The sequence below is a fragment of the Lingula anatina genome, chromosome 10 (genome assembly GCF_051362555.1).
Source record: "Lingula anatina isolate TDL-2025a chromosome 10, LinAna3.0, whole genome shotgun sequence".
Lineage (NCBI taxonomy): Eukaryota > Metazoa > Brachiopoda > Lingulata > Lingulida > Lingulidae > Lingula > Lingula anatina.
This window is the reverse complement of record NC_141776.1, coordinates 9,211,953-9,476,815: the sequence shown is the minus strand read 5'-3', so window position 1 is coordinate 9,476,815 and position 264,863 is coordinate 9,211,953. Positions and strand designations below refer to the sequence as shown.

General features: G+C 36.1%; 6 protein-coding genes and 2 long non-coding RNA genes across 16 annotated transcripts; 3 read left to right on the top strand and 5 right to left on the bottom strand.

The window, feature by feature from the left end:
- The first annotated feature begins 6,053 nt into the window (after positions 1 to 6,053).
- LOC106180062 (uncharacterized) lies at positions 6,054 to 12,940 on the top strand. 2 transcript variants are annotated; one of them, XR_001240091.2, is made up of 5 exons: positions 6,054 to 6,189; positions 10,222 to 10,287; positions 10,613 to 10,697; positions 10,863 to 10,965; positions 11,623 to 12,940. It is a non-coding gene; the product is annotated as an uncharacterized LOC106180062 (long non-coding RNA). The 2 variants fall into 2 exon arrangements; XR_015331361.1 differs by lacking the exon at positions 6,054 to 6,189 and having other exon boundaries at positions 7,424 to 10,287.
- A 17,229-nt stretch (positions 12,941 to 30,169) lies between these two features.
- Positions 30,170 to 113,290, bottom strand: LOC106151646 (structural maintenance of chromosomes protein 4). Of its 3 annotated transcripts, XM_086997407.1 has the most exons (26): positions 113,202 to 113,290; positions 108,317 to 108,451; positions 105,737 to 105,879; positions 96,619 to 96,813; positions 95,907 to 96,086; positions 87,370 to 87,534; positions 81,085 to 81,212; positions 80,718 to 80,858; positions 79,684 to 79,834; positions 79,125 to 79,346; positions 78,122 to 78,243; positions 77,705 to 77,813; positions 75,273 to 75,404; positions 72,107 to 72,309; positions 69,783 to 69,967; positions 62,456 to 62,565; positions 60,192 to 60,314; positions 59,588 to 59,714; positions 58,809 to 58,860; positions 58,394 to 58,531; positions 56,644 to 56,788; positions 51,069 to 51,242; positions 46,583 to 46,768; positions 42,933 to 43,165; positions 35,663 to 35,846; positions 30,170 to 33,592 (listed from the first exon to the last, which is right to left on the bottom strand). In XM_086997407.1, exons 2-26 carry the CDS (start codon positions 108,402 to 108,404, stop codon positions 33,425 to 33,427), a joined length of 3,804 nt encoding a protein of 1,267 aa, XP_086853533.1. In that variant the 5' UTR covers positions 108,405 to 108,451; positions 113,202 to 113,290; the 3' UTR covers positions 30,170 to 33,424. The 3 variants fall into 3 exon arrangements, with proteins under 3 accessions (XP_086853533.1, XP_086853535.1, XP_086853534.1); XM_086997409.1 differs by lacking the exon at positions 51,069 to 51,242; XM_086997408.1 differs by lacking the exon at positions 80,718 to 80,858.
- On the bottom strand, positions 52,979 to 56,637 carry LOC147759534 (uncharacterized). The gene is made up of 3 exons (XR_015331365.1): positions 54,356 to 56,637; positions 53,795 to 54,126; positions 52,979 to 53,633 (listed from the first exon to the last, which is right to left on the bottom strand). It is a non-coding gene; the product is annotated as an uncharacterized LOC147759534 (long non-coding RNA).
- LOC106180039 (UDP-glucuronic acid decarboxylase 1) lies at positions 113,291 to 157,094 on the top strand. 4 transcript variants are annotated; one of them, XM_086997410.1, is made up of 13 exons: positions 113,300 to 113,465; positions 119,072 to 119,108; positions 127,695 to 127,727; positions 131,963 to 132,046; positions 134,621 to 134,678; positions 139,159 to 139,339; positions 141,874 to 141,978; positions 145,626 to 145,685; positions 145,867 to 145,988; positions 146,131 to 146,250; positions 148,568 to 148,730; positions 154,097 to 154,200; positions 154,695 to 157,094. In XM_086997410.1, the coding sequence occupies exons 1-13, from the start codon at positions 113,384 to 113,386 to the stop codon at positions 154,830 to 154,832; spliced, it is 1,287 nt and encodes a 428-aa protein (XP_086853536.1). In that variant the 5' UTR covers positions 113,300 to 113,383; the 3' UTR covers positions 154,833 to 157,094. The 4 variants fall into 4 exon arrangements, with proteins under 4 accessions (XP_086853539.1, XP_086853536.1, XP_086853537.1 ...); XM_086997411.1 differs by lacking the exon at positions 127,695 to 127,727; XM_086997412.1 differs by lacking the exon at positions 141,874 to 141,978.
- Positions 157,095 to 164,290: 7,196 nt separating this feature from the next.
- LOC106180029 (uncharacterized) lies at positions 164,291 to 179,617 on the top strand. Of its 2 annotated transcripts, XM_013563892.2 has the most exons (11): positions 164,292 to 164,454; positions 164,865 to 165,038; positions 165,413 to 165,497; positions 166,058 to 166,241; positions 171,668 to 171,998; positions 172,659 to 172,697; positions 173,162 to 173,290; positions 173,864 to 173,986; positions 176,767 to 176,889; positions 177,985 to 178,146; positions 178,306 to 179,617. In XM_013563892.2, the coding sequence occupies exons 1-11, from the start codon at positions 164,373 to 164,375 to the stop codon at positions 178,545 to 178,547; spliced, it is 1,674 nt and encodes a 557-aa protein (XP_013419346.2). In that variant the 5' UTR covers positions 164,292 to 164,372; the 3' UTR covers positions 178,548 to 179,617. The 2 variants fall into 2 exon arrangements, with proteins under 2 accessions (XP_086852838.1, XP_013419346.2); XM_086996712.1 differs by lacking the exon at positions 164,865 to 165,038 and having other exon boundaries at positions 164,291 to 164,454.
- Positions 179,618 to 179,623: 6 nt separating this feature from the next.
- On the bottom strand, positions 179,624 to 224,075 carry LOC106180036 (methylcrotonoyl-CoA carboxylase subunit alpha, mitochondrial). The gene is made up of 17 exons (XM_013563900.2): positions 224,008 to 224,075; positions 222,113 to 222,171; positions 220,891 to 221,036; positions 217,855 to 217,950; positions 217,157 to 217,278; positions 216,715 to 216,862; positions 216,320 to 216,441; positions 215,261 to 215,372; positions 203,374 to 203,455; positions 194,137 to 194,264; positions 190,225 to 190,408; positions 189,795 to 189,904; positions 182,635 to 182,848; positions 181,745 to 181,831; positions 181,283 to 181,470; positions 180,917 to 181,096; positions 179,624 to 180,224 (listed from the first exon to the last, which is right to left on the bottom strand). The coding sequence occupies exons 1-17, from the start codon at positions 224,052 to 224,054 to the stop codon at positions 180,078 to 180,080; spliced, it is 2,172 nt and encodes a 723-aa protein (XP_013419354.2). The 5' UTR covers positions 224,055 to 224,075; the 3' UTR covers positions 179,624 to 180,077.
- On the bottom strand, positions 205,862 to 209,288 carry LOC106180038 (uncharacterized). Its single transcript, XM_086997386.1, has 3 exons — positions 208,264 to 209,288; positions 206,469 to 206,640; positions 205,862 to 205,990 (listed from the first exon to the last, which is right to left on the bottom strand). The coding sequence occupies exons 1-3, from the start codon at positions 208,380 to 208,382 to the stop codon at positions 205,862 to 205,864; spliced, it is 420 nt and encodes a 139-aa protein (XP_086853512.1). The 5' UTR covers positions 208,383 to 209,288.
- Positions 224,076 to 249,871: 25,796 nt separating the features above from the next.
- LOC106171394 (cullin-3-A) lies at positions 249,872 to 262,987 on the bottom strand. 2 transcript variants are annotated; one of them, XM_086997279.1, is made up of 19 exons: positions 262,470 to 262,986; positions 261,521 to 261,718; positions 261,116 to 261,229; positions 260,668 to 260,828; positions 260,129 to 260,243; positions 259,722 to 259,853; positions 259,108 to 259,204; positions 257,908 to 258,047; positions 257,459 to 257,635; positions 256,979 to 257,149; positions 256,710 to 256,817; positions 255,711 to 255,835; positions 255,121 to 255,343; positions 254,406 to 254,523; positions 253,247 to 253,315; positions 252,841 to 252,913; positions 252,112 to 252,181; positions 251,496 to 251,602; positions 249,872 to 250,837 (listed from the first exon to the last, which is right to left on the bottom strand). In XM_086997279.1, the coding sequence occupies exons 1-19, from the start codon at positions 262,524 to 262,526 to the stop codon at positions 250,813 to 250,815; spliced, it is 2,280 nt and encodes a 759-aa protein (XP_086853405.1). In that variant the 5' UTR covers positions 262,527 to 262,986; the 3' UTR covers positions 249,872 to 250,812. The 2 variants fall into 2 exon arrangements, with proteins under 2 accessions (XP_086853405.1, XP_086853406.1); XM_086997280.1 differs by lacking the exon at positions 261,521 to 261,718 and having other exon boundaries at positions 262,470 to 262,987.
- Between the last annotated feature and the right edge of the window lie 1,876 nt (positions 262,988 to 264,863).

Here is a 264,863-nt window from a genome sequence, read left to right as displayed (position 1 = left end):
TATTATCTGTTTTCAGTAGAGATGAAGGTGTTTCCTGGATTATCATCTCTCTGAGCACTGCTGAACTCATCTCAACCTTGCAGCCTCATCACAGGTCAGTACAACAATGATATTGCTACACTGGCAATTCTCTTTTATCCCATTGTGACCATTGCCGCTATATGTTATAACTTTAGAAATTATTATTTTGAAAAAGGGTCACTTAATTAGATCCCACTCAAGTTATATATATTTTAAGGTGACAATGGTTAATGTTAACTCTTCGGAGTTGGGGGGGGGGGGATAAATCTTTATATAGACAAAATTTCATGTATACATTCTGATCACTGTGCATTGTCTGTTGTGACATTGAATGTGTTTGTATGTATTCTGATCACTGTCAATGTCTTTGTTGTTTCTGTATGTGTTAATTATAATATAATAATATAACCTGATAACTGTGTTATTTCTGTGATGTAACTATACTGTATGTGTCTATAAAAAGTTTAAGTGATGATATATCATCTATTTTCAGTAGAGTTGAAGGTGTGTTTCCTGGATTATCATCACACTGAGGATAGCCGAAATGATCTCAACCTCGCAGCCTCAGCACATGTCAGTGCAACAACGATATTGCTGCACTGGTGATTTTCTTCAATCCCATTGTGACTACCGCCACTATATATATGTTAAATTGTAACTGGGATATTATCATTTGGAAATGGGTCATTGAAATCCAAATCAGTTTTAATGTGTTCAAGGTGACAAGGGTTAATGTGAACTGTTTGGAGTTGGGGGACAAGGGTTCACTTAGCAAACACCTTGATATAAACAAAATTTCATGTATACATCTTGATGCCTTAATTTGCATTGTCTGTTGAGACATTGAATGTGTATGTATGTATTCTGATCACTGTCCACATGTATGTCTTTATTGTCACTGTATGTGTTTATTATAATATACAGGCCCGTAGCCAGCAATTTCAAAAGGGGGGTTCTTATTCGGAAAAATGTGGACCTTTTCCAATGAAAACTTCATGTACCTAGATCAAATTTTATCCAGAAAGGACCTTTTTCCAGCAAAAGGGGCGGTTCTTTCTAACCCCCGAAACCCCCCCCCCCCCCCCCCCCCCCCCCCGGCTACGGGCCTGATTTAATTATATATTTTGATCTCTGTGTTACACATTTTTTTAAAAATGGCTCACTTTTTTTGACCAAGTGGGCCAAAATGGCCCAACCAGATTTTGACCCAGGAATTAAGACCCCTATTATTCTAAGGAAATTCCAATGGATTTACTTTTTAAAACATAAACTCAATAGAATGTTTCTAATATAAATTTTCAAAACAACAGCCGAGGGCAAAATAAATAAAATCAACCAGCAGATAAACACCGGCAGACTTTGTCAATTTTACCAACTTGTTTATTTTAAACAGTGCACTTTTCACTCATGAGCAGTCATTTGAATTCTATTTTGTGTACAATTTATTTAAATGAATTATAGAAATCAATTTGTTCATTTTCCTTTGGTTTGTTACATATTTTCTATTTCAAGATATGATACTTTACTGCTTGGGCATGCTCTTCCCATTGCTGCATTTTTATGTACAGACACAGATGTGTCTGTACATATAGCCATCATCTGCGTCTGTCGTCGCCGTCGTCGCCGTCGTTGCCGTCGTCGCCGTCGCCGTGCACTTTTACCGATAACACGATAAGTGGAAAACCATTTTGCCTTTTGATTTGAAACTTGCAGAACTGATGAATATTCATAATACGCAGGTCAAGTTCGAAAATCAGCATGATCGGGTCACTCTTAGGGAATTTATGCTGTTTTTTCACTTTTTTCAGCATATATGCAGCACCGATAACACGATAAGTGGAAAACCATTTTACCTTTTGACTTGAAACTTACAGAACTGATGAATATTCATAATACGCAGGTCAAGTTCGAAAATCAGCATGATCGGGTCACTTTTAGGGAATTTATGCAGTTTTTTCACTTTTTCAGCATATATGCAGCACCGATAACACGATAAGTGGAAAACCATTTTACCTTTTGACTTGAAACTTACAGAACTGATGAATATTCATAATACGCAGGTCAAGTTCGAAAATCAGCATGATTGGGCCATTTTTAGGGAATTTATGCTGTTTTTTCACTATTTTCAATATAAATACAACACTGATAACACAATATAAGAAAAACGGATTGGCCAATTGTAATCATACTCACAGGAGTGGTCAATCTTACTAAAACGCAGGTTGAGTTCGAAAATCAGCATAATCAGGCCATTATTTTAGAAGTTATACTGTTTTTCACATTTCCTCAGATTCAATTATTAGGCATGTTAACAGTCTCATTATTTAACTAATAAGATGCCTAAAAGTGTTTGTTTGATATTTCCTGCATCTTTACAACATTGTTAGTTGATTATGTAAAAAACATGGTAAACTTGTTATCATGTATTGTGTAATAAAGTGTCAAAAATGGAAATAAACTCATATCATTGCAGTTTGTCAGATTCAATCATCCACTATGTTCAGAATCTCAGAATGGAGGAAATTGGACATTTAACACTGTTCTATTGATACTTTTCCCATCTCATCAATTTTCTTAGTTGGTCATATAAAATGGCAGTAAAATGTTTATTTTGTTTTATGTTAAAAAAGTGTTAAAAATGGAAATAAACCCATTTCAGAACAGTGCTGTCTTGTTTACATTTTGGCATTTTCAAGGCGTGACTTTGAAGTTCCATGGGCCTGAAGACCTTTGCTAGTCACATTTTCTGAATATCTGTGAAACAAATATTTTATAATTAAAAATTGATGGTCATTAAGCTGTTAAACATTATGTAATATTGCATCAAAATTTGAAGAAACCCCTATTTTGGGCACTGCTTCCATGATGACCATTTAAGGAAAATCATGTCACTTACTGTTCTCAAACTTACAGGAAAGAAACATGGGACTAAAATACAGCTTCAGTAGGCAATGCAGTCTGTTTGGTATTTTTATTTATTTATTTATTTATTTTGGCAGTTAAACAGTTTTTTGTGAAAATTTAATTTTTCACATATTGGCATTTTCAAGGTGTGACTTTAAAGTTCCATGATCTTGAAGACTTTTGCTTGTCACATTTTCTGAATGTCCATGTTACTTATATTTTATTAATAACATTTGATTGTCATTATGCTGTTAAACATTATGTAATGTTGCATCAAAATTTGAAGAAACCCCTATTTTGGGCACTGCTCCTATGATGACCATTTAAGGGAAATCATGTCACTTACTGTTCTCAAACTTACAGGAAAGAAACATGGGTCTAACATACAGCTTCAATAGGCAACGCAGTCTGTTTGGTAAATTTTTCTGGCAATTTAACAGTTTTTTGTGAAAATTTAATTTTTCACTTATTTGCATCTTTATTTTCTGTTCTTTGTCTGTACATTTGACAGCTTTGCTGCCTTGTTGATGATTTATTATCTGTTTTCAGTAGAGATGAAGGTGTTTCCTGGATTATCATCTCTCTGAGCACTGCTGAACTCATCTCAACCTTGCAGCCTCATCACAGGTCAGTACAACAATGATATTGCTACACTGGCAATTCTCTTTTATCCCATTGTGACCATTGCCGCTATATGTTATACCTTTAGAAATTATTATTTTGAAAAAGGGTCACTTAATTAGATCCCACTCAAGTTATATATATTTTAAGGTGACAATGGTTAATGTTAACTCTTCGGAGTTGGGGGGGGGGATAAATCTTTATATAGACAAAATTTCATGTATACATTCTGATCACTGTGCATTGTCTGTTGTGACATTGAATGTGTTTGTATGTATTCTGATCACTGTCAATGTCTTTGTTGTTTCTGTATGTGTTAATTATAATATAATAATATAACCTGATAACTGTGTTATTTCTGTGATGTAACTATACTGTATGTGTCTATAAAAAGTTTAAGTGATGATATATCATCTATTTTCAGTAGAGTTGAAGGTGTGTTTCCTGGATTATCATCACACTGAGGATAGCCGAAATGATCTCAACCTCGCAGCCTCAGCACATGTCAGTGCAACAACGATATTGCTGCACTGGTGATTTTCTTCAATCCCATTGTGACCACCGCCACTATATATATGTTAAATTGTAACTGGGATATTATCATTTGGAAATGGGTCATTGAAATCCAAATCAGTTTTAATGTGTTCAAGGTGACAAGGGTTAATGTGAACTGTTTGGAGTTGGGGGGCGAGGGTTCACTTAGCAAACACCTTGATATAAACAAAATTTCATGTATACATCTTGATGCCTTAATTTGCATTGTCTGTTGAGACATTGAATGTGTATGTATGTATTCTGATCACTGTCCACATGTATGTCTTTATTGTCACTGTATGTGTTTATTATAATATACAGGCCCGTAGCCAGCAATTTCAAAAGGGGGGTTCTTATTCGGAAAAATGTGGACCTTTTCCAATGAAAACTTCATGTACCTAGATCAAATTTTATCCAGAAAGGACCTTTTTCCAGCAAAAGGGGCGGTTCTTTCTAACCCCCGAACCCCCCCCCCCCCCCTGGCTACGGGCCTGATTTAATTATATATTTTGATCTCTGTGTTACACATTTTTTTAAAAATGGCTCACTTTTTTTGACCAAGTGGGCCAAAATGGCCCAACCAGATTTTGACCCAGGAATTAAGACCCCTATTATTCTAAGGAAATTCCAATGGATTTACTTTTTAAAACATAAACTCAATAGAATGTTTCTAATATAAATTTTCAAAACAACAGCCGAGGGCAAAATAAATAAAATCAACCAGCAGATAAACACCGGCAGACTTTGTCAATTTTACCAACTTGTTTATTTTAAACAGTGCACTTTTCACTCATGAGCAGTCATTTGAATTCTATTTTGTGTACAATTTATTTAAATGAATTATAGAAATCAATTTGTGCATTTTCCTTTGGTTTGTTACATATTTTCTATTTCAAGATATGATACTTTACTGCTTGGGCATGCTCTTCCCATTGCTGCATTTTACAATGTAGTGCTTGCTTTATCCACTTGGCGGCAGCATGAATGTGTGTGTGTGTGTGAGACAGACAAAGAGAGAGAGAGAGAGTTAGTGTATGTGTGTGTGTGAGAGAGAGAGAGAGAGAGTGAGAGAAAGATAGAGAGAGAGAGGGGGGGAGAGCTAGTGAGAGCTTGTTTGTGGGAGGGTGTGGTAAGAGAGATATATGAGAATTTATTATTAAAAAAACTCAAACAACTTCAAAATCGATTTTAAATAACTAAACTAAATAATTCTATGCCAATTTTGTAAGTTGTATTATCTTTAGAATACAATTTTCTCAAAACAAAGAAGTGTTCAGCTTATCCAGTATTTTGAAAATATTACAGTATTATATAACACGTACGTACATGACCAGGAGAAAAATCTCTATATCTGTAATATTGTGCCATTATATCATTCGTACTCAGTTTTAGATATGCTCAAGGTGACAATAAAGGGTTAATGTGAACTATTGAGATTTGGGTGGGGGTGGGAGGCAGTTGTGCACTTAGCAAAAAATCTTGATATAGACAAAATTTTGTGTATACATTCTGATGCCTGTGCAATGTCTGTTGTGACATTGAATGAGTCTGTATGTATTCTGATCAGCTGGACTCATCTCAACCTCTCATCATCACCACAGGTCGGTGCAATAACGATATTGCTACACTGGCGATTCTCTTCAATCCCATTGTGACCATTGCCCCTATATGTTATACCTGAGAAATTATTATTTTGGAAAAGGTTCACTTAGATCCCACTCACTTATATATTTTCAAGGAGACAAGGGTTAATGTGAACTGTTCGGAGTTGGAGAGGCGAGGGTTTGCTTAGCATAAATCTTCATATGGACAAAATTTTATGTATACATTCTGATACCTATGCATTGTCTGTTGTGACATAAAATGTGCCTGAATGTATTCTCATCACTGTCTATATATTTCTTTATTGTTGCTGTATGTGTTTATTATAATATAATAATATATTTTGATCACTGGTGTTATTTCTGTGTTATAACTACTGTCTGTGTCTACATATATATCTTTTATTGATGATTTATTATCTGTTTTCAGTAGAGATGAAGGTGTTTCCTGGATTATCATCTCTCTGAGCACTGCTGAACTCATCTCAACCTTGCAGCCTCATCACAGGTCAGTACAACAATGATATTGCTACACTGGCAATTCTCTTTAATCCCATTGTGACCATTGCCGCTATATGTTATACCTTTAGAAATTATTATTTTGAAAAAGGGTCACTTAATTAGATCCCACTCAAGTTATATATATTTTAAGGTGACAATGGTTAATGTTAACTCTTCAGAGTTGGGGGGGGGGTAAATCTTTATATAGACAAAATTTCATGTATACATTCTGATCACTGTGCATTGTCTGTTGTGACATTGAATGTGTTTGTATGTATTCTGATCACTGTCAATGTCTTTGTTGTTTCTTCTATCTATTTTTTGTAAATTTTCATGTCTACCAGTTTCTATTGCAAGTCTTTGATTTGAAGCCCTGAATCTTGAAAATGCTACTCTCTATTTCCTAATATTTACGTCAAATTAATATTTTTCAGGTTCTAACAAACTCTTAAACAATGCATAGTTTTCACAAAGTTTTGGACCTTTTTGTATGCTTTCAACCCAATTTTGTCTAGCACAGTCCTTCAGCCTTAGTAAAAACTGGCTTACAAAGGTATTTATAACACCCACATCTTGTGCTATCCATGCATATATATAACCAAAACCATACATATGAATTATTTGTTTCACTTTAGTCACCCAGTTAGTCCTTCCATGTTCATCTAGTGTACGCAACATATTATAGCAAGCTCTGGGGTACTTCTCTGTTCTATCCTAATGAATTTCAGCCAATACTTTATACATCGTATAGTGTAAACTGGATACAATGGTAAGAGAGCTAAACCAATGGGACTTTACAGGGAAATCTCAACGAGTGTTTTGTGTAATCTCATTTATCCATATACATTTATTGCACCTTTATCCATATACATTTATTGCACCATATAGTACTCTAAAGAACTGCATTGCTTCCAAAACAGAAAACAATCACACTGGTTTTCCAACACAAGCTGCACTTCAGTCTTATGAAACTTTTCAGTAAGTTTGAGTATCATAAGTAACATGGTTTTCCCTTAATTGCTATCCTAGCAGCAGTGTCCAAAATAGGGTTTTCTTCAACTTTCATGCAATATAACATAATACTTAACAGCATAATGACCATCAATTTTTTTTATAAAAAAATAAAAGTATCATGGATATTCAGAAAATGTAATATGGAAAGTTCTCCAAGGCCATGGAAGTTCAGAGTCACACTTTCAAAATGCCAAAATGTAAACAAGAGATAACTGTTCTGAAATGATTTTCTTTCCATTTTCAACACCTTTTTTACATAAAACAAAATAATCAATTTACTGTCATTTTTAAATGATCAACTAGCAAAATTGTTGACATAGGAAAAATATCAGTAGAACAATTTTAAATGTCCAATTTGCTCCATTCGGAGATTCTGAACATAGTGAATGATTGAATCTGATGAACTGCAATGATGAGTTCCTTTCCATTTTTGATACTTTATTACACAATGCACGATTATAGGTTTACCGTCATTTTTATGTAATCAACTAACAATATTGTTAAGAAGCAGAAAATGTCAAAACAACGCTTTTACATATCTAATTAGTTCCATAATGAGACTGTTAACATGCCTAAGAATTAAATCTGAAGAAAAACCACTTATATAAAAAAAGGCTAATAACTTCATCAAAACTTAACTGATCAAGCTTATTTTCAAACTTAATCTGTATACTGGTCAGATTGATCACTCCTGTGAGTTGCAAGACGAAAGGCAGAAGGCTGAAGGTTTTCCTTTTATCTGTATTAAATATGTGTTGAAAAAAGTGAAAAAAACAGCATAACTTCCCTAAAAATGGCCCGATCATTCTGATTTTCGAACTTGACCTGTGTGATATGAATATTCATCAGTTCTTTAAGTTTCAAGCCAAAAGGTAAAACGGTATTTCACTTATCGTGTTATCGGTGTTGCATATATGCTGAAAAAAGTGAACAAACAGCGTAACTTCCCTAAAAATGACCCGATCATGCTGATTTTCAAACTTGACCTGCGTATTATGAATATTCATCATTTTTTAAAGTTTCAAGCCAAAAAGTAAAATGGTTTTCCACTTATCCTGTTATCGGTGCTGCATATATGCTGAAAAAAGTGAAAAAACAGCATAACTTCCCTACCAGTGACCTGATCATGCTGATTTTTTAACTTGACCTGCCTATTATGAATATTCTTCAATTCTGTAAGTTTCAAGCTGAAATAAAAAAAAGTTTTCCACTTATCATGTTATCAGTAAAAGTGCATGGCGACGAGGGCGACGACAGACACAGGTGATGGCTATATGTACAGACACATCTGTGTCTGTACATAAAAATAAAAGTATCATGGATATTCAGAAAATGTGATATGGAGAGGTCTTCAAGGTCATGGAAGTTCAGAGTCACACTTTCTAAATGCCAAAATGTAAACAAGAGATAGCTAGAAATGGGATTATTTCCATTTACAACACCTTTTTTACATTAAGCAAAATAATCAATTTACTTTCATTTTTAAATGATCAACTAGAAAAATTATTGACATAGGAAAAATATCAATAGAACAATTTAAAATGTCCAATTTCCTCCATTCAGAGATTCTGAACATGGTGAATAATTGAATCTGACAAACTGTTAAGATATGAGTTTATTTCCATTTTTGACACTTTATTACACAATACACAATAATAGGTTTACCGTTATTTTCATATAATCAACTAACAATATTGTTAAGATGCAGAAAATGTCAAAAGAACAACTTAACATATCTAAATTAGTTAAAAAATGAGAATGGTGAGAATTAAATTTAAAGAAAAAACACTTATATACAAAAAAAGGCATAACTTAACCAAAACTTAACTGATCAAACTTATTTTCAAAACTGAATCTGTATCTTAGTTATACTGATCACTCCTGTGAATTACAAGACAATTGGCCAATCAATTTTCCTTAAAATGTGTTATAGGTGTTGCATACATGCTGAAAAAAGTGAAAAAAAAACAGCATAACTTCCATAAAAATGGCCCGATCATGCCAATTTTCGAACTTGACCTGCGTATTATAGATATTCATCAGATTTGTAAGTTTCAATCCAAAAAGAAAAATGGGTTTCCACTTATTGTGTTATCGGTGTTGCATAAATGCTGAAAAAATGGAAAAAACAGCATAACTTTTATAAATCATGCTGATTTTCAAACTTGACCTGTGTATTATGAATATTCATCAGTTCTGTAAGTTTCAAGCCAAAAAGACGGTTTTCACTTATTGTGTTTACGGTGTTGCATATATGCTGAAAAAAGCAAAAAAAAAACCCTTAACTTCCCAAAAAATAGCCCAATCATGCTGATTTTTTAACTTGACCTGCGTATTATGAATATTCATCAGTTCTGTAAGTTTCAAGCCAAAAGGTAAAACTGTTTTACACTTTTCGTGTTTACTGTAAAAGTGCACGGCAACGGCGACAGCGACGGCAACAGCGACGGCAACAGCGATGGTGATGACAGACGTAGGTGATGGCTATATGTACAGACACATCTGTGTCTGTACATAAAAAGGAGCAGTCTAAAGCTCTTCTATGGCTGATCCAGTGATTTATTCAGTTTATCCCTTGGCGTGTCAAATTCATTTGAGTTGTATAAGAAACTAGTAGAAGTGGTTTATATATGTTACTGGGAATCCATGCTCCACCAATGCTCTGTTCATATGTACCTTCAAAGGCGATTGCACTGTCTTTTGTGGTCGGTATTATAATTTAAACCTCAAATAGTATGATGAAAACATTGGCTTTTGTTTTAAACACCTTTAACTGTACTGGCATTTTATAAAATTCATTAATATATATGTAATAGTTTTTTAAAAGGTAACCTTCCATATTTATGTTTAAAAAACATCATGATTCTCAATAGTTTCGTTTCTTTTTAAAATTTTCATAGATATATAGGTTTGGTGGCATTCATTTATAGTAATAGTTTCCTGTCCCAGTTGCAGTGAATAGATTAATTTGAGTTCAATTCCACTTGCTTCTATTTATGTTTTTTTTTCTGTGTTTTTTATATAGAAAGACCTTGGATAATATAACCTGGGAGTTTGCATTAGATGAGGACACTACTCTGCCTTGGTACATGTAAGTATTCAACCCTTATCAGATTTAAATTTTGGATTTCGGTTTTTTTTACTTATGTAGGCAGTCTCTCCCATAACTGTAACACTGCTATAAAATCGCCTTTAAATTAGGCAATTACAAATCTATGCCATTATTAATTGTCCTGTTTCACAAAAAAAGTCTTCATTTATTTGTGTATTTAAAAGACATAATTTGGAGAGTTTAAGACTCTGTATTAGAGCTGATGTTTGATTAATTCGCCACACCAACACCAATTGTTGCATTTTGTGCTACTTCGAAAATACGTTGTAATGACTGGGGCTTATTATTTCACTTGAACCTATAGTATTGTGGAAGGAGGGGAAATACACCTTTGTCAATTCTCATGGAGAGACTGGCCAAGAAGAGGACATAATCACAAGAAATTGGGGGTAGCTAAATTTAAAACATTTTAAAAAATGATAAATAAATATGTCATATTGTATTGCATTAATAATATGTTTATATTAATTATGTCTTTTATGTGAGCAAAGTGTAAACAATTCAATATTATGATTAGGTTGAGACGTATAATTTTTCTTGTAATGCATTTTCAGCAACTTTTCCAGAAGAAAAGAAATTGGGTGCCAGTTTGTCACCATTGACCACAAAAAAAAACTAGATGGCTACACTTGTGGGCTATGGTGTATATATGTACATGTGAGTTATGTTACCTAGGAAGCACACATTTCAATATAAGTCCTAAACTTGTACACCACTGAAGAGCCCCCAAGTGAAACATTCATAGGGCAATGAAAATAAATTATTTATTTATTACTTAGTGTGGGGGTTTTCCTTTTTTTCTTATTATATAAATGATTTTGTTATTATTTTTAAAATTTTATTCAGAAAGTGGAGCACCTGTTGGAATAAGGGTTGGACAAAGATCTGCCAGCCAGACATTTTAAAGCTTAGGCTAAACATAGCCACTCTCAGTTTAGGAAATACAGGAATTTAATTTTCTTAAAATAATGATTATGAGAATTATAATATTTTTTACAAGTAAGAGTTGGAAGTTACATTTAAAATACTAAAAATGTAATTCTAAGAAAGACATAATGGACATTATTTATTTTCCGGACATGCATTAATATTAAAATGTATGGATTGAGTTAGCAAATTCATTTAATTGCCTTAAAGTTGACTGTGCCCAGAGAAAGCCTTTGAGGATCTCACTGTTTTTGATACTTAAAATTCCAGACTCTTTGTAGCTTCCAAAATAGATGGGTTATGTACGTCTGTCTGGAAATGCCACTGAGTTTGCCCTTTGGTTTGATGTGGGCTATGATAACAATTTATCTTTTTCTTGATTTTCAGTTGTTGCAGACAAAAGGCACCTCAAAATAATACCTGTTGGGCATAAGATCAGGTTAATTATCTCATAATGCAACACTTATGACTTATAAATTATACAAGTGCAAACAGGAATCTTAACTGGTCCAGTGATTATAAGTGTGACATGTCTTATTTACAAGCATGATAATAGATCCAGTATAATTCCATAAGAGGCTGCAGCTGGTATATGTGTATCAAATCCTGGAAATTATGTTACTATTATATATACTTGTACTTCTATCAAATATTATATATACAGATTATTGGATGAAACTTTTGCATAACATTGGGCATTCCATAACAATTTTAAAAATATATTTGTATTATTACCATTTATATAAGTTGCAAATATAGGATGCTGTTAGTATTTTTTTGAAAATGGTGTTTGCTGATGGACTTGTTAACAATTCATGTGAACTAGCATCTAAATCAAGGGTATAATACTGTACTGTATTTATGTCTTCATTTTTATACAATTTTGGAGAAAAATAATTGTAAGATTTGAACAAAACGGTGCAAGTGAAGTAATAAAATAGCCCTCTAAGTTAATTTTATGAGAAAAATTAATATGCTGAAATACAGTTATAATGTCATTTAAAATAAAATTAATTTTGCCTGGTTCGCAACATTTTTTTAGTTCCAAATTGAGGGTCTCTTTATTACCTGCAGCACACACACCTTATGCACTTTATCTAAGAGGAATCATTATATGTACAACAGTAACTTAAAGTGATTATCATTATTATTGTTGTAAAACATAAATAAAAAGGTGAGTGTCTACTCTTATCTGATTTTAGATGACAAATGACAGTCATACATATATCATGAATGAAATATGTTTTAAGAAAAAATCATATGACATGATAAAATGTCAACCAAATATTTATATAATTTTGTCTATCCTTACATGAAAAAGCACTTTACCTAAAAGAATATTTAGTGTTTCCCGCATCTCTTAAGAGATTGTAACAGAGGTTAGCCATCTGTGATGGTCCACTGGCAACCACACATTCCAGAAAAATTGCAATAACCACCATTTTGGTGGGAAAATAGTATTTATTATATTTCTATGAGTTATTTACAATGTATTTATTAGTGCCACCAGTGTGTATGCTGGAGGTACTCATGGTTTTAGTCCCAGCCCGTCTCGTACGGCTTCACTGTACTTTTTGCACACCTACCATCTGTACTGTCATTGAACAGAAATATTGATAAATCTGTTTATCAACAACAAACAAGAAATTACAGTCATATTTTGTGATTTATTAATCAAATTAAAAAATCGAACAAAATCAGCAATATCCAAGCCATGTCCATATTTCTCTTCTTTAGGTCTCTCTGCCACATTTCTCTTCTTTACTCATTCTGTCCTGCTCCATCCATCTAAAAAAGAGTATACCATAAAGTCCTACAAATTCACCACACTGTGCACAAAGCTTAACATCCAAATCTTAAAGATCCATGTGGAGGACAAAAAACATCAATATACACATTACTGTTTGATAAGTCCTAAAATCAAGTTCAAGTGTTTATCGTTCATATAAAGGGCTGAAAAAACTCTCTAGTAACTTCTTTATCACAAAGTTACTTGACATTTTGGTACACTTTGTGAAAGTTTCTATGAGCCACCAACTATAGATATTCACAGCAAAGTCTGTCCCTTCCAGTCTTGTCATGCCAGGTTCTGTATGTTGTTTACTCTCTAGGATCACCTGAAATAAACAATTATTCAACAAATATCCATTTGTTCAAGTAACACAGTAAGAGACAGATAAAATTATATAAATAATATTTAATAAACCACAAACCAAAAATGAAAGGAAATGTTTTTTTTTTTTTTTTTTTTTTTTTTTTTTTTTTTTTTTTTTTTTGAGATTTAACTGCATTTGAAGAAACATTTTGGCAAGCAATTGATCATAGTTTTAAAAGAAAGAGACTAAACAGTGATTGCATTCTGTATTCTTGTTTCTTTGTTGGCTAAAAGGGAAGTATACATTATATACGTGGTGGGGTAGAATATACGTGGTGGGGTAGAAGAAATGATAAAAGCTATCCAAGAATGTGATAAAACAGACTTTGACAGTGTTGTGCTACATACAGGGACTAATGATCTGAAATACTTTGCAGATGGCACAATGACACCAGGGATAGCATATGATAAACTAGCATCTACAGCTAAGAAAAAGTTTACAAAGGCTTCAATCATCATGTCAAGTATTCTTCCACGGCAAGACAAGAGTTACTATGAAATAAATAATATCAACAGGTCCATTGAGAAAGTGTGTGAGAAACAAAAGCTGAAATTTCAAAACAATGACCCAGTTGTCTGTTATAACTCTGGAAAAGTGAACAAAAGGATGTTTCATGACAATGTACACCTAAATGATAGACATGGACTCCCTCGTCTACTACTTCATACCAAACACTCACTAGGTGTGCACAGATCTGGAATTCCACCTTTCCATGAAGACAATGACTGCAACACAGCAAATGGGCAGAACATCCCCGTCATTATTCAGACCCGCAGAGATGTCAAACCTGTTAGTCATACCCAAGACACTTACCGCCGTCAGACATATGGAGACTCTAGACACTTACTCTCCCCAAAGTCACATCATCAACATAGAAAGTGGGGGAAAACCAATGTTTCATGGGGATACGTACGCAGAAGAGAACCACAGCTATACATCCATGGCAGGCAGCCACAACATGACAGGGATGAGAGATATTGGCCATATAGCAGACAGCAAATTTTCTCAGGCACTCATTTTGACACTCGCTCCTGGGATTAAATGAGCATATGTAAACAAGGTTGAGAAACAAAGAACTGAAAAGTATTAAGGAAAAGTAATGTGTATACATAATAAGTACTCCAAATGTCCACGCCATTATTTACTCTTATGAAGTCCAACCAACTCAGTAAGTACAAAATGTTTTAACCAATTGTTACTGTAAAAAAGTTGTTCAAATCTGAAATTGTTAAAGTTGTTGTAGGTAATCTTTACATTCATGCATATGTGCACCATTACTATCAGTGTTAAAAAAAAAATATTTAGTTTAATTCCAAATTAAGTGATGTCAGCAAGGATCCACTGCCTTGTTCATTAAAATCAGTCTTTATATAATGAAAAAAGTACATTCGGATAGCATCAAAGTTGGCTCATGGAACATCCATGGAGTAGGCTGTAAGCTGGAAGATGCTGAACTAGTGAAGAAAATTTCTAGTTTTGATATATTAGCTTTAGTGGAGACCTGGTCTGATAATGATAGCAAGATAGAAATTCCAGGCTTTGTATCATACAGTAGTTGTAGGAAAAAATCAAAGAGAGCCAAGAGAAACTCAGGTGGGATTGTAGCATTTGTTAGAAAATCAGTGAGTGCTGGAGTTACCAAGTTAGAAAGCAAGTGTGAAGATATTCTGATGCTTAAATTGAGCAAATTCTACTTTGGGTTTAGGCGTGATGTCATCCTTGTCACAGTCTACATAAGTCCCCTCAACTCTGTGATCAATGCAAATGCAGACCCATATGATAAACTTAAAGCTGAACTTACAACAGTGTCAGCTAACTGTGATATAATTATTCAAGGGGATTTCAATGCCAGAACAAAAGTCAACTCAGACTTTATCACAGATGACAGCACAGACTTAACCTTAATTTCTGGGGCCCATTATCTCAGTGATGCATACAACCCACCCCCTCCTAGAAACTCAATGGACTCCCAAAAATCTAATGCATTTGGTGGAAAGCTGCTAGAGTTATGCAAAGATTGCAATTTAAGAATCTTAAATGGTCGAAAACTAGGTGATCTACTCGGCAAATATACTTGTTATCAACCAGCTGGTAACAGCATTGTTGATTATGTCATCTGTAGTGCCACTCTGTACAGCAACATCCCATACTTTCACGTCAATGATCTGTCAATATTTTCTGACCATGCCCTACTTGAATTTGAACTGTACTGCAAAACTACTTACAACAAACATACAAAATCAATTCAGCTGATGCCAAAGCCAACTAAATTCATTTGGGAAAATAATTCTCATATTAAATTTGTTGAGGCCCTGGGTCATATGGAAACAAAACAAAAAGTTGATTACTTTATGTCACAAGCTCTCTCCCCTGAAGAGGCATTACCCTTAGTAAATGAAATATTCACAACTGCAGCTGAAAAGGCTCTTAAATCAAGAAAATACACCTCAGTCCACCCTCGAAAAAACAAGAAAAGGGCAACATGGTACAGCAATGACTTAAAATCTCTGAGGTCCCACTTAAAAAACTTAGCAAAACTTAGGAGCAAGAAACCCTTTGACAATTCAGTCAATGCATCATACTACCAAACATTCAATCGTTATAAGAGAGGATGTAAGAAAGCAAAAAAAGAATATAAAAAAGGCCTACTTCAAAAGTTGCAATCCATGGAAAATGCAAATCCCAAATGTTTCTGGAAAGCAGTTAAAGATTTAAATATGGAGTCTACACAAACTGAATTTATTGAACCAAGTGAATTTTATGAGTATTTTAAAAGTCTTTGTGAGGAAACTGAATCAAGTAAACATAACTTTGATAAAGACTTCAAGCTTAAAATAGAAAACAAACTAAGGCAAAGAGAAATGAATTCTCCAGACAGAACTGCACTTGACCATGACATTAGTGCTGATGAGATCATGAGCAATATCAAAAAATTGAAAAATGGCAAATCAACAGGGGAAGACAAGGTAACCAACGAAATGATAAAATCAGGGAAGGATTATCTTATAGATGTAATTGTAAAACTGTTCAATATCATATACAAAAGTGCTAAGTACCCAGCAATATGGAACAAGGCATATATAGTCCCTATTCACAAATCTGGTGACGAATCAAATGTTAACAACTACAGGGGAATATCTATTACAAGCTGCCTCGGAAAGCTGTACAACTAGGTCTTGTTAAACAGAATTCAAGCACACACATCACAACAAGGGGTACCCCTACCTCATCAAACTGGGTTTAAACATGGTCATGGCACTTCAGATAATATCTTTATACTTAAGTCCATTATTACAAAATTTATGAAAGGAAAGAAAAAATTATACACATGTTTCATCGACTTTTCGAAAGCATTCGATAGTGTTTGGAGGAATGGACTACTGTTCAAGCTAAGTACTCTAGGAATAAGAGGACTTATGTATAAAAACATTAAAAGCATGTATGAAAACTCCCAAGCATGTGTTAAGACAAGTAGTGGTATATCCCCGGCCTTTAATACAACACTAGGCGTAAAACAAGGTGACACATTGAGCCCATTTCTTTTTAATATTTTTATTGATGACCTTCTTAGATCAATTGATGGCGAAAGTGCTGCAAGTCCAGATATAAATGGAATACCAATACAAGGTTTACTCTATGCTGATGACCTCATCCTTATGTCCAAGACCCCCAAAGGGCTAAGGCAAAGTTTGGAAATTGTAGAAAATTTCTGTAACAAGTGGAGAATGACTGTAAATGTCACCAAAACTAAAATAGTTATTTTCAACTCAAAATCAAAAGCTCACAGTGAAAAATTTTTTCTTTATGGAAAACCAATCCAAGAGGTCAACAAATACATGTATCTAGGTCTCCTTCTAAATCGATCAGGAAGCTTTACAGAAACCCAAAGTAATCTCCTACAACGTGCTACAAAGGCATTCTTCAGTCTGTCAAAGTCTCTTCCACTTCAGAGTAATGTTAACATATCCTTAAAAGAGAAATTATTTGATACCCTCATTTCCCCAATCCTTACATATTGCTCAGAGATATGGGGCTACTCTGTGTCAACGGATAACTGCCCTACAGAAAAGTTGCACTTAAAATTTTGCAAACAAATCCTTGGCCTCCATCAAAATGTATCAAACAATGGTGTATACACTGAACTTGGCCGCCTTCCCCTCTATACCAAAATACAGTTTGCATCTGTCCAACTATGGTGTAAAATTATTCAATTGTCTGATGCTACACTAATGAAACAAGCATACATACAAGAGATAAATAGTTACAAGTTGCTGACACCTTATGTCCCACCCGCAGTCCACACACTCAGGCCAGCTTGTATGTCATGGTCTGAGGGTATCCGAAAAATCCTTTTCACATTTGGCCTTGGAGATGTGTGGCTTAGCCAGTCACCTCCAAAAAACTTCACCACAATTTTCAAACAAAGACAAACTGACCACTTTACCCAAATGTGCAATAGCAAACTTCAAGCCAACAGTAAATTGTCTCTCTTCCGTATACTTAACCAAAAGTGTGAAAGGGCAACTTATGTTGATAAAATAACAAATTATGACACCTTGTCAACCCTTGCTAAACTACGTCTTAGTGACCATAAACTCCACATCGAAACTGGGCGGCACACCAGGCCAAAAACTGAAAGGTGCGACAGAATCTGTCGCCTGTGCACCCAAGGGGTAATTGAAGATGAATACCATTTTATATTCCAATGCCCAATGTACAAAACAGACAGAGTCACCTTTTTAAGTAAAACCTCAATCCTAAAAGCTGATCCCAGGTCACCAGACAGTCATTTATGCCATGTATTTAACAGTGCCAAAAAAGATACTCTAGTGTCCCTCTCCAACTTTATAATCAAATCATTCAAGAAAAGAAGTGAAGTAGTTGCTCTGCTTGGTAACTCTTAGCATATCCCTTAAAATGTCAGTGTATGGTCCCACTGTTGTGAGAAGTGACTCGGCAGTGGGACTGAACATGGCACAATATTTATATCTGTGTAACTTATTTACTTATCTGTCTTATGTAATTGTCATTAGTCGTAATTATCCATGTCATCAAACTGGCTTTAAACAGCTATGTAACCTTGGTTTAAGTTTAAACATATTCTTTTTGTGTAACATGTTTATAGTATGTTTATGGTAAATTTAAAATCACACCAAGGTTTATCGCATTGCTTAGATAGAATATTTTATGAGTAATTTTACTGATACGTATGTCCATTATATAAAGATGGTAATGCACTAACTGTATTGTATCGTCATTAGTATATCATATTGTACAAGGTCATGACAGTCTATGTACCAGTACAGAAATAAATTGAATTGAATTGAATTATAAATTATAACTTATTTAATGTTAGGTGCCAGGCTAACAAAAGACATTCACACTTGTTGAATCTGTGGTTGGTGGAGTAGGGCATTCTCTAACAGTTGACTGTTAAACCTTAGGCTTAAAGTGTGATTGAGCATGAAGCCAAGGTCAAGTAAAATATGACTATAAGCAAGATAAAAACTTGACTAGATAAGATTGACTTTCAATATAATAGAAGAAAAAAAAGTTAGTGAATATCATCATAAAAATAGTAAAAATACATTATATACTGTGTTTTTATCTTTTTGTGAAAATTAACTAGCAAACTCAAGATTATACTAGTAGGAGCCATGTTTAATTTACCACAACCCTTGATTTCATGACTGTTTTTGATACATCCTGATAATAATCTTTTTAAATGACAGGCATGGCATTGCAAAAGTTATGATTTAGTGAATGAGTTTAAAGGGTTGATTAGGCATTTTTCTATTAGATGTTGTTAAAGTTATATTGCCCTTGACTTACTGTGTACGCACCAATGTAGACATGTTTGACTCTCTCCACGATGAAATAACTCAAGTTGCCAACAGTTCTTTGTGCAGGAGGACTCTGTAAATCATATACCCATAGCTAATGGGTTTTATTCCTGTGATTTACCAGGTTTTAGAAACAATATGGACTCTCACAAGGTGAACAATTTTGGTAAGAAACTCCTGGACTTATGCAGTGTGAGAATTTTAAATGGAACAAAAATTGGATATCTGGTCGGTATAGGATAATTATTTATGTAGACTTATGTAATTTACCTTCTGTTTCAGATAGCGATCATTGTCAAGTTGGACCAATAAACGCTTAACGACAAATAGTGCAGTGTACTTATTTATGATCGCTATCCCATACCTGGCAACATGCCGGCGGTCCAGTGCCCAATAGAAGGCTGTGACTACACCACAGATGACCTTGATGCCACTATCGTAGCAGCCCTACTCACCACACGCAGCTCTGTTCATACCAACGCTCCTGTTACTGCAGCCAAAGTGGAGAAAGTCAAGCAGCCCACAATATCAGCCTGCGGTACCAGTGAAGAGTGGTCATACTTTCAGTCCAGATGGACAGAATATGCCGATGCAACAAAGATAGCTGGCAAAGACAGGGTTATCCAATTGCTGGAATGTTGTGATGACCCCTTGCGAAAAGACCTAACTAGGACAGCAGGTGGAAGCCTTGCAAACAAATCCGTTGATGAGGTGATGGCCGCAATCAAAGCATTAGCTGTACGCACAGAGAACACAATGGTGGCTAGAGTGACACTACAGAACATGCGCCAAGACAGAGATGAACCTGTCCGCAACTATGGAGCCTGTCTAAAAGGCCAGGCAGGAGTATGCAAATTTTCTGTCTCATGCCCCAGTTGCAACACTGCTGTAAGCTACATAGAGGAGATGACCCGTGATGTTCTAACCCGTGGACTAGCAGACTCTGAGATCCAAATAGACCTTTTAGGGGATAAGAACCAGGACATGACATTGGAGGAAGTCCTCCAATTTGTGGAAGCAAAAGAAGCAGGGAAGCGCTCCGCATCACGCTTACAAGAATCCCAAGCAGCTGAGGCCATCGGTAGCACTTACCGTCGCAAGAAAAAAGAGACCCCCACCCCTGCCGAAAAACCACCCCAGGACCCCTGTGGCTACTGCGGGAAAACTGGCCATGGCAAGGCTGCTCCTCTACGCATTCATAAGAGAGATTGCCCTGCCTTTGGGCACAAATGCCAGACCTGCACACGATACCACCACCTTGAAATAGTGTGCCGTAGCAAAGACAAACCCAAGCCGAGCCAGAAGACTACTTCCTGTCATGAGGCAGATGACTGTGAAGGCACCGTCTTTGAATCGCTCTGCTCTGTCACCATCACAACACAACATACAAAAGGCAGGGCCATTGCTTTAGATCATCATATCTATGATCAATTGAATGACACGTGGGTGCGAAGAGCTTCCAAACCACAACCGTTCGTCAACCTCAGAATCACGGTCTGTGCAGATGATTACAGAGAGCTAGGCTTCAGCCTTCTATCCTCAGCCACACCAATAGAACATCCATCAATGGCTGACACTGGTTGTCAGAGCTGCCTTGCTGGCATTAAGGTAATCCAACGTCTAGGCCTGAAGCGGCAGGACCTGATCCCAGTCACTATGAAGATGCACACTGCTGTCAACAATGGCATCAACATTCTTGGAGAAACTATACTTCACTATGCTGGGAAGGGCCCATCTGGCAAACTGGTGGAAACAAGACAGATGACTTATGTCACCGACAGCTCTGACAAGCTCTTTATCAGCAGGGAGGCATGTATTGCACTTGGCATCATACCAAAGACCTTCCCGACTGTGGGTGCATATCACATGTCGCAGTGTGCTTCCGTGTTCCCTGACATTACCCTTACAGCACGTGGCGCTGATGCCCAACACACATGCACTTGCCCCAAATGTCAACCACCTCCCCCGCCTCCAACGAAGCTGCCTTTCCCTGCGACAGAACAGAATCGTGGGCGACTGAAGGAATACCTTCTGGACTATTACAGGTCCAGTACGTTTAATACATGTGATCATCAGCCCTTGCCCCTTATGGACAGCCCGCCAATGAAATTGATGGTAGACCCTTCTGCTGCACCAGTAGCCTATCACACTCCAATACCAGTCCCACTTCACTGGCAGGAAGAAGTGAAAGCAGGACTTGACCAAGATGTCAGACTAGGGGTCATCGAACCAGTCCCAATTGGTGAGCCAGTCACCTGGTGCCACCGCATGGTTGTATGTGCGAAGAACAATGGCAGGCTACGCCGCACAGTTGATCTACAGGCTCTGAATGCACATGCTACACGAGAGACCCACCACACCCCTTCTCCTTTTCACCAAGCCAGGGCTGTGCCCCAAGGCAAGAAAAAGACAGTTCTGGATGCTTGGAATGGATATCACAGTGTACCCATTCGTGAGGAGGATCGCCATCTTACAACGTTTATCACACCCTGGGGCAGATACCGATACAAGGTTGCTCCCCAAGGGTACATTGCTTCAGGTGATGGGTACACCAGGAGATATGACGAAATTGTCTCGCACATCACCAACAAAACCAAATGTGTCGATGATGTCCTACTTTGGTCCAGCTCAATAGAGGGGAATTTCTTCAAAGCCGTGGAGTGGTTAGACATCTGTGGTAGACATGGCATCACCCTGAACCCAGAGAAATTTGTCTTCGCACAAGATGAGGTGGAATTTGCAGGATTTGACATTACCCTGGACAGTGTCAAGCCCAGTTCCAAGTACCTTCAGGCCATCTTGGACTTTCCCACCCCTCGAAACATTACTGATGTGCGATCATGGTTTGGTTTGGTCAACCAGGTATCATATGCCTTCAGCATGGCAGACAAAATGCTTCCCTTTAGATGTCTTCTTCAACCTGGAACCCCCTTCAGATGGGACGAGGATCTCAACAGTCTCTTCGAAGAATCCAAGGCTGTCATCTCCAAGGAAATTGAAGAGGGGGTCCGAATATTTGACAAGTCCAGGCCCACATGCCTTGCAACTGACTGGTCCAAAAATGGAATTGAGTTCTGGCTCCTACAGAAGCATTGCTCTTGCCAGCCTATCCGACCATTCTGCTGCCCATCTGGATGGAAGATTACTCTTGTAGGCAGCCGTTTCACCCACTCTGCTGAATCGCGATATGCCCCCATCGAGGGTGAAGCCCTAGCTGTTGCTGATGCTCTGAACAAGACAAGGTACTTTGTCCTTGGATGTCATGACCTCATCATTGCAGTTGACCACAAGCCATTACTGAAGGTCTTTAGCGGCAGGTCCCTTGATGATATCAACAACCCCGGCCTAAGCAATTTGAAGGAGAAGACCCTCAGATACCGTTTCCAGATGGTACATATACGTGGGGTCAAACACCTTGCTGAAGATTGCGTATCTCGTCATCCCACAGGAGATCCAGATAAGCTCCCACTCCCTGATGACGTTGCTACTGTCAGCCAACATCACCCTCTGTCTCAAATCCGATCCCCTGCCCCCAATCACATCCCCATGGAGGAAAACATGATCTCTGCACTTACATCTTCTCTGGCATCCATCACCTTGAAATCAGTGACCTGGGACAGAGTACGCACAGCAACCACAAGTGATGCAGATATGGCTATGCTAGTAGACTTAATAACCTCAGGTCTGCCAGAGAGCCGCCAAGAGTTCCCCCTCAAGCTTCGCGAGTATTATCAGTTCAAGGAGGACCTCAGCACAATCGACGGAGTTGTGTTGTATAGAGACCGTGTAGTCATCCCACCTGCATTAAGGCAAGACGTCCTCTCTACATTGCACAGTGCCCATCAGGGGATCTCCTCTATGATAACCTATCTTGTCATTGTTGATCGGTATTCCAACTGGCCGATTGTGGAGAGAGCATCCCAAGGAGCGGCTGGCCTGATAGCTTCTCTTCGACGGACCTTTGTCACCTTTGGCATAGCCGATGAGCTATCCTCAGATGGGGGACCGGAGTTCACATCAACTGCCACCAAGAAGTTTCTTTCTGATTGGGGGGTACATCATCGTATGTCATCAGTAGCCTTTCCCCATAGTAACTGCCGTGCTGAAGTTGGGGTTAAAACAGTAAAACGCCTCATCACAGACAATACCAGCCCTAATAGTGACCTGGACACGGACAGCTTTCAGCGTGCTATGCTTCAGTACAGGAACACCCCGGACAGAGACACCAAACTCTCACCGGCAATGTGCGTCTTTGGGCACCCCATCTGTGATTTCATCCCCATTCCACCAGGAAGATATAAACCACACACCACTTGGCAAGAGACCCTTAAGGCTAGGGAGGAAGCGCTCAGAAATCGCCATATGAAGATGGTAGAACGCCTTACGGAGCACACCAAGAGACTTGCACCCCTTGCAGTAGGGGATCGTGTCCGAATCCAGAATCAGACAGGCCCTCACCCCCTGAAATGGGACAAGACTGGGACCGTGGTTGAAGTACGGCAGTTCGATCAATATGTTGTGAGAGTAGATGGCTCGGGACGAGTCACATTACGGAACAGGAAATTCCTCCGGCGTTACCCTCCTGTCCTGCAACCCACACCTATCCAGACCATAGACCGTGATCTTCAGCTTCCGCATGTTACCCCACCACTTGCCAAACTTGCAGCTGCTCAGGAGACAAGGAAGGAAATCCCTGGCTCTCCTCCAACACTCCCTGCCAAGGTTGCCACTGATCAGGAGGAACGCAAGGAAGAAATCCCTGGCCTACCTGCAACACCTAAGGCCAAGGCTACCCCACACTCTCATGACACACAAACGCAGTGTGAAACCCCGCCATCATTGACTGCACCACCCATACCTCAACTGTTCAACACACCCTCACCCGCCACAGATACGCCATCCAAAGAGACCGTCACCCCAAAGCGCCGTCTTTTACCTTTGGGGAATGCATCTCCACCTAGGCCAGTCAGTGTGAGCACACGTGTTTGTACTCCTCCACGCCCCAGGATAGTGGATAGTCAACCTGGAATGTCCCAGCCTCTTACCATGGAACAACCTAGACGCTCCACTCGTGCCACTCGACCCCCAGCTTGGCAAAAAGACTATGAACTGTCATAAACATTTGAACTCCTGTGTAGTTGCACACCAATGTTTGCTGTTCCTGTTGTCGTTTGCATATTCAGTTTAACTGTTACTTTGTAGTTTACTTGTTTTCATACACTAGTGCCCTCTCACGGATCATTGAAACATTTCAGTCTTTCTACTGACTTTGGTTATCAGTGAACCTAAAGACTTGGGGGGAGATATAGGATAATTATTTATGTAGACTTATGTAATTTACCTTCTGTTTCAGATAGCGATCATTGTCAAGTTGGACCAATAAACGCTTAACGACAAATAGTGCAGTGTACTTATTTAGTCGGAAGGTATACTAGTTATCAGCCTAATGGGTGCGGCACAGTAGATTATGTGGTGTGTAGCTCTGAAATCGCTAGAAGTATTTTGTTCTTTGTTCTTTAAAGTAGAGGACCTGACCTCCTACTCAGATCATTGCCTACTTCAATACATCTTACCCTGTCATATTACCCAGAAAAATTCACATGCAAGCAATGTACATCCTGTGCCATCAAAATATAGGTGGTCAAAAGACTCAGGTGAAAAATTTTTAAGTGCTCTCTCCAGCGTAGAAAGCCAACAACTGATCTCATAATTTTATGAAACCAGTAACCCTGAAAAGTTAGTAACTAGATTTAACACCATAATGAAATCTGCAGCAGACAAATCACTATGACAAATCACTATGTTGCATTAGGCAATTGAAAAAGAAACGACCAGTTAGAAAAAAAAGTGTGGTACACAAAGCCAACAACTGATCTCAAATTTTTATGAAACCAGTAACCCTGAAAAGTTAGTAACTAGATTTAACACCATAATGAAATCTGCAGCAGACAAATCACTATGTTGCATTAGGCAATTGAAAAAGAAACGACCAGTAAGAAAACAAGGCAGGAAAGCTGTCAAATGTACAGACAAAAACCAGAAAATAAAAACGCAGGAAATAGGATACTGTCAATTCTGATGCACTAATGTATTATGCTTACTGTAACTGCATAGCCAACATCAAATTCGAATTCTGCATAACAGTGGATTAGGATGAAAGTAAAATGTGTATTATGAATGTATTATGAATATTCATCAGTTCTGTAAGTTTCAAGCCAAAAGGTAAAACGGTTTTCCACTTATTGTGTTATCGGTGTTGCATATATGCTGAAAAAAGTGAAAAAACAGCATTACTTCCATAAAATTGACCCGATAGCTCTGATTTTCGAACTTGACCTGCATATTATGAATATTCATCAGTTTTATAAGTTTCAAGCCAAAAAGTAAAAAGGTTTTTCACTTATCATGTTATCGGTGTTATAATAATGCTAAAAAAAGTGAAAAAAACAGCATAACTTCCCTAAAAATGGCCCAATCATGCTGATTTTCGAACTTGACCTGCGTATTATGAATATTCATCAGTTCTGTAAATTTGAATATAAAATGTAAAACGGTATTCCACTTATCGTGTTATCGCTGAGTGCACGGTGACGGCCTACGGCGACGGCGACGACAGACGCAGGTCACCTGCTATATGTACAGACACATCTGTGTCTGTACATAAAAAGTGTGGTACACAAGATCTCTGCTAGAAATGAAACAAGAACTAAAAACTTCAGCAAAATCTAGAAGTAAATACCCAAATGACCCAGTTGTGGTGGGGACTTTTTATAAATCCCTAAATAAATACAAAAGAGCTTACAAAAAAGCCTCTTATGAATACAAGGCGGGCCTCCATGAAAAACTTCAAAATATGGAAGGGAAAGATCCAAAGGCTTTTTGGCAAACTGTACAAGATCTAAACACTAGTAAAAATAACTCAAATTCTACAGAGCATGTTGATCCGCTAAATTTTTTTGAACATTTAAAAAAACTCAGCAGAAGTGCTGATTTAGGCAAATACGACGACAACTTAAAACAAATGCTTGAGTCTCAGTTGCCAGTTAAAGAGGCTGAAATGCGAATTTTGACAGTTAAGATCATGAAATAACACAGGCCGAAATATTTATATAATTAAGCAAATCAAGACTCTAGGGACAGGCAAATCTTAGTGTGAAGATAGAGTCACCAATGAAATGTTGAAAGCGAGTACGGCAATCATACTGTAGTACAAGTCCTGCATAAACTATTCAATGCAGTATTTTTGAGTAAACAATACCCAAAAATATGGAATACAAGTTTCATTGTTCCCATCCATAAATCTGGTGATCCCAGTAATGTAGACAATTACCGTATTAGTATCTCTATATCAAGTTGTGTAGGAAAACTATATAATTCTATTCTGCTTTCAAGACTGAAAAATTAAGATATGCTCACAACAGAGTGTCCCTCAACCCAACTAAACTGGTTTCATGGAAGGACATAGCACTTACAATAACTTATTTGTCCTGAAATCTATAGTCACAAAGTTAACAAGATCTAGGAAATCAAGTGGAAATGTAAGATTTCACTGTGCCTCTCTTGGATCCTGACATCCTGAATCTGACCAGAGTTGATGTCACACCAAGTCCATCCTCTGGAGTACCATCTGCCATACTGTTTTCTGATGTCTCCCCTAGACACACAATACTACACATCCCAACAGAAGAAGAATATAGGGAAATCGGTTTTATCTTTTCTAAGGCAGGAGCGGATTTAGGCCGTCTTCTGGGTCTTCCGGAAGATGGTCAGATTTTCAAGTTTACATTGAAAGGTGTCTAATTTTTCCGTCGGAAGACGGTCAAAAATGAAGAATGAATCAACAAAGATAATTTGGAAGACTGTCAGAAAATATCTCTGAATCCGCCCCTGTAAGGGGCATTTGTCAATATGTAAATAGTTTTTCAATAACTTTCTACAAAGGTGGGTTAGTTAAGTATAGTTTAAACTTTATTTTTGTATTGTATTATTGTATTACAGAATGTTTAAATATTTTTGATATGATTTTTGATCAGACATATCAGAATGAACTCCTCTCTCTCTTTCTTTCTCTTTCTCGCTCTCTCTCTTATAACTCTCTCTTTCTCTCTCTCTCTCTCTCTCTCTCTCTCTTATAACTCTTTCTCATATTTGTTATGAGGAAATTACTGGTATAGCCTATACAAGTTGCAAGGGTAACTTTTTAAGTATAAAGTTAATGTTTTGTTTGTTGTGCATCATCAGAAACAATGCAAGATGCTGGATATTGTGCTTTGTTCTTTGCAATTTTATCAATTTGCCATTTTAATGTATTTAAAAATTGTCCACATATTATTAAACTTGAGTTTTGTTTGATATTTTATTTTTAGTGTCATATATTTTAAAATCTTTTTTTTTTAATTGTATTTTTGATATGAAAGAAGTCATAACTCCATGGTTTTATTTTTCTCATATGACTCATATTTTGTGTCCAGATTGGACTTGGTATATAAGATGTAAGAAACTTTCTATTTTCTACAAGAGCCTGCTGCAGAGAAGTTCATCTAGTTTTGAAAAGTAAGGGAAAAAATCATAAAGCCATGGTTTTCTTTCTTCTAATGAGGCACATGTTTATTTTGTATGTAAAAAACTGTATTTAGCTTAGATTTACCTTTTTTGTATTGTTTATTTTGAAATCTTTTATAACAGTTTTTTATCACTCACATATTTTTCATGTCCATATTGGACCCTGGTGAAAATAATCTCTTTGCATTGTATAGATTATAGCTGTCAATATTTATTGCTTAGCTAAGTCTTAGAATATATCAGCATTTTTTACTTTCAGCTGCTTAATTCCAAGGGCTGACCACCAAAAACCCTGGGCTGTGAAAAACTGCATGTAGGGCTCTTTTCTTTTGCTTTTCTCAAATTTCTCCAATTAAGAATGTTCAGGTGCCTTCCCCTTCCTCAGAAAGAGGGAGTTAGGTTTTTGGTTCTATCTGTCATTTATGTTTAGTAAATAGATTGAATGGATTCTGAATCATAAACTGTAATTAATTAAATTCACAATTCATTGCCAGAGCCTAAAAAGCATTTGATGATACTTTATGGGAGCCCTTATTTTGGTCATTTTTGGAAAATAAAAACTATTTTACAATTTGGCTTACAATATAGCTCTACTAGAGCAAAATCTTGGAAGAAATTTGGAAGAAAAAATCCCGTCTAACACGCACCAGCCTAGGATCCTATAAGATCCTGTAGGACTTTTTCCTATAGAATCTTCTAGGAAATTGGGCCAATTTCCTATAGAATCCTACAGGATCTTATAGGATCCTATAGGACAATTTTCGTAAGGGTCATATAATAGATCAAAAAAGTCAATTGCGGTGGTTGTACTGGATTGCTTTGTGTTACAACCACCTGTTCCAGTAGTTGGCCTGGACCAACATATCATTTACATGGACCAAATGTAATAGGGGTGAAGCTTCCCATAGTTCAAAAAGTAAATTGCTGCAAATTGTCGGGAATGACTTGCAACTTACTGAGACCATTCACAACAGGTGACACACTTCCAGGAGTACAAAGTGTCAATTGGGGTAGTCAGGCTGGAGGAACTATTGTAATTTACATGTTGGGCTGGACCATCTTGCATAAGTTACATGGATCAATTGCAATGGATAAGACACTTTCGTAATTTACACTGATCAATTGCCACAAGTGGATGCTTCTTGTAGTCTTGGACATAATAAAGTTATTATGTCCAAGTTGTAGTATATGTCTCACATGCTGATGGACTGTACTGACTTGGAAAATTTTCAAGGACTTATCTTGAAAGGTGCTACACTTACAAATGCCGAATATGTTTCATTTGCAGCACAAATGTGTGCTGACAAGCTTAAAACTAACATACTGAATACACATCCATGTTCTAGAGTTATTAATTAGACATTGTCCAGTAAATGAACAAATAAGTTGGGAAAAAACCTTAACAAAGATTTCTCAACTGAATTCCATCCATTTTTTGGCCAATAAAACCCAGATAATTTCCCACCTGAATCCCCCATGGATAAGTGCCAAAAATCCAAAATGGTTACCAATGCATAGGGGAGGGTGTTTTAGTAGGCATATCTTGGAAACTGGGTAACTTAAAAATTTGTAATAGGTATCATTTCTAATGTTAAAAGGCATGGCCATTCATTTGAAAAAAAATTTGGAAGTCACCAGAGGTCAAAATCATGCCTAAATATAAAGCTCAATCTCGAAAAAGGACCAAAATAGCTTTTAAAAAATATAGCATCCACTTTCTTTATTCCTTCAGAGATGAACTTTTTATGATTGCCATAGCACTGGTAGAGGTCTTGTAGGGTTCATGAGGAGAAGGGTACTTGCCTGCATTGCAGCTAGGGGAGGGCACACATGTTACTGTACTACATGTATATACTACCATTTATGCAACACTAATGTATGAAAAAATAACAAAAAAAAAAAACAAAAAAAAAAAATGCATTTATTTTTTGGCCAGTATATATTTATAATGTATTTATTTATAGTCTTAAGTCATTTTAACATGATCAGTAGTCTAAACTTGGATAAATTAATAATATAGGATAGATGAAATCAAATAAATGTTACCAAATACAATAGTGATGTACAGGGCCACATGGCCTTATTTCTTACATATTTTAAAATGTTCTCCACTTTTTTTTTTGTAATGTTTCCCAAAAATCTTCCAAAAACATTATGAAAACTTTCCTGAAGAATGTTTCCCAAACTTTATGGTAACATAAACCTAACATTCTCCCAAAATTCAGGGATTATGTTTTATTGCCCTAAACAAGTTACTGAAAGATAATGAAAGAACAAGTCAGTAAATCATTGATAATTTAGCCTAAAGCAAAATGGATAATGGGCCACAAACAGGTTGTCCTATATCACGGAAAAGAATGAAACAACTTCATGTTGTAATTTTAACAGAATATTTATTTGACTAAATTAAAAGATACATGGTACAAACATTGTCAAATCCAAGCTTTAATCAGGACCTCTCTCCCTTTTCAGGATTCCTTGAGATTATGTACAACTTTATAAATTACAATGTCAGTCAGATAAACCATAAGCCTAATGATTACTTTAAACACAAGTTTGCCCCTGCCTGGTGGACTAACACAGTGCATCATATAATCTACTCACTGGCTACAGGGTGCACTAGTAGTCGGTTATAATATTGTTGTATGGCACCCTGTGCTATTTCACTTGATCAACTCACCAGACATGCCCTTTTATTTGTATTTGTCAGATGCTGAGTAGTTCATACTTAAATTTTGTATACTATTTTAAAAGCCCTTGATATCAGAGGGTATGCATAATCTACTTCTAGATTACCAGGCTCGAGTCAAAAACTATAAAATCTTAACTTCAGAGGTGTGAAATATTATCTACTTGTATATGCCAAGTTTCAATGTGCGAATATGATCATTTATGCATTGAGAAAAATACCATAACATATTAAATTCCAATGATTGAATTAATAATATCAAGATTTTAAAATTAAATTGGGATAATAATACCCATTTATTGTGGTCCCTGACAATTTACTTTTTAAGTTCATCAGTGCATTTCAACATATAGTGTCTTTTACTAAAAAAATTTGCAGATCTGTTGCAGAAATAAGGTATCTCATATGCTATGTTGGTTTCACAATACTTTGAGAATAGAATGATATAGGTCACATCTATTTTTGCTGTCTTCCCCAGTCGCATGCCAGGGTAAACTGGGTACACGTGCAAACATATCTCATTTAAAACACCAGGTTTTATATAAAATGGTTACTTATTCACTCCAAGCAACTATAAAAGCAATTGTTTCCTTACTTTTTCCTTGATTAGGTGAGAATTGCTATACTGGTGACTCCCCAAAGAGTAAATCAAATACTTTACTATCATCACAAGTTTTCTGATATCCTGCTTTTAATGGGCAGGAATTAAATACTCTTTCAGGGACCTTTATGCCAATGGAGCGACTTCCAACTGCATGTCAAATTGTCTTCAAATTGAATGAACATTTCTAGGGCCTTCTAAAATCTACTAAAAAAAATGTTTTCTCCAGACAGAAGAATATGTACGAAAAAATTTATAAGAAATACGGTAAACTTTGTCGAGTTATTTTAAACAGTTTAGTGTTTAAACTGTCATGAGATTGTTAGTGTAATGCTATTCACTATGAATTACTATTAAAACATTGAGGAAAGCTCATGTTGATACCAACTTAGGCTGATAATCTGTACCAGCATCTGTATCAAAAGCTAGTTTTCAGAACAGTGCAAATTTGGAAAAGAATAAAAATTACAAACAGGCTCAAAAAGCAGAAGACATCAAAGAATTCCATACATGTGATAGACCTTTTACACAAAACTTTATGCCTCAAAGTGACATATTGTAAAATATTGTACAGAACAAGGCAGCAAAGCTGTCAAATGTACAAAAATAAATAAATAAATAAAGATACACAAAATAGGTCACTTTGTCAATTCTGATGCAATAATACATTATGCTCAACTGCAAAGTCAACATCAAAATGTTACTATGCACAAAAGGTACAGTGTAATACCAATAGGAGGGGGGAGGGGGGGATTGTCCTGATACTCAATCCTAGGAATCATTCTTGTAAGTTTGAAAAATGATAAGTAACAGTTTTCTTTTCATAACATTTATGGTGACAGTGCACTAAGTAGTTTTTTTTTTTTGTTGCTGTCAATTTTGATGCAATATTACATAATGATAAACTGTATAATTACCAACAATTACCTCCTATTAATAGCATGGACATTTAAAAATTTGATTGCAACTTCACTTCACTCCCCTGCGAGTTGTAAGTCCCACATTGAAAATTCCCCATATGGGAATAATGCTTAACAGCATAATGACCATCAATTTTTAATAACATAATAAAATCATCATGAATATTCAGAAAATGTGACTTGCAAAGGTATTCAAGCCAACTGAAGTTCAAAGTCACACCTTGAAAGTGCCAATATATGAAAAATTAAATTTTCACAAAAAACTGTATATTAAACTTCAAGAAAATTACTAATGAGAGATTTTCCAACTGAAGCCTTATTTCAGTCCTGTGTTTTCCTGTTAGTGTGAGAGGAGTAAGTGACATGGTTTCCCTTTAATGGTCACTATGGAGGCAATGCCCAAAATAGGTTTTTCTTCAACTCAACTTGGTTTTATGAATATTCATATGTTCTGTAAGTTTGAAGCCAAAAAGTTAAACCATTTACCACTTATCATTATCAGTGAATGTGCACGGTGACGACGATGGGGACAACAGACGCAGGTGACGGCTATATGTACAGACACATCTGTACAAAAAATATTTCAATAAAGCTGCTACGTATTCAAACTTTTAATCTTGCTAGGCCCATAAGAGTTCAAATTCATATGCAAAAAATCCCAATATAAAAATAATGAAGACAGTGCACAACATAATGTTACTAGCCAGGGCTTCAGGTGGATGGGAGTGAAGAGGCACATTTTGAAAACGCCAGTGTTTGAAAAAATAAGAAAGCATAACAAAAGATATACTCAAATAGAGCTGCAACTTAAAAATTCAATTCAGCTGCATTAACATACAATGAATCACCCCACCAAGTTTGAGGATAATAAAGTGCAGTTTTTTTTTTATCTTAAGCATAAATGTTGACAGTATACAATTTTTTTTGTAAATTTATACACAATATAATGCAACATTTAAGTGCATAATATTACCAATTCTTATCAATTATATAATACTGTCAAGGCAGACTTTCAAAAACTGTATGTGGCACAGGTTTCAGTCTCTTCCAACACATTTTATGTACTCATTTAACGATCACTTGCTAATTAATAAGGTAAGTGATTTTATAGCTCTGTTATTGTTGGAGGTTCAGTCACACCTTGAAAATGACAATATGTAAAAAATTAACATGTCATTTGCAGTATTTCCATGCTTCTTTACAAATGTGTGAATTCCTCTGCATAAGTAACATTGCATTACATTCAATACAAGTGAGAAACCTATTTACGAAGCATTATCAACTTCCTTCTTAGCAAATACAATGTCACACCAGAGAGATAGTGTTGATAATGAGATCTACGCAATATCAATGTCACACCAGAGGGGCAGCTATGATACTGGCATCAATTTTGATTCAACTGACGTCCATTTTCCTACTTAAGCATCCTGCTGCACTTCTTGTAGAGGCAGAGACAGTTTCTTTGGATTGATTGTCACAGACTTGGTAGCATTGTTGGTCTTATAAATTCCCACCAGACGATCAGCCAGTTCAAACATGTTGTTACGCAGTGAGATGATGATAAATTGTGCATTTTTGGTACGTTCCTAAAAAGATACAAGAGAAATCAATGTTAAGACTGGCTGCATCAAGTGATCACTTTGCTCAATATATCTATGACTTGAACATCTTTAAAAGGTTTTTAAAATTTATAAGAGTAAGACTTTTTCACAACTACATGTTTTGTTGTTTCCTCTGTATCCTTTGGGACTGAGCAGAAAGGTGAAGATTCGAGGCTTCCCATGTCAGGGTCTCCCTATAGGGCTTGAAGTCATAGCTCCATAACTAAAATGTGATCATGAGCCTTGGGGTTGTTCCAGAATTTGTAATAAGGAGAGAGACCATATTGATATCGAGCAAGCAGAAGTTTCTCGCATTGGCCCTCCTTAAAATGGATTCTGATATTTACTATGTGTGTGTAAAGGTGCACATAACTGTCAATTGATAGCCAGACACTGACTCAACAGTAAACCATATAGAAAACAAAATTACAGACACCACCAAAAGTGTTGTGCTTGACATGCATTACAATACACACACATGCTGGTGGATGTGTTTGTGTGCTATTTCACTGGTAGAAACACATCTGATTACCTGTCTCAGCCAAATATGCTTTTGCCAATTTGGCAAAATCTTGTTCAACACCCATATTAAAAAAATTTTTTCACCGGCATATGTGACATTTGGCAATACTAGCAAGCCCTTACATGAAACAAGAAGTTTCTTGCTCAGAAGCAAACTTTTAGGATCAAAAGAGCCAAGTAAGTCCCACTGTACACAATTCTGCACAGCAGTTTTTTTGATGGCAGGTTCAACTCTTGTGTTATGATTTCATCTATTCCACAAATTCTGAAGTCCGTCAATTGTTTTACAGAAGTGTCACTGATAAAGACCTTAAGATGAATTTTCAGTTCTAAGCACACAAGAGATACAACCAGAGAACATTTGCTGGATTGGTGCAGAGGTCAAAAGTTTAAAAACTTGCATGATCTAAAACAAAAAGCCCTCAAAGCAATCTTTGCCTTAAAAGGAGCACTAGCATCAAATGAAATCTCCTCTCCACTCCTTACAATGTCACTCTTTGACAAAATGATAAAGCCCATATTACTTTATTGGTGTGAAGTCTGGGGACAAGAAATATTATCACAAAAAAAGATGACTTTGGAAAAACTAAATAAAATGCCTTTCGAGCAAGTACACTTGAAATTTTGTTAGTGGTCATTAGGTGTAAGGAAATCTGCCAGCAATAATGCCTGCCGAGCAGAAATGGGTCGCTTCCCAATATATTTGGACAAAGTAAAATTAGTCTCAAAATACAGTGCTAGACTCCAAGAACTCCCAGATAACAGAATTGTTAAACAAGCATATAACAAGGAAAAAATAGGAAACAGAAGTAACTGGTATCAGACAATGTCAAATATTAAAATATGTTGGGAACTTAATACAAACAGACATAATTGCGAAATCCACAACTAACCAGATCTTGAAATAGAAATAACTAACGAAGAAATCCATAGAAATACCAACAACAAACTCCGCACCTACAGCAAAATTAAGAAATCCTATGAAGCTGAGCCATATTTGGAATTAAAAGTCCCTTTTACATATAAAAAAATTCTAGCCAAAATGAGGGTCAGTGACCACGAGTTAGAAATTGAAAGAGGCAGATTTACCCACCCCAAAACAAAAATTGAGGACAGAAAGTGTCCTCACTGTAATGCAGTGGAAGATGAAGTTCACTTTTTTCTTGAGTGTACTACTTATAAACTGGACAGAGAAACATTATTTGCTGCCTTACCAGAGGTAAATGTGCAGGGTCTAGCAGACGACACACTATCCGCCCTATGAAATGTGTCAAATAAGAGAGGTGTGTCCGCAATTGTAAAGTTTATAAACAGTGCTATGAGAAAACGGAAGCTATCCAAATTGAGATAACACCTGGTATTATACTTTAACTTTATTATTACTATGTACATGTATTTAAACTTGAGTATATTATAATTAGTAGTGTAGAGAGCCTATAAATGTACACTCATTTCATGTGCTCAATAAATTATTATTATTATTATTATAAAAATTAAAGATATACATTACAACTCTGTCATTCTAACTTTTACCTTGATATAATTAGCAACAATGGAAACATTCTTGAAGTCCAAAGCTGCATCTATTTCATCCATGACATACAGAGGTGTGGGCCTGTAGTGGTGCAGGGCAAATACCAATGCCAATGAGCTCAGGGTCTTCTCACCACCAGACAGGTTGGAGATGTTCTTCCATGACTTCTTGGGAGGTCTCACACTAGTACAAAAAACATTAAACAATATCCTTCATATTTCCATTTTCAAAACACACCAAGACATATCCAATCATCATTACACCTTGTTTAAAGTAAACCTCACATATAAACCAGGCAATTAAGACTGCACAATACTGACATAAACATATAAAATCACAGAAACAGATACAATGAATCTTGGCCAGATATATTCTGAAATAGTTTAAAGTATGATTTTTTAAATTCATAATTTTTTTTACCTTAGGCCACACTTTTTTATTTTTATGGATGACATCCTCTGGGGACCCCGAAATCGGTGCGAGAGGGTGAAAAAAAAATATTCTGCTTAAGTAAAGGAATGCTGTCAGAACACAGCTGGAAACACAAATTCACCACAGAAACACGTATCAAACTAACAATATGTCTTTATCCATGCATGCTCTCAAAATATTAAAGCATTGTGAATACTTTGTAAAAGGCAAAAAGTCATGAATAGATATGCTGCATATTACCAAATCTATTTAAGATTATTTCATGCATTTTGTTGGTATAGCAATCAATAAAACAAATATCAAACAAACAGTGCGTCTTTATTTGTATTCTCAGAATATTAAAGCATAATGAACACTTCACAGAAATGTTAAAAATAATGATGCAAAGATATGCCTAATACTGACAAATCTATTAAGGTCATTTCGGTCGATGCCATTTTGTCTACTTCAACTCACACGAAGCAGCCAAACTGTCGGGTGGCCTGTCCAACCTTCAGCCCACCAAATACCTTGCCTGCGTTGTGGACCTTTTTTTCGCTACAAAAACACTGGTATGTGTGCTGCTTTGGACAGAATGTCACTGAAATGTTCCGGGCGATAATGTTTTTTTTTTTTTTGGAGAATGGACGAAAATCGGTGCGCGCGCAGGATGTCATCCATAAAAATTAAAAAGTGTGGCCTTAGTAAAAGGTATGGTCTGTCTAGATGAGTTTAAATCAAAGCAAAAATTAGGTTTGGCACTAATACATAATACTATATATTGCTATATTGTTATAAAACGAAAAATTCATTTGGTTTAGTATCACAAAAACAATACAATCAGGTTGATTCTCCAAAGGAACAAGCATTTTACACAAAGCCAGCTAGTAAATTTAGAGTTACTGTAAAACAAAAACAGTCAGATCATGGACCCCAGCTTCTTAGAGTTATGAAATGAAAAAAAGCACAAGTGTTGCAAACAGATTCAATTCGTTGAGTGATTTGATTCGTGGTGTCATTTAATTCAAAGGCATCAATTTCCTGTTTGTTTTAATTGCTGGTAGTTGGTTTATGATTGCAGTCATCAGAAGGGGGTATAATGAATGTGAAAGAGGTGAAAGGGTATGTTTGAATATAATGGGTCTTTGGGATTGTGATTGTTGTGTATTATACCTGTTTGCATATAATTCATTAATCACTTTAAGATTATATATTTGTGGCCTAGAAAATAAAAGGTTTTCCAAATGAAAACATGTCTTACATCTATAAAATATAGTTCTGTATGTCACCTTTCTTTTGTAATACACTAATAAAACAAGACCAAACTTATTTCAAAGAAAGGGAAAGGTTCCGGTGCTGCACTTGACAAGCTCTTAAAGAGAGAGAGAGAGAGAGAGAGGTCTCGAGTATTCAGTTCCATTAGTCAGAGAGTTTTCAGTTTTGGCATCTAATTGCTGAGTCTTCCATGAAAATGCACCCACTGACACCAAACTCATGGAAATCAAAGGACGTTCCAAGTGTAACTCCACACCATAATATGAAAGCTTAGGCCTGTTTTTTTTTTTAACGATTGCCACCAACATTTTTCATAGAAAATAAATTATCAACAAGGCAGCAAAGCTGTCAAATGTACAGACAAAAAACAGAAAAAAAAGCGCAGGAAATAGGATACTGTCAATTTTGATGCATTAATGTATTATGCTTACTGTAACTGCATAGCCAACATCAAATTCTAATTGTGCATAACATTGAATTAGGATGAAAGTAAAATGTGTAACAAGCATTAGACTGAGTTCCCATACCTAGATCAATCTAACAGGATCAATCCAACTCCAAGGGGTTTCTCACTAAATTGCTTTCAGTTTAAGCGGCTTAGGATTCTGGCATGCCAGTTTCAGTAGGCGTGACAGACAGCTAAGCCACTTACATTGATTGCAATTTAGCGAGAATTCCCTTGGAGATACATCGATCCACAGTTAGCGTGATAGGGTCTGGAAATAGTCCCTAAGGCTTGAGGCTGATAAGAGTTAAACTTTGGAAATGCCAGAATGGGATAAAGTGAAAATTTCTTAAACTCATTGCTTAAACTCAATTAAAAAAAAAAAAAAAAAAAAAATATATATATATATATATATATATATATATATATATATATATATATATATATATATATATATATATATATATATAATCATACTTGTAAGTTAAAAAAATACAGAAAGTGTTACAAAGTTACAGTACAGGGCTCCTGGTGGATGGGAGTGATAAGTCACATCTTGAAAATGCCAGTTTGAAAAATTTAAAATTAAAGAAAAAATTACAAAAAATATTCCACTAAAGCTGCCATTCAGTCTAGCTGCATAACCATGATATGAATCATCCAACTTCAGTTTAAACAGTGTAAACAAGTCACAGAAATATAATATATTTTGTTTTACCACAAAAAGGGCAGTCATAGCTATTATTCTGATATCTGAACTTGTCATCAGACCATGTGACCTCCATAGGTGGCTATACTTTGTAATAATTTCTTAAGAGATTTTAACAAAAAAAACTTTTTAGAAAAAAAATTATTTGCCAAAAAAGAACAGTTATTATCCCTTTAACTGTAAAGTCAAGTTGCAAATATTGCACAACAGGTAGTATCAATAAAAGTGAACTGTTACATACCCTTTGGAGTTATAAGTCCCACACTGAAAATGCCAGTAGGTAAAAGATAAAAATTTCAAAAATATATACAACAGAATAACATGGTCAATAAGATTACAGTTTCAGGACCATATGTGAGAGTTCAAATTCACATAATGAAAATCCCTATATGTGAAAAATGATGACAGTGCATAAAATAATATTACACAATGTTTAAAGACATAAAAACCAGCACAACTGCTAATGTGGAAAAACAAAATACACAGCGCTTCTGGTGGATGACAGTTGAAAGTGTCATCTTGAAGATGCTAGTGTTTGAAAAAAAAAAAATTAAAAGAAAATGTAAAATAAAACATAACAAAAAATACCAATAAAGCTGCTATTCAAACTTTTAATCTAGCTGTACAATTACTAACATGATATGAATAACCCTATTGAGTTTGAGAATAATAAGGCACTGTTATTCATCTTTAGCATTAATGTAAGCGTTACACAAAATTTTTTTTGTAAACTTATTTTCAATATTAAATAACATTTACCTGCATAATAATCATCGATTCCTAATTATGTGACACAGTTAAGAGAGATAAACCTATGGGACTTTACAATGAAATCTCAATGTGTGTTTATGTAATCTCATTTAATGGCCACTTGAAAATTAATTAAGCAAATTATTTTACAACCCTGAAATAACTTGAAAATTAATTAAGCAAATTACTTTATAACCCTGAAATAATTGCCTACTATCCATATACATTTATTGCACCAAATAGCACTCTACTGCATTGCTTTCAAAACAGAAAACAATTACAATGGTTTTCCAACACAAGCTGCACTTCAGTCTTCTCAGTAAGGTTGATTATCATAAGTAACATGGTTTTCCCTTAATCGCTATCCTGGCAGCAGTGTCCAAAATAGGGTTTTCTTCAACTTTCATGCAATAAAACATAATACTTAACAGCATATTGACCATCAATTTTTTTATAAAAAAATAAAAGTATCATGAATATTCAGAAAATGTGATTTGGGAAGGTCTTCAAGGCCACGGAAGTTCAGAGTCACACTTTCAAAATGCCAAAATGTAAACAAGAGATAACTGTACTGAAATGATTTTCTTTCCATTTTCAACACCTTTTTTAAAACAAAATAATCAATAAACTGTCATTTTTAAATGTTCAACTAGGAAAATTGTTGACATAAGAAAAATATCAATAGAACAATTTTCAATGTCCAATTTGCTCCATTTGCAGATGCTGAACATAGTGAATGATTAAATCTGACAAACTGCAATGATGAGTTCCTTTCCATTTATGAAACTTTATTACACAAAGCACAATAACAGGTTTACCGTCATTTTTATATAATCAACTAACAATATTGTTAAGAAGCAGAAAATGTCAAAACAACACTTTTACATATCTTATTAGTTACATAATGAGACTGTTGACATGCCCAAGAATTAAATCTGAAGAAATAACAATTATATACAAAAATACAGAAAATGCACGGCACCTCTGGTGGATGGGAGTTAAAAATCACATCTAGAGGATGCTAGTGTTTGAAAAATTATTTTAAAAAAAATTTAAATAAAACGTAAAATTTCCAATAAAGCTGCTATTCAAACTTTCAATCTAGCTGTATTAACTTGATATTAATAACCCCACCAAGTTTGAGAAAAATAAAGCACTGTTATTCATCTATAGCATGTTGGCATATCACTTTTTTTTTTTGTTGTAAATTTATTTGCAATGTTAAACACCATTTATCTGCACAATTATCACCAAATCCTAATTTTGTGACACAGTTAAGAGAGCTAAACCTATGGGACTTTACAGGGAAATCTCAAGGAGTGTTTTATGTAATCTCATTTAATGGCCAATTGAAAATTAATCAGTAGGCAAGTGACTTTATAGACCTTAATTTAATTAGTGATCACCCATTCCTACAGTACCATCATATAGCACAAATGTGTTATAGGTGTTGCATACATGCTGAAAAAAGTGAAAAAACAGCATTACTTCCCTAAAAATGACCCGAACATGCTGATTTTCAAACTTGACCTGCGTATTATAAATACACATTTGTTCTGCAAGTTTCAAGCCAAAAGGTAAAATGGTTTTCCACTTATCATGTTATCAGTGTTGCATATATGCTGAAAAAAGTGAAAAACAACATAACTTCCCTAAAAATGACCCGATCATGCTGATTTTCAAACTTGACCTGCGTATTATGAATATTCATCAGTTCTGTAAGTTTGAAACTAAAAGGTAAAATGGTTTTCCACTTATCGTGTTATCGGTGCTGCATATATGCTGAAAAAAGTGAAAAAACAGCATAACTACCCTGAAAATGACCTGATCATGCTGCTTTTCGAACTTGACCTGCGTAATATGAATATTCATTAGTTCTGCAAGTTTCAAGCCAAAAGGTAAAATGATTTTTCACTTATGTTATCAGTGTTGCATATATGCTGAAAAAAGTGAAAAACAGCATAACTTCCCTAAAAATGACCCCATCATGCTGATTTTCGAACTAGACCTGCCTATTATGAATATTCAGCAGTTCTGTAAGTTTCAAGGCAAAAGGTAAAATGGTTTTCCACTTATCGTGTTATCGGTGCTGCATATATGCTGAAACATGACAGCACTGTTCTGCAATGGGTTTTCTTCCATTTTTAAAACCCTTTTTAACATAAAACAAAATAAACAGTTTACTACCATTTGTATATGACCAACTAAGAAAATTGATGAGATGGGAAAAATATCAATAGAACAGTGTTAAATGTCCAATTTCCTCCATTCTGAGATTCTGAAGATAGTAGATGAATGAATCTGACAAACTGCAATGATATGAGTTTATTTCCATTTTTGACACTTTATTACACAATACACGATATCAAGTTTACCATCATTTTTACATAATCAACTAACAATGTCATAAAGATGCAGGAAATGTCAAACAAACACTTTTACATATCTTATTAGTTCAATAATGACACTGTTAACATGCCTAACAATTGAATCTGAGGAAATGTGAAAAAACAGCATAACTTCTAAAATAATGGCCTGATTATGCTGATTTTGGAACTCAACCTGCATTTTAGTAAGATTGACCACTCCTGTAAGTATAATGACAATTGGCCTATCTGTTTTTCTTATATTGTGTTATCAGTGCTGCATATATGTTGAAAAAAGTGAAAAAATAGCATAACTCCCCTAAAAATGGCCCGATCATGCTGATTTTCGAACTTGACCTGCGGATTATGAATATTCATCAGTTTTGTAAGTTTCAGGCCAAAAAGTAAAATGGTTTTCCACTTATCGTGTTATCGGTGCTGCATATATGCTGAAAAAAGTGAAAAAATGGCATAACTTCCCTACAAGTCACCCGATCATGCTGATTTTCGAACTTGACCTGTGTATTATGAATATTCATCAATTCTGTAAGTTTCAAGCTGAAATAAAAAACAGTTTTCCACTTATCGTGTTATCGGTAAAAGTGCACGACGGCAAGGACGGCGACGACGGCGACGACAGACGCAGATGATGGCTATATGTACAGACACATCTGTGTCTGTACATAAAAAATCGTGGGGAAAAGTGGGTCAGAGATCAAATTCAAGGCCATATTATGAATGCCCATATACAACTTCCTATTCAAATTCAATAGTAACTATTAATTGGCATATCTCTGCCAGATTTAGAGATATGAGAGTTGAAAAATTTCCAAAAATAAGTCCATGCCAAAATACAGGTCAAAGGCCAAATTCAAGGTCACAGCAATATTGCCAATATAAGACTCCTATCCAAGTTCAACATTAACTATTGGCATATCTCTGCATTTTCCAAAAATCAGCATAAACATTTTTATGTGCATTAAATTCCCATTTTTACAAAATGTTGGCTTGTTTGACCTTGAAATAAAGTTCAAAGATCATATCCAAGGGCATATTTGAAATCTACACATATCACTTTTAGTCAGACTTCTATAGTAACTATGAAGTGGTAACGATGATGTGGCAGCAAAGCCAGTGGACAAGAGGGGTCAGAACTAAAAACCATGTGTATTGCCAGCGCCTACACAGGTGGTACAATCACATTAAGGCTTACATCAATCAATGCAAATGTTTTTTGGTGTGAAAAGGTGAGTATGTACATGTGGGAGTGCATTGCATTGGTGAAGCAATAACTCTGTTTACTGCCTGCCTACCTAAATACAATGCCCTCGGAGAAAGGATCCAGAGAGTCAACCAGCTCCAGTTCAGCATCTCCTCCCAGCGTAATCATCTGGTACATTTCCTTCAGCTTGCTGGTAATGATGCTGAACCCAGACATGAACTCGTCAAGCCTCTGCTTACGGAGCTCCTCGTACTGCTGGCGCTGCTGGTCACGCAGGTCTGTTATTTGGTCCAACTCTGCAACTCTTTGAAGATAAAGTTCTTCCTAAAAATAAATCATTCAACACTTTATTATGTAAAATTTCTTTAATCAGTAAACATAACAATATAATATAATATAATATAATATAATATAATATAATATAATATAATATAATATAATATAATATAATATAATATATCCTTTTTTTACTTTTGGCATAGTAATCAGACATTGCTGAAACTGTTGTTCCGATTGGTCATGACCAGCCGCTATTACGCACTCTGTCATTGGTTTATTGATTGTGACACACAGACAGCTGTCATGAGAGCAGTCCATGCTGCAAGGACATGTTAACATGGCAAGGTAAATGTTTACCACTAAACTTTGACACCCGACTCCTTTCTCAAAAACAGTTGCTGGTATAGAAGACCAGGAAAGTGAGACTTGACCTTAAAAGGTAAGCACACATTCTATTATTATTATTTTTTTAAATAACGTTGTTGGCATGGAAATTAGGTCACCTGATCACTCAGTAAAATTGATTTTAAAGTTGTCTAATGTCTATTAGTTTTATGGGCCCTTCTGTTTATATTCAGCATACCGCATATCGCCGTTTTACATAATGATAATTTAAATTTTCGGTCACTCTTCGAACGTAATCAGTGGTATATAAAGGTGTTAAAATTTAAATATCCAATCTGCTTTTAGGCATTGAATACACAAAGAGTTGTCGTTACCAGTTGCAGTTTTGATATCATCATTATTTTTATTTTTGATAATGATATCACCAAGTCCCATCCAGGAAGCCATTCGTTTCCATGCAGAAGAGACTGATACAGTGAAGTGGCTAGCAGTTTCATGCATTAACATTCCCACTTGGACTACAATCACAGATATGTATTATTTGTGAAGCACCAAATTTGCAAATGATTTTCGCTCATAAACTCAGGGAAAAGGAGAAACTGATTTAGTTATTTGCAAACTTGCATGAATGATAAACACCAAATATTGCTATTGTTAAACAGTGGAAATTGGTTTTTTTTTTTTCCATTTTATTTTTAAACAAATAAATTCAAAATTGAGTTTGAATTAACAGACAAAGTGTGGAATTTAAGGACTTTCATAGGAAGAAACAAATTCAAGCACTTCTCTATGAACACTGTAACTTGTGAAATGAGAACCACAATAAAGTAGTGCTTCATAAGTGTTAGTTTTTGTTTTTTACATACAACATGTCTAAATTATTGATAGTATTTAATACTGAATATATATTATGTACAAGAGTTACTTCTATGTACTACCATGCGAACGAAATGCCACCAATTTTAATGAAAATTTTTGGTCTGGCAAAAGTCCATTGGGTACATCAAAATCTTCATCACTTCCGGTCCGAATGTACGACCCTTCTGAAAAGTTTCAGCATGTCTGAGTAAAGCACACTGAGACACAGTGAAGTGCAGTACATTAGAACCTGACCTTATATTACTTTCTGGAAAATTTTTGGCCATCGATATTTCCTAACAAATAACTTTTGTAAGATATCAGCCTGTCATAAAAAACAAGGCAGCAAAGCTGTCAAATGTACGGACAAAAAGCAGGAAATAACTATGCACAAAATAGGCTACTGTCAATTCTGATGCAAAAGTACATTATGTTAAACTGTAAATTCAACATCAATTTTTAATTATGCTCAACAGGAAATACCAATGAAAGTAAAATGTGTAACAAGCATAAGGCTTCAGGCCCATGAGAGTTCAAGTTCACACTTTGAAAATGTATAACTTCCAGAAAAAGAAGCCAATTAGACTGCTTTTCCAACTCAGGCTGCATGCCGATTTTCGAACTTGACCTCCGTTTTAGTAAGATCGATTACTCCTGAGAGTTTCACGACAACAGGCCTATCGGTTTTCCTTGAAATGTGTTTACAGTGTTGCATATATGTTGAAAAGTGAAAGAAAAAAGCATAACTTCTACAATAATGGCCCGATCATCCTGTTTTTTGAACTTGACCTGGGTTTTATGAATATTCATCAGCTCTTTAAATATAAAGCCCAAAAGTAAAACTGCCTTCCACTTATCGTGTTTACAATAAAAGTGCAAGGTACATCTGTACATATTTACTGTACTGTTTGAGAACAGTAAGTGACATGGTTTTTCTTAAATGGTCATCATGGGAGCAGTGCCCAAAATAGGTTTTTTTCAAATTTTGACGCAATATTACATAATGTTTAACAGCATAATGACTGTCAATTTTTAATAATAAAATATACGTATCATGGATTTTCAGAAAATGTGACTACCATGGGTCTTCAGGCCCATGGAACTTCAAAGTCACACCTTGAAAATGCAAAAATGTAAACAAGACAGCACTGTTCTGAAATGTTTTTTTTCCCCATTTTTAACAATTTTTAACATAAAACAAAATTAACAGTTTATTGCCATTTTTATATGATCAACTAAGAAAATTGATGAGATGGGAAAAATATCAATAAAGCAGTGTTAATTGTCCAATTTCTTCCATTCTGAGATTCTGAACATAGTGAATGATTGAATCTGACAAACTGCAATGATATGAGTTTATTTCCATTTTTTAAACTTTATTACACAATACACGATAACAAGTTTACCATCATTTTTACAAAATCAACTAACAATGTTGTAAAGATGCAGGAAATGTCAAACAAACACTTTAACGTATCTTATTAATTAAATAATGAGACTGTTAACATGCCCTGTTAACATGCAAGAATTGAATCTGAGGAAATGTGAAAAAACAGCATAACTTCTAAAATAATGGCCCGATTATGCTGATTTTTGAACTCAACCTGCGTTTTAGCTGGATTGACCACTCCTGTGAGTTAAATGACAATTGGCCTATCAGTAAAACTGCCTTCCACTTATCGTGTTTACAAGGAAAGTGCACGGCGCCGACGACGACGGCGAGGACAGACGCAGGTGATGGCAATATGTACAGACACATCTGTGTCTGTATAGAATAAGTGAAATGTGTATCAAAGCCCGTTTCTGCAAAATGGTTAAAATATTTCTTTTTCTCAGAACATATCTTTGGATGAACCTGCTAGAAGAGAAGACAGATGTTGTGGGAATTATATACCAATATCATATTCACCATAAATCACTGTCATAAAGAGCTAGTGCATCATCTTTATGACCTTAATTGCAAATGACCCACCGTAACAGCTAAAAATGGGTACTTTTTGAACACATAATTGGCTATATTTTTGTAAATTGTAATCCGATTATTATAATTCTTTTTTTATTTTGCTCCTATGAACAGTGTCTTTGATATTAGTCTATCAGCAATCTCCAATCATAAATTGTTAATTTATCAGACACTTGTAACATTTACCACATTTAATTGTTCACCCTGATTGTGAAACAGCTGAAAACATACAAAACTCTTTAAGGCATGCAGCAAAAACGTAGCATTTCAATACCTATTTCAGCTCCAACCTTTACCTTTTTTTTGTACTCTGCAATAGCAGCTAGATTGGGCTTAACTTGCACAATCTTTTCCTCCAGTATGGTCAATTCATAAGCTACGGTTTCTTTGGACATTTTGGCCAGTTCTTCAGCTGGAATCACCTCCAGACTGCCCTCTGTCTCTGTTCCATCATCAAACTTATGCAAGGCCAGCTTAGATTTCTGAAGATAAAATTGATATGGACATTACAGATCACATTTTCTTTTATGAATAAATACACGAGGCCAAGGGAGATGTGGCACTAGATTGGAAAATACAACTGACAAATACAAAAACACCCACAAAACAGTAAAGTATCACTACTAGAGATAGCCTTAAATGGCCAAATATCAATCAATCTCAAAAGCAACAATGATTTTTTTCATGTTTTCAAATGGGAAACAAAGCAGTAAAACTGTACAGACAAAAAGCAGAAAATAATGATGCACAAAATAGGCTACTGTTAATTTTGATGCAACAATACATTATGCTTAACAGCAGTCAACACCAAAATTTAATTATGCATAGCAGGTTATATGGACAGATGAATATGTAAATAGCACAAGGCCTCAGGCCCATAAGAGTTCAAATGGCATAGGCTCAAGAAAAAAGGACAACACAATGAAGCTGGTTTTCCAATTTGAGCTGTATGTCAATCCTAATAATAGATCTTGTAAATTACAAAATAGTTCGAATACAGTTTTCTTTTCATAACATGGCAGTGGCAAGTTCGATGTAATATTACTAATGATTAACAGCATAATTGCCACCAATTATTTACTACACACAACATGGGCATTTAGAAAACTTGATTACCACTTGGCTTCATGCTTGTAGAAGTTCTTAGTCCCACATTGTAAATGCCAATACGTGAAAAATAAAAATTCCATAAGAATTGCATTGCTGCCAGTATAAAAAATGTAATCAGACTGGTTTTTCAACTCTAGCTGCATTTCAGTCCTATGGATCTTTTCAGTAAGTTCAAGAATCATTGGTAACATGGTTTTCCTTTAATTGTCATTAATAATTGGCAACAGTGTCAAAATTAAGGTTTTCCTCACTTTTGATGCAATAGTACATAATGTTTAACAGCATAATGACCATCAATTTTTAATAATGAATTATAAATATCAACAATACTCAGAAAATGTGACTAGCAAAGGTTTTTAAGCCCATGGAAGTTCAAAGTCACACCCTAACAATACCAATATGTGAAAAATTAATCTAGTGGCTGCTTCTCCCTTGAAAATGCACCCAAACTCAAGAAGTTGAAAATGAGCCTGAGTGTAACATCTGCCCATAATATTTTTCAATTCAATTCAATTCAATTTATTTCTGTACTGGTACATAGATTGTCATTATTATTGTATTATTATAGCTCAGGTTTGTGTATTTTCTGAAAATCGTCACAAATAAAAATTCTTTTGAAAAAGATTTCCACTCATAGAAAATTTTGAAATAATGGACAAAGGTCAAATCCTAGGGCATTTTTGAAATCTCCACATGACTTTCGGTCAGCTGTCTGTAGAATTTTTTCCATAATTCCTTTGGTTCAGGAGATATTCAGCATTTTGCAAATTTTGGACAAGGGTGCATTTCAACAAGCGCCACACCTAGATCTGTACACCGACAAAGCCCAAAATTTACATGGAATGACTTGAGATTATATGTGACAAAAATCCAAGAGATAGGTACGCAGTACGGTAATGGTGACATGGCAGTGGAGCTGGCGGATGAGACAGGTCGGGACTACTATGTGTACCTCCAGTGCCTAAGCTGATGGTACAAATATGACATGGTTTTCATGTTATCTTTAAAAGAGTAGACAAAATATGCTGAAAAAAGACTTTTGGAAATATGGTCTGTTCAAAGTGATTTTAGAAATCAATCTGTATTTCAGCATAAATGATCAGTCCTGTGAGTGTCAAAACAATAGGCCCATCAGCTTTCCTTGAAACTTGTCATCAGTATTGCATATATATGCTAAAAAAGGCAGAAAAAAAAAAAACAAAAAAAAAACGCATAACTTTTGAAACAAGGCAGCAAAGCTGTCAAATGTACAGACAAAGAACAGAAAATAAAGATGCAAATAAGTGAAAAATTAAATTTTCACAAAAAACTGTTAAATTGCCAGAAAAATTTACCAAACAGACTGCGTTGCCTATTGAAGCTGTATGTTAGACCCATGTTTCTTTCCTGTAAGTTTGAGAACAGTAAGTGACATGATTTCCCTTAAATGGTCATCATAGGAGCAGTGCCCAAAATAGGGGTTTCTTCAAATTTTGATGCAACATTACATAATGTTTAACAGCATAATGACAATCAAATGTTATTAATAAAATATTAGTAACATGGACATTCAGAAAATGTGACAAGCAAAAGTCTTCAAGATCATGGAACTTTAAAGTCACACCTTGTAAATGCCAATATGTGAAAAATTAAATTTTCACAAAAAACTGTTTAACTGCCAAAAAAAAAAAAAAAAAAAAAAAAAAAAAAAAAAAAAAACCAAACAGACTGCATTGCCTACTGAAGCTGTATTTTAGTCCCATGTTTCTATCCTGTAAGTTTGAAAACAGTAAGTGACATGATTTTCCTTAAATGGTCATCATGGAAGCAGTGCCCAAAATGGGGGTTTCTTCAAATTTTGATGCAATATTACATAATGTTTAACAGCTTAATGACCATCAATTTTTAATTATAAAATATTTGTATCACAGATATTCAGAAAATGTGACTAGCAAAGGTCTTCAGGTCCATGGAACTTCAAAGTCACGCCTTGATAATGCCAAAATGTAAACAAGACAGCACTGTTCTGAAATGGGTTTATTTCCATTTTTAACACTTTTTTAACATAAAAAAAAAACAACATTTTACTGCCATTTTTATATGTCCAACTAAGAAAATTGATGAGATGGGAAAAGTATCAATAGAACAGTGTTAAATGTCCAATTTCCTCCATTCTGAGATTCTGAACATAGTGGATGATTGAATCTGACAAACTGCAATGATATGAGTTTATTTCCATTTTTGACACTTTATTACACAATACATGATAACAAGTTTACCATGTTTTTTACATAATCAACTAACAATGTTGTAAAGATGCAGGAAATATCAAACAAACACTTTTAGGCATCTTATTAGTTAAATAATGAGACTGCTAACATGCCTAATAATTGAATCTGAGGAAATGTGAAAAAACAGTATAACTTCTTAAGTAATAGCCATATGCTTATTTTCGAACTCAACCTACTAGTAAGATTGACCACTCCTGTGAGTATAATTACAATTGGCCAATCCGTTTTTCTTATATTGTGTTATCAGTGTTGCATTTATATTGAAAATAGTGAAAAAACAGCATAAATTACCTAAAAGTGACCCGATCATGCTGATTTTCGAACTTGACCTGCGTATTATGAATATTCATCAGTTCTGTAAGTTTCAAGTCAAAAGGTAAAATGGTTTTCCACTTATCGTGTTATTGGTGCTGCATATATGCTGAAAAAAGTGAAAAAACAGCATAAATTCCGTAAAAGTGACCCGATCATGCTGATTTTCGAACTTGACCTGCGTATTATGAATATTCATCAGTTCTGCAAGTTTCAAGTCAAAAGGTAAAATAGTTTTCCACTTATCGTGTTATCGGTAAAAGTGCACGGCGACGGCGACAACGGCGACGACAGACGCAGATGATGGCTATATGTACAGACACATCTGTGTCTGTACATAAAAATGGCCCAATCATGCTGATTTATGAACTCAACCTGTACTTTATCAATGTTCATCAGTTCCATAAGTTTGAAGACAAAGAGTAAAACTGTTTCCCACTTAAAGTTTTATCACTTAAAGTGCACAGCAACAATGGTGAATGCAGTAACAGCAATCCCAGACACATCTATGTCTGTACATAAAAAAATAAAATGTGCTCTTAGATAAATATATGAACGCAGCATGTAAACTAGAGGGAGACACCACCTCCAGTGTTGTGCTTGACAAGCTCTACAAAATGCAGTAAACAATAAGTCTCAATTTTTCGTTTGTAGAAAATAACAATTTACAACAAAATCATGGGAAAACATAAAAGGTCAAATCCAAGGTTGCAGTGCGATTGAGAATAAAGGACTTCCCATCCCAGTTCAAAAGTAAATATAAGAGCCCTGAAATTTATCAGTTGAGTTTCTTGGTGAAACATAGATCAAAGATCTATTTCAAGGTCACAGGAAGACTGCCAGTATATGACCTCCTAGTCAACTTCAATAGTAACTAAGGGCCGGCGCTAAAACCATGAGTTCCGCCAGCATACACGCTGGTGGTACTAATTAATGAAAGATCAGGTCTGTGCTTGATAGCTTATACATTTTGTATATTTAGTTATTTTATATTTTGTAGCAGGGATGTTATTTATTAATTTTGTACTATAGCAACAGAGGAGAACTAAGGGCAATAATGGAAGATTTCTAGCAGCAAATTCCAACTCACAGCTTTCTCCCAGTGCCTTATCTTATCTCTGTTCTCCTTTAAAACAGTCTCATACTTCTCCATCTCATGTCTGATTTCAATGCAGTTCTTCTCTATTTGCGTCTCCTCCTCTTCCAATTTCTCCCTCTCTGCCTTAAGCACCTTCAAGCCATCTTCACACTCTTGACTTTGGGCCTGGTCAGAAAAGATTATTTTATTTAACAAGTAGTATGTAATTTGAGTAATACAGAATGTTCAATCCCAGTCTTGGCTTGTATAGTGAGATATGGAAAGGTGAAATATTCTGAGATCTAAGTATTAAGATCTGACCATCACCATTTGCAGACTTGCAAGAAGCAGCAAAGATGCTGTTGAATAGTGGATAACAATTTAACCAAAAGCCCAAAATGAACAGCATAAGTTACTAAATATTAAATAGTAATACAGAAATACTAATCATACTAAAATTACATGAAGTGACAAACAAAAAGAGGAAAGTGCCATATAGTTGTTTCAATCATAACAGAAAAGTGTCTCAAATAATTTATTAAATTTTAATAATTTATTTAAAATGATCATCACCATTAAATGCAGGGTTCTCTAGAAGTCAAAATTTTAAAGTAAGTGAGAGTGAAGTTAAATTATTTGGAAATCATTTTCACCGCCCATTTTTAAGAGAGAAGTTGAGAACCCTATGCAGTGTCTTTTTTTAAAAGACCATGGTGTTACCAAAAATTACCAATTTAACCCCATAGGATCCGGTTAATGCTGACCCATAAAATTCTGCTGTGCCCAATTAATTCTGTGAGCTAGCCTTGAAAAGCCGGGTCACCTCAGTAAATTGGCCATCATTTATTTGTTTGCCTTTATTACCCATATAAAGTATACATTTTTAAAAAGCCAATATTTCAAGCTAAATGAAAATAGAATTACATTTAAATTCAACACGCAGTATCAAGAGTTATGGTCGGTTAAAAACTACATTTTCATTTGGTAGTGGGTGGAATAAAACAAAGTTGATTTATCTTATGCACATTAATTTTTTATTTCTCCATACTTTTGCCTGAAAATTCACAGAGATGATGTCAATTATAGTAACTTTCAATCCAGGAAATTTCAGCAAGTTAACTCCATAAATTTCCAAGTTATGCTCGTTTAGCTATCAGGTATATACTTGAGCCAGCTTTTCAGCTCACCATCGTGGCCAGAGCTGAATAGAAGTCAAATTTCAACACCATCTATGACAAAAACATCTATAAAACTTATATCATAAATAAAGAAATATCATCGCCACTGTCTATATCACTGTCGCTCGAAAACACCTTATCAGTGTCGTAGTTTTCAATCATTTCAATAACAGTATCCATTCGCAGGCCCCTTCCGTAGTGAGAAGTCACCATTTTGATTTTACTTTCTCCAGCTAAGTCTAGAAAATCGCAGATTTCTCGCTCATATATATTTCTATCGTCCTTTATATCATAAATAATGGAATATCATCGTCACTGTCTATGTCACTGTCACACGAAAACTTCTCATCAAAGTCCGGGTTTTCAATCATTTCAATAACAGTATCCCTTCGCAGGTCCCTACCGTAGCGAGGAGCCGCCATCTTGATTTTACTTTCTCCAAGTAAGTCTTGAAAATCGCCATTTTCTCGCTCATATTTATTTCTATCGCCTTTAAAAATGGTGGCAATGAGAGACAAGAAACATACCCGGATGTTAAACTATATATCATTTCACGACTCACGATACAAAAGAGTACAGAAGCCGATCTTTCCAAGATACGCACATATGTGGTTCTGGGCTTTTGGGGTAAGCGATATTTGAACCGCACATATGCGGTGACGGGCTCTATGGGGTTAAGATGGCAATACACATTTAATCCATCTGATTGAATTGCATGAAATAAATGTTATTGAAGAACCTGCAGAGAGAAAAATGTATTTTATTGGAATATTGTAGCAAGTGTGGGAAAATCCCTTTTGTTTTGTCATTTAATCACAAATATTAGACTCAAGTCTCCCAGGGACAGACTAAGAAGGATTCCAACTGCACCACTTTTATTTTTGGATTTACCCGAAATACAAGGCATTGAACAGGGTATTAAAAAGGTTTGAAGGATTACAGTGACATGAGATCAAGGAGATTTGTTCTGCTTATCAAACATAATATAGAGCAACTTTGTCAGTTTTAAATTACTATAACATCATCCAGGTCTGTCACAAAAACACATCTGAATAATCATACAATGTTTGACTCAGTTTACACTCTGCATATACAAACAACAATTTTTTTAATGCATTAAGGCACTCAACACTATACTGAAACAATATTAAAAAATTAATTTCTAAGAGAGTAGCAGATCTACAAGAAAGATAAAATAAAATGTCAGACAATGTTAAGCATTCAAAGAGATCTTTCTATTTCCTCATTTGAGACCATAGCATTGCTGCTTCAGTGCAATCAAGTTCTTTCAGAGATAAACCTTCAACTGAAACTGGCAGGAGAGTATCCCGACTTGGTGTTTCTCAGCCTGGTCTTCATCTTTTGGAACACAGAAAATTTCAGAACATTCTCTCACAGACTGAAATATCAAATCACTGTAATCTATTAAACCAGTTGTGTAGTCATTGCAAATGATATAACTAGTATTTATCTAACAAGTATCATCCACTTAATAACTAGTAGTAATGAAAATATAACAAAGCAAATTTTACTTCAAAAATGAATCTGATTTTTTCTTACCTTCAGTTGATGTGTGGCAAACCAGGCACCTTTTAGAAAGCTGAGTCAGCATAAGAAAGGCATCTGTGTGGACAGTGATAAAACTCAAGACATTCTGCAAATTTTTATTCATATGGCAGGTTGAGACTACTGTGGTCCCCGCACCATGAAGCTGTTCAGGGCCTCGTAACTCGAAAGCTTCATGCATTGCGACCAAGCACAACCATTTTGATTCCATAACTCGCCCAATATAATACACTGTAGCCTGTATGTGATATCGCTATTCACAATATGCGATGCTTTTGAGTTACAGGGCCCAGGTCTATGATTGCTTGGTAATGATCTGATGCCAGCTGCAGCGAAAAAAGAAAGAAAATACAATAATAACAACTAAAGACTTACTTTGCAAGATAAGCAACACACAAAGCACACCTCTAAACATTAACTATATGCAATTAGCGCTACAATTTAATGATGCAACGAGTTTCCGTTGGACACATATACATGTATATTGTCGCATGCCCCCCCCCCCCCCCCCCCCTGTGTTGACATTCTGATATAGATGTCTGTGAGTACACTTACCTTTGATTGATATTTTACTGCACATTCTATTCAAAAGTCTCGATGTAGCTTCTTTTATTCTTCTAAAATATCAATCACAGATCACACCTGGGGATTATGTCAGTGCTCACATTTGACGATGTACAGAGTTATTACATCATACTGTGTGTACCTGATTGCCAGCGCCCTAAAAGGTATAAAGGCAGGACTAATAAGAACAAGTGGCAGATTCAGCCTATTGCAAAGCTTCACAAAGCATGACTACTTGTCACAAACAAGAGCACATGACTAAAACTAAATCTAGATAAAAATGTCTACGTGATTACACCACGTTTTTCATCACACATTTCTATCAGCATTACGACAGAAATACTGAATTAAACACAACATCAATTACTACAAAAATTATCGTTTTAATGTTATCTTCTACCTGTGTATAGATTTCTGACAGTAATGACAAGATACGAAGAAATATATGAAATTTTATAACCACAGATCGTGTAGTAAACTTACCTTTCTTCCCCTGGTTAATGCCAAAGCCACGCTTACTTACATAAACGAAGAGCATAAATGTCCCTTCGACATTTGGCTACTGGTTCCAAAGCCTTTATCTCACCAGTTGTTTTGGACGTATCTGTGATTTTGTCTGTTGAAGGTGAATCCCCGCACGATTAAAAACGGAAGTCGACGAGCTCTGCTTCGACGCCGTGCTAACATCTACATTTTGAGGTACTATTGTAGTTATAGTCCATAGCAGTCAGCAGATATCTTTGAAATTTTCATATAGTAGTTTTTCACTTTTGGAAAAATGGGAATCATTCCCTTTGATTATTGTTTTAGCAGTAATAAATTTGCTTTACGGGAAGATGAACGGTACAGTAAAGTGTTCTAGTAAGTGCCGTCTCTGCTTGTGCTTGTTACGATTATGTACTTTATTTCTAATTGACGAAATAAGGTGGCACTGCACCACCTAAAAACAGGTTGTGGAGAACACTGAAATGTGTATATTATTTGTCATAAATGCCATTTCAACTTGTATTTTTTTTTTTTTTTTTTTGTCTGTTGTGTGTAAATTCAACACGTACATAAAACTGCACAAATGCAGGAAACTGCATCCTTTCAGTAAAAAATTCCTGGGGGAGCATGCCCCCTAGTTTTGCTAGGTCTAACACCACAATACAACCTCCTCCACCTATAATACAATACAATGGTGGAAAACACTGCCAAGGTGCTAAGCAGACCAGGGGCCCGTTTCACGAGGCTCTCATTAGTAAGCAATGGTTCGTTAGCCTCTCGTTAGCATTTAGAATTGTTTCAAGAAGTTATCACTAGTTCTCACATTTGGCATTGTTTGGTTGTTACCATGGATATTTAATGAGAGGGTCAGACCAATCACAAACCCTTTTAACAAATAAAAGGTTGCTTAATTATTGTTTCTGTCGTCTTTGTATGCAATATGGCAGATACCTTTCTTGCTATCCGTCTGGGCAGAGAGCAACAGCCACCAAACCAGTTCATTAGAGTCAGAATCTATCAGAATACATGAGTCATGATGCAATTTACGAAAGGTTCCATCTTACTGTGGCAAGAACTGTGGAGAGGGGTGGTGGAGAACCTTTAAGATGACCACAATGCAGATGTTCCTATGCGTTTCCAACCACCAAACATTAAAGTTAGGACATTCATGACACTTTTAATGCAAGAGTTCCCTTTCCAGTAGACTCTTTGGAGAGTACGGTGAGTAAAAAGAGAACTATGGAGCAAACTTGCAATAACTTAGCAACAGGTTATACCCCCGTCACACTTATTCTGAATCAGCAGGAATGAAGAAAAATGAGCCTGAACGAAGAATTTTTAAAGTTCGCACCACATTAGGGGAAAAATTTCAAATTGACCTTAATTATTGTAAAAGTACCGTTGGAATACTCAGAATGCGCTTGAATGATGAGTGCACTTTTGACTGTATTAGCTCTCAAAAGCAGTTCGAATATTTAGAATATACTAGTGTAGTTCGATTGCTGGCAACATTAATATTTCAGCTCATCCGAGGCACATTCGAAACATTCTGGTGGGATATAAAATCCACGTCACCCTAGAGGCGGAATGATTAAGAATGGCATCTGAAATACAATTCTTTGTGCATTCCAGGATATTCGAAGAGCATTCTAAAAACATTCTAAAAACTCTGTGTGCATTCCAAATATTTTTACCCATTCTTGTGGCCAGCTCGAATGTTTTTGTCATGTCATTGCACACTGACAAAGGCACTGAACTGACCAGAGCCCCAGTGATATTGCAATGAACCCTACCTTCATGTCATCAAACTGTGTCATGACCTGTGTGGCCTCCTCTTCTATGGCCTTAAACATCTGCTCCATGTTAGCAATGCTGTGTTTGTTCTCCTCAATCTCCTCTTCAACAGACTTGAGTTTGGCCTCACATTTCTTCATATTCCTGATAAACAAGACTCAAATTAGGAACATTTTTCAAATTAACAGGTGATAGGATTTTTGTCCTTGTAAGAGAAGCTGCTATAATCCACCAGTGTTAGAACAAGGCAGCAAAGCTGTCAAATGTACAGACAAAAAGCAGAAAAAAAAAATGCAAAATAGGTCATTTTGTCCATTTTGATGCAATAATAAACAAGACAGCACTGTTCTGAAATGTTTTTTTCCCCATTTTTTACAATTTTTAACATAAAACAAAATTAACAGTTTACTGCCATTTTTATATGATCAACTAAAAAAATTGATGACATGGGAAAAATATCAATAGAGCAGTGTTAAATGTCCAATTTCTTCCATTCTGAGATTCTGAACATAAGGAATGATTGAATCTGACAAACTGCAATGAGTTTATTTCCATTTTTGAAACTTTATTACACAATACACGATAACAAGTTTACCATCATTTTTACAAAATCAACTAACAATGTTGTAAAGATGCAGGAAATGTCAAACAAACACTTTTACGTATCTTATTAATTAAATAATGAAACTGTTAACATGCCTAAGAATTGAATCTGAGGAAATGTGAAAAAACAGCATAACTTCTAAAATAATGGCCCGATTATGCTGATTTTTGAACTCAACCTGCGTTTTAGCAGGATTGACCACTCCTGTGAGTTTAATGACAATTGGCCTATCTGTTTTTCTTATATTGTGTTTAAAATATTGTATATATGCTGAAAAGTGAAAAAAAAAAAAAAGCATAACTACTAAAATAGTGGCCCAACCATGCTGATTTTCGAACTTGACCTGTGTTTTAGTAAGATAGATTACTCCTGTGAGTTTCATGACAACAGGCCTATCGGCCTGTGTTTACAGTGTTATGCAGGGTTGCATATATGCTGAAAAGTGAAAAAACAGCATAACTTCTACAATAATGGCCTGATCATGCTGATTTTCGAACTTGACCTGCGTTTTATGAATATTCATCAGCTCTGTAAGAATAAAGCCAAAAAGTAAAACTGCCTTCCACTTATCGTGTTTACAATGAAAGTGCACGGCAACGACAGACGCAGGTGATGGCAATATGTACAGACACATGTGTCTGTACATAAAAATTGCTTTGAAAACATAATTTAGCATTACTCCAGCTCCAAATTAAAGATTGCTGGGAGATAATACTTAGGAACTACTTTATTCTATATATCCCACTATAATTCAATTTAGATGACAGGTCCTACAAGCAAGGAGCTTGTGGCAAAGTTCAGAGCCAAATTAAACCAAGACCTTGAAATGGTGATGCTGATGATGAAAATTACAATGAAAACATGAATTTGTGATTACACGCTTGACAGTTTTGAATCACACAAAACCCTAAAGCCAATACAAATAAATGTGCTCAAAAGGACAGCTGAATTGAAAAACTCAAGGGCAGGTGAAGGAATCTTTATTATTGCCACTTAAGGAGTGTCAAGAAAGGTAAAATATTGGTTGGTTGGAGAAAAAATATTGCGTACCTCAGGAAAAAGTTTTTTTCTGTGCAAAAATTGTACACAGGCTACTATTAAGAGTTTTATCATCTGTAAAATTCCTTATGTTGAGTTCAGTTTACCTGTCTGAATTTTTCAGTGCCACATTTGCCTTGGTGATGGCTCCAGTTGCCTTGTCCATGTCTCCCTTTACCTTCTTCAGCTTGGTGTCTAGCGCCTTCAGCTCCTCTCCTCCATACTCCATGATATCCTGATGTAACCTGGACACAAACACAGCACATCCACAATAAAATTCTAGTCTGCTGAAGACATAATTTTGCCAGAGCTGTGCTTAACTAGTAAGGTGTGTCACATGGTCCTAGCTTGTAGCCCCACATTGTATAGATTGCAAAAATGTGGATACATTTGTAAGGAGATAAAAAGATCTTGCCAAGGTATGTTCTAAATATAGCTAGAGGACAAATGACCAATTAAGTCACCTTGTGAGGGACAAGAGAGAAGAGAGAGAGAATGAATAGACCCAAATGCTGCTCATACCTTTGGACCTCCATCTCCACCTTGGAAGCAAAATAGGCAGCTTTTTCATAGTCTGAAAGACAGGAAACAAAAAATAATAAATATAAATATATATGAACTTGACAAGATTCCAAGCATGCTCCATCTAAAATCTAAAGAAATGCTGATAGCTACCAAAATAAACTGAAGACTCATTCATAACAAATTGACAGCTTAGGCAATTCTTGCAACAACTTGTGAATTTACATTAAAATATCCTCAGATATAAAATGTAAGAAAAGATAAGCAAAATGTCCCATGTTAAAGTCATTGATTAATTGCCTCAGTCTGAAGCAGCTTTCTTTGTTCTTGATCTTTCAGCAAAGTTTGATGATGGGACCACCCATATTTAACTAGATTTGTTGCATAAAGGATACATTTTTACTCAATGCATTTTTTTTCATACATTGCTGTGAGAGCAAGTTCCCTTTGCTAGTAAATAAAGAAAAAAATAACTAAGTGGTAAACCATTTTCAGTCATGTAAGAAAAATTGTTACAGCCTTTTGTAGCACTTTCACCCAGCTTTATATTACCATTTAGATAAGTTTGATAGCTGACTTGGTGCTGGAGAAAAATTTCAAAACCAACAGCAGTATTTTTCTCCCCAAAATGAAGATACGGCATCATTTGTAGGGCACTGCACTTAAACTCAATATCTAATTAGACTTCAATTGAAATAAAAAATACTGTCTTATTTCTATATATATTTCCATCTTTCCCAACTTAGACAAAATATTCCCCTCCTGTGTATAAAAACTACCTGTTTTATATGCAGACACACTAGTCTCCATCGCCTTCAGCTGCTTGGCATCTGGAGCGGCTGCCTTTACTCTTTCTTTCTGCGCAATTATCTGATCTTTAAGGCTAACTTCTCGCTCTGTCAGGGACTATAAAAACAAAATGACATAACTGAAGGATTTTTGGGCTTTGGACTGTCTTTAATGTAAAAGCCATCACTCAATTACATTTAAAATGAATGTTCTTTATTATATCATCAATATAATATTTCTAAGGTCTCATTCCCATAGACACCAGAAGCCCACATAGATCAACCCAACTCTATGGAAATTCTCACTGATGAAATTAGCTTAACACACCTCCTCTTGTTTCCAGTGTATTGTATTAACACCAGGTATACTGTATTCTTTTCAATGCCAGGAGGAGGCACATCATTCAGTTAAGCTTACTGCACTCTGGAAGATTCCCCACAGAGTTTGATTGACCTATGTAAACAGCTGGTATCCCCAAAGGATATTTAGTCAATTGTGAAAAGCATCATCTTTATATCTTGTTATATAGTAATTACCACATGTTCAGTACACATGAGATGTTACTGTAAAGTAAATATTTCACACTGATTCTACCTTCACTTCCATCCTGAATTTCTCAACATTCAGTTTCATCTGTTTAAGATCTTTCTCCATCTGCAAAACAGACTCCTCCAGTCGGTCTCTGGTCACCCGGCTGTCTTCAGCCGCAGCACAGGTCTAGGACAGAGAAGTGCATGTTCATTTCTCTGCATGCAATATTATTTTCATATAAAGAAACTACAACAGCTTTATAACTTTACAATAATAGGAAGACATGACAACAGCTTTATAACTTTAAAATACGGTAATTTGCCAAACAATTGGACCAAGATTAATTAATTTCATGGAAATGTCATTTTGGTCGAATTGACTAAAATATAGCAATGGAAACCTTTGATATCCTCGGATTGTTTAGGGCATCTGCCAAAACGTCCATCTTACCAGAAGTATTGCATTTTACCTGAAGTGTCACGCAAGATAAGCTGCAATTTTCACCTAACACCTGTTTCAAGCATGTTTTATTCTCCTTTTGAAATCTTATTTTGCTGTGTACAACATGCGCTAACATTACTTGAGATTCAAACAGACGACAATTCATAATTTCTTTCTATTTATTTCCCTCACCTACGATCATTTTCATGATGCGCTTCACAGGTGGGACGAGTTTTTCCTCGGAGACAGGTATTGTAAACAATGCCCGGTCACTTATATTTGAAACCGGTGGCTTATGTGGACTTAAACCAGTTATGTGATCTACGTACACCCTATTTGAACTTTAATATGCCAACTGAAATCAACCGAATTGAGATAATATTTGCCAGTCTGACATCAGTTGTTTTCAACTCACAAGGCTTGCTCGGCATGAAAGTACGTATTTCCGAAGAAAATTCAATCGCCCCTATCAAAGAATACCAACTGGTACTCAAACGGAATTCAGTGTAACTTTAAATTAATTTTAAGTATTTAATTTAAAAATCATGTCATATTAAAACATACTGATCTACGGAGCATACCTGTGCCAATAGACATATCTTGTTGGCACTCCTCCGATTTTCTTACATATATTTATATACACTCGCTGTGCATAAGCATATTGAAAACCCCACTGATACAACCCAAACAAAAAATAAGCATTTAATTGCCATAATTTTCACAAAACAGATGCATTTACAATTTGACGTGAGAATTGGGCAAAGCAAGAAATGAGAGACTGGTCTTATCTGGTCTGCTCCAGCATATACCTAGCGCAAACCACATGTTAATGAAGACAGTCCCATTGTGGGGGAGGAAGGTCACAGGAATGGAGTTCTTCACAGATTACCGAAATAATATCAACGTTTCATGCATCTGGGGAAATAAAAAGTGACTCACATGTAACGTAAATACCCAGTGGGACTCTCAGTGAAGATCTGCTTTTTACTGCCATGTAAGTTACTGTATTTTCTTACAGATAAGGAAGACGTCATTTTTATTGTTGACATATCAGTTATCCATGTAGGTGTATAGCTACGTATTCATCAGATTTTGACAGGGCATGGTATTTGGCGCCAGGAAGTCTGGCCGGTCGATCCCACTGATCTTTCGGTCAGTTGTAGTAAATGTAGGATCTTGCGGTATTGACTTCAAGAACATTTCTCCATCTGCATATATATTTCAATTGAACTTGAAAATAAATTGTTTATTCTTCCCAAACTTTTGTTGCTAGCAAACGCTATACATGGTCTATATGAAGGTGTTTACGACATATCTTACCCACTATCGATATTTGGTTTCATCCAGAACAGACCTTTTTTTAATTCTTCAAAATGCCCCCCACCCGAGTTACAAGGCGTGACGAATTAGTCAGCGAGGGCAAGTCTGCTAAATTAGCACAAATTGTATGTCTATAAGCATTATTATTGTCATCGGTGACAAAGGAAATTACAGGTTCATCTCGCTTCCAGATTAGATTTTCAATTAATTGTTTCTTCCTCATTGATGAGAGCTATTGAAAGAACAACAATTGACAAAGGGCCAAAGCATGCAGCGTCCATTTCACTGGCTTGAATGTGCTGACGATGTGGTCAAACAATCGGAACAAGAAAAAAATTCTGTCGCATGATTTTGACATATGGACTAAACGTTTGAGCCCAGAAAAATTAATTTTATAATATAATTTTTTGGTCGGATTGATTGGACTGGTCAAAATGCTTGGCACATTACCGTAACAGGAAAACATGACAAAAGCTTTATAACTGTACAAGAACAGGAAGATATGACTACAGCTTTATAACTACAGAGAGGGAGAGAAATTCTCCATGTTGTTCAGCTGTGTTTACCTGCTCCAGCTCCCGTTCCATCTCCTGCAGCTGTCTTGGCTCTATGTCTGCAACCAGTGCAGAGCCCATCCTGCCTTTACTGACACGCCCTCCACCGCCACTCATTGTGCCTGCAATAAAAACAGCACTCACTGTCCCAGACAACTTTACCTAATACATGGCAGTTAGTTCTCCAGACAATTTTACCTAATACATGGCAGTTAGTTCTCCAGACTACCTAATATATGGCAGTTAGTTCTCTAGACAACTTTACCTGCCACATGTCAGCCATTTTAGTCAAATTTTTAATGTGACCTATTTAGAAACTTGCACCCCCTCCCCGGAAAAAAAAAAAAAAAAAACTGTAAGTTAGCTATTTGGAAATTAACAACATTTTATTTTCAAACTTAAATGCTGATTTTTCTAATCTAGCTTATTCAGTAAAATGATAATAAAATTACATATATAAAGAGACAATTTTATATGTTATCAGAAGGAATGACAGTCACATGAATTCTTTCAATGCAAAACAGCAAATATCCAAACCATTAAGTTTTATGTCTGAACAGGCAGTGGTACTCAGCAAAGCTGAACTCACTGCAGTTTCTCACCATTATTTTTACTGGTGAAAAAGTTGCTAAGATACTGAACAAAAACATAAACGCACGAAACTAAAATGGTCAGTTAAAATGGATAATTATGAAATATGCCGAAGTTGACGGTTTATTTGTGAATTGATGGAATTGTATTGATCAAGTATGGTGGTCTGGCTTCACTTGGATGCTCCCCGTGAGTATACTTAAAGGTTTAGTTTTTCCACCCATAAGACTAATGGAGCACGACCGAGTGAAGGTCAATCTGCATGACCAATACACAGACACTCCTTACAGTCTAGGCAATAAAAGGACACACCAAAATGTGCATTTCTGTCACTTGTCAACATGCCACAGATGTCTTAAATCATGAGGGAGCGTGCCATCGGCATTGCTCAATGCTGGCTTGTTGGTAACAGATGTTGCAGCATGCCTGAATGTGCATCAATCCACTGTCAGCCGTCTGAGAACATGCTTCAGAGACACTGGTAGCATTAGGAACCGCCCACATATCCGCCGACCATGTGTTACCACACCCGATATGTTGCCCATCGAACACCTGACGGATGTTCTGGGTCAGCTTTTTTGCCATCATGTTCCAGCTCCCGAAAATGTTCTCCAACTGCAAGTAGCACTCCAGAAGGAATGGGATAATGTCCCTCAGGCCACTATTGACAACTTAGTGATGCCCATGCAGTGCCAGTGTACTGCTCTGTGTGAAGCTGATGTTGGCCATACTTGTTATTAGTGTCTGATGTGAAATCAGGATGTTGACCCCCATGGTGTAGTTGATGCCCTAACTCTTGGCCTATGCATTTAAACTTCCTGTAATGCTCTCAAAGTGATGTCTATTTGAGGAAAATATGCTGTTAATGTTGGCCATATACTCTAGTTCCATACATGAAAATAAATCAACATATTCTTTCGTGCGTTTATATTTTTGTTCAGTGTAGTTGTCTGATGCTCTACCATGACTTGATGTTTAAATAAACTAAAATAATCATGGCATCAGGTGCTGCTACGATTACTAATAGCCTCGTAAGACTACTGTGCTCGAAATCTAAACAGCCACTTGTAAAAGTGTTTTTGGATTTTCCTGCCCAGCAGACAAAACATTTTACTTCAAAAGTTGCAGGGATGAATGATCTGCTTTGCTTCCTCACACATGGACCACTTGCTTCCACGGCCATGGTTGTATAAACCAAGTTACTAGATACCCAAACCACAGGTTTCACATTGATTAACCTTGATTCGGCAGGGTGGGAATTCTCTAAAACAAACCGAGAGCAAGGTCTACTTTTGAAGTGACAAAATCGAAAACAATTGGTGCTTCATCCTGAATTATATTGGTTTGTACTATCAGATAAGACACGGACTCACAAGCCCAACTTTTCAGAATATCCGTGTCATTAATTTTGCCTTCATAACTAAAAAATTTTCTGCATAGCCAGCTGGGACGCATAGCCATGCTAATATTTCCATCCATTTATGAAACGATGCATAAATTACAGGAACACTGCATCTGTGTAGACCTTCTACAATGTGTTATTTTGAGACTGAGCGCAACTAACCGATGTATCAGTAATAGTATCAGTCCATAGTAATACCTTATTGAATTGTTTTTTGACATTATATTGTTGTTAAACACTTCAAATATCAGTATTTGTAATTGTGATATTCCTGTAAATTAAAATATTCTCTTGACTAGCTACATAATCAAATAAAATTACATTATGTGTGATTGTGAACATAAGTCTTCACTTCATGTGGCGTTCCAACTATAGTAGGGTTCAAGGTTATAAGTGTACTTCCAGACGAGCAAATATTGCGTTGTGTTTGCTAAGGCATCAAGTTAGCAGGTGGGTGCAATCATCATCGCATGTAGCAAGCCATTGCTATGCTTGCATGCAGTTGCAATTTGCAGTGCTTTTGAGTTCTTGAGTCCTGACTGATCAATAAGACCTCCCCTCTTCAACATGATCACATCATCTGACTGATCAATAAGATCTCCCTTCAGTGTAACTACATTACCTGACTGATTAATAAGACCCGCCTTCAATGTAACTACATTACCTGACTGATTAATAAGACCCGCCTTCAATGTAACTACATTACCTGACTGATTAATAAGACCCGCCTTCAATGTAACTACATTACCTGACTGATTAAGGATGTAATTAACAGGGGTAGCTATCTTCTAAACCGCCCAAGATATACCAACATGTTACATATCAATAGAAAGCTTATTTCAACAGCTCTTCATATCATATCCTTATTTTATTATGTAATCGTTATGTAATGAGATATAATGTTTAATAGGTGTGCTCAACATGATCTTTACACCTTAAAAACTAGAAGTCCACTACAAATGGACATGTGTAGACAGCTTGACTTGTGAGCCCTCACTGGGATCAACAAGAATGCGCCTCAAATTAGCGATATCTGTTAAATTAGCAGAGATATCAAAATAAACCTGGTTTCCAGTTCAACGAGACCCCCTAGCCTAGCTAAAGCACGTGTAAGTTGAAAACAGAGCTGATGTTATGAAATCCCAGACACACGATTTCAGACAAACCTTAGATCTAATGAATGAATGCCAGCTTTCATCGGTTGAGAGTTCTAATTAATTTTGACACTGGTCTAAATCGTTGTCTTGAAGCCATAAACTGAAGCGGAGAAATCAGCCTTTTAGTGCTCCCCGGAGATTCCAACATTATATAATCAGTGAGCTGCATTGGCAAGCTGAGAAATTTAGTTACTTATACTCAGTCATATGGCAACTGGCTGAAAAACGTAACGTCATGGCGGTTATTTGAAACTTTTCAGTGAGTCCGCGCCACGAAGTAGCGCCGTTTCTGGACATCTGCGATGGCTGACGTGAAAAACCGTACCTTGCAAATAAAATCCTTTTAAAAACAAACCAGGGCATTTTGAGTTGTGATTTTGTAAAGATGATAAGAAAAGTTTATGCTCTTACTCATGATTTCAAAGGATTACTGAAACATCCACAAATTTAAATGAATTAAGTTCACGATTTTGAATTTATGAAAAAAAATCGATCCCAAAATGACTCTCGTAGGAGGTGGGACTATATTGCGAGAAAAAAAGTTGCAAGCCTGAATTTTTTTCATTTTTAGATATGAGTTAAAATATCATCCAAAGTTTATGATTTTGACGGGAATAGTTTGCACACTCTCTAGTGTGGTCACACGGTTCCCTAATCCAACATTCAACAAAAAATCTTGAAAAAAATGGCGCTTCTCGATACCTATGCCAAACTATGAAATAATTCAATCTAAAAACCGTTAAAGGTTACATATTTTATTCACATTTAATTGCAACTAACCTGAAATCGATGCTGAAACGCACACATCCAGTTTGAACTAGTTTCAGTGAGTATTTTTTATGAACAACCTTCACCTATTCTTGATGCGTGATATGCAAAAGGCAAACATGTGCTTGTGGATATGCATTTGAAATATTGGACCACTTGTGTATGATATTATTAATGAGAATTTATCATTTTTTGAAAGGCCTTACCTAAGGAAAGGGTTTGGATTTACGTAATCTAATATCATTTATGCAGGAGATTATATGTTGACCTACATATGTATAGGGTTTGCGTAAACAAATTGGAGTGAACACGTGTAAAGAAGTGAGAGAGGCGGACAAATGTGGATCTGCTGCGGGTTGTGGCTTAACTCTAGAACAGAAAAGGATGACAAACATTTAACAAAGGTAATTCTGGTTCATGATAACGTTTGTAAAGCAGGCCTTCTAAAGTAAAACGCAATTCATGCATCATGATGTTTAGTTTAACTATCATTTCAATGGCATATGGGTTTACCATGTACCGGTATGATGTACCTCAGTGTATTTTAAAATTGCTCAGTTAGCTCTTTTCTTTATTGTTATTAATTTCATTACTATTATTGTCAGCTTCTTTATTTCTCATTATTTCAGAATTCACAGATGAGGAGCTTTTCTGCCTGTATATGCCAATATGTTTTCTGGCATGCTTATAACCTGTTCATGGCAGATGGGATGAGAGAAAACAGTTTTCTTATTTTATCTGTACAGCAAGCTTCTCAACAATGATCAAACTACAATTAAATTAGCGATACTTTTTTGTTTCACATACAAATAAAAGCCTGAAAGCGATATATTAAAAAGGACTTTAGATTTATGCATTTCTGAGTTTTGTTTAACTTATAAATTGAACTTTACATTCAATGCATGATAGTTTTTATTCTGGGTGTAACTCGCCAATTTAAGATTGTAAGTATATCTTTGCCCTTTAGTTTCTCCTTTGATCAGCACCAAATATATATATTAAAATAAAAAATATACAAGCTTAAAAATATGGAATTGTTAGAAAAGTAATATAAGTGAATTCTACAGTCACGAGTCTCACGACACACTTTTACTAACGGAAATATGTTTGACTTATATATGTACCCTGATACAAATAAAGTGTCACTGCCAGAACGTGTACTGTTCATTCCATGGTAAACAGTGAAAAATTTGTAAACAAAGTAAATATAAATTTCCCATGGAAAGCGTACTTGGTTGACCCAGGTGCAAATCTCCAAAAAGTATCCAAAATGTATCAAAGATACCAGTGCCACATTCCAAATTTGTACGGCTCAGTCCATTTTTGTAAAAGAAAGAATTGAGGGGGACAGCTCAGTAACAGGTACTGAGATTTTTGTATAAATAATTTCAAATACGATTTTAAATCTTTTGAGTATTTGCAAAAAATATCAAGATTTACATCGTTTCATTTCATGCAACTTTAAGTAATCAAATTTATGGCAAGTGTCTGCTACAAACTGAACTCCCCTACATCAAGTGGAAATGTGTCAAAGACGTGTGCAGTGCTAAATTCTGAAGTCGTTTTGTTTGCTGAAATTTGATAATGGAAATAAACAACAGAGATTGAGACCTAATACGTAAAGGTGAACAAATTGGATACTCTGATGCTAAGTCGATTTTTCATTCAAAATTGTGCAGACTGCTGTATGACGACAAATTTCGTGAAGAACTCTCATCGCCAGTACAGAACTGCAGGTGCGATAATGATAAAAATCGTCGTCTTTGAATTAAGACATCCGAGAAGGTAAAAGTGATTTTAACACATTGGTTTTTGATTATAATTATTGGAAATATAGTTTTGTTACTGAAATAAAAGATAAGTACTTTGATTTTCGATATTTGAAAAAGTCAGCAGACCTTCACTTGCTTCTGTATTGGAAAAAATGACGTCAGAATATGGCTGACATCTAGCGGAATAGGGTCAAAAACGCACTTCAACAGCTGGCAAAAAAAAGTTGCCAGAATAAATTCTGATGAAACTTGGTAGGTTTATTTTGCGTATTAAAAGTCATCTTCTATCGACTGGAATAAGGTGCACACTCTCTGTGATAGGAGATATCTCAAAATGTTACGGTGTTGCTATGGATAATAATCGGCATGTTGGCCGACTTTGTCGAGTTACATTTCCTTCATTTCACTTTGATTCTGGGTAAATCTCACACTTACAGACGCGTGATAAACTCTGCTACCATGTCTTAATTTTTCATAAGCACCAACAGAGGTAATAAAGTACAATTCTTTCATTTCCGCGTTGGTTGCGAAATTTACAAAATTTCAACCGCGACGTCATCTCAGCGCACGCGCTCCGTTCTGAATATCTTCCTACGCGCAGCCAGTTGCCATATGACTGTACTGGTTCAGCCCTCTACTCACTGCCTGTGTAACTGTCACTATATCTTTCATCCATTTTCAACATTATTATTGAACATTTTCAACCAGAGGCCCCCTCCATGCATTGACAGCAGCCACCATGTTAGTCGTGAAGTCAGCCTTCTTCACCACGTGACACCTAGGGGGAGTGCCTTTGCCCATATACGTCTTATCTATATGTCTGCTTTTTAAAGCTTTAATAGATCGTCAGAATTAAGTTCACTGATAAATTCAAAATGAAAAGTATTGTTTGGCAAGTGAAAGCGGGACGTTACTCACAGAATGTGAAAGGCTTAGCAGCAATCTAGTACGGGAAATATACAGCTGCACAGTGGAGCTGCCAATCAAACACATATATGGACAAGTGTGACCTACTTTAAAATTCAGACACGCTACCACAGGGGTAAATCAGCAATTAGGCTAAAATTACGGGTTTATGTGTAAACTTCCATTATTTTAAGATAGGCTGCTATGTAGTTGATATTTCATCTATCTAATACTGACAAATTCAGAAAAACACCCAAATTTTGACAATTTACTGTTAATTACTACCTTAATAAGACCCGCCTTCAATGTAACTACATTACCTGACTGATTAATAAGACCCGCCTTCAATGTAACTTCATTACCTGACTAATTAATAAGACCCGCCTTCAATGTAACTATATTACCTGACTGATTAATAAGACCCCCCTTCAATGTAACTACATTAGCTGACTGATCAGGAAGTTCCCCTTCAATGTAACTACATTACCTGACTGATTCGGGCATGTTCAGAATAGGAGTTATTGTTTTAGCTGAATCGATGCATCTGAACGGGGATTCTCGCTTAGGCCTAGTCAATGTTATCAGTTTAATTGTCTGGCATGCCCTCTACCAAAGCAACCTGAACAACATAATGGGCCACAAAGTTTTCCCAACTTTTCAATTACATTCAGTTATGAAAGGGTGTGACAGACAATGAAGCTCATTACACAGACTAAGATTCCCCTGCAATGTGACCACATTACCTGACTGGTCAATGAGATCCCCCTTCAGTGTAACCACACGAAAGCGTTGTTTCCCATATGCGATGCGCGTGGCTTGCTCCAGGTCACTGGCCACTAGTGTGTCCCTCAAGGCAAAGTAAAAAGCTGTCCTGATGCTGTCATCTCCCACTCTCACCAAATCAAAAAGCCTTGGAACATTCTCTGGACTAAAATAAAACAGGCCAATAAAAGAGATGCAACATAAATATGTGGCATGATTAAGACTGGGCTCCCAAAAACCTATCATACTAGCAGGATATATCTAACTCCAAGGTGATTCTTGCTTAATTGAATTCAGTTTAAGCAGCATAAATGTCTGTCATGCCAACTAAGGGACCATTCCCAGACCCTATCGTACTAACTGTGGATCGATCTATCTCTGAGGGGATTCTTGTTAAACTGCAATTTACTTGGGTGGCTTTGATGTCTGTCACACCTACTGAAGCTGCTACGGGTAATTAATTATCATTTGGAAGCTCCAATAAGTGTGCCAGACATCTAAGCTGCTTAAGCTGAAATCAATTTAATGAGAAACCCCTTGGAGATGGATGGATCTGGTTAGATCCACCTAGGTATGGGAACCCAGTCTGAAGCTGCTAGTGGGGTAATTAACTTTCATGTCAAATAAAAGGATAACAACTCTTCGTATGAGAACTGCATTTCACAGTAAATGCATTGTAAAGAACTCATAGAAATATAATGTATTCTATTTTACCATAAAAAAATGACAGTTATAGCAATTATTCTGAAATCTGTGCTTGCCATCGAACCACGTGACCTCCATAGATGACTATACTCTTAAGAGATTATTACAAAAGAGCAAACTTTATATATAAAAAAAAGGAACTAACTATGAATATAGAAATGGATTCATTAACCATTGGTAAATGTAGGAAAGTTGCCGTTTACCCCCAGGAAAATTCAGTTTTTGACCAAAATGAACAGCTGTTATCCTTTTAAATTAAATGCTATTTAGCAAGCAATCTTTTGGAGATAGATCGTTCCTGCTAGTACCATAGGGTATGGGAATGGTCCCTAAGAGTGAAAATAATGGAACAAAATTGATACTTGGTTATTAGAGATCATATACTGCAACAAGGGTATGCAACATTTCATTATTTGCTAATAGACATAAGAAGCATTAATTTAGTTGTCCAAATCACAGCCTGATGGGAAAACTGCCTACAGCCCCCCGTCACACTTATTCGAATCAGCAGGAATCAAGCAGAACAAGCCGAAATGAAGAATTTACAAAATTTGTACTACATTCGGGAAGAAATTTCAAATTGACCTAAATTCTTGTAAGAATGCCTTTGGAATACTTGGAATGCGCTTGAATCCGCCTGGAATGATTCAAGCAAATGCAGCTCAAATGTAGTTGGAAAACTAGGAATATCGATAATGCTGTCAGAATATTTAGAATACACTTTGAATGCCCTACGAGTGTAGTTTGATTGCTGGCTGAAATAGGATTTCAGCAGCCATCGAGATGCATTCGAGTTGCATTTCAGCTCTTTCTAGCTGTCTTGCCATTTTGGTTCTCCCTAGAACGCAATCAGAATGTTTCGAATGCTATCGGAATGCCCTAATAATATTTCGAATGCAGTCCTAGTGCAGTTAGAATATAGCCTAGTGGGATTTTTGAAAAAAGGCTCTGCATAAGAAGCAAGGGGCATTTTGGGGTAAAAGTTGGGGACCAGGCTTATTGGCATAAATTTGGCATGCTGAATCCAATTAAACCGGTTCCCAAGCAAAAATTAGTGTTTTTAACTGTCTAATTTGCAAAAAAAAAAACAAAATGGCCGCCAGAGATATTGCAGAAAATTGGAAACCTGTGTCATTTTGTTTTTTCGCAAATTAGACAGTTAAAAACGCAAAATTTCTCTTGGGAACCGGGTTAATCGGATTCAGCATGCCAAATTTATGCCAATAAGCCTGGTTCCCAACTTTTACCCCAAAATGCCCCTACTATTCATATTTTGTGGAAATCCCACTAGACGAATACTATTCAAATGTCATTCGATAATTTTCCTCTTGGAATGCACTTCGGAAGTTTTTAACATGAGCAAAACATTCGGGCCGGCCACAAGAATGGGTAAAAATATTTGGAATGCACTCGGAATTTTTAGAATGCTCTTGGAATATCCAAGAACGCACAAAGAATTGTCTTTCCGACGGCATTCTTGCTCATTTCACCTCTAGTGTGATGGGGATATAAAGGAGAATACTTATGAATATATAGATAAGCAACAATACAATACGATAAAACACTAATGATACTGCACAGTTATAGCTGGAATATTTACGTTTTAATTCTTTTATTAACATGTTCTCTCCATTTCTCCATCTTGTCCAGCCCCATGAAGGTGGCACTGCCAATGTTGTTTTTCTTCAGGAACTCCACACAGCACTGCGCTGTGTTGATGCTGTCAACCACCACGTTGTCTAAGGAACCACAGGCTGTGGAGATAGCAATGTCATATTTCTCATCTATGGCGCCCAGGTCCCCCTACAATCAAGAGTACAGACATCAGTGGAAGGGCTGACCAAAAACACGTCTTTGCTCTAGCTGAAGCAAAATGTCAAATTCTTTGTAATCAATTTCAGTATATATATCAGTATCATACTAAAGGATCAGAGAGGCGATACTGCCTCCGGATATTGTACCACCAGCTGGAGTAAGCGCAACCACCACCACCACCTGTGCTGTGATTAACAAAATTTACCAATTGCAATCAACCACTTCTCAAAATATGCCAAAAGAACTGCATAGCCTTTGTAAAAATGGTTTGATCAACCAGTTTTGGAGACATAACGGACAGAAAACTTGCAAAGTTCAGTTCATGGTAAAAAATAGGTCAAAGGTAAATTTCAAGGTCACAGATTGTCAGTATATGACTTCCCATTCAAGTTCAATAGTAGCAATGAGCATATCTCTGCCAGTTTTGCAGATACAGAGACAGAAAAGTTACAAAGTTCAGTTCACGGTGAAAAGTAGGTCAAAGGTCAATTTCAAGGTTGCAGTTAGATTGCCAGTTTATGACTTCCTATTCAAGTTCAATAGCAACTATGGGCATATCTCTGCCAGTTTTGGAGATATAAAGGAACAAAATCTTGCAAAGACAGTTCATGTTGAAAAGTAGGTCAAAGGTCAATTTCAAGGTCACATTTAGATTGCCAGTATGTGACTTCCTATTCGAGTTCAATAGTAACTATGGCCCTATCTCTGCTAGTTTTGGAGATATAAGGGACTGAGATGTTGCAACGTTCAGTTCATAATAAAAAGTAGGTCAAAGTTTAATTTCAAGGTCAGAGTAAGATTGCAAGTATATGACTTCCTATTCAAATCAATAGAAACAATAGGCAAAACTGATTTTTGGAGGTATAATGGATGAAAAATTTGCAAAGTTAAGTTCATGGTAAAAAGTAGGTCAAAGGTCAATTTCAAGGTCACAGTAAGGTAGCCAGTAAATGACTTCCTATTCAAGTTCAATAGTAACTATGGGCATATCTCTGCTAATTTGAGAGTATTTCACATTTTATTCTTACCACTGAATATTGCGACATTGTACTTTTTGATATAGCGTAATTCCTAAACCATATCGAAACAAAAAAAGGACTCTATCTTCAGTATTGCACTTGACAAGTTCTACAAAATGCAAAAACATTGGTCTACAGCATTTAGGGTTTGAGAATTAGGGAGAGTTTTCAGTTTTGCCATTAGATTTTCTAATGGCTGCTTCTCCCGTGAAAATGCACTGATTGACCCAAAACTCTAGAAAATGAAAGAAGTCCCTAATTGTAACCCCCAATGTAATATGAGAGCTTAGGTCTGTGTAGTTTCTGAAAATTGGCACAAAAATTTTTTTTTTTTGCAAAATATTCCCATTTTTAGAAAATTTCGGCCCATTTGACCTTGAAATAAAGGTCAAATCCAAGGGCATATTTGGAATCTTCACATATGACTTTGGGCCAGACTTCTATATAAATTTTTCCCATAGTTCCTTTGGTTTGGGAGATATTTTGCATTAAATTTTCCAAAATTTTGACAAGGATACATTTCAACGAGCGTCACGCCCAGGCCATTGCACCGATTGAGACAAAAAAAGCAGGGGGTTCAAGTTGAGATTATAGGTGACCTAAATCCAAGAGATGGGGGCACCGGTCCTTGCGGTCTAGGAGAAGAGTGGTAACGGTGACTTGTATCCAGCGCCAGAACGCGTAGCCGCAGGAGCCGTACGAGACGGGTCGGGACTTAAACCATGAGTACCGCCAGTGTACACGCTGGTGGTAATAATTATATTATCAATGAGCATTGTAATAATCCATTTGCACTCACTAACAATAACATGCTATATCCACAGAGGCTAACTGAGAAATAAGAAATGAGAATCAAGGTGTAATTTGTGAAAGTTTTTTGGAGCAAGATCATCATGAAATTTAAAGGTACATATGAACCAAGCATTGGTGAAGCGTGGATTCCCAGCAACATATACCGACAGAGTCAATGAAAACACATCATTTATTTATCAAATAATATTTTTAAGTTCCTTTGGCACATTAAGAAAATAACAGTTTTCATGTGAAATATGAAATAGTGATCAGCCCACTCTCTTATGACCAAACAATTGCATTTGTACTCGTTTATATGGTTGGAATCGATTCTCGGTAAAAAAGTACAAGAAAGTTTTCTGATGCATTTTCACTGACTGTCAGTATATATATATAAACCACTTCTACTACTTTCTTATACGACTCAAATAAATTTGACATGCCAAGGGATAAACTGAATAAATCACTCGATCAGCCATATAAGAGCTTTAGACTGCTCCTTTCTGTCCTATTGATATACAGCATAGAATGCTAGTAGAAAAATCTGTTCAAATATAATTTTTTTTTTTTGGAAAATTAAACAATGCCTTTTGGTAATTCTCTTAGTTATTCTACTTGAAACTGTATGCTGGCATTTGATTGACTTTTTGTGGCAAAAAAATGACTTCATATGCATCTTTAAATGCCCAATCAGTTCCTGTTTTTCTATATTAAACAATCCCTCTCTCTTCTTTACCTTACAGATATTTATCTTTTCTTTGAAGACTCCACATAGGCACAGAAGGCCATTTTCATTTAATGTTTAGGAAAATTAAATGGAACATATAAAAATTAACTGGCCATAAAGTAGATATAACTAAGTGCTACTTAGTGCCAAACATGGTTTAACAAATTGGGCCCAGGTTGATAGCCAAGGCTACCTTAACCACAATAAGAGTCTGGTCCTAATGGACCACTACAATCCTACTGAAACTACTACGACGCTTAGAAATGTGTTTAGGAGCTAAACACTGTTTTTACAGTGTAGACAAAGTTGGGACTACTATGAATTTGTCCATGTTCCACTGCCGTCATAGATATTTCTTATAATGGACCACTATGAACCTAATGGACCACCACCCACAGGTTGGAATTCCTTACCAGTCTGCCACGGATACCTGGTATCTTGCCTTGTTTTTTGGCTTCAGTGAGAGCAGCTAACACCCGACTCTTGCTGCTACTGGCCTGCATGGAGCTGCGTACCTCTTCTACCTTGAGACGGCGTCTCTGGACCTACAGGGACAGACGTAACTATATACCCACTACATAAACTGAGAGAAGATATTGCCTATTATCTCATGTTCAAATTATAGCACATGCTTCTTATGTTGCTAATTTAACAAGGCAGCAAAGCTGTCAAATGTACAGACAAAAAAAACAGAAAATAAAGATGCAAATAAGTGAAAAATTAAATTTTCACAAAAAACTGTTAAATTGCCAGAAAAATTTACCAAACAGACTGCATTGCCTATTGAAGCTGTATGTTAGACCCATGTTTCTTTCCTGTAAGTTTGAGAACAGTAAGTGACATGATTTCCCTTAAATGGTCATCATAGGAGCAGTGCCCAAAATAGGGGTTTCTTCAAATTTTGATGCAACATGTTGAACAGCATGATGACAATCAAATGTTATTAATAAAATATTAGTAACATGGACATTCAGAAAATGTGACAAGCAAAAGTCTTCAAGATCATGGAACTTTAAAGTCACACCTTGTAAATGCCAATATGTGAAAAATTAAATTTTCACAAAAAACTGTTTAACTGCCAAAAAAAAAAAAAAGAAAAAAAAAATACCAAACAGACTGCATTGCCTACTGAAGCTGTATTTTAGTCCCAGGTTTCTTTCCTGTAAGTTTGAGAACAGTAAGTGACATGATTTTCCTTAAATGGTCATCATGGAAGCAGTGCCCAAAATAGGGGTTTCTTCAAATTTTGATGCAATATTACATAATGTTTAACAGCTTAATGACCATCAATTTTTAATTATAAAATATTTGTATCACAGATATTCAGAAAATGTGACTAGCAAAGGTCTTCAGGCCCATGGAACTTCAAAGTCACACCTTGAAAATGCCAAAATGTAAACAAGACAGCACTGTTCTGAAATGGGTTTATTTCCATTTTTAACACTTTTTTAACATAAAACAAAATAAACATTTTCCTGCCATTTTTATATGACCAACTAAGAAAATTGATGAGATGGGAAAACTATCAATAGAACAGTGTTAAATGTCCAATTTCCTCCATTCTGAGATTCTGAACATAGTGGATGATTGAATCTGACAAACTGCAATGATATGAGTTTATTTCCATTTTTGACACTTTATTACATAATACATGATAACAAGTTTACCATGTTTTTTACATAATCAACTAACAATGTTGTAAAGATGCAGGAAATATCAAACAAACACTTTTAGGCATCTTATTAGTTAAATAATGAGACTGTTAACATGCCTAATAATTGAATCTGAAGACATGTGAAAAAACAGTATAACTTCTAAAATAATGGCCCGATTATGCTGATTTTCGAACTCATCCTGCGTTTTAGTAAGATTGACCACTCCTGTGAGTATAATTACAATTGGCCAATCCGTTTTTCTTATATTGTGTTATCAGTGTTGCATTTATATTGAAAATAGTGAAAAAACAGCATAAATTCCCTAAAAATGGCCCAATCATGCTGATTTTCGAACTTGACCTGCGTATTATGAATATTCATCAGTTCTGTAAGTTTCAAGTCAAAAGGTAAAATGGTTTTCTACTTATCGTGTTATCGGTGCTGCATATATGCTGAAAAAAGTGAAAAAACAGCATAAATTCCCTAAAAGTGACCCAATCATGCTGATTTTCGAACTCGACCTGCGTATTATGAATATTCATCAGTTCTGTAAGTTTCAAGTCAAAAGGTAAAATGGTTTTCCACTTATCGTGTTATCGGTGCTGCATATATGCTGAAAAAAGTGAAAAAACAGCATAAATTCCCTAAAAGTGACCCGATCATGCTGATTTTCGAACTTGACCTGCGTATTATGAATATTCATCAGTTCTGTAAGTTTCAAGACAAAAGGTAAAATGGTTTTCCACTTATCGTGTTATCGGTGCTGCATATATGCTGAAAAAATTGAAAAAACAGCATAAATTCCCTAAAAGTGACCCGATCATGCTGATTTTCGAACTTGACCTGCGTATTATGAATATTCATCAGTTCTGCAAGTTTCAAGTCAAAAGGTAAAATGGTTTTCCACTTATCGTGTTATCGGAAAAAGTGCACGGCGACGACGGCGACGACAGACGCAGATGATGGCTATATGTACAGACACATCTGTGTCTGTACATAAAAATGAACATAATCACTTTAGAAATTGTACCAAATGTTGAATCAAGAATTTTGTAACCTGTACTCCTGATTTCATAACCTGACTGCCTTGTCCAAACTGACCAGTTTCACTGTTAAGCCCATCCAGTCAAACATCTACAGAAGGACAAGCATGTCCACAATAGTGTAGTGGTTCTACAAGTTCCCCTCACCTCAGCTGTTAGTTGATTTTCTAAAGCTGTTGCAGCCCCCAAATCCTTCTTTGTTTTCTGTAGTGCTGCCTCTGTCTCTGGTATACTTCTCTCTAGAAGCTTTACTGACCTAAGCAAAAAAAAAAAAAAAAAAAAATGAATGGAAGCCCCTCGTCATATGTCACATCAGTGTCAGGAACACCACAGAGTAAAGAACAAAATCAATTTTAAGATAGCTTAAAGAAGATTAGTCATTTTGTCTACATTTGTTTGTAAATTTTCAGATGAATTCCAAATAAGTCAATCAGAAGATACAGATAAAGATATAGTTAAAATTTCAGATGGGAAAAGAAGCAAAATGGCTTGATTACACTAGGTTACAAAAGAATTAGAAAAACTGTCTCTCCTTATTATAAATTTAGATGATAACTGACTTACTCTTTCCTTTCACTGATTGTTTTGGTAGCTGTTTCAAGGCCATTTTCCATATCTCTGAGCTTGTTGGTCTCTGACTTCTGGTTGCTCAGATATATGTCCAGCTCTGACTGGGCCACCTCATACTGAAATAATCAAACTCAGATATAAATGTCCAGCTCTGACTGGGCCACCTCATACAGAAATAATCAAACTCATATAAAAGTTCAGCTCAGACTGGGCCACCTCATACAGAAATAATCAAACTCATATAAAAGTTCAGCTTTGACTGGGCTGCCTCATACAGAAATAATAGAACTCAGATATAAAAATGTCCAGGCCCCCGTTTCACAAAGAATCTTAAATCCGTAGTTGACTAGCTCGAGCTGAGTGACCTAGCTAGGTCGACTGCACTGCAGTCGACTAGGAGTGTTTCACAAAGAATCAAACGTTTGAGCTTGGTGTGCTTTCCGTAGTCGACGCGCACGCGAAACTCTTCGAGAAAAGGAGGTGTAAAATTTCTGAAGTTTCACAAGACATGACGTTTCATGACCTCTTTCGGCCGAGAATGATCGTTTATCAACAATAAAGATCAGTCAAAACATAAACAAAGTAAAACATTAGCTTGTCTTGGGATACTGCTGTTGCACATCTAGCGGTCAAAAAAATCGGCTGGGTGAAGGTGTATTTTATTTTTTATCTATATATTCAATAAATGTCAGTGCTATTCAAGGACATTATAACACTATATCGTGAAGGAGGTATGTTCTTTCCAATTTTTTGTTGTTTATGCTGTAATTTACTGACTTTTAGATGAGCTTGCTGACTTAAGTCTCCTATGGAGGAGGCTAGACATAGTTGACTAGCAGCTAAGAAAAAAACGACGTAAGCGACCTTTTAGATTCTTTGTGAAACGGGACTTAGTGACGTTACGACTTAATTACATTGGTAACCATGCTCTTAGTCAGGGAAACCGACTTAAGTTTTTTTGTGAAACGGGGGCCAGCTCTGACTTGTGTTATACTACCTTTGACTTGGTTTCATTGACATTTTTCTGAAGTTCCATCAGCTCGGTCTCCTTGATCTCCTTCTCCCCTTGAAGTCCTGCCGTTTCCTCCTTCACCTTGCCATGGATCTCTGCCATCTTGGCCTCCACCTCTGCCTTCACCTCCTCCAGCTTCTCCAGCCACTTGCTGTTGGTCTCAATGTCCTGTTGGCTCTTCTCTGGTACCTGTCTCAGCTCCTCAAGCTACAAACAACATTGACCACCAAAGATTCAAAGATTAATGAAATTAAAGTAACATATTTCAGGTTTTACATCCATATGGAGTAAGAGTATGACCAGAAGCCTGTATACATTCTAAAAGAATTGCAAAAGTCCTGATTATAAAGGTTCAGGCTAAATGCTGAAGTCTTTTTACAATGACGTTTGAAATCCCATGCTTTTTTTCTTATTGGTGTAATGAAGCCTGTTTTATCTTCATGTATTATTTGAAGTTAAATTTTTTTGCAAACCGCACTTTTTGTGTGTGTGTGTGCATTCCAAGGCACCGAAATCTGTGCCATCAGCCTGTCCTGGTTCTTACCCTGTGTCTCTCTGCTTCCTCTGCCTTGCCAAGTTTCTTTGCTTTGCCTTTGGCATGCTTTAGGTCCTCTCGGTTCTTAACATCCTTAGTTTCCAGGGCATCAAACTTCTTCTTACAATCATCACATTTCTTACACAGCTCTTCATAATGCCTGCAGCAGTCAATGCACACAACATTGAATAACCATCATAGGGTGCATTCCCAGAGATTAAGATCAATCCAGAGATTTAGATTTAAATCGAACTAACTCCCTGGGGGTTCACGCTAAATTGCAGTCAGCCGAGCACGCACCATAGTTAATTACCCCCTTACAGCTTTTAGTAGGCGGGGCAGGCGCTTAAGCTGGCTAAGCTGACAGTAATCTAGTGAGACTCCCCACAGGGATAGATCGATCTAAAATCTATGGGAATGGGGTCATAATCATAAAAGGATATAACTTCATAAAAGTAGGCCTATATACATAGAACAATGATGCCTAAAACTAGATCATGTCATTGCTCTCTTCCTTTACTAACTGCTCATTTTGCTATGGCATTTGCGAGATAACAATGGGACACAATTAACTGACAGAAGAGCAACATAACAACTGGGGTCTATTTGATTCCACTCAGAGAACTGGATAAAAACTAGAGGATGAGAGAGTCGATACCACCTCCGGGTATTGTACCACCAGCTGGAGTAAGCACATTTGTATGGAAAAGCAAAAAATGAGACACCACCTCCAGTGTTGTGCTTGACAAGCTCTACAAAATGCAGTAAACAAAAGTTCTCAATACTTTTGTTGAAAATATCCATTTAAAACAAAATCATGGGGAAAAGTAAAAGTTAAAATCCAAATTTGTGAAGTGCGGTTCATGGCGAAAAGAAGGTCAAAGGTCAATTTCAATATCATAGTTGGATTGCCAGTATATGACTTCTTATTCAAGTTCAGTAGTAACTATGGGCCTAACTCTGCCAGTTTTGGAGATATAAGGGACTAGAATAGGTGGATAATAAAAATCAACTAAACCAAATATTAAGTCATGCCAACTTACTTAAACAGTTTCTCATGCTCATTTTTTTTCTCTTTATTCTGGTCCCTGATGGCCTGAATTCTCTCTTCATAGTGCTTCAGGCCTGCCCCTACTTCATCACACTTGGCCTGGGCCCTCTCCATGTTGCCACTGGTCTCGAGACTGAAACGTGGCAACAGGAGAGATTATCAAGATAGTTAACCAAGGGATCATAGCTATTTATTTCTGAATATTTCTTCTAGATTTTTCATGCTTTATTTATTAGAAATAACTCAATCTACATATTCATTGACCAAACTTTATCATGGCCATATTTAGCAGACCTTACTATCCACACAATGTTTGCATTTTCATTTTTACTTGAAAGACCTTCCAGCATTTGTCTTACATGTAAAGCTGATAAGCCACATTCTTCTGCCTAGTGATATCATTCTCCATCTGTAGGTACTGTACTGCTAGGTCCCTGTCCCCCTGCAGGTCATCCTTGTCCTTTTCCACAGCCTTCACTCTGTTTAACTAGAACACATAAACTGGATGAGAACTAAGGGTATCTACACAGTACACACCAAACACCACTATTGCATACCACTCCAAGCACAACTACTGCATACACTTCAAAACACGACTATTGCTTACTACTCTAAAATTGAGATTCTGTGTACCACTCCAAACACAACTCCAAACATAACTAATGCATACCATTCCAAAACACAACCATCACATAAAACACTGCACACTTATCCAAACACAACTGCTGCGTTTCACTTCAAAACACTACTAATGAATACTGAATACCACTCCAAAAGACCACTACTGCATACCACTCCAAATATGACTTCCATGCTTCACAAAGGCAAAAAAAATCTGACAGACATTCGATATGACAAGCTCAAAAATGATGAAAATGAAAATGAAAATTTCACAAAAATGTATAACTTCCAGAAAAATAAACCAATTAGACTGCTTTCCATCTCAGGCTACACTTTAGTCCCATGCTTCTTCTTTGCAAGTTTGAGAATCATAAGTAACATGAGAGAACAGTTTCATTAGGTCTGTACGTATGAAATTTAAATTATTGGTTTTCTTTTTATCAAGAGCTTATAAATTATGCAGGTATTACCTCCAATATTTCTGTGACTGTCTGGGGGGATGTTACAGTTACAACACAAGGCCAGTGATTAGGGGCAACTGACCTGGATTTTCATTCCAGGTGAAATGACCCTAGTCATTTACTCCCTGATGATGGTGACTGACAGTCACAGAAATATTGGAGGTAATACCCGCATATTTTATAAGCTCTTGATAAAAAGAAAACCAATAATTTAAAAATAAGTAACATGGTTTTCCTTTGATTGTCATCATGGTACCCTAGATTCTAGATTTCAGTATTGCCAGCTTGATCTCGATTCCATATATAACCCATATCAGCAATACTGACTCTAGATACCAGCAGCTGACTGGAGGCTTGTTCAGGAAACTTTTGCCTGGGGTGCTTCCATATTTGGAAGTCATGCCTAGTCGTGTCTAGAATATCACTGCTCTGTCCCGCCTGGAGCTGCCTTTTCCGCCTAGCGCTGATGTCATCTTGTGCAGACAAGACAAAGAAGCAAAGATGCGGAGTTTTAAGTTTGAACTAAGAATACTTTGCAATCTAAAATCAGTGCCACAACTAAAGCACCTTTCTGCTTTAAAAACTGACTTTTAGTGTAGTCATTGCACAGTCCTTATAGTGGTATCGGACATACAGGTAGCTGTCAAACTTGGCACATGGCAAACACGTGTATTGTGTTTATATCTTCAGGAGCAAATGTCTTTTTTTCCCCTCTGTATCGAAAAGTTATAGAGAGCAAGCTAGCTTTATAGTGCCCTGACACTTTGGCTTGCTCAAATGGCAAGGCATTCCTTGGTATAGGTTTTTGGGAGTTTAAACTGGAATAACATTCCAGGCATAGGTCAAAACTTGTCCTATTTGGTTCAGTTTTGTTGTAGAAAATGCAGGTCATTGATTCAGCAAGTAATGACCTACTTACATCTTGTCTATGTGGTTCAAATATGGCGATGACCAAGGTAGCTGCTCATTCCCTTGGTTCCGTAAGTTATCTGCTATTAAAAATGTGAAGTGGCAATCTCATCGTGCAACCTAAAATTGTTCCCAAGGTGCCACCTATCAAATGATAGTGAAGTGGTTCCCAAATTATTCTTTTATTGGATGTGGTTCAGGTTTTCATCAATGCCTACCATTGGTGTTTTGGCACCAAGTGGTAACCACTCCAAATACTGACGCTGTCAGTGACCTTAGCCACTTAAACTAGTGCACCTGATTTGGTCTTAAAGTACAATTTCAGATTATAAATAATCTTACATGATCTTAAATCATGAGTAAGATCATTACTGGACTGACTTAACATTAAGTTGTTATGCAATTGTCTCCCTTAACACGTTCTCCTATTGGCAGCAGAGGTGTTCTCCATTGTGAGGAGAGGTATCCCCCATTGTGAAGCAAGGAAACTGCTTGACCACTTAGTAGATGTAAGATTATTTTTGATTTTAAGGATGCAATTAACAGTAAATGGCCAAAATGTAGGTGTTTTTCTGAATTTGTCAGTATTAAATAGATGAAATATCAACTACATATCAGCCCATCTTAAAATAATGGAAGTTTACAAATAAACCCGTAATTTTAGCCTAATTGCTGATTTACCCCTGTGGTAGCATGTCTGAGTTTTAAAGTAGGTCACACTTGTCCATATATGTGTTTGATTGGCAGCTCCACTGTGCAGCTGTATATTTCCCGTACTAGATTGCTGCTAAGCCTTTCACATTCTGAGAGTAACCTCCCGCTTTCACTTGCCAAACAATACTTTTCATTTTGAATTTATCAGTGAACTTAATTCTGACGATCTACTAAAGCTCTAAAAAGCAGACATATAGATGAGACGTATATGGGCAAAGGCACTCCCCCTAGGTGTCACGTGGTGAAGAAGGCTGATGTCACGACTAACATGGTGGCTGTTGTCAATGCATGGAGGGGGCCTCCGGTTGAAAATGTTCAATAATAATGTTGAAAATGGATGAAAGACATAGTGACAGTTACATAGGCAGTGAGTAGAGGGCTGAACCAGTATAAATAACTAAATTTCTCAGCTTGCCAATGCAGCTCACTGATTATATAATGTTGGAATCTCTGGGGAGCACTAAAAGGCTGATTTCTCCACTTCAGTTTATGGCTTCAAGACAACGATTTAGAGCAGTGTCAAAATTAATTAGAACTCTCAACCGATGAAAGCTGGCATTCATTCGTTAGATCTAAGGTTTGTCTGAAAATGTGTGGCTGGGATTTCATAACATCAGCTCTTTTTTCAACTTACGTGTGCTTTAGTTAGGCTAGGGGGTTGCGTTGAACTGGAAAACAGGTTTATTTTGATATCTCTGCTAATTTAACACATATTGCTAATTTCAGGCGCATTCTTCTTGATCCCAGTGAGGGCTCACGAGGCAAGCTGTCTACACATGTCCATTTGTAGTGGACTTCTAGTTTTTAAGGTGTAAAGATCATGTTGAGCACACCTATTAAGCATAATATCTCATTACGTAACGATTACATAATAAAATAAGGATATGAAATGAAAAGCTGTCGAAATAAGCTTTCTATTGATATGTAACATGTTGGTATATCTTGGCCGGTTTAGAAGATAGCTACCCCTGTTAATTGCTACCTTAAAAGCAGATTCAATCCATTTTAAGAATTTAACTGTAATAATTAAGACCGTGTAAGATAATGTGTGATCTGAAATTGCACTTTAAGACCAAATCAGATGCAGTAGTGTCAAGACGTGGCACACACTTTGTCCCTTCAACCCCTTCAGGATGTCTGTATACTCTGTTTTGACTAGTTGAGCAGTATAGGTAAAATCTGACCTCAATAAAAAAAAGCCACGCAGTTACAGTGTTCTACCCAGAAATGGTCAGAGTCCACAGACAGTGCATCAGAGAAACAAACAACGTTTTGCTGTGTACAGTAGCTTCCTCAGAGGTCATCTGGTATTCTAACCTGCTAAAACCGATTTGGTGTTTGCTAAGGGCATTGATTCTGTTGACAATTTGCCATTCTGACACAGATTAACAATTTTGTAAAACACTGCTTTACTCATTTTACACATTGCTTGCATGCAAGATCTGTACATGTGACGGTTTCAGTAAGTTTTTCGAATCGCTGAAGAAAATCCAGCTCGATAGCAGGATTATGCGAAACTGGTTAACAAATATCCTCACGCATTCAGACTTCTACAATTATTCAAATCGGGACCTAATTTGCACTTTATTCGAATTAATTACTGTAGTGTAAACAGGGTAAAAAAACAAGGCAGCAAAGCTGTCAAATGTACAGACAAAAAGCAGAAAATAACAATGCACAAAATAGGCTACTGTCAATTCTGACGCAAAAGTACATTATGGTTAACTGCAAATTCAACATCCAATTTTAATTATGCTCAACAGGTAATACTGATGTAAGTAAAATGTGTAACAAGCATAAGGCTTCAGGCCAATGGGAGTTCAAGTTCACACTTTGAAAATGCCAGAATGAGAAAAATGAAAATTTCACACAAAACTGCATAAATTCAATAATAAATGATAACCCAATTGAGCTGGCTTTCTAATTTGAACTGCATGCCAATCCTAAAAATCATACTTGTAAGTTAAAAATAATTATAAGTAACACAGTATTCTTTTCATAATATTTGTAATAGCAGTGCAAAAAGATTTTTGTCAATTTTGATATAACATTACATAATAAATAACAGAATAATTATCACCAATTTTTGATAATTGACTAAAAATAGCATGGAAATGTAGAAAACTTGATTACCATTCAGCTTCATATCCATGGGAGCTCTGAGTCCCACAATGAATATGCCAAAACAATAATAATAATGAACATTTCACTTAAATGTATAACTTCCAGAAAAAGAAGCCAATTAGACTGCTTTTCCAGCTCAGGCTGCATTTTAGTCCTGTGTTTCTTTTTTGAAAGTTTGACAGTCATAAGTAACATGGTTTTCCCATAATGGTCATCATGGCAGCAGCACCCAAAATTGTGTTTTCTTCTATTTTGATGCAACATTACATAATGCTTAACAGCATAATGACCAATAATTTTTAATAATAAAATAAATGTATCATGGATTTTCAGAAAATGTGACTATCATGAGTCTTCAAGCCCGTGGAGGTTCTAAGTCACACCTTGAAAATGCCAATATGTGAAAAATTAAATTTTCACAAAAAACTGTTTAATTGCCAGAAAAATTTACCAAACAGACTGCATTGCCTACTGAAGCTGTATTTTAGTCCCATGTTTCTTTCCTGTAAGTTTGAGAACAGTAAGTGACATTGTTTTCTTTAAATGGTCATCATGGGAGCAGTGCCCAAAATATGGGTTTCTTCAAATTTTGATGCAACATTACATAATGTTTAACAGCATAATGACCATCAATTTTTAATAATAAAATATTAGTAACATGGACATTCAGAAAACTTGACTAGCAAAGGTCTTCAGGCCAATGGAACTTCAAAGTCACACCTTGAAAATGCCAAAATGTAAACAAGACAGCACTGTTCTGAAATGGGTTTATTTCCATTTTTAACACTTTTTTAACATAAAACAAAATAAACAGTTTACTGCAATTTTTATATGATCAACTAAGAAAATTGATGAGATTGTAAAAATATCAATAGAACAGTGTTAAATGTCCAATTTCCTCCATTCTGAGATTCTGAACATAGTGGATGATTGAATCTGACAAACTGCAATAATATGAGTTTATTTCCATTTTTGACACTTTATTACACAAAACACGATAACAAGTTTACCATAATTTTTACATAATCAACTAACAATATTGTAAAAATGCAGGAAAACAAACACTTTTACGTATCTTATTAGTTCAATAATGAGACTGTTAACATGCCTAAGAATTGAATCTCAGGAAATGTGAAAAAACAGCATAACTTCTAAAATAGTGGCCCAATCATGCCGATTTTCGAACTTGACCTTTGTTTTAGTAAGAATGATTACTCCTGTGAGTTTCATGACAACAGGCCTAACGGTTTTCCTTAAAATGTGTTTACAGGGTTGCATATATGCTGAAAAGTGAAAAAACAGCATAACTTCTACTATAGTGGCCCGATCATGCTGATTTTCGAACTTGACCTGCGTTTTATGAATATTCATCAGCTCTGTAAATATAAAACCAAAACGTAAAACTGTGTTCCACTTATCGTGTTTACGCTGAAAGTGCACGGTGCCGGCAACAGCATTGGCATCGGCGACAGCGACGGCTACGACAGATGCAGGTGATGGCAATATGTACAGACACATCTGTGTCTGTACATAAAAAAAGGAAATTTTCAAGAAAATAGGAAAATCTCCAAAAAATAGGAAAAAATATGAATTAAACACTTTGAATTATGTAAAATTAGAAGTGAACCAGGTTTTTTGTTATCCTGTCTCTCTTTTAGAGAAAAGTAAAATATTTCACCAAACATGTCTTATGCTTACCACTCCCAAACAAGACATCTGTGTTCAACTCCTAACACGACTACTGCGTACCACTCCAAACATTATTACCAAATTAAGGCACAATACATCAACACAAAATCAAGAAACAGTATCTACCTTCTCTGCCCTGAGTTCATTTAACTCTTCCACCCTCTTGCTGAGAAGGTCAATGGGTTCCTTGAAGCGGCTGCTGCCTACTATGTCTTCCAGAAACTCTAACATCCCTTCATCATGCTCTGTTAGTGCTTTGGGTTTCATCATTGCTATCTGTTCTACTTCACCCTAGGAGTCAGAAATATACAGTATATTACACTGCACACAATCTAGGATTAAAAAATATACTGCATGCTACATTACGCACACCCTGGAAGTCGGGAATAAACATTACAATTCACTACCCACACAATGGGAATTGGAAATATTTAGAACATTACACACACCCTAGCTGGTAGTCAGAAATATACAGTACATTTCACTACACTCACCCTGGTAGTCAGAAATATCACTCACCAACTAACCACAGCAAGAATTAACACCGTTTTGCAAGTACTGCAAACAAACGACTTGCCACATTAAACATGCCCAAAAGGTATGAAATGCACTTAAGATAATTCAGACTATAATTTAAAATAAAATCATTATTATAAATCCTTACCAGCAAATTAAAAGGAAGAAAAAAGCTGCTGTTTATATGAGTTTGGTTTGGGGATTCTCCCTGCTCCCAACATTACAAAGGCTGTCGTTGCTCTATTGATTGCAATATGCACACAGTTCTCAAGATAGCAGTCCATGCTGCCAAGCATGTGTGAACAGGTCAGGGAGAATGTTTACTGTTATTATTTTGACACCCGATTCCTTTCTCAAGAACACTTGGTACTAATATTAGTAGCCAAGATAGTGAGAAAGGTATGTAGACATTCTATTATTTATTCTTGTTAAGAAAATGAACAGCGTCAAAAGCATGGGACTGAGGTCAACATCATGATATGAGATTCTTCTTTTTTCAGATAGCTTGAACCCAATCAGTGCACTAACCTGTTGAACAGTGTTATTGATGTTGTCACTTACACTTACTGTTTACAGTTTTGTATTAATATTATTATTTTAGATTTTGATTTCACGGAGTCCGGACTAGGAAGTCATTTTTTTCCATGCAGAAGAGACTGAGTAGCAGCTAGCAAGTTTCAAGTGTTTGCACTCCCACTGGATTACAACCTCTAACATGTACTATTTGTGTAACATCAAAATTACTTTGTGTTGATAATAAACTAATTTTGACCATTTTTCATTAAAACATACTATAATGCATTTGTGGCATATGAAAATGTTGGGGGTTGCTGGAAGGCTTTGGTGAATTCCAGCCATGAGGCACTCGTCAAGATGGCAAGTTATTGTTAATTTCAATTGAAATGGCGTAAAACACAAATACTACGGCGCGTGTGCAGTTCGGGAGTTAAGCTTAGTTTAATACATCCGGGCATTGGGCAGGTGGCGCCACAATCTCTGTACCGATACGCGGGCCGACATGCGCAGTGGTGGTTAGTGATCACAGCACCAGGTTTAAACGGCATTTGCGAAGCAGCGGCGGGAGGTTAAGCATGAGTATAGCGAAGCAGTATTAGACTTTTGTGATCAACGGTGAATGATATGAGCGACGGTAGGACCAGAGTAGACGATTTATCCTGGGATACGTATTTAATGAATATAGCACAGGCAGTGGCCCCGGGAGTATTGGAAGAGGAGAACGGCGAATTGAACGTAAACCGAACAACAGAAGCGTCGGAGACTGCCATCATGTCGAAGTTAAATGATTTCTGTGGGAAATACGGCCTGGGGGAGTCAACAAAAGCCATACTAGCCCAAAATGGCTTCACCTCAGAGAGAGCCTTGAAGTTGTTGAAGGCAGATGATATAGGAGCTCTGAATATTCAACTCCTGGCAGAGAGGAGGTTACTGGAGGCAGCGATTGAGGACAATAACGGATGGAAAGGAGGTCCCAACGCCGAGCTTCAACAGGCACAGAGCAGAGACACGGAGGCCAGATTGCAGACTGGGGATGATCTGAACGAGAGACTAGCAAACCTGATTGGAAACCAGGCAGGCACAAGCAATGGGATGAGAAGTCAACCTCAGCTCCGCATTCCAGGGCCCACGGAAGGTGAGCGGGTAGATCTGAATCCAACAAATTACTCATTCAGTCTTCCGGCAAGTAAAGCTTTACAGATAGTAGATTATGTGCAAGCTAATGATACAGATCAAGAAGTTATAATGAGAAGGAGTAGAAACAGGACATCAATTATCTCTCTCGTCCAATCAGATCGCAGCATTCTTTTCAAAGCGGCGTCCTTTGAAATTCGATCCTCGTAACTGGTCTAATCCTCCGCTCGCCTCCGCGTGACTCAAGATGGAGAAGCTGAACCAGTGCGTATACGTCTTGATTTATTCATGTTTAATGCGAATATTTGGAAGGTATACTTAGAAAAACGCCAAGTCGAGCGATATAAAGGTGAGTGAGAGTTGATAATCTGCTTTGAGCATTGTTTTATGTTCATACGGTGGCTGTCAGTCAAATTTGTCTGTGCAGAAAGCAGCGTTACCTCGAAGATCTGAGGCCGATTCAGCGGGACCTCTATGTTTAGGACTTTTTTCTTCTTAAGTGCGTGATGTATGCACATAATTTATGTTTTTCTAGCTAGTTAAGCACATGCATCATTACAATACATCACTTTGGTATTAAATGAATCAATCCTTTAGATGAAAAACATCGTTTCAAATAGACAACTTTTCATCGGACTTTTTCAAAATGGCGGGTTCCTAAATTGGTAAGAGACAGTTGGGTGACAGTTTGGGACAATTTTTGGTAATTTTAACGTGATGTATGCATATAATTTATGTTTTTCTGGTTAGTTAAGCACGTGCACCATTACAATACATCACTCTGGTATTAAATGAATCAATCCTTTAGATGAAAAACATCGTTTCAAATAGACAACTTTTCATCGGACTTTTTCAAAATGGCGGGTCCCTTAATTGGTTAGAGACAGTTGGGTGACAGTTTGGGACAATTTTTGGTAATTTTAACTTGGTGTAAGCACATAATTTATGTTTTTCTGGTTAGTTAAGCACGTGCACCATTACAATATAACATTGTGATATTAAATGAATCAATCCTTTAGATGAAAAACATCGTTTCAAATAAACAACTTTTCATGGGACTTTTTCAAAATGGTGGGTCCAAAATTTGATGCCAGGGAACCCTCGGAATTTTTTTCAATTTTTTATTGCAATATGATGTTTGCAGAGTTTCGTTTAGGATATAGAGTTATATTTTGTAATGAATTCCGCACTTACTCATTTCAGGTTGAAGAGAATGCAGGTGAAAGATCTTTAGTTTTGCTGGCAGCTGTACATGTAGCCATAATTGAACAGCCAAAATGATTGTTTCCAGCAGCAACTTGATGAGGCACAAGGCTCTGTTTTCTTACCGCCACTAATATTAAACTATAGTGCACAAGAGGTGCAAGTTTTAAAAGGGAATTTAGTGGTCCAAGTTTTAAAAGGGAATTTAGTGTTCACTGGCTAATTGTCTAAAGTATAAAATAAAATAATCACCACATCAAAATAAAAACTAACCATTTTTGTATTGCTTTAATCACTGTTGGGTGTAACAATATTGACATATTTTCATTGCTGGTACTTTGTTTTAGATATTATACAAGTTGCTCGAATGTTGAAATAAAGCAATATCAATCAATAAAAATATTTCTATGATTTTTTCTTCTAATGAATTTAAACTATCAGTCTACTATTAGTTGGCCTCATGTAATAGACAAAGATATAAACAAAAATATGTATGAATGAAATTTTATTTAGATTCATATTAAGTGCAATAACTTATTTTCATTTCCCCAATTTTCCTGTTTAAGCTCTACCTGGTATATAAGCAATAATGTGCCAAAAAAGAAAGAAACGAGGCTGGCATACGGAAATTGCAAGTACTACTGTTTTGTGTACACGGCTCTGAATTGAATGTGTCATTCCTAGATGAAGGTAAATTTCCTTTACACGCCTTTACACGACAAAAAGAATTTAAAATAAATGTGAGACTTCTACAGGTGCAAATTTTAGCGTTGAAGGTGGGTTTGTGAAATTGTTCTCATACATTCTTGATGTGAAACTAATTTTTGTATAACTGATCGGCTCTAGATCAAATGAAGGTGTATCTCGCATGATTTGAGTTTTATTTCCCAAAATGGTTGCGTCCAGGCTTGAAATCTCTCTCTACACCTTTCTGTAATCCCACCATGTTTTCTCTATGAGATTATTAGAGACTTCGCGAGGCTTTATCCCAATTGGCTGAAGCAACCCACGTGAACGGTCTTTTGAATATGTATTAGGCAAAAGCTCTCCCTAAGACCACAAGCTGGGTAATTATTAGGATTAAGCCCGTTACGAGGATAGGATGAAAGGAAACCCCTTGTTTCTACTCCTTCTCATTATAACTTCTTGTACAGATGTAGTAGAACAAGTACTTGGGAACGGGGACGGCACCCAGGTTGTGATTAAGAGTGGACCCAAGAAGATGAAGCTGGAGAGCGTCTCGCAGATCCAATGGGCCACGGCGAACGTACGCATACTTACGAAGCTACTCACGACAGGCGAATTGAATCAAAGTGGCCTTTTTGACTATCTATCTCATACAGTGAAAATTGGCCAGCTGGCGGAGACCTATCAGTGGGTTTCAGTAATTCTTTTTGACAAGGCGTACAGGGACTTGCAGGCGGCCCACAAATTTCGCTGGGGCAGCGATAGCCCCCACCTATACGCTATCCACCTTCGACCGAAGATACCATCTAGCGGGATCGTTAGGAAGGACAATTTTCAGAAAGGCACCGTGTGCAGTTTATTAAACAGAGGACAGTGCCCTTACGGCCGAGCCTGCCGCTACGAACATGTCTGCCTAGCTCCTAACTGTAGGAAGCCGCATCCTCTGTCTCAACACGCCGGGCAAGATGGACAACAACCAGCCAAAAGTAACGGACAGGGAAACTAAATACGGTGATCACTAGCCAACCACTGCGATATGAGGAATGGGAGGCAGAACTCAAGGGAGACGAAGACGAACAGTTTCTTTTAGACGGAATAAAAAACGGTTTCAAAATTGTGGATGCGGAGAAAGTGGACAAAATAACTGAAATTAATAACTCAAAAATGACTGCAATCTTCAAAATAGAAGTTGAACAACAAATAAGAGCTGAAATAGACGAAAGGAGGTATATAATTTCGGACACCAAACCAGACATTGTAAGTTCGTTAAATGTGGTACGGAAAGCTAACGGGAAAGTAAGACTTATACACGACTGCAGTCAGCCTCAAGGCAGTTCGGTTAATGACTATGTTACTAGCTTGGAGAAAGTACAGTACCAAAGTATCAAGGATGCGACAAAACTAATTGGGCCTGAATACTTTTTGGCGAAGGTGGATCTGAAATCGGCATATCGCAGCGTACCCCTACATCCATCACAGTACAAATTTACGGGTTTAAAGTGGAAATTCGAGGGCAGCAGAAATTATACTTATTTATTTGACACTGCACTACCGTTTGGGTCGAAAAAATCACCTGGGATATTTCATAGGCTTTCTCAATCTATAAGGCGCATGATGGAAAAAAGAGGATTCAAAATAGTTGTATATTTGGATGATTTTTTGATACTAGAGCGGACTAGAGATCAATGCATTAAGGCAATGAACACTCTAATTAAACTGTTACGAAAACTGGGGTTTAGTATTGCCTGGGACAAGGTGGAGGGTCCCACAACAGAATTAGTTTTTCCTCTGCATCCTTCTTAATACAAGAGACATTTCTATGGCTTTACCAGAAGATAAAGTGGAAAAAATGTTAGTTATGCTAGACTCTTTTCAAAGCAAAAGACGAGCGTCTTTAAACTGCAGCAATTAACTGGCAAATTAGCGTGGGCTTGCGCAATAATCCGTGGGGGTAGAGCTTATCTTCAACGGATATTGGATACGTTAAGACCACTAAAGAAGGCAAAACACAAAGCAAAGCTGGACGATGCTTTTCGCGTCGATATTAATTGGTGGCAGCAATGTTTACAAGTCTTCAACTGCAAGCAATTAATTGTACCAGAGAGACCAATTACACACGTGTTCACAGATGCTTCTGACAAAGGAGCTGGCATGGTGAGCGGAAACGACTGGGCTTACGTTAATTGGAGGATAGACGCCCCGTACGCTCAGGACTTCCACATCAATAAAAAGGAAACGTTGGGTGTTATTGCAGCGATTCACAGATGGGCGCCTACGTGGGAAAACAAACACGTTGTTATCTACACGGACAACACGACAACAAAGGCAGCAATAAACAAAGGAGCAACACGAGATCCTATTATTATGGCGCAACTGCGACTAGTATTTTGGCTATCGGTGATTCACAACTTCATGCTGGAGTGCATACATATACCAGGAGAGAGGAACACCTGGGCCGACTCAATATCTAGAATGGACAAAAAAGGACATTTTCTTTACTGGTTCAGCATTATAAGTGGTGGAATCCCTGTTCCCAAGTACGATGAGGATATAGAGGTTTTTCTAAAATTTCATATGTCATTTAATGCGTTACGCTTGTTTGTTGACAGGTGGTCAGAGCGAGTGTGAAAAGCGCCTAGATCAAAAGATTCAACACTATAGAACACTATGCTACGCCGACAGCACTAAAAAGACATACACTTCCTTTTTGAGATCCTACTTCCAATTTTGCACTTTTATGTCGTACGTGGCCTTCCCGGTGGACAACTTGACAATATGTCGCTATGTGGCGCATTTAGCTGAGAGGGTACAAGCAAGTTCCATTCCCAAATACCTCGCTGTTATCAGGATTATTCACCTAGAGATGGGGTTGGAAAACCCGCTGCAAAATAACTGGGCACTAAAAACATTGCTTCGCGGCATCCAACGCGACAAAGGAATGGCGACTCGACGGAAACTGCCTATAACGCCGGAGATCCTGTTGGATATGTACAGACAATTAAAAGCTCATTGTGCGTTTGATATGTTATTTTGGGCTGCGTGCTTAGTAGCGTTTTTTGGTTTTTTCCGGAAAGCCAATCTTTTACCACTGCACAGGACCAGTGTTGGGCACCATTTTAAAAAACGGGACGTGTCGTTTACAAATGTAGGATTGTTGTTGCTGGTCAGAGGCACCAAAACCATTCAATTTCGCGAGAGACAATTGCAGATCCCTCTACCGTATGTTAAGGGCAGTCCACTATGCCCGGTTACGGCCATGACCAGGGTACTCCTAAATGCTAAGGACATTCCCAGCGATAGCCCACTATTCTCTTGTTGGATATATGGACAAAACTTTACGCTTACGCAGCCTGCTTTTGTGAACAAACTGCACCAAGTACTGTCGCGCCTGGGTCGGACGGCCCAGGATTTCTCCGGACACAGTTTCCGTCGGGGTGGCGCGTCGTGGGCTTTCTCGTGCGGAGTGCCGGCGGAAATAATTCAAATGATGGGTGACTGGCGCTCTGACGCCTACAAACTTTACTTAGAGACATCTGTGCCCACTAAGCTGTTTTTCCTGGAAAAAATTGTATCAAAACTGCCTAGAAATGAGCAATAGAACGCAACAAGGCCTTTGTGTGTTTACATATGTGTTTGATTTACGTATTATTTAATGAATTCAATTGATTTTAAGTTGTATTATTATTTATTTATTTCATTTTATTTATTTATTTAGTTTTAATTATTAATTTGGTTTATTTATTAATATTTATTTATTTAGTTATTTAATTTCATGTTATTTATTCTTCCTAACCCTACTATTGGATTGGAGAATTCTTCCAGGCCCTTCTGGCCTGTAAAACTTCGATTGTGTAACTCATTGTCACAGTTTGTTACTCATTGTTAATTGCATCTGATTGTGTGCCTGATAATAAACTCTCGAAGTGCAACAGTGGTATTTGGTGTTTTATGTTAATTTCAATTGAAATGGCGTAAAACACAAATACTACGGCGCGTGTGCAGTTCGGGAGTTAAGCTTAGTTTAATACATCCGGGCATTGGGCAGGTGGCGCCACAATCTCTGTACCGATACGCGGGCCGACATGCGCAGTGGTGGTTAGTGATCACAGCACCAGGTTTAAACGGCATTTGCGAAGCAGCGGCGGGAGGTTAAGCATGAGTATAGCGAAGCAGTATTAGACTTTTGTGATCCCTCCCTCCCGCCCGTTTTTTTTTTTTTTTTTCATACTTTTCGTTAGAACCGTAGATTAGAGAGTTTATATCAGGGACGGAGTTTGTGCTTAGGCGAAAGCGAGTAGAGAATTCTTCCAGGCCCTTCTGGCCTGTAAAACTTCGATTGTGTAACTCATTGTCACAGTTTGTTACTCATTGTTAATTGCATCTGATTGTGTGCCTGATAATAAACTCTCGAAGTGCAACAGTGGTATTTGGTGTTTTAGAAAAATTAAGCCCTACACCCTGGAAATTTACAGTTAATTACATTACACACACCTTGGTAGTCAAAAATATGCAGCAAATTGCACTACTGACCCTGGGAGTCAGAAAGATACAGTAAATTACAATACACACACTCTTCAAATCAGATATATACAGTACATTTACCTTACCTGTAGAATAAGAAACCTGTTGTGGTCCAAATCAATGCCACTTCCTCTCAAAAGTGTCGCCACCTCTTTGTATGTCTTTTTCTTCCCATCCACCTGGTAGTAGGAGCTGTTGTCACGGAACGCTGTTCTTGACACCACGAAGTTGGAGTTAGGGACAACTTCATAGTCATCATCTCCCAGCTGTGACAAATAGAACATAAAACAATTTATCATCTTCCTGAGAGAAAGGTCAAACCATGTCATTAATCACTGTTTCTAAGACAGTCCTGGAATCAATTAAAATTTAAATAAGCATTAAAACAGTTCAACAGCCTTGTACTGTACAATCATTATCAGAACAATGTGGCTAATTGTCACCAGACAGACACTGCCTCTGCTAGTGTGATATTAGAACTGGTACAATGCCATGGTCAGGGGCGGATTTAGGCCGTCTTCTGGGTCTTCCGGAAGACGGTCAGATTTTCAAGTTTCCATTGACGGGTTGACGGTTTCCATTGACGGTTTCCATTGACATTTTTTTTTGTCGGAAGACGGTCAAAAATGGAGGATGGATCAACAAATATAATATGGAAGACTGTCAGAAAATATCTCTGGATCCGCCCCTGATGGTTTCATGATAATTTACCCATGTATATACCAGACACTGCCTCTGCTGGTGTGACAGTAATTGTGATAGTAACTGGTACAATGTCAGTGTTTCATGCTGACCTACCCCTGTATCTGTAATCTTCTGAAAGTGCACAGCTACGCAGCAGCTGTTGATGTTGGGGTGGTTCTCACTACTGTGAATAAGAATGCTAATCTTCTTGGAGCGGATCTTGTTGGCACGATAACCAAAGACAAAAAGCATGGAGTCTATCACATTGGACTTGCCACTTCCATTGGGTCCTACTATGGAAGAGAAGCTCTGGAGGAAAAGAAATCACTTGAAAGCACCCCATAACTGGGGTGGCAGGTTTAACATTATGTCATGTTCGAGGTTATCTTGCCAAACTGAATTTTCCTAGAGCAAAGAAGTCAACAAGCCAGCTGAGATGGCAAATGTACTGACAAAAAACAAAAATAAATTTAAACAAGGCAGCAAAGCTGTCAAATGTACAGACAAAAAGCAGGAAATAACAAAATAGGCTACTGTCAATTCTGATGCAAAAGTACATTATGTTAAACTGCAAATTCAACATCAAATTTTAATTATGCTCAACAGGTAATACCAATGTAAGTAAAATGTGTAACAAGCATAAGGCTTCAGGCCCATGTGAGTTCAAGTTCACACTGTGAAGATGTAAAACTTCCAGAAACAGAAGTCAATTAGAACTGCTTTTCCAACTCAGGCTGCATTTTAGTCCTGTATTTCTTTTTTGAAAGTTTGGCAATCATAAGTAACATGGTTTTCCCATAATGGTCATCATGGCAGCAGCACCCAAAATTGTGTTTTCTTCTATTCTGATGCAATATTACATAATGGTTAACAGCATAATGACAATCAATTTTTAATAATAAAATATATGTATCATGGATTTTCAGAAAATGTGACTAGCATGGGTCTTCAAGCCTGTGGAACTTCAAAGTCACACCTTGAAAATGCCAGTATGTGAAAAATTAAATTTTCACAAAAAAAAAAACTTTTTAACTGGCAGATTGCATTGCCTACTGAAGCTATATTTTAGTCCCATGTTTCTTTCCTGTAAGTTTGAGAACAGTAAGTGACATAGTTTTTCTTAAATGGTCATCATGGGAGCAGTGCCCAAAATAGTTTTTTTTTTTTCAAATTTTGATGCAATATTACATAACTTTTAACAGCACAATGACCATTAATTTTTAACAATATCATATTAGTATCATGGATATTCAGAAAATATGACAAGCAAAGGTCTTCAGGCCCATGGAACTTCAAAGTCACAACTTGAAAATGCCAAAATGTAAACAAGACAGCACTGTTTTGAAATGTTTTTTTTTTTCATTTTTAACAATTTTTAACATAAAACAAAATTAACAGTTTACTGCCATTTTTATATGATCAACTAAGAAAATTGATGAGATGGGAAAAATATCAATAGAGCAGTGTTAAATGTCCAATTTCTTCCATTCTGAGATTATGAACATAGTGAATGATTGAATATGACAAACTGCAATGATACGAGTTTATTTCCATTTTTGAAACTTTATTTCACAATACATGATAACAAGTTTACCATCATTTTTACATTAATCAACTAACAATGTTGTAAAGATGCAGGAAATGTCAAACAAACACTTTTACGAATCTTTATGGTTAAATAATGAGACTGTTAACATGCCTAAGAATTGAATCTGAGGAAATGTGAAAAAACAGCATAACTTATAAAATAATGGCCCGATTATGCTGATTTTTGAACTTGACCTGCGTTTTAGCAAGATTGATTACTCCTGTGAGTTTCATGACAACAGGTCTATCGGTTTTCCTTGAAATGTGTTAACAGTGTTGCATATATGCTGAAAAGTGAAAAAACAGCATAACTACTAAAATAGTGGCCTGATCATGCCAATTTTTGAACTTGATCTGCGTTTTAGTAAGATTGATCACTCCTGTGAGTTTCATGACAACAGGCCTATCGGTTTTCCTTGAAATGTGTTAACAGTGTTGCATATATGCTAAAAAGTGAAAAAACAGCATAAATTCTACAATAATGGCCCGATCATGCCGATTTTCGAACTTGACCTGCGTTTTATGAATATTAGTCAGCTCTGTAAATATAAAGCCAAAAAGTAAAATTGTCTTCCACTTATGGTGTTAACACTGAAAGTGCACGGCGACGGCGACGGCGACATGATCGGCGACGACAGACGCAGGTGATGGCAATATGTACAGACACATCTGTGTCTGTACATAAAAATGATGCACAAAATAGGATTTTTGTCAATTTTTATGCAACAATAAATCATGCTTAACAGCAAATTTAACACCATATTTTAATTATCCTTAATCAACAGGTAAATGGATTTTAAAATATGTAACTAGTAAAAGTCCATCTTTTCCAGCTCAAACTTAAAGGTAATGCGTCAGCTGACTCAAGACAATGAACAAGGCATCATTGACGATCACACTCTCAATGGATGGAAAGAACAATACTGCGCCACTGCGAGCGGCTACTTACAAAATAGATGGTGTAGATGTTGGATTCCCTTTTTCAATTGTGGGAAAGCCGGCCATTTGTCTTTTGTGCCATTATTTTCACCTGGCTCATATACACAAGGTTTGCACAAGGTGTGTTTTCAAGGGGTAAATAGGAGTCACATGCACTAGCTATTTGTCAGTTGTAATGCTTTCAATAATATCGATTGCTGTCCAAAATGTAAAAACGTCAGCGGGAGATCGTTCCAGCTCCGAGTGAGATGAGAAGGCAATTTTCATATCTCAGGGAGAGATTGTTTGCGATATAAGCAAGAAAAGAATGAAATTTTAAATGTTGAAAATTTTTCGAGAATGAGGTACTGAATTTAACAAGATGTCCTGCTCACAGACTTTGACTAGGGACGGAACAGAATCAATCCAGTGAGTGCCAGCACCTACTACAGACTGGGAAAGGAAAACCCTCTAATAACCAAGTGACTGGTGTCTAGATTCCCCAAGATGTGCTTGCCTTAGTAGGGTCATGTATTTCCTAAGTATACTAGTAATGGCTTGGAGGTAAATGAGATACAGTACAATGCCTTTGCCTTAGATTTGTCATTCTTTACATGGTTAATTACTAGTAGTTCTCTTGAGGAAAAACCTAAATTTGGCTTATTATATGATGCAGTGATTTTCTCTTCAAAAACTATTAATTTGTTTAGTATTCCTATCAAAGTGATTTTTGTAATACAGTAATTAGCTTGAAAAAAATATGAATCTTAACATTACTAGATAGGACTATGCTAATGATAAAGCCTTTCATCTGGGTAAATTTTATAGTTTTCAGAAATCGATAAGCAAGGATATATTTGTAAAATAATATTTTCATTGTTTTGTTTTTCAGATCCACTGCATTTTGCACCTGGTGGAAAAAGCCACTTAGAACTGGTTTCCAGATATATTTCTTCTAGAAAAATTTGTCTGCCAGCTGAAAACAAAAAGTGGATGGCTGTGCTCCTATTATTTTTATGCCAATGCCAGCTTTATCTGAATTGACCTGCATCTTTGTTAACCCCATAGAGCCCGTCACCACATATGTGCGGTTCAATTATCCCTTACCCCAAAGCGCAGAGAAGGTAGATACTGTTTCTTGATTTTGTGTTGATGTATTGTGTCTTAATTTGGTAATCATGTTTGGAGTGGTACGCAGTAGTCGTGTGTGTGTGTGTGTGGGGGGGGGGGGGGGGTGTTGAATAAAAAACAAATGAGAAACTGTTCAGCAAGGATGTGTGGCTCAGTGTTCAGCAAATCTTGTTTTTTCATGTTTAAATATTTGAAACATTTGGAAAGCTAGATGTAGTGCACAATGATCGTACAATTTTTTCCTAGTTTTAATTAATTTCTTCTGTGCGAAATTCATGGTACATTACTGTAGGTTTTGGTGCTTTTTTTTTTTCTTTCTCTGGGGACACATAATTTTAACTAGATGGTAGCAATTACTAGTACATATTCCCGCAATGCCCCTTATACCATGGCTGGCACTCAAACAATTAAACAATTGCACTTGTATTTTGAATACAGACTTGCCTGTATTTTCATACGCTTCGGTGAATTCATCCTATTGTTCGAATCGCCAGCCGTGGTATAAGTAAGTTACAACTACTTGTCATCCATTGTGTGCAACATTCAAAAGCAAATTATATCTCGGCTCGGCTAATTACGGCTGTGCTTCGATATATTACGCTTTTTTAGGTTGCATACAGAGCACAAATTAACTAGGACATATTGTTAGGGAAGGATAAATCTTAAAATTTTTCCGTAAGAGGCATAACAGACAAAATTTGATGCTGAGCACAAATGTGACAACCATTTGTTACTACAAAACAAAAAAAGTCACTTTCTCCCACTTACAGACGGCTGCAGGGTTCTGCCGAGGCCGCGATTCTGCGAGATTCTCGCCAAAAAAATAAAATTCTCGCACAAAAATTACCAAAGATGCGAAAATTCTCGCATACAAACCGAGTGAGGGTGCTATCATTGTTCTTGAGATGATAAAAGACACATTGAGAGTGGCGTCTAAAATTGTTTATCTAAATAATCATCACCGGTATAAATTTCTTCGCATCGTCCGCTGCATTGACTTGTTAACACAGTGTAGCTAACGCGACGATGTTTCCGATGTACCCTCGTAAGAGATCGTTTCAAGCAGTGTCGTCATTTGTTGTCGTAATATCAAAAGTACCTCTTCATTACTACAGTCCAATCGGCAATCCTCGTGTGACTCCGCTGCACTAAAGTTAGTTGAGCGATTGAGCGGTTCTCTCATTTCGCGGGATAGTCAACCAATGATAGACGGCGTGACAGTGATATTCAGCCTGATGAAGCGTGGTTAAAATGGCGGCTTCCTCGCCGAAAGCAAAAGTTAAAAAACAGACATCGATTTTAAGCTTTATGCCAAAGTCTACGGCAAGCGGTGAAAAATCAGGTCAGACTCCTGTTAATCCCCCCTCAGATGAATCCGTCTCTCCGCCTGACAAGTCTGAGAAAAGGAAGAAACAAATTTCTGAAGTTGCGACTCCAGATGAAACTGACAGTTCGTCGACGATATAGGTATGTTCATTCCGTGGCATTTTTATTTTACGTTTTGGAAGGACACTTGACACTTCGTTTGAAAATGTGAAAGAAAGTAAAAAAAAAAAAAAAGGTAATAGGCCCGTTTTTGATATGATTATTCCTCTATATGTGAGTATGAAAATTGAAAAAAAAAAAAAAAAAAAAAAAAAAAAACGTTAAAAAATGACGGGTCCCGTTTCTGATATGTTTATTCCTCCTACGTGAGTATGATAATATGAAAAAGAAGTTTAGGCCCGTTTTTGATGATTATTCCTCCTATGTGAATATGATAATATGAAAAAGAAGTTAAAAAAGTAAGGAGGCCCGTTTTTGATATGTTTATTCCTATCACTATAGTGTATATATATGTGTGTGTGTGAGAATAAAAATTTGAAAAAAAGGAAATGTTTAACTTTAATGAAGAAGTAAGGAGGCCTGTTTCCGATATGTTTATTCCTCTGTATATGTGTGTGAGGATACTAATTAGTAATTTGAAAAAAAAAAAGTTAGGGCCTCCTAATCAAGGATATTTTCATAGAATGCACTCAACCAAATGTGTGACCTATATTTTTTTTACTTTAGCCTTTATTTTAAAAAGTAGTCAATATTGTGAAAACGATAAATCAAAGATAAAAATGTCCTTCCCAAACACTATTATGCAATTTTTCCTGATAAAAGTGTCAATTAAGTCAAAACCTAAAAATTCTTTTGGATTGTGGTGTCTGGTTCCAGAAATTACAAGTTTGTAAGTAGGAAAAATTTTAACTTTTCTTTAATTTTAGGTCTGCAGACCAAATGCCATCGAAGGGCCTGAAAGAAAGAAACCGAAAGTAGTGCCACAGAAATTTCAACACGATTGGTTAAGAGATTATTCTTGGCTCCGCTATGATAATGAGGCAGATGCTTTATAAAAAAATTATTTGCAACTGTATATACATACAGCCTATGTAAAGTTACTTTCAAAGTTGAATCAGTTCAGTTTGTGAACTTTAATAAAATACCAGTACAGACTAGCAGTGTATGTTTTTACGTAAAATATCATTTTTCCTTATCTCCCACTATTTCTCAAAATCTCCCCAACTTTTAAGCTCAGAGGGGAGAATTCTCCCCCCTTTTTTGAGACCTTGGCAGAACCCTGCGGCTGTTTCACAATCAGGGTGAACAATTAAATGTGGTTATTGTTACAAGTGTCTGATAAATTAACAATTTATGATTAGAGATTGCTGATAGAATGATATCAAAGACACTGTTCATAGGAGCAAAATAAAAAAAGAATTATAATAATCGGACTACAATTTACAAAAATATGGCCAATTATGTGTCCAAAAAGTACCTATTTCTAGCTGTTACGATGGGTCATTTGCAACTTAAGTCATAAATATGATGCACTAGCTCTTTTTGTCAATGATTTATGGTGAATATGATATTGGTATATAATTCCCACAACATATGTCTTCTCTTCTAGCAGGTTCTTTCAAAGATATGTTCTGAGTAAAAATTTATTTTAACCATTTTGCTGAAACAGGCTTTTGTACACATTTTACTTATTTTTGTTAATGCAATGAAAAACATATTTGATAAGGCCAAATATTACTTCGAAATCACCTACGTGATAATAAGATGAATTTACCATGTTATGACTTAAACATAAGAAAGGAGTTGTGCATATGTAACCATTATTATTAATGCTACGGTATTTATAATCATGAGCCCCTTGGTGTCTCCTACTTTTTGTAGTGTCCGTACCCTCCCTATCTATTTTAGGAATCACAGCAGATTCTGTCTGATTTTATTATTCTATAATGTCTACACTGACATTTATTTTGCAGGAAGAAAATAGCACATAACCCCTTATTATGAAAAGAAATGCAAGAATTTGGTGCCAAATGTAGTGTCCGTACCCCCACTGTAGTGTCCATACCCCCAAGTTATACATTAACCATTGGATAACTGGCTACATATCAATGATGATAAAACTTCAAAATATGATGCAAAATATTGTTTTAGACTATATAAAATGCATTCTTGTCTTATGATGTTTAGAAAAAACACTGTATATAAATATATATTCGATAAAGTGATACTGATTAATTAGAGTCAGGCAAGAGATTTTGCAAAGAAATAATATCAGTCAAGATGCTACTCTTTGCATTCAAAATGAACAATATTGGTTTGAATATATTGCCAAATATAGCTAATTGCAAAATAATAAATTGTTTATGGATTAATGTATATGATATATTTTGAGGGGGTACGAACATTTCAATACATGAATAATTAACAGTACATTTATTATACTCTCAGTGAATGAAGTATCAAATATGGATGACAATAAACAAAAAGCCAAACAGGAAAAGAAAAAGGGATCATGAATATTTTACTGTCAGCAAAAAATAATTTTGAAAAACAAAGACGTCAAAGAGCTAATATCCGTAAAGATGCTAACAATCTTGCTGAAGCACGTAAGGAAGATGTTGAATGCACGTAACATAGCATAGAAGAAAAAAAAAAAGAAGAATCATCCTAGGCTGGCCCAGCAAGAAAGACTAAAGTAAAGAGAAGAAATTAGGGTATACTGACAGAGTTAAGGAGAAGCAGAAACCCAACAATCCTGAAAACAGTAGAACAAGAGGTGCAAATTAACGAGAGATGAAAAAGAAGAAAAGATTCCAAAAACAGGAATCAAGACTAAAAGAAAAAAAAAATGAATAGATAAAAAAGGCCAAGCAACAGAAAGAAAAGTTAAAATTAAAGTCTGGTAAATGAAAGTCACACTGAATAACATACAACCAAGCTCCAGCATCCACTGAAAAACGTGCTGTGGTGTTTCTCTAAAAAACTCTTTGATTAATACATGTACTTGTATCCTTTTGGTTAAAGTACTGCTGTTATATCTTTAGTTCGACATTTTTTAGACTTTTGGCAAAAATAACTGGTAAACAATAATGATATTTCAGTAACAAAAGCATCAGTTACTTGAATGTGTAGTGTCTGTACCCCCAGATCATAGTCGAAGGGGCGTTCTGTTAATTTGAGCGTAGCACAAAAAGTAATTAATCTTGTGCTCTAAAAATTGTAGATATCATAGTTAAGATGTTATTCTTTTTATCTGTTACAAAATTAAACAAATGCATCAGAGTTCATTTTTCTCTCAATGTGACCCCTATTTTGTACCCCTGATCGTGAAACAGCTGAGACCACAGCTTCACCCTTCCCTGCACTTGAATTGTTTTTTTTTTCCATTTCAAATTAAACAATTTAACCAGTCATTTAGAATAACATACGGCTATTTGACATTCCTGGGGTCGTGCTAGCACTCACCAATTTCACCAAATAATGTCACTTTTAAGAAGTAGGTATTTTTTATTTTAAGCAGGGATGAGGTTTTTCCGATTATTTGTGGGTATCCGACTTTTTTTTAATGAATATTGCCCCCTATTTATTTGACATATTTGTTAATGTTTAATACCTGACCTGTCATTTTTTTTCCCAGTTTCAGTTGACCTGTCTGCAGACATAGTGCCGAGCCATTCAAATTAGTTGAATCATTAGTTCAGCAGCAACAGAAATGACATTAATGTGGATCCACACGTCTAATACAAATGGAAGAGGATGGGGTCCAAACCAATTTAGAAACATCAATTTTGAACACTTGCATTATTTATTTTTCACAGCTTTCGGATGATGTATGTGTATACTACAAGAAGCTGAACAATTACAAAACAAGGAAAGATTCCTTAGATTTTAAATCTTGTTTGCATCGACATTGTAAAAAATGCATTTAAAATGGAATAAATATTGGTTTAAATTCCTTAAATTGTCATTATTTATTTGGCTAAAAATATTCTAAGTTGGCTAAAAAAATTGGATTTGGCTAAAATTTTTCAGACGTTTGACTAAAGCAAAAAAAAAAATCCTAGCGCTACCCCAGCATTCACATTCACACATTCAGTTCCAAATAATTCTCCTGATGTAAAAATGTTCCCCTGTATTTAAAATTTGAAACAGCCACCAAATCTCCAGGCCTGATAACAATCAGTCACAAAATGAGTGAAAAATTTGATTGTCAAGCACTGATTTAAGATATTTAAGATTTGCAAATGTTTTTGGCATTACTTATACTCACCTTATGGAAAGGTCCCAGTGTTTGCACACCAGCATATGACTTAAAATTTTCATTTACAATGTGAGTGATCATCAACCTTGGGCCTGTCTTGTCAAAGGTGGCAATGCCCTCTGGTGGTGGAGGGACTACAACAGGCTGGTACTCTAGAAATGTAGAGAAGAAAATTGACATGTAAAAATAACTATGTACAGTATAACTTGAATCAGGGTTCACACTAATTTTGCCATTACGTGGAAGGCACAAACGATTTTTTTTCTGTCAGGCAACCATAATAAGTCATACTTAATGTTTGCAAGCACAAACACTAATAGATCACTAGCATGACATGGTATTTTGAAAGTCTAGAACGTTTTTGTGTTTCAGATACCCAAATTAAAATAGATGGCAAACAAGACAACAAAGCTGTCAAATGTACAGACAAAAAGACGGAAAGTGATGCACAAAATAGGCTATCTGTAAATTTTGAGAAAAAAATACAATGTTCTTGACAAAAAAAAATTAATAAATAACACAAAACCAAGATGTCGAGTTCTGAAAAATTTAGCTTTACAATAAGTCTATATAGATAGTGATACCATTTCATAATGAATATACCATGCGAACAAAACCCATCCATATTTAATGGAAATTGTCAATACAGCTTAAATCCATATGGCCCAGCAATATTCACATTACTGCAGTTTAGATGGTGGCTATTCTGAAAAAATTTCAGTCTGCCTGCTGCAACAGTGTTCAAATTAGGGTTTTCTTCAATTTTAAAACAACATTACATAGATTAGAATAGTGAGCCTGTTATGTGAATAAATAATGTCTGATGAAGTTCTGGAGGGTGTTCACTTTCATAACTTGACAGTAAGTTTGCTCAGACTTCGTTTTGCAACTGCACGTGTTTTGTGCCAAAAGTAGAAATGATTTTTGAAAGATTTTTGCTCCAAATTTCTCATAAATCATGACCTATCTGTCGGACAGCCAACCCTGCAACTTCACCTGTCCAAGCTGAATTTTTACCTGACCCGGACAGGCGCTACCATATTAAATAGCGTTGCATCTTTTCTGATATTTTCTCTTGCCGCATGGATACATTTATTTATAAATGATTACGACTGCTACTATTCTTCAGTCAAAATAACATGAAGGATAGACTATTTATTATATTTCTCCAAAAATATAGATAAAGCAAACAAATCTCACAGAATTACATTGATGATGAAACTAATAAGCGGATGTTGATATTCGAAACTTGTCAGTACGCAGGTCCCGAGCCCTCAACATAAGATGTTATACTTGTATTACTGCGCCAGGCAGAATAAAAATAAACAACTTAACGTGCACACAAGAGATCCAAGTACGCACACAAGTCGTTTACGTCGCGACTGTCAGGAATGAAGGCATTAAAGGCATTGGTCACACACACACTCTTAAAGGGTATCGGAGTTCAAAGAATCGTGTCGGCAAAAAAAGAAGCGTATCGGCAAAAAAGAGATGCGTATCGGCAAAAAGAGATGCGTATCGAGGCCGATACGCTATAAAGGCCTGGATTAATGCTTACTTTCAGGGTTCTCCCCAGGCCGATACGCTATAAAGGCCTGGGGAGAACCCTGAAAGTAAGCATTAATCCATTACGTATTTGTTACATTCTATTTAATTATATACTGCATTCACAATTCATTCATTTAATCTTGTTTATAAAAGCGCTCTACATTCACTATAATAAACTTTGATCATCATATCTACAAAACAGCATTCATTTTGCAGTAACAGTTAACAATGCATAAGAAAAATCTGAAGAAAAACCACTTATATACAAAAAAGGCGTAACATCATTAAAACTTATTTTCAAAATTGATCTATATATTAGTAAGACTGATCACTCCTGTGAGTTACAAGACAATAGGCTGATCGGTTTTCCTTGAAATGTGTTGTCAGTGTTGCATATATGGTGAAAAAAGTGAAAAAACAGTATAACTTTTGTAAAAATGGTCCAATCAAGCTGATTTTCAAGCTTGACCTGCCTTTTATGAATATTCATCAGTTCTGTAAGTTTCAAGCCAAGAGGTTAAATGGTTTTCCACTTGTGTTAACTATCAGTGTTGTATATATGCTGAAAAAAAAAACAGCATTACTTCTTAAATAGTGGCTCCATCATGCCCATCTTCGAACTTGACCTGCATATCATGAATATTCATCAGTTTTGTAATTTTCAAGCCAAAGGGTAAAATGGTTTTTACACTTATCATGTTATTTGTGAAAGTGTATAGTGACGGGACAGCTATATGTACAGACACATCTGAAAAATGGTCTGATTCTTTAAGTCAACCTCTAAGTCATTCTCTAAGTCTATGAATGTATATCAGTGCTATAAGTCTGAAGACAAAAAAGGTCAAATAGTTTTTCAATTATCTTAAAAACACTGAAAGTGGAGACAGCGGTGACGACAAAGGCAGGCGGCGGCTATATGTACAGGCACAGCTGTCTCTGTACTTAAAAAGCCACAGTAGGAGCATAGTTTAGGATTTCAAGCATCTCATCGCTACTGTCCCTTACAAGCTACTGTAAATTATTTGAGAGTTAAATTTCTACCTGGTACACCTCTGGAAGCTCCAACAAGAGAGTTAACCTCCATCTGATCCCCTGCCACCGTTTGGGAAAACTCCATCTCAGCTGCCATCTCAGTTGTAAATACTAGCAAATTCCATATGTTGCAAATACTAGTACCTAGAAAAATCAAGATTCAATATGCTGTAAATACTAGCACAACTTACAAGTTCCTAGAAATATCAAGATTCAATATGCTGTAAATACTAGCACAACTTACAAGTTCCTAGAAATATCAAGATTCAATATGCTGTAAATACTAGTACAACTAAAAAAGTTCCTAGAATTATTAAGATTCAATATGCTGTAAATACTAGTACAACTAAAAAAGTTCCTAGAATTATTAAGATTCAATATGCTGTAAATACTAGTACAACTAAAAAAGTTCCTAGAATTATTAAGATTCAATATGCTGTAAATACTAGTACAACTTACAAGTTCCTAGAAATATCAAGATTCAATATGCTGTAAATACTAGTACAACTAAAAAAGTTCCTAGAATTATTAAGATTCAATACGCTGTAAATACTAGTACAACTTACAAAGTTCCTAGTAATATCAAGATTCAATACGCTGTAAATACTAGTACAACTTACAAAGTTCCTAGTAATATCAAGATTCAATACGCTGTAAATACTAGTACAACTTACAAAGTTCCTAGTAATACCAAGCTTTCACATGTTGTAAATTAGGCATGGTTTGATCAAAACTCAGCAAATACAATTGGAATATTAATATGTGATCGTAAATGACTAAACTAACAATTTCACAGGTAAATAAACCAAGGAGGATGGTTCAATGTCTACTTTTTTTATTTATGTCATTTTTTCCAATATGGTCCATCGGGGGATATATGGACAATTTATGAAAATTGTCTAAAAATCCTTAACCAATTTGTTTTATTTTATTTTTTATCTATTTATCTATTTATTTATTTATTTATTTATTTATTTATTTTTTTTTTTTGGGGGGGGGGGGGAGGGGAGAGATAATGGTAGACTAGTTTGGTATTCTGAAGTGTTTTTATTCATTTGTAAACTTTGAAGTTCCAAATAATGGTACCGGAACAATTATTTTAATTTTTTGGAGATATATTTTTAACATGGTATAAGCCTTTTCCGTCGGTACAGTTGTTAATTTTCCAGAAAACTTCCGCAGGGTCCTTTTACTTTGCAACTTATGTACTGCTGGGAAATTTTTGACAAGCATTTGATTACTCATGTTTTAATTATAAAGATGATCATGAGTCCCTATGACAGTGCATTCAAAATACAGGGGTACAGAGTTCAAGCCTATTAGTAGGCACTGCTTTGCTTTCTAGTGAACTGTGTCGAGAGAAAGTAGGTGAAATTTATGGTGTTAAATGCATGTTTAGCTGTCAAACTAAGACCCCATTCCCACAGATATTAGATCGATCTATCCCTATAGGGAGTTTCACTAGATTACTGTCAGCTTAGCCAGCTTAAGCGTCTGTCTCGCCTACTTAAAGCTGCAAGGGGGTAATTTACTGTCACGTTCGCTTGGCTAACTGATTGAACCCCCAGGGAGTTAGGTCTATCTGGATGGATCAGTCTAAATCTCTGGGAATGCACTCTAAGCTGCATTGTCTACCTGTAAGATGACTTTTCTGACTCTTGATAAAAGTGCATACTCATTCAAATTTCTTACCCGAGGGGTCTAAATCCTCGTGAAGCCATTTTCCAGTCTACTCAATTCTTTAACTAGCATTTAATTATGGTTATCCCAACTAATATAAATTATTGCACTTGACTTGAGGGTACTTTTGGTCATTGAATATTTTGTTTTTTTAAACTTTAGGCCACACTTTTTTATTTTTATGGATGACATCCTCTGGGGACCCCAAAATCGGTGCGAGCGGGCGAAAAAAAAAAAAAAGTCCAAAAAAAAAAAAAAAAATGCTTAAGAAAAGTTAAGTTTTCAGTACACAGCTGGAAACACTAATTTACCACAGAAACACGTATCAAACTAACAACATGTCTTTATCCATGCTCTCAAAATATTAAAGCATTGTGAATAGGGCCTACTTCGTAGAAAGGTAAAAAGTCATGAATATATATATGCTGCATATTACCAAATCTATTTAAGGTTATTTCATGCATTCTGTTGGTATAGCAATCAATAAAACAAATATCACATAAACAGCGTGTCTTTATTTGTACTCTCAGAAAATTTAAGTATTGTGAACACTTCACAGAATTGTTAAAAAATGAAGCAAAGATAGGCCTATGCTTCCTACTACCAAATCTAAAAAAGGTAATTTCGGTCGATGCCATTTTGTCTACTTCGACTCACACGTAGCAGCCAACTATTGGGTGGCCTGTCCGACCTTCAGTCCACCAAATACCACGACGCTCTTGTCGACCCTTTTTTCGCTACAAAAAAAACCCTGGTAAGCCTATGTGCTGCTTTGGACAGAATGTCACTGAAATTTTCCGGGCGATGATCGCTGGCCGCGGCCAGCCTTTCGTATAATTGTAAAAAGGTGATATCTCCATGTCCAATATCAATGGCAAACCAATCCAAACGACGGCCCCCATTCTCTTTATGACTTTAATTGTCGTGTATTTTGAAATTAATGCTAGAGATGAATTTGACGGCAAAGCGGCCATATTTCCACGTGGTGATAATACACATGCGCAGAAAGCTCATTTTCCGCACTCGGAACTACTCGGATGTCTCCGCAGTCGACAATGACAGCATGGAGCTTGCGGAATTAGCCGAGGATTGCCGATTGCATTTTCCGGCAAATTCAATAACGACGTTTGCGACAACCGACTTCTTTTTTGGGGGGGGGGGATTTTTTTTTTTTTTTTTGAGAACGGACGAAAATCGGTGCGCGCGCAGGATGTCATCCATAAAATTAAAAAAGTGTGGCCTTACTTAAAGAGGGTAAACATGTTAAGCATAAGCTTATCTTCCACATGGCCCTCTGTTACCAGTCATTCAACAGTACTGGCTTTGTTCCCTACTTCAACCTTTATATGCTGAGTGCTAAGCAAGGAGACAGTAGGTACCATTTTTATGATGGTCTTTGGTATGACCCGTCCAGGGATTGAACCCACAACCTACTGCACTAGAGGCAAGCACACTACCATTTGAGCCATCCAGTCAGTCCATGTAATGAAGTCCATGTTATTTGTAAAATTCAATTAATTCAATTTATGAAACCCTTGCACCCTATGGCTCATCAGAATGAAATGCAATAAAAACATAAAGTCATAAACACAACAACAATACAACTACTAGTAGTAATGATAAAAACTCATCAGACTGACGTTAAACTTAGCTCGGATGCACATTGTAAGTACTTTCATAAGTTGCTTAATTGTTGATAGATAACAATTTTATTAGCTTGAAAACACTTTACTTTGTTTAATAAGTTTTTAACGTATTTCTGCCTAATTGTTCTGTAGCAAAGACATTTTTAAATTATTACAAGAATAAAATGAAATTCATCCTCGATGTCATCTAAAATACATAGTTTACAGGTTCTTAATTTTTATTTGTGTCTGTTTACCTTCCAGTTTCTACAGCTAGATTATGTGATGAAAGTCTAAATTTTGCAATTAATTCCTTAAATCTCTGTATAATAAGCTTATTGAAATAGAATTGCACTGTAAAATTATCAATGAGATGTTGGTACAATGGCCCTTTACTCCTTTTGGATATTTCCCCGGTCAATGTTTGTCTAAAATTATCTTTCAGTCTTTACTCTTTCAAGGCCAGTATAAAATTACCTGACATCTTTTCGTGAAAAATAAACGACAAGCCAAATGTCACCAGTTCATTCCGTACTCAAATTACCCAATCTAAATTTTTTGTTGAGTAGATCTTTATAGCACGCTTATTTATAATACAATTTTTCAGAGAGCGGATTTAAATCAATATTTAAAAATTGTGGCTTTATACTTAAAAGAAGTGGGTATCTCCCAGTTTCATAATGTACTACGTTATGTACAATGAAATAAGTTATCACTGGTTCTCCTTTTTGCACCCAACATTCTTTTAAAAATCCGTATTAAATACTGCACATTTAGTGAACACATTAAAGTTATGATTTTTTAACATGCTACTTATAGCAAACAATGCTCTTTTTTTACCTTGTTCTGCCATATGTTTTTGGGTTTGACAAAACTTGCAAAAAAGTTTTTCATACAGACACAGAACTTGCGTTTCAAATAATAAAATGATAAATCTTTTAAATTATTTAATATTTCAGTTGAAATACCCTCCAGAAACAAATTCTCATTTGAACACTCAACACTTCATTTCTTTAAAAAGTTCATTAGTCTGGTAAATATACATGAATTTAATATTTTTTGTGGAAATATGCTCTCACAGATCACTCAGTTAAAGAGAATCATATCATTGACTGGGACTAGCGCTACCAGCTGGCCCACATCTATGATGACCTCTTGGGCCTGGGGGGCCGTAGGGGACATTTCGTGCTAAGATGACTGCGGCTCTCATAATATTTGGACGGCATAAAGTCTCATGTAATAAACATAGTTAAATGAATTGCCAAACATTTCTTTGAATAACAGACGCATGGCTCGGTCAATGAAAATTAATTTAGAAAAATTACTGAAAATTAAAGGGTTATATGTTGGAGGAAATGCTGTCGAACTAGGCTAAAGTGCCAGGTAATAAAACATTGTTGATAATATTAAATTTGTATTCACATGTATATTTCCGATTTGCCTAGCTCACATTTCTTATCTTATATTTCTAGCTTTATAACATATTTCAATGTGTTCTACATATACGCTTGGTATAAACTATTGTGATCGTAATAACCGTACATCGGTCTCTAAAAAAATGAGCGTAGACTATAATGTAATACACTTACCTCAAAAACGGCGCTGAAAGTCGTTGAGGAACGATTAAGTCTGATTTTGATTGGTTAACTTGGCATCGAGGCTCCTAACCTTGAACTTGACAACACGGAGTAGTGTCAGCATCGTCTACGCTACGTACGTACGTCGGTTGGGTGGAAGACATGATCTTATCCATTGTTTTGTAAAAGAGATTATGCTCAGTTTCCCCGAAATCCATATGCCTCGAAGAATGAAGTTTTTTCTGTGTTTAGTGGTCATAACCTTCGCATTTTTTGGTGAGTTACCTCAAGTTTATATAGCACATACTCTCTAAGACTAAGACTAGATAGCATTCTAAATCATAAATGGTTGAAAATCTGTATTAATTATAAATTAAATGTCATGAAGGACGTAGTATGCCTTTTAGTACTGTGGTATAACGTTGAGTACATAGATTGCTAAACTGGAAAGAAGCTATTAAATTCTTTAGATTTTTCATTCATATATAAAGTTAGAAACTGAGTTGTGTGCAGCAGGGAAGTCATTGTAAGAATTTCAGCTTGAATGATGGTGGAATTTGAAAGCAACTTGCTGAAGTGTGAGTTAGCTATTAAATTTTCCAAAATATTTTACAGAAATATGGAAAGTGTCAGAAAGAAGGATAGGAAGTTGTTTACTTTGAGAAAAATACTGTTTACCCCAGGAAAATTTATAAAGTATGAGTTTTAGCAGTGAGTGTGTGTAGGCTGGGGGAGGGGGGGTGATGCAAGTATACTAGTAAGTATCAATGTAAATTAAAGTCATTGTGTATGAAAGTAAGCCTCCAATGCGTTAACGCTCTGAGTAACAACAATATCACATTTGCTAGAAGGTAAAACAGTAAAAATGAAGAAAACGTCAAGATTCAATTGTCAGATGAAAATAACCATCAAAATACTTTTTGGCACTGGAAAATGGCAATTTCACAAATAAGTCAATAACTGAACTGGTAACAGATAACAGTAATATTCTTACTGAACAAAAGAAGATTCTCAAGGAAACTGCACACTTTAATGAAAATTTATTTAAGAAACAAAATCACAAATCCATATAGTCCTAAAAACTTGACTGAAAAATATTGAAACTCCAAATTTGACTAACACAGTAGCATCCTCGCTCGAAGGAAAGATAAACTGGGCTGAACTCTATACAATGTTAAAACAAATGAAAAACTAGATGGTGTCGATGGGTAGCCATCGCATATCCCCGCACTTCCCCATATTATCAAGAGCAGCTCACCCCTAGGGACGACTTACCACACACGCACATACACACACACATACGCACACACATACACACACATTGTCACATAGTGGTGTGTCATACACATTGCGTAATATTATCCAATTAGAATAAAGCGCGGCTGTGTGCTGCAGTTGAGTAATTATTAACAACGTGTTGTCTGGTGTGTGCTCGTAACATTACACGGTGCCAGAAGTGGGATGAAGTCCATGAACTAAGTAATGATGATAACAGTGCAGTTATCGTCATTACTTAGTTCATGGACTTTTACGGTAGCTCTACAACAACTTTTGAAGTGGTTGTTACCTTTACACTTGTAACATGTCCGTCCCCATGCTGGGCAGTCTGTGTGCAGATTTGGACCATGGTTTCTCTTACAACGACATTTCGTGCTAAGATGACTGCGGCTCTCATAATATTTGGACGGCATAAAGTCTCATGTAATAAACATAGTTAAATGAATTGCCAAACATTTCTTTGAATAACAGATGCATGGCTCGGTCAACATGAAAATTAATTTTGAAAAAATACAGTAATGAGTATTTTATGGGAACAATAGAGCTGAGTATAGGCAGTGTGTCCAGGAATGAAGATCAGCGTGTATGGTTTGAAAATGTAAAGGTAGCTGACTCTCATATTAGAATGAAGATAGACACAGGTGCAGAAACTAGTTCAATACCCCAGAAAATATGGAGAAAGATAGCAGGTAGACCCGAACTAGAACAATCTCATACCATACTTAGAGCATTTGGTGGTGCAGTGGTAGAGCACATTGACAGAGCGAAAGTAGATATGAGCATGTCAAATGGACGTAAAACCATTGGAGAAGTATTTGTTACAAAACAAAAAACAGTGCCAGTGATGGGACTGCAAGTTTGCATTGCTCTAGGTCTTGTTTCAGTGGAGAAACAAAGGAATCTTGACTCAGTAACTGCATCAATTACACAAGATTCAGTAGAAAAGGGATCTTATAAAAGTGCTTTCACAGGCCTGGGAAAGTTCCCTGGGCAGTATCACATCTCATTGAAGCAGGGTGCTAAGGGTCACATTGCTCCTACACACAGAGTTCCACAGAAGAGACAAGGAGACAAGAGACAAGGAGTTATTGAGAAGGTGGACCACCCCACAGATTTTATTAGCAATATACAGAGAAGAAAGACGGTTCCATAAGGTTGTGCCTCAACCCCCAACATCTCAACAAAGAGATAAGAAGGGAACATTTCAATATGCCAACATTCGAATCAGTAGCAGCGCAGATAGGAGGAAATAAAGTCTTCACTATCATTGATCATGATTCCTATTACCAAGTGGAATTAGATGACTCCAGTTCAGAACTTACTACTTTTTCCACACCTTTTGGACGCTATAAATTTAGACACATGCCATTTGGAATTACGAGTGCTGCAGATATTTTGCAGAAAAATGTTTACCGTGTCTTTAAAATAAATACGCTATAGCAGATGACATTCTGATAGCAACAGAGACAGTTGAGGAACACAATCAAATCCTGGGAGAAGTGATCAAAGTGCCATGGAGAATAATGTTCGTTTTAATGCCAAGAAAATGCAGTTGAAACAAAACAGTGTACTAGTATCATATTTTGGGATGATTGTTGGAGCACAAGGAATCCGACCAGACCCAGAGAAGATTCGCTCAATTTTGGAAATGCCAGACCCAACTGATACTGAGGCAGTGAAGCGTTTAACAGGAATGTTGAATTTCCTATCACCATTTATTCCAAATAAGTCTTCTACCATGAGTCCAATCAGCAGTTTGTTGAAAGCTGGAGTACCTTGGAGTTGGGGACCAGAGCAGAAAGCTGCCATGCAACAAATAAAAGATGTACTCTCAGTAACTAGTGCTGAAGTTGTTTGAGCCATCCAAGCCAGTGACAATACAAGCAGACGCATCATCTACGGGATTAGGTGTATGTCTATTATAAGATGGTCGACCTATTGCTTATGCCTCACGTGCATTAACTGATACAGAGACGAGATACGCACAGATCGAGAAGGAACTTTTAGCTATTTTGTATGCAGCAGCAAAGTTTCACCATTATATTTATGGCAATGAGGTTATGGTGGAGAGTGACCACAAACCCCTAGAGGCAATTATAAGGAAACCACTACACCAGGTGTCTCCTAGAATGCAAATGATGTTGTTAAAATTGATGAAATACAATCTATGTGTGACATATGTACCAGGTTCAAAGTTGTACATTGCAGACACGCTGTCACGTGCATATGTTGATGACACATCTAAGGAGAGCATAGATTCTCAGTTACAAGAGGGACAGTACAGGATTCATACTGTTACTCAGTATTTGCCAGCATCCATGCACAGGATTCAGGAACTTCGAGATGCTACTCAGAGTGACCACAGCCTCCAGCTGGTCCATAACCATATCGTGAATGGTTGGCCTCAGCATAAGTCTTCCCTAGCACCAGAAATTCAGGCATATTGGAATTTAAGGGGACAAATGCATGTGGAGGAAGGACTGATATATGCTGGAGAGCGACTTATAATTCCTGTTGCCATGAGACAAGAAATGCTTGTTACACTTCATGAAGGACATGCCGACAGTGAAAAGTGCAAAGCACGAGCCTCTGAAATTATGTATTGGCCTAATATCAACAAGGACATAGAGACCAAGATTGCTGATTGCCCAGTATGTGCCACATATGCGCATCAGAATCCCAAGGAACCAATGATTCCACATTCTTTGCCAACTCGTCCATGGTCAAAGCTGGGTTCAGATATATTTGAGTTTGCAGGCCATGATTACTTGTTGATAGTTGATTATTATTCAAAGTTTCCTGAAGTTGTCAAGCTGCAAAACAAAACAGCAGCTGGTGTTATTGCAGCAATGAAACCAGTGTTTTCAAGGCATGGTATTCCAGATACCTTAGTTAGTGATAATATGCCTTACAATAGTGCTACTTTTAAGCAGTTTGCGAAAGAGTGGGGATTCACTTGTGTTTATACTAGTCCCACTTATGCTAAGTCTAATGGTCAAAGTGAGCGATTTGTGCAGTCAATTAAAGGAATGCTTAAGAAAGCATAAGCAGAGGGTAAAGATCCTCACATATCGTTGTTAGAATACAGAAATACACCTTTAGCTGGTATAGGCTCATCACCAGCTCAATTGTTAATAAGTAGGAGGTTAAAAGATAAAATGCCTACTACAAATAACTTGCTGCAACCAAAGATGGTAAATGATGCACAGTCAAAGTTGCACAATCATCAGCAAAAGCAGAAATTTTATTATGATAGAAGTGCTAAATATCACCAGTCATTTAATGTGGGAGATAGTGTTCGTGTGAATTTAGGACAAAATTGGGAATATGCCAGAGTGACAGATATTCATAATACGCCGAGGTCATATGAGGTGACTACTCCGGATGGACATTCATATCATAGAAACCAACGCATGATAAACAAGTCTCCTGACTCTGTGCCCGAGTCGCATGTTATGGATACTGAACCATCAGATACTAGTATGAGTAAAACAGTGCACCAGAACAATGAAACTGGAAAACAAATTGCTCAGCCACAAATGTGTAGGCGTAGTACTCGAGAGAGACATCCGCCTAGGTGGCAAGCAGATTATGAAATGAAGTGACTGCATGTTTATTTGTTGTTATATTAAAAAAAAAAAAAAGAAAAAAAAACTTGTTGATTGTACACAGTACCTGTAACACATTTAAATGTATGTGTGTAAGAAAGACACTGTTGAAAAGTACTGCATTGACTTTATGCACTCAGGAAGATTAACATTGACTGTTTACTAGGGGAGACATGTTGTGTTTAATGTTATTGCACTAATCATAAAATGCATTTTGCTGATCAGAGACAGTCATAACAGAACTTTTACTTTTATTTGTATTTTATTACTTTAACTAAGGTGGTAATACAATGTTTAAGATAAGCATGTGTATCACATTTTGTAGATAGACATATAAGTAATTGGTAAGTGATTGTCTGTATGTTAATTAGTTTTTTTTCCTTTAAAAGGGGGGGATGTCACATAGTGGTGCGTCATGCACATTGCGTAATATTGTCCAATTAGAATAAAGAGCGGCTGTGTGCTGCAGTTGAGTAATTATTAACAACGTGTTGTCTGGTGTGCGCTCCTCCGCTCGTAACGTTACACACATCACTGCTTCATCCAATGGTATTTAAATATATAAATATAAAAAAATCTTTATCTATATAGATAGAAAAATACATGTATTACCCTAAGCCACTCCACTATCTTGAATTTTGAAAGAAAAGAAAACAACAAGGTAACACTGGTGATTCATTTATGTGATTGCACAGTTCAGATACCATTGCAATAGTTGAATGTGCAATGAAAATTGGTGGAAATCTAATTGATAGACACTTTTCTGAAGTTTGCAAAATCAAACTAGGCCACCTCTTGGGGTCTAAGGTCCCATGTCTTGTACATGTCAAGGGCCATGCTGATCTCTACTAGTATAGAGGTCAAGTGCTTGATATCTTACTGTAGTGATGTCATATAAAACACTTTGGAAATTAGCAGTTCAGTCTTGTCTTATTACATAGCAGTTTGACTGCAATTATTTTCTTTACAAATGTAAATGAACATTTTGTTTTTCAGCTGGATATGCTCAGATCAATTCAGCAACCACATTACGGTAAGTGACTTAACGAAACAACATATTGTTAAGGGATAATTTGTAACATACAGTATATGCTTTGTTTAAAGCAGTATGTTACATTATTTTTGCTGGAAATTATTCACTTATATGTCAAAATCCTATGTAACCTAGGTGGGCTCAATCCCAAATTTAACGAAAGGCCAAAAAATTTGTCAGACTGAAACAAAATTAAAGGTTTTTTCATTTTTCAATTGTAGACAATAAAACTTCTGAAATAATATCTTTTACACATATGTATATCTTTACCTCCACCAAGGAGGTTTTTTTTCCACCCCTGTTTGTCTGTTTGTCTGTTTATCTGTCTGTCATAACTCTAAAAGTTATGGACCCATTTTGATGAAATTTTCAAGAACTGTCAGAAGTGGGCCAAGGAAGAGATGATTAGTGTTTGGTGGTGATCTGGATCTTAATCAATCAATATTCAAAAATCAATCTTCAACATAGCTCAAAACATTATGGACCTATTTTGATGAAATTTTCAGGGTAGGTCAGAAATGGGTTAACTTAGAAGTGATTAGTTTTTGGTGGTGATCCAGATCAATAATCAATCAATAATAATTTTAAAAAATGCTGCCTTGGCAGAGGTCTGAGCTCTCGGAGTTTAGTTTATATATATTTCATACTTTTTGCAACAATATTAAGGCAGAAAAAAACATATCTCCATGTTAAGTTGTTTATTACTTAATGAAAAGAGTATTTTAGAATGATATCAGAATGCAATACAAGAATGAAGAACATGTAGCCAGTAATATCAAATGTCTATCCATAAAATATCCATAAATGTGAAAATAATTTCACCTGTTGTGTTTACATATGCATTGCAAAACAGCAATGTGAGGTGATGGGGACTGTCCAGCCAAAACTGAATTCTTTTTTCATTTGTTTCTTTTTGATAAAGAAGAAACTGTGAGCCTTCCAAGTTCATGTGCACTTTAGGCCAACCCCTGGTTGTGAATAGTAGGTGTTTGGGAATTGTGAAAACCTGTTCTTAATAAAGCAGTTGGATTAATGTTGCTGTTAATCTTCAAGATAACTGTAGTACTCCTGACACTTGGCACACAATATTTTCCTTTTTCGGATTGTTTGTCAGCCAGGTCCTACCTTCTTTCCAATTGTCGCTAAACTTCCAATCAGTCCGTTTCTCTTCCCCACGTTGTTTTATCAACAAGTGACACTAAGTTACTAGGCATTTTCGGCAAATGGTCAACCTCAACATAAAATTTTCAAATTTGCTCTAGAATCTAACAAAGGGTGTCATTTAAAAGCAGATCAGTTGAAGTTTTTGGAACTACTGGAGTTTTTAGAATATCTTTTGATTTTAGTTAAGAAAAATTATGTCAAATGTGGTCCTTTTTATAGCTTATTTTTCATGATCCAGTCAACAAATTTAAATTGTGAAAATTTTGTTCTTAAAATACATTAACAAAATTTTGTAGTATATATTAACAATGGGCAAATGTCTAATATTCAACAAAAAAGAAAAAAATTGACAGAGCTCTTAGCATAAAAAAAAAATTGGCAAGCTTTTGGTGTGCAGGTCAATGTACGTCCATTACAGTAAAAACACATTTTTTTAGTTATTTTACTAAAAAAAGATGTTACAAAATGCTGATTTTTTTGCAAAGCACACTTTCACTCCTCTCAATAATAGTACACAAAATTTTGTTTTACCATGTTTTAATTTTATGTAAATAATAGAACAGACGTACACACTTTTGCGTAAGGGGCGTACATTTTGTGATGTACATCAAGTACAAAGGGTTTTACTCTTGAACAGAAAGTGATTAATTAGAAATTTACCATCCCGTCTTACGCATACTGCATAGTTTATGTATCACTGATGAACAATTGGTATGTAAAATAAATATTTCAATTCAAATTCAGATTATTGGGTTTGGGAATATAAATTAGCACATTGATAAAAAAAAACATTCTTGAATTAATATATCAACATCTTATGTGTTCATCATCATCATTGATGCTAATTATGTCATCTTCATCTATGTTGTGCTGGTCAGAAATGAGAACATTCTAGAATTTGGTAGAACATCCTAAAAATCAGTAGATAAAACATTGTAGAATTCAGTATGAATACAATTGAATTCAAGATGTTTATGGAATCTGCTATCAATGGTAATGTATAGAAAGATCTAGAAACTCCTAAGGGCTTCCATATTTAGGCTATATATATATATATATCTGTCATGTCCACTACTGCTTGCTGATTACTGGATACTTCTTGCTGCACTTACTGAAGTTGTGTAGAGACCTTACTGAGAAAAAGCATTTGTGAAGTTATCAACTACCATAATAAGCACTTTGATCACCTTAAAGATAATATTAATTTTATTAAACAGATTATTTTCACGGAGTACAAGTACATAAATTTTCAAGATAGAAGTACAGAACAGTTTATTAAAAATCTGATTAAAGTATATCTCCAGGTAAAGGAGGGGTAAACAGATGATCTCACTCATCCAGGTAACCCTTTGAGGAATGAACTGTTACTTTTTATTGCTTTATTACTCCCCACTTGATTGAGTAAGTCTTTAATCAAAGTGCATCTCTAGGGAGAGGTGGGGTAAACAGATTATCTCGGTTGTCCAGGTATCCCTTTGATTATTTGTCACTTTTAATTGCTTGACCACTACCCACCTGCTCACCTTCCCACCACACTAAAAAAATTCATAAAATATCTGTTTACCTGTTCATCTGTTTACCCCCACCTTTACCTGAAGGATAGGTGGTTATAATTTGATTAGATATTTAATAAATCTTCCTGTACTTGTATTCAATGAAAAAAGAATTTGTTATAAAATAATTTGTTCCATGATGAAGTCTGCAGTCTAGATATATGCTTCCCTCACTTTCTGAAGCATATGAAAATTATTGTAAGACAGTAGCTACTGACAAAAAAATCAGTCGTAGTAAGTTTTGTGAGTTACATCCTAAACATGTAAAATTGTTTGAATCCATACCACATAATATGTGTTTATGCGTGTATCATGAAAGTGTCCGACATCTATTAAAGGCTCTACATGGTTATTCCGATCTCCCTCAAATTATTTCAGAGTTCATTGGAAAAAGTTGTATGCCAGCCAGATTCAAAAAATTGTTTGCAGCAAAAGTGTGTTGAATGAAGAGATAGAATTCTGGAATTCTTGAATAGAAATACCCTAGACAAGTATTTGTTGGCTATATACCATCCATAAGCCATTATGATGGTATCAGATTTGCTGGCCCAGTTATCAAAAGAGAAAGTTATTATGCTGTTTTTTACATTGATTCTGTAAATTTCTATGTAGGAAGAGTTATAGAATCATGCACTTGTTCACATTTCAGCTTTCATCATATTAAAATGAAGTTTCTGGCACAAAATCTGCTTAATCCTCCATCTTTTGTGCCTCCACCTTTTTGTTTGTAGGTCCTCTTGTTTTAAAAGGAAATGGACCATTTACCATAGGGAATTTTAACAAAATTTGAAGAAATTAAGAGAGTTTAGTTCAAGGTTTTCAACAATTTTGTTTAATCCAAAAAAAAAAAAAAAGAAATTTAATAAACTTCTACAAATAGATGAGAAGTTTTGTCATGTGACATACTATTTTACTTTGAATAAAATTATATTTGATTTAGATTGTTGTTATTCATAACTACTTGTCTAATGTTGCTTCAATGTAAACTTTAAAAACTATGAATTAAGTAAGAGTAGTGTAATTACTAAATACAGTTTAGGTACTTCATAAATGCAATTTTATTTTTATGTACATCCGTTGTGTTCATACAAGTACGTCTATTACGACCAAACTGTACGTCTGTTACATGAAACAAAGTATTCCAGCCCAGTCATTATAATCAAACTGTTAACTTAACCTGATATTTTATCAACCTTAACATGTTTTGTGCACTATATATTTTTTTCAAAAATTTCACAGAGTTTTTGAGTTGAATAAAGCAAGTTGAAAAATCTCATTTGTACGCATACGTCCGTTACAGGGGTGTTTTCAGTATGCTACATAGCCATGCAAAGGAGTTGAAACATGTTATTTTATAAAGTAATATAACCACCTAAGACGCACATACAGGCCACAAGAAATTGGCCTCAAATGTACAGGATTTTGTGCAGTGCACTCCCAAAGTGTGCAAAATGTACGTCCGTATCGCCGGAATTGCCCTACTATTCCAGCAGATAACATTATGGCTAAGGCTGTTTTTCAGAGATTAACTACAAACTGGCAGATCTCTACATTTATTTCTCTGAATAAGAGGCCTGGAGTCTCCTAAGAGACCATTCCCAGACCCTATTGTACTAACTTCGATCGAACTATCTCCGAGGGGATTCTCGCTTAATTGCAACTTAGGCGGCTTAGATGTCTGTTACGTCTACTGAGGCTGATAGTGGGTAATTACCTATCGTTTAGCAGCTTGGGGCATCCCAGGCGTGTAAGCCACTTGGGCTGAAAGCAATTTAGCGAGGGACCCCGTGGAGATAGACCGATCCTGTTAGATCGATCTAGGGATGGGAACCCAGTCTAAGACAGCTGTCGGTTCGACTGACAAAACTTACTCTGATGATCTCTTATGATCTGTAATCTCTGATGACAATAGAGAGTTCTTCTCCTTGTATACAAATACACAGGAAAAAAAAACATTACAGTGATTCCTCAATTAAAGCAAGTCAGAGATATTGAAGTCAATAAACGGAATTGAGACATTACTCAAGGCCTTTAAAATATTTAAACTGAAGCTATATAAACAACATGCATAAATACATTCAATCCTTTTAAAACTTGGTTACAGTTCTTTCCAATGAATGAAATAAAAAAAAACAGTTTCATTTAATATCATAACTGAGACATCTGAACATTCTTAACCAAACATTGATATAATTTGATTTAAATGTGGAAGTTTCTAAAATGAAATTAAGCTATGAAATCACCTCTATGAGACATTCATTTTAAGTATATCAAGTTCAAGACACCATTTTTTTAAACAAAGGTTTAGATATGCTTGGGCAGATCAAGGATTATTTGGGGGGGGGGGGGGGGGGCGAAGATGCTAAGCCCTGCTGCCTCCCCATGCCCCCTCACTTGGTGTGGGGTTCTCTGAAGGGCCCTAAAATTTTTGGTATTTTAGAGAGCAAACCGTGCCATTTGGTACAGTTAAGAACTATGATTCAGCTAGTCAAAATTCTAATTACAAGAGGGGACCAGAAATCAAAGGCTGTTAAATATTATGTGATACTGCATCAAAATTGTAGAAAACCCTATTTTGGACACTGTTGCCATGATGACCATGAAGGGAAAACCTTGTTATTTATTATTCTTAAACAGAAAAAAAAAAGAAACAGGACTAAAATTCAGCTTGAGCTGGAAAAGCAGTTTAATTGACATCTTTTTTCGGGAGGTTACACATTTTTGTGAAATTTTCATTTTTCACATTCTGTCATTTTCACTGTGGGTCATAGAACTCCCACAGGCATGAGGCAGAACGGAAACATCCACATCCGTATTACCTGATGTGCATAATTGTACCACCAGCGTAGGCGTTGGTGGTACACATGGTTTTAGTCCCGACCCGCATGTTCCACCGGCTCCGCTGCCATGACATCATCACCGCTTCTCCTCCTACAGACTTTAGGTTGGTTACCTATAATCTCAACTCGTTCCACGTAAAATTTGGCCTTCGTCGGTGCTGGGGTCTAGGTGTGGTGCTCATTGCAATGCACCCTTGTCCAAAAATGGCAAAAATAAATGCTAATTATCTACCCTATGGAAGGAATTATGGGAAAAATTTCTACAGACGGCTGACCGAAAGTCATATGTGGAGATTTCAAATATGCCCTTGGATTTGACCTTTGACCTTTATTTCAAAGTCAAATGGGCCAAAATTTTCAAAAAACGAAATTTTTTTCCAAAAAAAATTATTTGCACTGATATTCAGAAACTACACAGACCTAACTTATAATATTATTGGAAAGTGTTACCCTTCGGGTCATCTTTCATCTCCGTGAATTTGGTGTCAGTCGGTGCATTTTCACGGGAGTAGCGGCCATAAGATACCGAAACTGAAAACTGTCTCTTATTCGGGAACCGTTAATGCTAGAGACCCATTCTTTTTTGCATTTTGTAGAGCATGTAAAGCCCAACACTGAAGGTGGTCTCCGTTTTTTTTATTTCCATACGGTTTTTGAGTTATGCTGTATCAAAAAGTACATTTTGGTGGTGAAAGCAAAATGTGCAATATGGTAATGTATAATAAATTTTGAACCTCTGGAAAATAAAACATAAGGCTTGGCGAGGCAAACAACTTCTGGTCAAAAATGACATTATTTCATGAACATCTGGAACTTCTGAGCACCTCCCATTGCAAGAATTTCAACCAAAATTAATATCTTTTGACAGGAAATTTATGGTGCATTATTGTAACTCTAAAATTGTAACATTTAGTCCCTTATATATCTAAAACCAGCAGAGATAGGACCATAGTTACTATTGAAGTTGACTGTGACCTTGAAATTGACCTTTGACCTACTTTTCACCATGAACTAAACTTTGCAACATATAAGTCCCTTATATCTCCAAAACTGGCAAAGAAACGCCCATAGTTACTTTGAACTTGAACAGGAAGTCATATATTGGCAATTTAACTGTGACCTTAAAATTGACCTTTGACCTACCATAAACTGAACTTTACAACTCTTTTAATGCTTATACTTTCAAAACTGGCAAAGATACGCCCATAGTTACCATTGAATTTGAATAGGAAGTCATTAAAGGCAATTTTACCATGACCTTAAAATTGACCTTTGACCTACTTTTTCACCATGAACTGAAGTTTGCAAATTTTTGTTCCCTTTTATCTCCAAATCTGGCAGAGATAGGTCCATAGTGACTATTGAACTTGAATAGGAAGTCATATACTGGCAATCTAAGTGTGACCTTTAAATTGACCTTTGACCTACTTTTTATCATGAACTGAACTTTGTTAATTTCTTTCCCTTTTAACTCCAAAACTGGCAGAGATAGCTCCATAGTTACTATTGAAGTTGAATGGAAGACATATACTGGTAATCTTACTGTGACCTTGAAATTGACCTTTGACCTTTTTTTCATGATAAACTGGTCTTTGCAAATTTTCTGATCTTTATATCTCCAAAACTGGCAAAGATATGCAGGTAGTTACTATTAAACTTGAATAGGAAGTCATATACTGGCAATCTAACTGTGGCACTTAAATTGACCTTTGACCTAATTTTCACCATTAAATGAACTTTGCAAATTTTACTTCCCTTTTATCTTCAAAACTGGCAGACAAAGGTCCATAGTAATGAAGTTAAATAGGAAATCATATACTGGTAATCTGTGACCTTGAAATTGACCTTTGACCTACTTTTCATAATAAACTGCACTTTGCATATTTTCTGATCTTTATATCTCAAAAACTGGCAAAGATACTCCCATAGTTGGTATTGAACATGAATAGGAAGTCATATACTGGCAATCTAACTGTGACCCTGAAATTAACCTTTTACCTAATTTTCAGCATAAACTGATCTTGTAAATTTTCTTTCCCTTAGATCTCAAAAACCGGTAGAGATACACTCAAAGTTGTTGTTTAACTTGAATAGGAAGTCATACACTGTCAACCTAACTGTGACCTTGAAATTGACCTTTGACCTACTTTTTATGATGAACTGCTTTTTGCATGTTTTCTGGCCTTAAAATCTCCAAAATTGGCAAAGAAATGCCCATGGTTACTATTGAACTTGAATAGAAATTCATATACTGTGATGATGAAATTGACCTTTGACCTACTTTTTCACCATGAACTGAGCTTTGCATATTTTCTTGCCCCTCATATCTTCAAAACTAGCAGAGATGTGCCCGGTGTTGCCCCTAGGTTTTCTCTTTTGTCAGCATATATGCAACACTGACAACACATTTTAAGGAAAACCAATAGGCCTATTGTCTAGAGAATCACAGGAGTGATCAATGTTAGGAATATGCAGGTCAATTTGAAAATCTGCTTGATTGTACCATTTTTTGTTATATTTTTTTTTTTTTTTGCATATTTTGAGAACTTGTTGATTGCATTGCAAGCACAAGACTGGTGGTGGTGTCCCTTTTTTTTTTTTTTTTGGGGGGGGGGGGTCCATACGAATGCGCTTACTCCAGCTGATAGTACAATATCCTGAGGCGGTATCGCCTCTCTGATCCTCTAGTTAAAATTGTTTTGTCTTTGGTGTTAAGCATAGTGTATTATCACATCAGAATTGACAGTAGCAGTTCATCATTTTATGCTTTTTGTTTGTACATTTGACAGATTTGCTGCCTTATTTAGCATTATTGCTACCTAACAGTGTTCGATATGGAAAGTTTTTAGGACTTTAAACAATAAAATCATTAACTTCTTTATTACATTGTCTTAATGTATGAATGTTCTGCCAGTGATAAAAGTTATTTTTGAAATGTGTATTAAAGTTATCACCACAGCAATGGGACAAGTAATTTAAACTCAAACAGTTAGTATTTTTTAGTAACTGTTAAGTTCTTTTATCCAAAGGTCTCCAGACACACCCCATCCTTGGCCTGTTAGGTAGGTATAGACACCTTTTGCTTTCTGATGGCATGGCTGTGTGTGGAAGAAACAAAGCAGAATTTGAGACATTGTGCTTCTTATTGTGTTAAAATCAATACTTTAAAGTATATAATGATTCCCAATGTCTCTGAAAACAGATTTTCAAATAAATGTTATTTTACTTCAATCCTCTAATTTATGTAAGTTTTTTTTTTTCAAATAATCAGTCGATGGTCTGTGTTGTTGGTATGTGTTTGTGATTTATATGCCTGTGTACAGTGGTGCCTATACATATTACATGCGTGTCTATACATATTTAACTATAACTGGTATCAGATCCATGCACATTTCATTTCATGTTCTTGAGCACTCTTTTCTCATACAGACTTTCCATTGGTGATAATTCTTTCCCTACAGTACAACTAGCTGTTTTGTCTACGTGGTCGAGGTGATTCTTGACTTCTGCTCTGGCACATATTACAGGGCCGTGAAAGAGAGTGTTGATACACTCTCAATCACTGCATGGTAACATTTTACTAGCACTTCATGGTTGACATAAAACATCTTCAAGTGTCACAGAATGTGAAATCTTTGTTGAGCTTTTAAAATAATTTTATCTTTGTTGATGTGCTATTGAAGTTCTTCAGAGACATGAATTTACCAGGAAAGAACTTCATTTGGAATCTTGATGAATTGGCCTATGATAAGGCTCTAATAGGTGGATGAGCTTTTGAAATGACCATGATCAGGTCATTCTTTGTTTTTCAACATTTTTATTGTACCACCAGTGTAGGCGCTGGCAGTGCACATGGTTTTAGTCCCGACCCATCTTGTTTGCCAGCTCCGTCGGCCCCGCCAACATGTCACCGTTACCGCATCTCCTAAACTACAAGACCCTGTGTACCCTTCTCTTGGATTTTGGACACTTATAATCTCAACTTGTTCCATATAAATTTTGGACTTAATCAGTGCTTGGGTCTAGATGTGGCGCTCATCGCAATGCACCCTTGTCCAAAATTGGCGAAATTAAATGCTATATATCTCCCAAACAAGGAATCATGGGAAAAATTTCTACAGATGGTTGACAGAAAATCAAATGTGGAGATTTCAAATATGCCCTTGGATTTGACCTTTGTCCTTCATTTTAAGGTGAAACGGGCCAAAATTTTCTAAAAATTGGTAATTTTTTGTAAAAAAAAAAATTATTTATGCTGGTTTTCAGAAACTACACAGACCTAACCTATAATATTATGGACAGGTATTACCCTTAGGGTCATTTTTGATCGGCTGAGTTTTGGGTCAATAGGTGCATTTTCATGGACGATCGAAGAGGCCATTAAATGCCAAAACAAAAAACTCTTTAATTCTGGAAACATTAATGCTAGAGACCTCTTGTTTTTTGCATTTGATAGAGCTTGTCAAGCCCAACACTGGGTGTGGTGTCCATTTTTTTTCCACAGTTTACAGGTGTGTCTGTACATATTGCCATCACCTGCGTCTGTCATCGCCGTGCACTTTCAGCATAAACACAATAAGTGGAAGACAGTTTTACTTTTTGGCTTAATATTTACAGAGCTGATGAATATTCATAAAACGCAGGTCAAGTTCAAAAATCAGCATTATCGGGCCATTATTTTAGAAGTTATGCTGTTTTTTTTTTTTTTTTCACTTTTCAGCATATATGCAACACTAAACACATTTCAAGGAAAACATATCACTTCTGTTCTCAAACTTACAGGATAGAAACATGGGACTAAAATACAGCTTCAGTAGGCAATGCAGTCTGTTTGGTAAATTTTTCTGGCAATTAAAAAGTTTTTTTTTGAAAATTTAATTTTTCACTTATAAGCATTTTCAAGGTGTGACTAAGAACCTCCATGGGCTTGAAGACACATGCTAGGCATATTTTCTGAAAATCCATGATGCATATATTTTATTATTAAAAATTGATGGCCATTATGCTGTTAAGCATTATGTAATATTGCATCAAAATAGAAGAAAACACAATTTTGGGTACTGCTGCCATGATGACAATTATGGGAAAACCGTGTTAGTTATGATTGTCAAACTTTCAAAAAAGAAACACAGGACTAAAATGCAGCCTGAGTTGGAAAAACAGTCTTATTGGCTTCTTTTTCTGGAAGTTATACATTTTAGTGAAATATTCATTATTATCGTATTGGCATATTCATAGTGGGACTCAGAGCTCCCATGGACTTGAAGCCGAATGGTAATCAAATTTTCTACATGCCCATGCTATTTATAATCAATAATCAAAAATTGGTGATAATTATTTAAAAATCGAAAAAAATTTTTGCACTGCTACTACAAACATGAAAAGGAAACTGTTACTTATTATTATTTTTAACTTACAAGTATGATTTTTAGGATTGGCATGCAGTTCAAATTAGAAAGCCAGCTCAATTGGGTTATCATTTATTATTGAATTTATGCAATTTTGTGTGAAATTTTCATTTTTCTCATTCTGGCATTTTCAAAGTGTGAACTTGAACTCCCATGGGCCTGAAGCCTTATGCTTGTTGCACATTTTACTTACATCGGTATTACCTGTTGAGCATTATAACATTTGATGTTGAATTTGCAGTTAAGCATAATGTACTTTGCATCAGAATTGACAGTAGCCTATTTTGTGCATTGTTATTGAAGTAAACCCAGTTTTGGGCACTGCTGCCATAGTGACCATTAAAGCAAAACCATTCCACTTACTCTTCTCACACTTACAGAAAAGAAACATGGGACTTAAATACAGCTTCAGTTGGAAAATCTGTCATTGATTAATTTTTCTGTAAGTTATACATTTTTTCGTGAAATTTAAGTTTTTCACGTCGACATTTTCAAGGTGTAACTTTAATTTCCATGGGCTATGAAAACCTTTGCTAGTCACATTTTCTGAATACTCATGATATTTTTACTTTATTATTTATAATTGATGGTCATTATGCTGTTATGCTTTATGTTATATTGCATCAAATTTGAAGAAACCCCAATTTGGGCAGTGCCTTCATAGTGACCATTAAAGAAAAATCATGTCACTTACTTTTCTTGACATAAAGATCAAATAAGAAAACCAGCTCTATTTGTTTATCGTTTTTATTGGATTAATGCATTTTTTTTTTTTTTTTTTTTTGGTGAAATTTTCATTTTTCTCAATCTGACATTTTCTAAGTGTGTACTTTAACTCTCATGGGCCTGAAACCTTATGCTTTTACTTTCATCGGTATTACCTGGTGTGCATAATTAAAATTTGAAGTTGACTTTGCAGTTATGTATTATTGCATCAGAATTAACAGTATTCTATTTTGTGAATTATTTTTTTCTACTTTTTTTCTGTACATTTGACAGCTTTGCTGCCTTTTTTTTCCCCTGCCAATGCGCTTGCTTCAGTTGGTGGTACAATACCTGGATGCGGTTTTGCCTCTCTGACCTTCCAGTTAATCAAATGATTTTGGCGATATTAGAAATTTTATTAAGGTCAATTTAAGTTGATATGATCTTGGATTTCTACAGGTCAAGGCTGTACATGGGTTTGATCTGAATATCATGTATATCTGTGACTAATTCTGTTGACTCTGTAGCATCAATAACTTTGCCTCTGCTTTTAATTTATGGATTTCCCCCAGGGTCAGTTCTTGGCCTTTTATCTTATATACTGCACCAACTGAGGAGATTCTTAACAGCCATTATTTCTGTATCATGTGTATGAATCTAAACAGTATGTGATAAACCAGAAGATATAGCATGTTGAGTTCGTAGAAAAGTGTGTAAGTGACCTTTGGAGATGAATGAAATAAAATGGATTCATGCTCAACAATGACAAGTAAGAAATCATCCCCTTTTAAATCCAGATATATATTGCTCCGATGACAAAACAAAAATCACTCACTTTGCATTAAGACATGTTGCTCAAATGTGTCCACAATAGATTCCCCAAAGGAAGAAGAAATACCATTTTCTTTTTATATATATTTATATATATTTGTTTTTGTTTTTATCTTTTTATCTAATTTTACATATTTATTATTTGTGTAATTTTCATTACTTGAGCTTGAATAATAAAGATGTAACACAATGGATTGACTATTAATCTTTCTATATGTATTTATTATTTAACATTGTCAAGTCTGAATAGTAGATTATTTGGTAATCTTTGACAATTATTGTCTTTTTTTTTTTTTTTTTTTTTTCTTTTAAGTGCTAATGACTTGTAACAATATCTATTGCCTTCCTTACAGGATGACAAAAATAGAGAAGACTGATTTTGCTTTATATGATGAAATCAAACAGCTGAAGGCCAAAGTTAAAGACTTGGAGGCAGGGTTAGTATTAGGTGTGATCATACGGGGAGTGTGCATGTGTGATAGAGACAGAGAAAATGTATTATCAGGATCATTGGTTAAAGGGCCAATCCATGGGATTGACTGCCAAAATTAATTTCTAGAGATTCCCTGCACACATTTGAAAATCTCCTACAGTCCTATTCATGTCTTGAAAAGCTTCTTATATTTCCCAATTCATACTCTTCAGACAAAAAAGCCCTTTAAATAATGTTGTTGTTCTTTTAAAGCATATGTTGCATATTTATAGTCTTCTCAGTCCACTTGGGTAACCATTGTCAGTTTACAATGCCTGCATTATACATGACATAATTTATTCTGTCAAAGTAGTCTTAATTTTAAAATGGAATAAAACATAGAAATTCGTAGGTAGAACAAAATTGTTCTTATATCCCAAGAAAATTCACTTTGGTGGGTAATTATATGGAGGGGTCCTTTTTCACAAAAGTAATTAGCCCAGTCAGGTATGTTTTGCAATCCTGTTTCCCACTATTTTGCTTTACAGCTAATATTGTAAAAGGGTTCTTACATAATAGAGTTCTTTCAAAACTGTAGCCTGATTATTTTATTTAAAGTTACTGGAAATAACTTTTTTTTTTAATTTGTGACTTATTTGAATATTATGCTTGGTACTTTTGGTAATAGTAATGAAATTACTTATGCAGTAGTATAGATAAGTCAACTACTAAGTATTCTATAGCAACCTTACAAAAAAATTATTTCACAGAGTGATAGATTAGATCATTTTGCATGGGGTCAAAGAGGTAAATCAGAAAAAACTTATCCTGAATTTTTAAATCTTTTCCCCTGCAAATGCAGTAGGAGAATTTAGTATATGTGGCACCATGTAACTATGGGACCTATAAGCTGACAGTGTAGAAAATTGTACAGATATTTGGTTTTGCAAATTTGTGTATCAGTACAAATTTTGATTAAAAATATACACTGGTGTTGAGAGGACACAATCTGTCTGCTATTTCACATTTCAATACACATTACAATTACAATGTAAAAAATCTTAAGAATTACAGCAACTTACAGATTAACTTTATTAAAACATTAATCATAAACACATAAAAAGGCAACTTTTAAGGGAGAATTAAAAACTGTCATAATAGAATAATTAAAAACTATCAACATAGGTTTAGTCTCGATCCATCCTTTCCACTTGTTCCATCGGCACCATTGTTAGCATGGCTCCCAAACCAAAGGAGTGGTGAAAAAAGTTCCTATAGAAGTCTGATTCAAGGTCATATGTGGAGATTCAAAATATGCCCATGTGTTTGTCCTGCATTTCAAGATCAAATAAGACAAAATTTGGTAAAGACGGGTATTTTCTGTGAAAAAAAATTTGTGCCAATTTTCAGCTATTACATGGACCTAAGTTTTTACAATATAGGGAAAGCTAAGGTCTTAGTTACTCTTAGGGTCTCCTTTAATCCTTTGTGAGTTAGAGGTCAATCAGTGCAATAAATGCCAAAATTCAAACTCTCTCTAATTCTGGAACCCTTGAAGCTATAGACCTTTTGTAAGCTGCATTTTGCTGAGCTTGCTAAGAGTCCCACTGAAGGTGGTGTCGTTTTTTTTTTTTTTTTTTTTTCCTAGACAGTTGAGGAATTGCACTATATCAAATAGCATAATATCGTGATATTCATTGGTGAAAATAAAATGTGAAACACTCTAAAACTGGCAGAGATACATCCATAGTTATTACTGATCTTGAATAAAAAGTCATATATAGGCAATCTTGCTGTGACCTTGGATTTGACCTAAGACTTACTTTTCGCCATGAACTGAATTTTGCAATTTTTTTTACTCTTATATCCAAAACTTGCAAAGTTATGCCCAAAGTCACTATTGAACTTAGATAGGAGGTAATGCATGTGGCTTCATACTGTGAACTTGAATTTGACCTTTGACCTACTTTTTACCACGAACTGAACTTTGCAAATTTTTCAACCCTCATATCGCCAAAACTGGCAGAGAAACATCCATAGTTACTATTGAACTTTGAATAGGAAGTACTACATTGGCAATCTTAATTTGACCTTAAGTTTGACCTTTGACTACTTTCACTTTGCAGAATAATCCGGCCCTTATATCTCCAATTTTGTAAAAAAAATATATATATTCTAAAAACAATCACATACTGAGCATCTTCATCTACACTACACTTGAATTTAACCTTTAGCTTACTTTTCCTTATAAAATACTCTGGCCACATTTACCCAACCCTTGTCCATACTAACACACTTCCATCCATACCTTCCTGCTGGTGGTACCATATCCAGAGGCAGTATCGCCTGTCTGATCCTCTAGTTTATTATACATCAGAATTGACAAAATAACCCATTTTGTGTCTCTTTTTTTCTGCTTTTTGTCTGTTCATTTGACAGCTTTGCTGATGTTTATTATTATTATTATTATTATTATTATTATTATTATTATTATTATTATTATTTGTAATTTGGTTTAAACAAAATATCAATGCTGCCAAAGCCCCAAATGAACATGAATATTGTGGAAGTCTCTTTCACCTAGCTGTTATTGTTTCAGGAGAAAAACATATCCAGAAGTTGGGTTTTTGACTTACAAAGATCGCAAGAGAATACTTGTAAGTATAACCGTCAGTATATATTTATAATGTTATTAATATTGAATTTATAATAATATTAATTCAATATTTATGTTGAACATACATTAAATTCTTCAATGGCCACACACGCAATTATATTGTGGTAGTTACAAAATCCTAAATGCATATCTAGTATTATTATATTCATTTATTATTACTTGCTACTTACTTATTAATACTTATTGCTTTATAAAAAATGCCAAAGAAAGCCATGTAGTGCATCACCTGCGTCTGTCATCGCCGTCGTCGCCGTCGCCGTGCACTTTTACCGATAACATGATAAGTGGAAAACTGTTCTTCATTTCAGCTTGAAACTTACAGAATTGATAAATATTTATAATACGCAGGTCAAGTTCGAAAATCAGCATGATCGGGTCACTTGTAGGGAAGTTATGCTGTTTTTTCACTTTTTTCAGCATATTTGCAGCACCGATAACACGATAAATGGAAAAGCATTTTACTTTTTGGCTTGAAACTTACAAAACTGTTGAATATTCATAATACGCAGGTCAAGTTCGAAAATCAGCATGAACGGGCCATATTTGTGGAAGTTATGCTATTTTTTCATTTTTTTCAGCATAAATGCAACACCGATAACACGATAAGTGAAATACCGTTTTACCTTTTGGCTTGAAACTTACAGAACCGATGAATATTTATAATACGCAGGTCAAGTTCGAAAATCAGCATGATCGGGCCATATTTGTGGAAGTTATGCTATTTTTTCATTTTTTTCAGCATAAATGCAACAACGTTAACACTATAAGTGAAAAACCTTTTTACCTTTTGGCTTGAAACTTACAGAACTGATGAATATTCTTAATACGCAGGTCAAGTTCAAAAATCAGTCTGATCAGGCTATTTTTATGGAAGTTATGCTGTTTTTTCACTATTTCAGCATATGTGCAACACCGATAACACATTTCAAGGAAAATCAATTGGCCAATCGTCTTGAAATTCACAGGGGTGATCAGATTTACTAAAATACAGATGAGGTTCGAAAATAAGCTTGATCGGTTCAGTTTTGGTGAAATTGTGCCTTTTTTGTATATAAGTCTTTTTTCCTCGGATTTAATTCTTAGGCATGTTAACAATCTCATTTGTGAACTAATTAGTAATGTAAAGGTGTTCTTTTGACATTTTCTGCATCTTAACAATATTGTTAGTTGATTATATAAAAATGATGGTAAACCTGTTATTGTGCATTGTGTAATAAAGTGTCAAAAATGGAAATAAACTCATATCTTTACAGTTTGTCAGATTCAATCATTCACCATGTTCAGAATCTCAGAATGGAACAAAGTGGACATTTAAAATTGTTCTATTGATATTTTTCCTATGTCAACAACTTTCTTAGTTGATCATTTAAAAACGACAGTAAATTGATTATTTTGATATATGTAAAAAAAGTGTTGAAAGTGGAAAGAAATTCATTTCAGTACAGTTATCTCTTGTGTACATTTTGGCATTTTGAAGTTGTGACTCTGAACTTCCATGGCCCTGAAGACCTTTCCATATCAAATTTTCTGAATATCCATGATACTTTTATTTTATTATTAAAAATTGATGGTCATTATGCTGTTAAGCATTATGTAATATTGCATCAAAATTGAAGACAACCCCATTTTAGACAATGCCTCCACAGTGACCATTAAAGGAAAACCAAGTCACTTACTCTTCTCAAACTTACAGAAATGTAGCATAGCACTAAATTATAGCTTCAGTTGGAAAACCTGTTATATCGGTTAACTTTCTTGGAAATTATATAGTTTTTTGTTACAATTAAAATTTTCACATATGGACATTTTCAAGGTGTGACTTAGTCTTTGAACTTCCATTGGCTTGAATACCATTGCTAGTCACATCTTTTGAATAGCTATGATACATTTACTTTATTATTAAAAATTGCTGGCCATTGTGCTGTTAAGCATTATGTTAAATTGAGTAAAAGGTGAAAAAAAACCTTTTTTGGACATCGCTGCTGGGATGACCATTAAGGAAAAACCATTTTACTTATGATATTCTAACTTACTGAAAAGTTTCATAGGACTGAAGTGTAGCTTGTGTTGGAAATCAGTGTGATTGTTTTCTGTTTTGGAGGCAATGCAGCTCTATGGATTGCTATATGGGGCTACTGTTTATGGATGGTGGTAATTGTCCCTTGGGATAATCACTAGCTAAATTCAGAGCTATAAAATTACTTGCCTAATTGATTTTCAAGTGCCCATTAAATAAGATTACATAAAACACACGTTGAGATTTCCCATTCAAGTCCTATAGGTTAAGCTCTCTTATCTGTGTCACATAATTAGGAATTGGTGATAATTATGCAGGTAAATGTTGTTTAATATTGCAAATAAGTTTACAAAAGAAAAAAAAATTGTGTAATGCCAACATTAATGCTATAGATGAATAACAGTGCCTTATTATCCTCAAACACATTGGGATTATTCATATCATGTTAATACAGCAAGATTAAAAGTTTGAATAGCAGCTTTATTGGAATTTTTTTTTTCTTTTTTTTTTTGTGTGTTTTCTTTTTAATTTTTTTCTAAACACTGGCATTTTCAACTCCCATCCACCTGAAGCTCTTCAGATTTTCTGTATTTCCACATAAGCAGTTGCATAGGTTTTTGTCTTTAAACATTATGTAATATTATTTTATGCACTGTCAACATTTTTCAAATATTGGTATTTTCATTATGTGAATTTGAACTCTCATGGTCCAGAAACTATAATCTCATTGCAGGGGTGGATTGAGGCCGTCTTCTGGGTCTTTCAGATGACGGTCAGATTTTAAAGTTTACATTGACTGGTATAAATTTTGATGCAATAATAAATAATAAATTCCTATTCCTAGTCTCCTATTTTGTGCATTATTGTTTTGTGCTTTTCTTAAGATGTGACTTATGGGCCTGAAAGACCTTTGAATGGGTCAGTCTGTTAATATCCCTTGGGTATCACTTAGCTAATTTCTGAGTTATAAAGTCATTTGCCTAATTGATAGGCCATTAAAGGAGATTACATAAAGCACACTTGTTCATATTTCCTTGTAAACTCCCTAAAGTTAAGCTCTCTGCTAGATTAATAATAAGGAAGCAGTGATAATTATGCAGGTTATTATATATATATATATATATATATATATATATATATATATATATATATATATATATATATATATATATATATATATATATATATAATCAAAGATTAAAAATTTAAATAGCAGCTTCTTTGAAATTATGTTTACCTCAGGCTCTGCCAAGGAGGTTATATTTTCACCCCTGTTTGTCTGTCATCAACTTAACTCAAAAAGTTATGGACCGATTTTGCTGAAATTTTCAGGAACTGTCAGAATTGGGCCAAAGAGGACAATGATTAGTTTTTAGTGGTGGTCTAGCTCAATAATCAATCAATAATCAACAATCAATAATAATCAACAATTGCTGCCTTGGCAGAGGTCTGCACTCTCGGTGGTTTTCTAGTTTTGTTATGTTTTCCTTTACAATTTTTTCTCAAACACTTGCATTTGTGACTTTTAACTCTCATCTGCTCGAGGCTCTGCACATTTTCTGTATTTCCACATAAGCAATTGTATTGTTTTTTATGTCTTTAAACATTATATAATATTATTTTATGCACTGTCATCATTTTTCAAATATTGAGACTTTCATCATGTGACTTTGGTCTCTCATGGTCCTGAAACTGTAATCTTATTGAAGGGGTGGATTGAGACCATGGGTCTTCTGGAAGACAGGTTATTAAGTTTATATTGACTGGTATCTATTTTTTTCTGTTGGAAGACCATCAAAATGGAGGATGGATCAACAAAGATACTTTGGAATACTGTCAGAAACTATCTCAGGGTCCGCTCCTGTTATTGACCATGTTACCTGTTGTGCATGATTAAAATTCAGTGTTGACTGACAGTGCTATTATAAGCATTATTTATTATTGCATCAAAATTGACAAAATGACCTTTTTTTATATTTTTATTTTCTGTTTTTTGTCTGTACATTTGACAGCTTTGCTGCCTTGTTTCTGTTGGTAGACCATCAAAAACGGAGGATGGATCAACAAAGATAATTTGGAATACTGTCAGAAAATATCTCTCCTGTTCGCTCCTATTATTGACAATGTAATCTGTTGTTCATGATTAAAACTCAGTGTTTATTGACAGCATTATTTATTATTGCATCAAAATTGACAAAATGACATATTTTATAAAATTATACTTTTAGAAGATGATGAACTATTTGAATTTTTTAGTGCTGGGCTATAAAATGCTTGCATTGTCTCTACTGAGCCCATGGTGGTATTGGCCCTTACTTGGTTCTTGATGTTATGTATAGTTACAGATAGTCTTCATACTCTGTAGGCACAAGCCGCACAACCCACACATATTGTTTCCTTGCCCTGTATTTCAAGGTTAAAGATCAGATCTATGTCATTTCAGATCACTGGTGGAGCTGGGTTTGTAGGTTCTCACCTGGCAGATAAGTTGATGATGCAGGGGCATGAAGTCTCTGTAGTGGACAATTTCTTCACTGGGAGAAAGAGAAATGTGGAACACTGGATTGGACACCCCAACTTTGAACTGATTCATCATGATATTGTGAAGCCACTGTTCATTGAAGGTAGATGATAGGACAAAGCTGCATCATTCTTAATACTATATGGTATATCCAAATTGTAAGTTAAAACATCAGGATCACTATGTGAAATAGGCCTGCTCTCTATCATGCATCATCAAATGTACGTGTCTGAGTTGTACATACATCAGCCTGTGATGTTGAATCTAAAGGAAAACTTCACTCTCTGGTATCTTAAAAGAATAAAACAATAAATTTGCAGTTGTTTTCTGCAATATTGATCATGTCAGGGATTATAAAGAGATGCAGTAAATTTCAACCTCTTGTTTATCATGCTCTACAGTAATATGCATATCCAAGACCAGTGATCTCAACAGCAGAAAATGCCTTGTCTCAGGAGTCCAGAAAGATATGTTCTATTAAGGCCGGTGATAGGGTTAAATACGCTTAAAATCATGTTTTTGAGTTTTTTGTTTGTTTATATTAATCAAAAAAGTATCTAACGTTGAATGTAATAATTTTTATGAATTTGCATTGCAAAATGTGTCTTTTGATGAGTTTTTCAACCGGCACGCGCCCCAGTCAGGCTGACAACTAAGCCACGCCTCTGTTACTAAGGGCCGTTGCCATGAGGGGGTCGGAGCACAGTTAATGAGTTATAAGCCGATTACGTGTGCGGTAATAGGTCATAAGTCTTACATCAGCTTAGCAGCGAAGAAGTTTAGCTAGTACGCTACTAAGAGAAAAGTTCGTGTTAAAAGTCCATTTCCAGAGGAAAGAAAGAAAATTTTGAAAGAGAGTAGGGCCTATGCGTGGCGGTTGGGGAAAACCGGCCCTATTTGTTCAGTCAGATAACTGATTTCTGTATACCTAATAAATGGGTGAAAGAGTTAATCAAATCGCCTAAATTAATTGACAAATGAAAGAAAAATCGATAAATAAATTTAAAAAAACGCTAAAAAGGATACTTTTAGCCTAGCTCTTAATTTTTGCGATACATATCGGCGAGCGTATCTGCGACATGTTACGAAACCGGAAATGATTGCTGGTCGCCGTTTGCAAAAGGTAAATCTAATGTTGACAAAATAAAATTTTATTCTCCAAGATATGATATCATGGAGCTTGAGAGACACGCAAAAAATTGTGATGTGAATGGCCAAACGAGAGAAATCCAAGCAAGGGTTGACAGCATGATTAAAACAATAAAAATAAAAACGCATGTTATTGGCTTTGCATTTTGCGATATTTGGAGAAAAACAATTTCAAAATCACTGATCAAGCGGGAAGAAAGAGTTCAAAATGTATCCAAAAATGAAAATCACAAAAAGACCCCGAAAATAGTCAAGACTAGCAGGTAAAAAGCAAATAGGGTCTAAGTGTCATGTGTGTAAAAATAAAATATTTATTCAAAAGCCTTCTCTCAGCCACTTTTATCGCTGAATCTTGTGCAGCTGAGCGTCTCCCCTTTATGTTAGCTGGCATTTTGAGAGAGACTGCTCTGAAGTAATCACTGGATTTTTCCGTTGATCTGACGATTTCCAAGTGCCGTGCAAAATAATCCTGCAGCGTTACCCGTCAAAAAACTCTTATTAACACAAGTGACGACCACTTGCTCTCGACAGACAGTTTTATCTGATCACTTTGCCGATAACAGAAAAGGAATCTCTCAGGTAAAATTACTCGTTTGCCGAGGAAAAGCCATTGAAACGTTCAAATGCAACTTCACACCTCTTAATTGCGGTTAAATGTAATCGCCTTTGTTAGCGCTTCCTTCTACATATCCTTGCCACCCTACTGGGCATCACTAGGCTAGGGCCCTCTCCAGAGCTGTCAATCAAAATGGCGGCACGCTTACAAGCCTAACGAGTGGTCGGAAAATGTAACAAAAGCACGATTTTCTGCCCTTTCAAAGCACCCAAACAAAATATTTTTAGATGACAATGAGCAATGGTTCCACCTGATCGTATTACCGATAACAGGTAAATTTGCCAGCTAAGCATTTGACTAATAAGCTCTGTTAACCAACCTGTGAACGTTTTTGGCTGTTTTAACAGCTTTCTATATTGACGAGGTAAGTGAATCGCTGCCAAGTATATCTCACTATCTGAGCAACCGATCTTTACAAAAGTTGCACCAATTGTTGTTGGGAATGTGGACTACAGCATGATATCAGGGGTTTAAGAGGAAATTGTTTGTTTGAAAGTTATCGTCTTTTGAAGTGAATAACCCATTGAAATATGGGGTAATTTAACATAAAAGATGATAAAATCAAAAGTAAATAGTATAAGACAATTCCCTGGTACCCCGCTGAAGTGCTTTCACCCAGCTTTATGAGGCCTTTTGAATCACTTGAATAGCTGTCTTGGTTATAGAGAAAATCCCAATTCTGAAAACGGCATTTTCCCCCCAAAATTGGCGCTATAGCGTCATCCGTTGGACACTGTACTTAATCCCCGTCTTTAATTGGCCTTTTGGGAAGTTTGTTTTAATTTTTTATAAAAAGTTATAAGCCCAGGGCTTTGTTTCTATGACTTTGGTCCTTTTACTATTAGTGGCCTTAACAGTTTTTCTAATTTCAGTGGACCAAATATACCACCTTGCATCACCAGCTTCTCCGCCAAACTACATGTACAATCCCATAAAGACCATCAAGACCAACACCATAGGCACTATCAACATGTTAGGTCAGTATGGGTATGATAGCTTAACTTGGTGTATCATCATCATATTGACTCCAGTCAGCCATCAACATCATTAATTAAACACCAGCTTAACAAGATTTCCAACTCTGCTGTCATCCATGAGACAAGCAAGCTTGGTTGTGTTCTTTTAACCCGTGTCCTCAAGAAGAGGTTGGACATGATTTTTGTTTTGTGTACCTGATGAGCCATGTATTTAGATACCCAGAGCAGAAATCTACTTGATACTTCTTCTGTATGACAATAAAATGGTCTGCAGCCCTCAATCCATGGGCTCTCATTTTACAGGCGACTTTTAGGATATTGCCATAGAGCTCCATGTTGGGCATCCTACTGTTATTTTATACAGCTCTAAGAAATCTGGTGTAGCATCAATAAATACTTTTTTCAATTTGTTTTATCAAGGTCCACTGGCTTGATCTATGTCTAGAAAGTGTAAACTTTTATTTGTGGACATAGATCAGATTTCCAGTCCTTTGTTGCATGCTAGGTCAGCAGACAGTTTCTACATCCTGTATGGATATGATAGCTAAACTAAGTACATGCTATGTCAGCAGACAATGCATAAGGAACTCTACAAACAAAGCAGATCTAACCCCATGAGGACCTACTCATACCCCCTGCTTACTCCTGTCACCTGCTCACAGCCCGTTGCTTACTCCTGTAGACCTGCTCACAGCCCCCTGCTTACCCCTGTAGACCTGTCCATAGCCCCTTACTCCTGTAGACCTACCCAAACCCCCTTACTTTCTCCTGTTATCCTATTTGCTGTAACAGTTCAACCTGTGCAATCTATTCTGACCCGAAAAATTATTTTCTAATTTTTTTTCTGGGCTGAAACATTTAGAACAAAAGTCAAAATCATGCAACAGTATTTTTTCTTGTTCCAATTGTTTGACCATATCGTAGGCAAGACTATGTTAATTTTGAAACCAGTAAATGCTACATGCTACATGCCTCAGCCCTTTGTTGTGCTTTCAATGAGGAAGAAACAATTGAACCCCAGATCATTTCTGGAAGCAAGATGTTCCTGTCATTTCTTTTGAGGCCAATGAGAATAATAATGCTTATATACACTGAACAAAAATATAAACGCACGAAACTAAAATGGTGAGTTGAAATGGATAATCATGAAATATGCTCAGGTTGTTGCTTTATTTCTGAATTGATGGATTTGTTGTGATCAAGTATAGTGGTCTGGTTTCACTTGGCAGCTCCCCTTGAGTATACTCAAAGGTTCAATTTTTCCACCCATAAGAACATGAAGGAGTGGTGGTCAATCTGCATGACCAATACACAGACACTCCCTACAGTCAAGGCAATAATGCATTAAAAAGGCACACCAAAATTTGATTTTCTGTCACTTGTCAACATGCCACAGTTGTCTGAAATCATGGGGGAGCATGCCATCGGCATGTTGCAGCATGCTTGAATGTGCATCATTCCACTGTTAGCCGTCTGAGAACATATGCACTGGACACTTTCACGATGGAGGACAGTGCTCTTCTGTGACGAATCCCGGTTCCAGCTGTACCACGCTGATGGCAGAGTCCATGTTTGGCGCCGTGTTGGTGAGCATTTTGCCGAGGCTAATGTCCTTCGATGGGTGGCTCATGGCAGCTCTAGTGTCATGGTATGGGCTGGCATTTGCTATGGACAGCACACGTTTGCATTTTCTTGCTGGCAACCTGAATGGCCAAAGACACCAAGACGAAATATTGCGACCTATTGTTGCACCATTTTTGGAGCTCCATTACGTTACCTTTCAGCATGATAATGCCCACACATTGCAAGAATATGCAGGGACTTCCTGGAGGAGGAGAATATTGGTGTCCTCAACTGGCTGCGTATTTGCCTGATATGTCGCCCATCGAACACCTGTGGGATGTTCTGGATCAGCGTGTACACCATCATGTTTCTGCTCCCTAGAATTTTAGCCAGCTGCGAGTAGCACTCCAGGAGGAATGGGATAATATCCCTCAGGCCAGTATTGACAACTTAGTGATAACCATGTGCCACTGGTGTACTGTTATGCCCAAAGCTAATGGTGGCCATATTCGCAATTAGTGTCTGTGAATTCAGGATGTTGACCCCCATGGTGTAGTTGACGCCCTAACTCTTGGCCTATGCATTTAAACTGCCCGTAATGCTCTCAAAGTGATGTCTGTTTGTTGAGGAAAATATGCTGTTTATTGTTGGCTATATACTCTAGTACGATACATGAAAATAAATCGACATATTCATTCATGCGTTTATATTTTTTTGTTCATTATACATACAGTTTGTGCTAATTTAGTAGACTTGCCTCAATTGACTGATTCGTTTGCCTTAGGGGGCATTCCCATAGATTTTAGATCGATGTATCCCCATGGGGAGTCTCACTAGATTACTGTCAGATAATCCAGCTTAAATGTCCTACAAGCTGAAAGGGGGTAATTAACTTCCGTACTTCTAGTAAGATTGATCTAAATCTCCGGGAATGCCCTCTTAGTTGGGAGGAAGGCTCTGTAGATTGCTTTTTATCAATATTTTTAAAATGGCATAATTTAAGTAATTTAAGGTGACACTGAATTCAGTTTGAGTACCAGTTGGTATTCTTTGATATTGGGGGATGAATTTTCCTCGAAAATACGTCTACACTGAGCAGGTCCTGTGACTTAAAAACTTTTCTGATCCTAGACTGCTAAAAAATATCTAAAATCAGTTGATTTCAGTTGACATATTCAAATTCAAATAGGGCATACATAGACACTATGCCAGTTATTCAGCATACTAGTAATCATATGATCATATAACTGGTTTGAGTCCACTTATGCTACCGTTTTTAAAAATATGTGAGTGGCCACTTTTTACAACACCTGTCCCTTAGCACTCATTTAATGTATCATGAAGAGCGTCATTAAAATGATTGTAGATAGGGGAAATAAATGACATGACATGTCATTTCTTTGAATATGAAGTAATGTTAGCAAAGATTGTATGCAGCAAAATAAGATTTTAAAAAGATGATAAAATGTGTTTGAAACAATGTTAAACCTAAATTGCGGCTTATCTTGGGTGGCGCTTGGGGTAAAATGCAATACTTCCAATAAGATTAACAATACAGCAGATGGCCCAAACAATCTGACTTTTTTAAGTGTTTTTATTGCTGTATTTTAATCATATTCTACCAAAATGATGTTTCTTTGAAATTGATTTATTAATCTTGGTCGAACTGTTTGGCACATTACCTTAGGCTGGTATTTGGATTGTTTTGGAGGCAATAACTTTAAAAAAGCACTCAGTTAAATGCATTCTAAGGGTGTATTCCCAGAGATTTAGATCAATCCAGAGATTAAGATTTAGATCAACTTAACTCCCTGGGGTTTCACACTAAATTGCAGTCAGCCGAGCACGCACCATAGTTAATTACCCCCTTACAGCTTTCAGTAGGCGGGACAGATGCTTAAGCCAGCTATGCTGACAGTATTCTAGTGAGATTCCCCACAGGGATAGATCGATCTAAAATATATGGAAATGGGGTCTAAGAGTCAAGAAAAAGGTCCTATTTAGACAAACAAACACGCAGTCATTTATGTGAAAGTATGCACTTATATTTGATTATTAACTATGTAATTTGCTGCATAATTTAGGTTTGGCAAAGAGAGTACGTGCCCGCCTGCTGCTGGCTTCCACATCAGAAGTCTATGGAGGTATGGGAATATAAACATATGGAAAACACATGAATCAGTTGTAAAACAGGACCGCACGATTAAAATTCTAAGTCAGCTAGCATGTAGATCAACAATTCTGTCAGTATAATTAATTTAACTTTATTTTAGCTTTAAAACAATAACGAAAGGTGAATAATGTGCTAGTTGTGTGATGTTGTAGACCCAGAGGTGCACCCTCAGACAGAGGACTACTGGGGCCATGTCAACCCTATAGGACCCAGAGCCTGCTATGATGAAGGGAAGAGGGTAGCAGAAACCATGTGTTTTGCCTACAAGAAGCAGGTACATGTTCTATACTGTAACATTCTTTGGAAAGGATATTATTCAAGATCATTATTTGGAAACTCACTTCCTGACGATGACAGATCATACTTGTGCTGCAAGTTTTGAGTTATGCTTTTTAATTATTTTTTTTTCTTTACAGGAGCAAGTGGAAGTGCGAGTTGCCAGGATATTCAACACCTTTGGTCCACGTATGCACATGAATGATGGGAGGGTCGTCAGCAACTTTATATTACAAGCACTTCAGAACCAGCCAATAACTGTAAGAGTTAATTTATGTATTACTGTCATTTTATTTTTGTTTGCTCACCATTTACATATACAGAGTTGGAAATAACTGCCCGTCCCAACATCCTTGATGGTCTAATTTCATGAAGGACGGGTAAAAATAATTTGGAGACCGTCCTGTGGTCGGGCCGCACTTTAAGGTCGTCAGTGAAACATCGCGTCTTTCTTGATTTTGATTTTCACACATTTACCAATATATAAGTGTTTACAATATAAATCACATGAGCATTCCGAATATGGGAAAATAGGTCAGAGATACGTCATTACATCGAGTACTTTCGACTTTTACCGCGGGGAAATTTCACTGCAATAAACCAATAAGTCACGAAAACATTCCAAATATGGGAATATAGGTCACTGATACGTCATTAAATGACAACTTCCGACTTTTGTTGCGGGAAGATTCGCTGCATTAAGCCAATCAAATGCAAGGTAACATCGGTAATATGATAAAGAAGACAATGTGGCGAGCTAATGTAGCATACATTCACGATGCCTTATATTTTGGCATCCTTTAATGAAGGGTCCATTTTTATACCGGTTAAATTTGTCCGGAATGTTCTTCCTTGACGAAAGCGGTCTGTAAACGGAACGGCACGTGTTGCAATATAAAATTTGACGGTTTTCATATAACATTTGACGGTTTTCGTTACATATCAGCCAACTAAACTCTGCTTTCCAACTTGGAACAATCGTCCGCTGCCTCTTTTTTTGGTTGTAGTCTTTACGGACCTCCGTCGCTGGTCGCTTTTCATGATTTTTTTCAGGAAGGTCAAGAAACTTTCGTAGTGTTTCTAAAGACATAGAAGACAATGTACGCTACATTAGCTCGCCACATTGTCTTCTTTATCATATTACCGATGTTACCAAGCATTTGTAACCCATTTAAGTCAGGTAAAATATTGAGCCAGAATGGATAGTTTTAAAGAATTTACTGTATAAAAAGTAGGTTGCATATTTAAGGTTAACAGAGCTATATATTATTAAGATCAATACTGGTAAGAGTTCATGTTGTTTTAACTGTGTTGCAAATGAAATACAAGGTGCATGTCATGTCGTGGACCAAAAATCAATGAGCTGTATGGAGAGCGGTGCTCAAATGTATTAGGTTTAGTTGATTTAGTTCTGTCACTGCCTGCTGGTACAGTAGAGTGTGAATGTGGGTTTTCCCAGATGAAGATGATCAACAATCAATGGAGAAACAAGTTGAAAGCATCATCTATGATGAACATCTCTCATGATCTCTCATGATCATCTCTCATGAGTAAATGCAGAGTTTTCAAATAATATTTTGAAGAGGTAAAACAATTCAAACAGAATGACTTGATCTTTGGTAAAGTGAAGTTTTCATATACCAGGACAGGCACTGTGACTTGCAGTTGACATTCACCAGTTTTATTCACCAAACTGATATTATTTTCCTTGCAAGCTATTTTCCTTGCTCACCATGCCAATGATTTGATAGTTAAGTTTTTAATTTTAATGCTCCTTTCATGAAAATTGCAGTGGTGTAGATACTTCAGTTAAAGTAAAATACTTGTTCTTCAGTACTGACTGTATTGACTACGGTATTGTGCATTTTGTTTCTGTCAAACGGTTTTGCTATAATTTTGTTTTAATAGATATTAGGTAAGGTGCATATATATATATATTTTTTATTTATTTATTTATTTATTTATTTATTTATTTATTTATCCATGATGTATGGGTGGGGGGACAGACCATAACTGAATATAAAAATAAATTTGATTCTTTGGTATCAAGACAGCACTGGTATTATGACTTTTATTTATGAAGTTTGAAAGAAAACAACATTCAAAAATGTCTTGAATTATTAAATTTAGTCATACATGCTCTCTATTATCATAGTTCTGTCGATTTTATGAGGACAGGCTGGTTTGCGGTAGGACGGGTAACTTTCAAGAGTAACCTGTCCTGTTGTCTGGTTGAATGTTAAGAGGAGTTTCCAACCCTGACATATATATATATATATATATATATATATATATATATATATATATATATATATATATATATATATATATATATATATATATATATATATATGCAATAATCTGCCAGGTGGTATGCTTAATATGCAAAGTGCTGACATACCAAGTATCTTTAGACTTTTGTTATGTTTATATTGCCCCCTTTTTTCTTTGTTTTTAATTTCAAAAAAGTATTTAACTTAAAATAATTTCATACTTTTTGTGTTACCAGAAGAAAATGCCATTATCGTATTTCTGTTACTGTCCCATATGTATCACTGTGAAAGTGTTGTGTTGTAGATATATGGAGAAGGCAAGCAGACCCGGTCATTCCAGTATGTTACAGATCTGGTGGATGGACTGGTGGCTTTAATGAACAGTAACTATTCCCTGCCTGTCAACATAGGCAACCCTGATGAACACCATATTGAGGAGTTTGCCACAACAATCAAAGCTTTAGTCAGTAAGTGTGCAGATTGCCACAAAAAAACAAGGCTCTAGTCAGTAATTGTGCTGTTTGTCAAAACAACCAAGGCTTTAGTCAGAAAGTGTGCAGTTTGCCACAACAATATATGCATTTGCACATCCACAATGCTGGGTATCAACATTGGGACACGGGCATCTTAATTTCAACATGGCACTAATCTTATTACCCACTGATATTCAGAAACTACACAGACCTAACTAATAATATTATTGGAAAGTGTTACCCTTCGGGTCATCTTTCATCTCCGTGAATTTGGGGTCAATCGGTGCATTTTCACGGGAGTAGCGGCCATAAGATACCGAAACTGAAAACTGTCTCTTATTCGGGAACCGTTAATGCTAGAGACCCATTCTTTTTTGCATTTTGTAGAGCATGTAAACCCCAACACTGACAGTGGTCTCCGTTTTTTTGTATTCCATACGGTTTTCGAGTTATGCTATATCAAAAAGTACATTTTGGTGGTGAAAGCAAAATGTGCAATATGGTGATGTATAATAAATTTTAAACCCCAGGAAAATAAAACATGAGGCTGTGCGAGGCAGACAATTTCTGGTCAAAAATGACATTATTTCATGAAATTTGAACATCTGGAACTTCTGAGCACCTCCCATTTCAAGAATTTCAACCAAAATGACCTTTTCTTTATTTTAATTAATTTTTTCTGTAGGAAATTTATGGCACATTATTGTAACTCCAAAATTGTAACATTTAGTCCCTTATATCTCCAAAACTGGCAGAGAAAGGTCCATAGTTACTATTAAAGTTGAATAGGAAGTCACATACTGGCAATTTAACTGTGACCTTGAAATTGACCTTTGACCTACTTTTCACCATGAACTGAACTTTGCAAATATTTGTTCCCTTTTATCTCCAAAACTGACAGAGATAGATCCATAGTTACTATTGAACTTGAATAGGAAGTTATTACATATACTGGCAATCTAAGTGTGACCTTGAAATTGACCTTTGACCTACTTTTCATCATGAATTGAACTTTGCAAATTTTTGTTCCCCTTTATCTCCAAAACTGGCAGAGATAGGTCCATAGTTACTATTGAACTTGAATAGGAATTCATATACTGGCAATTTACTATTACCTTAAAATTGACCTTTGGCCTACTTTTTACCATGAACTGAACTTCGCAAATTTTTATTCCCTTTTATCTCCAAAACTGGCAAAGATAAGCCCACAGTTACTCTTGAATTTGAATAGAAAGTCATTACAGGCAATTTACTGTGACCTCAAAATTGACCTTGACCTACTTTTCATCATGAACTGAACTTTGCAAATTTTTGTTCCCTTTTATCTCCAAAACTGGCAAAGATAAGTCCACAGTTACTATTGAATTTGAATAGAAAGTCATTACAGGCAATTTACTGTGACCTCAAAATTGACCTTTGACCAACTTTTCACTATGAACTGAACTTTGCTAATTTCTTTCCCTTTTATCTCCAAAACTGGCAGAGATAGGTCCATAGTTACTATTGAACTTGAATAGGAAGTAATACACTGGCAATCTGTGACCTTGAAATTCATCTTTGACCTACTTTTTTATGATGAACTGCTTTTTGCTTGTTTTCTTGCCTTTAAATCTGCAAAATTGGCAAAGAAATGCCCATGGTTACTATTGAACTTGAATAGAAATTCATATACTATGATATTGAAATTGACCTTTGACCTACTTTTTCACCATGAACTGAGCTTTGCATATTTTCTTGCCCCTCATATCTTCAAAACTAGCAGAGATGTGTCTGTTGTTGCCCCTAGGTTTTCTCTTTTGTCAGCATATATGCACCACTGACAACACATTTCAAGGAAAACCAATAGGCCTTTTGTCTAGAGAATCGCAGGAGTGATCAATTGTAGGAAAATGCAAGTCAATTCGAAAATCTGCTTGATTGTACCTTTTTTTTTTTTTTTTTTTTTTTTTTTTTGCATATTTTGAGAACTCTTGTTGATTGTATTTTATAGAGCTTGTTAAGCACAAAACTGGTGGTGGTGTCCCTTTTTATTGGGGGGGGGGGGTCCATACGAATGCGCTTACTCCAGCAGGTGGTACAATATCCGGAGGCGGTATTGCCTCTCTGATCCTCTAGTTAATTTTGTACATTCCAGAAAATACCTGCTTAAAATGTTGATTATATGTGCTGATTTTCCAGAGTTATTTATATATTTGTATTATATTCACAGCCATATATTATATAATGTGATCGCATTCCTTCGTTACCTGTATGCACGTTGTCACGCTCGGCTGTCACCTTGATTGGATAGTAAACGATTGTCATAATATCACGAAATGATTTCAAAAACGGGTGCATAAACTTGAAAACCACCTAGAACAACCTTAGACTGCCACATTAATCCAAAGCAATACAAAAATAAACTATAACAAGTGGTTAAAGCCTTCAAGCCGAATGTCGTAAAGTCCCCATATACCTCCATAGAGACAATAAAATAGAGTAAGCTTGTGAAACAAGATTCCACAAATTTAAACATAATAATCCGGGTACGAAATAAGGATCGACCGGCAGCCTGGGACGGCTCAATTATCACCCGGGCGGTCTCTTTTCAAAAGTTGCCAGTCCGTCGGTCTGGTCATTTTCTGGCCTCTAAAATAATTGTATATCAATATGCACGTTCATATGAAGCAGATTTGGTTGAAATAAAACCGAAACAATGAGGCTAACCTTTCAGGAAATCAACACTATCAACAATGAACGAAAAACGAAAGTACATGCTTATTCACTGTTTTCCCGGCATGCCTAGCGCAAAGACCCTTCATCGTTTTATGAAACGTCTGATACAAAGTATCATATCGCGGCATTTAAATGCTTGTTTACGAGACAAGTGACGAACGATGTGTGGTCATTCAAGTTCACACAATCTCGTCTAATTACACAATTTAAGTGTTGCTTCTTCTATAATCTGTAATTACAATTGTACGTTATCTTTCTCATAAAAAAAATTTAATTGAATGACGTCATGATGCACATGGATTATACAAGATTGCGCCTAAGTCGCAGTCAGGATTACCCCTGTCGCAGTCTACCCTCTGTAAGTATTTTGGTGCTAATAATGAATGTGATGCCCCAGCATGTAAGAAAAGAACACAGGAAGGTATCAGACAGTAAAATAAAGTGCACCATAATACCAAAGCAGGGCTCCACAGGTAAAAATTCAGTTTGGATAAGTGAATTTGCAGGGTACGTAGGCTGTCCAACGGACAGATTATGTTTTATTATAACTTAAGAACAAAAATCTTGAAAAAGAAATTTTTGTTGAATACAAACGTCTTCTCGTCTCTTCCTGATTGCATGGAAAAGAGTGACCTACATTTGGTACAAAACACGTGGTCCCAAAACGAAGTCTAAGCAAACTTACCGCCAAATTATGAAAGTGAACACCTTCCAGGACTTCACAAGACAAAATTTATTCACATAACAGGCTGACTACTGAATATTTATTTGTTTAAAAATCTAGTAACAAAGACCATTCCTTAAATAGAAACGGTACAACAGCCAGATTGGACTGGATGTATCTAGTTTGTTGTCAAGGCAACATACTGCCTGTCAATCAAATGTGTTGCACGCTACCTCCTCACAACCATTTGAAGTTGGAAAGTCAAACTTTGGGATGAAGATCTTGTTGAAATGTTGTTTATTTGCATAACCTGAAATTTTGTAAGATGTTTTATTTAATGACTCTAGCACCACCTGTGTTATTTACAGTTCAAAATTTAGTGCTGGAATTTGATAAACTAGCAATGCTATCATATACCAGTGTGGTATTGATATAAGGAAGAAAATTAGTAATAACAAATGAGAATTTAAATAAAAAGAAGGGGGGAATTTTTAAATGACTGATTTTATTTAATTCATACTGTATATTTAAAAAATCAAACACATTTTACCCCTAAAGAAATCAAATTGTTGATATAAATATCAATTTAAAAACTTTAAAATTAGTGATATTTATATAAATTAACTATTATACAATGAATATTCTTCAGTTTTTGATGAAATTTATTCAAATATTATAAATTTTGAATATTTTAATAAAATAATATAACACTCCCCCCCCCCCCCCCCCAGCCCTGCAAAAGGAAAATGTCAGTTGTGCCATCATGGAAAACTGAATTTTCTTGGTTAATTTGTGATGAGACTGATAGTAAAAAGGTCAAACTTTTTTTGCAAGACCTATCGAAGTGTATTTGCACCATTGGTTTCTAGGCAACAACCGGAAAGATTTCATAAGTATGCCCACGGAGCATTTGTAACAAGCGGGTTGTGCAACTAGACTCTGATTATGACAGTCACAGTGAATCAGACTTTTCTGATTTGGGTTCAGAGCATAACGTTTAAGATGCTGTCAGTGAAGAATCTACTTGAATAAATTCACTTTGAGACTAAGAGTCCCTGTTTCAATATTGTTCTTGCCTGCAATTGGTTTAATCTGGTAATTTTCAAAAAATTCAGGACTGGCTACTTTTGGTCAGGGCTGGCTACTTTTCAATTTGCCAGCCCTGCTGTCCGGTTTCAAATTTATACAAATTTCATACCCTGTAATAATCGAAATAAAATACTGCCGGGCATCGTAGCGGCCTAAAACTTGGCACGCTTACCGCAAATGCCGCATGCTACATCATCCCGTCGCTTGTTTGTTAATTCCGTGCATGGCATACGCACAATCAAACCGTAAATCAAAATTCCCGCTTTGACGCTTGAGTCAGTCCTCTCCACTAACCGCAGGTAGCATTACAAATACCTGTCCAATGGCATGGCTTCTTTTCATAAGCCCGGTGTAATGGGAGGTTAGAGGTGACAGCCGAGCGTGCACATTGTGGCAATAAGGTCACATGTGAATTTATACAACTAATCACATTGTTCATTGGTAATCAGAGTCTACTTATGTATTTTGTATTTGACCTCTTTGCGTCCAGCCCCTGATGAGGCCTCTGGGCCAAAACGGGCGTAGGGCTATATTAAACATGGAGAAAACAGATCAACTTTGTTCATTTTCTTTTCTTTCTATATCAGCTCCCTATGGTCAGTCATCATGGGTAGAGCACTCTTCTAAAGTGAATCAATCATATACTCCATGATATATATATATATATAAAATCAAGGATACGAATAAATTAGTCCTTTCTCTCCATTTTATTAAAAAATGCCCTACAGCTGTTTCGGCCCTGAGGCCTCGTCAGGGGCACAACCAAAACAAAATATATATATATTCAAGACATTTCAAATTTTTTATCAGCTCATTGTCTTAGTATATAAGGAGATATTACTTTTTGTGTTTCATAAACTCTGACATATTTGATTCAATAAACCTATTCTAGAGAGCCAGAGTGAGATAGTCCACAAGCCAGCTATGCAAGACGATCCTCAGAAGAGGAAACCAGATATATCCAGAGCCAAGAAATACCTGAACTGGCAGCCCAAGGTCAGTGTGGATAGCACACTGGAATTCAAACAAAATATAAAGGGATTGTGTCAAAGTTTAAGCTAATAAAATGTGATGGTGTCAAAGCTATATGCCTAAACTGGCAGCCCAAAGTTGGGGGAGATAGCCCACCTGAAGCTGAAACCAAATTAATAGGATGGCATCAAAGTTCAACATGTAATAGGATGGTGTAAAAGTTAAGAGTACTAAAAGTGGCACTGAACAATGCAACAAACCTTAACTAATTTCTTAGCAATCATGAAATTAGGACCAGTATTTTGGAAGTGAAAAAGAAGAAATGTTGTAAAATGTGAACTCTACAAACTGATTTATAGCTTTAATTAAAATAAGTGTTATTATAAGTTACAGGATAAAATTTAGACTGGTGAATTGCTAATATATGTATATTACATTGTATAGATAATATTAAAATCATAATTTTAAAAAGTAATAAAGGTAGTATATGTCCTGTTGATGTAATTTTCTCTTCCCAGGTGAACATGATGGATGGTATCAACAAGACAGTAGAATATTTCCGTGAGGAACTGGAGAGATCAAGTCACCAAGGGCGTCACCTCCCCCTGCCTGACGGGACACCACCAGAGGCAGTCAGATACTTGATTGAACATTAAATCTCAGCAATTGGTAGCTTTAAGAGTATAAATGTCCCATTATGTAATGTCAGTTTCTACAATCAAGGCACTAACCAAAAAATGTAGGAGAGCAGGGATATATTGAAATTATATAACCATAAAACTTATTGGTTAAGATTGTACACATATTATCTCTACATGTGTAGCAAAGAAATAACATCTTTGGTCAGCAGGTGACAGCTGACCATTTAATTCTACAGATCTGAGCAGGTACTCTAGTTTAACTTATCTTTAAATATACTTCACCAGTTCTGTGATGATATGAAGCTGGTCAGATGGTACAATATTGTTGTATACATAACTAGAAATATAAACAATGGTACAATTGAAATTGAACTTTTGATAAACTGTTAGACTGAATTCCCACAGATTTAGATCGATCCATTTGGATCGACCTAACTTCCTGGGGGTTCATGCTAAATTGCTGTCAGCCCATCACGCAGGGAAGTTAATTCCCCCCTTACAGCTTTTAGTAGGCGGGCCAGACTTTTAAGCAGGCTAAGTTGACAGCAGCTAGTGAGACTCCCCACAGGGATAGATCGATCTAAAATCTGTGGGAATGCAGTCTTAGTTTTAACTTGGTTTTAAACTGGTTTTAAAATCTAATGAAGGATGTTTAAATTTCAATAGGAGTTTGGTGAAGTTCAGTTCAGTACTGCTTATTATGGCTTAGCTGCCTGCTCTTTGTTCATGCTCTAGGCTGCCAGTGTATTCTATCAGAGTGACAGATTATGCTCTGTAATGTTGATGTTCATGCTCTAGGCTGCCAGTGTATTCTATCAGAGTGACAGAGTATGCTCTGTAATGTTGATGTTCATACTCTAGGCTGCCAGTGTATTCTATCAGAGTGACAGAGTATGCTCTGTAATGTTGATGTTCATGCTCTAGGCTGCCAGTGTATTCTATCAGAGTGACAGAGTATGCTCTGTAATATTAAGGTTCATACTCTAGGCTGCCAGTGTATTTCAGTTAGTGTGACAGAGTTTGCTCTTTGATATTGATGTGCCATTTCACTGGATGAGAGAGGGTGTGCATTGTGCCATTGTCTTTTGGAAAAATCTGTGGTAATATAAAGTGTAAAGTCATACACCATTAACATTCCAGGTAGAATAACAGCTGATAAAAAGCTTTAATTATGTAATACAGCTAGACTCCATGCATATGAATCTACAATTTTGCAATTCTGCATGAATATGTTGATATGCATTGAGTATTAGTGCAATATAAGTTAAATTGACTATTGTTATTTTATAATGGGTTATTGTATAATGGGTTTAGTACCAGTTCTTGCCTCCTGCCCACTACACTTCAGCAGATGATTGCATTACCTGACCAAAGCCTGAAGTTGTACTCTCTTATTTCATGGAGTTCTTTATTATTTGTTCATAATTATACTATACAAGGGTTTGTGGTTGGACAACGAAAAATGTGAAAAGATATCTCTGATTTTGGTTAGATTTATATTAGTATTTGCATATATTTATTACTATTATAAATTAGTGTTTGTGTAATGAGGTTAATCTCAAAATTATACCCTCCAAGATATCCACTTCACCAGCAAGATAAGGAAATACTTTTGTCAGATTATTGCTGCCAGATCCCACCAAGTGCAATCCCATAGTTTTAAATGGTATGAAAGAAATATCACACGGTTTTATTTCATTATTTCCTTTTGTTTCATATTGAACTGGAGGGATGGATAAGCTGTTCAAGTTGACGACAAGCAATTGCACTTTTAAAACCTTTTTTGCTGATGGAGTGACTGATTTGGAATATATTTTAGCATGCAGATTTTATTTGAGACTGGTTGTAGTACTGTGTATGCATTATAGTGAATGTACACAGCTATGCTGTGAGTCTCGCTTGTTATGCACATTTATCTTGAAATGTGGGGGTTTGCCATAGTTGCTCTGATGGTAGTGATTTTGGGAATTTCATTTTGTGCACTTGTTTTTCTGTTAATAAATTGAGTAAAGTAACTTATTTCTGTAAAAGAATAAATGATTCAATTTTCATTCATAAAAGACAACAACACAGCCCCAATTAATACTGAATAATTAATTTCTTTGTAAGTCTACCAGTTCATTTTGTTGTTGTTTGGAAATTGGAATGCATTTAGTCTGCGTAAAATTTGTATCCTTACTCCTCCTGCGTTTATTACTTTGAAACATTTGCTAGAGTTTAATAAATGAATTTGTGCTTGGAAAGTAGGCACCTTGTGCGGAAAGTAGTTACAGATAATATGGTCGTTTTTGTCAACTTGATATCTGACCTTGCTGGTACTGGTACCCAAAGCTTGAGGGATTACAACCAACATAGGAGTATAAAACAGACCCCTTCAAGTATAGTTGTATTAAACACACATATACATAGTTGTATAAAATGCACACCTACATGCATAGTAATCATGGACGTCCAGAGTGGGGGGGGGGGTCAATGGGGTCACTTGACACCCCTGGAATTTTGGAACTTCATTTTTATTCCCAGCTAATCATTATCTCCCCCTTCAATGACTTTTACACACACACACACACACACACACACACACACACACACACACACGGAAATTTTTTTCTTTCGGACGCCCATGATAGTAATATAAAACACTCCTACAAGCTTAGTTGTATAAAGCACACACCTACAAGCATGGTTGTATGAAAGGCACACCTACATACTTAGTTATTTAAAACACACACCTACATACTTAGTTATTTAAAACACACACCTACATACATAATTATTTAAAACACACACCTACATACTTAGTTATTTAAAACACACACCTACATACATAATTATTTAAAACACACACCTACATACATAATTATTTAAAACACACACCTACATACTTAGTTATTTAAAACACACACCTACATACATAATTATTTAAAACACACACCTACATAATGGTTGTATAAAACGCACTCCTCTACTCCTATATACAGAGCTGTATTAAAACGCAAGCCGACATACGTGTATGTAGTTGTATAAAACACGCACATTCATGCACAGTTTTATAAATACATGTAGTTTTCTATTCTTAAACTGTTTGTGGTGTCATAAACGAGGAAACTAATACAGACAACTACAAAATCGGTTTATGGATGATGATATCGGGCAAAATCTAACATTTTCGTTCTCTAATGGTCTTAACACAGATTTAAAACGTGAAAAATCCACAAACATTCCAATCGTGATCTTGACGGGAGGTATTCCAGATAGGATTTTGCTGTTGTGTTTGGGTCATGCTTAAAACGTCAGATTTTATTTAATTCATTTTCTCATTCTTATAAAACAGACATTTTACAATTTTATACACGGCACTTTTTGGAGTTCTCCTGTGGTAAAATAATTTCAATAAAATGTTTTGCTTAGGTGATGGATGAAAACTAAGCGATGTTCGGATGAAGTACTATTCTACCACTGCTGTTTTCTATAAAACGGTAATAATTTTTCTTTGGGCAAATCTTCAGTTAGGCACTTAGCTGCGCTTTGAACATGTTTTTGATAGTGATTTGAATTTAATTAGTGATTTTGATGGAAAGAAAATGTTTCTTCTTCATTTCATATATATAAATGCTTCTTCGTGATACTTTTGAGAGATAATCAGATATATATACATATTGACTGTTTATTTTCAGAATAGAGCAAGAAGTTCATATGAATCACATAAAAATACTTAAATTATAACACTTCGGAATTTACAGCGTTATGAAAATGACAAAATGTGCCCACGTGATTCCAGATATAGGCCAGGTATAGGAACGATCTTCCATGAAATAGTGGATGTTTTGTGTTGCTTGTTAAGAATAAACTTCATTTGTTTTTTGTGTTTTGATATCTTGTCTGATCAGTGACAGATACATATTTACAGTGCTGGGAAGGGGTCAAAACATTTGTTTTAAGAAAATGAAACCGGGAACGGGATAGAAAGATTTTTTACAACATAACTGCGTATCTTATTGCAGTAGGTAAAGGTATGTTACCCACGTGATACAGAAATTGGTCCCTCCGTGGGTTGCCAAAATTTCAGCAGTGCATGAGCTCCTTTGTGTTAAACACTTTTTTGCCAATATCGCAGAGCAGAGCTGTAAGTTCTTTCATACAAAAACATGTTTGTCCATATGCTTTAAAATGTCTATGTAGGAATGGCATTTATGAATACCTTTACATTTAAGATTTCGAAAAATTAGCATGCCAATCAAATAACTTCAGCCGTCGTAAAACTTTCTTCTTTTCAAGGGTTGGGAGGGGGGTAAAGAGTTTTCCCAAATGATTTTATGAAGTAGCATCAATTATGTTAATATCGCTTAAGCACAATTGCTACATGTAAGCGGTTCTTATGGTTTTGTCAGTTATTTGAGATTTTACTGAATAATTACAAAAATACTGTTTTTGAAGCATTTGTTATAAAATGTGCAAAATAGACACTATCAAAATATACAAATGAAAATATTTAGTGATTTGGATTTTTTGAGTGGAAAGACTAACTAATATTGTGCAGGTCATCGCTCCAATTAAAGTTGGTCTTGAGTAAAGTTACTGAATTTGTGAAATCTTTTCAGTTTTGTTTGAATATTATCCTTAAATATTGCTATGACTGGGATAAGCTTGTCAACTGACCATGTTTTTATGCCGTTCCTGATTCGTGTGCAGTGCGAAATTTTAAGTTCTCTCCAAATCGTGCCATTAAACCTACCTTTGTTAAGATTTTATAAAAACAAAAAGTGTCAGCCACCCTTTACTACACCAAATCTTTATAAAGTTATTTTTGTCTACCTTTTTATTTTACTGGCGAGAATAAGCATCACGGCAAAGAACAAGGTGTGCATATGAGCGCATAACGCCTATACAAGAAACTAAATCTATTTTAATATTATGATAGCGCTCACGCTACTAAAATCAATCAAAATGTTCCTCGATGGAATTTGTATTCATTTATAAGAGTAACGTCAACTTTGACCAAAGTTGTTTGGCATGACATGATTGAACTTTCATTTTATCGAATATTATCAAAACTCCATGAATTTTGCTTTGGTTAGAAATTTGTCGAAATTTTTTTCTTTTTTATTAAGCAAAAGAAAACGTTGCTTAAGCAGCGTTTCCAAAGTGCATATAGTCTTCGACATATGTGCTATTTTGAGGACTTTTCTTTTTTTTGTAAAAGCAAAATTTATGTTCAGAAATGGTCCGTTATGATAATTTTAAAAAATGATAACCTTACATACTTTGCTTTGCTTATAACACCCAAACCCAATATACTAGAGGTGCATTTCAAATGCTGAAGTGTCCAAAAAATAAAATTGAATGAATTAAAAGGGTGTATTTTCCCCGTTTTTATTTTAAATATTAAGTGGCAAGCAAACTATAATGTCGCTCAAAAAACAATTAGCTGCTCTATACAAAAGACTACCATAATTTTCACGTTATACTTGTGGGAGATAAATCAAAGAACAAAACCAGTGATGATTGAATTTTCAAAATTGAATAAAACGTTTCACAGCTGGGGTTTTTGCATTTTGGGCTAGACGATGAATTATTTTTTTATCATTCATGTTTCCAGGAAAGTGAATCTTTGATACAAACTACTTCATGTGGGACCCTAAAATAATCAAACATAGTTTGCAATCTGTGCACTAAATATTTTTAAGAGCATGCCTGTGACCTCATTTGCACCTCTATATTAGGTTTGGGTGATAATTCACCGGGAAAATGAAAAAGGGCACAAGCTTACCATAGAAGTCAAACCCTTATTCAATAAATTATCCAAACATGACTCTGGTGCCTTCAACTTATCTCATAGAAATGTGCTAGATGAGACGAAGCAATTTCAGGGTGATCATATTAATGCTAAATAGTTAATGAATTTGTCTGAAAAATTTGTCTGAATCTAATAAAATATAATTTCAAATAAACATTCATTAGTTATTAATCACATAGCATCTAATTAATAATGAAACGACATGACTTTAGAATTACCAATCTGGTGAAAACTATTTACACAACTATAAATCTAACCATCCAGATTAACCCCACTTTATTATTATTATTATTTTATTTATTTATTTATTTATTTATTTATTTATTTATTTATTTATTTATTTTTATTTATTTATTTATTTATTATGTTATTTTATTTATTTATTTATTTATTTATTTATTTATTTATTTTTATTTTTTTTTGTTCACACGTAATAGGGGTCTTTATATTAAAATTATCAAATAAGCAATATACTGGAGACTAACTCAAAGGTTAATCAACGCAGCAGGCAAAACTGAAATGAAATCAGCAGGACAACGAGCAGAACAGGATAAAAAAACAAGTTCCACAGTGCATCGCAGGAGGATACTACAATGTAGTAAATACCCTCGTATGTTATTCATATACTTGTTTCACTTCGCTCGTAGCAAAGATACTTAAAAAACAAGTATATAATTATCGTGCTATAACATAGCGAGATAGTCCAAGGTTTGTGCTTCCATTCTTTTTTCGTTATATTACGAAAGGAAATGAAAGGGCGGATAATTAGTTGTCCTATGACTGATACGGTCAAGTTTACGAGCAGAAATTTGAAAAAGATGCAGATTTAAAGGTATTGTAACCCTTTATTATCACCCAGATACCAAAAAGTGAGTTTTTTCCTGCATCTAATTATTCAATAATGCATTTATCTTTGTGCTGATTTAAAAAATAAAAAAACTCGAAAATATAAACAAGAAAGGGATCAAAGCTAAAACCGAACGGAATTTTGTAGACACAGAGAAAAAAGGTTCATGCCTTCTGATTGCAAAATATATATCTACAGTACCTATAAACGCCCTAAACGCCTGCGTTATGTTATGTGCTTCACATCATATCTATGTCAAATAGTGGTGGGAGCCTCCTCGTGCTGTATTCACACAATCTGCTCTACAGGGTGCTGTATTCACACACTCTGCTCTACAGGGTGCTGTATTCACACAATCTGCTCTACAGGGTGCTGTATTCACACACTCTGCTCTACAGGGTGTTCTATTCACACACTCTGCTCTACAGGGTGTTCTATTCACACACTCTGCTTTACAGGGTGCTGTATTCACACAATTTGCTCTACAGGGTGCTGTATTCACACAATTTGCTCTACAGGGTGCTGTATTCACACACTCTGCTCTACAGGGTGTTCTATTCATACACTTTGCTCTACAGGGTGCTGTATTCACACAATCTGCTCTACAGGGTGTTCTATTCACACACTCTGCTCTACAGGGTGTTCTATTCACACACTCTGCTTTACAGGGTGTTGTATTCACACAATTTGCTCTACAGGGTGCTGTATTCACACAATTTGCTCTACAGGGTGCTGTATTCACACACTCTGCCCTACAGGGTGCTGTATTCATACACTTTGCTCTACAGGGTGCTGTATTCACACAATTTGCTCTACAGGGTGCTGTATTCACACAATTTGCTCTACAGGGTGCTGTATTCACACACTCTGCCCTACAGGGTGCTGTATTCATACACTTTGCTCTACAGGGTGCTGTATTCACACAATTTGCTCTACAGGGTGCTGTATTCACACACTCTGTCCTACAGGGTGCTGTATTCATAGTGTGAATACAGCACCTACTTCACACACTCTGCCCTATAGGGTGCTTTATTCACACACTCTGCTCTACAAGGATAACGTTCTTATCTTGGACATAATAAGAGTCTTATGGACGTCAGAACACCTCCAGCGTCAACGAGGGGTGTTCAAGGGTGTCTCATGTAGGGTGGCAGTACATTATTTGTCATTAAAGTCCTCGTACCTCACCGGAAAACACCCCCTATACCGAATAAAGCGTACTTGACCATGGTCACATAAGATCTCTAGGTATGTCTAGGTTGTGGTAACGATGGAAAGAGGCCAGCAAAGGAGTTATGACGGCTCTATTACATGCAGTGTTGTCCATTTTGTCTTTTTCTGTTTTATCCATAAAAAGATTTAAACAGACACATTAAAAAACAATTACACTCCTTCTTTCGAAAACCTTAAAACTTAAATGAATAATTTATTTTCGGCACTTATAAGTCTCAACTATGTGAGAAATATTACAGATGGCCAGTGTAACCGTTATCCCAGTCCTACAGGCGTCTTATGTTGGGTACATCGGAAGATGCATATCAATTCTTGGACACTTTTTTTTTTTTTTTTTTTTTTGGAAATCCCCCTGAAAAAATTATCGGAAAAGAATTAAAACTATTCAAACTTTAAGCTGGTTTTGATTTTCTCACGGATGATGTCGTTCACGCCAGTAAAATGTCCTTCTGGTCATTATGCCTAAAGTGGGAAATGCGCCCTTTTTTTGAAAATATCGCCAACGGAAAATAAGCAATGTTACATGTACCTTATATCACTACAGATGATCTCAATCCTAAATAGGGCAAACAACGACCCTCTCACCACATTACCCTCTTGGCGCACACTATGATTCAACATAATGAATCCTTACTCCCTGATCACAGGGTGCGATAGTAGTCTGTTATAAAAATGTTGAAAAGCTCCTGTAATAATTCGAGCAATCAACGGGAACGCATTCCTCGCCAGACATACCCTTTGTATTTGTCAGTGTCGATTTCAAATTACCTCTGTATTATATGACAGAGAATAGATTTAGAAATCATATAAATTTATATACGCTGTTTTAGATTCACGAAAAAACCATGACAAATTGGAAAGATGGCCTCATAGCTCAAGAGAACTTGTGCACATAAAGACATTTAAACGTTTCCCAAGGAAAAATAATCTTAGGCCAATACTTGAATCTATTGTCATACATTTCAATGGTGACCGCATAAGCAAGGTAGACGCTAGGATGTACAGTAACAGTGCTTTCACGGAGAAACCGTGATGAACACGAGCTAATGAACACCCTGACGCGGCACCGAAACGCAAACAATCCTGGGGAGTTGATTATGATAACGATGATATTGCATTCGAACGCAAGATGCAAAATATTTTCGTAGATTTCGAAATCTATTGTAAAGAGGCGCACGAAGTTAATTCGTCTGTTGGACACAACCGTGGGTTGCATGTTTTTACATGGGAGTGACGCCAGAATGGGCACATGGAGAATGCGGCAAACATTTTATACCGATGCCCTTAAAACATAACCAAAACATTGCAAAAATTTATTTCCTCGTTACCTTTTTTAATGCACCAGAAGGCCAAACGACACTGTCGAAATACCTGCAACTGAATACTATTTAATGCATTTTACAAGTTAATAAAATACCAGTCCAGGGAAATGTTAACAATTTATATCCATGTATGCAGTTTAGATTTAAATTTCAGTTTGAACATTCGACAGATGCCAGGTTTGAATCCGTACTGGGATAGAAAGTGTTGCGTTACGGTTGGAAAGGTTCTATGGTCAAAGCGACCACAGTCCTGTCCTCTGCCGCTTATAGCTAACATAGCTTGGGCAGGGGTGACCAGTGCTACCCAGGGCTAGGTGGGCGGTCAGGGGTCAGAGAGGACATTGTTGAGCGGAAAGATGGCAGATTCCTCGTTCCTGTACCTGTGGCTGCTGAGTGGCGTTGTATCCGTGGCGGGGCCGCTATGTTCAGGACGGACAGGTGCGTGCCCTGGTCTGGTCAGTCACTTCTGTTGGAAGTGGCAAATGGTGGTAGCCACGAAAGTGACTGCCTCTGGAGGCTATCTTTAGCCAGAAAGTATACCCAATTCTTACCTAGGCAGTAGTGAATACTGCTGTCGAAATGTGTGGTGTGTGTTTGTACTATTACACAGAGTTGTGTGTGCACGTGCTTGTATGTGTGCATGTGTTTGTACGTTGCACTGTCATATGTAAATTCAAGGACAAAGGTGCCCACAAGTGCTATTTTTTTTTTTTTTTATTTTGCAATATAAGAGTACCTATATGTCCTGTGTCCACCTGCTATGAAGAAAACTGTGGTAGTTCAGTGATGCAGCTTACAGATTTGGCCCTAGGATGAACTACTGACAGAGTGTTAATGATCTTTTTTAGGTAAGTTATCGCTTACATCCATTCAAAATGTGGAGTTTTGCGGTTCTGCGAGCACCTTGGCTGGGGCCGCTGAAATCACCATGGACATTATCAAGGGTGGTAGCTCAGAAGTCGTGAGCACCATTGAAGTCGGACAGTCCATACAGGTGCGCCTAACCCTGCTTAAGAATACAGGTAATATATCCAACTATTCGCACATTTTGTCTCAGTTTTGGTTTCCACGGTTTCAGTTAATTGTCGCTCCTCCAGTCAGCTGGCGCACTCCTTTGGTGAACAGGTGAATGGTCTTTGCTTGTCCGGATAAGGCTGGGACATAGAGTTTATTTTATATAGTCACCTTAGCATATCTGCCGGCCCCAGTCCCACGGTTATCAAACACAACAGTTGACGCAACATGCAATACAACATGTGTAAGTGATATCAAAACATAACATCTAATTCCGTTAAAAGCTATATAACATTATGTTCTACATAAACATTTAAATCTTTTCTGTTATTCTTTTAAAGAGGCTAAATGTCTTTAATATCTCATACAATTATATTTTCAGCCCACCAGGGATTGCGAGTGACAAAATGCGCGGCGCATGAATCTGTAAAAAAATTCCGAACAGTGACGCTGACTGCTGACAATGGGTAAGATGGCAACGTTGCTGCTTTCACTTTACTGGATCCTTAGTTGACCTTTGACCACGGCTTGACTACAATTATCACTTCGGTCTTAAATTAACTGATTCCTTCTTTTCGGGTGATTCTTCTCTTAGATTTATGGTTCTTCTAATATTTGGTCTTTGTTTCATTTTGCTATTCCCTGCCCGTAGTATAAACTATATTTTCAAAATTTTAAATGTACCAACATTGCTTTACATTGTAACAAAGAATTCTTCGCCTTTGCTAAATGAGTGAATGTTTTCAGTCATCCAGTAGAATTACGCCGGTAAGTTGCTAAATATAAGTTCCAGAATTTGATTTATACATATTTCACAATAATACACCTCGTTGGAAAATGTATTCATGTGTAACACATGGGGCACATGGAGCTAAGGTTTGGAGTGCCTTATATCACATTAAAAAGGACAAACGGACCCCTTGTATTCCTGAAATGGATAAGCTATAGCTCATGGTCTGTTCGCGTGTGAAGGGTACGTATATATTATATTTGTAACAAAACTGTGTGAGTTTGTTGCCTATTGCAGGTGCGGGCTTGACGGCCTTGTCCCGTCTGACGCAGGTTTCATCGCCGTGCCGTCAACCAGCGAGCGCTTTATAACGCTATCGCCGCCATTTCAGAGCTTCAAGTTCTCCGGCTCTGACAACGTTTATTTCGAATGTCGCTACCTGACGTGTGCCAGCAGCAGGCCTGGTAATGCATGTGAATTGGTGAGTACTGACTTCTTGATTGATTCTATTATGATTTATTTTTTATTATATATATTTATATATTCAATATTACATCATTCGTTGTCTAGAGACGTCCCCATAGCAGAACATACCGGATATCGGAGCCTCACATATCGTATAATTTGTTTTTCATCTCTGCTTTTCAACTGGGACTGATAAAAGATAGAAACAAGTGCGCGAAGCCTGGCACCAGTGGGGTTCTCTCTGATGTAGTTTCTTTAAATGTATCATTCGCCATCTCGTCGTCAACTAGACTCACTGAACGCAGACCAACGCCAAGCCAAATTATTAACTATTGATGTACTAATTGATTAATTAATGGTTCATCACCAAAATCTGATCACTTCTAAGGGACCGGGCACTATTTAAATCAGAGGGGCGGGGAGAAACTGCCTGTGTCCCGCCTCCCTCCCCCCAAAAAATTTTTGAGAACACCCCTGGCAGCATTCAAATTTTCTCATGACCATCCTTCTGATTGATTGATAAATTCAGTCCCCCACCCCCGATAAAATATACGAACTGTGAAAAGTTTAATAATCTTTAAAACATGGCATGAAAAGTCAAATAGTCAAAAACACTGTAGTCAAAAACAAAAATGTTTTCATGTGGGTACTTATAAAATTATGAAAAATTTCATGTAATTGAATGGTTTTACAACAAAACTTGAATGTAGACATTGTTGATTTTTCTCTTTAATAAGACAGGATTTAACTGTACATAATAAAACACTACTGAATTTATTCCCTTCATTCTTATAAAAGAAAACTAGTAGCATGGAAAGGCGAAATATACAGTGAAATTTAATCAGACAAGATTTGTTAATATTTTAGATATATTTATACATGTATTCTAGTGAGATATAATGCTTTGTATTATATGAACAACGGTATATAAATCATAATAGATGCATTAAAACAGGTCAATGTAAAACATCCAGTGCCGTATTTTATTATTATTGCAAATTTTATTGAATTTTAGGGAAAACTTCTTGAAATATGAAGAAACTTGAGTTCATATATATATATATATATATATATATATATATATATATATATATATATATATATATATATATATATATATATATATGAACTGCTCACGATATATATATATCCTGATTATCCTGAAGATATATATATACAATTTAAAAGGAATAAATGTGTGAACATGTGTGAACCTCAACTCTGAATTTCACGTACATACCCATAGGTTATACCCGATCATCAGGAGGTGTTTATTTAAATATTATTATTATTATTATTATTATTATTATAAAATTTTCAAATAAACCTCCTGACGATCAGGCATACCTTCTGGGTATGCCCGTGAAACTCGGAGTCGGGGTTATTGCATGTCTCTTGTTTATTTATTTATTGATTTATTTTAATTGTATATATATAAGTTTTCTCAAGACCCCCTTATCTGTCATTTTTATGTACAGACACAGATGTGTCTGTACATATAGCCATCACCTGCGTCTGTCGTCGCCGTTGCCGTTGCCGTTGCCGTTGGCGTGCACTTTTACCGTAAACACGATAAGTGGAAAACAGTTTTACCTTTTGGCTTGAAACTTACAGAACTGATGAATGTTCATAATACGCAGGTCAAGTTCGAAAATCAGCATGATCGGGCCATTTTTAGGGAAGTTATGCTTTTTTTTCACTTTTTTCAGCATATATGCAACACCTTAAACACGATAAGTGAAAAAACGTTTTACCTTTTGGCTTGAAACTTACAGAACTGATGAATATTCATAATACGCAGGTCAAGTTCGAAAATCAGCATGATTGGGCTATTTTTAGGGAAGTTATGCTTTTTTTTCACTTTTTTCAGCATATATGCAACACCGTAAACACGATAAGTGAAAAAACGTTTTACCTTTTGGCTTGAAACTTACAGAACTGATGAATATTCATAATACGCAGGTCAAGTTCGAAAATCAGCATGATCGGGCCATTTTTAGGGAAGTTTTGCTGTTTTTTTTTTCACTTTTTTTCAACATATATGCAACATTGATAACATGATAAGTGAAAAACCGCTTTACTTTTTGGCTTGAAACTTCCAGAACTGATGAATATTTTTAATACACAGGTCATGTTTGAAAATCAGCATGATCAGGCCAATTTTATAGAAGTTGTGCTGTTTTTTTCACTTTTTTCAGCATACATGCAACACCTATAACACATTTTAAGGAAAATCGATTGGCCAATTGTCTTGAAATTCACAGGAGTGATCAATGTTACTGAAACACAGATTCAATTTTGAAAATATGCTTGATCAGTTAAGTTTTGGTGATGCCTTTTTTTTTTTTTTTTTTTGTATGTAAGTGTTTTTCCTCAAATTTAATTCTCTGGCATGTTAACATTCATTTTTGAACTAATTAGATATGTTAAGTTGTTCTTTTGACATTTTCTCCATCTTTACAATATTGTTAGTTGATTATTTGAAAATGATAGTAAACCTGTTATTGTGTATTGTGTAATAAAGTGTCAAAATGGGAAAAACTCATATCTTTACATTTTGTCAGATTCAATCATTCACTATGTTCAGAATCTCAGAATGGAGCAAATTGAACATTTTAAATTGTTCCATTGATATTTTTCTTATGTCAACAATTTTTTTAGTTGATCATTTAAAAATGACAGTAAATTGATCATTTTGTTTTATGTAAAAAAAGGTGCTGAAAATGGTAAGAAAATCATTTCAGTACAGTTATCTCTTGTTTACATTTTGGCATTTTGAAGGTGTGACTCTTAACTTCCATGGCCTTGAAGACCTTTTCATGTCACATTTTTTGAATATTCATGATACTTTTATTTTATTATTAAAAATTGATGGTTATTATACTGTTATGCATTGTGTAATATTGCATCAAAATGGGGAAAAAATTTGGACACTGATGACCATCAAGGGAAAACCATGTTACTTATGGTACTTACTGAAAATTGCATCTTGTGTTGGAAAATCATTGTGATTGTTTTCTGTTAGAGTGCTATATGGTGGTACTGTATGGATCCCTAATTAAATTAAGGTCTATAAAGTCTTGCCTAGTAATTAATTTTCAATTGGCCATTAAATGAGATTACATAAAACACTCGTTGAGATTTCCCTGTAAAGTCCCATAGGTTTAGCTCTCTTAACTGTGTCACATAATTAGGATTTGGTGATAATTATGCAGGTAAATGTTGTTTAATATTGCAAATAAATTTACAACAGAAAAAAATTTGTGTTATGTCAACATGCTATGGATGAATAACAGTGCCTTATTTTTCTCAAACTCAGTGGGGTTATCCATATCATGTTAATACAGCTAGATAAAAGTTTGAATAGCAGCTTTATTGGAATTTTTTGTTGTTTTATTTAAGATTTTTTTAAAATTATTTTTCAAACTCTAGCATCTTCAAGATGTGAATTTTAAGCCCCATCCACCAGAAGTGCTGTGCATTTTCTGTATTTCCACATGAGCAATTGTATTGATTTTTTATGTCTTTAAACATTAGGTAATATTATTTTATGCACTGTCATCATTTTTCACATATTGATATTTTCATTATGTGAATTTGAACTCTCACATATGGTCCTGAAAATGTAATTTTTTTCACCATGTTACCTTTTGTGGATAATTAACTTTAAAGGATTAATAACTGTTCGTTTTGGCCAAAAATTGAATTTTCCTGGAGTAAACCACAATTTCCCCATACTTACCAATGGTTAATGAATCAATTTCTACATTCAAAGTTAGTCCCTGAATTTCTTGTAAAAAGTTTTTTTTTCTTTTTTTGTAATAATCTCTTAAATATTATAACAGAGTATAGTCTGCGGAAGTCTCATGGTGCAATGACAAGCTCGGATATCAGAATAATAGCTATAACTGCCATTTTTGTGGTAAAACAGAATATATTATATTTCTATGAGTTTTTTTACAATGTCTTATTGTGGAATATAGATCTCATACAAAGAGTTATTATCCCTTTAAGTGTTGATTGTGCTGTTATAAACATTATTTATTATTGTATCAAAATTGACAAAATGACCTATTTTCTGCATCTTTTTAAGGTGTGACTTATGGGCCTGAAGACCTTTACTAGTCACATTTGTAATTTTCCCTTGGGTATAAGTTCAGAGCTATAAAGTCAATTAAGATTGGCCATTAAATGAGATTACTTAAAACACACTTGTTGATACTGTAAACTCCCATAGGCTAAGTTCTCTGCTAGATAAGTGTCCATAATAAGGAAGCAGTGAAAAAACTCAATGGGGTTATTCATCTCATGTTAATACAGTTTGAATAGCAGCTTTATTGGAATATTTTTTTTTTTTCAAACACTGGCATTTTCAAGATGTGACTTTAAGCTCCCATCCATTTGAACCTCTGCGCATTTTCTGTATTTCCACATAAGCAGTTGTATTGGTATTTATGTCTTTAAACCTTATTTTATTTTATGCACTGTCATCATTTTTCAAATATTGTGATTTTCATTATGTGAATTTGAACTCTCATGGTCCTGAAACTGTAATCTTATTGCAGGGGCGGATTGAGACCATCTTCTGGGCCTTCTGGAAGACGGTCAGATTTTAATGTTTACATTGACGGGTATCTATATTTTTCTGTTGGAAGACCATCAAAAATGGAGGATTGATCAACAAAGATAATTTGGAATACTGTCAGAAAATATCTATCCTGTTCACTCGTGTTATTAACCATGTTATCTGTTGTTCATGATTAAAATTCAGTGTTGATTGACAGCATTATTTATTATTGCATCAAAATTGACAAAATGACCTATTTTTTGATTCTTTATTTTCTGTTTTTTTTTTTGTCTGTACATTTGACAGCTTTGCTGCCTTGTTAAATTTCAGATTCAAAATTTCCTTTTCTTCTCCACCCTCCCCCCTTCAACTTAAATAATGACCACTCCCTAAGTTAGTCTATTTATGAAGTATCTTGCACATTTCATCAAAGTCCATCATGTAGCTTTGGGCTGGTGACAGAAAAACATCCAAATGGACGCACGTTCCATTTTGATATCCATTGTATAGAAAATTAACCCACTAAGTTAAAGTCACTGGTCTAAGTGGCTGACGGGTAACTCTCCATATGAAATGATTTCAGTACTTATCCCTTCGAGATCATTGCTCAGGTCACCTTTTACCTATTGATCCAAACATTGGCTATGAGTCTTCCAGTAGATAGGCCCTACCGATAATTCTGCCTAATATCATAATTCGATGACAAGAGTCAACCGACCAATCAGAATAACAATTTTCTACTGAATCAGAACTAACCAACAAGCAATGGCATAATGATATTATGATGGGATTTAAGCAAATGTCTTAAAATTCATTGCATAATCCGTAACGATTTGAAAATTAGATTATAAAAAATTCCAATCTTTTGCATGTAGCCCCATTGCCAGACAACAGAAGATACCGAACCATCCATTACCCCTAGTCGTCAACCAAAGGGAAGGGATTCCGGACGGACCATAGACCATAGGAAACAAAGCCATGTTTCAAAAGCAAAAGGTTCCGAGCGATCTGTCGACCATGCCGAACTGATGTCAAAAAAGACGAGGAAGGTTCAAGCAAAGTGTGCGTTAACAACTTTGAAGCCACCGAATGTTGTCTTCGGTTTGCCCTCGTCACCTAGACACAACGCAAGGTCCATTGACTGGATCTCAGCCTTTGCAGATCAATTCGTTGCCCTGGCGACGACCCAGGGGCCCAACACCACTGGTAAGTTATTCTTTTGAAGATTATTTTTCCTGCCATGGCAAAATTCTGTTAAATTTAAAGGGCATTTAATTCTGTTCTTGATGTCCTGGCTTTCAGTAGGCTGCAGCTGGCTTATCCATCCTTAATTAAACCACAGAGATAAAGACGCGCTTTTAAATACAGACACTGTATGTGTCTATATATATTCTGATCACTGTGACGACTCTAACCTGTACTTATCGTATATGACCCCAGAATGCCATACCTAGGACCACCATTTCTAAGACTACCATTCCTTTAACACAGGCATAAACTGCATGTTCATGAACTTATTGTATTCATTGTTTAGAATGTAGTGTTGGAATTTTTATTCGATGTTTACTGGAATGTGCCTGTTAATCTCTAATTGGAGTGACGGGATTTATTTTTTCAGTTAAGTCTCTGTATAATAAACAGTCTAGCTGTCTAGTTTTAATTTAAAGAGAATAAAGCATATTAAGTGTACACGTATGTTCTAAATGCCCCTGGCCGCTTATTGCAGTTTGTGATTGTTGCTCTGTTATCACTGCATCTCCGACAACGATTTCTCTGCCAGGTAAACATGTTTCACTGAGTGTAGAGTACAAAATAATTCATGTTGTAAAGCTTGTTCATTTCCATGTGTTTTTATTTTTCATTAAGCTTCGGGGGCCTTCACTACAGAACCTTCCACCACAAAAGGTAAAGAAGTTTTTTATTCATTGAACCGAAGAACTTGGGATACTAGAATGATTGACATAGTTACATGCAATATTTTTTGACTTAGGATACTGGAATTTTCAGTGCAGTAACGTTTTAAATAACATTTTGGTAAACAAAAAGTTATGATGACGTGAATGTTCAAATCCTATTTTATACATCGTTTCTGCATATCTACACAAAAAATGGACAAGAGAGGTGTTGGGGTACGTATAAATAAAATCGAGAACGCCTGGATTCCATTCACTCTCTAAGTTATTTGTATGGACGCATGCACGTGCGCGAATTTAAATGTTCATTTGTTTTTTGCTGCCCTTTAATAGCACACATGTATGGGACAAGTGTTAGCTAATATTTGAGAGAGAGAGAGAGAGAGAGAGAGTAACATGCATCGACCTATGCGTACGTACGTACTCAGTATTCACAAGTTACACTTTTACACTCAGATGTTGATGAATGCAGCCTAGTGCCGCCGCCATGTGGTAGTAACGGGTTGTGTAAAAACAACCAGGGAAGTTACACCTGCTCCTGTCCGAAAGGATTCATTTGGAACGAGAACGAGACCACATGCTCCGGTTAGTAATAATAATGATGATAATAATAACGTAACTGAGCATTTCTTCAAAGGCTCCCTTACTACTACAAGGAGATATAATATATACATATAACAGACCGGGCGTGACTCTGCGTGTAGTTGCCCTCAAAAGACAATACTGCAGTTCCGAAACAGGAGTTTTTTTCTTCTTTTTTTTTAAACTTGTGGACTAATCGGATCATACCTAGGTGACGTAGTATCCTCAAGACCAATATTATAATAAAAAGGCTACCAAAATCAGAAATAAAAACAAAACTGTCTATTAATACGTTCCGGCTGCGGTCCCAGCCCCCCGTTCACCTTGCAGTTCTTTTCAAAATCCACAGTGCAGAGTAATTGCAAGATTGGGTTTTGAGATCCTCGCATCAACCAGTGAGATCTCAGAATCCACTGGCTTTTTGATACTTTAATGAAAATGATGCAAAGGAATGGCCCCAGGAAATTTAAAAAAGGACCTTAATACGAGCTGTCATCTTGATTAAAATATAATCTGACTTTTCATGCATTCAGTTCATTTTCATTCATTAATTGCACTTTGACCATTTTGTCGTAGATGTGGACGAGTGCCAGACCGGCCAGAGCTCCTGCGACCTGCACGCCACCTGCCTGAACACGGAGGGCAGTCACACCTGTACATGTACATCTGGCTTCGTCGGGGACGGACGTTATTGCTCAGGTAAGAGACAAATAAGAACAAGGCAAAGCAAGTGTTTTATTAGTAACCGCCATCTTTTCTTCTTTTCGCCCATTTACTCAGTAACAGGGAAATACCCCGCACGAAAACGCAGTATATACTCCAGCGCAGTAGACTACTGCAATCATACTGCAAACATGCTTCAAATCTGCTTCGATTGGGGAGCTAATTAGCATATTTGAAACATGCTTCTATCATGCTGCAAATCTACTGCATTAATGCTCCTCTTCTGTACAACCCTATGTGATTTGTGAAGTAGAATTGCAGTAGGCTATACTGCATTTCTACTGCAAATATGCTCCACACCACTACTGCGTTAATGCTTCTTTGCTACTTCGATACTACTGCATTTTCGTGCGGGACACCCTTAAAAGCAATACAGTTTTGCCTAATGTGTTTTCCGTACTACAAGACCGGTGACCAACGCTGATATGGAGCGAAGAATTATAAGGATTAAAGGTTAAATAAACATGAATGAAAACTCGTGCTCACTTTCCAAAAATTAGACATCGCGACCAGCCATCCATTTCATAGCCTGAGAACCACGGAATACATTCCTTTAGGGTTGGTTCCATTTGAATATAGGGTATTCAACTTAAAACTTTATTTAAATTGCAAAACAAAATTAAATCAGTCTATTTTCAATGCAACTTCAAATAATAATTTATTCCAGTAATTTACACCACCGGCCAATATTACATTTTACAATTTATACTAAGATAACCACATGTAGTATGACAAAAACAAAATTATTATACAAGTGTAACAAACATCTCATCACTGCTAGTAATACAAAATAAGAACATGGTGCAATGGTATAACAGAAACATAAGCCAACAATTAATATGTAATGAGACAAACAATAGGACATCATACACATAATTACATCATTGAGCAATATTTTAACATCGGGGTTAATACCTTTAACTCTTTTGCAATGCACTCTTGCTTTCATTTTTTTAAAACCTCTAAAATCATGTTTCTCTTATTCTCTGCGTGAACTAGAAAAGCAGCTACTCTGCGGATAAGTGCTGCATCAACTGTAGACATGATTTCTACAAGTGTTTTGTCTGACACATTTTTTCTACTCCGTATGTTTGGTAACCACTTTTCTCTCAAATCGTTGTAAAACGGGCATTCTAGACACTGTCTTTGCATCGTACTTCAATTCATTTATAAATCCAATTTCATTTTCAACACCCTGAGAAAGCCAAACTATACCTAACCCATATGAGAATAGAACATTTTAACATTTCTCGCCCAACAGTCTTTATCCCTTTCTGCCATGCTATTATAACATACTTTAATGAGCCTATTTTCTAGTGATTTCGGAATATTTTAAAATTTTTATTATTTTATAATTTTAACTAAGCGTTGAGATCTCACCGTATTTCTACCTAATTCACCCCTTGCTGCTGCATTTGGAGTGTTTCTGCCCAGACGCAAAAAAAAAAATTTTGCACAACTTATTTTGGACTATTTCGCAATCATGACCTGTGTGAAACCCCCAAACTTAGATCCATAATGCCCCTATTTCACACAGACCACGAATCCCACGAATCGCCAGGGATTGACAAATTTCAGGATTCGTGAGGATTCGTGAGATTTTGCCAATTTTCTGGTCTAATTCGACATGCTCTACGATTCAGTTACGATACAGTTACGATAGTGTTACGAATATTCGTGGAATTCGGCTGGAATCGCACGAATATTGTCCAGAAATTCACTACACTACGATTTTTTGGAATCGGGATTTCGCAGCCAAAATTTTGAACAGCTCAAAAATTTTGCCACGAATTCCCAATTGATCGAGAATTGCAAGAACTGACTACGATTATATACGAATCTGTTCAGAACTTCACGAACTGATTACGATTCAACCACGGATCCTGAAATTTTTAATTCCTGGCGATTCGTGGGATTCGTGGTCTGTGTGAAATAGGGGCATAATACAAGATAGCCAATATCTTTTTATCAAACAGTGTAACTCCAGGTTTCTTCAATTTCTCCAAACCTATACAAATGTTTCTTAAGAATAAATAGTGTCTATACATGTATATTTAATAAGTTATGAATTCCGTCCCGTTTAAAGAAAAGACATATTTTGCACAGCTTAGCATTGATACACTGTGTAACACCATGGAAGCATATCTAATACTTCCATGGTACCCTCTACCAGGACAACAAATAGTTTTATTTTCTTGGGCTAGATATTCCCAGATGTGTCTTTAGATATATAGATGGTCATTCTGTTCTCTATTATGTCATGGGGGACTTTCTGGTACATGACATCGAATCTATGATCTCCTTCCCAATGAATCTATAACGTTCAACGTAGATCGATCCGCCTCCGCGGGGACTTTCGCTGAATCACATCAGATTAACGTGCCTTCTCCTGTTTCCATGTACGTGTAGAATCACCAGTTTTTCTGTATTCTACTTTTAAGCAGAATACAGAAAAACACCGACTTAACGCGTGGTATTCCGATTGCATTTAGGGACATCGCTTGCAGAGTTGGATCGAACTACTTCGAACGATATATAGTTTTGTTGGGAATGAGGCCTAATTTCAAAGATTTGGCCGTGAGGTTCTTAACCCAGTAACTTTGTTTTTACATGCAGTAACATAATTACTGCGTCTGGTAGTTTTTTCTCTGTTTAAACCTCTTGTATCGATCAATGTTTTTGACTGTTTTCTGTAACCTGTTATAGCCCAAGGCCGTTGTCTCCAGTAAAAGACTAAAGATGTGTTACTGTTTCAGATATTGATGAGTGCAAAGACGGGCTGTCCTCCTGTCACCAAAACGCCAGCTGTATCAACACGCCCGGGAACTACGCCTGTCTGTGTAATGCTGGCTTCACTGGGGACGGACAGTGGTGTGCAGGTAAATTGGATAGCAAGATCAACACGCAGACAGACAAACCGGTACACAGACAAACTGACAGACAGACAAACACCAACAATAAGACACTAACATAACGCAGAAATATGTGTCTAATAATTGAGACCCCAGCCCCATAGACTCACCATCAGTGTACGTAGATCAACCCAACTCTGCAAGGACTCTCGCTAAGTGCTATCAGCTTAAAGGGACACTCCATGGGATTTTCCCTCTAAAATGAATATCTAGATATTCTCTCCGTGCGTTTGAAAATCCCCTACGGTCATATTCGTGTCGTGTAAAGGTTATTTTAATAGGCCTTTAGTTATTATTATATTTCCCAGTTCAGACTCTAAAGACAATAAAACCTTTAGATAAAGTTTATCTGAAGCGTAACTTGCGTCGTTATTTCCTTCTCATCATCCTTGCTGTAGCCATTGTCAGCTTGCAACGTCTGTATTGTACACGGCATAGGGCCCCGATACAAAGTATCGCGCCATTTTATTTAAGTGCGGATGTGGGCAGATGTGGGCAGATGTCGTCGAATGACTGGCCATTCATTAGAAACTAAATTATCAAATTAAAAATGGAATAAAAACATCGAATCCAAATGAAGGAACGGGCGAGGCAATAATTTTTGAGTAGAAGAAAACTGCCCTTTAATTTTGAAAGGAAAATCCCATGGAGTTGGCCTTTAACTGAATGACACGCCTCCTCATTTCCAACGTATTCGTTTAATCGCTAGTTTTTCGGTACTTCTTAACGTCAAGTGGAGGCTTGTCAATCTGTTAAGCTGATTGCACTCACCGAACCCCCGAATAGATGGGTGGATCCACGTATGGGTCTTATCTTCTTCTCTATTGCGTGAAATTTGAGGACCGACCATTGTATCCAGCGCTGTTACACCTGGAGATCACCCGTAAAATGGAAATACTGGAAATATATGACGGCGCATGGAAGTATTGGCTGGAATCACCGTCGGTTGACATCCCTCAGTTCAAGACCCAGGTACAGAGTTTTGGGGGTATACGTTTCTCAGCAAAATGGTTTTAGCTACGATCCTAGTTTAAACCTGATCTACCTGTTGTTCTTTTCTAGTGTGCCCTCGAGAGTTCCGCGAGTTCAATAACAGTTGCTACCAGTACGTCAGTGCCGGACAGGGCTGGGCGAATGCTTCCAACACATGCACGGCTCAGGGCGGACACCTAGCTACGATCACGTCAGAGGACGAGAAAGCGGTACTGGTGGAGTTCCTGGCAGGTATGTATAGCAGACTCAGTGTATGTAGAGCTGCCATGCACATGAACCACGAGACAGCAGTCATTAACCAATGTCCAGGCACACAGCACATCTTTCTTTCTTTCTCTCTTCATTTTTATTTTTATTTTTATTTTATTTTATTTTTTTTTTTTTTTGCAGAGCACGCCCATCCTAGCGAGAGAGTCTGGGTCGGTGCTAAGTATTACGACGACAAGTGGCACTGGGTGACCGGGGAGGACTTCCAAGTGGATCACTTCTACGTCGGCCAGAGAGTCCCCTACCGACCAAAGTACCAGTACATGTTTATATGTGTGGCCAGTCAGTTTTGGTGCAACGGACCACAGAACGCTACGCAGCCGTTCATCTGTGAGGCAGAGCGACAAGACCGGCATCCCCAGTGACGCTGGCGGCACAGATCCCAATTTCCCATTTTAAAGCGAACTTTCGAGCAACCGGCGCGCGTCTTTTACGCGACTATTGTGACCATGCTCTTTTTTACAAGATTATTAGGAAATTGCCACAAAAGGTTTTGCATGGCTTCAACCTGAATCGCAGTGTTGATTTGTTCGTTGGTAGACGCCATTGGCAAACTTTATATAACTTGGCGTGGAATGGATGAAGGTCAAGTACTACGTATAGCTTTCTGATAATATTACTTGCAGAACGTGATATGTAGATGAAAAGCACCAAACTCGCTATTTTATTGCATTTCCCTGACCAAATTTCACTTAAGAGGATAATGAAATTTCGAAAACTTTTTGTTCTTTTACATAGTTACATACTTTAATTGGATTTTTTCATTGTTTATTTCATGGACAGGTAAGGATTAAGGTAATACTGATACGTCTAGTATACAAATTGACTTGGCAAAAACCGTAGTGGTTGCAGGTTTCTTATCATTATTGACAAAATGGGAGTTTTCTTATTTTTGGTTTTTATTTCACGAGGTTTTGTTTGTTGTATTTCGCACTGTACAAAGTGAATAATTTGCCACTTAATACAGGATAATAGTGTGTATACGGCCTGTAAACACATTGAACTGTCACCTGATGTCAGGTGTTGAAGTGGACACTTCTCTTACGCCTCTGGGGAGAGGCGTTATTTTAACTTCATTTTTGAAAATAGAAGAGAGCTTTTATTTCATATTTTGAATATGTTAAATTGTTAAGTTTTTGTTACAAGAAAAGCAAGATTTTATTTCATTTTTAAATCTATTAACTTCTTTGTTTTTCCAATTTTGTTTTGTCTCATTGTTTTATTCTGCTTTGTTGAAATGGATAATTTTGCTGTGTTATCCTGGCATGACCTGGACACACTGGTAAAATAACAGTCTTGAGTAGAATTTGTCATTTAGTTATCTTAAGGTTTGGGAATCACATTTTTTGTTTTAAGTCTTTCAAAAACATGATCGCAAAATGTAGACATGTTGAAGAAAATAAAGTTGCATATATATATATTATGTAAAAAAATCTGTTCATAAGATTTAAATTTTTTATTGACTCCTCTCCCATCACAACAATACAACATTCATTAACTAAATGACTGGGAGACAAATACAAGAACAAAACGTCATGACAACTCCACAGATCATTTCCAAAAAGTTCGCTTTCCACACATGTGAAGATGTTTGACACCTGTGCTAGAGACTGTTGGACTGTAAATCTGAAATATACCACCACTAATGTCTTCCAAATGACCACACTGAGTATTAAATACCATCAGAGAGCTTACACCCATAGAACCAAGAACTCCATTTCTGCAAGAGAATTGCCTGCTCCTAGTACTTATGTAAGGCAGAGTATGTAAGTGACAGAAACAATATTTTATCGAGTACATGTCAGTGCTGTCCACTTCAGTGTCACCCCCTGGTGTATTATATCTACTATATGTCAGTGCTGTCCACTCCAATGTCACCCTCTGGTGCATAATTTCTATAACACGTCAGTGCTGTCTACTCCAGTGCCTCCCTCTGGTGTTTCCTCCTGGAGATGTACCAGCAGAGCTCCCTTGTTGACAGTGCTGCCCTCTTTGTACGGGATCTTCTCCACTGTGCCCTGGCGATGGGACCTGATGACATACTGAAAACAAACATTTTACACTGTTTTATCAAGAAAACATCTTGCTAGTATGATATACTGAAAAGAATAATTTTACACTGCTTTATCAAGACAGCATCTTACTAGCATCATATACTAAAAACTAGAAAAGCACTCCGAGAGCACAGACCTCTGCCAAGGCAGTGATTTTTTATTATTATTGATTATTGATTGATACTTGATCCGGATCACCACCAAAAACTAATCACTTCTTAGTTAACCCATTTCCCACCTACCCTGAAAATTTTATCAAAATCGGTCCATAAATTTTTGAGTTATGTTGATGACAAACAAACAGACAGACAGACAGGGGTGAAAACATAACCTCCTTGGCAGAGGTAACAACCATTTCACACTGCTGTATCAAGACAGAATCTTACCAGTTTCATTGTAGTTGTAGAACTTGAAATGTGTTATCTGTATACATATATGAACAAAAGAAACTTACAGCTATTTTCCACCGATAATTTATTATACTAATATATGTGGAAAGTTTTCAACCCTAGCAACCATATCAGTACCAGTCCAAGCTCACTATTCATTTAAGTTTTCAAGAACGCCTTTGTAAAAGATACTCAGTTCCCTTGACTACAGTGCTCCTAAATAGAAGTTAGTGATGTCAGTATATGTCATCAAAAAGTGTCATTGCGTTAACTTATTTTCCTGGTACTTACCTCCATTTTCATAGCTATCATCACCATCAATGGCTGTCCCTCCTCCACCAGCTCCCCCTCTGTCACCAGCACCTTGTCTATCACTCCAGGCATGGGGGCCACCGCATCCCCCACACTGCTCCCCCCCTTGGTAGGCTGCAGGTACTTGGGAACAGGGAGGCTCAGAGAGTGACTGCCTTCCTGAAAAACAACACAGAGTTTTGTTTTTAATTCTCCAGCTTTTGAATAAAAAAATTGGTCTTATAAAACGGGTATCTCCATCACCTACCACGGTAGTGGGGGTCAGGTGGTATGAAATGATTGGTAACTGTTTTACCATGAGCTCTACTTACACTGTCTATGAAAGACAGTCAAATGAAGACTCACCATTGTAAACACGTGAATTGAATCTCCCTGTATGACCACATTGGCTTTTTGATGGATCCCACCAATACATGACTTAAGGACAGTTTTGTTGCCTTGTGTCTCTAAGTGACCAGTGACCAGATACTCTCTATCCCTCACGGCTGATGTGTATGTGCCATCAGGATTGTATGTCAGCTTCAACTCAATGTCTGGAGACAAAAAAAAAAATGCAGCCAAGGTAACAAAAATAGATTGTACTTTAAGCCAGGGTGAAGCAGAGAAAAATTTCATCAGCTGTTTTTTGTTATAAGAATAGAGTAATTATTCTTCAGTCAACAGCTAGATATCGTACAGGAAAGCAATTTTCAACTGTAAAAATCTAATAAATGGTATCTACATAAATTATCTCATGTGACAATTATATAATTAATTGTAAAGCCATCTATGTAATCAGCCATTAAGTGGTCCATATGTGGCACTCACTCTGGTCCCCGTCTTTTAGAGTAATTGTTCTGCAAAGACTGTCATTCAACCTGAGACCTTGGCAGAACGTAAATGGTGAAAACAGTTCTGGAATAAAAAAATAAACCCTGAAAACCCAGAGATTTAAAGAGGTTTTGGTTGTATCCTACATGTAGCTTGTTCTGCCAGCTGTTTGCAGAATACTTACAAAAAGCAGAAAATAATGATGCACAAAATTACACACAATGCTTTTAAGTTAAAACAGCTTTCATAGCATTTGAAATGGCAGTCCACAAAATAGTCTTTTTTTGTTAATTCTGATGCAATATTACATAATGATTAACAGCATAATTACCAACAATTTTTAACAGTATAAGGTAAGTGTCATGGATACTCAGAAAATGTGACTACCAAAGGCCTTAAGGTCCATGGAAGTTCAAAAACACACAACGAGAATACCATGATGTGAATAATAAACATTTCACAAAATGCGTAACTGCAAGAAAATTAACTGATCAGGCTGGTTTTCCTACTTGGCCTGTATTTCAGTACTGTTGAACATTTCAGTAAGTTTGAAGACAAAATGCCCATTGGTTTTCCTTGAAATGTGTCATCTTTATTGCATTGGGTATAATATGACATATGCTTAAAAAACAAAGCAAAAAAAAGCAAAACTTTTGGTAAAAATGGTCCAATCAGGCTGGTTTTTAAACTCCACATTTATTTTTTGAATATTCATCAATTCTCTTACTTTGAAGAAGACAAGTCTAATGGTTTTCCACTTGTATTATTTCTGGAAGTGCACAGAGACAGTGATGTCGACAGATGCAGGTGAAGTGTTTGTCCATAAAAATTAATAGCCTATTTTATTGCAATTGATAAAGAGTTTCCACCCCTGAATTTTCAAATACCTGTAGACTGGAGACCTGCCATTACCATCTGCTCTCCTTCAGTCAAAACAAGAGCAAGTCCCGCCTGGCACAGTGCGGAGTCTGACAGTTCCACCTGGTGGAAGAGTTGGTCATAATGCTGCTGGATGAAGCCTGTGTGCACATTTCCTGCCTGGAACTCGGGGTGACTAGCCAGATCTGACAGAAATCGCAAATTGGTGCTCAAACCTACCACCTGAAGAGACAAACAAGGCAGCAAAGTTGTCAAATATACCACCAAAAAGCAGAAAATAATATGCACAAATAGGTTATCCTGTCAATTTTGATGCAACAATATATTAACAGCAAAGTTAACATCAAAATTTGATCAAGCACAGTCAACAGTTTACAGGGAAGTTAGAAGTATGTATCAAGCATAAGGCCTCAGGCTCTTGAGAGTACAAATCCACAAGTTGAAATGTGCCAGAATGAGAAAAATGAGCATTTCACAAAAAATTGCTTCAATTCAACAAAAAATCCAAACAAGCTGGTTTTTCCATTTGAGCTGTATGTCAATCCTAAGAATCATTCCTGTAAGTTTCAAAATAATGAGTAACATAGTTCTCCTTTCATAGCATTTGTGGTGGCTCTCCAAAAATAGATTCTTTGACAATTTTGATGCAACCTTACACTATGCTTATCAGAGCAAAATTAACACCAAATCTCAATTATGCACGGTCAACAGGTAACATAGATGTTAGGAATATGCAACTAGTATGAAAAAATACTAGTATGAAAAAATTCCATTAATTAAAGAAAAAATCCAATTAAACTGGTTTTCCAATTTAATCTGTTTGTCAATCTTAAGAATCATTCTTAAAATTTGCTGTTGACAACCTGGCAGAAATTATTTCTAAGTTATTATTTTCATCTTAATTTCCACAATGTTCTTATGCTTGTTATTTACTACTTACTGGCAGAGTGAAGTAACAGCTAAGATGGCCATGACCGTCTCTGGGCAGCCAGTTGGCAGTGGAATGAGAGTATGGATATTGTTTTAGTTTTTCTGCAGTTCAGCACAGTTTGGCTGAGATCAGTTCATTTCAAATCAGCTCAGTAACCAGCAACAGTTTAGGACACTGCATGAACAAACAGCATTTTTAAAATATCCAACGATGATTCTTTATCATTTTTACTGGTGTTCCTCTATAGTGAAAAACTAAAACACCCCATGGCTTGGGTATATTTGAAAGGCTCTCTAGAGGAAAACTATTGCCATCCAAATACTGGGATACATCAGAGAACTCTACATGTGTAATCTTGTTCCCCCAAGGCAGGGGTATACGCTGTTTCACTGACACATCAGTTATGGATAAACTGATCAGACCATGACTGACCCAGGAGAGAAAATGCTGGAAAATTGACAGACTACCAAAACTACATCCGGCATTTAAGGGTGCTGTGACAAAATGCCACGGGTGCCATTGAGAGGGCAGTCGTTGCAGTGGACTTGCAAATGGTAGCAAGCAAGGTGGACCAATTGAAAGATACATTTTCTTCATTTGAGACTGCTCATGAAGAGTACCACAATCATCTAGGTGGGGAAGAGGAAGAGATGGTTAGAAATGAAGATTATTTTCAAGAAGTAAAGAGAAACTAATCAAAGGCATCAAGCTTGGTATGACTTTCTTAAATCCTTTTTACCAAAAGTCAAATAAATCAGAAACATTAGTTTGCTAACTTCTTTTAACACCCCTCATTGCTCCATTGATAAGTTTGAAGGAAAAACCCAAAATTTTCACTATTTTAAGACAGTCTTTGATGAAATGGTCAATTCAAAATGGATAGACCTTTAGATGGAATTTGAAGGTTAATGCAGTTTACAACTGGGTCTGCCAAAAAAGCAATTAAAAACTGCATGTTAATTGGGGCAAATATTGGGATGATGAGTTTGATTTGGGAACAAAATTGTTTCACAAAGACAAAAGGGTGCTTAGTTTATGGGAAAACAGTGTTTCCATGAAAGACACTCATTATGTGCTTCCAATCCCATTAAAAGATAACTGCCCAAAACTTCCCAACAATCCACATGTGGCACTTAAAAGATTGCAAAATTTAGAAAGAAGACTCGTGAATGAGGGCCGGTATGACCGATGCAAAGACAGTATTTCAAAGCTAATTTTTGATGACCATGCAAAAAAGGTATCTTCCCAAGAAATTGATTTGAATGACGGAAGTGAGTGGTAAACTCCTCATATACATGTTATCCATCCTGATAAACCAGGTAAAATCAGAATAGTGTATGATTGTGCATGTACAGTGCAGGTTGTGAGTTTGAACAATCCAACTATGCAAGGTCTAGATTTCATAAATGCACTGATACTGATACTTTTGCAATTTCAAAGATACAAATACCCTCTTATGGGAGACATAGAGTGTATGAGTTATCAGGCAAGGGTACTGAGAAAGATTTGTTTTTTTTTTTTTTTTTTTTTTTTGGCAACAAGGGAATAGTTTGGCTCATTATCACATGAGGTACATTTGTTCAGAGGGAAATGGTGGGGTAGAATGAGTTATTTTGCTCTGAGGTGAACTGTCCAGAATCAGGTGGGGTAGAATGAGTTATTTTGCTTTGAAGTAAACTGTCTGGAATCAGTCTTTCTTTATTGATGATTTGCTTGCGTCTGTTAAGACCAAATATGAAACTTTTGAAATCATTCGAAGCACATAAGAAGCTGGAGCATTTGGTGTTTTAATCTTACCAAATTTGTATTCAATGATGAGGATCTTTATTGTGCTGTGACTGAGCATGATGGAACAAAAGAAGTGAGAGAACTCATACCAAATGTATATATGAAAACAATGGGTATCAGGTGGAATGTGAGAAGTGACACTTTTTACTTTGAGTTTGCCTTCAAAGGCAGTAACAAAGTCATGAGGTATTATGTTCAGCATGGTTGCTTGTATATATGACTCACTGGGCCTGCTGTCACCTGTGAGCATTCAAGGGAAATGTTTTCCAAGATTCAATGCATCTGAAATTAAGTTGGGGTGAGCCTGTTCCTAGGGTGATTGAGAATAAATGGGTGGCAAGGGTTAACTCTCTCAAAAATATCAGAAACATTCAATTCCCAAGTGTCGATTCCTGAGAGGATGTGTGACGATGTGTCTGAATTGTACATATTTTGTGATGCTAGTAGTGTGGCTTATGAAGAATGCCCTTATTTCCGTGCTGTCAGTCCTCGCTGTGAAATATTTGTGACCCAGCTTTTTACTTGAGGACAGTTAGCACCCTTGAGTAGTGTCACCATTCCTCATTTATACCCCCATCACACTTAATTGGAATCAGCAGGAATCAAGAAGAATGAGGCTGAATGAAGAATTTTAAAAATTCGCACCACATTTGGGAAAAAAATTTTATTTGACCTTAATTATTGTAAGAGTACCATTGGAATACTCAGAATGCGCTTGAATTCGCCTGAAATGATGAGTGCACTTTCAGCTGTTTTAACTCTTAAATGCAGTTCAAATGTAGTTGGAAAACTAGGAATATCTATAATGCTGTCAGAAGGCAGTAAGAATATTCAGAATATACTTTGAATGGCGTACTAGTGTAGTTTGATTGCTGGCAAAATTAATATTTCACCTCATCTGAGGCACATTCGAAACATTCTGGCGGGATTTTATACCCCCATCACACTAGAGGCGGAATGATTAAGAATGGCATCGAAAATACAATTCTTTGTGCACTCCAGGTTATTCGAAGAGCATTCTAAAAATTTCGTGTGCATTCCAAATATTTTTATCCATTCTTGTGGCCGGCTCGAATGTTTTTGTCATGTCAAAAACTTTCGAAGTGCATTCCATGTGGAAAATTATTGAATGGCATTTGAACAGTATTCTAACTGCACTATGACTGCATTCTAAATATTCTCACGGCATTCCGACAGCATTCGAAACATTATGATCAGTTACCATTCCAGTGGAGTTATTTATACACTCTGGGCAATGTGTTACATTCTAAACATGTTAGAAAGTAATTTTAATTAAGTATTTTCAGTATTTCAGCTGCATTATGTTTGAATTCTTTATATTTCAAACCATCATTGGGAGCAGTTGACTGCATTTGAGTTCGTTTCATATATCATTCGAGGCACCTTCTTACATACTTCAGCCTGTATTCGGCCAGCAGTCAAACCACACTCGTGCAGCATTTGAATTTCATTCGGAATATTCTGACTGCAATTTGAAATTCCCTCCCGATTATGGCACGAATTTTTCAATTAATTCATTCTGGCTGGTTCTGCTCGATTCCTGCAGGGTTCTGAATAAGTGTGACGGGGGCCTTAAGTAATGTGTCAGTTCAAATATCCCTCTAATGTGATCAGAATGTTTCGAATGTTGCCAGAATGCCGTGAGAATATTTAAAATGCAGTCATAGTGTAGTATTCAAATGCCATTCAATAATTTTCCACTTGGAATGCACTTCGAAAGTTTTTAACATTCAGGCGGACCACAAGAACGGGTAAAACTATTTGAAATGCACTCAGAATTTTTAGAATGCTCTTTGAATATCCAGGAATGCACAAAGAATTGTCTTTCCGATGGCATTCTTGTTCATTCTGCCTATAGTGTGACAGGGGTATTAGAGTTAACTGCTTGTGTCACTGCAGTGGAAGGTGATATTATGGTTAGAAAAGAAAGCTGTGTTGAGCTTTCAACAACTACATTTTGAACTGACCGAAAAATTGCAATTGCATACATTTTAAATGATGTGAAGCATTCAAAACACTGACTTCAAATCAGGTTTCTTTCATAAGAGGACTCACCAATGTATGTCATTGAAAGTATGTTCAAAGGCAAGTTAAATCTGGCTGATGTTTTTTTTTTTTTTTTTTTTTTGTCTCGCAGATGTCAATCAAATGAACTCTCAGAATTGGTTTATTAGAAAAAGATTTTGGTCAAAAATCAAAAGGGAATGGCCAAAAGAGGAGATGATTTTCTGGAATGTTTGAGTGATGTTGAGGTCATTTCACGCCATGTCCCAAATGTTGTAGATGTGACGAAGAGAGTAAGTCTCGTTTAGAAATGCTCTGGAACTATTTTTCTAGCTTTTACAAGCTGCGCAAGGCAGTTTCATGGTTGCTGAGATTTGGGGAATTTCTCCCCTCAAAGATGTTCGACAAAAGGCATATTTACTGTGGTTGAACTCAAAACTGAGGAAGATGAAATCATGAAGGCAGGACAGAGAGACTTGTGAGTTTGATCAAGCTGGTTTTTTAACTTTAGTAATATACTGATCACTTCTGTAAGTTTGAAGACAATCAGTTTTCCTTTAATGTGTTATCTGTACTGGATATAGTATAATATGTGCTTAAAAAAAGCATGATTTTTGAAAAATGATCCAATCAAGCCGACTTACAAACTCAACCTGTATTTATGAATATTCATCAGTTTGAAGACAAAAGGTAAAACTATTTTCAACTTATCGTGTTATCTTTAACCCCATAGAGCCCGTCACCGCATATGTGCGGTTCAATTATTGCTTACCCCAAAAGCCCAGAACCGCATATGTGTGTATCTTGGAAAGATCGGCAATTGTATTCTTTTGTATCGTGAGTCATGAAATGATATATAGTTTAACATCCGGGCATGTTTCTTGTCTCTCATTGCCACCATTTTTAAAGATGATAGAAATATATATGAGCGAGAAAACGGTGATTTTTTAGACGTAGGGTGCTTTCCCAGAGATTTAGATCGATCTAAAGATTAAGTTTTAGATCGACCTAACTCCCTGGGGGTTCAGGCTAAATTGCAGTCAGCCGAGCGGACACTATAGTTAATTACCCCCTTACAGCTTTAAGTAGGCGGGACAGACGCTTAAGCCGGCCAAGCTGACAGTAATCTAGTGAGACAGATGGATCTAAAAATCTATGGCAATGGGGTGTAACTTGGAGAAAGTAAAATCAAGATGGCGGCTCCTCGCTACGGTAGGGACCTGCGAATGAATACTGTTATTGAAATGATTGAAAACTTGGACTTTGATGAGAAGTTTTCGTGTGACAGTGACATAGACAGTGATGATGTTATTCCTTTATTTATGATATAAAGGACGATAGAAATATATATGGTCGAGAAATCGGCAATTTTCTAGACTTAGCTGGAGAAAGTAAAATCAAAATGGCGACTCCTCACTACGGAAGGGGCCTGCAAATAGATACTGTTATTGAAATGATTAAAAACTACGACACTGATAAGGTGTTTTCGAGTGACAGTGATATAGACAGTGGCGATGATATTCCTTTATTTATGATATAAGTTTAATAGATGTTTTTGTCATAGACGGTGTTGAAATTTGACTTCTACTCAGCTCTGGCCACGATTTTCAGGTGAGCTGAAAAGCTGGCTCAAGTATACCTGATAGCAAAACGAGCATAACTTGAAAACTATTGGAGGTAACTTGCTGATTCAGAATTTCCTAGATTGAAAGTTACTATATTTGACATCATTTCTGTGAATTTTCAGGCAAATGTATGGAGAAATAAAAAATTAATGTGCATAAGATAAATCAACTTTGTTTTATTTCACCCATTACCAAATAAAAATGTGGTTTTTAACCGGCCATAACTCTTGATACTGCATGTTGAATTTAAATGTGATTCTATTTTCATTTAGCTTGAAATATTGGCTTTTTTAAAATGTATACTTTGTATGGGTAATAAAGGCAAACAAATAAATTATGGCCAATTTACTGAGGTGACCCAGATTTTCAAGACTAGGTCACAGAATTAACTGGGCACAGCAGAACTTTAAGGGTCAGCATTAACCGGATCCTATGGGGTTAAAAGACACAGAAAAACTACCAGACTATGACAAGGAGAAAGCATCTGCACAACTGTAACATAACCAGGTTATGCTGTCAGCTTTTGGTGGTTGAAAGCTGTACAGATCTACAAATAATAAGTAAACATTATTGCTACTTTTATAACATTCATGATATTGTCACATTTGAAATATAGACAAAAATCCCATTTCATGAAACTAATAACTTTTTTACTTGTGAACAGAATGAATATCAACCTACTAAGGATCAAATTATTTTAAAATTATCATCTTTGAAAAAAGATCCAAAGATCAGCATAGTATTTCAAGGTCAAGAGACTGAGTATAGTATAAGATCATTAAACTGGCCTACAACTTACATTATACTGTTTCAAAGCTGCAAGTGTCCTCTGCAAAGCTGCAGCTCTGTCTTCAGCCCACACCACTAACTTGGCTATCATGGGGTCATAATGCACGGACACTTCATCCCCTGGGGACAGAAACACCATTCATTTACACTGCATTATATAAAGTTATCTGCATTAGTTCCCTTTCATTCAAAGTGGCACTTGACAGAAGGAAAAAATCTGATAACAAAATATTGTAATAACAAACTGCCAGTTCATATATCGAATATCAATTCACTCCCTCCCACCTTCCATCATGAGCACACAGACAGACAGACAGACAGAAAGACAGACAGACAGACTGACAGGCAGGCAGATATATTGACATGGATCAGTAAGGCAGACTGAGTAAACCTATCAAATACTGAAACTTATGTGTTTAAGTGGGGAATGAAGTGCAGACCTTGTCTTACTCCAGTCTCTATCCTGGTGTGTGTGTCTGGGTCAGGGGTGGACAGGTGCTGCAGGGGGCCAGCCCCAGGAATAAACCCGTTCTCTGGGTCCTCCGCATACACACGAGCTTCAAATGCATGTCCCTTTAACTTGATGTCTTCCTGGCACATAGGGATGCTCTCACCTGATGCCACCTGCAACATGGAAACAAACAGATTATTTCATGAGTAGAGGCTGTTAACTTCTCATGATTTCACCATTCAAAATATATGAATGGTAATAAATAGCAATGACAAAATTATCTATAGCACTGTTATTAACATGCAGTACATACATTTTTATCAACCATAAGTAAATCATATTTATGCTTAATTCAAAGGCAGCACCTATCTGCTTTGTTTTGAATATAAAAATATGACTGTCCCTGTCACTTATATTATGTAGAAGAGAGGGTCGGAAAAGGGGAAGTACCCTAAACTGAAGTATAAAATAGAAAAGAGGGTAAGAAGGAGAGGGAAAGAGGGTAAGAAGGAGAGGGAGTACTTTAAACTGAAATATGAAGTAGAAGAGAGGGAAGGAGAGGGAGTATTCTAAACTGAAGTTTGAAGTAGAAGAGAGGACAAGGCAGCAAAGCTGTCAAATGTACAGACAAAAAACAGAAAATAATGATGCAAAATAGGTCATTTTGCCAATTTTGATGCAATAATAAATTATGCTTATAATAGCACTGTTAGTCAACACTGAATTTTAATCATGCACAACAGGTAACATGGTCAATAACAGGAGCTGACCCAGAGATATTTTCTGACAGTATTCCAAAGTATCTTTGTCCATCCATCCTCTATTTTGATGATCTTCCAACAGAAAAAAAAAAAATATCAGTCAATATAAACTTAAAAATCCGAACGTCTTCCGGAAGCTGACCCAGAAGATGGTCTCAATCCATCCCTTCAATAAGATTACAGTATCAGGACCATGAGAGACCAAAGTCACATGATGAAAGTCTCAATATTTGAAAAATGATGACAGTGCATAAAATAATATTACATAATGTTTGAAAACATAATTAACATACAACTGCTTATGTGGAAATACAGAAAATGTGCAGAGCTTCAGGCGGTTAAATATCACAAATGCAAGTGTTTGAGAAAAAAGTTATTAAGGAAAATAAACAAAACTAGAAAAGCACTCCGAGAGTGCAGACCTCTGCCCAGGCAGCAATTGTTATATATATATATATATATATATATATATATATATATATATATATATATATATATATATATATATAAATTACCTGCATAATTTACCTCCATAATTATCACTGCTTCCTTATTATTAATCTAGCAGAGAGCTTAACCTTTGGGAGTTTACAGGGAGATATCAACAAGTGTGCTTTATGTAATCTCATTTAATGGCCTATTAATAATCAATTAGGCAAATTACTTTATAACTCAGAGCTTAGATAAGTGATACCCAAGGGAAATTTACAGACTGACCCTCTCAAAGACCCTTCAGGCCCATAAGTCACATCTTAAGAAAAGCACAAAACAATAATGCACAAAATAGGAGACTACCAATTCTGATGAAATGATACATTATGTTTAACTGCAAAGTCAACATCATATTTTAATTATGCACAGCAGGTAACACCGACCAAAGTAAAAGCGTAAGGTTTCAGGCCCATCAGAGTTCAAGTTTATACTTAGAAAGTGCCAGAATAAAAAAAAAATGAAAATTTCACACAAAATTGCATAAATTCAATAATAAACGATAACCCAATTGACCTAGCTTTCTAATTTTAACTGCATGCCAATCCTAAAAATCATTCTCATAAGTTAAAAATAATAATAAGTAACACAGTTTTCTTTTCATAATGTTTGCAGTAGCAGTGCAAAAAGATTATTGTAAATTTTGATGTAACATTGCATAATAAATTATAGAATAATTATCACCAATTTTTGATTATTGATTACAAATAGCATGGACATGTAGAAAATTTGATTACCATTCGGCTTCATGTCCATGGGAGCTCCGAGTCCCACAATGAATATGCCAAAAAGTTAATGAATATTTCACTCAAATGTATAACTTCCAGAAAAAGAAGCCAATTAGACTGCTTTTCCAACTCAGGCTGCATTTTATACAGTGTTTCTTTTTTTAAGGTTTGACAGTCATAAGTAACACGGTTTTCCCATCATGGTCATCATGGCAGCAGCACCAAAAATTGTGTTTTCTTCTATTTTGAAGCAACATTACATAATGCTTAACAGCATATATGACCATCAACTTTAATTTAATAGAATATTAGTAACATGGACTTTCAGAAAACATGACAAGCAAAGGTTTTCAGAATCATGGAACTTCAAAGTCACACCTTGAAAATGCCAATAAGTGAAAAATTAAATTTTCACAAAAAACTGTTTAACTGCCAGAAAAAATTACCAAACAGACTGCATTGCCTACTGAAGCTGTATTTTAGACCCACATTTCTTTCTTGTAAGTTTGATAACAGTAAGTGACATGATTTTCTTTAAATGGTCATCATGGGAGCAGTGCCCAAAATATGGGTTTCTTCGAATCTTGATGCAATATTACATAATGTTTAACAGCATAATGACCATCAATTTTTAATCATAAAATATTAGTATCATGGATATTCAGAAAATGTGACTAGCAAAGATCTGCAGGCTCATGGAACTTTAAAGTCACATCTTAAAAATGCCAAACTGTAAAAAAGACAGCACTGTTCTGAAATGGGTTTATTTCCATTTTAACACTTTTTAAACAAAACAAAATAAACAGTATACTTCCATTTTTATATGACCAACTAAGAAAATTGATGAGATGGGAAAAATATCAATAGAACAGTGTTAAATGTCCAATTTCCTCCATTCTGAGATTCTGAACATAGTTGATGATTGAATCTAACAAACTGCAATATGATATGATATGAGTTTATTTCCATTTTTGACACTTTATTACACAATACACGATATCAAGTTTACCATCATTTTTACATAATCAACTAACAATGTTGTAAAGATGCAGGAAATATCAAACAAACACTTTTACGTATCTTATTAGTTAAATAATGAGACTGTTAACATGGTTAAGAATTGAATCTGAGGAAATGTGAAAAAACAGCATAACTTCTAAAATAATGGCCAGATTATGCTGATTTTCCAACTCAACCTGCATTTTAGTAAGATTGACCACTCCTGTAAGTATAATGACAATTGGCCTATCTGTTTTTCTTATAGTGTTATCAGGTTGCATATATGTTGAAAAGAGTGAAAAAATAGCATAACTCCCCTAAAAATGGCTTGATCATGCTGATTTTCGAACTTGATCTGCGGATTATGAATCTTCATCAGTTTTGTAAGTTTGAAGCCAAAAAGTAAAACAGTTTTCCACTTATCGTGTTATTGGTGCTTCATTTATGCTGAAAAAAGTGAAAAAACAGCATAAATTCCCTATAAGTGACCCGATCATGCTGATTTTCGAACTTGACCTGCGTATTATGAATATTCATTAGTTCTGTAAGTTTCAAGCCAAAAGAAAAAACAGTTTTCCACTTATCGTGTTATCGGTAAAAGTGCACGGCGACGGCGACGGCGACGGCGACGGCGACAGCGACGACGGCGACGACAGACGCAGATGATGGCTATATGTACAGACACATCTGTGTCTGTACATAATAAGAAGGGGGAGGGAGTACTCTAAGTTGAAGTTTGAAGTAGAAGAGAGGATAAGAAGGAGAGGGAGTACTCTAAACTGAAGTATGAAGTAGAAAAGAGGGTAAGAAGGAGAGGGAGTACTCTAAATTGAAGTTTGAAGTAGAAGAGGGGGTAAGAAAGGGGAGGGAGTACTCTAAACTGAAGTATAAAATAGAAGATAGAGTAAGATGGCAAGGGAGTACCCTAAACTGCCACTCCACCAGGTCTGTTCCTGTAATCATCTCTGTCACTGGGTGCTCCACCTGGAGACGTGTGTTCATCTCCATGAAGTAGAAGTTTTGGTTCTTGTCCATTATAAATTCTACAGTGCCTAAAAAAAATTTTTTTTAATTTAAAAGATATGTTATAAGTCAAATGTTATAATTCTTTGAAATTTTGTCTTTCTTCAAAACAGTTTTGTATTAGGTATGGTAATTCTTCGATCTTTTCGATGGGGAAAAATAATTATCTTGACGGGAAATCCATTTTCATCGATTATATCAAAATTCGACATCGTCCTCTTGCTCTGACCGCTCGCATCGAAAATTGCAAAACAAAATCCAACTTTCTTGTGTTGTTACACTTACCAAGGGATGTCTGTGTGGTGCATGCATAATACCCATAAAAAATGAAGTTACAGATCTTGCAGGGGTGGGGTTTTCAAGTTTGCATTGTCGGGCATCTAATGTTTTCTGTCGGAAGACGGTCAAAAATGGAGGATAGATCAACAAAGATAATTTGGAAGACTGTCAGAAAATATTTCTGGATCCGTTCCTGTCTTGGTACTGTGACCACATACAAGCCAAGGGTCTTTAAGAATCAACTGAGCCACATGCTGAATACAGTGAAGTTAGGGAAGGCTATGTTAAATGGAGTTGGGTAATTTTAGTTTTGCCTCAATGTGTTGCACTAAAAAAAGCAGCAAAGGATCTGGCGTCTGTTGATGTTCTTTTTACTTTGTCTGTAACAGTCTTCCATGACTTTTTTTCTAACTTCAGTGACAATAGAAGTGATGAGACTATGGTTGCCATGAGTGGTTACCGATGTAGAAATATGCAATATGTCAGGAAGTATGATGTTTAAAGTCTCTGAAAATGTATAGTGTGTTTATTTTAAATAATGCAATGAATAGCTTGAGGCTACTTTTGCAGTGGCACTGGACATAAAAGAACTGTCTTCTTTTGCCGGAGGTCATTATCTTTCATTGTTTGATGCTTTAGTAATATTTTAGCCATTTAAATATCTTTCAGATATATCCATGATTAGCAGATGATATGGGGACAAATAGTGCACATGAAATGCAGCAACAATGCATTCTCTTAAAAAGTAATTTGCAAAATCTTCGTTACCAGGCATTGTGAAAATATACTTGAAGTTGAGGACAAATTCATCATTAAATTAAATGTGCATTTCGTAATACCTCTAAAGTGTGTGTAGTCTAATTTGTTAACATTAAAAACATGTAAATATTATATAAAAGCATTGTTATTCTAAACAAGGCAGCAAAGTTTTCAAATGTACAGACAAAAAAACAGAAAATAAAGATGCAGAAAATAAGTCATTTTGTCAATTTTGATGCAATAATAAATAATGCTTATAACAGCACAATCAATCAACACTGAATTTTAATCATGCACAACAGATAACATGGACAATAACAGGAGCAGATCCAGAGATATTTTCTGACAGTATTTCATATGATTTTTGTTGATCCATCCTCCATTTTTGATGGTCTTCCAACAGAAAAAAATAGATACCCATCAATGTAAATTTTAAAATCTGACCGTCTTCTGGAAATTCCAGAAGACCGTCTCAATCTGCCCCTGCAATAAGATTACAGTTTCAGGACCATGAGAGTTCATATTCGCATAATGAAAATCCCAATATTTGAAAAATGATGACAGTACATAAAATAATATTACATGATGTTTAAGGACATAAATACCAATACAACTGCTTATTGGAAATACAGAAAATGTGCAGAGGTTCGAGTGGATGGGAGTTAAAAGTCACACCTTGAAAATGCCAGTGTTTGAAAAATAATTAAAAAGAAAACATAAAAATATTCCTATAAAGCTGCTATTCAAACTTTTAATCTTGCTGTATTAACATGATATGAATAACCCCTTTGTGTTTGAGGATAATAAGGCACTGTTATTCATCTATAGCATTAAAGGGATAACAACTGTTTGTTTTGGGCAAAAAATGAATTTTCCTGGGGTAAACAGCAATTTTCTCATACTTACCAACGGTTAATGAATCCATTTCTACATTCAAAGTTAGTCCCTGTTTTTTTTTTCTAAAAAGTTTTTTTTTTTTTGTGATAATCTCTTAAGAGATTATTACAGAGTATAGGCATGTATTTATTGTGAAATATATAAATCACGCAAAGAAATGTTATCCCTTTAATATTGGCATTACACAAAATTTTATTTTTGAAACTTATTTGCAATATTAAACATTTACCTGCATATTTATCACTGCTTCCCTATTATGGACACTGTTATCTGGCAAAGAGCTTAACCTATGGGAATTTACAGGGAAATCTCAACATGTGTGTTTTATGTAATCCCATTTAATGGCCACTTGAAACTGAATTAGGCAATTTAAATTATTGTTTTTCTTTTTTTTTAATCAAGAGCTTATAAAATATGTAGGTATTACCTCCAATATTTCTGTGACTGTCAGTTGATGGTGGTGACTGACAGTCACAGAAATATTGGAGGTAATACCTACATATTTTATAAGCTCTTGATAAAAAGAAAAACAACTAGAGGATCAGAGAGGCGATACCGCCTCCGAATATTGTACCACCAGCTGGAGCAAGCGCATTCGTATAGACCCCCCACATACACAAAATAAGGGACACAGCCACCAGTCTTATGCTTGACAAGCTATAAAAATGCAATCAACAAGAATTTTCAAAATACGCAAAAAATATATATAACTTAAAATGGTACAATCAAAGTTAAGTTAAGGTAGGTCAAAGGTCAATTTCAAGGTCACAGTAAATTGCCAGTATATGACTTTCTATTCAACTTCAATAGTAACTATGGACCTATCTCTGCCAGGTTTGGAGTTAAAAGAGAAACAAATTAGCAGAGTTCAGTTCATGATTATAAGTAGGTCAAAGGTCAATTTCAAGGTCACACTTAGATTGCCAGTATATGACTTCCTATTCAAGTTCAATAGTAACTATGGACCTATCTCGCTAGTTTTGGAAATAAAAGGGAACCAAAATTTGCAAAGTTCAATTCATGATAAAAAGTAGGTCAAAGGTCAATTTCAAGGTCACATTTAGATTGCCAGTATATGACTTCCTATTCAACTTCAATAGTAACTATGGACCTATCTCTGCCAGGTTTGGAGTTAAAAGAGAAAGAATTTAGCAGAGTTCAGTTCGTGGTGAAAAGTAGGTCAAAGGTCAATTTTAAGGTCACATTTAGATTGCCAGTATATGACTTCCTATTCAACTTCAATAGTAACTATGGACCTATCTCTGCTAATTTTGGAGATAAAAGGGAAGCAAAATTTCCAAAGTTCAGTTCATGGTGAAAAGTAGGTCAAAGGTCAATTTCAAGGTCACATTTAGATTGCCAGTATATGACTTCATATTCAAGTTCAATAGAAACTATGGACCTATCTCTGCCAATTTTGGAGATAAAAGGGAGGCAAAATTTGCAAAGTTCAGTGCATGGTGAAAAGTAGGTCAAAGGTCAATTTCAAGGTCACAGTAAGATTGCCAGTACATGACTTCCTATTCAACTTCAATAGTAACTATGGACCTATCTCCGCCAGGTTTGGAGTTAAAAGAGAAAGAATTTAGCAGAGTTCAGTTCGTGGTGAAAAGTAGGTCAAAGGTCAATTTTAAGGTCACATTTAGATTGCCAGTATATGACTTCCTATTCAAGTTCAATAGTAACTATGGACCTATCTCTGCTAGTTTTGGAGATAAAAGGGAAGCAAAATTTCCAAAGTTCAGTTCATGGTGAAAAGTAGGTCAAAGGTCAATTTCAAGGTCACATTTAGATTGCCAGTATATGACTTCATATTCAAGTTTAATAGAAACTATGGACCTATCTCTGCCAGTTTTGGAGATAAAAGGGAGGCAAAATTTGCAAAGTTCAGTGCATGGTGAAAAGTAGGTCAAAGGTCAATTTCAAGGTCACAGTAAGATTGCCAGTACATGACTTCCTATTCAACTTCAATAGTAACTATGGACTTATCTCTGCCAGTTTTGGAGATATAAGGGACTAAATGTTATAATTTTGGAGTTACCATAATGTGCCATAAATTTCCTACGGAAAAAATTAATTAAAATAAAGAAAAGGTCATTTTGGAAAAAAAAACCTTGAAATGGTTAGGTGCCCTGAAGTTCCAGATGTTCAAATTTGATGAAATAATGTCATTTTCGACCACAAGTTGCCTGCTTTGCCAAGCCTTATGTTTTATTTTTCCGGAGTTCAAAATTTATTATCCATTACCGTACTGCACATTTTGCTTTAACCACCAAAATGTACTTTTTGATACAGTGTAACTTTGGAGATAAAAGGGAAGCAAAATTTGCAAGGTTCAGTTCATGATGAAAAGTAGGTCAAAGGTCAATTTCAAGGTCACAGTAAGATTGCCAGTATATGACTTCCTATTCAAGTTCAATAGTAACTATGGACCTATCTCTGCCAGTTTTGGAGATAAAAGGGAACCAAAATTTGCAAATGTCAGTTCATGGTGAAAAGTAGGTCAAAGGTAAATTTTAAGGTCACATTTAGATTGCTAGTATATGACTTCCTATTCAACTTCAATAGTAACTATGGACCTATCTCTGCCAGTTTTGGAGATAAAAGGGAGGCAAAATTTGCAAAGTTCAGTGCATGGTGAAAAGTAGGTCAAAGGTCAATTTCAAGGTCACATTTAGATTGCCAGTATATGACTTCCTATTCAACTTCAATAGTAACTATGGACCTATCTCTGCCAGGTTTGGAGTTAAAAGAAAAAGAAATTAGCAGAGTTCAATTCATGATAAAAAGTAGGTCAAAGGTCAATTTCAAGGTCACAGTAAGATTGCCAGTATATGACTTCCTATTCAAGTTCAATAGTAACTATAGACCTATCTCTGCTAGTTTTGGAGATAAAAGGGAAGCAAAATTTCCAAAGTTCAGTTCATGGTGAAAAGTAGGTCAAAGGTCAATTTCAAGGTCACATTTAGATTGCCAGTATATGACTTCATATTCAAGTTCAATAGAAACTATGGACCTATCTCTGCCAGTTTTGGAGATAAAAGGGAGGCAAAATTTGCAAAGTTCAGTTCATGGTGAAAAGTAGGTCAAAGGTCAATTTCAAGGTCACAGTAAGATTGCCAGTACATGACTTCCTATTCAACTTCAATAGTAACTATGGACTTATCTCTGCCAGTTTTGGAGATATAAGGGACTAAATGTTATAATTTTGGAGTTACCATAATGTGCCATAAATTTCCTACGGAAAAAATTAATTAAAATAAAGAAAAGGTCATTTTGGAAAAAAAAACCTTGAAATGGTTAGGTGCCCTGAAGTTCCAGATGTTCAAATTTGATGAAATAATGTCATTTTCGACCACAAGTTGCCTGCTTTGCCTAGCCTTATGTTTTATTTTTCCGGAGTTCAAAATTTATTATCCATTACCGTACTGCACATTTTGCTTTAACCACCAAAATGTACTTTTTCATACAGCGTAACTTTGGAGATAAAAGGGAAGCAAAATTTGCAAAGTTCAGTTCATCATGAAAAGTAGGTCAAAGGTCAATTTCAAGGTCACAGTAAGATTGCCAATATATGACTTCCTATTCAAGTTCAATAGTAACTATGGACCTATCTCTGCCAGTTTGGGAGATAAAAGGGAACCAAAATTTGCAAAGTTCAATTCATGATAAAAAGTAGGTCAAAGGTCAATTTCAAGGTCACAGTAAGATTGCCAATATATGACTTCCTATTCAAGTTCAATAGTAACTATGGACCTATCTCTGCCAGTTTGGGAGATAAAAGGGAACCAAAATTTGCAAAGTTCAATTCATGATAAAAAGTAGGTCAAAGGTCAATTTCAAGGTCACATTTAGATTGCCAGTATATGACTTCCTATTCAACTTCAATAGTAACTATGGACCTATGTCTGCCAGGTTTGGAGTTAAAAGAGAAAGAAATTAGCAGAGTTCAGTTCATGGTAAAAAGTAGGTCAAAGGTCAATTTTAAGGTCACATTTAGATTGCCAGTATATGACTTCCTATTCAACTTCAATAGTAACTATGGACCTATCTCTGCCAGTTTTGGAGATAAAAGGGAAGCAAAATTTGCAAAGTTCAGTTCATGATGAAAGTTCAATTCATGATAAAAAGTAGGTCAAAGGTCAATTTCAAGGTCACATTTAGATTGCCAGTATATGACTTCCTATTCAACTTCAATAGTAACTATGGACCTATCTCTGCCAGGTTTGGAGTTAAAAGAGAAAGAAATTAGCAGAGTTCAGTTCATGGTGAAAAGTAGGTCAAAGGTCAATTTTAAGGTCACATTTAGATTGCCAGTATATGACTCCCTATTCAACTTCAATAGTAACTATGGACCTATCTCTGCTAGTTTTGGAGATAAAAGGGAAGCAAAATTTCCAAAGTTCAGTTCATGGTGAAAAGTAGGTCAAAGGTCAATTTCAAGGTCACAGTAAGATTGCCAGTATATGACTTCCTATTCAACTTCAATAGTAACTATGGACCTATCTCTGCCAGTTTTGGAGATAAAAGGGAAGCAAAATTTGCAAAGTTCAATTTATGGTGAAAAGTAGGTCAAAGGTCAATTTCAAGGTCACAGTAAGATTGCCAGTATATGACTTCCTATTCAACTTCAATAGTAACTATGGACCTATCTCTGCCAGTTTTGGAGATATAAGGGACTAAATGTTATAATTTCGGAGTTACCTTAATGTGCCATAAATTTCCTACAGAAAAAATTAATTAAAATAAAGAAAAGGTCATTTTGGTCAAAATTCTTGAAATGGGAGGTGCTCTGAAGTTTCAAATGTTCAAATTTGATGAAATAATGTCATTTTCGACCACAAGTTGCCTGCTTTGCCTAGCCTTATGTTTTATTTTTCCGGAGTTCAAAATTTATTATCCATTACCGTACTGCACATTTTGCTTTCACCACCAATATGTACTTTTTGATACAGCGTAACTCGAAAACCGTATGGAATACCAAAAAACGGAGACCACATCCAGTGTTGGGCTTTACATGCTCTACAAAATGCAAAAAAGAATGGGTCTCTAGCATTAACGGTTCCCGAATTACAGACAATTTTCAGTTTCGGTATCTTATGGCCGCTACACCCGTGAAAATGCACCGATTGACCCCAAATTCACACAGATGAAAGATGACCTGAAGGGTAATATTTTCCAATAATTTTATTGGTTAAGTCTGTGTGGTGTCTGAATAACAGCGCAAATAAATTTTTTTTTGTAAAAAAATTCATTTTTTTGAAAATTTTTGCCCGTTTGACCTTGAAATAAAGGTCAAAGGTCAAATCCAAGGGCATATTTGAAATCTACACATATGACTTTTGGAAAGCTGTCTGTAGAAATTTTTCCCATAATTCCTTCCGTAGGGTAGATAATTAGCATTTAATTTTGCCATTTTTGGACAAGGGTGCATTGCAATGAGTGCCACACCTAGACCCCAATACCGACAAAGCCCAAATTTTACGTGGAACGAGTTGAGATTATAGGTGACCTAAATCCAAGAGATGGGTATGGGGGCCCTTACCGTCTAGGAGGAGAAGCGGTAACGGTAACATGGCGGCGGAGCCGCAGGAGCCGGCGGAGCCGCAGGAGCCGGCGGAGCCGGGGGAACGGACCGGACGGGACTAAAACCATGTGTACCGCCAGCGCTAACGCTGGTGGTACAATAATTTAAATTGATACATACAGCGCTAATGAAACTCTTCTCTCATGAATTAGGCAAGTGACTTAATAGCTCTGAACTTTGTGATTACCCAAGGTAAAATTACAGACTGACCACTCAAATATGACTAGCAAAGATCTTCAGGCCCCTGAAATTTCTAAGTCACACCTTAAAAAATACAGAAAATGCACAGAGCCTCTGGTGGATGTGAGTTAAAAGTCACATCTTGAAGAAGGCAGTGTTTGAAAAATAATTTTAAAAAATTAAAAATAAAACATAACAAAAATATTCCAATAAAGCTGCTATTCAAACTTTTAATCTAGCTGTACTAAAATGATATGATAAGCCCAATGAGTTTGAGAATAATAAGGTACTGTTATTCATTTATAGCATTCATGTTGGCGTTACACAAAATTTTTCTTTTGTTAACTTATTTGCAACATTAAACAACATTTACCTGCATAATTATCACTGATTCCTAATCATGTGACACTGTTAAGAGAGCTAAACCTTTGGGACTTTACTGGGAAATCTCAATGTGTGTTTTATGTAATCTCATTTAATGGCCACTTAAAGTAAATTAGGCAAGTGACTTAATAGCTGTCAATTTAGCTAATGATTACCCAAGGAACAATTACATACTTAACACTGTCCATATACAGAGGCACCACACAGCACTCTGTGAAACTGAATATTTCATAATATAAAGAAATGCATTGCTTTCAAAACAGAAAACAATCACAATGAATTTCCAACCCAAGCTGCACTTCAGTCCTATGAATCTTTTCAGTAAGTTTGAGAATCACAAGTAACATGGTTTTCCCTGAATGGTCATCCCGGCAGCAGTGTCCAAAATGGGGTGTCTTCTATTTTGATACAATTTTACATAAGACCATCAATTTTGAATAATAAAATAAAAGTATCAATGTGACATGGAAAGGTCTTCAAAGCAATGGGAGTTCAAAGTTACACCTTCAAAATGCCAAAATGTAAACAAGAGATAACTGTACTGAACTGATTTTCTTTCCATTTTCAATACCTTTTTTTACATAAGACAGAATTATCAATTTACAGTCATTTTTATATGATCAACTAAGAAAATTGTTGAGACAATTTTAAATGTCCAATTTGCTCCATTCTGACATTCTGCAATGATATGAGTTTATTTCCAATCTTGGCACTTTATTACACAATACACAATAAGAGGTTTAGCATCATTTTAATATAATCAACTAACAATATTGTTAAGATGCAGAAAATGTCAAAATAACACTATTATATATCTAATCAGTTCAATAATGAAACTGTTCATATACCTAAGAATTAAATCTGTGTCTGTACATTAAAAGGAAAATCTTTCCAAATAATTAACTTGTGTAAAATTTGTTAAGAATTGGAATAACTTCATATGTAAAATCTGTCTAGTCAGCCTGTATCGGTTGCCATTCAATGGAACCAAAGTCTACTCTGCAGATTACCAGTTAACCTTCAAAGTAACCTCAAGAATGCTGTGCACTCACCTGCTCCAACATAGTTGACAGCTTTAGCTGCTCTCACTGCGGCCTCCCCCAGCTGCACCCTCACCTCCTCACTGAGCCCTGGCTGAAGAAATTAATGGATACAAATTAGGAATTAAGATAACTGAAGTTAACCAGAGGTTGGACTCGGAGAAGTTCAGGAATTAATGGATACAAATTAGTAATTAACAATTGGATTAAATGTAATTCTATGATATAAATATAGGTGAGGAGATGAAATGAGAATGCACAGTGCGCATGTGTGACAGGTTTTGAATCATTTTTGCATGATTTCTTCAGAAGTTTAATATTAAACTTCATTCCCCGATAATAGTCTGCATCAGTATTATCATGAGTTATGTAAGTAGGGAGGGTGGGAGAGGCATTTCATCTCCTCACCTACAATTGTCTCATAGAATTACAATCAGACATCAACTTACAGGTAAGTTTCGTTTAATTTTTGAATTCTATATCAAACAATTATTTTGGTTCGTCATGAAATGAGACTTTAAAGCACAAATCATGCAAAAATAAAACATGGCATCATGTTTAAATTCAAACAAGAAAACTTTATTGGTTATCAAACACATAAGTAGTTTATAAATGAAATGACTTAAGACCTTTGCTTATCCAATTTAAGTACAGCTTTCACCACTGTCATTTTTGACTATTTCTTTGTCATAAAATCTTGTAAACGTACAACCAGCATGTTTCATCAGTTTAGCTTTAGAGGTTATTGCTGCTCTAACACTATGAGCACCTTACTTCACAATATCTGTTCCTGACCTTATTAAGACCACTTTAATCCACCGTGCAATAGTGTCCTTTGACACTGCATTATGTGGTTTTCTGAAACTTATTAACAACCTGTTTTCTTTACAGTGTCTCAACATTTAAGTACGTTTCAAGTACTCTTTCATGACAGTGTACACACAAAGTCTCCTATCAGGAGGGTAAGCTTTTCAATGAACTTTGGAAAAATTAACTCCCGGTCTACTCTGCTTAAGTAAACCATCACAGCAGAAAACATGTTCAGACGTCAACTTTTTAAAATTCTTAACAGTCAACAACAGTACAGTCTGAATCCTGGCGGCGAAGTTTCAAAGTCAAGTCTTTCAAACTAATATTACGTACAGGCGACAATTTGCGCAAATCACATAAAACTTGATCAATATCCCAAACATCCACATGGCTACTTGTAGGTGGGCATAGGTTAAGGGGGGAATGTAGGTTGGAAATGTTCTCTTAAAATAAAGGTCTTAGCTTTTTTATTCACATTCATTTAATGTATTAGCTTGTTTGCATGCATTCGGATGTCAGAAAATGTTATTTTTGTATCAATCTCACCTCCTGTTAGTAACTTCAAGGGGTTTCCTCTAGCACTGCCAGAATGATTGACAGGCAATCAAGTAAGCTGTAACTACTCAACCAATCAGTGGCCACGTCAATTGACATCGGGGCAAGTGTTAGGGATGCACTCTAGATGTGCACACAATATAGCATCATTACAGATAGTCTTGTCCACATTCACCGAGTGAAAAATGGTTCAAAAACACGGTCGTGTTGCAGGACGCCGATCGGACCATCAACAACAAGAAAAAGATGCAACCAGGCAGGGCTTGTTAGAGGAAATGTGTAAAGTTGTATTTGTCAGAAATTGGCATAATTATTGAAGAAATAAAAAAACATGTCCGACTTGAAAGTGCATACATGCATCCAGAACTGTACCTCGCGGGATACCAGCATTTAGGTTGAAAATGCTAGGGCTTATTCTCCAGCTCATATCTCATAGCCAAAATGAATAATTCTGAAAAATCAAAATGTTATAAATACTACAGCCCTCATTTGATCTTAGCTTACTTTTGTTCACACGGAAAATGGAGTCTATTTGCTCTATTTGCTTAGGTTTTTTTGTACATGTACTGAAATTTTACGCCACCCAATGAAAGGCTATGCTAGTATATGGGCTCAAGTCTTTTCAAAGCAATCTTGTATATTATTCCAGTCAGTATTTGACGAAATATTAACAACGATGTCGCTCAGAAAAAGTCCAAAACACAGAAATTATCACCATGGTCACAATCATAGAGCCAAGTAATCATTAGTTGTCAAGTTAAAGGTTTGATAAACATGCGCCTCAATGCTAGGCTAGATGGCCCAAGTTGCACAGATCTATAAAATCTGACGACTGTTTAGAGCTGCTGTCGAAGATTGATCGCTAGTTTGACGGTTGCTGTCACAGGTAGCAAGCAGAGGAATGTTTCTCTTTTTTTTCGTATCTCCAAATGTTAAGAAGAAAATCAAAAGTACATGTATAGCAACAAGCAATTCAAGGAAAAACATGCATTTTGAGCAAATCCAATGTGTCAGAAAATATTCTCCTTCGCGCTGATCACAATCAAGAGTGACTATCAAAACGGCTTAAGCGGAACAATAGGCAATGCTTTGCTGATCACTGTTTATGACAAAGGGAGTATGACACGTTCTTGTTTTATTGTTTGGCGAGTCGTGCTGATGCTGCTAAGGTCCTCCCACTGAGATTACCCATGCCAATGGCCCTTGGCAACGAAGGTGGGGCATAGACCAGGCCGCCGGTGCCGATGAGTGCAGTATCAAAATACTCAGAAAAAAAAAATTTTTGTTCAAAATGTAAAAAGGTTATTCCGTTAAACCTTAGATACAGATTTAACCAATAATTAGACATAAAAAACCACAAAATGATGATTTTTTGTGATATTTGGGTACATTCCCCCCTTAAATGCACCTTTCATATAACGGATAACTTGTGGGTGCGATCCTGTTGTATACTGTTCCAGTAAAATTTCAAGTGATGAGAGGGCACTCCTGGCTGTATTCAAGGAACTATATCCTAAGCCCTTGTTATACAGATCACTCAAAAACTCAATAACATCATTCACAGAAACATAAAGTGAATTAATGAAACCATTTTGATAAATATGTCTTGTACTGACATTTAGTCTTTGCTCTCTTTGTTGCCATAAAAATGTTAATTGATTGTTCTGAAAATCCACGGTCTCTAAAAGACTTCCTGATAACTTGCATGCAATCAAGGTCATTTGGTTGGGTAGTGGATGAACTTTCTCTGAAAACTGCAGCATCAAAGTTTCTTCCACCGGTGGAAAAATCAAAGGAGCTTTCACCAGCATTAACATCAACATTGGCCACCATATTTCTGTTGTCCACAGTGGTACCACCATAACAGCTCTTGCTTTGTCTGTTTTTATTTTCTGTAGACACCTTGTTATAAGGCTGAAAGGAGGAAAAACATAACAAAGTTCAAAAATTTTCCAATTTAAACTGAATGCATAAATAAATGTGGCATCAGGATCTGGTGTCCAAGAACAAAATTGTTCTACTTTTTGTTTATGCTTGTTGCAAATAAGTCAACTGTAGGCTGACCGCTATGTTCACGTATCTTGGTGAATATAACATTTTGTAATTCCTGCTCAATGTTATCCTTAAATCTCCATAAAGGCTCATCTGCTTAATTTTGAATACCTGGTATATGTGAATACATAATCCAAATGTTATGTTTTATACACCAATTCCAAATTTGTTTGCGGAGTTCATCACAACTTGGAGATTTAATTCCCAAAAAATTATTTATGTATAGGAATCAGCAGTAGAAGAATCAGTTAATATTTTTATATATTTTCCCTCTTTCTGTGGCAAAGGGACTTCAAAGCAAACAAAACAGCACGTAATTCTAAAACATTCATGTGACTTTTTGACTCAGGATAAGTCCATCTGCCACCTATTTTAATGTCATTCATTACTGCACCCAAGCCAAACATGCTGCTATCAGTCTATATAACAAGCTTGGGATTTTCTCTACAAATAACTTGTTCCTGTGTTTTAATATTTTTTACCCACCACTGACACTTCATATCAATTGTAATGTGCATCTTAGCATTAAAATTGCATTTATTTTTGCCTTTTCCAGTACTCTGTAACGAAGTTTTCCCAACTCAACTGGTGAAAAGGAGGCAACTAAAAGTCCAATGACTTTAGCCACTTGTCTGATCTTTTCAAATTCACAATAATGCAATTTCAAACATGCATCATTTATTTTATTCTTTATTTCATTTGGTAAATATAACAACATCTTTCTGGAGTCAATTATATTCCCCAAGTAGGTAATCTGCCTAGATGGCAAGAGCATACTTTTTTTCAAAATTTATCATAAATCCTAGCCTGGATAGCAGACTGATATTGGCATGTGAATTTCTCATACAAAGTTCACTAGTCTCAGCACCTAACAGAGTATCATCAATGTATGAGGTGCTAATGTAACCTTCATTACGTAACATACACATTTCATTTACTTGGTAAAAAGGCCTGGACCTGGACGAACCCCATTTGGCAACGCCCTGTACTGATATAATTGTCCTCTCCATTTAAAACAAAAATATTTTTGTTGTTTAACTGCCAGAGGTAGTGAATAATATGCCATACTTATATCTACTGAACAAAAATACATTTTTTTAACAACATGCAGTGCACTTTCAAAATTTTCCATCTTAAAATGATGATAAGGAAGAAACATGTTTAATTTCTTCAAAATCATTCTAAATAATCCATTTTTCTTCTTGGTTAAGAAAATAGGTGAAAGATACTGGTCAGTTTGATAGCTCACTGGCATAATAACTTTATCTCTGACCAACTTAGCTATTTCATTATCAATTACTTCACTCTCAAGTTTGTTAAAAATAGATTGAGAGAAACTATGTTGCGTAGGCATAGCATTTTCACTAGAATCAAAGTGGCAATGTTTCACTATGTCAAGAATATTTTTGCCATGCATAATGTTTCACATTGAGAGGAGAAATATTTCAATCTATCTCCAACTTTATAATCTACTAGGGTACTTACCCTTGAGTCCTTGCATCGAACTCCCTTTTTTGACTCACTGCCATGGGTCGTCTGATACCCTGAGAACTTTCCAGTGTACCTGCCTTGCTGTTTTCAAGCATACTTAGCATGCCCGACATGAAAAGTCTTGTTTTTACTGGGTCTATAGTTTCCTTTATAAACCTCTCTTTTGCCTTGAATTTTATTCCCTATTTTGGCTCAGTATTCCAACTCTCTAGTCGTTTGTAAGACATCATCTCCAAACAGTTCAGTGGTGAATGGTACAGCAGGATAACACAAATGGCTGTACTCCTTTTTGATAACAGGTTTAATGCAACTCCTCCTAATCATACATATCTGTTGATTATAGTACCCAAAGAGAGACAATTCATCTTTGCATAAATCCAATTGATACACTATTAGCTTCCCCTTGAATGTCATACTCTGACTCCGAGCCTGACTGAAAACCAGAAAAATCAAGTTCAGCTATCTTACTTGTTGCTTGAGCGATAAGTATGGAGCCTTTCACCAGAGATGTGCCCACTATCTAGAGCATCTTGTCTGCGTGTCTGATTTGCGGTGTGCATAACTTCCATATCAACTTATTGCAACGGACTGTGGCGAGTGCTTGGCAATTGTCTGGCCTTGCAATAATCTCAGTTAACTTCTCAAATTGAGTATCCTCCAATCCCTGGCGAAACAAATCATTATATTTGCTGCCAGTGTTTCATCCAATGGAGGGCCCACGGCATCTTCCCCTTTAAACCACTTGTCCATATCCGCAAATTTGCTTTGGGGATCTACCTCATTCTCAAGAGGTCGCTTAGTATCAGAACACTGACCATTGTTGTCAAAGTTGTAGTCAAAGGACATGCCAGGTAAAACATCCCTGTACAGTTTCTTCAATAACCATAATCCTAGAGGAAAACATGTCTAATTTGGTATCGTTTTTCACTCAGACTTAGCAAGTATTCTAGAATCTTAGATTCTTGGTTAGTTGCGGTTTTCGTAGCAACACTAGTGGTCTTTACAACAGCACTGGTTGATATTTTTAGCCACTTGTTTCTCTTTCGAGCCTTCAGCTATCTCTTTTTTCTCCGACATGTTGGAAAAAAGATGTATTGTCAAAAAAGACAAAATACACAAAAATGTATTGACAAAAATGTCAAAATATATACACACAAGAAATTTCTTGTTAACCACACACTTCCAACCTCATGCTTCTGACACGCATGCTCACTGTGCATTCTCATTTCATGACGAACCAATATAATTGTTTGATATTGAATTCAATAGTACTGGGTGCACAGATTAATTTTTCAGGACTTGCCATGTTGGTAGGTGACTCAGGCCAATGCCTTCCAGCAATAGCCAAAATTTCCAAGTGCCACAAATGCATGTTTTACGGTATGTTTTAATGAAATGTTTTTTGAAAAAGCAAGGAATTCATCACATATTTCATATCCATGATTTAAATTGAGGTTATTTACAACTTTTATCAAAGCAAGTTTGCAAATAACTAGTTTTTCCTTTACAGCCATTCCACGAAAAAGGGTACAATTCTGAATAATACCTGTCGCAGCTTATTTTCGGTAGTAAAAGCATCTGCAATTTTGCTTTTTTTACCCTTTTTTAGCAGGACCCGATGTGTTCTACTTAAAAAACAACAATTAATATAGTACCACTTGCTTTGACGGGAACCCCGGGGGTCTATATGCCGCAAAAAGCACGATTTTGACGTGTCGCTTCGGTATTATAGCTTATTTGCCACAAGAAAAAGTTTATATTTTCCCATGTTTTAGTGTTTTTAGTCCTCAACTAATTTGAATCTGTCGAATTTGTTGGTTAGTTACGTCACTGTCATAGTTAAATCAATGTCGCTCAGTAACCCCTAACCTCCGTAACGCTTTTTTAAGTCAATGTAAGAATAAAAGAAAATGCTCTTAAATGGCCTTCCTGTGCATTTTTCAAACTCATAATACATGAAGTTTAATAAAACAGTGCTATTTGTTAATTTTGAATGATGCGTTCCATCATAGAGAATGTTAACTCACAAAAGTCGGGGTGTTGCATTTAAGAGCCTAACCTCAGTAACGGACCAAATTTGAAGAAAATGTTGCTTTAGAAAGTTAAAAATATCATTTTTGTTAAGCAAGGACCAACTTCTTCCTAAAAAATTCATTCAATAGTTATGCAAAGTTATCCCGAGGATAAAAACTGAAAAAGAATGCATGTCACCTTACGTCCGTTATGCTAACCTCCGTTACGAAATAAGTTAATTGTTATAAAAATGACTGTTAATACTTTAAAACGTTATTTCTGTGGTTTTGTGAGTTAATTCTGATCATATATGTAGTTCTACTTCTATGTTCTGATGTAGTATGCATTCAAACTGCTTGCTGTTAAAGACATTACCCGGCATTAATATAGATATAAAATATACATATATAGCTGATAATTCTATCAAGAAAGGCTAATGATTTAAGTTTTTACTCCAGTTTGCTATAAAATCGAGGGTAAATTGTGATTTGTTTTATTGAATTGATTTCCGTTTGTCACTTGACGATGCCTTTTTAAACTTATCATTCTGATTTTAAGCGAAATGAGTAGTTTTCAGGACTGTCTTGGCAAGAAAAATGGTACTAGCTGACATCAGTACTAACGTGCATGTAGCAGACATTATTTTCGCGGGAGACATATGGCGAAATATATTAAGCATTGAAGCAACAGTTACATTTATCAGGTAGAACTGTGGGATTATTAGGTCCTATTTTACTATTTAAGTAGCACATAATAGTTTTTATCATCTTCTAGATGCTTCCAGTAACTTTAAATGGACAGTTATTGGCAAACACGTGTCTATTGTCGGTCTACTTGATTGTATGCATCAACTTTCTCGGGTATTTTGTTGTTTTTTATTGCCTATAACTGCGATCATGTGCATGTAGGTTTAATGTTTTGTTATACAGACACCAATATGCCACTTACAAATGCAGAGCGACAAAAACACTACAGAGAAAGAAAAAAATCTAATGACCGCGAAGTTTTTCTTGTGAAAGATTTTGAACGGTTTAAATGTATGACATAATTTAGACAAGAGTTTTACCTTACCTCTGTTACTAAGATTATAAATTAAACTCTTACTCTGGTAAAATATGGAATGTGAATTCTACAGATACATAGATCACCATATTAGCGGTGAAATGTATCCAGTAGTGGTAAATGTATTTATGTAGTCCTTGAAAGTAAGCAAAACCACCCCGTTGTAACCATTTGCCATTTAATGGTTTGAATAAACATGTTTTATCAATTTTTCTATTTTATTATGTAAATTTGTCGTATCTGTAATACTATAAATTCAAAATTCAACTTCTAAAGTCTACCTTAAGCTAAAAATATCAAAACAAATATATGATCACTGACCTATGTAGAATGACCTAACCTCCGTTACGAAATTACTCATTTTTCATTTGAACACTGGATATGTGTGTGCTCATTGATCAATGCTCATATCATAATAGATTGATAGCCCTCTGTTCATAAACAAATAGTATGATAAAAAAAGCAAGTCTCTCCCCAACGATTAATAAAATATTTAAATTGGAATATCTCAGCCTTTGTATTTATAGAAAACGAGCCACTTATTACCAATGTGTTTGCACCGCATTTTCTATAATTGAAGAGAAATCTTAAATGGGCAATAATATTTTGAATACATACAAAATCTTAATAATTGAATCAAATATGGAGCCTGTGACCTTTGGCATGATTGAAATATAACCTAATTTAGAAGTTACCTAACCTCCGTAATGAAAAAAAATACTGTACCATGTTTACACGTGCATATTTCTTTAAATACAGTAATGGTGTGGGTTAAAATTCTTATACTACTCTCTGAATACCTCTTCATCAAAATAATATAAAAAGTTTTCCAGTTTTGCAAAGTTCATATTGCTGCATTTCTTGTTTTGGAATTGGACCCCTTTTCGTGGAATGGCTGTTTATCTCCTTTTGTTGAGTTATCAACAAAAATAATTTGCAAATTTTGATGCTACATAAACAGTACACATCATAGATTGTGGTCTGGATGGGAGTACTAATTTTAGTAGATACAGGGACAAGATCCACGTATCCAAATAATACATCTCGAGTACCCTATGTTATGGTTCCTTCAGTACATTGCCCATGGGTGAAAAATCTTTTTGTACTTGGTGGTCAGATTTTCTTTTCCCAAAGGAGAGTGGAAACTAAAGGATCCAACACGTCTCAGATTCCTCCTGAGGAAACCTGGTGTTACAGTGGATTGGAGACTTGGAGCATTTAGTGCTTGGGTATTTCATCAAGCATACGGGTAAAGAGGTCATGGGTATATTCCTCAGAACCTAGCTATACACATAGGTCACTGCAGGTTGCAAAAATTGGAAGGTTTCTTCCAATTCACACATTGATATTTGTCTTACATGAAGCACTTATGGTCCACATGTGTGTGTGATTTGAGTACAGTTTATGAGCTTATTGGGCGCAGTTTCATCAACTCTTCTTATAAGCATGCTTGGCATTTTGTAACCTTTTCCAGCATGGAGGGGAATGACACCACCTTACAGTTACATGGTATTATGGAAGAGGTGCGCATGATTTTTGTACAGCTATATGGTTTTTGGGGTCTTTAGATATGTCCAAAGGCCCTGCATATTTGCTTCTTGCAAAGCAGATCTTAGGTCTCTCCTCCCAACTGAGGATGCTCTTCATTTCTATACTTTATGATCTTTACCCTTACCAAAATATTAGGCCAGTTGCAAATTTGCTGCAATATTCTGCAAATTAGCAGAAATAAAATTTAGATCTAAAATCTAGACTTAATGATGTGGGGCATAATAAATTGCTAAACAGCAAAATGCATAGTTGTGGCAACCATCTGTATTCCCAAAAATAAATTGCAACTAGAAAGGCACTCCGAGAGCACAGACCTCCGCCAAGGCAGCAAAGTCTCCACCCAATGTCGTTTCACCCCTAAATTTTCATTCTATAATGATTAGGTTTTTTTATTTTTGATTATTGATTGATTATTGATTCGAATCACCACCACAAACTAATTATCTGTTCCTTGGCCTACTTCTGACAGTTCCTGAAAATTTCATCAAAATCAGTCCATATCTTATTTTATTTTTGATTATTGATTATTGGTTGATTATTGATCCAGATCACCACCAAAAACTAATTACTTCTAAGTTAACCCATTTCTGACCTACCCTGAAAATACCATCAAATTTCATCCATAATTTTTTCAGTTATGTTGATGACAAAGAAACAAACAAACAAACAAACAAACGAGTGAAAACAACCCACTTGGCGGAGATAACTAAAACACCAATGTAATAAATGAAACTAGTATCTATTGCACAGTTCAATGAATGTTGTTTGAAGTTTCAATAAAATATGAGTTTACCTTTGATTCCATGAAGTGAAATTGGCATGGAATCGGATAATTATTGTACAAACCTTCGAGCTTCTATTTGATAAACAAATAAATAGATAATGATGTTGTTCTAGACATCTACACGTACTTTGACAACATAGTTGTTATGCTATAAAATACAATGGTCCAAGAACATGCATATGAAAGTGAAAAAAACTTGTAAATAATTGACTGTGAATAAACATGCCATCTTAAATTTATCTGCAAAAAGTGAAAAAATTCTCATATACCCATATATTGTAAAATAAAAATGAAATGTACTTCAACAAAGGAGATATTTCAATTTTTTGATGAGATACGTGACTTTGATTCATATGAAAGTAATGATAAGGGATTTATGGTGGCCATTTTGGGTGTTTCTATAAGCATAAAGCCTTCATTCTGTATATAGATAGTAAAAAAAAAATGCAGGAAGTTAGGGTAGAGTATCTTTGTTTGATGACATTTTGCTTCAAGAAGATTGAATGAAATTCTGACATAAAGAAAAGGAATTAAATTGCAAAATTGGTCAAATTTTGGCTGCCATCTTGGATAGAGTGGCCATATTGGATTAATAGGCAGTCTATAATTAACCTTTATAAAACTAAAACAAGTGTACTTTACCCATATGTTTTAAAATGAAAGTATAATATACTTCATTAAATGAGATATACCAACTTTTGATATGATATATGTTTCGCCTTTGACTCATATTGGTAAGGGATCTGTGCCAGCCATATTGGATTTTTCTCTTATCATCAAACTTTAATTATGCATTCAGATAGTAAAAATGCAGACAGTATTGGAGAGATTCTATATTTGATAAAATTGAGCTTTTTCCATGATTGAAAGTAGTTCTAAATTACAGAAACCATGACTTTATTGCAAAAACTTACGAAAATTTGGCCACCATCTTGGATAAAGTAGCCATCTTGGATTGAGATAGTTCTTTGAATTTACCTTTAAAATAGTGAAACAAGTCCCTTTTACCCAAAAATTGTAAAATAGAAATCGCATTTGCTTCATTAAAGTAGACATTTGAACTTTTCTGTAGAAGACAGATGGTATCCTTGACTCATAATGGTAAGGGGTGTGTGGCGGCCATATTGGATATTTTTGTAATCACAAAGCCTCTGTATTATACATAGATGGTACAAATGCAGGAAATAGTAGAGGCAATCTTTATTTGATAAATGTTTGCTCATATCATGATTGAAAGAAATTCTAGATCAATGAAAAGAGGATTTAATTGCAAAAAATGTTGAAATATTGGCTGCCATCTTGGATAGAGCGGCCATTTTGAATCCAATTGACCAATTCCTGCTACAGACAAATACTGCCAGTCATGATCAAGAGGACTGACAGTTTCTGCATGTCTGAATAGCAATTATGAATCAATAAACTGCATTAACTTTAAAGTTTGTGTAAATGATTGTTATCCAACACTGGTGTGAATGGTGCTTATCAACTCACCGCTGGCATAAAAGATTGTTATCAACTCAATGCTTATGTTAACGGTAGTTATCAATTCACCGCTGGGGAGAATGATGCTAATCAACTCACTGCTGGTGCCTCCTCTATGATCTTCTGGTGTCTTCTCTGCACACTGCAGTCTCGCTCAAATAAATAAACATGGTTGTCATGAAGATCTCCAAACACTTGCACCTCCACATGCCTGCAACAGACAATTTATAGTCATCAACAGGCAGTACACACAGTCATCAACAGACAGTACACACAGTCATTAACAGGCAGTACACACAGTCATCAACAGACAGTACACACAGTCATCATAAGACAGTACATACAGTCATCAACAGATAGTACATACAGTCATCAACAGACAGTACACACAGTCATCAACAGACAGTACAAACAGTCAACAGATAGTACACACAGTCATCAACAGACAGTACACACAGTCATCAACAGACAGTACACAGTCATCAACAGATAGTACATGCAGTCATCAAAAGACAGTACATGCAGTCATCAACAGACAACACACAGTCATCAACAGACAACACACGCACAGTCAGTAACAGACAGTATACACAGGCCTACCCAACTACCAGACGCGGCATGGAAGGATCCAAAATTCACAGCAGATCTGATCATGCTACCTGTTTTCAAGGTGTGTATCAGTATGTGCTTCGAAGTATTAAAAGAGACACGCGTACCAGGCAAGAGGGTGCCGAATCTGATACTTCAAAACACTTTCTGTGCTGTGTCTGATAGCTGGATAGGCCTAACACAGTCAGTAACAGACAGTAGAGAGTTATCAACAGACAACACACATAGTTATCAACAGACAACACAGAGTCATTAATGTAAAGTGTCGATCTAATCTCTGGGAATGGGGTCTAATACTGATATCTGATCAAAAAGAACACATATTTATTGAGTCCATCAAGATGATCAGTATTGTACTAGTTGTATACATTTACACTGCCACACAAACAGCCTTTAGGAAACCTGTGACCTACACATGTGAAGATTATAATTATGACTGAAAACCACGTTACTCTCATGGAAATAACTTTTTCAGGTTTTTTTATCTCCTTTTTATCCTAAGCAACACATCTGACAATATCTCTTCAGTCTAAGAGCACTTGTTCTCACCTTGGCGTGTCAACAAATTTTTCTAGCAGCATAATGTCATCATTGAAGGACTTGATGGCTTCATTTTTGGCCGAATTTAGCTGTTCCTCAAATTCTGATGCTGTCATTGCAATTCTCATTCCCTAAAATGAATAAGATTACCTTTCCTATGCAACTTAAGGCCCATTCCCAATGACACTAGTCTATTGTTCTATGTAGATCAATTCAACTCTGGTTGAATGCAATAAGATTAACACACCTTCTCCTAGTGCTGTGTAGAATACAGAAAAGTTGGTGTTTATAGGAGTATGCTCAAAATGAGGGTTAATTTGTTCATGATGTCCAAAGATTTAGTGAGAGGCTTAGCCATGCTTATGTCTTAGGACAGATAAAACAAAAACTTTCTTTCCCCCTACCTTCCCTCCTCCTCCACGCACAGCTTTGATCATCACTGGAAACCCAATCTTGTCAGCTTCTTGCTTCAGGGTCTCCAGTGATTGGTCCTCGCCATGGTAACCATGAATGACTGGCACCCCAGCAGCTGCCATTATGGACTTGGATGTGCTAAAAAATGGATCATGACTTGTTTTGATGTCTTTTTATTTTTAACTTTTAATGGTCATTGCCTTTCTACTTGTTTTTCTCTCTCTCTCTCTTCCCAACCCACCTCTCTCTCTGGCTGCATTCACAACAGTGGACTAACTAGTCTGAGGGTCAAATATGGCAACCCACTTAACAGCTTGCTGTCTAATCAGCTAGGGGTAGTATTCAAGTCGGTCGGCCATAATTGACCCTCAGACTAATTAGCTCGCTGTTCTGAATGCGACCCCTCTCTCTCTCTCTCTCTCAAAAATGTACCTTTTAATCCCCATGTCTCTGATGGCAGAGGAAGGAGGACCTATGAAGACAACCCCTTCTTGTGCACACAGTTCAGCAAACTCTGTATTTTCTGACAAAAATCCATAACCTGGGTGAATTGCCTGGGAGATAGAGAGAACAACAGCATTAGCAAGCTCAGTGTCCCAGATATACTGTCTCTGTGTATATTACCTGAAACAATTGCCAAAACATTAACCAGCTCAGAGGCCCAGGCAGGCTGTGTCTGTGTATAGCACCTGACAGAAAAAGAGAGAGAGAACAAAGGCATTAGCAAGCTCAGAGGTCTTCACAGACTGTACATTGCCTGGGAAAGAGTGAACAACAGTTTTAGCAAGCTCAGACATCTAGACAGGCTGTTTCTAACACTGAAATAAACCAATATTCTAGAATCCATTACAGTGAATCACATTGTTGCTGTTAAGGCTTTAGATAGGGATTGACATATACTAAATGTAACTGCTCCAAACAACAACAAAGAAAAAAGCAGTTGTAATTCTAAGCTTACACCGCCAACCATTCCACATAAGCTGGCCCAATTTCACAAAAAACTTAAGTCAGTTTCCTGGCTTAGTTGACTAGGATTTCCATGGGAGTGCTGTTACACTGCTCCTTACAGGGTTAGATATACCCATGTGAGCCTGACTTAAGTTTTTTTGTGAAACCTGAGCCTGGTTTACCTGTGCTCCACTGGTCTTTGCAACCTGTAGAATCTTCTGCTGGTTAAGATAGCTGAGCTGGGAGGCTGCTGGTCCTATAGGGTATGCTTCATCTGCCTGGGGTAGAATGGATCTTACTTGACACATTATTTTCTTTTAATAATGATCATATGTTTGATCATATGATCAGACATAAAGGATGTATGGTCCTATGCATTGGCTTAAAGGGTTTGCTTCATGCCGTCAGAATGGCCTGAACGGAACATATTCTTCAGAAAACATGCCCAACTAATGATAACTTTATCCAAATACACAAATTAAAAGCTCATTTTGTAAATTTTTGGCTTTAAAAAACGTCCTATTTGCTCGGCCTGGGAGTTAATGAGCTACGTGGTCACGTGGTCCAATGACGACAATCGAGCCACTGGAGAACAGAGCGTGCTTAGCTGTCAAACTGAGCTGCATTGTCTACCTGTAAGATGACTTCTCTGGCCTCTGATAAAAGTTTATACTCATTCAAATCTCTTACCCGAGGGGTCTAAATCCTCGTGAAGCTGTGTAAAACCATTTCCCGTCTAGTCATTTCTTTAACAAGCATTTCATTATGGTTATCCCAAGTTGTATAAAACACTGCATTTGAATGAGTTAAGGGAAATGTTGATTATTGCATATGAGGGCCATGTTATTTGTGAAATTCAATTTATTTTATTAAACCGCTGACACTCCGTCTTGCATACTTTTATTAAACTGAGGTAAACAATGCCCGTTACCTTTACAAGTCCTATCTTAATCATCCATCTAACTGGAACTTCCTTTACCTCTTAATTAGAGGGTTAAATGGCATTCAATTTGTCTTGCTTGTATCGAACGCACACTCTATCTAAGCTTTACTCCAGTTATCTCAGGTAAAATTCTACCTGTGCGTTAGTTACAAAGCGCAGCTCCCGTAGACCTGGGGGTACTAGATAAAATCTGAACACCAGGTTTATCGAGGAGCTAGAGAAAGAAAGGAAGAATTTTTCCTGCACAACTTCATAGGAATTTTAACACGGACTTGATCCAGCTTAGACCTCCAAACTAACAGGGTGACATGGGCAATTTTCACAAACAAATCATAAAACTATATTTCAGTTAACCGCCTTTAAAATAAATATACCGTTCTGGGTAAATTAAAATAGTTATTAAATCGCAAGAATATTTTTGACTTAAATGATGATTTTATTATTAATGGAAATTAAGCTACTATATGAGGTACATTTGCTGTGATTACGCTGTCCTTCATGTTTTGCATAAGTCTACATTTTGCTGTATGTGCTTGTAATCTTTTTAAATATGTGCGTACAATTTTTGCAGGTCTGGTTACCCCCTGTTATGTGATGAGAGTATTAATTTGGCAATTAGTTCCTTAGTTTATTTGAATAGAATTGCAGTGTAAAATTTTCAACAAGATGTTGGCGAAATAGCCCATTACTCTTTGTAGGTATTTCCCCCGTCAAAGTTTGTCTAAAATTATCTTTCAATCTTTACTCTTTCAAAGACAGTATAAAGTTACCTGACATATTTTCGTGTAAACTTAATGACAAGCCAAGTGTCTCCAGTTCATTCCGTACTCAATTTTACCCAAGCAAATTTTTTTCTTGAGTAGATCTTTATAGCACGGTGTTATAAGCTTACAAATTTGCAAAAAAAAAATTGCGTACTGACGCAGAATTTGCGTTTCAAGTTATAAAATAATCAATCTTTTAAATTATTTAATATTTCAGATGAAATAATCTTCAGAAACAAATCCTCAAAGCATAAACGAATTAGGATAAAAAAACATTTTATTATAGCAGTTCCCATTTCTTCTTTAATATAACGCTCTTTTTCCTGTTTTTCCTCAACACGTTTTCTTCCACGGAAGCTTCAAGATACCCTGAGAGCAATTTCTTTTATTAATGTTCGCGACCGTGTTTGAACTTAATTGTTTAAGTATTGATATTTAACGTCATTTACGAATACCAATAAAATAACCCCATGAAATAAATGAGATATATTGAAAAATATGAAAGCCCACCAAGACGAGTTTCATACCTGTTATTACCTGGCTTGGGAATTGCAGCGGTGCATAATTAACAGGTTAGTTGTAAACGAGCTTTTGGTCAACTACAATGCATTTAAAATGCATCAGCAATCAGTAAGTTTGCCAACTGATGACAGTTAATCTGAAAGACTACCAGCTCTTGATGTGATCTAAACCACCTGAGGTGACCATGATCTAGAGCATTGCAACTATTGTCACCGAAGGTAGTAAGTCACGGAAGACCGTCACAGACAAAGAAAGATTGTCAACGAGAGCTGCAATTTTGGTGAATCCCACGGCAACACACCGAGGCATAACGAAAATTCCTCTACTCCGTTCAACACAACTTTCCTTAACTTCTCCGTCTGTATGCACCACGTCTGTATGCAGCTCAGTTGAGTCTCATAGACCTTTATCGTGATTGTCGTCACAGTACCACGTGACCCAGATCTGTTGCTTCATTTTTGCATATTGAGGTGAGGTTTACTAAAACGCTTTTTTTCTACTAATAGATTGTTTTTATAATTTTTAAATGGCGGGGATCGATTAAAACATACCTCTAGTGTATAGATTGAGTGCTGTATCTTCAAAATTCGAGAAATGGATTTTTACATGAACATTGTCCTTTAATGTAGCATATGCCAATTAATTTTAATGCTATGTAAAATGTGTAAGGTAAGATGACGTGTGACCTGTTTAGGCTCCCAGGCTATTAAAGATGAATTTTCTAGCCCATACACTTCAGTGTCTATTTCTGTATCTTTGCTTCTTAGTAAATAAAATAGGCCACAGAAGATGCTGATGATAAAATACATAAGTTTCAGGTCCTATTTCTGCTCACTGAACCCTAGTAGTTTGCATAGGGCTGTGCTCTGTTCATTGACTAACTACTGTAAAATGTAAATTTTCTATGTGCAGTACCCTTTATTAACAATTTTTATGAACTGCAGGAAACACAAAATGGTGGCTAAAATATGTCTAGATGATGTTGTTACCATAGTGACATGCAAAGCATCCTGGTCTGCTTCACTGTACACTGCCACTGTACGTATGCCCATCTTCTTCGCTGTCCGCATCACACGGCACGCTATCTCACCTCTGTTGGCAATCAAGACTTTGTTGATTGGAGTGGCAGGAGCAGCTACAACAACATATGGTGAAATAAACATTCTGTCATAAAATTCTTTACATCTTCTGAACCACAAAATGTGGCAAGCTTGACCATAACTGTACCATGGCCATTCTAGTCACTGTTAACTGTTGTTCCTGTAGCTAATGGTGATGTGGGTCTGTCCACAGTGAATGCAACACAGTACCAGGGCAGCTGTAATCAGAGGACATGCAAATCTCTTTTTGAACTCATCTCTAAATCTGGGCAATCTTTGCTCAGCCTGTGCCTGTGAGAAGAAACTTTATGCCACTGTCAAATGTGCAAACAGTGCCATACAGAATCTCCCCCATCACAAGGACATCATTAGTACATGTAAAACATTGGTCAAAAGGTTGAAGGCAGCATCACCGTCAACAGGAGGTAATTACAGTACGCTGTAAATACACACGCTAACAGACGTGACCTTTAACGAGCACACCCTAATGCTAAATGTGTAGGTTTGGTGACATTTGGTGGCGTCTTTTCAATAAAATGGACATTTCTTTACCTCTGTGGAAATCAGTGAAATGTCGGATTTGAGGAGGTACATGTAATAAATGTGAATAAATGGTATTAAATATTGATATCTTCACTGCAAGTTTGTATTTTCTGTTCCACTAATCGTGTTAGTTATGGTGCCTGGAATGAAAATCACTATTTATAACAATTTCCACCTGAGATATGATCATTTATAAATTAAAACACATGATACTGGTAGTGGGACAACCTTTTTGACCAATGCTGAATGTAATTTATTTACTAGTATATCATTAACACTTGGCTTTACAATCAAGTACTAGCTAGTACTATGTCAGAACATAATAAATACACAATAATTTTGACCTCATTTATACAATATAGTATTAGAGCCCATTCAATGTTGTTTTTTTTTTCAGTTTGGATTTAAAAAATTTAGGAAAAATATAAATAAAAAGAATTCCCATTATTATATAATTCTATACACAACATGGTTTTCCTCTATTTTATCTTATGTTTATATCGGATATGCAATCAATGCTTTATCCTTAAATATTATTATTATTATTATTAAAAGCTGTGATACTCACCTACAGTAGTGGAATACCAGCATTGTGTTGCAGCTGATGGAGATAGTCTTTGCAAGGGCCTTAAACAGAACATGATATTTGCATGAGACTTGGTGTCAATGTTTATTATGAAAATGCTGGTAGGCCCACGTGTGTGAGTTTCCAAAATGGTGACTATGGCCAGTAATGTTTTTGCATTAGCAACACCTGGCGCTAGGGGTGCTATACACCACTGAACCTACATGAGCAATAGCTATTACCAAGTGAAAAAAAAAAAAAAATATATATATATATATATATATATATATATATATATATATATATATATATATATATATATATATATATATATTCAACATATGACAACAAACACACTAACAGTCATACAACTTCAAAATGATATGGACAAAAGTATGCATTTTGATTCTTTTTCTAACAAAAAACGTTTAAACAAAGGATTATTAACATGATTTAACCTAAAGGTAGATATATAAACAAAAAATCATTAAGATAAACGATAAATTAAAATTGATATGGATAAACTTGGTGTTGACTAGTATGTAAAAAAAATTGTCAAAAATTATATGGACATAAATGGAAAACAAATTATATAGGATGGAATAAGATTGTCAAACACAAAAAAGTAGATAAATGAAGACAAGGAATTTCAATAGATAATTGCTATGGCAATTACAAATTATATTCCAATATGGAAAAATTATGTTTTGACTATTAAACATAAAAACACAGTACAATATCTAGACAAATTTACCTGTGATTTTATACACATAGTGTAACATATTTTAACCATTTAGAGTAATCTCTGTCACCAGCTTGCGGACTAAACTGTTTTTTAGATCAAACCATTTTCATTTGGGTCTTTAAACACAATAAAATATTTAAATTGAATTTAAAAACCCGTATTGTGCCTATAGCAGCATATTGTACTAGTAGTATACTATCGGTGGCAAGTTGACATACTTTTTTTCGACACCACAACGATCGGAAATAGGCCTACTAGTAGGTTTTTAATCGGCAATACAACACTTTTGAAAGTAATTAGTTGTGGCTGTCATACATTAGGGTCAAATGACGCACTAGATCATATTTTTTGCGTCAATTTTAGGATTCATGCGTATTTTACGCATGACGCAGAGGTAAATAAAACACTATATATATATATATATATATATATATATATATATATATATATATATATATATATATATATATATATAGGACAGTTGTTTCTTTAGCCAATTTAAGTCAGTTTTAGCATTTGGCTAAACTGGCGAGTGTTAGCGCTACCCCAGCGCTACCCCAGTGTTAGCGCCAAATGCTAAAACTGACTTAAATTGGCTAAAGAAAAAGGGCTTGATTTGACATGTTTTAGCCAAATTATAACCATTTTGATAACAAATTGACAAAAATGTGGTGATTTGGCTAAGTGAAAAAAATTGCTAGCGCTACCCCAGATTTATATATATATATATATAAAATTTTATTCTCAAACAAAGAAGAAATTTTAATTTAAAAAGATATAGAGGAGGCAGTGATTAATATATAAGATGAATAACAAGAAGTGTTTCATAAGGCTGTATAGGAGAACAGGGAAATTGTTAAGCCTCATTTCACAGGTACGTTTAGGACATTTCATGCGCTATCAATACGACAAAAGTGCAAAATGTTAAATAAAATGGCTAAAGGACGATTGTTCGTGCTAGAAGCCATCATCTTTATGCTGGTGATCAAACCTTCATACACTGTACAGAAGCAATGCTAAACATCAGCAATGCTCCCCGTATCGCCAAATCGTTCCATCAAACAAAATATATTGCACACATACATCCATATTATCTAGACTTACGGGAACGAAATGAGTTAAAGCGTGCAAAGCCACTTTTATCTCTTTTTACCTGTATTTTGAAGACAGGACTGGAAAGCTCGACAACCTGCTCGCCATTTTGTTGACCTATTTATGGATGACAAAAATAGAAACGCGTTGGCCTAGTTTTTGCAGTCGGCATAAATAAATAAATACTTATTGTGACAGTTAAATATTATTTCTCAAGCATTTTAAATGTATTTTTTATGTGAGGAAACAACGATTTTATGACAAATTAGAATTTGACAAGCTAACCATAGTTCTAAACCGTACCAAATAGCACCGTTCGCTCTCTAAAATACGAAACTTTCGCAGGCTCCGAACCCCACGCCAAGTGAGGGGGCTAGGGTCGGCTTTGCATCCGCGGACCCCCCTTTAAATAATCCGCCCCTGTAATAGTATTACGATGTACAGTAGTAGTAGTAGTGGTAGTGGTGGTAGGGCCTACATGTGCATGTAGTACTTTATTTTCAAACAAACATTAAAAAAAATTAACTACCGATCCGGCAGTGTAAAGGAATGGGTTTTCGATATTACAAAAGGATGTATTTTTGATTGCTCACCATAAGCACATAAAGCTAGCTAGCTATTACATCACTTGAATTACAACTGGCCGTTTATAATTCAAGGCAATGCTATTTTTAATCCAAATTTACAATTAAAAAAGACAGTTCTTATGTTTCAATGCACACGGGAAATATTTTAAGACTAACAGTCATACGCACCCAAAAACAGTTGGACTTGAGAACCTTTTCCGGACTTTCGAAATTGGCAGTTTGACCGCTCTCCGAAACAAGACAAATTTGATCTCTACTGAATGAAGTTCAACCAGAAAATTATATAGGCCTATGTGAGGTCAACTTGTCGACAGTTGTGCAAATAAAAATTCAGTTGAATACATTATAAAGGATAAGACTGATTTCAGCAGTTTCAGGCCCACTTAGGCCTATGTAAATGTAGGTCTACTGTCCGGTTGACGCCCAGCTTCAAAGTGATTTCAAAGTAAATGAATGTTTAATTCTCATCTTTTAAAGGTTGATTTTTAATACTCAAATTTGGGTATGTCAACTTACAATCATTTTATAATTTATCTTACATATAAAATGTTTTTTCATATAAAAGAAATTGAGCCGGTCATAGTTTTAATGGTCGACTTATAAGATTTCCATTGTTTCTAAAATGGTAGTCATTAAATGAGTAAAATTCCTTCAAGAAACCATAAAATTGATTTGCCCCTTTTGCTCATTATGTGTTTGCAACGTTCATAGTAGGCCTACAGTGGATCTCACACGTAGGCCTATATGACAGCTACATGTACCCTCTACCAGAACGACAGAGTGATTTTTCACAGATAGGCCCTATGTCTCTAAATAAATAGACAGTCATTTGGCTCTGTGTTTTTCCATTTTCTCTATATAATCTGCCACCCTGGTATAGGGTATGTGACAGCATGGACATGTAGGCCTACAGCTAGGCATGATATCATTCCGCTCGAGATTACGCTACATTTACGGTGTATTTAGAATATTGCTTTACGCCAATCTTATATATGCAAAAACTACACAAGGGGGTGATAAAATAAAAATAGACAATTTTACTTGATGTTTCAATCAACAGAGACGTGGATACAAAGAAAAATGCACTTGTTGTCATGGCAATGAGAAAAGGGGGGGGTAAATGAAATTGAAAATAATTTTTGTGCATCATTTTAATAAATTTGTCGAAATCTAAAATTCTAAATTTGAAATTCCTCCCAAAACACACTGCTTATAGAGAAGCTCTCTTAAACATATGCCAAATAAAAGGTACGGCCGTAAGGATGGATACATGCATTAATTATATAACCCTTGTAGCAATGTGTATAAATGCGCCCCTAATTTTTGGCGGGGTTGCTGTTAGGAGACCATTGATCACCGCCAGGAATCGTCTACGTGAGGTCAGATAGAATACCGGAATTCTGGCATAGACACCAGCCAACAACTGGATGACGGGAACCGCACAAAATTTAGCAATGAGTAAAACTTACAAACAGGCTCGAAATACGGACAATATACTTTTAGGTTTGATAACGCGTTAATACTACTTCCCAGATTCGAGGTCAAAATATTTAAGTGTAAATCGCTATGAGGAAATCCAACGCTGACAACAATAACCAGTTTCAGTTTTTTAATGTTCACTCGTTGTTTGCTCAGGTACATTCTGACGATCTGTCGGAACTCCCAGTCTTTAATTTCAAACCATTATAAAGGATTTTTTAACTTTAATTACTTCTTTTTTTTATTTTATTGAAAAAATTTCAGTACAAGAATGTACATATACCTAAATATGGTAAATGCACACTCACTCTCTCTCTCTTACACACACTCTCTCTCTCACACACACGAATATAAGTTTATAATCTCATGAACAATAGGTGTAATAATAATAGTAATAATAAAGATCGATACCACAATGAATACAACCAAAACTACAATAGATTATTAAACAAGAAAAAAGTGCAATATATTATTTTGTTGAAGCTAATTAAATTCAAACATGTCTGACCAATTTTCCCATTTTTTTCAAAGTTTGTTAAATTTAGCTTTTTTAATGCATTGAATCTTTCTATTATAAATTGATCCTTTATGTAATTTAGATAAAGATAAAGATAAAGACGCATACATTCTTTCTTTTTGAAACTTTTGTAAATATAAAATTTCGTACAAAGAATAACAAAGCTAATTGGGCTGTTTGGGTTTGTTGGATAGCCGAAAAGGATGCATTTTTCATTAAAGGTAATGTTTTTATTCGTTCTGTTAAAGATGTAAGCTTTAAGTTCTTCCCAAATTTTCTTACTATACGCACATTGGAAGAAAGTATGCGAAATGTCTTCCCTGGCAACGCCACAGAGAGAACAGACGTCATCGTTCTCAATCCCTATAGTTTTTAAATATGATTTAACAGGCAGGAGCCTATGTATTATGCGGTATTGGAACCACTGCAGTTTGGTGTTCTTTGTTGTTTCGAAACAGTTCTTATAGACATCTTTCCAATGTACATCAAAATTTGACTTTGCGTTCCATTTTTTTTTCATTTGTCATTCGTGTAGCTGGCTTGTAGAGAGTTTGATAAAAGTCTCTACAGCCTTTACTATGTTTGATAAGAAGCTCTATTGCTTGAGGCAAAAATGGGTGAGAGTTGATCTCAAGAACATCGTTTTGTGTTTTATTCATAAGCCTGTGCTTAATAGAATTTCGTATACCGTAAAATGTAAGCGCACCAGTTTTGCAGGCTAAATTTTTGTTCAAATGCTTCCTTTGTTAAAATTCTGTTATTTTCAAGAAAATCGCCAACAATTTTGACGCCTTTGTTAAACCATTTTCTTATAAACACAGGCTTGCCTCCAATCTTAAAATTGTCATTATACCAAATCGGCTCCACAGATATTATACTTTTTCTTTCTAGTAAGCGTGTTATCACTACTTTCCAGGAAACCAGAACATCTTTCCAAAAACAGTTACTACAGTCCTTAATAAGCTTGTCTAAATACGCATTCCCAAAGGCAAATATATAACTTATTACATCTTGATCAAAAATAGCCTGGAGAAGTGGAGCATATATGTTGTCTGTCTGATAAATTCTTCTAATCCAAGTACATTTAAGAGAAGCAATAAAGTCAAATAAATCTAACATCTTAAGACCACCTTGTTCATAATTACCAGTTATTACACTCCTTTTCACTTTTTCCGTCTTTTTGCCCCATATAAATTGAAAGAACATTGCGTTTAATATTTTGATGTATGTTTCATCTGGATTGGGAAGAGAAATGAATAGGTGGTTTAACATGGGTACAACAAGGGTTTTCAGTACAGTGATTTTGCCAATGGGCGTCAAAGGTCTCCTTTCCCATTGTTGTAACATTCTTTTAATTTTTACGATGTACTGTTCAAAATTAATTTTTATCATATCCTGCAAATTCAATGTAAATTCAATACCTAACAAAATTTTCTATTCTTGTCCCCTTTCGTGATACAAGCAATAATGCAGAGTTTCTGGCTAGTTGGTAACCTTTCTTTACGAAATACTTCATTTACCGTTCTGATCATAAATTCTTTCAAGTCTGACCAAAAAAATTTGTAAAACTCAGTTGTAAAACCGTCGGAACCCGGAGATTTGTTATTCTTCATGCTCTTTAGGACTATAAGAAGTTCTGTCTTGGAGATTTCTCCCTATAACAGTTCTTTTTCGGTATCATTTAATTTATAAGGCTTGTTTATTCTTGTAGGAGGAATATGATATAGTCGCGCCTCTAATTTCCATTAAAAGAGTTTAAAAAAAATAGCGAGTCATCAATAATGAAGGTAATAGACTCGTTCGGAATGTCATCTATATGTTCCAAATTATACACGGGGATTGTATACTGTCTCTTAACTTTTAATATCGTTTCCTTAATTTTAGTTACATATTCCACGTCATTTAAGAGAGTATTATTAAAGATCCAAGTCCCCCTGCCTTTGATGAATTTATTTAATTTTAGTTCTAGTATTATAGATGAGTGGTCAGAACGGTAACCTGCATTTATAGCAATGTTGTTTACAGAATTTTGTAGGTTATCGGCGATCCAGAAAAAATCGAGCCTAGCTTGCCTCAACGGATTCCTTCTTCTCCACGTAAACCTTCTTTCTCCTGGATACAATACTCTGAAAAAGTCAATTATATCAAGATCATTCATTATTTCAATTACTTTCTTCCTTGCTCTGGGGTTATTTACATGACGGTAATTGCTTGAATCTAGCACCGGGTCTAAAACGAGATTAAAATCTCCACAGATGATAAAGTTTTCATTATTAAAATCGACAATAGTTTGTCGTATTTGTTCGTAGAAATCTGGGCTATCTCTATTAGGACCATATATGTTAATCTAAGTTAATATAAGTAAATCAGACTTTGTTTATACCAATATCCAACGCTAAGAGATTGCCATCATTTGTTTTTTGTTCTTTAAAAAATTCAAACTCGAAGTTATTATTAATTAGAATGGCCACCCCTCGGGCATTTGTAGAAAAGGAGTTTAAATAACCCTTGTAACCCCATTCTAAAACAGCTCGTTTCTCATCTTCTGTGCTAAAATGTGTGTCTTGCAAACACAAAATATGGTAATTTTTAATTCTATAAAAATTTAGGACATCTCTTCTCTTCTCCGGAGTGCCCAGGCCTTGACAATTACAGGAGACTACATGTACCTTTATCGGGTTTATCGTGTCCTTTATACGGCTCTAAAGGTGAAAAGAAGTGTATATATATATATATATATATATATATATATATATATATATATATATATATATATAAAATTATAAACCTACATTCTACTATAAGGGAATAGATTGTGGCATTGTATAACCAAACAGCTAATTATCAATAGTTGTAAAAGATGTTGATAATATTAATAATGTAATGAACACTATGCGTCATATATACATTAAAACCTTTGAGAACAGTCAATTATAATGATTAAGAGCATGCAACACCTTGAAGAAGCAAATGTAAAACGGTGCTGAGAGCCGTCCTGCTCTAACCTGCTCCCTGTTGTTTCCTTTTCCTTTTTTTTAACATTTCAGGGAGAGGGATGTGGGTTTGTCCATTGCTCAGACAGCACAAAAAAAATCGAGTTTTCTCTCGACTTTTTGCTATTACAATGCGAAGTGACGACATCCACAAGGAAGCACTGAAGACACGCAGCCCACGATAGATAGGAGCGCCGGTGATAACAGAGCCCAGCAGTGTCGGAGAGTACAAGTCTATCTCTCTAGCGTTGCGTAGATAACAGACGACAAATGTTGGAGATCGACGATGTCCCCGTAGAAGAAACACCCTAGTTATCACACACACTGACGTTGTCACATCGTAGATCCCGAAATGAAACCGGTCCGAAGTTGGTAGTCGGCACACCTGTGGAAACGGGAATTTCCTTCATAACTAAAAGTACACTTAAAACATGGAATGGTGTATTACTGAAAAAGAATCAATTTTAGGTGAAGCGCATTTATTTATAGATACATGTATACATGAACCGAGCATCGGTAGAGCGTCTATTCACAGTAACACATATAAACCACTTTTACAAGTTTCTTATACAACTCAAATAAAGTCGCGACATGCCAAGGGATAAACTGAATTAATCACTGGATCAGCCATAAAAAAGCTTTAGACTGCCCCTTTCATTGAATTTTTGGTCAGAAATTTAACCTACTTATGTGAATACAAAAAGAACGTCGTAAGCCGATACTAATATATTAATATCAGTGTACTTTCTTAGTCTCTGTCTAAGTCCCGTTTTCTAGCGGACTCTAGTGAATCCATTACAATTAAAGATTGCGTATTTTGCCTATTTTGCATTACTAAGAAATTATAAGGAAAATATGAGAAAATCGGAGTAGTCATTTCTCACTGCCTCTCGATATCTTCTCTAACACAATATGAGGAAATTTGTGGACACTGTCACAATCAGGAAATCATTTTGTTTTTCAAAGGGACAAAATGCGTTGGGACAAAAGCAAGATTGGCGTTGTTATTATGTTTTAAAATCGTCTCCACTTAGAGTTGACAAATATTGAAAGATAGGATGACAAATGAGAAAGGAGAATTCTGGTGATAACGCAAAAGACAATGTAAAAAAAGAAAAAAGTAAATGCGTGATAGAACAGAGAAATAGGGTATGAATACTCTTGTCTTTGTATGAAAAGTTAGTCGGTGAATAAACGTTTGAAAGCTCCAACATTTCGTCGTCGTCACTATAACATTGATTTCCCTCAGATATCAAGGCCCTTTAAATAAGTATACATTAGAGTATATCCGACACAATAATTTTGTAACAGACTACTAGTGGACTCTGTGGTTAGAGAGTTTAATCGCTTTGGCTACTTAGATAACGCGTCGAGGTGTTATTTATTTGTACGCATACACTGATTCTCAATATAAAAGTCCATTTAAAAAAAACCCAGAAAGGAGAAGAATGAATTTAAAATATTTTCACGATTTCTGCTTTTCCTGTAACTCAGGCGACAGAAAGTGATAAATCTATCTTTTTGTGAATATCATGGGAATTTTTTTTTATTTTATGACTTGTTTGTATAAGAATTTTTGTATTCAGTCACAAGGTTTTAGTAACGAAAGTTTTTTAAATAACGACCTTTTTGGGTAATATTGATTTGTTACCTAAAACAAACCTTAAACATAGGCGATCTTTCACATACAGAGAACCTGTACATTAACGGAGATATTAATGGTTTTGAGACCCTAGAAAAATCTGGCTAAACAAAATTGAAAAGTTGGTTTACAGACAATATATGAGTATATATCAATAAGGTCGGTAGACGAATTTCATTTTTTTTTTTTCAATTTTCAAATATGGCTTATGAGCATATATAGCAAATAAATTCTATAATATTGACTCGGAATTGAAATAAAATACTGTTTATTCTTAGTGGTATGACAAATCCGAAGTGTAGGTGATTTAAAAACATATATAATAGGAACATCAGCATGGGTTTCCCTGATGTCAATTGGATTTTTTTCCACATAATACACCAAAAGGCTTACCTGATGCATTTTTCAGTTTGAAAAAAGTTCTGTTTTCTCCAATTAAGGGTTGACCGCTCTTTCGGCTCGTAAGCCGACTAATCAAATTTATGTGGCCTAGTTTTAACATAATATCGATAATAAATTTCGGTAAATAGAAAGTTGCTTCAGGGCAGTATCGATGCAGTAATGGTGCGCGTATAATATAATGGTGATTTTATACTTACAAGGATTGCCATGTCTATAAGGGTGCGTTCATTGTTTCTCTTGTTCTTGATGACGATATCTGGTCTATTCGATTTGATCTGTCAGTCGGTCTGTATGGGGATGTCCCATAGGATGGTGATCTCATCGTTCTCAGTGACTGTGTTGGGCTGATGTTCATACCATTTGTCAGCTGTCTTGATCTTGTATTCCCGACAGATCTTCCAATCCAGGTAGGTTGTTGCCTTGTTATGTCGGTGAATGTTCTCTGTCTTTGCCAGTTCTGGGCAGCCTGAGATAATGTGGTCAATGGTCTCTTCATATCTTCCACAGATCCTACATTGTGGGTCAGGTCCATCCTTGATGATGTGATGGTGGTATGCTCTAGTGGCCAGACTCTGGTCTTGTGCAGCAATGTCTCATGTGCGGCCTTCTGTCTCAGCTTTTAGTCCGTTTGCCTTGAGCCATTGGTATGTCTTTTCTTGGGCTACATCTGTCTCTTTGGTCCTTTTTGGGTACTTCCCATGTAGTGCCTTTTCTTCCCAGGTCTTCCACATTTGTAGCTGGCCATGTTGTTTTGCTTTCTGTTTGACTCTGCGGGCATACTTTGTTGTCGCTTCATTCTCGGTTGGTGGTTTTTCTGGGATTTTCAGCTCCTGCTTGAATTTTGAGGCTTCCTTTTTGATCAAATAGAGCTTTTTTCTATTCTCATGATGTTTCACTAGTTGGAGGAGTGGGTCTTCTGTTGATGTCAGCTATGTGTCCAGGCCTACGGTGGTCATTTTGAAGGACAGTTCGAGTTGGACCAGGCCTCTTCCTCCTTCTGCTCTTGGAAGTTACAGCCTGTCGACATCAGCCTTTGGGTGGTGCATCTTTTCCATGGTCAGCATCTTCCTGGTCTTGGTGTCTAGGGTGTTAATAGCCTCGAATCGATTGGCCATTCTCACTCTCCTGTAGCACTCTTTTCCTTCACGGCAGAGTGTTGGATGCCGTCTCCCTCGTTCACTCCTAGGTACTTGGGTGTGCCCTCTTGTTCTATTTCCTTGATGACGGTGTTGATATTGGTGGTCTTAGTTATGCCCCTATTTCACACAGACCACAAATCCCACGAATGGCCATGAATTGACAAATCTCACGATTCGTGGTTGAATCGTAATCAGTTCGTGAAGTTCTTAACAGATTCGTATATATTCGTAGTCAGTTCTTGCACTTCTTGACCAACAGGAATTGGTGGCAAAAACTTTGATGCCCCTATTTCACACAGACCACAAATCCCACGAATCGCCAGGAATTGAAATTTTCAGGATCCGGGGTTGAATCGTAATCAGGTCGTGAAGTTCTGAACAGATTCGTATATAATCGTAGTCAGTTTTTGCAATTCTTGATCAATCGGGAATTCGTGGCAAAAATTTTGAGCTGTTCAAAGTTCTGGCCAAAGAAGGTGCATTATTTATAATTATCATTATTATTATTATTATTATTTTTTGTTAATATTTTTGGTTGAAAGATACATAATCTGTGTTCCGTATACCACTGATTTAGAACGAAGTGAAGTATACAGATATTTCTTTTAAAAATATAGAGTTGCACACAAATTAGTTAATTATAACTTGGAAGGTAGTAGTCACAAACTATTAATCCACGGAATGATAAATCCCTAAAAGCAATATATGGATATGTGTGAGATGATACACTGTCACCTGAGCGATATCTATAAGGGAATGCCAGATCACCTCAAGCGTCATCGACAGGTGCTGAAGGCGTGGCGAGATGTTGGCAGTGTATTCTGATAGACAATTGTCAGGGTAGACTGAAGAGCCCAAATCTTCGATAATGGGGGCAATGAACCACCTTGTTGTCGCTTATGACAACAATTTGCGTTTACAATCGTATCACTGGTCAGCTTTTATTATTATGCAAATCATTTGCTCTGTATAAATACTGTATGCAGTAGTTCTGGGCGCGGCCACGTTGTATTTAACGAGCGAAGGCTCAGGTCGTCGAGTCTGAAGTTTTAGTAGGCAAAATTTGTGGATCAACACTGGACGGGAAAGCCACATTTCTCTGTACGTATTGTATTCAATTCTATTGTTAATCATTTGCACAACATTTCCGTTTTCTTTTTTTTTATAATTAATTTATTATTTCTTTTTATATTTGTATTCAATTTATGTTATATTTGTGTATTTTGTATAATTAGTTTGGTATTTGACTTTCATTATTTTGTTATTTTTAGTTTCACCATATCCATGTCAGTGTGCGTGAAATAAAGTGTGAACATTTCCCGTCGTTTGTTTGTTTTGATGTGGGATCCGCAACAGTGAAAAGAGAAATCTAGACATTGGACAACTGAATTCCCCTAAGACGACACCATCTCCATGTAAGAAACTACAATATGAGTGAAAGCAAGGATCAAGAAATCGAGAAGCTGCGACTCGCACGTAGGGCACGGAAGGGCGCTGTTACACGGGTGATTGGGGTGATAGAGCGTGCTATAGCCGCGGATGAACCAAAGACTGTCGACGCAAACGTTAGTAAGTTGAAAGAAGTGTTTACAAGCTTTGAAAACTGTCATGATGCGTATCATTCTCTACTTGAAACTGACTCTGACATTGAAACCAGTGAAGCTTGGTTTTCTCAGGTACAAGATACAATGTAGCTACATAAGAGGTATTGGAGCAGGTGTTACTTACATGAAAAGTCTAAAACCAGAAAGTGAATCTGAACAATTATCTGAGCAAAAACTTATCAATTTACTTTCATTACCAAAAGCAGAAATAGACACATTTTCTGGAAATCCATCTGATTTCTATAGCTTTTGTGCAGTATTTGACGAAACTATTGACAGCAAAATTGATGATAAAAGTGTCAAGTTGACCAGGTTATTGCAATACACGTCTGGTGCTGCCAAAGATGCAATAAAAAATTGTGTTCTAATTGGTGAATCGGGTTATGATAAAGCACGGGAAATTTTGAAGGCCAGATTTGGTAATGATCACTTAGTAGCCCAGCGAATTATTAATGATCTCAAATCAGGCAAAAATGTAAATACGCCAGATGATTTGCAAGTTGCTAGTGTCACTTTGGAAAAGTTAGACATGCTAAGTGAAGTTGAGAATCAAAAAACAATCTTAGATATTGTGAAAAGGTGTAGAGTAAAGATAGTAGACAAATGGCGACATAAAGCACTCAAAATTAAAAGTGTTGAGAAAAGGTATCCCACATTCTCACAATTTGTAGATTTTGTGTCACAACAAGCAACAGAGGCCAATGACCCGGTTTATGGGGACAGTCCTGTATATCATCCTGGCCGTAAGTCATCTAGTACTTTTACTTATACCGCCCAAGGGCCCATTGACCCCCCCTTTTGAACCCCCTGTTCAGCGTGATCTCCCTCCATGTGTTGTCTGTCATCAGCCGCATGATTTGTTTCATTGTGAGGTCTTCAAGGCAAAAAGCGTTCAAGCTCGTTTTGATATCATAAAGCAAAATCGCTTATGTCACAATTGTTTTTCAGCTGGACATTTTGCTAAAGATTGTCGGAAAAATACTGTGTGTACTGTGCCAGGTTGTGGACGTAAGCACTCAAAGTTTATTCATTTCGGTCAAAGTGAGAAGTCGTCCTCCAAAACCGCAAGTAACGGCATTTCAGACACCGTGACGAACGCTAGTGTTCACTCTAATTCCAATCATGTGAATCTGCCCATTGTGTCCGTCAGAGTAAACGGACACGTGATAGCCTCCGCTCTTTTGGACAATGGTTCTACTTCAACATTTATTTCTGAACGTCTTGCAAATGAACTTTCTCTCAAACACTCACAAAGCTTGAACTATCAAATGAACACGTTGAGTTGTTCACAAAGTACAAAATCTCACGTTGTGTCATTTCAGGTGTCACCTGTTCATGATTTGAATGTCTCCTATTGTTTGTCAAATGTGTTAGTTATCCCACAAATTCGTGTGCGAGCGAATTCGCGAGTTAACACTGATGCGTATCCGTATTTGAAAGATATACCTTTCAGTAACACAGGATCGGGTCACGCAGATATTATTATTGGAATGGACAACGCGCATTTGATCATGCCGTTAGAGACACGTTGCGATGAAAGCGGAAATTTGAAACTTTACGCGTCTCGTTCGCGCTTAGGTTGGACATTGAACGGCCCGTTAAATGAAAAGTTGGCATCTGACATTTCAGTCAATTTTCTCTCGGTTGAAGAAAATATTGAGAATTTATGGCGACTCGAAAATGAGAGCGCGGTTTCTTTCTCGCAAGAAGATGGAGAACAGGGTGTCCGAAATTTCCGTATAACAAGAACGTGGCGATCAACCGCTTACACAGTTTAGAACGTAAGCTGGAGAAAGACGGGTTATACGAAAAATATCACGACAACATATTGGATTTGATTTCCGATAGTTATGTTGAGAAAGTCCCAGATGATGAAATTGATCTGCGCGACGGCACAGTATGGTATATTCCGCACAGACATGTTTTGAATCCCTCAAAACCTGAGAAATTGCGAGTTGTTTATGATTGTGCGTGCAAATGTCAGGGTGTTAGTCTAAATTCTCAGACCAAACAAGGCCCAGATTTCATAAACAAGCTGTTAGGTATTTTGTTGCGATTTCGTCAACATAAATACGCGATAATGGCGGACATCAAGGCCATGTACTATCAAGTTATGGTGCCCGAATGCGATAGAAATTCGCTCAGATTCTTATGGCGCGACGGGGAAAATCTTGTTCACTATCGCATGCGCGTCCATTTGTTTGGTGGAAAGTGGTCAGGGAGCGCAAGCTGTTATGCTCTAATACGCACAGTAAAAGACCATGAAGTCACAGAATTGATCAGAAACACCGTGTTGAAATCTTTTTATGTCGATGATTTGCTCAAATCCGTGAAAACCAGAAAAGAGGCTCGTGAGGTCATTGAAGGCACAAAACGCGCGGTGAGCCGCGGCGGATTCGATCTCACTCAATTCGTAGTAAATGACTTCGAATTAAATAAAGCTATTCCTGTTGATGACAGAGCTAAAGAGGTGAAAGAATTAGCGTTCGATTCTCATGCAAAAGCTCTCGGGATTAAATGGGAAGTCATGCCTGATTATTTCTATTACATCTTCAGACTCAAAGAAAGCGCGATTGTTACCAAGCGTATCATTCTCAGTACGGTTGCCTCGATGTATGATCCTCTTGGATTGATATCTCCTGTCATCACACGCGGTAAAATGATATTTCAAAAGGTAACGCGGTTGCGCGAAGGATGGGACACACCGGTGCCTGGTGACTTGAGTCTTGAATGGCAACGTTGGATTGAATCTTTGAAAGATTTACACACTCTTCATTTTCCAAGGTGTGTTATTTCGGAGACGAGTTATGCTGCCGAGGTGCACATTTTTTGTGATGCTAGTGAAAAGGCTTACGGAGCTTGTGCATACCTTCGATCAGTCTGTAGTGATGGCAAAATCCGTATTGCGTTATTGGTAGCTAAAAGCAGATTAGCGCCTTTAAAAAGCAAGTCACTATACCGAGACTGGAACTTACTGCATGTGTTGTCGCTGTTGACCTTGATCGGTTAATCCGCGAAGAAATGGATGTACCTTTGTTGCCTACTACATTTTGGAGTGATAGTGAGGTCGCGTTGGCCTATATTGCAAATGAAACTACGCGTTTCAAAACGTTCGTGGCAAATAGGGTGTCTTACATAAGACAAAATACCAGTGTGCAACAATGGCGACGGATTCCCGGCAAATCCAATCCAGCCGATATTTTATCGCGAGGAAGCAATGTTGATGAAATGCCTGAAAATTGGATGAAGGGTCCTGCATTTTTATCGGAATTCAGATCAAAATGGTCCTGCCCAAAGTCCTCTCGGGACATTTCTAATGATCTTGAAATCCACACATGCATTGTCAGTGAACAACTTGAGAAAGCCGTATCTGAAAGAGATGTCTCACCTTTACAAAAGTTATGGAATCATTATTCCAGTTTTTACAAGCTTTGCAAAGCTGTGGCATGGCTTTTACGATTCAAAAGACATCTTCGTGGAAAAGACATCATAAAAACGAACGTAACGGCATCCGAGTTGAAAGAAGCTGAAGATTCCATTTTCAGAGCAGTCCAAAGCGAAGTATTCGGTCGTGAAATTCAATCTTTGAGTGAGTCCGGCGTTATTTCGCGATCGAGTGCAATCTACAAGTTATCTCCTATTGTGAAGGACGGGATTTTAGTTGTTGGCGGTCGGCTTATTCATTCATCATTAGCATGTAAACAGCCCCCCATTTTGCCCAGATCTCACAAAATTTGCTCTTCAATCATTCGCGACTTTCACGGTGGAGCACATATGGGAACTGAGTGGACCCATAGTATTGTCCGTCGGAAGTACTGGATAGTCGATGGAAGAAATTTGGTGAAGAAAATCGTCAAAAACTGCGTAATCTGCAAAAAGCTCTACGCGTTACCTATGTCGCAGAAAATGGCGGATTTGCCCGAGGACAGGTGCAGCGCAGGGGGGCCTCCTTTTGATATTGTCGGCATCGATATTTTCGGGCCACTTGTTGTGAAAGTAGGACGTTCTGACGTAAAGCGTTTTGGATGCATTTTTACTTGCTTCAAAACACGGGCGTTGCATATTGAGGTGTTGGAAAATTTGAGTACCGACGCGTTTCTCAATGGGTTTTTCCGTTTTGTCGCGAGAAAAGGATGTCCTTCCAAACTTTATAGTGACAATGCCACGAATTTTATTGGTGCTCAAAGTGAGCTGGCGCGAAGCTTACGTCAGCTCGACAAGAGTAAAATACTTAGGGAAACAAGACGCAGAGGCGTCGAGTGGAATTTTAACCCCCCACATGCATCCCATCATGGAGGGATCTGGGAACGCATGATAAGAACTGTCAGAAAAATACTGACAGCACTGTTGTCAAATGTGTCTACCAAGTCATTATCTGATTGGGTATTACAAACAATTTTATGTGAGTGCGAAAGCATTATAAATGGAAGACCCATGACAAAAGTCAGCACTGACTCAAATGACTGTGACGCTCTTACTCCTAACCATCTGTTACTACTCCGTAACAATCCCTCTCTTCCTTGGGGTGATTTTGAAATAGCAGATGCGTATAGACGGTTGTGGAGACATTGTCAATTTCTTGTTTCCCAGTTCTGGAAGCGATGGACTAGGGAATATTTGTCTTTGCTTCAGTCTAGACCCAAGTGGCGGGAGATCAAGCGAAATTTAAAGAGGGGGGACCTTGTCCTTATTGTTGATGCTTCTATGCCCCGTGGTTCATGGCCTCTTGCTGTAGTAGAAAATGTTAAGATTGGGAGAGATAGCTTAGTGCGTAGCGCGACGGTTCGTACTAAATCGTCTCGCTATAATAGACCCATCACAAAATTAGTATTTTTAGAGGGAGACTGTTAAGATATGTGTTATATTGTTACAATATTGTTTAAGTGACATTATTTAAACAATAAATTGTAAGTAAATTTGAATAAGAATAAGTAGACTATTAAGATATGTATTATATTGTTACAATATTGTTTAAGTGGCATTGTTTAAACAATAAATTGTAAGTAAATTTGAATAAGAATAAGTAATATTGTTTATTTTTGTTTGTTTGTTTGTGACAGACAATATGAGGAAAATGTGTTTGTTTGAGTATATAGTGAGGTAGATAAATGCATTTTTTGTGTGTGTGTTTGTACAAATAATTTTTTTTTTTTTTTTTTTTGTTAAAGTGGGAGTGTTGTCGCTTATGACAACAATTTGCGTTTACAATCGTATCACTGGTCAGCTTTTATTATTATGCAAATCATTTGCTCTGTATAAATACTGTATGCAGTAGTTCTGGGCGCGGCCACGTTGTATTTGACGAGCGAAGGCTCAGGTCGTCGAGTCTGAAGTTTTAGTAGGCAAAATTTGTGGATCAACACTGGACGGGAAAGCCACATTTCTCTGTACGTATTGTATTCAATTCTATTGTTAATCATTTGCACAACATTTCCGTTTTCTTTTTTTTTTATAATTAATTTATTATTTCTTTTTATATTTGTATTCAATTTATGTTATATTTGTGTATTTTGTATAATTAGTTTGGTATTTGACTTTCATTATTTTGTTATTTTTAGTTTCACCATATCCATGTCAGTGTGCGTGAAATAAAGTGTGAACATTTCCCGTCGTTTGTTTGTTTTGATGTGGGATCCGCAACACACCTCAGTCGTCTTGATCAATCAAAATGAGGAGTCATAAGATTTCCCAACATCGGTTGGATAGGAATAATCCGAATTATAATGAAGATAAATTTTTCTTAACACAAAGTGGATATTTGAAAATAATTACAATAGGATGGATGATACACCTTTGTTTTACATGTATGAGGCCAGCAACAGAGCAAAGAAGTTGCCATGGAAATCTTCAATGCCAGAATCTTTCGGAGTTAAAAAAAGAATGCATTTTTACCTAAGCATACCTTTGAAACTGAAACATTCCATATTAAATGTCAAGTCTGTAGTTACTACAGCTACTGTAAATGTAGTACGCATGCTTTGTATACATTTCCAAAAATTTCAAAATTACCGACCTAAAGAATGCTTCTAACTCTAATTTCTCATCAGAAATGAACTTTTTGACCTATTTTGCCTCTAAAATCACCTGTTCCTTGAGAGATTTCCAAAAAAGTAATTTTTACCCCAACCTACAGTTATCTTCGTACTACAGACATGACATTTAATATGACTTACTTTTTCTATTTTTAAATAGGATATAAGTGTTGTTTTAATAACTTTAAATAATCTATTCACTGTAATAGGGACATCCGTTTTTTAATTGAATTCACCAGATTAAAGGGATAAAATTTGTTCATTTTGGCCAATAAATAAATTTTCCTGGGGTAAGGACAATTTCCCCATAATTGCCAATGGTTAATGAGACCATTCCGACATTTAAAATTAGTCCCTGTTCTTTTCTAAAAAGTTTATTACAGAGTGTAGCTACCTATAGAGGTCACGTGATGTGATAACAAGCACAAATTCCAGAATAATTGCCTTAATCACCGTTTTGGGGTATAATTGAATTTATTATATTTCTATGAGTTGATAACAATGTATTTATCGTGAACTATAGATATCACGAATAGCTGTTATATCTTTAAGCAAACAAAAATACGTGGCTGATTCTAAGTCCTATAACAATCATTAAATCGCTATTTCAATCTTCACATTTTCCAAATTATCATCTGTAAAGGATATATACGCTTCACAAAGGACACTTATATCAGTGTCTAGTCACAGCAACGGTCATTGGTGCATCTGGCCTCGTCTGGCTGCTACTAGGGCTTTAAAGCGGCAAGGTATTCCTTCTGACCGTTTTTTTTATTTTTGAGGATGGAATGGTATTATTTCCAGGTATCGGTCGGAGCGCGTCCAGTTTGATTCAGATTTATTGTACTTGCAGGACCAGTAGGCCGTTGATTCGGCGAATACTGGCTACCCACAGGTTGCCTTAGCTTTAAATCGGCGATCTTGTTGAGTAAAGTAACTGCTCAGACCATTCGTTCTGCAAGTCGTCTGCAAATACAGGTGCTTTGCGGTGACGGACAATTTCATCTCGTAAAGTGAAATTGTTCCTCAGGTGCCCTCTAGCAAATGGGGGTGGCGGGTGGCTTTTGTTCCTGTATTTGATTTAGTTCAGGTTTCTATCGATAGTCACCAAAAAGGTTTTACCACCAACGTGAATTCCGACCTAAATACCGATGCTCCCACAGCCCCATGTCGCTCTGGGAGAGACACATACTTCGTTGTTTATGAATTTCTGTGAACTCTAATTTGACCACGTTTGAGATACAGATTAAATCTGACCTTATAAGTGAAAAGCCCACGCTTCCAGTGTTTTGTCCAAAAATGTTTATGGCTCCCAAATCATTGCAGCAAAAGACGGTGTTTCGCTGCTCACGGTGGGTTCCTCAGAGGTTCTCTGGTATAGTTACATGCGTAAACATGTCTGGTAACAACAAAGGGCCTTAAAAAGGGGATTTTTTTTTTGGGGGGGGGGGCAATTCGCCCCTTAATCTGAAGGGAACTGGTTGGTCTTGTTTATTAGTAGCAGCAAAAACCATAAGAGCATTTGGGTCCTGTTTACCGGTGATAAGTTCTGAATGCCGTGGGCGTGGCCACTGTGTCAGATTACCAGTCTAGGCATACCTCTGTAAGACTGTGCGGAGCATTCCTTGCGACACAATAATCTGTCTGGCATGTTTTTATGCCATTCTGGTGCAGAGTAACAATGCTGTAACACACTGCACTGCTCAGTTTACGTACCGTTTCATCTGCTTCTTGTATGCAAAAATTCAACATCTTCTGTGCAGGCGAACTATATATTAAGACATACTTAGACCGGCCCAAAGAGTGCTACCCAAAGAAATCACAACACATAACGTATTACAGCAATGCTTAAGCTTCGGACTATACAATCAGTTGATTGTTACTGAAACACCTGTCCACACATTTATCTTCTCTCACAATTCACATGAAGTACACGTTTTAGAAATAAATAATACATTTTTACCTGGACATACCTTTAGAAATAAAATATTCCATATTAAATATCAAGTCTGCATATAAAATTGTTAATATCAATTATTAATATTACCATCTGTATATCATTAATTTATTCTCTCTCTTATCTTATGCAAACAATCAGTGGCAATAGAAGTAGCATAGACACCCAACAAATGTATGTAACATAATAAGCTGAATGTTCTATTATTATCATTATTATTATTATTATTATTATTATTATTATTATTATTATTATTATCAAAGTGGTAAAGGCAAACTTATAGTCATATCGTTTCATTATTTGATTATGTATTTAATTGAAAATATCCTTAATTTGATTTATTTTAGACATGTTTATTAGCTAAGCTGTGGTTTGATATATAGCATTAACAGCATCATCCTCAAATTGCTTTGTCTCAATTAGCACATTATTTATCAAGTCGTTTGATTTTTTCTAAGTGCACATTCAGTAGGTGCCCATTGTTGAATATAAAATAACCGTTGCGAGCCGATACTAAAATAGTAATTTGAGTGTAGTTCCTTATTCTCTGTCAAAGTCACGTTTTCTGTTGGATTCGTTGGAAATAGTTTGATTCATTATAAAAATGTTTTGTGGTAAGTTTAAGATTGCATGTTTTTATACTCCTAGGAAATTACAAGGAAAATGAGCAAATCGGGGTCATCACTTGTCGCTGCCTCTCGCTATCTTCTCTAGCACAATGTGAGGAAATTTGTGGACACCGTCACAATCATGTTGAGACAGAATCTAAAACTAAATATTGTAGCCTCAGTACTTCTGTAACTTAATTATCTCTGTGAAAATATTGAAATGTAATTAACCAAATTCATAGAGAAATATTTCAGCGCACTCTTACTAATTTTACAATGTTTTTGATGAACCAGTGAGTCGTTTTCCCTTCACTTCAATGTGAACATTTGAAGCACCACAACCGTGAGATAAGTTAGCACTGGGGATTGATAAAGAGTTCATGTCTACACTCACCCAATCCACTGTAATGTTTTGCATGATCAGTTGCATCAACATGACCCCGCATTGATACATCCCCTGTGAAATACTCGTTATACGCGAATTGTAACAGATACACTTAATTTTTGTGCAAATGCGGATGTGATGTCTCATGCTGCAGGTAGGGCACTGGGTTCCACAATAGCTAAGTATAAACATCAAGGGTATATGGGGTATTCCACATACACAAAGCTTTTTGATTCTTGTGTTAGTCCCATTCTAGAATATGCAGCAGGTGTTTGGGGATATAATGATTATAAGCAGCTGGATAAAATCCAGTTTAGAGCCGCCAGGGTATTTCTTGGGGTGCACAGATTTACTCCTCTTCTGGCCATAGAAGGAGATATAGGGTGGATGAATACTAAGTACAAAAGATGGTTGCACCTTATAAGATTGTGGAACAGGCTTGTGAACATGAGTGACGACAGGATCGCAAAACAAAATTTCCTTAGAGATTATGACTTGGCAAAAGAGGGTAACATTAATTGGTGTGCCCAGGTCTCTCAAGTTTTAGCTGTTCGTGAACTGGAGCATTTGTTTAATGAATTAGTTTCTTGTGATGTTGGTTTTATAAAGGATACATTATTCAAGGCGCAAGAGAAAGTATGGAAGGAAGCCATGTTAAAAAACCCATATTAAGGGTCTAAAGGAAAGTTAGAAGTGGAAAATTATGTTAAGTATAATTTAAAACCGGCAGAAAGATCAATCATGGCCCAGTTCAGATCAGGAGTTCTTCCATTATATGTGGAAACAGGCCGATTTGTTAACAAAAAATTAAAAGATAGACTCTGTTTTCTCTATAAAAAAGTAGAAGATGAGTATTATTTTTATTTGATTGCCCAATTTATAATAAAATATCAGAAAAAATGGTTTGAAAAAGTAGAAATGGGCTATCGTATCTTTCATGACCTAGATGAGGTTAAAGAGAGACCTCAAGTGCTTTTTACAAACTTTCATAGAAGCGCAGCAAGGTTTCTCTTTTTAAAGTTAAAACTGCTTTCCGGTCAGACAGAAGTTGCTATATAAATAATGTTAAAGCTGGTGACTTTGTAAGCCCATAGGACTGGACCGATACATATATATTCATATTATTGTATTATGTACACTAATACTCCCCCGTATCGTGGCCTTCCTAAATCGTTAGATTGCAATTTACATATTTCCGATATAGGCCTAATTTAATAGAAAATTGTCTTTTGGGCACGTGAATTTATTAGTTGGCTTACGGGCCTAACAAGTGAAACGATGATTACGCAGAAGACAAGGTAAAAAAGAGAACAGAAAAAAAGGGGGGGGGAAGAAAGAAAGAAAATGTGTTATCGGAACGGAAATTAGGGAATTAATATCGATTGAAGAATTTGAGATGTTGCTGCGAGCGACAGTAAAACCCCCTTTACACTGGACGGCGTCCTTTCTGCGTCCTTTGTGCGTCCATGAAACTAGCCAGGACGCCGTCGGACGCTCAAAGAACGCACAGTGATCGTCAAGGTCGCACAGAGAACGTTCAAGCATCGCCGAGGACGCCATGGACGCCGCGATGTTTTGAGCATGTTCAAAACAATCGCAGAGAGAACGCGATGGAGGATGGTCGCTCAATGGACGCAGAAAGGACGCACAAGCATCGCCGTGGTCGCAGAGAGGACGCACAAGCAACGATGCGGTCGCAGAGAGGACGCACAAGCATCGCCGCGGTCGTAGAAAGGAGGCACAAGCATCGCTTCGGTTGCAGAATGAAAACTCAAAGATCGTCCATTTTTTTCACTCTCAAACGGGGCCGTGATGAAGTATTTTTCACCAGACAGGAATTCTAAGGGCAACAGTATTCTGTTTTTACCCTAAAATTCATGAAACGATCCATTTTTTTAGGTTATTATAAAACGAATATTTTGCCCTTTTTTACAAGATGAATTAATTGTCAGAACATTTTGCAGAATGCGTCATTTGAAAATGGATTCAAATATTCTATGTTGTGTCAGTCACACTTTCTCGTTTTCGGCGCCTGTCCATCCTTCTTATAAGGATAACAATGAACGTCTGACTGTTTATCAGTCCATGTAGACCTTGCATCACTATAGTTTAAAGCGTTTATTCCCATTAATTTGTTTTGTGTGCTGGAAATGTTCTTTATCGGATGACCTGGTTAGGACCGATGAAAGAATATGAGTTAGAATATAGAGAAGGACGCCCAAACAACGCTCATCGGTCAAGCAGGATGCAGAATGATCGTAGAATAGACGCCACTGATCGCCGATGAAGGTACAGAGAACACAGCAAGAATGTTCAATGGTCGCTCAAAAATCGCAATGGACGCATTGGGTTGCACAGGGGACGTACAGTGGAGGCAGGCAGGTTGCTCGCAGTTTTACAGGTAAAATCAAGATTCGGTCGTTCAAAGGACGCACAAGGGACGCAGACGACTTTACACTGAGACACGATTTAATTGCTTTGGCGACCGTTGAGCGTCCTGACCACATTTTTGAACGCAGAAGGGACGCAGAAAGGACGCCGACTAGTGTAAAGGGGCCCTAACGAAGGTTTGAAATTTACTCGATTAATATTAATTTTTTGTCAGATCAGATAAACCTAGTAATAGTGTTTGAGTGATTTAAGTAAGTATTCTGATAGTTACATTTGACGAATTTGATTGACAGTCATCAATTAAAGTAGAAAAAAGTTCATTTGTTGGATTACGATTTATGTGTGTTTGCGTATTTTGGGCTGATTTTATCAAAAAGCTCCCTATATGAGTATGATTGACAGGATATAAAAGTAGACTAAAGTTTCAAGTTTACATTATTTACTCGTATTCCTAGGTTAAGCATAGATTACATTTGAAATGCGATGCCCGTACTGTACACGTATATAATAACAATAATTGCACACACGCTGTTAGATACGTGACCCTTAACGAGCACATGCTAATGCTAATTTTGTGTAAATTTGGTGATATTTGCCTTTGGCGGTGTCTTTTTAACTTAAAAGACATTTCTTTACCTCTGAACTCACAGACAAACACTAGAGTACAGGAGGTGCATATTCTAAATTTGAATTAATATTACAAAATATAAATATTTTTACCGCTATTTGGTATTTTCTGAACGATTATTCACGTAAGATATGGTATCTGAAATAAAAAACAAGGCAGCAAAGCTGTCAAATGTACAGACAAAAAGAAGAAAATAATAATTCACAAAATAGAATATTGTTAATTCTGATGCAATAATACATTATACTAAACTGCAAAGTCAACTTCAAATTTTAATTATGCACAACAGGTGATACCGATGAAAGTAAAAGGATAAGGTTTCAGGGCCATGAGAGTTAAAGTACACACTTAGAAAGTGCCAGACCGAGAAAAATGAAAATTTCACATGAAAATTGCATTAATCCAATAAAAATGATAATCCAATTGAACTGGTTTTCTTATTTGATCTGTATGTCAAGAAGAGTAAGTGACATGATTTTTCTTTAATGGTCACTATGAAGGCAGTGCCCAAATTGGGGTTTCTTCAAATTTGATGCAATATTACATAATGCATAACAGCATAATGACCATCAATTATGACTAGCACAGGTTTTCATAGCCCATGGAAGTTAAAGTTACACCTTAAGTTTTCGCGAAAAAATGTATAACTTCCAGAAAAATTAATCAAGTTCCATGTTTCTTTTCTGTAAGTGTGAGAAGAGTAAGTGGCATGGTTTTGCTTTAATGGTCACTATGGCGGCAGTGCCCAAAACAGGGTTAACTTCAATTGTGATGCAATATTACATAATGCTTAACAGTATAATGACCATCAATTTTTAATAATAAAATAAATGTATCACAGATATTCAGAAAATGTGACAAGCTAAAGTTTTCAAGTCCATGGAAGTTCAGAGTCAAACCTTGAAATGCCAAAATGTAAACAAGAGAACTGTATTGAAATGGATTTATTTCCATTTTCAACACCTTTTTTACATAACACAAAATAATCGATTTCCTGTTATTTTTAAACGATCAACTAAGTAAATTGTTGACATAGGAAAAAATATCAATAGAACAATTTTAAATGTCCAATTTGCTCCATTCTGAGATTCTGAACATAGTGAATGATTGAATCTGACAAACTATAAAGGTATGAGTTTATTTCCATTTTTGACACTTCATTACACAATAACAGGTTTACCATCATTTATGTGATCAACTAACAATATTGTTAAGATGCAGAAAATGTCAAAAGAACACCTTTACATATCTAATAAGTTAAAAAATGAGACTGTTAACATGCCTAAGAATTAAATCCGAGGAAAAAACACTTATTTACAAAAAAGGTATAACTTCACCAAAACTTAACCGATCAAGCTTATTTTCGAACTTAATCTGTATTTCAGTAATACTGATAACTCCTTTGAATTTCAAGACAATTGACCAATCGATTTTCCTTGAAATGTGTTATCAGTGTTGCATATAAGCTGAAAAAAGTGAAAAAACAGCATAACTTTGATAAAAATGGCCCGATCATGCTGATTTTTGAACTTGACCTGCGTATTATGAATATTCATCAGTTCTGTAAGTTTCAAGCCAAAAGGTAAAACAGTTTTTCACTTATCGTGTTATCGGTGAAAGTGCACGGCGACGACGATGGCGACGACAGACGCAGGTGATGGCTATACAGTATGTACAGACACAGCATACAGCTGTGATCATCTGAAAATAAAAGCACATGGAATTTCGGGTAGGACAACCTTTTTGACCAATGTTGCATACTGTCGGTAATTCCCTTTCGTTCAGCGTCTGAGTGGAGGTAGATGGGATCGTACGGATTTAAGGCCGCCGCAGTGTCTACGATTTTTTTCAAGCTGTGACTTTTGACAAGTTTTTGAAATTGAAAGCCCGTAGACTGTAACCATACCGAGATGGCATTGCGCAATCCCCGCACGGGAATTGCATAGGTATTGTACGGGCATTGTATGGTGGACTTTTGTGCAAATTTTCCTTTGTATGTATATTTTCCTCTATTTTTCATCTATATTTCCGTTGCTTATTGTTTTCTTCTATTTATTTCTCTCATTTCACTTTGTTTGCTCAGAATATTATATATGTCCTTTGTTTCTTTATTGTGCTTTAATATCAAAATTGCATGGAATGAATAGTTTGACAATTGTAAACAATTGTGTCCCATATTTAAAGCTCTAGTTCTTTTCACTAATCACAGCAAACCTTAAAATACAATGAAATTTGTTTCAGGAACAGTGGTCTTTTAAAAAGACACTATTTGTCAAAATAACGAATGATCGGACACTAGTTAGTAAACCATTGACATACCAGCAGATACCTGCCTTCAACCAATGTTTATAAATTAAAATAATTTTATTTTCTTTTTTTATATTTTAAACATGAAAAGTGGTGGTGTTAAGAGATCCTTTTCATTGTTATAGATTATATTTTTTTAAAACTCTACCAATGCATTTTTATTGATATAATCAGAACCACAACACTGAAATTGATCTGTCTATTTGGGTTAAATTGTTGCTATGTTTTATCTTCTCTTATTAATCTTCTTGACCATATATTTGTTAAAGATTAGGTAAAAGCTTGTATATTTGTCAGTTCAGACCACCATAAGATTAATCTTTATTTAGTACACTTTTTGGCTCTGTGTGTAGGGCAGTTCCAGATTAAATGGAATACAAATTTCTCTGGCTCTTTTACTTGATCATGATTTTAAGTTGGAAGAAAGCTAAAAATATGATTTATGTAGCCAGCTTCTCTCACATCTTATGGCCTTTTATTTTCATTTGTGCCATCTTTTTGCTCCTATAGCTGTTGTGATTCCTCATATTTTTCTTAACCAATCTTGGTTACACTCATTAACCTACTTTATTATATTTATATTATGGTAGTTATATAGTTTGGGGGATGTCATATTATCTCCCCAGTTTTGTAACTTTATATCTTATTAGTTTTTGTCATTAATAAATGACAATTTTCAGTCATATGGACTTATCTTATTTACATTGGAGCAAAAAAAGATCTTCGTTGTGCTTGTGAACATTTGGCTACATAAAACTGCAATAAAGATAATTAATTGCATTTATGTAGGAAATGGTTTGTTTTTAGTGGTAGTAATAACTTTGTTAATAATACATCAATGTTTTGTTTATAATTTTGGGGCTTGTGTCTGCACATTTTGACCTTCAGTAGTTGACCAAGGCAAGGTGATAACACATGTCCGGGGTACTGAAATGTCTTAGATGCTGTGTATCTAGGAACACACATTTATTTGTTATGAAAGATGTAAATCTGTCATTACTTCTTCTAAATCTTTGTCATATTTGTGCAGCTGCTGCACTTCTACAGAAATGGGCACTGGTAGTGAGCAGCGGACATAGCTCAGGGACAATGGTGCTAATGACCCCAAACTCAGTCTTAGCAGCAATGTGGTCACATCATCATCTTCAAATACAACATCAGGGCACTTTACTAATTTGTGTATTCTTCATCAATTTCTTAACTTACATATATGTTACTAAAAGTATGTCAGTACAAGGATTTCAACACAACACATTATCAGGTTCAACATATTTTAATGATCTACACATGAAATAAAATGCACATGTAAATTTCCCCCAAAAAATATACACATTTATATATATTTATATGGGGCTCTTTTTTTCAAATCCCACATGGCACCCTGCCATGAGAAAATTGTCTTCACTGCTTCAGAATCAAATGGCACTGTCAACATCCTTACGGAGCAAAGCACAAGCAATTGCTGAAGTTCAGGCATAGGAAGCCAATCTCAACCCAGTGTTCATGAAGATAAGCATATGTAACACTTCCTTTGGTCAAACAACCATTGGCCTTGCATTCATTAACAAGTGAGGAGGCAAGATTTAACAGACTTTAAGTGTAGACACTTTAAGTAAGATTTCCTAGGCCGGCCTGGTCTGATTTGCAGCATGCAAAAAGAAATAACGACAGCAAAGATGGCAACTGGCAGCTAAATTACTCTGTATATGATTGACAGGTTGGGCGGCACAATTCGCCATATCATTTTAAAGGGCTGCACATGTGGAACATCATCACCATGTCTGCAACTCCCCAAACAAATTCACCTGGAGGCAGAGCCGCCATTTGCTAGCTGCTCTCTGGCAACAAGAGAGGTTTGTAAGGAAATAAATTAAGAACTCTCTCTAACACTGGAAACAATGACCCCTTCACAATAACAGTCCATATAACTTCAGTTCCACCAAAGACGAATTTCTAAATGGAAACCGCATTAATCCACTTGTCAGTCAGTGATGTAATGATGTCAACACCAACAAACAGAATGTATCCACCAGTTCCAGACTTTATGTCCAAATGCTGGGGGATGACCCAGAATAAAACAAAATTATCTCTTGCTGTTGCTCCTCTTCTTTGATGAGAAGTGTCTTATGAGCACTGAAGTCTGTCTGTGACACTGTCACATTACAATTCCATAGTCTGTAAGCTACGGCATTTCCCTATGCCACGTAATTGTAAATTTTTCTGAAAAAAAAAATGAAAATTTTGAATAGCATGTACCTAAATTAGTGTTGTAAATGTAAAAATGTCCCTAGAGCAAAGTGATTTCACAAAACTTCACCACAAATTCTTTGTAAACCCTTTTTAACTTATTCCTTCAATGCTCCATGACTTTAATGAATCTTTTGATATCAATGCATACAATTTAATTCAGAAATTTGAAAATCAAAGTTAAAATGCAATACATCAAGCCCAAGCGATGAGACGACAGGCAATCCTGCCATAATGTCCATTTTACACTCAGTGCATTCCAAATAATGTGCTCTGAGTAACTATATAATTATGTTGGCTTGCTTCATCCCAAATGTGCCCAAAAAGTAAGGCCTGGGTACCCCATTATGGAATGTTCCTATTTTAGTGTGCTTTTAGTGAGCGTTCCAATGCACAATAAAAATGGGTCATTACAGAGCTTAGCATCAGGGTCTCTTTTTATGGGAACATTTGGGGCAAATAAAACCAACATTTGTACGTATTCTGTACACATTTTTTTATTTGGGCCTACTTATGTATTAAAAACAAAATGACAAAATGTCAAGGTATACTAAACTTTTCAAAATACTTCCAATTTGGATGTTCAACCCCTTGCAAATTGCTATACTCTGTCCCTGTTATTTACCCTTACCTATCTTCTGGTGTCCTGGCTAGATATTCTCTCTCTATAAGACCTTCTATCCTCTTCTTGATCACCACTGGACTAGGAAGAAACCGTACTTTTAACTGTTCTGTTACCTGCAAAAGAGCATATCAAAAATTGCATCACTGCTTTGACAGGTCTACAAAAGCACTTTTCTTTTTACTTTCAAGTTCTGTCAGTATCTGCCTCCTCAATTCTTTTACAGACAGACAATCTCTTAGTCTTAAGTCCTCCCTAGCAGGAGGAAAAATAATACACTGCAAATATATTTTGACTTGAAAATTGCATTCATTTACCATAAACTATAAGAAAACCACATATTGGCTTTACAAAGCCTTCTTAGAATTTAACAACAGAGACATGTGGTTAAAGATCATGGCTGGACGTCAACTGCATCATTTCAGTCTTCAGAAATAATTCAAAATACTTATCCCCCCATCCTTTTTTTATCTTACCTATGATACCAGGAAATTGTGTTGCACCCACTTCTGTAACCTTTGATAGCTTTGCTGCCTTGTTTATATATCTTACAGATACCAGGCTGGTGCATTGCATCTGATTCCTGTACATTTGACAGTATTGCTGACATGTTTATATATCTTACCTCAGATACCAGGACGTTGTGTTGCATCCGCTTCCTGGCCTTCATCACCCGGACTATAGCAGCTTCTATTGTGACAAACAGTTAAGGCAGGTAATAAGTTCTACAAAGTAGTCTGAAATATGATTCTCTGTTCTAGCAACAAGATACTTAGCAACCATTCATATTCACAAAGAAATTGTTTACAAATTAAATCTCATGTATACTTCATGTAAAGCTTCATTTACTGTTTAAGACTGGGTTCCCATACCTAGATCAATCTAACAGTATTGATCCATCTCCCAGAGGTTTCTCACTAAATTGCTTTCAGCTTTAGGGGCTTAGATGTCTGACAAGCCTACTGGAACTGCTTAATGATAGGTAATTACCCCCTAAAAGCTTCAGTAAGCGTGACAGACATCTAAGCCACTTAATTTGATTGCAGTTTAGTGAGAATCCTCTTAGAGATAGATCGATTCACAGTAAGTATGATAGGGTCTGGGAATGGTCTCTCAGGACAACTTATCAAGGTGTGGACAAACAAAGTGAGGACAAACAGAATCTTTAAAATATTGTCTCCAAAATTTCTGCTAGTGAAGTGAATTGAAGGGGTGTAACTTTGAAGATGATTTACAGATCAGATTTGTGGGTTTACTTAATCAGGTCAACTGACAAAACTTAGAAAATTCCCAGTTTAAACAGAATATAAACTACCATAAGTTTTCTACAATATAAGAATTGAACAAAGGATATTCATGTTTTCTGTCTTCATCAACTTTGCTCCTTGTTTCTTTCCTCTCTGGTTCTGATTCCCCTTTGGCAGCAACTGGAATGCAACATAGGTTATCAATTTGATATCAATGTAGGCACTGAACATTTGCCTATTTCTAGCAACTGGAATGCAACACAAGATATCAACTTGATATCAATTTGGGCAATAAACATGTGACAAGATTAAAAATGCACAGTTCACTTTAAAGGGTTATTGAGGGCATTGGTCATGTGCCAGTTGGAGAGAAAAAACTTTCACCCATTATTCTTTTCAAAACTATCAAAGAGATCTTGATTTAAAGCATGTCTAAATCAGGATTTTATCTTTGTACTGTGACAATCTGATTATTCTCTAGAAAACTCTTCCTGGTGAAGTAGTTTAGCTTACCTGTCTGGATCTTCACCCTAAACAGCTTGGATGTGAACTGGTCATTCACACTAAACACATGAGATGCCTCTGAAATATACATCACCCATTAATTAACTAGTAAACACATGAGACCCCTCTCAAATATATACAATACCCATATATTAACTAGTAAACACATGAGACCCCTCTCAAATATATACAATACCCATATATTAACTAGTAAACACATGAGACCCCTCTCAAATATATACAATACCCATATATTAACTAGTAAACACACGAGATGCCTCTCAAATATATACAGTGCCCATATATTAACTAGTAAACACACGAGATGCCTCTCAAATATATACAGTGCCCATATATTAACTAGTAAACACACGAGATGCCTCTCAAATATATACAGTGCCCATTTATTAACTAGTAAACACACGAGATGCCTCTCAAATATATACAGTGCCCATTTATTAACTAGTAAACACACGAGATGCCTCTCAAATATATACAATACCCATATATTAACTAGTAAACACACGAGATGCCTCTCAAATATATACAGTGCCCATATATTAACTAGTAAACACACGAGATGCCTCTCAAATATATACAGTGCCCATATATTAAAGGGATAATAACTCTTCGTATGAGATCTATATTTCACAATAAAAACATTGTGAATAACTCATAGAAATATAATATATTCTGTTTTACCACAAAAACGGCAGTTATAACTATTATTCTGATATTTGAACTTGTCTTTAGACCACGTAACCTCCATTGATGGCTATACTCTGTTAAAATCTCTTAAGAGATTTTAACAAAAAACCAAACTTTTTAGAAAAAAAACCAAGGACTAACTTTGAATGTAAAAATGGATTCATTAACCATTGGTAAGTATGGGAAAATGATTGTTTACTCCAGGAAAATTCATTTTTTGGCCAAAACGAAGAGTTATTATCCCTTTAACTAGCAGGAGATGCCGCTGACATAGATTAACCAATATAAGTATAGTATTTTTACTTCAAATGCAATTGTGTTGAACAAATTATCATGTTTAACCCTGCCGAACATGTGTGAGACATTGAGGAGACACCATACCACTATACTATTTTTTCCTTTCTCCAGACAATATGAGTCTATGACAGTTATATTCTGACCTATAGCTTATTATACCTACCTATATCCTTTGTTTTGGGTTCCTTGGACAGAATCCTCTGTGCTATTTTTCCTAGTGCTAAGGACTGCAGTGCCCTCATTAAGTCTTTCTCTGGGATATCTGTCTCACTTTTTATATCCTGGAAAATAATCATAACTCAACATGCACATACCAAAATATTCAAGGAAATATAAAAATCAAATTACTGAAATCCTTAGTTTGCAAAAATCAGAAAATAAAGCCAAAAGGTAAAACTGTCTTCCACTTATCGTGTTTACACTGAAAGTGCACGGCGACAGCGACGACAGACGCAGGTGATAGCAATATGTACAGACACATCTGTGTCTGTACATAAAAATTTTTCAGTGATAGAAAAACAAACAGATAAACTGGACCTATAAATTAAATATAGTAACCCCCAATAGAACAGTCTTTTAACTGGAGTTCTGACATTTTGAACTTTCAATCAACAATGCTTGCAGATCTCATAACAAAAACCTTCTCCGGCAGCCTATGTCTATGTATTACCCACAGTGAAACTTCAAATTCAGACACACAGAGGATTTACATTTTATTTTAGTGCATTCCTTTGTGCAGTAAACTTGCTTGTACCTCAAATGTTGTGTGAAGACAAATCAGAAGTCAAGAAAGGAGACGGGATATCAGTAAAGGAGGAAAACTAAACATATTAAATAATCTTCAAGTTCAATAAGAAACAGGCATGAAGCAGTCTCACCTCATATGTCCACCTGTCTGTGTTGTTGAACAGCATCAGGACACACATCTGGTATGTAGACACCTGAATGATGTGCTTCCTGGGGCCCCCCTTGGACGCACTGCTGGCACCACTGGCCTCTGCCTCCTCTTTCTTACTGCCATAGAAGGTGGCGTTCAGGTCAGCAGAGCCCAGGTTGGGCTGTAAGGACAGCTGGCGGCCACTGTGTTTGCCAAGGTAAAACCTGGAGGGAATCAAAACAAATAATTAATTACACCTTATGAAACCCATTTGTTTGAAAGGCATATGTAAATTTCCCTAAATACTCCAAATTTTCCTCGACTTTCTTTGATTGACCCGTTTAGACTGGAAAAATCTTATATTGGCATGGTCAATAAAAATCAAACTACAGTTTACAAAGGTTGCACCATTTCCCCCCTTTGACAATGAATATAAAAATATTAACTTGTTGCAGATCCATGGCTTCTGTTGTAATCTGAATGACAAAATTCAGCACACAGCAGAATCAGGTCAGAAGCTTCTTCTAGTTAATAACTGTGTGAACAACCCAGTGTCGGTCCCTGAGGTATATGTTGGGCTAATTGTCTCACCTTCTAAAAGCTTCGAAGGCCATCCTTGGTGCCTGGGGAATGTTACACTTGGGTGTGGCGGACTGTGTGGGCCAGAACCCTGTGGTTAACACTCTCACAAACAGGTCAACGCCATGGAGATGTGTCTGGGACAGAATATAAAAACATGCATCATGGTGAAAGTCAGACAATTTTAACAAATCAACAGTTTACTTCTTTACCATGCCAAGTTTACATTGCAGTCATGGGAAAACTGCCAGACCGACTGGTCCTGACCACCAGAAAAGCCTGAGGACTGGTAAGATATTAGATGTCGCTGGTCCTCTGGATCAGCAAGGTTTTGTGAAAACACAATACATAAAAATATATCATACATAAATTTTGACAAATGAAATTAAAAAAAAAAAAATTCACAGAGTCACCTCAAAGTTTATGTTCAAATGAGGGCATTATATCTGTATGCTATTTGTATGGCATGATCTGCATTCAGTTTTGATCTATATACTTTTGGCCAATGAGCACATGGCCTCTTGCCAACTTCCTGTCTTCACGTGTGTAACAGCTATGGCTTGTTTGTTGCAGTGGAAAGTGGGTTTAACATGCTGAACATTTAAAGTGCCATGTGGTGATTATATAAGACTTAATGGCCCTTACGTTCCATGCCTGTCTTCTAGCATCTAAAATCTGTGATAAAGCTGACATAGTTCGGACCTACATTAAAGTAGGAGGATCTGCACAAGATCTCTAGACCCTAAATACCTCCAAGCAAAGTTTTCCCCATGTCTGCATTGTGCAGATAAGAAACTCATTCATCTGATTTAAAATAAGTTCACAATCACTCATTCTCTAAGCTGACGTAATAAAATAATTACAACTAACAGGAGGTCATGTCAGCCCTCCATTAACTGTTCTGTGTTTACTGTGCATTTGTTTTCTTCTGTCATGAAAATTTCTGCCAATTTCCCTTTCATGCAATCTCTGAAACATTCACCCATTATATATCATGTGAAATCTACTTACATTGGATGTCTGTACCTGTCCTTTGAATTCATCCATGGTAGTGTTGGACACCGTCATGTCCTTAAACATTCCCTCCAGCTTGGATGTGAACTGACAACCACACTCAGTCTGAAAGTAGAGGGGAAGGGGAGTAAGTAGAGATTATGACATAAAATTCATAAAGGCAGAAAATACTCAAAATGAGACATTAAAATACAAATCCATATTACCAATATATACATAGCTACCAAGTGCAGTGGGCTGACATGTAACATCCCCTAATCCCTTACCTTCAGTTTAGAAATCATGTTCTTCTCGGAGTCGTCAGACACACTCTTGTTGAGCAGAAGACGTTTGGCCAAGTGTTGTTTGTAATAACGCTCAAAGACGTCCTTCTCTTGCAAAAACCTAAACAGGACCATGCTTTTGTCTAACACTTGTTCTATTTCCTGCTCTGACATCTGGAATAACACATGATATACGATTACAATATGAAGGTCAGTATAGTACTGGAAGGTTGTCTGGGGAGAGCCATACTTAGAGATGTAGTTACAATTTCCAAGAAACAGAAGTTAAAGGCTTCAAAATTGCACTGAGACTGCGAAATTTGTCAATACCATTTTGATTAATAATATTTTTTCGAGGGGGTGGGGGTGGGTACAAATGTTACAAAAAAATGGTTGTGTGGTTCAGAGGTTGTATTATTTTCATCAGTGTCGTGAGAAATTTATCAAACAATATCATCTCTATCCTTTTGAATTGACACTCACCCCTTTGACACCCTTCTTCAGTTTATCATCTATAAATAATGACAAATATTCTGGAGATTTGGAGTTGAGATTGATGAAGTATTCAAAATCACCAGATATCATTTTCTTAAACTCCCTGTCTTCACTGAAAGACTCATACAGGAAGTGATCAAACCTGTCCTTGAGATCAAGCAGACTCTGAAAGCAGAAATGTAACAGATGGATTACTTGATACTAGCACATCAGATCTATCTCGAAAACCTTTTTAATTTGTGCTCAAACCCTTTCTTAAAGATTTCTAATACAAAAGAATGAAAATGATTTGAAAATTTTCAAAATCTTCACGAGGGAGTGATGTGACTCTGAGCTTTGGTGTAAAAATGTCAGAAATTTAACTGTTAAAATAAACAACACTGAATCCTACTAAACCTCTGAAAACTCTCCAGCCTGAGTGTCAAACCAGTGTGTACCTGTATGTATGTGATGGCATTTTTATCTTCATCCTGTACCAAGGCCTTTCCCTTCTCTCGCAGGTAGGAGCTGATACAATCACACATTGTTTTCAGTCCACTGGGGACTCTAATGAAAAGTTTGTACATACATGCCAAATCTGAAAAAAGTTCCAGAAATAACAATACACAACTTTGCCTTGCTTTATAGAATAACACCATAAACTAAGTTCATTCATGTAAGAGACATTGCCCCATCCTATCAAAACACCTAGCATCCATTTAAGGGAATCACACTGAAAAAAAGAGTTAGAACACTGTCACTAATCATAAATCACTTTGTCATATCAAGTGGATAAAAACAAACTTTTACATGAAATATTTCATTTCTCAAGTCTATTCACTGAATTCTTGCCATGTCCCTCCCTCTGGCACAGGGTAGTTTTCACTCAATGGCTTTCTTATCATCCACATGGCACTCAATACACCAGTGATTGTCAAAAGCTACATTCCCCTGTGAACAGGACTTACTCTCTTGTGACAGCCTGATTTTAGTCAGGATGGGGCAATGTCCCTTACACGAATGCCACATGTTTTGATAGGATGGGGCAATGTCCCTTACATGAATGCCAAATGTTTTGATAGGATGGGGCAATGTCCCTTACATGAATGCCACATGTTTTGATAGGATAGGGCAATGTCCCTTACATGAATGCCACATGTTTTGATAGGATGGGGCAATGTCCCTTACATGAATGCCACATGTTTTGATAGGATGGGGCAATGTCCCTTACATGAATGCCACATGTTTTGATAGGATGGGGCAATGTCCCTTACATGAATGACGCACGTTTTGATAGGATGGGGCAATGTCCCTTACATGAATGCCACATGTTTTGATAGGATGGGGCAATGTCCCTTACATGGATACTAGATGTTTTGAGAAGTTTTGTATGAATTCAAAAATAATTTTGACCAGACCAGACTTCTGCCTCCATGTGTACTGCAGCCAATACTAATTCCAACTGATATACCCTATCGTACCATGATTCAGAGATTGGCATGTCTTTATGTAAGGTTCCATAATATTGGGAATTTACAAGATATCTAAATAAAGCTCAAACATTACAAATAGCATTGACAAAAACAGCTGTCAGCTTACATAATCACAGATAAAAATTCACAACTACATGACTTGACAAGGTCAATTGTGAAACCAACCTTCTGTTTTATTATTTTTGAGCATATGAACCACTCCAGAGTTCTCCATGTCCACTATTGTCTTCATATGTTGACAGATCAGTTCATCTTCTAACACCTGCAAGGAACAAACCCACACTAAGTCTGTATTTTACCCCTTTAACATCAAATAATTAATATTGATTTTGTCATGACAGGCCTGCAATTTGTGAAAAATATTTCAATATATATTTTAGATTAAATATTCCAAAAGAGATGCATGCACCTGATACCTAATCAATATACACTGAGCAAAATATAAATGCCCCACGCGATACTTCAAAAAATTTTATCTGCATTATAGGATAGATGCATTTTAAATCATACAAATTAAATTTTGTAGTCAACGTGCTTCAGATTTCTGTCCGTACTGTCAACAGCTACAGATTACATTCCATAGCCCATTACTCGTTACATAAATAATTTACATGGAGAGATTATATATATTTCTGCTGAGTGCATATGCATATATGATATTGGATCAATGCTTTCGTCATTAATTCTATTTACATGCAATCCTAACAATAAATTTATAAGAGCCCCCCCCCCCCCCCCCCCACCTCTTCCAATTAACACAAACATTCTGAACCAGATACCTTGACGACATGTTCCTCTGTGGATTTGTCCAAGTAGTGTCTTGCTCTCTCTGCCTCTTCATTGATTCGAGCCTCCACTTTCTTTATATACACAGACGCACTGTTCTCTCCAAGAAACTTCTGACTTTCAAGCTGGGTATCACAAAAAAGATGACCAGATTTTGACTTGTACATGTTGCATTACACACAAATAAGGCTCTTGAAATAATGTGATGTATGGCATTTAAAGACACAAATAAACTACCTGATTGATACCCATAACTTCTGAGTGAAAGTAATGATACTTGAACAGTGGAATAGGATCAGATTTTGCAGTCAAGATAGTATCTTTTCAAAGTGGTTTTGTCAGTGTTTGGTGGTTCAAACTGGTAAAAGGCTAGCTCTATAGAAAATGCAGCACCACTCACCCTGTAGAAGTCTGCAGACTGTTCCAAGAAAGGCCTCTCGAAGTCCTCCTCATACACAGTCCTGGAGTCTATACCCAACACCATCAGCATCTGACACGCATTCTTCACTGCTGACCTGCAATGATCACACTGACATCATAATACAATATTCTCTTAGAATAAGTATGTAGTGGTCTGATACAACAGATACAATATTCTCTTGAACAAACATTACCCATTCATTGCCACGAGACTGCTAAGAATTATTGCTGTTCATAGTTGGTTTTGCACAGAAATCTACAGATTGTTGACATATCTCCCTTTCTGTCCCTGTATTCTCACCCGTCTACTAACTCGCTCTTTCTCTCTCTGCATTCTTACCTGTCCACTAACTCCCCCTTTCTCCCCCAGTATTCTCACCTATCTACTACCTCCCTCTTTCCCTCCCTGTATTTTCATTTATCTATTATCCCCTTTCTCACCTGTCTACAAACTCTCCCTTTCTGTCCCTGTATTCTCACCTGTCCACTAGCTCCCACTTTCTCTCTATGTATTCTCACCTGTCTACTACCTCCCCCTTTCTCTCTCTGGCCACCATCTCTAGCAGTGTCTGTCGCAGATGATCTCGAATCACTGGACAGCGTACCACTTGGTCACGGAAGATTATTAACCCAAGATTGTAGACATTGTCAACTCCATTTTGTTGCACATAAACTCTGTCCTGTAAGGTATTATAATTTTCATGACCAATGTAAGAAAAACCACAGTGCTGCTTTTGATTTAAGAGTCAAATTAGTTATAACTATTTTTTTTACCAGACATGCTTTTTCCCATAAATCAATATGAATTATTCAAAATTATTTTGTTCAATTTTCATAGCAGAATAGGTATATTAAAACTGATAGTAGGCGATCTTTTTAATGCAATCAAAAAGTGATTTTTGACACCATAAACATGGGGATATCTCTGATCATAACCATAGAGGTCTGGTGGTCATTACAAACTTACCATATACATGAGGATATCTCTGATCATAACCATAGAGGTCTGGTGGTCATTCCAAGCACTGTTCAGAGTCTGTAGGAAATTGTTATTCAGCGCCTGTTCTACATCACCTCTCACCTAAATAATATCAAACAAAAAACTGATTTCTGAGCAAACCAATAAAAGATTCTGAACTTTTTTCACAACATAATTCTGGATCTGAACTAGGTTTACCTAAAATATCACAACTCCGATGATTCTTCTCAAACTGTGAATATACAGCTACAGAGTATTTTGCCCCCCCCCCCCCCCCCCATCAGCAAAAACAAACATTATTTGATTAACTGTGCAACAATGTACAACTTGCAAAGTATGTTTCACTAGTAACATGTGTTCATTCTACTCAAATTGTCAAACTAAGATTCCTACCTTATTTACTAAATGTTCAGACACAACTTCTCTTAAGCCAGTGTACAATTTTTCCCCATGTTTGTGTAGCACCATGGTATATGCATTGCGGTATAACTCCTCAAAGCTAAGTCCGCTATTGTTCTTTTTCTGTATCTCTTGAATTGCATTTTTCAACAATGCCCAAATATTGTTGACATATTTTTCATCCATGGTCATCTGAAAGTGTCAGAATGCACTTGGAACTATACAACAACAAATCAATATCTGAGTATTGGCATGTTTCTTTTATCAAAATGTGTAACTGAATGTTGATTAATCAGTCTTTAACATAATTAAAAACACAGATCTAAGTACTGCTCATTTGGACTGGATGCCCTTCAGACTCTCTGAGACGAAACAAATGAATACGTTCATTACAGAAAGGCAATTCAGTACTGAATGCACTGCCTAAAATAGTAACATATATCACAACTTTACTCTGGCCACATACAGAACAAGTTGATCCATGGACTAACATATCCGCAGATCAAATAGGCCAACTGACTTGAAAGTTTGCTGCATATCCCATGACAGACACTGTATGGATACCCTACAGGGATTACACTGCAAGCTTACAAGTGGGTGGGTTTAAATTTGATCTATGGACCTGTTAGTCCAAGGATCAACTTTGGTTTAATTGCAGCCTCAGAGACTGCTTTCAGACACCAACTGGGTTATAAGCAATTAGCATGCATAAAAGGCAGCATAAATATTTCACTCAAACTTAATGAGCATATAAATAATGTCTTATATAATCAAACCATGTTAACATTTCAAAAACGATGAATCACTGGCTCAACACTACAAATGGGAATGGGTAAATACACGGCGTCAGCAGCCAAAATAAATGACAGGCGTTCAGTACCAGAGAATCCCGACTAACTCAACAAACTGCCAATAATCAATCAGTTACACTTAAACTACTAACCGGGAAAGCCCGAATGCGCATCTTTGTGTCTTTTCCCTTCTTGGGTGGCATCGACATCTTGAGGTACGTTTATATTCAATCCCTAAAAAATTTGAGTCGATTTTGTCCGACTCGGAGAGGATAACGTTTGGCCACCCCGCACGATTTCCCTAGGGTTCCACGTGAGATTTTGTCTATAATCAAATCTCATGCAAGAAGCAGATATGAACGCTAAACAATGATCTCCAAAGGATGACCCGATCCTCTTCAGAGTAACAAAATGGTTAAGTTATTTAGTCGTATTTCTCCTCATCTTCTTCTTTCGCCTTACACCGTGTCACATACCTTCTCCCTTGTGCTTGCGCGAAATATCGAGTTTCAAATATCAAATAGTATGACGAAGTCAAACATAATAGAGAGTCAGAATATTCATTGCATAAAGTTGAAAATGAATAGAAGCATTTTATAGTCTCGGAATTTGTAACATTAAAAAAAATCAATATAGTTCTCTGCTGCGTAGTAATTGCTTAAAGGTAGCCATATTCCCAGAATGCAAATGGTGAGTCGTGACGTCATCCGGAATTCCCATATGTTCTCAACTGTCACAATGCCTCACTTCTGCGTCAAGACCTGCAGCATATGTCTAAGGGAAATAGTTTCTAGTTCGTCTCCCGTGCTTTGTCGTAAAAAAGAGGAAAACAAGTTTATTTCTTTAAATATTTTATACTTTTCGATGTAGTAAACGGATGTGATAATTTTGTCGTTTTGTGGTCAGGGTGGTTTGTTTCTGTTCAAAACATCTGGGTTGATGGCAGGGAAAATTTAAGGTAAGTAGTAGCCTACGTACACGCCTTGAGTCTGAAAATGCCCCATATGCTCATTTTTCCATTCATAGGTTGTTGTAAAAACGATTAAACCCCTTTAGTAATTTTTTTCTGGAACATACCTTATCTCCAATGGAACTTGGTGAAGATGGTGACTGGTTATATTGACTGGTCAATCATTTAAACGCGTTAACTATATAAATCAACCTTCATAATTTTAATAAATGTACAAGTCCAAGTGCAGCGAAGGATAGATGATTCGCTCTTACGGGAGGGAGAAATTAGTTATCTGCTCCGGTATGGAAATGGACATGAAAAATAACTTCTTAGCTGCCGTCAGCCAAACCCTTTTTTCTATGAATTGTTTGAACCTTTTTAATATATATATATACCTTGATTATTTTAACTAAAATTGAGAAGTTTTGAAATCTGCAACAAACTTTTAATTTCATGTTTTGTTTACATCTATGGAAATCACTGTATCGTCTCTTCGCTTTACCTTTCCTTGAGCCCACGGTTATTTATTATAAATTTAAGAATAAATAATAAACCCAGGATCGTATTTTGAAATTCTAATGTATGCTGTATTCTAATGTATAATTTGGGTCTGATTTTAATAGACTCCGACCTCTTAATTCAAATATTTATATCCTACATAATGGTGCCATGATACATTAAAAACAGGAGTCATCGCGTTATTTTCCCCAATCCTGAAACTACATGTAGGTGGCTCTTGCATTTCATGACATTGTTTTATAAAACGCTAGTTCTTTTCCACGAGTTGAAGTTGCCCTTTACGGAAATATTAACAATTATTTCGTGATAATATCATAAGGGACCGTATAATTAAAATGATATTATCTGATAGAACAATTCATGAGCTTTCCAAAACATTTTACTTTTTGAAAATCAAGCCAGCCGATCAAAAGTTATTGAATTTACAAGTATGCTAGTCGGCCACAAAATTTTGAAAAATCTTGTATGCAAGCGTATGCAACAGTGGAAGAGAATTTTCTGAACTTCGATACTTAAACTCTAAAACACGATTCAAACTTTACAAGCTAGCTGTGGTTGCTGTTTTCGGTTAAATCACCTTCTGTAACCCCCCAGCCGAACGGTTGGTTCATTTTCTGCATGAATATCAGCTTGCGAATCAGCTAGAGGGTAAATATAATTACAGCTTTACTAGGTGTGACAGACATTTAAGCCTGTTAAGTTGATAGCAATTTAGTGAGACTCTCCAGGGAGAAAGATCAATCCAAGTATCTGAGGGAATGGTCCCAAAAAGACATACTATCAAAAGGTTCATCATTGGACTTCGATTGATATATAAAACTGTCTTACCTCTGAAGTTAAAATCTACGAAGACTTGGATACTTTAAGAATTATATTAAAAATTCAAAAGTAGATTTCATGGATATACTTATTACGTTATGTAGTTTTTAGTTTTTTTTACTAACACAATGTTTTTAATAAATTTATTTTTATTTAAAATTAACTTCATTATTATAATTGTTTTATTTATTTATTTTTACTTTTTAAAAACATTTATTATAGTACAATTTATTCTAACTCCTCTAAAAGGTCCATG

Excerpts from the sequence above, each read along its gene's own strand:
- LOC106151646 (XM_086997407.1), bottom strand. The coding sequence starts at position 108,404 with ATGGCAGCTGAGATGGAGTTTTCCCAAACGGTGGCAGGGGATCAGATG. Across the intron at positions 72,310-75,272 it reads CAGGTATCCGTGGCAGACTG|GGGGACCTGGGCGCCATAGA; the intron begins GTAAGGAATTCC and ends TCTTGATTGTAG. Across the intron at positions 43,166-46,582 it reads TTGCAGAGTACAAAAAAAAG|GAAGAACTTTATCTTCAAAG; the intron begins GTAAAGGTTGGA and ends ATTTATTTTTAG.
- LOC106180039 (XM_086997410.1), top strand. The coding sequence starts at position 113,384 with ATGCTCAGTTTCCCCGAAATCCATATGCCTCGAAGAATGAAGTTTTTT. Across the intron at positions 119,109-127,694 it reads AATTCAGCAACCACATTACG|GTCTCCAGACACACCCCATC; the intron begins GTAAGTGACTTA and ends TTTTATCCAAAG. Across the intron at positions 139,340-141,873 it reads GAAGCCACTGTTCATTGAAG|TGGACCAAATATACCACCTT; the intron begins GTAGATGATAGG and ends TTCTAATTTCAG.
- LOC106180029 (XM_013563892.2), top strand. The coding sequence starts at position 164,373 with ATGGCAGATTCCTCGTTCCTGTACCTGTGGCTGCTGAGTGGCGTTGTA. Across the intron at positions 166,242-171,667 it reads CTGGTAATGCATGTGAATTG|CCCCATTGCCAGACAACAGA; the intron begins GTGAGTACTGAC and ends TTTTGCATGTAG. Across the intron at positions 173,987-176,766 it reads GGACGGACGTTATTGCTCAG|ATATTGATGAGTGCAAAGAC; the intron begins GTAAGAGACAAA and ends TTACTGTTTCAG.
- LOC106180038 (XM_086997386.1), bottom strand. The coding sequence starts at position 208,382 with ATGTCGGGCATGCTAAGTATGCTTGAAAACAGCAAGGCAGGTACACTG. Across the intron at positions 206,641-208,263 it reads TTCGATGCAAGGACTCAAGG|CCTTATAACAAGGTGTCTAC; the intron begins GTAAGTACCCTA and ends TCCTCCTTTCAG. Across the intron at positions 205,991-206,468 it reads TGCTGCAGTTTTCAGAGAAA|TATTTTGATACTGCACTCAT; the intron begins GTTCATCCACTA and ends TTTTTTTCTGAG.
- LOC106180036 (XM_013563900.2), bottom strand. The coding sequence starts at position 224,054 with ATGGCGAGCAGGTTGTCGAGCTTTCCAGTCCTGTCTTCAAAATACAG. Across the intron at positions 221,037-222,112 it reads CTGGTATTCCACTACTGTAG|CTGCTCCTGCCACTCCAATC; the intron begins GTGAGTATCACA and ends ATGTTGTTGTAG. Across the intron at positions 215,373-216,319 it reads AAATTTGTTGACACGCCAAG|GCATGTGGAGGTGCAAGTGT; the intron begins GTGAGAACAAGT and ends TGTCTGTTGCAG.
- LOC106171394 (XM_086997279.1), bottom strand. The coding sequence starts at position 262,526 with ATGTCGATGCCACCCAAGAAGGGAAAAGACACAAAGATGCGCATTCGG. Across the intron at positions 257,636-257,907 it reads ATGCCATCACATACATACAG|AGTCTGCTTGATCTCAAGGA; the intron begins GTACACACTGGT and ends TTCTGCTTTCAG. Across the intron at positions 256,818-256,978 it reads ACATGATTTCTAAACTGAAG|ACTGAGTGTGGTTGTCAGTT; the intron begins GTAAGGGATTAG and ends CTCTACTTTCAG.